Source organism: Pleurodeles waltl, chromosome 4_1 (assembly GCF_031143425.1).
Source record: "Pleurodeles waltl isolate 20211129_DDA chromosome 4_1, aPleWal1.hap1.20221129, whole genome shotgun sequence".
Lineage (NCBI taxonomy): Eukaryota > Metazoa > Chordata > Amphibia > Caudata > Salamandridae > Pleurodeles > Pleurodeles waltl.
In genome coordinates this window covers 589,418,140-589,678,725 of record NC_090442.1, presented here as the reverse complement: position 1 = coordinate 589,678,725, position 260,586 = coordinate 589,418,140, and the positions used below count along the sequence as shown (strand labels likewise).

General features: G+C 45.0%; 1 protein-coding gene across 3 annotated transcripts; it reads left to right on the top strand.

Moving 5' to 3' along the window:
• The first annotated feature begins 28,918 nt into the window (after positions 1-28,918).
• On the top strand, positions 28,919-146,979 carry WASHC3 (WASH complex subunit 3). Of its 3 annotated transcripts, none has more exons than XM_069228976.1 (7): positions 28,928-29,074; positions 30,968-31,066; positions 58,026-58,091; positions 86,145-86,273; positions 104,349-104,447; positions 109,344-109,408; positions 146,793-146,979. In XM_069228976.1, the coding sequence occupies exons 1-7, from the start codon at positions 29,024-29,026 to the stop codon at positions 146,875-146,877; spliced, it is 594 nt and encodes a 197-aa protein (XP_069085077.1). In that variant the 5' UTR covers positions 28,928-29,023; the 3' UTR covers positions 146,878-146,979. The 3 variants fall into 3 exon arrangements, with proteins under 3 accessions (XP_069085078.1, XP_069085077.1, XP_069085076.1); XM_069228975.1 differs by having other exon boundaries at positions 28,934-29,074; positions 104,346-104,447; XM_069228977.1 differs by lacking the exon at positions 58,026-58,091 and having other exon boundaries at positions 28,919-29,074; positions 104,346-104,447.
• Positions 146,980-260,586: the final 113,607 nt, after the last annotated feature.

Sequence of the window (260,586 nt, the reverse complement as noted above, 5' to 3'; positions counted from 1 at the left end):
TAAAGTTGCTGCGATCTGCTCAAACAGGCTTTTATACAAATCTGCTAGAAGGCTGTCTTTGCCGGTTGCTTTGCCATTTAGAGAGCTCCTAATGGCTTCTACTACCTTCTGCTTAGTGAATGGCTGCAGTAGTACAGATTGGAGTTCATAGTCAAGAAACTGATGCAAGATATTTGTTGATAAGCTTGTGACATGTGGCTGACTCGGGTATAAATATTTGTATGGCGTGTTAGAAATACCTTCTCTATCTCTGTGGTCTGGTCCACCCACCATGCGCCCCTGTAACTTGTCAAATATGGTTTTGATTAAAGAGGCATTCTGCCGTTTTTTTATATATTGTGCCAAAAATCTACCTACATGTTCGCTCTCTTCGTAATGTTGCTGAAAACATGTTTTATGGTTAAAGATCTCCTAATCTAAAAACAAATTCTTCAGTTGAGTTTTGGCATTCTGAGACAAGTCCATGAATTAGGATCACTATGTACCTGATGTGCATGCGTTGCAAGATTAAGTTCCTGCTGAAGGCTGTTAGCTTTTTCCTTCTTTATCTTTCTAAGAGAGGCATTAAAGGCTATAGCTTCCCCTCTAACATGTGCTTTACATGATTCCCAGATGGCAAAAATAGAAGCAGTTGCTTTGTTTCTAGCTAAAAACTTGGTAACTGATGTTTTAAGAGAAGAAACCCAGCCTTTGTTGGTAAGTAAGGATTTATCTAATGACCATCTAGGTCTTTCTCGATGCTGATAAGCGGAAGATAGTTGAAGTAATAGAACAGAATGATCCGAGAAAGGCTTGGATATTATGTCGGAGCCAATTCAATCCCTAGCATGGTATACTAAGATAAAGTCAATCCTTGATGCTGAATTAGAAAAACAAGTATAATATTGATCTTGTGGATGATCCAGCTGCCAAGGATCCTGCGGGCGCAGATCACGCATACATTTTGACAAGAAACAATAAGCTTGTGGCTTGTTTTGTCAATGGTTTCTACGGGAGGCATCAAGGTTCATGTCTTGGATTATATTGAAATCGCCACCAACTACCAAAAGACCAGGAAGTGTACATAAAAGATTGTATAGACTTTGCAGAGAAATTATTCAATCTTCTATGGGGCCATAAAAGCTTGTGACGTGCATTAATTGCCTTCCCACCTTGACACTTACTACAACCCATCTTGCTAAAAGATCACAATGGACCTTCAGAACTTCTCTTTGGAAGTCGCAAGTGAGCAGAACTGTGACCCCACGGACAGCCGCATTGGCCGATGCGAAAAAAGAATCAGAAATGAATTTCGGAATACGTGGACACTTTGCCTGTTGTTTAAAATGAGTTTCCTGCAATAAAATCACCTGGGCCTCAGAGGATCTTAATCAATGAAGTATTGCTCGGAATTTATGTGGATTATTTAGCCCATTTGCATTGCATGAAAAAAATGTAAGGCCCCAGAAGAGTACGTGCCAGTTGGACCATCACTCATTTGATAAGAAACAACAAAAAAAACAAAGCTCTTACCTACCTGCTAACCCTGGACCTGATCATACAGCTTAGCAGTGGGGAAACATGACTTACTTTTAATGATTTTAACCTCAAAATAAAAATTTTTACCACACCATTTTTTTCTCAGAACCATCCTCCTGGAACCTATGTTGCTATTTTCTTGTGTTTGTGACCTGCTCTTTTCGCACCCCCCCCTGTGCAGGAACCCCCACGCTAAGTGCATCCACCCCCCACCCACAACTCCTATGCCCACCCTGCAAGGCCTCATCCTCCCAGTGCCCCCTACACCTTCCAAAACTGACCCGCCCATCCCCCAAGTGAGAGTGCGCTGGTGTGGCACTCATAGTCTGTGTCAGGGAAAAGTAACAGGTGTGGATGGCGTAATCATGTATGATTTTTTCAAAAGAGGAAAAGACGTACGTATAACATCATATATCATCAAATGTTATTTCAGAAATGTGTAGGAGATGAAATCTTCCCCCCTCCCCCTCATCCCTCTGTTCATAACATACATGCCAGGCATTCAGCCTGCGTCTAATTCATGAGTCACCCCTTTAGAATGGCAAGGAAGTCTTTGGCCTGTTGAACACTTTGGAAGATATGGACCTGCCCTTTATGGAAGACCCTTAATTTAGCCAGTTGTACTATGCCTGTAGGGGGGCCCTAGTCTTTCGAAATCATCCATCAGGTTGTCAAACATGCGACGTCGACGTGCAGTAGTTATGGATATATCGGGAAAATAAATAAAAGAAAAGTCACTTTCTTGTTTTGATGGCTTGAGAGAGAATCTGTTCTTTTATCCTAAAATCAGCAAAATTGACCAGGATAGTACTTGGATATTTGGAGTTCAGTGGTCGCACTGCTGAAACCCTATGGGCTTGCATAATGGTCAGATCTGAAAAAGGCAATGTTTTGTCAAGGACAATATGGTAAATAATCAGGTCTGTTACTACTTTGGTAACTGAAGAAACCGTTTCTGTATCCTCTGGAATCCTCACGAACCTCAAATTAGAGCACCTTGATCTATTCTCAAAGTCATCCAACTTAAATTGAAGCGCTTCCAGCTCAGCATGGGTCTGGTTCACCACAGTTGTAGATCTATGGTGGGCATCGTCAATGTCTGAGATTCTCTGTTCCACTTGAGAGATACGTGACATCAACTGCGATACATTGGAATTGAGCTGGGCTAATTGGTCATTAGTTTTTTTTATGAGCCTGATCATGTGTAAGTTTTAAGTTGTGTAGTTCCCTTAAAATAAGGTTAAACATTGTCTCGACTGGAGGGCTGGGCAAGGTAGTTGTTATTGGTTGGTGAATAGACCCAGAGTGAGGTGGCAAAGAAAGAGGATTAATAGTGCTTGGAACTACTGCAGGAGCCTCCAAACATTGCTGATCCTCAGATACATTCATGCATGTATTCTAGCTCAGATGTAGGCTCTTCTCTCTCTCTCTCTCTCGGCCCCTTTGCAATTGAGTCTGGAGAATAAGAGATAAGAAGGTTTTCTTACAGACTGCATCTCGATATGTGTAGAAACTGGAGGCAGAGCAACGTCTATATTTACTGCATTGGATTTTGACCTGCAAGATAGGCTCCTCCCCTATTGGTCTATGGTTGGTGTTAGTGATGGCGATAGTGAGCCCAAGCTTGATGAAGATCCAATCCTCCCTGCCTCTTGAGAGCTAGTACGGGGGTAGAACAAGAAGCCGCTGCTGTAGAGAGTAGCTGGGGTGACGAAGGTATCACAGCAGGATTTAACCCCCCCTGAAGATCTCCTGCACAGTCATCTTGATCTTTTTTAACCCCCAGTTTGTGTTTGCCTGAGGAAAACAGGGTCAAGACTTTAAGTTTGCTTGCTTTCAAGGATCTACCTGCAACACAGGTCTTTGAAGAAGCATCACAAGTAATACGTTTCATACTTTGTAGAAAATGTAATAGAGGGGGGACAAAGAAAAGCCGAGATACAACAGGCCGCAACTGCACCACGCAGACTGCTTTTATATTTGAAAAGCAGGACAAGACAACTCAGCTAACGTCAAGAGATATGCTGAAACAACATAATGTCTCGTACCATATGATCCTTGAACTTTAGTATTCTCCTAACATTGACCTTGACATTGGTTATTAATATTATGCTGTTGCCCTTGTGCCTCTTGATACTTATTTTCCTCTTTCCTCCCTCCTCTCTTCTCTATTTAAGTCTGCAGTCTTTTACACATAGCAGGCAGTGCTGCCCGCAGTTATGCCTGCCACCCTGGTACTTAACGGACCGCTAGTGAAGCAGAAGTATAGGAATAGAAATAGGAGTGGGAAGTAGGGAATAATAGAAGCAGAAACAGGACACTGTCTCTCTGAGTACTTCCTTTTCCTGCTTAGTATGGAGTTGGTATGTAGTTGTAACACCTTCTGCAAACCTTCTTGGTTTTGTTACTTTTTTCTTTAAGAGTTTTTTTTCTTTTAACCCAAAGTGTCTCAAGCAGTGTTTTGGACAATAATTAATAATTAATTTGCCCTCTGTCTCTCTGCTCCTTTAATCATTACCTGTAGTTTGTAGTGGTTGTTGCCATTATACCATTATGCTGCCGTACTTGAGATAACACGCTGCAGGGGAAGAGAAGAGGCCACACGAGCAAGAAAGTTTTTTTAACATGCATTAAACACCTTAGGTTTGCCTCCAGGCTGCTGGCTGGATGCTGAAAGAGGTGCACCGCACTCTCCTTGCTCTTATGGTGTTGCTGTGGCCGCGCATTGCTGTACGGGTGGTTCACTCTCCGCTTCTCCTCCCGAAGAGCCTGGGCGCTGCCCCTTGTACTGTCATGCTCGGTCGTGTGCAGTGAGCCGCAGCGAGCCGCGTGTTCCGAGCTGCACACACCTCCCCAAGTCAGTCACTGTTCACCTCCCTCACCGACACGTTATTTGCTGCAAGCTGGTCTCCCGGGGATCCATTCCCCATTCACAGTGTCTCTGGTCCACTGAGCTCCGCTTGACACCCCAGGATGGTCGCCTCATTACATAGGAACTTTCCCCTCGTATTGCATGCCTTCGTTCCTCTTGCTAATTTGCCACGGTTCCACCACCCTACTGACCCGGACACACACTGGTCACAGAGCATGACATGAGCTCCATGTGACATCCTCTCTATTAAGAATTCCATATACTCTGTGACCCGGCCACACATGAGGCAGGTCAGTCCAGTGGCTTAACGAAAATCATGGGGCTACCCGGCAGAATCTGAGCCATCCACAGATATTCATAGGCCTTGGGTTGAATGGGGGCCTACAGAAATGGTGCCACGTCCCATACCACAAGGCCTACAGGGGCCTGTGTTACGACCTTGGGCCAGATGACTGGTGGCTAACTGTTCAGTGATCTATTTGTCAAAGAAACAAGGTTACTGGACCTTATACCAACAAAGAAATGTCTTCCCGCACCCGCCCCCCCCCCCCCAGAAATGCTAGAGGCCTGGGGTATTGTGATTTTTCATGCAGAGGGCCCTCCAACTCCTTTGTAGGAATAGGGAGGAAGAAATTGATCGTCCTGTGAGACTTGGGCTCAAATTACACAGAATGCGTGCGTGCTCCAGCAAGGGAGTGGCTTCCATGTTGACTTTTACAATACTCTTCATCAAACATTTCCCCCTGACACCAATACAATTCTCAATAGAGAAACAAACGTTTCAAAATAAATTAACATTATTTTTCTTCCCCCCGTCCTGGAGGTTTTATTAACAACGTTTTCATTGTGAACAAGAAAGTGGGATGTAAATGGTCGGTCATCAACCAACACTTGGATTCTCTACAGGTATTTCAAAATGGAGGCCATTCACCTCAGAGATCTTGTGAAAAAATTGGGATTTCATGGTGTAACTGGTCTTACTGGACACATATTTTTCAGTCCCAAGGTTTCCTCCCCATTTCCACTTCCTCCAATTTTGCTGAAAAGCATCAATCTAGGTAATCTGAGTACATGTATTTGGGTTGTCATCCGCCCCTTGGTGTTTTACCAAGCTACTGACTCTAGCGGTTAAATTTCTGAGGCAGTGAGGAATTTGTGGGATAATATACCTTGATAATGACTCAACTTGTCTCTCTTAGACCAACATCTACAATTGACAAGCTCTTGTCAACAATTGAGTTTTGTGATAAACCAGAAAAAATCTAATTTTAACCCAGTTACTCAGACAGAATATTAAAGATTTGCATTAAATTTGTTGACAGCGACTTTGTTACTTCTCGTACAGACGATCAAAGCTATAAAAAAAAAGAGACTCACGGAGTTCCAGTGAGAGACAAGGTTATCTTATGTTGCGATATTTATTAGGGATTGTCCCTCAGTCTCACTCTGTTTAGCATACATATATCGCACCTCTGGCTGCTTTGATTAGATTGTATGGATTCAGTAATATGTCATATGCTGACGATTAACAGATTATCGTCGTTTCTGACAACAGTGGGGAAATAAAGAGCCACTTAGCTGACTGTGTGATGGCTGTACTAGAGTGGACAAATTGTAATTTTGTTAAACTCTGACAAGAAAACGATTTTGCTTTTTGGATCAAAATGTCCAAGTTAGTATTCCAATTGGTGGCCAAGTGATTTGGGACCTGATCCCACTCCTACTGCTTGTACAAGGCACCTGGTTGTGTTATTTCACTCCACAAATTTTAACTGTGGCTTCTAAATGTTTTGGTTTACTAGTCTACTAGTAAGGTTCTTCACTACCTTTCTACATCTGTACGGAAAACAGCTGTCCATGTTTTATTCACCTTCCACTTGGACTAAGTGAACTATTTATATAAGTTGTTCAGAACGCTGCTGCTTAAGTGATTTGTTAATCTTTCACAGAGGATGCTGGCCAGGCATCTCCTTCCAGCCTTACATGGGCTTCTGATCCTACAAAAATATACCTTTAGCACCTTAGGGCCATACATTTGGTTTATAGACCCAGTAAGAGTGAAGGCTGCATTTATATAAAAAGGAAGGAGTGTCTGTACAAGTCTGTTTGGGCCTTACACACTTCTTACACACTTCTTACACTAAACTCCTGCAACTCCCAGGGTCCAGAAAAGCCATATTGGTGGATGATGCTTTTCTTATATTAGTGCAAAGAGGTGGAACCTACTCACTTTGAGCCTGATTCAGAAGTCGGCAGAGGGGAATACTCTGTCACAAACTTGACGGATATCCTGTTTCCTGTATTACGATACCATTCTATCCTATGGGGATCGTAATATGGTGGATGGAATATCCGTCACGTTTATGATGGAGTATTTCCTCCACCGACTGCTAAATCAGACCCTTTGTCATTTAGGCTTGTGCTTACTTATCTGACATTATGGAAAATGTGAAAACCTGGCTATGTAAACATATCTAATTTCTGCATGCTGTTTTTCTTTAGCACCAGGGTGCCCCATGTTGGGGTAGCAGTGTGAGCTTTTTAAATAAAACATTGCCTGGTTGGTGGGCCTACTATTGGCCTCCTGCCAAGCATTTTTTCATTGCACTACAGAGATATGCAAAAGCTAAAAATAAAAATAAATCATCAATACACAAGAACCTATACTACTTTTAGTCAGTTCCACTGTCTCATGAAATGAAAAAACAGCTTCAGTTGTGGTTACCTCACATGGAAGCTAGGAACAGGCAAGCCATTTTCATGCCGGCTCTGACATTGTGATCGAATTGGACACAAGTTGCCTTGGCCTGGGAGCAGGATTTGGAGAAGTCTTCATGGAGGCAGATAGTTCCAAAAGGAACCCTTCTACACATCAGCTGTCGCAAACTTATGGCAGGGTCCTTAGCAATCTGATCTTTGACTCCGAAGAAATCTCATAGTTCCAAAAGGAACTACTTCTATATATCAGCTGTCCCGAACTTCTGTTAGGGTCCTTAGCAATCTGATCTTTGACTCTAAAGAATTCTCATTGTTGCAATCTGAATTGGGCAATCTGATCTGGATGGACAATGTGTCGGCAGTCCAGTACATAAATCACCAATGGGGCGAGAGGGACAACGAGATGTCACAATCTAGCAGACACTGCAAAGGAATTTTGGCAGTTCTGCCTCAACAACAACATTTCTGTACTAGCAGTTCACCTCCCCAGCAGGTACAATCAAGTAGCAGACTGGAATTTCCAGTGTCTCCACGATTCCTTCTAATGTAAACTACATCTCACACAGTTTATGAAAACTGATGGTGTAAAGGGGACCAGGCACTATGAGACTGACTTCTAAGTGACCATTATTTTGCAGCTGGAGAACAGATCTGTTCGCACTTGTGACAGCTATCTTGCTCCAGGAATGGAAGAGAAAGAATTATGTATTTCCTCCATTTCAATGATTCCCAGGGCCACATTCCAGATTGAGAGACAAGCAGCAAAGGTCATCCTCAGAACTCCACTATTGAGGACTCAACCATGGTTCTAAATTCTATTGGAGTTATCCTGCAAATCTCTTCTATTTCATTCCTGTTCTGCTGGATCCGTCAGATCGGCCAAATTCCCTGGTCCTTTGGAACTAAATCCAGATTGTAGCATGGAATCTTTCAGGACTTGCCTGTAAGTGCCAGAAGTTTTGAGCCAAGCTGTTTTCATTGCTAAAGCAAACCCAACTCTACTCACAGAAATGATCAATTAGCACACTGGTGCATGAAACGGGATCAGGATACTGTGCCAATAGATGTGACTTTTTTGGTCAACTTCGCTGCCATCCGGACGCTAATGGCCTTTCTTACCGAAAGGTTAAAGAATATGTACTTGTGTTAGAAATGGGGTCTCTAGTTGGCAGTCGGTTTGCCCCTGTCCAAGTAGGGACCCTTATTCTAGTCAGGATAAGGGAGATATCCACTCAGATAAACCCTGCTCACCCCCTTTGTAGCTTGGCACAGGCAGTCAGGCTTATCTCAGAAGCAATATGTAAAGCACTTGCAGATGCCACAAAGTAATACAGTGTCTATAAAACACTACAAAATGACACAACACCAGTTTTAGAAAAATAGTTTAACAAGACCAAAACAATAAACATCCAACATACAGTGCTAAAGATATGAATTTTGTAAGATTTATCTTAAAAATCCAGTTCCTTGAAGTTGACAGCTCCACCCGGGGCTATCACGGCGTCATGATTAACACAACCAACAGTGCAGGCTGGCCGCAGCGTCGTGGGCCAGCTATGGTGTCAGGAAGACCCACAAATAGTACCTTGGATTTGCAGGGCGTCTTGATCCTCGCGAGGAGCTCCGGAGAGCAGCGTCGCGATGTCGGTGCCGGAGTCGGTGGGCCCTTGAGGTCACACACACGTTGCGGATCAAGCTCCGGGCTGATGGAGTCAGAAGCGCTGGCATGGATGGGGTCGAAGCTGCGTGCGAAGCGGGATGATGCCACGTGCAGTGCCCACAAGTCACGGTGCAGGCAGCGGCTCGGTGACGGCGTCCAGGAGACCAGGGCTGTGGTGTGAAGCGAGACGGTGTGCCATACGGTGTCCAGAGGTCACGGTGCAGGCAGCGGCGTCATTGTTGCTGAAGCGCTGTTGTCGGTAGGCCCAAGCCAGCAGTGCGGGACGGGATGGTGCTTCGTGACCCTCACGAGTGGTGTGCATAGGCCACGGTGCAGGCAGGGATACCAGGTGATGACACTAGAGTCGATGGTGCTGGCATCGTGGACGGGGGCTGCGGTGTGGGACGGGATGGTGCTTTGTGCTCCTCATGAGCTCCACGGTGGAGGCAGCGGCGCTGGTGTCAGCAGGAGCGGTGGCGTCAGGGAGGCCCAGGCTAGGGTGTCAGCAGGCGATGCTGGAGAGCGGGGCCCACAGGTCGCAGTGCGAGCAGCGGCTCAGTGAAGTCGTCCGATGGTGGCGTCGGTGAGACCAGTGTTGCGCTGCGAAGCGGGACAATGCCGCTTCGTGCAGCTCAGTGCGGTGGCGGCAGGTCACGGTGTAGGCCAGTGGCTTCGTTGGCGGCGTGGCAGTTGTTTATCCTCTTAAACAGCACAAAACACACAGTTCCCAGTGCTGTAGGTCGAGGAAACCGAAGTCTTTGGTGTCCCTGAGAATTCCAACAGGAGGCAAGCTCTACTCCAAGCCCTTGGAGAACTTTCTCAAGCAGGACACACAGCAAAGTTCACCCTTTGCACTCTTTTCAGGCAGAAGCAGCAACTGCAGGCCAGTCCAGCAAAGCAGCACAGCAAAGGGACAGTACTCCTCCTCCAGCTCTTCTCCTGGGCAGAGGTTCCTCTTCATTCCAGAAAGATTCTAAATATCTGGAGTTTTGGGTCTTCTTCCTATATCCTGTTCTGCCTTTGAAGCTGGCAAACTTCAAAGCAAAGTCTCAAGTGTTTGCAAGATCCTTCCTTGTCCAGTCCAAGCTAGGCCCCAGACGCACACCAGGGGGTTGGCGACTGCATTGTGTGAGGGCAGGCACAGTCCTTTCAGGTATAAGTGACCACTCCTCCCTCCACTCTAGCTCAGATGGCTTATCAGGATATGCTGGCTACACCCCAGCTCCCTTTGTGTCACTGTCTAGAGGAGAGGTGTGATCAGCCACAAACTGACCCAGACGCGGAATCCACAAACAGGCAGAGTCACAGAATGGTTTAAGCAAGAAAATGCCTACTTTCTAAAAATGGCATTTCAAAATTCACAATCTAAAAACCAACTTCAGTAAAAGATGTATTTTTAAACTGAGAGTTCAGAGACCCCTAACTACATATTTCTATCTACCCTCAAGGGGAATCTGCACTTTAAAGTGATTAAAAGGCAGCCCCCAGGTTCACTTATGAAGGAGATAGGCCTTGCAACAGTGAAACCCGTATTATGCAGTATTTCATTGTTAGGACATTGTACAGGCTGGGGAATAGCGTTACTGAAGGGGAGATGGGAATAACTCTGTCGGAACCACAATACTTTTTTGTAGTAACGTTCTTTTATTAGTATGTCGGATTATTCTACTATCTTAAGTGTCCTTAACAGTCTTTGTCCTCTTCCCTTTTTGTTCTCTTCCTTAGGTCTCTCTGTTCCTTCTCTTCTTTCTTATTTAGTCCTTCCGTATCTTATTCCTTCCTTTTAGGAGATTTTCTTCTTCGGTGGACGCCTCGTTGACGTCAGGAGGGATCAGCGAGGACCCGTCATTCGGAGGAAAAATAAAGGTGAAAAAAGGTAAGTGGTTTGTTTTGACTGTTGCTTGTAAAGGTTAGGAGGGAAGGTGCGGAGTGGTGGGTGATGGCCAGGAAAAGAAAATAATTGGTGCTCAGATTCTCACCGCTGTGTTGGGGTGCTCATTGTGAGCCTTAGAGCTCTTTCTGGTGTGTTTTATATTCGAGCCTGTTATTATCACAGTGCCCGCTTAGTGACGGTTAGTAAAAACGGGGAAAAAGAGGGAGAAAAAAATGAATAAAGAAAGAGGAAAGAACTAATAGTTTTACTATTTGCTTAGATCTGAGTATAATTGGGCAAAGGAAGAGAAGGTAATAGGTTTTACTACGCAGGGTTTATTTTCCTGTTCCCTCCCAGCGTTTGTCCCAAACCACCCGCCTTCCCCTCCCACTCAAAAATATTTTATTGGTCTCACTAAGCAGGCACGTACCTGCGATAGCCACGTCCCTCCAGGGACGTGGCAGGAATTTGCATCCAAAATCCGAGCACTCGCTGGTGTAACCGGCTCTCCGGTTTCTGGGGTTTTCTCTTCGCTTTTCGGTTCCAGTTGCTCCTTCTGACGTCCTTCTCCGCGTTCGACTTCCGTGTCTTCTCTCTCGAACGAACGCGCCAGCAGTCCTTTTTCTATTTCCGCATTCACCCAGATATCCAGGTTTGCCGAGGTCCTTTCTGTTTCTTGGATCCCGCTGGTGCCCCCAAGATATCGGTTGGCCGGTCCAGGGTCGACGTCTGGAAACAGGGTCCCTGCGACCCTGTTACAGACATATAAAATACACCAGTACATGGCCTACCTTTTAAATGCACTGCACCCTGCCCATGTGGCTACCTAGGACCTACTTTAGGGATGCCTCACATACAATAAAAGGGAAGGCTTAGGCCTGGCAAGTGGGTACACTTGCTATGTGGAATTGGCAGTTTAAAACTGCACACACAGGCACTGCAGTGGCAGGTCTGAGTTATGTTTACAGGGCTACTAATGTGGGTGGCACAACCAGTGCTGCAGGCCCACTATTAGGATTTGATTTACAGGCCCTTGGTACCTCTAGTACACTTCACTAGGGACTTATTAGTAAAACAAATATGCCAATCATGGATAAACCAATCCACAGTACAATTTATATGGCGAGCACTTGCACTTTACCACTGATTATTACTGGTAAAGTACACAGAGACAATAAACCAGCAAAAACAGAGTCCAGTACACCATAAAACCAGGAGGTCAGAAGGCAAAAAGGCAGGGGAGACACTCAAAAAAAGCTACCAGGTCTAAGAGATTGTAACTGATAAACAGCCATACTTCAGCAGGGGTGTGGAATTTATTAAAATATCTACTTGTCCATAGGGCAGGTTACTTCTTAAATCTACTTCTCTTGTAAGAAAATCTACCTGTCCCTTTGGTGCCATGTAGTGCGGCAACAAATTATGGCAGCAATCTTATTATGTAAGAGCTCTGATAATAGCCTGATTATGTCAGGGCTACTACTATAGTAGGGCTTGAATACTTGCAATTTCAATCCCTACTATATCAATTTCCTTATTTTGCCACCTTCCTGCAGAGCTACATACTGGGGCTGGAGGAAGCAGTAAGCAATAGTTCCAGGGCTGCAATGCCTCTGAGTCTGCAAACCTACTAACTTGCATGTTTAAGGATTTTCACCAGCTCTTCTCTAATCTTCCCATAATGAGAAAGGTTGGAAATTTACTCCTGACAAGGGCAGAAGTAGAAGTTCTTCCAGGTTTGGAGGGGAAAAAAAGAGATTGGAGGGAAAGTGAACTTGTAAACGCTCAATAGATTTTCACATGAAAAAATCAACACATGCATATTTGCTCATGCTAAAATACAAGTCACAAATATTTTCTAGGAGTGTGATTTCCTGGTCTACTTCTGTAAGTTCTTGTGAATTCATGAAAGCTATTAATTCAAAGACATAGAGTAGACCACAGGTGTACTTTAGTGACATTCTTTAAGAATTGGGTCCCTATTTAGGTCTGGAGTTAACAAAGACATTTTGTCCCAGATTCAAGAAAAGTGGTGCTTCACACCGTAAAGCTCCACTTTTCTTGCGCCCCACCTAACGCTACTATTTAGGATACGGCGCACCATGATGGAATTAGGTACAATAGTGTCAAACGTTTTATGTTATTGTGGCGCTTTGCTCCACTAGCGTCAAAACTTCTGATGCTAGTGGAGCAAATTGAAAGGAGGCCTATTGATTCCAAAGGGTGTGTCCTTTTAACTCCTGAAATGACACCAAAAATGGCACAATTAAATCTTGTAGACTTCATTGCGCCATTTTTGCGGGCCTCCTTGTGCCAGAACACCCCTTTGCATACATTATGCATAGTGCATGCATAATGTGGCACAAATGGTCACTAAGTGGCGATGTGCATGCATTGTGCCACTTTGTAGATATGTTGCAGCGTTTTTGGCAAACTAAAGCCACAATAACATCAGAAAAATAATGCTAATGTGGCGTTAGATGGCGCAAGGACATCCTTAAATTTGGGCCTTTGTTTTTAATAAACATCTATTACTCTATCTGTTGGCTGACTTTACTGTGAGTGATTGCATTCTGCTCTTCCACAAGGAGCATACTGGCACACAAAGTAGTTTTGTGTAGTGCCAGAAACCACCGTGGCAATCAGTGTCTTAATGAAACTGGAGGGGGGCCCCCCCTTCAAAGAATATGGAGGGCCCCTCCTTCTAGACTAACTCAGGGCAGGTGCTGTGCTGAGGGGGCCCCCCCGAAAGGGGGCTGTGGGGCCTTTGTTACACCACTAGTGCCAATCTGTACTTTTTGAGACGAAAACCTTTTTTTTTTCTTTTTGCCAGTGTCTGTTACAATTGTATGGGCCTGGCAGCTACCATAACAATAAAGTGTTACAAAAGCCTTGCAAAAAAATGTCAGATCGGTTGGCTTTGCCAGTGCTTGTTTATTTTTATGCTTCTTATAATCTTGTTGAAAATGGTTACACTGACTTTTCATTAGGAATATTTTTTGTAAATACTAGCATGCATCAACATATTTTACTACATGACGCTTCAAAGAAATAGCATCTTTCATAGAAGCAAAATGTTTTCTTCCTACTTGCATATTTTTCAGAGCATTGAATTTGGAAAGCAAAAAATCACTCTTGCTTACAAAGCTTCTGCAAACATTTGCATCTAATCAGACAGCATTCTAGGAGCATTATACTTAGTCTCATACTGTTAAACTTTTCAAACAAGTGTGCACTTTTTTTTTTTTTACTGTAGCCACTGCCGGTAGTGCAGTGTGACCTTAAAACATTTATTTACAGCGCTCACCCTAATAATGAAGAGTTTTAATTAATGAACCATAAATACAAGTTCAAACAGCATTAACCTTTGGACACACATATTACGTCAACTGCAGGCAATTCTCTTCTCTGTAAACTGGCAGCCAAAGGGTTTGTGCTACAGGGGGTTGGGCCTACTTGTCCCAAGGACAAAATAAACATGAAAACTTGTTGCCCTAGACCCCAAACAACATGTTCCGGGCGTTGGCCGATAGGAATTCCACATCCCTGCTTCAGTGAAGTTGTACCTTTTTTTTCCTCAAAGACTCATGATATTGCAGATCTTTGTTAAAACGCTTTGGTTTATTACTGTCTTAATGTGGCTGTTACGTTTATTAAAGCAAGAAAAAAAATCATAATCTTCACCTCAATGTCCTTAATCCGATTGAGAATACTTCTTCACAAATGCTAGAAATGTTTGTTTACTTACTATATTTATTTTTTCTTCTGCAGTTTAGAAAATTTGCTTTTCAACACAAAGAATGAATCATATTTTTTCTGTATGCACTTGTATTTCCTAATGTTAATGCCAACTTTATTAGTCTCTAAGAACATTCTTTATATTCTCATGAATAAAACCTTTTTCTCCTTCTATCCTTCTCAGGCTGTGGCACAAGCTAACAGTACTCCCTACCACCCATCTTAAGAACAACCCCCTGCACAAAACGTTCAAGATAGAACTAAAAACCTAATTTTCCACTCCAGTCTCAGGCAGAATGATCGACATCCACAAATTAACATTTCGTCTAGCAACATGTGTTTTAACCAAGGCAAGAAAGGTGCAATCTGTCATTTACTTGCAAAGATGCTATCTAATGTATACATGTCCCTGCCTTCTGCAACCTCCCCACGCATTATGTGGGACCGAAATGTCCCTTGCATGGACTGACGGACCCAGCTGTAATGATGTCTGGATCCCTATTGCTGCAATTTGTTGTCATGGCGAACTCAGATCATAGGCCTGTCTCACAGATTGTAGTCTCTTTGGACTGGGCGAGCGGCGCCCAAAGCACTACCCTCATAATGGTGAAAGCCTACTGCTTACGTAATATAATGTATACAACATAATGCCCACTGCTTCTACAGTTTCTCCATTTTACTTGACAAGGCAGTCCCACACCAAATGAAAAAGAAACAATCAACACCTTGGAAAAACCTTGGGAACAAACTCCTCCTACCACTATTCTGGCATGCCTCCGCAATGCAAGATCACTTTGCCAAAGGCCCATATTTTGTGAAAAATAAAAGCAAATCAGATCCCTTCTTGACTCAGCCAAGAATCTACCAAAACAACTCTTTGATTTGCTCAAAACAGCCACCAGCCCCCCTTGCCTACTTCCATAAAACTTGAGAAAGCAGAAGAGATTGTCCAGTTTTTTGGTTCCAAAGTGAAATGTCAAGAGAAGCATCCTACAGCACCACATTTTGCAGAGCCAAGAACACCTGGCAAACCTTTGAAATTATTGGGGAGAGCATCTTACTTAAAAACATCCTGAAAATCAAATCCTCAAATCACTGTGTGGACCCTATTCCGAGTAACATTTCTAAAGATCGTAACACCAGTGTTTTTCAAACTTTTTAATGCTGAATCCCACCAGTAGGGAAAAAATAATCAGCTCCCCTGAGAATTTTTCACAATTATTCTAGGAAGTTGGCAATGTTTAAGTATGTCTAGACTTGTTTAAACATTGCAGTTAAGTGTGGTTACCTTTTTAAAAATTTAATTAAAGTTTTTCTGCTTAAAACAAAGCACTGTTATCTGCATATTGCTTCTTTTGGCCAGAACCTGGTGACTTCCCTGGGATCACTTGAGGCCCCCCAGCTCGGGTCCTCCCTTCAGTTTGAAGACCCCTGCTTCACACACACATATGCTCCCTTACTGGAAAAAACTATTAAATCTCTCTCTCAGTGAAGGGTAATTTCCTGATTCCCTCAAAACTGGTCAAGTCACCCCACTTCTCAAAAAGCTCTCAGCAGCTGTGAATGACCTCAATAACTTTCGCCTGAACACACACCTACCTTTTCTTGCAAAAATCATTAAGACGTGTAGCAGAACAACTCACTCAGCACATCAAAAGACAATAACCTTCTGGACCAATGGTTCCCAACCTTTTGACTTCTGTGGACCCCCACATTATCATTACTAGTACTCGGGGACACCCACTAAATCATAATTCGAATCCAGAGACCCCCCCACTGACTCATTACTGAAAGCTGAGACCTAATCTGTTAATATTATTTAATTTTCTAAGAAGACACGGACCCCCAGGGGTCCCTGGACCACAAGTTGGGAACCACTGTTCTGGGTGATTTCCAATCCGGCTTAAATCAAGGATGTAGTACTGAAACAGCACCTCTTCAGGTTGTAGGCAATGCTCTTCGAGTCCTAGACTCGGGCAGCTCCTGCCTCCCTATTCTTCTCGACCTCTCGGAAGCTTTTGATTCAGTAAATCACCACAGGCTTCTAGACACACTAAAAAAAGTTGGATAGGCATTGATGGCGCAGTCCTAAAATGGTTTGAATCATTCCTTATGGGCAGGTCATAGAGGATCAAAATTGACGACTGTCGCTCTTTACCAAAGGCTGCAGATCAAGGAGTGCCACCAGGTTCTATCCTTGCTCCTACCCTGTTCAGCCTCTGGCAGTCCTATTAAGAAAGGCTAGGATGCTCTACCATCAGTATGCAAATGACACCCAGCTATACTTAAAGGTCTCATCTTGCCAACACCTTAAACTCTATTCAGGACTAGATAACTTCCCATGGCCTAAAACAGGACACTTCCAAAACTGACTTCCTCCTCATTTTCTCTTCAAATTCACCACTGCCTGTACAATCAGGGATGGATTCAGCCAACATTCTCACAGCAAACCCATCATCGTTGACAGTGTCAAATCTGTGGGAGTCACTCTGGGTAAAAGGCTCAACCTTCAAACCTAAATCAGCACCATGGCCAGGAATGTGCAATATTAACTACATCTTCTTTGGGAAATACGGTGCTACATTCTTGACAAAAATCTGAAATCTCTTGCTCAATCACTAGCTCGCTCCAGGATTGACTATTGTAGCTCTCTTATGACAAGTCTCCCCAAGACCCACCTCACCCCTCTGAAATCAGTTTTATATTCAGCAGCACGCTTCGCCTATGGAGTGAAATGAACAACCATATCTCACCAATGCTTTTCACTCTCATAGAAGCCAGGACAATTTATAAGACTGCCTGTGTCACTGTTTCGCTTTACTAATGACCGAGCTGAAACACTCATGCACTGACAAAAATCTCTGGAATGTGCTTCTTAGTCCAAAGAAGACATTTATTATTTCACTACTCAAGGTTCCTAAAAGGAGATTAGCATGCTGAAAGCACACGTTTAAAAATTGTCACAGCAATGAAATGAAAGAATGTACATATGATTCTCCACTGCAATATACACAGCAAATATATGTATCTATATTATAATGCAAAGTAAACAATGAATTTAAAAATATGCATCACCGTGAGGAAAGGGCAAAACTGCTTCATCTCCCTCCTATTCAGCATCAGATCGCCAGATCCCAGAATCGATCAAGGAGAGAGAGATCAATTATCCTCATGAGAAGGATGACACACTCCAGCGTCCTGGATATGCCTGAAATCTGCAAACACTCTCTGTCCCCAGTCCATCTGGTCTCGGCCTCTTATATTTTGAACAAACAAGAGAGGAAAATTTTAGAACCTCCCTCTCCCTACAGAAGTTTATTTATTCGAGAAATTCTGATTGCTTTAGGCCAGCTCTGAATATAACACGTCGGGACTTGGCCACAATCCCAAAGTGCCAATTCAAAACAATACCATCCCTGACGTCTGAGTACATTCTTAGCAGCCTAAGCCCTTGATGGGAAAGAACACAAAAATTAAAAACATGTGCGCATTGTACAATGTGGAAAACTATTTGCAGCTTTTAACGTGGCAGTGGCTAATGCTAAAATAAAGTCAATAGGCAAAATGAAGTTAATGGTCACTAATGTGACGGTGTACTGCTAGGCTAAGTGTAACGTGGAGTCAGTGGTCAAAACTCACATATGATTACAGTCACCCACAAGATTTTGCATACATCCACTCTTTGCTACCTAGGAAACAAACTGAAGTTTTCAGGATCCTTCAGACAATTGCAAAATGCTGAAGCTATGTTGTTAAAGCGTCTGACCTTTACAAAGGAACAACTTATCTACAAGACTAACTGTACTACTCCTATCTTACCTGACCTAACTGCTATTACCTACACCACCTACCTCCTGTATTATCTGTATTTCGGTGTCTTTGTAATTATCCTTAAGTTGTGACCCGCCACTTTGTGCCTCTTGTAATGATCATAACCAGTAACTGTTTTTACATCCAACATATACGCCAACCCTCCCGATTCAGGTGAGTGACTACTGATTTCAAGGCTAGTCTCCTGCATGCAAAAACAAAATTCAGAGGTTTGTAAAAGTGCCAAAAGTAAAATGTTGATGTCTGTCACAAATGCTCCAATCTCCCCCTCCAAGAATTACCTATGAAATCAAAGGTTAACAATTTGGCTTTAATTCTTGGATTGGGGAGATTAGAAAACGTGACAGACCTTGACATTTTATTTTTGGCAATTTTACATAGCGCAAAAAAAAGAGTTTAAAACTCTGTTTTTGTTTGTGATATTTTATTAAAGTGCCAAAAATGAAATGCAGATTGTCTATCACCATACATACCAACAGAGATTGTTTCTGCTTCAATAAAAATCTGTGGGGAAAATACATCAGGCAGGAAGGTGCAACTAACCAGACCATATTTCAGAACAGAAAACGTATTCTTTTCAAACATTCATCAGAAAAACCCCAGCCTCAATAATACAAACAAAATTCCTAACTCCCCCCACCCTTAAGTTGGTTCCCTGCCAATAAACAGTCCCCCATCCATCATCCATTCTTCCTCATCCCCTTCCTTCCTTTGATGTCCTTTGACTCCACCCAACCATGTCCCCCCTGCACTTACTCTGCCATGCCTACCCTGTAAGGCCCCTCAACCCTCCCGGCCTGTGTTAAGCTCCTTCCCCCCCATCTGCAACCTGTCCTAAGCAGGTTGCAACTTACTAAAGTCTGTCTAACTTACCCCAGCAAAGCAATCCCAACCTATTTTACTTAAATCCTAGGGAGGGAGGGTGGGAACAAAGACTGATCGTAGCCTACGTCCATGCCCACATGCACTGGAAAGGGGCCATCCCAAGGGACAGTGACAGAAAACTGTCACCCTGACCCCACCCCAAGTCCAGGACGACCAATGCTATCCTGAGATGACCTGGATACAACACTCGCCCGAAGAACCCTGGGGGTGGACATCCTTCAGATGCCAACACCAGGACCCCCATTGTTCGGGAAACAGTGACTAACCAGTCTATCTTTGAGAGTGAAAGGCTGCTTTATTAGAACAGGTATGAAGATTCAAAACATATTTCTTTACAAACATTAGTCAGAAAACCCCCAGCCTCAGTAATACAAACAAAATTTCAAACCCCCACACTTAAGCCTGCCCCCCAATAAATAGTCCCCCGTCCATCATCCACACATTCATTCTTCCTCATCTCCCTCCTTCCTTCGCTGTCCTTTGATTCCACCCAACCATTTCTCCCCTGCGTTGCCTCTGCCATGCCTACCCTGCAAGGTCTGCAACCTTTCCAGCCTGTGTTGAGCTACCCCCTTTGAGCCACCAGGAAAAACCCTATCAAGGCGGCTTTACTGCCTCCACCCCCTCCCAGGTCTTTACCATTTGAGACTAGAGACTAAGAGACTGGGCAGACCAGTCCTGTGAAGCAGCCACACCAGCCAACCAACCCCAGAACAGGTCCCAGATCCAGCTAAACTTGTTCCTCCATGAATCATTCTCAATTAGTACCATCTCCAACCTACTTATATTTAGACATTCCCGCCATGAGATCCATAGATCCGGAAGGGTCGCTGGATAGCCAAAATTGTGTAAGAATAAGACGTGTGCTAAGGTAATAGAAAAAAGGTTTAAGGTGGAAAGACAAAGAGGAATGATGGGTCAATGACCGAACAGGATAATCTTGGGATCCGGTGAAACCACCAAATTTGAGATCCCACACAGCTTACCAAATACGAATTCCTAGTAAAGGTACAAGGCAGGGCATGATGCAAAAATTTTAACCACATTAGCTCCGGCAAGTCCACAACGAAAGCAGCAATCTGTTGGCCATAGATTCATAGAAAAAAGGCAAGGCGAGGTGTAACACCAATCGTTAATGCACTTAAGGTGATGTACCTTAATGCGGGACACATTCAGAGCTAAGTGGAACACCACATTACTCCACCAGAGGTCAGCAACCGTTACATCCAAATTAAGCAAAGTGCTCCACTAGTAGTCCTCAGCAGGAATAGATCCTCGCCCTGTTTATGAGAAGACGTGTAGATTAACTTAAAGACCAGTCCTATGTTTCTCTTTAGTGGGGCCTCCTTAATGAGATACAGACAAAGGTTATGAGACCAACTCGAATCATCTTCCTTAAGGCTAAAAATGAAGTGCCACACCTGCAAATACTGAAAAAAGCAGTATGATGAAGAGGCACCTGTTTCTGTAGGTTATCAAACGAAGAAGGAACATCCCCATCAAAAAATTGGCCAAGGGTCAGAAGATTAACACTTCCTCAAATCTTCCTGAAACCTTCAGGAATACTATAAGGGAGACTGTGGTTGTAACCCAAATACGTGAGCAGATTGAACGGAATAATGCCAGGAAAAACTGTCTTAATAGAGTCCAAAATGCAATGGAAACCTTTAAGTGTCTTAAAGTGGGTTTGCTTAAAGTACATTGTGTCAACAATACCCACTCCGAGAATTATCATTCGCCCAACAACTCTGTAAACATACGACCCTGGGGCCACCCCTCATACCCCAACACCATCCGGAGACAGAAGACAAAAGATGACAGATAATAAAAACTAAGTATTGGGAGTGAGACCCTGCTATCTTCCTTGGGCTGTGGCAAGAATTGGATCTTGCTCCAAGGTTTCTGGTATCTCCAGATAAACGTTTGCAACAATGCCGGTTAAAAAAAGCCACAGGGAGAAATAGTGGGATGCAATGAAAAAAATAAAGATACTGTGGAAGAATGATCATCTTAATCAGATTACAGTGGGCAATAAGGCCCAGATTAAAATGATTCCATTGGAGAAAGACATCCGCTGAGTGTTGGTACAGCTTCTCGAATGATTCTCGGAGCTATTAATAGATAAGGTGACCCCGAGATACACCAGGGACTGTACCCACCAATCATGCTGATAGGGTGGTGTCAAATTGGATAAGATCTGAGTCTTATCTGAATTTAACTTGTACCTGGCCACTGCACCAAATGACTGTGCAGCAGGGACCACAGCCAGAAGACCACCAATCAGGGAAGGGGTCAAAACGGTGATATCATCAGCATACGTAATGATGCAGTCTCAAAAGTTCAATATCTTCCCCCTTCTTTAGCGACTGAATAAATGGATCAATGTATAATGCAAATAGCTGAGTGGAGATAGGGCACCCCTGCCGGGTGCTGTGGAGAATAGGAATAGGATCCGATATGACACCAAAGAATCCTCACCTTAAAGTCTAAATATAGCCTCCTCACTCTAGAGACAAAGAGAGGGCCCAAGCCAGCAGACTCCATGACCCTCCAAATGAAGGGCCATGAGACCCAAAGGCCTTCTCGGCATCCAAATGGATCATGACGATTGGACTCCCATCAACCGAAGCAATCTCCAGGGCCTTAAGAGGTGTATTAACATGCAATGTTGTGTTCCTGCCCAGGATGAAACCATGCTGGTTTGGGTCAACCAGCTCCGAGATGATATTGCCCAGTCAACTGGTGAGGACCTGTGTATAGGTCTTAGAATCTACATTGATTATTGAAATTGGACAGTAAGAACTGCACAGCGTGGGATCCTTCCCTCTTTTGGAAAGATGACAATATTTGTCTCCCTCCAAGACTCCGGTTCCCTGTCAAACAAATCAAAGGAATTAAACAGGTCCATTAGAATTGGTGCCAGAATCTGAGGAAAAAAAATAAAACTCTAATAGTATCTGGTCAGGGCCCGTAGCCTTCCACTAGCCAGGGATCCAATGCATCTTTTACTTCAGTAAGAGAAATAGGTGCCTCCAGCTTAGACCACTGAAAAGGAGTCACTTGATGATCAAAGTGTTGCTGAATAAATCTGGAGATTTCCTCTGTGAGAGGAAAAGAATCATCCCTGCAAAGATCATGATATATCCTACAGAAGACCTCACAGATTGCAGCTGGATCAGAGATAAGAGCACCATTTTCATCCCTGATTTGCTTGATGATGTTAGAACTAGATCTATCCTTTATCTTGAATGATAGGATTGGCCCTATTTCCTCGCTGTTTTCAAAAGAGGACATAAGTCAGTCCCTTCCTTTTTTAACTTCTATGTCCAAGATTTGTATTTTGAGAGATGCTCGGAGGACAGTAGACTGCTCCATCAACTGGTTGGCCTGATGCCCATCCTTTACCATAAAGCTATATCCCAATACCGATTCCAGAGAACAAAGAATCCGTCAAGTCAAGATTTCCTCCTCCGTTATCATTCGCTGTTGGTGGTAGGCGAATGAAAGAGTCTGTCCACGACATGATACTTTAAGGGAATCCCAAACCACTGACAGTGGTGCTGATCCAATATTAAATTCAAGAAACTCTCTCAAATGGGAATTCATAGAGCTGATATCACTGTCTTTTAGTACAAGACTGCATTTGAAAGTCCAATTCTGAGTGCCGTTGCCTGGGTGGGCCCCCCAAGTTGAATAAACAATGACAGAGAATTTTGATCCGCAGAACTCTCAGACTTAGTACAATCCCCAAGGAGGGAACCAGCGTATTACTAACCAAAAACATACCTAACCTTGACAGGAGTGTGATGCTATGCGTATTTAACTGCCGACTCCATATTGACATTGACTCTATTTTCTGCACTGCTTTAGATGATGCCACGTCAGCGCAGGGTTTTTCCACACAGCTTGTTTTCCACATGGACGTGTTTTTGCTTTTCTCAACAGAACAGGGTCACACTGTGTTGGCATATATTATGGGGGATGCAGACAAGATAAAAGGACATCAGGCTGGGAATGTTTTCATCGGAGAAAGGCACAGCTCTGTCTCTGTAAAGCGCATTTGGGCCTAGCCAGTTCTTTTGTGTGTTTTTGACACAGACCAAGAACAGCCTGCATTTGATTTCGTAACAGAAGGGAGGGTGTTCTAGAATGCTCTCCTAGCTTAAGGTGTAAAAGACAGGGGAACCTGGAGCTAAGACGGGAACTCACATGTGGAGTGGACGGACTGCTCGGGAGAATTTTGAACCCATGAGTGGTCTCCTGACTTGGCCGTCAGAGGGTTACCCGGCCGTGGCGCTGGTTAGGATGACAGATTTACCCCTCATGGTGATGCATTTTAACTTTTGTTTATTTAGTGTGTATATATATATATATATATATATATATATATATATATATATACACACACACACTGTTGATGCATTGCACATCTATGTCTGCGATTGTTTAACTGCTTTGATTCTCCTTATGTATACTTCACTTGAGTAAAATGCTTATTTTCATTTATTCGTGTGCTTTTTTATATCTGGGAAGTGCTTTAATAAATTAATTACTCAGACTAAGAGTGCTGCATTCTTTGGCATTGTTTCCTCTTAGTTTAAGCAAGAACAACACAGTGATGAGCAGATCTTTTTTCACAAGACCCACCACCTTCTGTCCCATGCCAAAAGTACAATCCCCCTCTGTGCAGAAGTAAAACAGGAGAGGGATAGGGCCTGATACCCAAGATCCTTTAACAACGTACCCTCACTCTGAAAAAGGTACATCTCCTGGAGGCAGAGAATCTGTGGCCAAAGCATATGTAATTCTTCCCATACGAGTTTGCGCTTTTGTGGTGATTTAACCCCGCTGATATTAAAAGAAAAAATATGCTACTGCTGCGATTGCTCGTAATTACCATTACACCACCATCCACACGTGCTTCTCCACCACCTAACAGGCTGAAATACATAAGTTCCCTGAAAATGATCCCGATCAAGGATGTACACACTAACTTTATCACAATGAGCCATATGTGAGCTCACAATCGCAACAAAGCTACCCCAGGTGCCCTGCAAAAAAAAAAAAAGAAAAGGAAAAAAAAAAAATACAGTGAACCCAATCTAACCCCCCAAGAGCCCCAACCCCACCCCCGGCACCGATCCGGGCGAACCAAACCCACCCCTCCACTCAATGCCCTAACAGGACAAGGGCAAGTACACCTACAACTGGGGAACTATTTGACATAAAGGCTCGCTGCCAAATCCACGTGCAGCCCGACTCCCCCCCCCCCCCCCCACCTACCGAGACAAAAAAGCCCAAGCGGGTCATCATCCACACAACCATTTTTCCTCATCATCTTCCTTCGCTGTGCTTCGACCATCTCTCCTCTGCATTCCCTGTGCCATGCCTTTCCTGCCAGGTCCCCAACCCTTACGGCCTGTGTTGAACTCCCTCCCCCCCCCCCCTCTGCTGGGGGAAAATAACTCTTTCAAGGTGTTTTTCCTGCTCCCTAAACCCCCCCCAGGTCTTTACCATTTGAAAAATATAGACTGTCACAAAACAGTTGCTAAGGAAAGGCTTGGTTGACAAAATAGATGAGCATGAAGGCTGTCACTGAAAGTTCTGTTAATACCATCCTGTCCTTGCCAGGGCCCTGGCTAAATTCTCTTTAATCTCAAGAAAATATAAGTAATTCCCTATGAATGATAAATAAATCCCATCCTGCCTGAAACACTCAACATCATCTCTTTTAATATCTGTGTGTTCTAATCACCCGTTCCCCCCTCACCTTGCAAAATTGGTGCATGTCCTTGTTCACCTTCCTCCAGGCCAATACTGCTGAATACTTAAGGGCACTCCTAGGGACAAATGCTGCCCAAAATATGTGTGTACCCGACCGGAATACCCCTATAATTTCAGGTTCTTTTTCATCTCCTTCTTCACCCCAAACCTGATTCTTTTACTAGATAATTTTCCCTCAAATGAATAATCAAACAATAAAGACACATTTGATTATCAATTAGATTAGATAGACAAGGCAAAAGCTGACTTCACCTCATGCCCCCCAACCCCACCATTCCAGAGCACATCATCAAAATGGGAACCCAGATTTTTCTCCCATGGTCTTTCCTCTGCATGCTTTGCCGCCACCTGAAGAAAGAATGCCCCATATTACAAATGGAAATTGCCACCAAACCCGGTATTGCCACACAACCTAGGAGCAGAAGAGAGTATTAGCCCAAAAAATCATAAACCTTCCAAATCCTTAATGTAGCTAAAACAAAGGCTGGATGACCACCTGCCCATCATCCTGATTTCCCACATAGAAAACCCCAGCCTGGCAGCCTCAGAGGTTGCACCAAAGCAAAACGAGTGTATTATCCCCTGTCCCAACTACACCCCCTCCCTGGAGCTAGGCTTTCCCTTAAAGGGTTGATAAGGAATTGCTAGACCACTTGCTGTAAGCATGGTAGGTGGAGGCCTCTGGGGGTACATTCATTGCACACACAGTTCATGTCCACTTCCCCACTCAAGGCTTGTCCGTCTTCAAGACTATTTGTACCCTAAACTCCTCACCATATTGCAGCTATGTATAGCCGCCAAACTCCATATGGGCTTTCCTATTGTATCCATGTATTTGAAGATGGACACAGACCTTTCAGGATTTTTTTGACAGTAGACACTTGCATAAATGAAAAAAATCAAGTCCACATATCTATTGTGTGGTACCCTAGGGAGTCTAGCAAATTCCCAAGTATCTTTTCTCAAACCCTCCTTTGATTGTAATTATCTGTGTAACAGCCTATAAACATCTATATCCTTACCCAAATCTTTTCTTTGATTGCCTTGGATAAACAAGACCCCAAGGGCCTGGAGACCCCTGTATGTGGTAACCTTTTAAACCATTCCCCAGCACTTTTACCCCTTTTGTCCCTCTCCAGTTTACCAACATTTGATTTATCCTTTTCTTTTTGGTCATCTTATCCCTGATACCACCTTGTTGCTCTTATTGGTGTAATCCTTCTTTACCTCAGTAATAACCTCTTTTTCATTGGCTGATGCACTTACCACCACTTCAACAGCTTCCGTGCCAACCCCTTTATCCTCCGTGGAAATTCCATACCAATATCCACTAAATGTGTCTGGGTCTTTTTCCCCAAATCCCAGCTCCTCCACCACTGTATCTCTCCTGACTAAAGACTGTGCCCTCTTGTACCGATCTGTGCTTGCCTCCTCATCTTGCTTGAAAACCTGTTCTGAGCCTCAGTTCTGCTGATGCCACCCCTTCCTCCAAAACAACACTTGGACGAGATGCATTAGTTGCAACCCTCCCCCCTTGTGTACTTCTTGTCCCTCCTGTCTCCTTCCAATGAGGAATTTGCCCTCTTCCCATTCTTGTTGGTAATCCAGCTCACACACCATCTCCTGCTCCCTTTCACAGCCCCTCACACCCAGTTTCTCACCATCCCCAACACCCCTATCAAAACATATCCAATCAATGGGTGTGACTCCAGTCTGCATTGATGAGTATCCTCCATCCCGCAATGTCAGGAAGGTCGCTGGAAAACTCCCCCTCAGTTCAGATCAGGTATCTGAGGTCGCTCGCACCCTTGCCGGTACACTGTCGTCACAGCTTGGATGTTCTGTGGCATCATCCCATTGATGCCCTGCAGGTTACCCCAACTTGTGGGCAGTGTGGTTCTGGTCCCTACCTCCTCCTTATTACTTTCCACCTTTGAAGAGCAATTATGCTGTTCCACCTATACTCACTTGCCAGGCCTCTTACCCTCTGCACCTTCTGGTCCGTATTGGTCCTGCTCCTGCCACAGCTCTTCTGCTGCCACCCTTGAGCTCCTCTACCATTCTTGCTGGGCGCAGACATCAACAGGTTGTCATCATCTTAAGTACCTAACTACTGCTTAATAACCTTCTGCCAACTGTGCACTGCATTCGTATTAATAGCAGAGTCCTACTACTTTCCCAGAGAATGCCTAGTATTGTCTCCTCGTTCTTTGATAATTGTTGCCACCAGTGGCCCCGCAAAGTCCTCCGACTGTGGGAGTCCATTGTCAGTTTTCATGACCACAGCATAATGTGTGTTAGCGCTTCGTGACACACGCAAGCCCACAGCTGCCCCCTTCAGTGCTGACCCAGCTTCTGCACTCTGCGAAGGAGGCGCTGAGGCCACATGTGCCAGCCCACCTACATGGCCTGTGCTGGCTGAAAGCTTATTCACACTAGTGGACTTCTAGCCTGTTTGAGAGCTATAACTGGCCCTGTTCCACCACATTTTGAGACCTGCCTCTTCTTGACAAGTAAGTGCACTTGCATGGGCCCCTACTTAGGTCTGACATTATTCAAGACCTTTTATTTTTTTATTAAAATTGTGAGGGCCACGGCAGTTCCCACAACAATAAAGTTTTACAAAAGACGTGTCAAAACAAGGCATTCATTGGAAAAAGACAAACCATTTTCGGATCGGCTAGCTTTACCAATGCTTGTTTATTTTCATGTTTCACATAATGTGGTTGAAACTGGTTACACTGATTTTCCATTATAAATAGTTTTTGGAACTACAAGCATGTATCAACACATTTTACTTAATGTTGCTCTAAAGAAATGGTGTCTAAAATTTCACAGTACATTAGTAAAATGTTTTTCCTAGTTCCATTTGTTTTCTGAACATTTTATTTTTAAAGCAAATAATCATCAGTCCTGCTTACAAGCTTCTGAAAACATTTGCATCTACTCAGAGGGCATTCTGGGAGCATTATACATAGCATCATATTGTTAAACTTTTCAAACGTACATACACACTTTTTTACTGGAACCACTGTCAGTGGTGCAATCAGACCTTACAACTTTTAATTTAGAGCGCTCACCCTAATAAAAGCTTTGCGTTAATGAACCATAATTACAAGTTTGTACAGTGACCACATACAGACAAATATTACCTCAACTGCAGACAGTTCCTTTCCCTGTAAACTGGCAACCAAAGAGTTAGTGCTGCAGGTGCTTGTGCCTACCTGTCCCAATGACACAATAAACATGAAGACTTGTTGTCTTGTCCTGGGCACCACCCAAACCTGGGACAGGACCCCAGGCTGCAGCAGGTTATCCATGCTTGTCTCAAATATCACTTTAGCTGCCTCTCTAACAACTTGCGCTAGACTAACCTTGCAAAAAGACCCCCAACTAGGCCGCAAAAGACCAAAGGTGATCGTAACCTACCCCCAGGCCCATACACTCGAAAGGGGTCAAACCGAAGGAAAAGCGACACAAAGCGGTCACCCTGACCGTGGTCCCCGAGTCCACAACGATCAATGGCATTCTGAGATCGGCTTGGTCTCACCACCCACCCGAAGAATCCCGTGGGAGGCCAGCCTCCGGATGGCACCACCGGGCCCCATTTACCCCTCTTTTTTGGGGGGTTTTAAATATCCCACCTGCCTGCTCTAAAATGTTGGTATGTATGATCCCTTCACCCACGTCCTCTCTTTAGGTTATTTATGTAACTCCACCTAGGCTGCGACGTTTTCTGAATGTTTAATGGTCAACAGCTCCTAACTGGTGTGTCCGTTATAGGTCAGCTCACCGCCGTCCGCTCGAGTCTCCCCTCCTGCCCCCGCCCCCATCACATTTTCCAGCGACCTATACAATAAATACAACAAAAGTCACTCTAAAGCTGGCGAGCATACACCACATCTCCCGCGTGACTCTGGGAACCTCTCTTTTTACGATGCATGTCGGATCCTGGGATGCAAGCGAAGAACCCCTCGCAGTTTCAATTTTCGTTCCAACAAGTACGCTCAGCTTCCAGTGCACAGCCAACCGTAGGCGTCTCAATTTGTTTCTTCCGGACTCCCGGGCCGCCCGGGCATGCGCACTGGGTGAGCAGCGCTTTCACGTGATCTGCGGCAGCTTCTGCGTATGCAAAGCTGCGCCCATGGACGAAGACGGGCTGCCGCTAGTGGGGTCCGGAATAGACCTAACAAAGGTGAGGGTGCAGGAGGTAAAAAGGGGCGATCGGAGGGGGTAAGGAGAGCGGGTCCTCACCAGACCAATTCTTGTGCGCGTGGTGGAAAATGCAACAAAGACTTGTACGCTCTATGCCTGTTTATGATACGTGCATTCGTGATGGGTATGTAGTGCTTGCTTCTCATGTCATGCTAGTGTGATGCATCTATTACGTGATGGCGGCGTGTATTATTTGGCATCCCTCTAACATGCGAGTTTCCTCGAAGATTATTGTTTTTTTTGTTTAGGAAAAACGGTCCAGAACCACCTGCCTAGTTAGCAACCCACCGAGGAAATTCAGAAGTTATCAATTGGCCAGTTCTGCCTATGTGATGCCTGTTTCTACCCATGTGTTGCCCGTTTCTGTCTGTGTGATGCCTGTTTCTGCCTGTGTGATGCATGGCAATTGAAATGGGGGGAAAAGACGTGTCACTCAGTCACGTCGAAATGTATCACTCGCACAGAGCTCTACATTTGAGTATTTTAGTTTAACTATTACAGAGTGTTCTGGGCGTATTCAAGCAAAACGTTGCTCATGTGATGGATTCCAGTGAACGTAAAACTCTTCTCAGCTGCTGCTTTTGTTTATTACAGGTTAGCCTGGAAGCTATTTTAACTAAATCAAAAACTGTAGTACTTTCCCCGGTACAAAATATTATTGTCATTTCCTGGATTAGCAGGGACTCGCATATCCTAATCCGTTTACTTTAATGGTTGCTAACTGTTTGCCACTTGTTCATTAAGGATGGCTGGGCTGCAACCCACTGTTGAGACCCATATTTAATACAGTTCATTCAGCGTATGCTGTGTTGGCCACTAAAGTGATGTATGCTTGTTCAGTGAAACTGCTTTGAAGCCTGTACATACCCACCCCCTGTCCAGTCAGAAGCTGGTTCAGGACTGGAGACAGGGCCATGGATTGTCCTTCCAGCAGTGTCCTGGCTTCTGAACCTTACTCCTCAGGAGAGGCTCTGCAACTATGTGTGAATGAACAGAGATCTCGTTCGCCTGCTCTGTTAACAGAAGTGCTGCTGGTGCTGTTGTTAAGGAGATAAGCAGTATTTGTCTGGTGTGGTGCCGTGGAGGTTTACGTTGCTTGGGGTTGCTTGGGTTAAATTAACTCGATTCTTTGTGAGCAGCACTGGACACTCATCAGGTATTCCACAGTTGTGCTCACAGTAAGTAATTGTGTGCGTAGCAATCCCTGTCACGATGCGATTGACTACCATGATGGTACCAATTTTGGACATTTATAGCATCTTGTGGGTATCTCTTGCAGTGACGGGCATCTCGGTCTGTGATGACCGCTCATCGCACATGGTTGACACCCCTTGGCCTACAATCGGACTTATGTTTTCCAGTTCGGTTGTCAAGTTATTATAGATAACCTAATATTTAATTTACTTGTTTTATAAGAGCTCCAAATATTTAACAGAGGGTACAGTTGAGGGACAGATATATCAGTTTGTTTGCACATCTCTGCAAAATGTGGTTAGCTGAGGAAGCCAGAATTATATAGCAATTATACATTGGCTTTTACGGTTGCATGTTGCAGTACAAAGCAATTACTTGCCATGTGAAGGTGCAGTGATTCTAAAGTCTTAATAAGAAGTTCAAGGTGGTAATTGGGTACTGAAATTAATGTATTTACTAAAAATTAAAAGTTGATATGGTCTAGTCTGAAACCTTTTTAAAAAAGTCATAATGTAATGTAAACAATTAAAGAAATGTTAAATATATACATAGACAGTGTTTGTGCCATAAGTGAAGTTACTTTACTGTAAGCATATTTAAATCAATCCACTCGGAACATTAACTAAAATTGACCACTTTTGTTGCAATATGACATTTCTTTCTTGCTTCACCATCGTAGGTTCCAGCCATTCAACAGAAGAGAACAGTGGCATTTTTAAACCAGTTTGTGGTTCATACAGTCCAGTTCCTTAACCGTTTTTCTGCGGTTTGTGAAGAGGTATGTAGGAGATTTTGAAACTGTTAAAATTTAAAAGCTATGGTGAAAATATAAAATCTGCTTGCTAATTTAATTAAACTGTTGTCTCAGTATAGGTTAATGGGAATAATTCTCATGTAAGGAATATTTATTTAATTAATAGGCCAGAGGGGCAGAATGGGTTACTGTCCATGCTATTCGCACATATTATGCTTTAACTTAGCCCAAGCTGCACTTAGTAGGAGAAGGCGTATGAGGAAGAAGAGGAGCAGTGATGGAACATGCATAGGAATGGAGTTGTAGCTACAAGAAATCCACCCCATGCCAATCCACCCCACTCTAGCCCTGTTCAATCCACCCCACCCAACCTTCCCCAAGAGTTGTTGAGATAGCGCCTTTAAGAAATAGGTTTTGGCCAAGTTGAGGAATTACACATTTAGAAGGGGGAATAAGTGGGGTGGACTTTAAAAGTAGGTAGAAGCTACCTGCCTTGAAAACATGTTTTGCTATGGAATATCTCCTGGATGCATTTTTGGATATTAGGATGGCTATATCTTTCTGTTTGGTGGGGATGCAGAGGTAATTAGTGAGCGACCAGCTAGACCTTGGTCTCGAGGAGTCTAGCTGGGTGAGAAGAATCTACCGGAGGTGACACACATTTGCCTCTGTCTCCCTAAGCAGGAGGATTTTTGCCTATCGATTTGATTGGGGCGTTCAAATTAGAAGCATTGAAATTAACTATTTTCATGGGGTGGATAGCGATTTGTGTCTAAACATGTGTGGATGTTGTGATACCCTGTTCTGTTGTTCTTGACGTGTAGGTTGGGGGCCACTGGGGGTCAGCATAGCATACTCAGGGGGTCCGTGACTACTTAGAAAATAAAATAATATTAACATATATCATGTAAAGTGCATATAAATGATCAAGCAAAATTTAAAGTTGAGCATTTTAAAATGTACTGTAAATATGAAGGAATTTGAAATTGGAGGTTAAAAATTAAGTTAATATCCTCAGATGGATTTGTGAAAACAGTAAGAGTGCATCAAACAGAAAATAGAATGGACAATGAGAGGTCTAAACTGAATTTAGAAACACTCCAACCTTCCCATTAAAATACTAATTCTGTTTTTTTTAGATATTTATTTGACAATTAAATAAAATATTTCATCTTCTATATGCTATTGAATGCTTCTTTCTGTATTTTTTGTGTAAGGTTTTGTGTTTTAATTCATTGAAAATGTACATGCCGGGGTCCCCAGCTTACTCTAATGACTCAGTGGGGGTTGTTTAATTCCAATAATTACTCATTGGTGTCCCCAGTTTTCAGTAATGATTACATTGGGGTCCACAGAAGTCAAAGGTTTAAGAACCACTGCTTTAGTTCATCCAGCTAACATATGACTGACATTCCTCTCGTCTGAACTTGAAGCGTGAGCCTCATAAGCACAGGAAACAACCCTTGTTAATCTTATGTCCCAAGTAACAAATTGGTAAACTTGTTTAACCAGCTCAATCACTACAACAGACGTTTCTGGAGTGATATTTGGCCTGTCTTCTATTCCTTTCCAATTCTTGTTTCATTTATGCACCCCATCTTCCTTGCCTCGCCTGCCACAAACTTACTCATTTGCAGCAGGCGGGCTAGAGTGCAGTCAGTTGCTCTTAAAGAGGCCCACAAGAAGGCTCAAGGACATCTGAGCCTGGGGGGTCTCTTCAATGTCAGCATTTTTGAGCTTCTGGGCTTAGTAGTGAGATCCTTTCTTTCGGAAAATGACCTTCTGGGGAGGTGTGAGCCCATCTTCTTTTCTTTTTGACTGTTCTTTATCAATCATTTTGTTGTCTTGGAGAGAACTCATTTGTGTTCCCATTTCCAGTGCTTGGTATGGTACCCTCTTGTTTAGTATTTAGGAGCTTTTGAGCTTCTGAAAGCGAGGGCTCTTACTTTGACTTCCCAGGCCATTAAAAATCCTTCTGAAGGGGTACTCCTTACGGCAAGCAATATTTTTTTTTCTCAGAAAGACTATGATGTTCATAGCTTCTGAACAGTAACTGATTGTAGGTCTTGAAAGATTTGGATTTTAATTCCATCATGGCATACACTGCCTGATTCTTTCGGCATCTTCATTGTATTATCTTTCATTTGGTCTCACTGAACTCTTGAGATTATATTTGGCACTCACTTGAGACGGTTTGATGGAGCTGCCTTGTGGTGTGTTCTGTCTAGTTCAGTGGGGTCATATTTGTATGGCTAAAGATAGTTCGGAAGGTCTTTTGGATGTACTCTCTATGCTGTTTCCCTTTGTGCACCTCATTATTCCCCAATGTATATATTCTTCCGCTGTTAGCGGTTTTCCAAGTCTTCCAGTTTGCTTTGGACTACTAAATTTCGGTCTTGCAGTGTGATAAGTTCTTGCTTTGTAGATTTATATCTGTGATTTATTTTTTCTGGTCCTCTCTCAATCTAGCCACGTCTTCTGATTCCAGTAAAGATAGGTTCTAGTTATTGGTGTGTGACAGGTTCTTCTAGCTCGGCTGGCTTTGGCAAAGATTTGGGTTCTCTCCAGAGTTTCTTTGTTTTATTTTTCTTCTGAGAGTTTTTCTCAGATTTGCTGGGCTTAACATTTAAGCCTTAATTTTGTGATCCCTATTCTCTATCCCCTTAGCGGAGGCCATTTTGTTTTTGACTGTCAACAGGGGTCTTAAGGTGACGGCCGATCCCAAAATGTGCAAAGGTGCAATGATCTGTGAGGTAGCAATGCATTCCAGGGCTGACCAGACTATGGTCTATAGATCTTGCTTCAATATAATTGCCTTATCCAGAAGCCCTTTAATCTGTTTTGCACCAGAGTTGTTAGGACCAGAGACGAAAAGATTAGGGCCAGTGGTCCACAGTTATATTGCTGCAAGCCAATGAGTTAGAGTCAACTGCCTCGGCAGTAGAAGCGAGTGCCTATTGGGCATGTAATGGATGCAGGTAGTATGCTGACAGGAGATTCAACTGCACTGTACAAAATCCCACCACTGCGGCACACAGAGGTGGTTAGCACCAAGAGCTTATTTTGGTTCTTCTCTGTGGTCCCCCTCATTTGTCTCACCTTAGCTCTGGCTATGTAGGAGAAGTAGAGATTGCGCAGCACCGGTAGGTATTGCCACCTATGGTTGGAGCACTAAGGCCCTCATTCTGACTTTGGCGGGCGGCGGAGGCCGCCCGCCAAAGTCCCGCCGTCAGAATACCGCTGCGCGGTCAAAAGACCGCCGCGGTTATTCTGAGTTTCCCGCTGGGCTGGCGGGCGACCGCCAGAAGGCCGCCCGCCAGCCCAGCGGGAAACCCCCTTCCATGAGGATGCCGGCTCCGAATGGAGCCGGCGGAGTGGAAGGGGTGCGACGGGTGCAGTTGCACCCGTTGCGATTTTCAGTGTCTGCTTGGCAGACACTGAAAATCATAGTGGGGCCCTGTTAGGGGGCCCCTGCAGTGCCCATGCCATTGGCATGGGCACTGCAGGGGCCCCCAGGGGCCCCACGACACCCGTTACCGCCATCCGGTTCCTGGCGGCGAACACCGCCAGGAACAGGATGGCGGTAAGGGGGTCGGAATCCCCATGGCGGCGCTGCTAGCAGCGCCGCCGTGGAGGATTCCCCAGGGCAGCAGGAAACCGGCGGGACACCGCCAGTTTCCCGTTTCTGACCGCGGCTGTACCGCCGCGGTCAGAATGCCACGGAAGCACCGCCAGCCTGTTGGCGGTGCTTCCTCTGCCCTCTGCCCTGGCGGTGAGACACCGCCAGGGTCAGAATGAGGGCCTAAGTGTTCACACCCTTCCCACTAGGCACTACGGGGATTAGGGTGGTTAATCCCCCCACCCCCTTAGAGTGAAAGCCAGTCCGCATCCCACCACTGAATATGTGTGCTCCTTCGGTAGGGTCCGCTCTTGCTGATGGGTTAAGGGTGGTGACCAACACCCTCATGCTTCTCCTCCCTGTCTTCTCTCCTTGACACTTGTGGCTTCTACAGTAAGTGTTGTTGCTGTGGTCAGGCCGTTGCTCATCAATCCAAACCTTTAACACAGAGCTTTATCCCCGCTACTTTGCCTAAGTCACAGGGACCAGCCCTACAACGTTGTCAAGGGCTTACCTTGGTATTCAAGGTAGGGGAGGTCTTTATCACTGCACCACAATGCCGAGCCACAGTCATGGATAGTGCCTTCCCCCCTCACTCTCGCCCCCCCCCCCTTGGCTTCAGGGGGAAGGAGGCAGGAGAGTATTGTAAAGCACGTTCCAAAAATACTTACAAATGCATTTACAAAGGAGTTTAGATACAGAGAGTCAGAGTGAAAAATCAATGACCACAGATTATTTATATTGCTGCAGCAAAGAGGACAGATTTATAACTGGCATCCCCAGCCCGAAGTCAAGTGCTAACATGGTGTGTTCAACAGTGATATTTATACTCCTACGTCAAAGGATACATAAAGTAAGTAAATAATGATAAACGTCATACAGGAATTTTAAGGAGGGAATTGGTTTCCACACACCGGTTCCCGTCCCTGCTTTGTCCTCGACTCCCTTCTGCTGCTGTCTGACTTCTCACATTCTGAGAACCCTTCAAAGGATTTTGTGGTTCAAAGATATAGATATCAACCTTTCCCTCCCCAAAATACAACAGCCGATGTCGGTTAGTTATTTTTACCACATGATTATAATGAGTAACGTGCCCCAACTAGGGAAAGAAACCAGCTGTGAGTCCGTGGTGGAACCAGGCTTTTTTTTACTAAACAGATATATAAGATAGCATATGCAATAGGTAGTGCGTTCAGAGAGGGAACTCAAACTAAAGGTCTTTAAGGAAAAGGAGCAATACAAAATGGATTCTTACAATCGGCCCTTTTTGAGTTTTCTCTCAAACATAACCAACGTTTTCAAAAGGAGTTCTAAATCTCCTCATATATGTTGAATTTCACTCCTACGTCCTTGGAATTGACATTCATGGGGACATAAACAACCGATGGGCATGAGCAACCAGTATCTTTAGTGAGAATAGTGGGATCAATAGCCATTAGGGAATTGATCTCTTCTCTCTGCATCATAGTTCGATTTGTTTCTTGTATTTTAACTGGAGGGGGTTTACACATTTTTAAACACAAACATAAAGCAGGTAAGCAATTACTAACAGACAGCTTAATATTTATAATAGCTATTATCATAATAAAAAGTATGTCTTTAAACAACCAGCCCCACCCGCTGAGCCAAGACCATAGCCATGATAAGCTCATATTGGCCCCCTTTTTCAAATACCTGCACTGCATCTTTTATTTTCCCAATATCCAATTCTGTCTCTGATGATTTGTTAACAAAGTAGCAGCATTTTTACTGATACTGATGTTGGATTAAAACACATACTCCTCCTTGTTGTACCGTAATTAAATCTAGAGCAAGACGATTTTGTATAGCCAATTGGGCTGCAGAATTTATTTCTAGCTGTACACTTCCTATGGCCTCCCTAGTGGCGTTAAATGCAATGGCTAATTCAGCAGAGATGTTCATCATTGCCAGCTGTAAGTCGAAAATTCCAAATCCCGGAATAAGAACATGTAGTACTTGAAATACCTAGTTCTTTCGTTCCTCCAATATGGGTGTCCCTCGTTTGTACCTCTGAGCAAAACTCCCCATGTTAGGGGGCTGGGAAGATGATATATTTGATATCACAGTAATGTTGGGTGCTAAGTATGCCAGCGAGCAGATCCCTTCCCAGTTTAGAGGGAGTACTTTATACACAGTTCTTCCACATACAAAATACATGCCTCCCTGGATTTGTGAGTTTATAATGCTGTATTTTACTCGGGGCAAACCCACACCCTCAGGTGTGTCATGCTCAGAACTATTACAATACTTGTAATCCGTCCAAATTTCATTTAGCAATGATACATTTGCCTAGGGTGCAACATAGGAACATCTAGCCGTCCAGAGGGGGCCAAGGAAAACCCGTGACAATATTAAAGGTATTAAAGGTGAATTCTTCCCATTTCTATTTTGTTCCCTTGAGGGATCATATAACAGTCCTTCTGGATCTACCAGAACCTCCTCTCCTCCCACCGTCAGGTTCCAGTAATTTACAGTGTAATTGTGCTGAGTCCCATTAATTAATGAGGTCCAATTTCTGTCTAGTCTCTCCTCTCCTTCAAGATCCCAGTTCCCTGCGTAATTATCAAATTACAGAGTGTAAACACATTGTTCAGGTGGGACCTTCTCCATGTATTTTGCCTCTGGGTTTTGCCCGTAAGAATGAGTACCAAAACATATGGGAAACATTTTAAGTGTGACATTCTCTCCAGGAATTGGGGAAAGTTTATATTCTGCCTGGGTATTAGGGAGCAAAGCACACCTAGGGTACCACTGATATTCTCGTTGGTCACATCTCCAAGTGGTATTGGGTACAAGACACACTTCCCCTCTTTCATATTCGCCTGGTGATACTGGTACTTCATAAAGGCCTGTAGGGTCCTCGGGGTGTCTAGACAAGTGCCGGCAAATCCAGCAGTCATTGAGACTCAATGTTTCAGCCAACTTTCCATGAATCTTTATCAATGGATGTAAGGTGGGATTTTGCAACAATGATGCAACACCGCTGGACATTATACATATTAACATGAGGGTCACTAGGTACTTCATTATTGTTTTGTAGAAATAGTTATAAGACCACTCTTCTTTATTCTCTCGAGGGATATTTGTCCTGCCAAACGGATATATTTTCATAATTTTATTCTACTCTCCTCCTTGTTCCTACTACCTTTCTATGGTGCCGCTTTACTCGTCTCCACCACCTATGTGTGTTCAAGAATATACCCACCCAATTACCAAATATCCAAATGCCAAATATTGAGACCACTATACTAATAATCATATATATATTCACACACACAAATAGATGAGTTTCCTTCAATGTTCACAACCCACTAGAGTTCAGGAGCGCCGTGCTTCCCACTCTAATAGTTTTGCTGCACTAATTGGTCCATAAACGATTTCTTCAAACACTGGGCAATAGGTGTTGGCTTGATCCTGGGTCCCTTGATCACTTCTCGTCGGGTTTTACTCCTGATGGGAGCTCAACTCCTAGTGAGTAGGTCGCGATACTTCAAAGCTCTTCTCCAGTATAGTTCGTCAGTTTGTTCAATATTTCAGCAAAAAGAGGGCAGAGGCCAGCAATTGAAATCAGGTCGGCGGTGTGCTGGGTACTTAACAGAAGAGGCACCTTTCCCGCTGGGACTACAAGCTGCACCAACCCTAATGACTGGCCACTTCTGTAGAACTGGGATTAGTTTCTCTCATTACACTGTGGATAGCCACAGAACTGTTAACCCCACTTACACACTTTCTTCTAGCAGATAATATCGTTGCACAAGCTGCATCCCACTATGCTTGTGTTCTCGTTGAGACAGTGTTTATACTGACCAATGTTCTGGTATCGTTGCACAGGCTAGTCACCCGTGTTCATGTTCATGCTGAGGTTTTAATCATCACAATCATTTACAACCTCATCGCCCAAGGTGTGCGTGACAACAGTGAGGATAGCTCGTTTTAATGCTGGTACATCAGGAGCATCGGAAATACCTGTGGCGTTGAAGGTGGGGAACTGTATTTCATGAAGGCAAGCGTGCTGTATGCTGCTGAGCAAAGAATTCCTTGGCCATTCAGAGGAGACCTCCGTTTGTAGTTCCAAGCTGGGAGCTATCAGGGTGATGTAAATGTAGTTTTTCGTGGGGGGTCACCACTTTACGCACCTTCAGAATTCTGTTCATTTGGGTTGGCGAGGATGCAGGTTGTATCAATGAGTTTGTTGATCTTCAAATAGCAAACCTTCGTCACTGGGCTGCTGTGTCACCTCAGGAGCAGAAATGGTAGTACTTGAATCATGTGGAGATGTCTCCTATCTCCCTGCTTCCCTGTAGTCAGGGGACAAAGTAATCCTGCTGCTGGAGTAGATTGTAGTGGAATCGGTGCACGCTTACAATGGCTAGCATGTATCCAGTTTTTCCTTCCTTCCACTTTCACTGCCGTCTGTGTTGCAAGCAGTACCTGGGCTGGAGACTGTTGGTTCTTTTAAAGTTCTTTGTCATAAGCCAATCCCCCGGTTTGAAATGATGACCGGTAGGCTGGCCATGACCTGTTGGTGGATCAAACGTAAATCTTTAGTCAATTGTTTACAATAGTCTACAAACAAAGGATACTGTTCTTCAGAAAGCTTCTTTGGCCGTGGTACCCCAGAGATATTGGCTGGCCTTCCCATGACTATTTCATAGGGGGATAATCGGGACTTGCTACTGGCAGTTGTCCTAATGGACAGCAACGCTAGGGGCAAAGCATCTGGCCATTTTAAATTGGTCTAAGTACAAATCTTGGCTGTTTTTCTCTTCAAGGTGTAATTATACCTTTCTACGAGGCCCGCTGATTGTGGGTGATTTGCAGCATGAAATCGCTGTTTGATGTTAAGGGCAGTACAAACTTTTCCCATCACCTCATTAGCGAAATGAGAGCCATTTGCACTCCAGACTAATCTAGGTAATCCGTATCTAGGAAAGTACTCTTTGAGTAGTATCTTGGCGGTAGAGAGGGCACCATTTTCTTTTAGTGGGTAGGCCTCTGTCCATTTTGAAAACATACATACTACCACTAACACATATTTCAGTTTGTTACATGGTTCCATGTGGATAAAATCCATCTGTATAGCTTCAAAGTGGAGATCAGGAGGGGCAAAGTGACCAGGGGGCGTAGGGGTCCCTTTTCCTGCATTGTGCACTGCACACACCATAAAACTCTTGACCAGGTTATTAGCAGCTTTGGATATCATAGGATTACTCCAAACATGGTCCAAAGTTGTCTTGATGCCTTGGGCACTGATGTGTGCAGGACTGTGGGACATAGTGACCATAGCGTGTACATAACAATTGGGTAACATCCATCTTCTTCTATCTGTGTCATCTGTGTAACAACCCCCACTGTCCAGTCTACAGTTCCTCTCCCACTGTTTCCTTTACTCTGCTGTTGCTTCTGCTTGAATGTCTCTCACACACTGCAAGGTATTTTCTAGTACTTCGTTCTTGGGCTCCCCTCTGGTACTACTCTCAACGTATGCATTGTCAAATGGTGCTTGTGCTGTAGCTTTCGCAGTAGAATCTGCAAAAGTATTTCCTCTTCCTATGTCATCATTAATTTTCTTGTGGGCACTACACTTGATGATTGCGACCTGACGGGGCAAGCCAAGAGCATTCAGAAGTGCCACAATGTGTGCCATTATGAATGGTATTGCCATGTGACATGATAAAGCCTCTATTCGCCCAGAGTCGCCCAAAATTATGAGCTACTCCAAACGCATACTGGCTATCAGTGTAGATATTAACATTAAGATGTTCACTTATTTCACAAGCTCTGGTGAGGGCAATTAATTCTGCAGCCTGTGCCGAATTTTGCGTGATTCTATGAGATTCAACCACTGTTTTTAATGTGGTGACGGCATAGGCTGCAGTGGTTGTACCGTCTGGTAACTTGAAGCAAGACCCATCTACAAACAGCTCCCCCTGTGGGTCGGATAGGGGAGTGTCTGTTAAGTCTACCCGTCCCTTGGTTTCTTCCTCAATGGCAAAAATGCATTTATGATCAAATTCCACATTGTCCTGAGGGAGGGGTAGTAACGTAGCTGGGTTCAAGACATTGCACCGCTTCAAAGTGATATTTGGACTGAACAATGTTAATTCATAACCCGTTAGACAAGCACTGGTGAGGTGCTGCGTCTGTGTCTTGTTTAACAAAATATCAACTGCATAAGGAACCATCACAGTGAGCGGATTGCCACGAACAAACCCTTCACTTTGTTTCACCGCAGCAGCTGCAGAAGCCACTCCTCTAAGACAACTAGGCAAAGCTTGCGCCACAGTGTCCAAGGTGGAAGAGAAGTATGCTCAAGGACGTTGTCTCCCACCTTGATCCTGTGTCAAAACAGACAATGTACAGCCATGGTTTTCATGCACAGATAAAACAAATGGTTTGCTGTAATCCGGATTACCCAATGCAGGAGCAGAGCACAACGCCTTTTTTAGTTCTTGAAAAGCCTCCTCACATTCATCAGTCCAAGGTACAGGAGAGGGCACACCTGAAAGTGTCAGGGCAGTCAATGGTTTCGCTATAAGTGAAAAATTTGGAATCCACTGTCTGCAAAAGGATGTAAATCCCCAAAATGCTCGGACTTCAGTGGGGGTATGTGGTTCAGTCATTGTATGAAACAGTTTTATTCTGTCTGGATATAATCTCCTTCCCTCCTTAGAGAGGAGGTGTCCTAGATAGGTGACCACCTCTTTACAATACTGCAATTTTGGGAGGGACACCTTATGACCCAGGGATGCTAAATGATGTAATAATGCAACAGTATCAGTCTTACATTGTGCCATAGAATCGGAGGCAATTAAAATATTGTCAATGTACTGCAACAGTACAGAGCCTGAAGGTGGATTGAATTGGTCTAATTGACGTTTAAGACCTTGACTATATATGCTCGGACTCTCGACAAACCCTTGAAGAGCTCTTGTCAGGGAGAATGGTCAACCAAATATCGAAAAACTGAACAAATATTGGCTTGCTGAGGCGATCGGAATACTGAAGAAAGCATTCTTCAAATCGATGACTGAGAAATAACATGCAATGGGTGGTATCATGGTGTAAAGACTATTCATGTCTGGGACCACAGGAAACTGGGGAATGACTATTTTATTGATTTCTCGGAGATCAATAACTAGTCTATATACCGTGTTATCAGTAACTGATTACTCAACATCTGATTTATTAGTATCACTTTGTTTCTTGACAACAGGGAGAATCGGGCTGTTACAGGGGCTGCCCACTATTTCCTTTATTACACCTGCATGCACGAGGTCAGAAATGACTGTCTTGAGCCCTTTTTCACTTGCTTTAGATAATTTGTATTGAGGAATATGAGGTAGTCTGGCACCTGGTTTGATTTTTATTACAATAGGGTTGATATCCATAATGCCTACATCATTTTTGCCTTTGGCCCATAAGCGAGGGTCTACCTCCGCTCGCTCTGGGGGTAAGTCGCATTCATGCGAAAACATGCACCAGGTAGGGGCAATGCTATCCATAGTTACATAGACACCATCCATTGAACAGTGAATAACTGCATTTAATTTCTTTAACATATCTAATGCAAACAAGTTTTCATTGCAACCTGAGGTTAAGGAGAGTGCCGTGTCTACTGTAAATGGTCCTACAGTTACTCTCATAGGTGCTGAGATGGGGCTCACCACGGGGATCCCAGAAATCCCAATTGACGTGGTATGAAGCCCAGACAGGGGAGCCCCGGGGACTGCAGCATGTGCAATAGAGGTTCTGGTGGCGCCAGTATCTAGAAGAAACTTATGGCCCTCCCCTTCGATATTTACGTCGATATAGGGACCACTCTGATCTACAGGAATACTGACTCGCCCCTGGCCCTGTCTGTGGCTGGCCTAGTAATCGTATACGGTAATTAAAAAAAAGAATCATCAGCATAATATTGTCGTTCAAATGCATTGTCAAAAATATTAGTGTTATGCGGGACCTGGTTTACATTCTGCAAATTCTGACCATTTCTGCCTCTTCCTCACCCTCGTGTGTTACCCGAGGCATTCCCTCTATCAAGTGACATGTTCGGTCTCCCTTCCAGCAATGGGCAAGTATCACGCCAATGGCCATCCTCTTTACAGTAGGTGCATTGGTTGATATTCAATCGGCGGTCTTGGGGTGGTGCAGATACACCTCACCCTCGGCCCCTTCCCCTTGGTGGGCCACCCCTCAGCTGAGGGAATGTACCCCGCTGGGGATATGCCTGCTGTAATAGTACCTTTTTCTTCAAATCTTTTACTGACTTCTCCTTCTTTTCTAACTCTTCCTTATACCTATTCTCATAATATTGTGCCATCTGTAAAATGTCTGCCTGCCCCTTTGTCATCCACAAACTCTCTATTGCTTTTAATTTTTGTGATATTTCAGGTAGAAGGCCATTGACAAAGCGTTCCACACATAACATGACACCAGTTACGGTGGCGAGGTCTTGACCGCTAAAGTCTATGAACGCTTGTTCAATTCTAGTAAAATAATCTGGGACATCTTCATCTGTTTTCTGTTTATAGGTGGCAAGTTTCCCCAGTCCACAGTTTGAAGGGGAATAACAGTTTCTAATTTAGTCAATATTCGGTTAGGTACATTTAAAATATCCTGATGAGGCAGGGCTCCTGGTGCCCTGTCTGCTTCATGTGTTTCTAAAACCCCCCCATGTAGCTCCCAAGTTAGGCGCATCATCTACTTTTTGAATTTCATGCCAGACTTCAGGGCCCAATAAAACGCCAACAAAATAATCAGTATCTTTGAGGGTCATGGTGGTGGTGGAAATTGCAATTCTAAGGTCACGATAGAAGCCAGCTGGATTCTTTCGAGGATCTGGCAAGTCCTTTTTTATAGCCATCACCTCCTCTCTTTTCCATGGAATATGGACAAACTGAGCCACAGGTACAGGACGTGCTAGGTGGGCGGCCTCTGCAGCTGCAATTGCAGCAGCAGTGGGAAGATCAGGATATACTTCTTTCATTTGGTATTCCTTTTCATATAATTTGAGAACCTCTTCTCTGGCTAAAACACAAATGCGTACTCCCTCCGCTATGTCCTTATTAACAAGTTTACAGGCCATGCTGTCACGCCAAAGTTGGTTTATTTCCTGTTTATAAGGGAGAGGGGCAGAATCGCTAGTACCACAATTCCAATCCTCCTCCAATTTTTCGGTCATATACTGAATTGTTAATTGTTGTTCAAAATGTGGCATTTGTTTTACAGTTTGCATAATATTGGTGTAAGTGTAACTAGGATATCCAGGCCTCTGACTGTTTTTTTAATAACCTGTTTTACATCTTCCCCAATAGTGGAGCGTGTATTAGGGGGCGAATTCACCTTCATAGGTGTACACCACGTGGGCGCCAGTGTGACTGTACATTGACGATTTGGGTTATTAGGGGTAGAAGGCATTATTTGCAAAGTTGCATTGTTGGAGGGCAGTGGCGGAGCAGGGGGCGCAGAAACTTGGATTTGGGCTGGGGTCTGTGGTTGTTGTGGCACATGCTGATGTGGTGGTACAGCTGGATTTCCCAAATTATGCCCTTGCCCTTGCTGCTGCTGCTGCTGCTGTTGCTGTGCCCCCATGATAGGTTGGACTACTGCAGAGGGGGTGTAAGGTGGAGGTGCAGTGGGGTTATTATCTAACATCTGTAGCAAAACCTCGTCTTCTTCTAATGCATGTTTGGATTCTGTCTGTTTTGACACAACTTCCCTCCACCTGGGCTCTATGGACTCTTTCTTCAGACTCAATTCTCTTCTGGGTTTGGGAGTGGTGGTATTGCCCCGCTTTTTGCATTATTGTTTTTCGTTTTTCTTTCTCTACCAATTTGTCCGCCTTAATTTTCCTTTTGGTAGCCTCAGTCTCCCATTTTGTGTGTACCTCAAACATGTGCTGTCTAGCCTTCTTATGAAACAAACATTCCTGCAGGTAGGTTATTTTCTTTAAATCAAAAGATCCATCCTCCGGCCACTGAAGGTCAGGGCAATGTCTAGTATATCTGCGCCATATACTGTTATACACATTATTTTCTAAACCATAATCCTTTAACATGTCCCACCCTGGTGTTCCCTCTTTTGGGATCGGTTGTCTTTTGTCCAAACGTGGAACATGATTTCGGCGAAAACAACAACATCACCCTTGCCAGCATTTTTTATTTCCCATGTCTAACTTTTTAAATTTCAAAATGTAACATGCAACAAGGTAACTTTCTCAAACCCCCTTTATCAAATGCTTACCAACCTACAAATTGGTCCAGGCCTGGACAAAATATTCAAAGTTAACAAAAACACGTGCAATACAAATTGTCAAACTGTACCTTTTACAAATGCAAATTTACCAAAAACTAGTTATTTCCAAATTGATAAAAGTTATCTAAAACAGTTATTCTCTCAAATGCAAGTTAAAACAGACAACCGGTCACCTTGGAACAGTCTCACCTGATCATCTGTTTTTCCCAGATCTCTCTCCGGCCGCCTGTGTCAGACTAATCAGTCAAGTTCAAAGCCGATGCTCAGGATCTTCGCTGGGATGTCGTGAAAAACGAGGAGAGGCCTGCGCGGTGGATAAGATGCAGCTGCTTTGAAACTATGTCTTTGTGCAGGGGCCCCTGGAATCTACACCTCCGGAATGGCGTCCCCCCACTGGCAGCACTACTGGAGACATCCACTGGAAGATCCTGGACGGGCCCCCATTTGTAAAGCACGTTCCAAAAATACATACAAACGCATTTACAAAGGAGTTTAGACACGGAGAGTCGGAGTGAAAAATCAATGACCAAGGTCTGTTTATTTTGCTGCAGCAAAGAGGACAGATTTACAACTGGCATCCCCAGCCCGAAGTAAAGTGTGCTAACATGGTGCATTCAACAGTGAAATTTATACTCATACATCAAAGGATTCATAAAGTAAGTAAATACTGATATACGTCATACAGGAATTTTAAGGCGGGAATCAGTTTCCACACACCGGTTCCCGTCCCTGCTTTGTCCTCGACTCCCTTCTGCAGCTGTCTGACTTCTCACATTCTGAGAACCCTTCAAAGGATTTCGTGGTTCAAAGATAGATATCAACCTTTCCCTCCCCAAAATACAACAGCCGAGGTTGGTTAGTTATGTTTACCACATGATTATAATGAGTAACGTGCCCCAGCTAGGGAAAGAAACCAGCTGTGAGCCCGTGGTGGAACCAGGCTTTTTTTTTACTAAACGAATATATAAGATAACATATGTAATAGGTAGTGCGTTCAGAGAGGGAACTCGGACTAAATGTTTTTTAGGAAAAGGAGCAATACAAAATGGATTCTTAAAGTATGCCCGCCTCCCATGGACTACTAGTCCACTGCCTGTACTTGTTGCGCTGGCGGTGTCCGACCTCACACCAGTCAACACCCACTGATCCAGGCTGCAACCAAAAGGCACCACACAGTCAAGGATGCTGTACCTTGAGGTTCCTCCACTTCCGTGCTGCAGCACCCTGTTCCGTAGAGAACAGGACAACCACAATCACTGCTTAGTGGAAGACTGCCTCGTCTGGCTCGATGGATTTCAACGACTTCAGGTCTCACTCCACCACAACAGGCTTGCTCACTTTCCTTTATACTCCACCTTAGGACAGAGGTATTTTGAATGCCTTCACATAAACCTGCATACCATCCACTGTTACAAAGGCCTTTGGGTGGATCTGCATACTATCTAAGGCTCGAAGCCATCATGCACCCTTCTGTCTTGGTCCAGACAACAGGCTCAATTGTTCTTTCAGGCCCCTTGTTCAAAGGCCCCAGTCAAACATAAATGGTGCTTGGGAGCTGGCAGGGTGGAGAATCAGGAAAGCACAACAGATTTTATCCTGGGGGAGTATCGGAACATCTAAATGTAGTGTGCTGGTTGGTTGTCTTAAATTTCAGCATGTTTTCCACATAAATATGAAAAGGGCGTATATCTAACGGTACAGTGCAACGCCTAAAGATTTATGATAAAGATAAATTTGCAGGACAATCCTCTTAAGCCTTTCTTCAGAAATATATTTTTCCTAGATTCGTGGCTTCTGCAGGTCACGTTTACAATTTTATTTATTTTTCATTTCAAAAAGGTGAAATTGAAATGTCTGCTGTTCTGATCTTCTTCACTCTAGTGATCTTTATTACCCACTTTACCAGGAGGAGTATGGAAACCCTATAGTTTACGTTTTGCTATCTGTAGTAGAATTCAACATGTTTTTATGTGTAAATATTAATTAAAAAATGCATACTAATGCAGTGTGCTGGTCATTCTATAGGATTATGGGTAATGCAAATTTGTGGCAGTAAACCTGGTGACACTACTTTGGAGGAAATGTAATTGGCAAAGGTGGCAGTGAGCTCCGTTTCCTTTTGAACTGAAGTTGGCAGCTGTGGTGCAGCTTAATGTGTCTCTTGTGCATTCTTCCCAGTGGTTTACCTTCAGCTGCCATCATGCCTGTTATTTACAGAAGCACTACTAGCTTGGCCTTTGCCTGAACTTTGGCCCTATCTGATCTGTCACAGAACTGGAGCTTGTTCCCTACTTGTTTACAATGCAGCAGGGAACCTAGTGAGTTTAGTGTTCTGGATGTTGGCATATTTTGGTGCATGCAGCAGACAGCTTGCCAAGGGCCTGGTACTTGCTACATTCTTCATACTGTTGGTACAGAAGCACACAAGTCCTACCTATTGTTTGAAGGAGGAAGCTATGGGTGAAGCATTTAGAGAGACCAGAGCATCAGGATTTCCACCCTTCAAACCATCATACCCAAAACAAAAAGCAAAAACCAGATTAAAGACCACAATGCCCTAAAGGGAATTGCCGAGGTAGGAGTACAATATACCTGTCCTGTGTATGTTCAATGCAGAGGGCCATATTATAGCAAGCATTGGCAAAGCCAATAGGGATCGCCTATGCAGGGAGCTATTGGCTTTGCCAATATGTTTTAGCTAAGTTGTACACCAGCGTGGCTGCTGTTCAGCATGGCTAAAAGCTAGAGGTGTAAAAGAGAGAGGCATGTAGTAAAGTGGAGTGTTGTGGGGTGGCATAGAGTGGTGTAGAGTTGAGTGACGTGGAGTGGTGTGGAGTGTTGTGGAGTCAGGCGAGTGTCAGAGCGTGGAAGGGCATACAGTGGCTTAGAGTGGAGTGGCATTGAATGTTGTGGAGTGGTGTAGAGCAGAGTGGTGTGGCGTAGGGGATGTTGCATAGAGTGGAGTTGGATGTTATGGAGTGGTGAGCAGCGTAGATTGTCATAGAGTGGAGTGACGTAGTGTGAAGTAGTGTAGGAGAGTGGAATGGCCTGGAGTAAAGTAGAGTGTTGTGGCATTGAGAGGAGTGAAGCGGCATAGAATGGCATATTGTGTCGTAGAATAGATTGGAGTAAAGTGGCATTGAGTGGCAGAAGGAGTTGTTTAAAACGTTGTAGAGTGTTGTAGAGTGTATTGCCATGGAGTAGAGTGGCATAAAGTGCACTGGTGCAGAATAGATCGGCGTAAGGTGCAGTGCCATAGAGTTCATTGGTTTTGAGTAAAGTGTTGTAGAGTGGCCTAGAGTGCAGTGGCATCAAGGAGAATGGTGCAGCGTGGAGTGAGGTGACGTAGAGTAGGTTGCTGCAGAGTAGAGTGAAGGGGTGTAGAGTGGAGTGGTTCAGGGTAGAGTGAAATGGTGCAGGGCAGAGTGGTATATAGTGCAGTGGCATAGAGTAGAGTGGTGGAAAGTCCAGTGACATGGAGTGCAGTGGTGCAGAATAGATTAGTGTGGAGTGATGCAGAGAGTAGTGGTATACAGTGCAGCAGTGTAGAGAGAAGTGCTGTAGAGTACAGTGATGCAGAGTAGAAAAGAGTGGCATAGTGTGCAGTAGTGCAGCGTGGTGAGTTCAGTGGCAGAGAGTACAGTCTGGCAGAGTAGAGTATTGTAGAGTGGAGTGGCGAAGAGTAGAGTGGTACAGAGAGCACTGACGTAGAGTACAGTTGTGTAGAGTACTATAGAATGGCATAGAGTGCAGTGAGAGAGCAGTGGTGTAGAATGCAGTGGTGCAGAGTAGAGTGGTGTTGAGTTATATGGCAGAGAGTGCAGTCTTGCTGAGGAGACTGTCGTAGAGTGCAGTGGCACAGAGTATAGTGGCGCAGAGAGCAGTGGTAAAGAGTAGAATAGAGTTGATTAGTGTGCAGTGCCGTAGACTGTTGCAGGGTAGATTATAGTGCCATAGAATACAATCGAACAGAGTGCAGTGGCATCGAGTACATTGGTTTTCCGTAAAGTGGTGTTTAGTGGATTGGCCTAGAGTGCACTGTTTTAGAGTGGCTTAGAGGGCAGTGGAATATAGTAGAGTGGGGCAGAGTAGATTGTAGTGACAGAGAATACAGTGTTGCAGAGTAGACTGTTGAAGAGTGCAGTTGTGTATAGTAAAGTGGTCTAGAGTACATGAGTGTGAAGTGCAGTGGAGTAGTCCGGTGCAGAGAAGAGTGACATAGCAAGCAGTAGAGTACAGTGGTGCAGAGTAGAATAAAGTGGTGTAGATTGCAATGATGTAGAGTGCAGTGTGTTGCAAAGTAGAGCATAGTGGCATACAGTGCAGTTGTGCAGAGTAGATTGGCATAGAATGCAGTGGCGTAGAGTGCTTTGGTTTTGAGCAAAGTGGTGTAGAGCGCATTGGCATAGAGTGCAGTGATGAGTAGAGTGGTGGGGCATAGAGTGGATTGCAATGGCGCAGAGTGCATTGGTGTAGATAGCAGTGGCATAGAGTGCACTTTTGCAGATTAGAGTGGCCCAGAGTGGAGTAATGTAGAGTGCAGTGGTGCATTGTAGAGTAGTGTGAGGTAGAGTGCATTTGCATAAAGCAGAGTGGTGTAAAGAGGCGTAGAGTGAAGTGGCGTAGAGAAGTGTGTTGCAAAGTAGAGTGGAGTGGCATGAAGTGAAATATGCATGGTGTGGTAGCACACTGTAATTACAGACAACACATCTTGAATTGAAATAACCATTACACTTTCACAGATGTACTGTTTCACTGGTAAAAGTATACAGCACACAAACGATAATGTGTGGAAATGTCATCACCTAGTATATAGATTGGTTTTTATCGTTTTAAAATATTTGTTTCCACCACACTTCAAAGTTACCAAAAATGTGCTTCATTTCTGCTTTTCTTATTCTGATATATTGTGGAATATCTCCACAGTTCATTTACAGACATTTACATTTTGTTGTGTGCCAGAAAAGAATAGCATTGTATAGGCTTTCAGGCAGTCCCCCTGTAGCCAACATGATTTTCACTTTGAAGTCAGAGAAAGAAAAGTAAACACCGAGATCCCTGGAAGACAGAGCCTGACATTTGACCCCTGTATTTGAATGCACAGCAAATGTGACAAGATAAGAGTATGAATTAAAGGCCTGTTTACAGAAATTCATTACTGGTGGAAGAATACAGTAAATAAGGTCTGGGCAAGGAAAGGGGCAAAATAAAGCCAGACAGCCTAAAACAAATAGAGCTGGCAAATAGAAAGCAAGCAAATGTCAGTTACAAACAAGAAAGCCATTGGTAAGCCGTGGGTGGAATGCATTCCCAGGAAAGCTTTCCATATGTCCCCTAGATGACATTAGCAGACCACACAGCTGTGCTGTCTGGTAAGCTTTGACCTAAAATGTCAGGTAAGCTCATCATCCTTTATCCTCTGGCTTCCTCATGATTATACAGGTGAATGGGCTTCCAGTATGGTGGGAAGCAATTCAGATGTCTTATTGGTAGAAATGGAATCCTGAAAGTGTGAGTAAAAATCTCCAGGGTGTCTTAAGAACGCCTTTATTTATGGAGTACTGAGGAGATGATTACAATACAAATTGAAGGATACCTGAGAGAATAATTATACCTACATTATAGTGGTCCACATGTTTCTGCCTGATGGTCCTAAGCAGGTTCTTGGCATTCATCAGGACCTGGATTCCTAGTCAAGTACAGGCTATGCCTATACTTGCATTCAGCTCACTCAAAAACGATGATGGCCATTATGACAATGGCGGTGACTGTTAAAGTGGTGGTAACACCGCCAACAGACTGACGGTAATTACTGCCAGATTATGACCATGGCGGTGATAACTCCCATAGACTGCCAATGTCCCACACCAACCGCGAGGGTGTAATCAACACTGAGCACGGCGGTAGCCATCAACAGCCAACCGTAAGACAAGGTCTTCCCGATGCTCATCTACTCCAAGTTCCACCTGGAACACCAACGGCGACTAAGACAACGACTGTGAGAACAGCCGCCCAGCACACTAGGGAAGGAAGAAAAGGAGAGTGACACACACGCCCAACACACACCATACACACACACATCATAAACACAACCAGCTGCAGTGGAAAACCAGTCTCACAGGACACACGTCCTAATAATGCAAGGGCAGCATTTAGCCAGAACTGATAGTGTAATTTGATGCCAACAGCCACCATATTGTCCATGTGACAAGAAATACATGAGTCACTGTTCAGAAAGGGCCAGTGGCCAGTCCAAAGTACAAAAGGCCCACATGGCCACAGGGCACAGTCCAAGGCCCAACTTGTTCCCTGATGAAATCTGCACTACACTGTGCAGGGGCATCATGTTGGGAATGGCCAGGCGCCTCAGGGGGAATAGGGCTTGGGGGCTCCTCAGCTGAAGTGGGGAACGTGCCCACTGGATCTTTAGGGGGCTCCATGCCCATTTTACTGTGCTGGGGAGTGCAAGGTCACAGTCTCTGAGGTGGGGAACTTGCCCACTGGTTCTGGAGGGGGCTCCGTGCCCATTTCTCTTTGCTGGAGAGTGCAAGGTCACAGTCTCTTAGGTGGGGAGCTTGCCCACTGGTTCTGGAGGGGGCTCCATGCCCATTTCTCTGTGCTGTGGAGTGCAAAGTCACAGTCTCTGAGGTGGGGAGCTTGCCCACTGGCAGCAGTGGACCCTGAGGACAGTGAGGATGAGGCTGTGGACAACAGAACATCAGTTATACGTCAATACTTCCAATGACACACAGGTGAGACAGTAGAACTGACCATTCCTCTTATTATTGATGTTTTCTGTGTGGCTGTCGCAGGATAAGATTCATTTCCTTTTCATCTGTACTTAGTGTCACCTATGGCTTCTCATTTTGCAGATGTTGGTGATATAACAGCTGTGTACTGATGTGATGACAACAGAGAGCTACAGGTCATTAAATGTATGCTATCATAGTGTTCAGATAATTTGCACAAGATGTGACTGTTTACATAAATGAACATTTTCATCATATAAAATACTTTCACTCAAGTTGAATTCAAGGGTGTTTATTGTGGTGCAAATCATTGACGGAAAAGTACAATGGAATGGGGTGAGGGTTGAGAAAAGTCCAGGGTATTGTTCCAGTCTGTTTGTAGTACAGGTCCAGAGTCCAAGGGGCCATAGGAAGGGGAGCAAAGGCAGTCCCAGGTGACAGGGTGGGACACAAGGGGGACATTCAGGAGGGTCTCATTTCCTGGCGGTGGTCTTGGTCTTGGCAAGTGTCTCTGGCTTCTGTCTGGGTCGCAGGAAATGTTTGTGGGTGGTTCACCTTTAGCAGGGGGAGGGTTTCTGGGGCCTGTGGGTCCTGTGGCGGGGCCTCCTGCCCATTAGCTGCAGCGGAAGTGGTGGGCTGGTCAATAGACTGGCTAATGGTAAGGGCCCGCTGGTGTGCTGTCCATTCCCTCATGATGTTGGCCATATCTGCCAGCATCCCTGCTATGGAGACCATGGTGGTGTTGAGGGCCTGCAAATCCTCCCTGATCTCCTGATGCTGTTTGTCCTGCAGCCGCTTGTTCTCCTGCATGTTGGTAAGAATCTGGCCCATCTTGTCCTTGGATTGTTGGTAAGCCCCCAGGACATTAGTGAGTGCCTCCTGGAGAGTCAGTTCCCTGGGCCTGTCCTCCCCCTGGTGCACAGTGGTCCTCCCAGTGTCCCTAATTCCCTGTGCCTGTGTCCACTGAATGGTGTGCCCACTGCCACTGATCCCAGGTCCCTGATTGTCTTGGGGGTGAGGTGTGGACTGGGGTCCCTGTAAAGGTGGGCTGATTGACATGTCCTGGGGACAGAGATGTGGGGACGTTGGGTGGGTGCTGTGGTGTTGGATACTGATGGGGGAGGCTCTGTGGTGGAATGTGAGTGAGCTGGGGTGGCCGACTGACCAGTGGTCCCTGATGGGCCAGGTAGTTCATCCAGATCCTGAAGTCCAGTGTTACTGTCATCACTGGGGGCATCTTCTGTTGGGGGACGGGATAGTCGTGGCTGAGATTGGCTGGGGCACCTTTGCGGATGTAAGTGCTGTATTATGCTTCATGTCTGTGGTACATCCCTAGCTTCCCCTCTATTGTTGCTGTTGCCCTACCACCTTTGTTTGTTGTATGGTGATGTATTGTGGGATTGTTAGTTCTCCATCTTGTGCATGCTTTGGTGATGGGTGCACTTGCAGGGCTGGGAGGGCTGTCCATGCATTGGTATAGCATGCAGAGTTTGGCATTGGGGTTAGTCAGATGTGTAGGTGCAATGTGTGGGATGTAGTGGAGTGAGGGGGTGTGATGGCATGCAGGCGTATGGGGGTGATGAGTAGTAAATATTGACTCACCAGTGTCCAGTCCTCCGGCTACTCCAGTGAGTCCCTCAGGATGCAGTATTGCCAAGACTTGCTCCTCCCATGCTGTGTTAGCCGTGGGGGAGGAAGTGGGGTCCACTGCCAGCCTCTGGATAGTGAGCTGGTGCCTTGCTGCCATGGAACGCACCTTTCCCTGTAGGTCGTTCCACCTCTTCCTGATGTCGTCCCTTGTTCTTGGATGCTGTCCCACGGTGTTAACCCTGTCCACGATTCTCCGCCATAGCTCCATCTTCCTGGCAATTGATATTTGCTGTACCTGTGCTCCAAACAGCTGTGGCTTTACCCTGACTATTTCCTTCTCCATGACCCGCAACTGCTTATCAGTGAAACGGGGGTGCCTTAGTGTGGACATCGGTGGTGTGTGTTGTGCAGAGGGCGTTGAGTGATGTGGTGGGGTGTGGTATGCGGTGTGCGTGACGGATGGATGGGTGTTTGTGGTGTGTGTGTAGTTGTCTCAGTGGTCTTTGTGTTAGTCTTGTGGCGATTATTGGTGTTCGTAAAGGGTTGTGTGTAACGTGGGTGTGTGTTTTATAGTGCTGTGAGTGGGTGTGTGTGGTGTGTGTATCAGTGTCTGGTGTGTGATTTTCAGTTAGGCCAATGTTGTGTTGTTTTGTATTCGGGTGGCCATTCCGAGCGCGCCGATGGGTAATGCCAATGGATAACCGCCATTGAATGTCCGCCATGGTGATTCGTGGGTCATAATGTGGTGGGCGTGATTTTGTTGGGGTAACGGTAGGGATGTTCGTACCGACACTTTACCACTGACCTTTGGACTGGCGGATTTGTGTATGTGGCAGTATTCTGTCGGTTGTGTGTGTCATAATATTGCGAACGGATATTCGCCACTGCTTCGCTATGTTGGCCGTCACCACGGCCTTAAGCATCATTTACCGCCAATGTCAAAATGAGGGCCTATATGTGCTAAAATGGTATTTACATACGCTTTTTGCATTTGAAATGGCAGGCACAAGGATGAAATTAAAAAGAACATAAATGATGGAAAGATTGTAGCATTGTATATTTTCACAGCTGCAAGCTTTGTATGAAGATGGCACTTCAACTACACATGTAAACAAACCAAAGCACTTACAGTGTAATGTAATGCTTATCACGCACTCATAGTTGGCTTACAGTAGCTCAGGGGCTATATTACCCCATGGAGGTAGCATTGGAGATCCCCTCGAAGTCCCCTTGTAGTGCCAAAGTTCAATGTTCATGTGTGTAGTTGCACATTTTAAGTGCTTGAACTCATCCTCACAGAGAAAGATCAAGTTGGGGCCATCTCTCAAAGTCTGCTTGTGTATTGGTTAGTAAAGGGAGAATATTATCTCTACCATGCCCTCTTAGCCTCTATTCAGCAGTATTCCTAGACAGCGCAAGACTTTGTACCCACATTTTATTGGTAAGTCTGCTATATGCACCTGTTCTCTGCATTAGACATTCCCCGGAGCTGCCTCCCTCAGGAGCCCTGCTTGTGGAAATTATGACCAAACCAATTCTTCAGTCATTACACTGTCTACTCAAGACTTATCTCTTTCGACATTCCCCGGAGCTGCCTCTTTCAGGAGCTTTACTTGTGGAAATTATGAGCAAACCAATTCTTCAATCATTACACTGTCTACTCAAGACTTATCTCTTTAGAGTATATCTTACACATTGAACCCAGATACACATGTTTTTAACCCCCTAAGTCTTTCACCCTTAAACTGATTACTTGACTACATTTGTTCTTTCTCCTCCTTCCACCAAACTACTTTTCCCCTACCCCAATCACTCTTCTGCTTCTCTTTCAAATTATTTTCTTTACCCTCCCCAACCATCTCACTCCACCTTTCACTTGTCTCTTACCCTCCACCCCTTTTCCACAAGGAGGTGCTGTCTTTGGTCTTATCCCTACAGCACAACCGTAGTGTAGTCAAAGATGGTCTACTTGCCCACCTCGTGTGCCCAATCAGAGCACTAATACACTGTTGTCTGAATTAGCAGACACCAGAAAGTGCCAGCATATAACCCCAGTTCTCAGAAAGTTTCCAAATTCCCCCATGAAACCTGAATAAGATTGAAACTAATTTATATAATGTTTCAAACATTACATCTCAAAAAAACAAGTTATCTAAGCCACCCTAAAAGGTTCAGGTATCAAACGGCACCTACAGAATCTTAGAATCAAAACAGCTGAAGATCAACCACACAGTTCTTTTCAGGAGCTGCCACATCAAGTTGTAACCCACTGCTGCTGAAATTTCAACAGTCTGAATCTCTGTTCAATTTTCATAAAAGACTAAAAACTTCCCCCATTTGAAAGTCATCCAAATAGATGATCCCTGTGTGTGAAAACATGACAAAGCATACACTGACTGTCTTCCCTCTGAGTCTCGCTCTTGTTTTCATTGTCTTTGTTTTTCCCTTACCTATTATAACATTGATTCACCTGCTTCTTTACCATAAATCATACTTTATCCTGACCTCTACAAACCATCCTTACCGTTTTTGGTCTGTATTTCAAATCTGATATGTGTCCGGTTTTCTGTCCTCCCCTCGTCCATCTGCAAACCTGACCATATATCAGCTTCTTGCATCATCGCCTCATTCTCGAACCAACTAACTGAACTTTACCTTTTGCACTCAATGAATTGTTGCCCTTCCTCCAGTTCGATGTAAGTTGGAGGAGGTATTCTCTTATTCCGTCTATAATTCTTTGATAGCTCATAATTGAGTGTACTGTAAAAAAACATGTAAATAAATATTAGAAATAAAAAAAGAATATAAAACTACAACTCATATAATCTTGTCAGTAAAACATTTGGCCAGTCACTGAAATTATCATAAAGAATATTCTATCAGAGATTATTATCCTTGTTAAGCAATTGAAATTGAAGCAAACAATAATGCTGGGTACCAAATTTAATACTGTTTGTGGGCTGGTTTGATGTGCAGCAGTAATCACAAATCAAAGGTGTTTTGCTGTGTCAGTTATAACAGCTTTTCTACACTCAATGTAGTAAGAGTCTGGCACATGTTACTTTATTACCTGTAAATATTTAAGGCATTACGAGATAGGTTAACATTCCAGGACACATGAGGGGGTTGCGTGTGTTACAAATCTTAAAATAGATTTTAAAAAAAACTGTTCAAAGTCAGAATTCTTAGGTCACTTTATGAAGCATTTTCCAAAGCAGGAGAGCTTATGTATGTTATAGTAAAATCCAAGGGTTAAAAAAATGAAATTAAAAATTGTGCTTTGTCCATACAAATGTGAATTACTGTATTGCTGATAGTCAAAAGTATAGCTAGAGAATAGAAGGAAAGAGGCCACTGTTATGGGTGATGGAATAAGATGCTGTTTTCACCCCCTTGCCTCCAGCGCCCAGGTTGTGGTGAAAAAAATTGCCAAATAGGCGCAGAACGCAGAGTGACGCTTTCTCTTGACGATTAGCGTACTGCTTCTCCTGCTTTCTATGTAACAGACATACTTAGCTCACACACCAAGAGGCATTTGCTTTGTACATACTACTGGTATACTACACACATTGTTGCATAGATGTCATCACATGGTAAAATTGTCCATAATGGAAAGTCTTGGTGTGACTGCAAAGGCTCTTGAAAAATGAAAGAGATGTAGAAATATTGTTCTGTCTTTGAGGAGGTGTGTCATTGTCATGAATTGGGTAAGTCTGTTAGGACAGAAGTGTGAAGATTACTTAAACCATAAAGCTGACAAGGCACAGGGCCTCTGTTTCATTGTCACTACTTGACACTGTGGAAATACGGGTTCCTGCCAGAGTGGTTGTGAAGCAGGAGGAGGACTGCAGGGTTGTATGAAGACTCCAGGGCTCTTCTGTTAACAGTCATCTCAAGGTGGATCAGAATGGATAATATCTGCTATGTCTCAGACATGTCCCACATCAGAATTCAGTGGAAATAGCAGTTCGGAAGAGAATTCAGGGAGTGTGTCCTTTGTATCTTCATGCATCAGAGACAAGAGGAAGTATTGAATAGTGATTATACTGTGCTTTCCTGATGATTTCTAAATTCCATCACACCGATAATTCTTCAGAGCATGCTTTGTACTAGACTACAGACCGTCTGCTTAACTGCAATTAGAATATTGATGTGTTGTTTACAGAAATTGAGGAAAAAGTGTCTTTGGCAATTATCCCTGGGACAACATTGTCCTGCCAAAGCAAGCTCTGGCTCTGATATCTAGACTTCTGATAGCACCAGCGACTGATCATCTGATCATTTTGATTGTTTTTTTTCCCTGTGGGTTTCCCCACATGAAAGAGGAGAAACAAGGACCTTTAAAAAGTTGCATCAAAATATTTCTCAGTGCATTCAAAACCACAGGTTTACCATATCGAAACCTTAACCACACACTATATACATTTGTTTTATTTGGCAACGTTGTGTGAGGCTGGCATGAACGACGTTGTCTGGAAGACTGATCGACATATTATGGGCACACAAGTGAATATGGTAGCAGTTAGCATTGTTGGGGGGGTAAGAGAGTAAGAACAGCTTATTTTGTTCGTTTTCTTGCCTAGTTTGCAAGAAATTCCACAATTATTCTTGGCTGCTGCTTTTAGAGTAATAGAGGTTTTGAGAATAAGGAGCATTTGATGTTGCATTAAAATACAGTAGACTCCATTTGTGGTAACATTTTAATGATGTTCTCTTACTGACATTTCAAATCCTGGTTCTCTTCTAGAAACTGGCTACACTTTCACTCCGTATTCAACAGATTGAAACAACGCTAAACATTCTGGATGCTAAGGTTTGAGCAATTTTATTTTCCCTTTAAACTCTTTCTAGGCCATATGTTACTTGTTATTTCAGACTGAAAACAAGGCTTATCTTTCCTCCGTACATTAAAACATTTTATCAAGTTAATTGTTCAACAGTCTAGAACATGAATACATTTTCAGCAGAAACGAGAATGCTCAAGCGCCGTGGGCCATTGTGGATGACTATAGAATAACTTTTGGATCTCCAAATTATATTGTGATGTGCTGAATTTCAAACATAGTAGCAAGGGAGGGCCTGGGATTTTCTCTAATGCTCGATATGGTTTCTAAGGATGCCTCAGAACTCAAGATGGGGGGCATGGAGAGTTAAATAGAATCTTTACAGACTGAACGGAACTTCAGAGACTGTCGGTATTCTCTTATATAGCCACATGGATGACAATAATCTATGGGTTGCCAGCCTAACCTTTTTAAGAGTCTTTTTCACAGATCATGGAAAGACCTTTGTACCCACTTAGGTTTATGAATTGTTGCTCTTCTATCTGGGCTTTCAGATGTTCACTCTAATAGGATTTAGATGTCTGTATGTCCCTGTTTGAGGGGTCATGCGCCCCATTTTTCTTCCATATGAATTATTTGTATTAATTATTAGTCTCCAAGTTAAAATCACCACTGAAACCACAGAGACGTTTTGTATGTTCGCAAATGTATGTGACCATATTTCTAGAGCACAGGCCTAGCTAGGGATCATTGAAATGCTAAACCTATTGCGGGAACTGACAATTCTAGATCTGGTCATGGTTTGGGAATGATTAAGAAGTGTATATAGGGAGGGTAATGCAGTTGACTGCAGGATTGAATTGTCCATCTTGGTAAAGGAGGGGGGCATTGTTTCAGATCCTTGCTACATAAAATAAACATGCGAGGACTTGTATCTTGTTTTTTTTCTGTCTTATAGTTTTTAGTCTCAAATCTGACATGTCCCACAGGTGTTTTGCTTTTTGACACGGATTGCAAATGTTTCTGCAGCTAAAGCCTTGAAGGTGATGCCAGCACAGTTTCATCAGGGTAGGAATAATGTGTTTGTAATCAACAAGCCCTTTGAGTTGGCTGATAGGGCCTGCCCCATATAGGTCTCTGTGGACTCATGAATGTCAGTTGTTCCACCATACATGTCAGAGAGGACAAGGTATTTGATTATGCCTCTGAAGTCTAATTCTGGGGGTTGGGTTGAGTGTTGATGTGTAGGGCGTGAGTGGAGTTGATGTGCTTGGAAGGAATAGTGGAGACCTGTATAGTGGCAGCATTCCATGCCTTGGTTTTTTCTGTTGGAAGAGTCAAATGTTAATTAACTGGAGTACAGGACCTACCTGCCTTTTGAGAGTGTTCACCAGGAGCTTTGTAATATGTACATGGTTTAACATAGGACTATTTTACTTTGAGTGACGGGACATCAACGTCTGTGCTTGGGTATTGTTCTTTGTAAGAGTGAGAGCATTTGCTGTAATATTTGCGTTTTTTGGTATTGTGTTGTTATGGTTAATTCCTAAATGTAAAAAAGCTAGTCTTACTAAACTTCGTGTTCATTGGCATGTGTGGCTGTAGATACACATTCTTTGCATTATCCTGCCATCTAGTGTTGAGTCTGGAGTGTTACAAGTTATTTTTCTTTAAAGAAGATGTTTTTGGAGTCACAGGATCGAGTGACTCATCCCGCTTGGTGATTCTGCGCATGGGCATTGAGTCCTTTGTTAGATTGTTTTCTATCCGTGGTTGGGTTCGGACGTGTAATTCTTTGCTCCGTCTTCAACTCTCTCTGGTCCGAGACTTTCCCTCCATCTTTTTACTCAACAGTATTGTACATTTGATCAGGTTTTTCTGACTCTCATATCGACCGTTTCTCACTTGTTGGTTCCAGTTTTTTCAACTATATGCCCCTCGGGACGGATGCCGGTTGGGCCGTTAGGCCTTGATATCTTTGGCCCCAGGGAGAATGTAAGCCCGATGGAACGGACACCATTTTGGTTCTGCCTTCTGTGCTATTCTAATTATCCCTACACTGATCATCATTGGGTGTGTAACATATGCCTCTTGCCAGACCATCAAGAGGCTACCTCTGAGGTGTGTTGGTCGTTCCGGTCCCAGAACACGCTCCGAAACCGATGGACTCACAGGCTACAGATGGTGCACAGATCTCCAGATGGCACTCCGAATATTTTCAGAGAAGAACATATGCAGGAGGAGCCCCACCAGGAAGCCTTCTCCATCCAAGATTCGGATTGAGACGCACAATTCGATATCAAGAGCCAAGAACTGACTTTGGCACCAACCGTGAGTACAGTGGCCCCACCTCTTACCACAAAAACTCTGAAACGCCTCCGTACCGAGTCATCGGACCACCACTGCATTCAAGCCACGGTCGGTCTCGAAAAGACTATTCACATACCCCGCCCATCACCTCGGCACCAAAAACTGCGGCTGCATCTTCAGTTCCAACCTCTTCAACTTCGTTCTGAGAATCCACCAGCAAGCACTCTGCAACAATCGCATCGGTTAAAAATCCGACAGTCTTTGAATCCAAGTTTGGCACCAAAAAGTTTGGTGCAAAAAAACAAAGGAACATATTCATTAAGAGCATTTGACACAAGCCACTCCTCTACCACAACTTCGCCTATTCAGCCCAAATTAGAGACTATAGATGCTAGACAGTGCAAAATATATATTCAAGACAGCACAGGACGAATTGTAGCTTCCCCTACAGTTTCTTTTAAAAGGAATCTAACCTTTCAGGAGGCACTGGACACATCACCACTTAAAAAAACTCCCTAAGAAAAAGACTGTTTCCACAGAGGCTCTTGTTCATCATCATCATCCTCCTCCTCCTCCTACACCTGCTCCCTTGCCTCCACCTACTTCTCCTCCCCCTCATTCTCCCACTTTTCCTACTGAGGTAGACCACACTTCACAAGGTTCTCCATTATTTGAGGAACACTGTTTAGAGGAAATACCACCAGATCAGGATCCCTGGGATTCTTATGTTCCAGACCCAGTTATTAATACTGATCCAGACTTGTATCATGCAAGACCTTCCCCTCCAGAGGATACTTCCAGCTACCAACAAGTCAATGGTAGGGCAGCTGCGTAACATAATGTACCTTTACATAATGAAAAAAGAACAGATGATGGACGGAATTCATAGCAAATCAAACATTCACCCCCAGTCACAAAGATCTGGCTTTAATCCATCGTTTTTTGCCCACCACTCCACCCCCGGTTGGACCCAAGCCATATGCAAATCAGTCTTGACCCTTTCCTCATGGGAACAGTCCAGCCCGAACTGCCAAGCCAGGTCCTCCCTGGACCGGAAACAAGCATCCTAGGACCGGTTTCAAAGTATCACCCTTTTCATCCCCCACTCTATAGAGTGTGTTGCAGATCAACTACTTGATCAGAGCCTTCCACGTTTCAAAACAAACAGGCCTCCTATACCAGAGGCTCTTTCAGAGGAGCATTCAGAGGTCATAATATCAGAGGCAGGGGCAAGAACAACAACTCTCGGGGCTCAGGTTCTACAACAAAACACTGACTACCTCAACATACCCGAGCCCCATATAACACCACCTGGGGGACATCTTCAGGACTTCTATACTCTATGGGCACAAATAACATCAGACCAATTGGTCCTCTCTATTATCCAACATGGTTATTGCATGGAGCTCACAACCACACGTCCCAATACCCCTCTTCGCACACACAGTTTAGCTCAAGAACACCTCACTCTCCTCAAAGAAGAGGTACAAGCTCTCCTTTCAAAAGGGGCTATCAAAGTAGTTCCACACAAATATCAACGAACAGGAGTATATTTGCTATATTTCCTCATTCCAGAAAAAGGATGGGTCACTCAGACCCATCTTGGATCTCAGGCCCCTAAATCAGTACGTTCTTTCAGAACATTTTCACATGGTCACTCTTCAGGACGTCATTTGTCTCCTTCAACAGGGAGATTTTATGCCAGCTCTAGACATCAAAGATGCATACTTCCACATTCACATCCATCCGGTACACTGCAAATATTTAACAATTGTGGTTGCCGCAAACATTATCAGTTCAAAGTCCTACCTTTTGGGGGTCACAACTGCTCCCAAGATGGTTGCAGTACATCTCAGACGACAAAAGATTCATGTTTTCCCATACCTGGACAACTGGCTTATCAAAGCCAGCACATTGCAACAGTGTCAGTCCCACACTCAAATTAAAGTGAATCTTCTTCACAAGTTAAGGTTCACAATCAACTTTGTAAAATCTCATCAACAACCTCCAATTTCAGCCATATCTAGAGGTCATTCTCAACACTCAACTAGGATTAGCATACCTCAGTGCAGCTCAGATACAAAACGTCCAGAATCTGCTTCCTCATTTTCAACAGAATCACACTCCCACAATCAAAACTGTCATGCGGCTCTTAGGGATGATGGTATCTTGCATTGCCATCGTACCCCATGCCAGACTCCACATGCGCCAGCTACAGCAATGTCGGTCTCATCAGTGGTCTCGTTCACAGGGTCATCTTCAGGATCTAGTGTTGATAGACCACCAAGCTTACCACTCTCTGCAACTGTGGTACACCACCAACCTCTTTAAAGGGCGGCCTTTTTGATACCCTGTGCCTCAACTCATTCTGATCACAGATACATCCTTGACAGGTTGGAGAGCACATCTTCAAAACTTCACATTTCATGGTCTTTTGGATTACACACATTGTTCCATGCACAACAGCTGTCTGGAGCTTTAAGCAGTATTTCTAGCCCTCAAAGCTTTCATGCCTCACCTCACACACAAAGTTGTCTTTGTCTGGACAGACAATATGACAGTGATGTATTATCTACAAAAAGGGGGTGGGGCACGATCGTTCCAGGTATCACAGCTGGCTCATCACCACCACATTCACTTACTGCAGAGTATCTACCGGGGACGGAAAACGACTTTGCAGACCTGCTCAGCAGGATGCATCAACAAGTCCATGAATGGGAACTCCACCAACAGGGCTATAAAATCTACTCGACCACTCGCTATGGCGAGTTTTAGTTTATGAGGTCGAGCTATTTTTAGATTCCACTCAATGCTTCTGGCGAGTGGACAAAGAACAGGTGTTCTGTTAGGATGCCTTTAAATTTTATTCTTGTCACATTTGCTCTGTGTTCACAGACCGAGGGCAAAAGACAGTTTGTCTTCTTGCAATGCAAATACGTTTCCTTGTGACTGCAGAGTTCCAGGATTTTGTAAGGTGAACTGTCTCAAATGAAAGGCTCTTGTTATCAGGTTTTTCCTAACACACAACATTTATAACTAAGTCAACTTTACAAGCATTTCAAAATATATTTCAGTAGCTGTGAAGGAATTTTTTTTTCAACTTCTGTGTGATGGAAAAAATATTTTAACAGAATGAAAAAAAAGTCAGAACACTTGACTTGGTGATGTGTAATGATAAATGTTTTCTCAAACCGAATTTTCACAGATTGTCAATACATTATATAGTTTTATCAATAAAGCTAGTGGGAAGGTTTTTGGACATTTCTTGGAAATTTACTGTCTGTAAATGACAGTGCTCTACCACATCATCCTTTAGTGATATATTTATTAAAAGTGAGTGTTTAAACGTAAATGAGAAACACTCCTGCTCCGATGGCAAAGCTATTAGTAAACTAAGAGGCAAGTCATGAATGGATCATGTGTACCCTATATGTGAGCTAGATCTATTACACATGGAGCAAACGTTTAGTGTATTTAATCAAACAAAATAGGATTTTTTTTTTTTACAGCAGAAATGCTGAACTCACATATTTGAAGGTGCACTCGCTCATATGCAAGAACGAAGAAAAAGGCGTCTGTAAAATACAGTATTTGCTTAGGATCACAAAATTTGAGATCCGTTTCCGGGTCAAGTACATAACAGTTGGGTCGAGTAGATTAATCAGGTTACTCGACCAGCGGGTCTAGTAACATTTTTATGATTTTTCGAGACCTGACCCACAAGTCCTTCAAAAATTCTTCCAAAGGTGGGAAATCCTCAACTAGAATTTTTCACCACGGAAGAAAATGCAAAACGCCCAAATTCGTGTACAGGTACTCTCACCCTATCTCCAAGGGCAGTGCTCTATGGATGAACTGGTTGGGGATATTTGCTTAGGCTTTTCCACCTCTCCGCATTCAATTTCTGGTTCGCAAGCTCAAACGGACATCACTATGATACTGGTGGCACCCACATGGGCATGTCAGCATTGATTCACAACGCTTCTGGACCACTTTCAAGTTCCTCACGAGAAGATCCTCAACAGGACGGATCTTCTCACACAGGACCACAGATAGATCAAGTATCCGGACCCCAAATCACTCAAACTAGCGATATGGCTCCTGAATTCATAGAATTTGGTTATTTTAATATAACTCCTGAATGTATGGAAATCTTGAAGGAGGCATGCAGACCGACAACTAGAGCATGCTATTCAGCAAAATGGAAGCATTTTGTTTGCTACTGCCAGTCCCAACACATTGATCCAATTACGGCATCTGTCCAAGAAAATATTTGCTACTTGCTTCATTTGCAGCAAGATAACTTGGCTTATACTTCAAAAAGATTACATTTTGCAGCTATAGCTGCATATTTACAAAATAGAGAACATATTTCGTTGTGCAGAATCCCTGTTATTAAAACTTTCATGAAAGGACTTAAAAGGGTAAGTCCGCCTAGACTTCCACCTGTTCCATCATGGAATCTATTGTACTCACGAGGCTCATGGGCCTTCAATTTGAGCCATTTCACTCATGTCCTATTCAGTTCCTTTCATGGAAGGTAGCCTTTCTGGTTGCAGTCACATCACTTGGACGTGTCAGTGAGCTACAGGTGTTAAATAGATAAACCTATCTTTTAAATTCATAAGGATAAGGTTTTCCTCTGCACAAATCCAAGATTCCTACCAAAAGTGGTGTCTGAATTTCATATCAATCAGACCATTGATATGCCACTTTATTTCCCACAACCTGATTTAGCAGCAGGCAGGGCATTCCACATTTTAGACGTAAAGAGGACACTCATGTACTATATTGTCAGAACAAAAGAGTTTAGGAAAACAAAACAGCTTTTAGTGGCTTTTGCTTTACCATGCAAGGGCAATCCAATTTAAAAAAATGGCATAGCAAGATGGATTGTTAAATGTATACAAACATGTTACGCTAAGGCAAAAAAAGACAGTTGCCACAAACTTCTAGGTCACACTCCACTAGGTAAAAAGGTGCTACCATGGCATCTTTTGGGAAATATTCCTTTAGCTGACATATGCAGAGCAGCTACTTGGTCTACACCAAACACATTCACAAAGCATTATTGTGTGGATGTACAAGTACAACAGCAGACAAATGTAGGACAAGCTTTCCTAAGAACACTTTTCCAAGCAGCTGCAACTCCCACAGGCTAGCCACTGCTTTTTGGAGGAACTGCTTTCCATTCTATGCAAAACATGTGTATCTACAGCCACACATGTCTTTGAACGCAAAATGTTACTTACCCAGTAGACATCTGTTTTTGGCATGTAGTGCTGTCGATTGACATGCCCCCGCCCTCCTCCATGGATGCCTATGGCTGTTGCAGTTAGCCTATATTTGTACATGGGTAGATACACTTGCATGGACATCTCTTTCTCTATGCTTCCTTTCTTCTTTTTCCTCTTTATCACCCACCTGCAGGAAAACAGTCTGACAAAGGACTACAAGCGCAGTATCACCGAGAGGAAGGAGTCATTCGATCTTGTCACTTGCAAAACATCTTCTTCAAAGAAAAACAACTTGTAACACTCTGGACCCAACACTAGATGGCAGGCTAATTAAATCATGTGAATCTACAGTACTACATGCTACAAACAGATGTCTACAGGGTAAGTAACATTTTCCTTTGGAGAAATGTCATATTGATAAAATACCTATTCCACGAAAATAGAATGTGTAAAAGATATACCAGGTTAAAGGAAAATATTTTTTTTACAATTCGTAGTGCAAAATGAACTGTACGAATAAATGGTTATTAAAAAAAGAAAAAAGTTATAGTGTTCTTTCTTTTATGTCTGGTGCAATCCGGTACTGCAAGAGTAAAGGAGTTGATGTAGAAATAGAGGAAGAAAAGGTGGTTGGAAAATGAGAATGGGGGCTGGGTTACATGGGTTGGGGTTGTTGGTGGAGTGGCATAGCCGAAAAATAACACCACCTCAAAGAGGGAGTTGGTGGGGTGCGGGGGGTGTTGACAGAGAAAAATTGGAGGTGCACAAGAGGGTTTAAAGGTGGGGCGGTCAGGGATTGGAGAGTTAAGGGGGGAACCTTCCCCGTAAAAGAGAATGTACAAAGAGGAAGACAGGCAGGGAGGGTTCAATAGTTTAAGGGAGGAACCCCCCCCTTAGAAACGGGGCAGGAAAACCAACCTGAAGAAAATAAGATTTTTCGCCAATCAAGCTTGATTTCGGCAATCTGGAGAAAGCGATTCTGGATAAAAATTGTCACAAATAGTTGGATGAAAATGACTTATCAGGATTAGTTTCTTCAGTAGAATTTTTGTGACATTCAAATATAAACAGAATTCTTTGTGATGCTGTTTTGGAGGCTAGATTGCTATTACTGATGAAGCTAAGTGACATAGCTTTCATGGAGTTGAAGGATGAGTTCATCCCATCTTTGTCAGAGAACCATTCCTGGATCTAAGCTTGTTTAATTTTGGTGATGTAAATATTGATGAAACTCACCTCTGGAGACCTGCAGTCACAATTCTCACTGCCAAAGCTTTGGGAAAGCTCAGAAATATTAATACCTTTAATGCAAATCAGCAAGGGCAAGTAGTACAGAAGTTGCCTCTGTATCTGAAATATACATGTCTCATAAGTGACAATTGGAGGTTTCCACAAAAAGTAAATTGGGCTACAAAACTGGGATTAATGAATCCACCACAAATTAACAATATTTGTAATAGCTAGGACAGATCTGTTAGATGAGTGTGAATATGCAAAATATGTACACACAAATGAAGATGCTTCTCTGGATGTGCTGGTTCCCATTGAAAATAAACAAACTAAGGGCCAGATTTACATGTCCCTTGCGCCACACTAGGGTAATTTTTTTTTACACTGTCATTTTTTACACCAATGTGGCGTTCGGGAGGCCATTTCCCCCACACCATATTTACAAAGTGGCACACCCCTTGCATCGCTTTATGCCTGCGCCAGGCATAATGTATGCAAGGGGGATGGGCGTCCCATGCAGGGAGGCCGCAAAGAATGGCACAGTGAAATCTACAATCCATCATTTTATTACACCTGCTCGGGGAAGGCGTTAAAGTGATGGGTCCATAGTAATCTATGGGCTTCCCAAGTGCTTTGCTGCACTAGCACTATAATATATGGCCCTAATCCAGCAAAGCACCACAATAGCATCATGGATTATTATGCTATTGTGGAAACACAGCGCAGCCATGGTATCGTTAGGTGGGGCTGGGGCGATGCAAGAAAAGTGGCGCGTGGGGACCGATGCACCACTTTCTTGTAAATCTGGCCCCAAATCTAAAAGTGGGTAGAGATTGATTGTGATGCCCAGCACCGCTAGCCAAAGAGCAACAGAGTATCATACTTGTTTGTGAGGCTTGACATACATTGGGGATCATTTATGGTGAAAGCATTTGTAGATGACGGTTCCTATAATTTGAAGGTGTCTCGAGAGGATAGTCTAAATGTTCTTTTGGAACTGCAGTAGGGTGGCAGCAGTTTTGTGGTTGCCATGGCAATGAAGACCCATTTGAAAATAATGATGGTTAAGGCTTTGAAAGACAGTTTTTATGCAGTGTTGTATTGCCCATGGTGATTAAGCGGTGTGTGACTGGGGAGAACGACATGGCAAAATGGCCTTAAAGCTGAAAGTAAAATCCAATATTCTTGCTACATGATCTCAAAACTTATCACTTGAATCATTTTATTTGAAAACATACAGATATGTCTGTGTCACCCGTACACAATTTGTTTATTATCGGGACAGTCGAAAAAGTCAATATATCTTTTTTTTTTTTACTACAACTCATGCATGTTGTACTCTTCCACTAACGCAGTTGAACAAATTTACTTCACATAATATCTGTAGTTGCCCACTGATATCCTTGTGTTCTTCGTTGCAAGTCTCATTATGTTCTTGGTAATCTTTTGAATTGATCCTTATAAATATTTTGTATGGCTAGGTTTGTTCATGTGGCTTGTTTAACTTTATCGAAGTTGATAAACAGAGCCTGTTATATTTGTTGTGATTTGTTTTCAGGCACTATCCACAGTGGATGAATGTTCAATTTACTGATGTGTATGTGAAGTGTATTGTTTTCTTTCAGGGCACCCAATTCTGTGTCAGAAATATAGGCCCTCATTACAACCCTGGTGGTCTGTGATAAAGCGGCGGTAATACCGCAAACAAGCCGGCGGTAAAAAAAATTGAACTATGCCCAAGGCGGAAACCGCCCACACAGACAGCCACTTTAACACACCGACCGCCATGGCGGTAGCAACAAGTACTGCAGCGGTAAGAGCCAACAGCCAGGTGGAAGACAATGTACCGCCCACTGTATTGCAAGAGGCCTATCCACCACCTTTTCCGGGGTGGTAGCAACGACATCCAAAGCACGGCGGAAACAGATCTCAGAAGTCAAAGGACTCACCTCTGGAGACTCAGGGAAGAACTAAGTTGCCATGGAGCCCGAACTGCAGGTATTCCCCATGCTGGTCTACCTCCTCCTACACCAGGAATACCAACGCCGGCGACGACGACCACAGTGAGTACTGCCGCCTAGCACACAGGAGAGGTGGGAAGGAAAAAGAGAGTGACACACACACACACACACACGCGCAACACCCCCAACAGCATACACATAAATAGATGCAACAACATTACACATCCACCCCGTACCCCTCAGGAATAATGCAACGACAAAAGGAAGTGATTGAAGTGAGTGTAATAAGATAAAATACTAGAAATACATCCTCAAAAATCAAATCAGTTTTTACATATATACAAATGGAGGGACACTGCCCAGTATATAATGCCTGGGCCACATGGCCACATCACATAGGCCAAGGCCCCACCTTACTCCTGCATCAACACAGAGAGAACACCTCTGGGGCATCAGGTTGAAAATACACAGGCACCTCAGGGGGACGGGGAATGGGGGGGCACCTCAGCCGGAAGATGGTAAAACACCACTTGTCCTGGAGGGGGCAAAATGCCCTGTGCTCGGTCCTGGGGAGTGCAAAGCCACAGTCTCTCAAGTGGGTGGTTTGCCCACTGCTTGGTCCTGAGGAGTGCAAAGCCACAGTCTCTCTAGTGGGTGGTTTGCCCACTGCTTGGTCCTGGGGAGTGCAGAGCCACAATGTCTCTAGTGGGTAGTTTGCCCACTGCTTGGTCCTGGAGAGTGCAAAGCCACAGTCTCTCTAGTGGGTGGTTTGCCCACTGCTTGGTCCTGGTGAGTGCAAAGCCACAGTCTATCTAGTGGGTGGCTTCCCACTGCTTGGTCCTGGAGAGTGTAAAGCCACAGTCTCTCAAGTGGATGGTTTGCCCACTGGTTCTGCAGGGGGCTTTGTGCCCAGTGTGCTTCATCCTGGCAGGGAGGGGGTGAGTGGATGCCTTCTTCCACTGGTTCTGGAGGGGGCTTTGTGCCCAGTGTGCTTCATCCTGGCAAGGAGGGGTGAGTGGATGCCTTCCTCCACTGGTTCTGGAGGGGGCTTTGTGTCCAGTGTGCTTCATCCTGGCAAGGAGGGAGTGAGTGGATGCCTTCCTCCACTGGCTCTGGAGGGGGCTTTGTGGCCAGTATGCTTCATCCTGGCAAGGAGGGGGTGAGTGGATGGCTTCTTCCATTGGTTCTGGAGGCCTTCCTCCACTGGTTCTGGAGGGGGCTTTGTGGCCAGTGTGCTTCATCCTGTCAAGGAGGGGGCGAGTGGATGGCTTCTTCCACTGGTTCTGGAGGGGGCTTTGTGCCCAGTGTGATTCATCCTGGCAAGGAGGGGGTGAGTGGATGGCTTCTTCGACTGGTTTTGGAGGGGGCTTTGTGTCCAGTGTGCTTCATCATGGCAAGGAGAGGGTGAGTGGATGGCTTCTTCCACTGGTTCTGGAGGTGGCTTTGTGCCCAGTGTGCTTCGTCCTGCCAAGGAGGTGGTGAGTGGATGCCTTCTTCCACTGGTTCTGGAGGGGGCTTTGTGCCCTGTGATGCAGCCCTTGGGGAGTGCAAGGTAAAGTCACTCACCTGGGTGTCAGACCCACACAATTTGCAGTGGTCAGGATGCATTACAGTCCATGGAGGGAGGACTACACACTGCCTGCCGGCGGCGACGGCTGCTCAGTGGTGGCAGTGCCAGTGCTGGTGGCAATGCTGCCAGTGGTGGGGGGAGGCTCCAGCCCTTCCCCTGCAGCCTCGGACGGCTGCCCCCTGGGGCTTCTGCTGCTGGCAGTGGTGCTGGCAGTGGTGCAGATGGCGGTGCCAGCTGGTAGTGCCTCCTTGCCCTTGGCAGCTGGTGGTGCCTCCTTGCCCTTGGCAGCTGGTGGTTCCTCCTTGCCAACTGGTGGTTCCACCTTGCCCTTGGCCCTGGTCAATGGCGGAGAGGAAAAGCTTCTTAGGGACACTGGGGCGGGAAAAGGTTGAAGGTTTGGGAGTTGTTGTTGGAGGTGTCTGCTGTGTTTGGATGTAGGAGCATGGGCTGGATGCTGTTGTGAGGTGGATGGCTGTTGGGTGTCTGAGTGCTTTCGTTTGTGTACTTTGGGAGGAGGGGGCACAGACCCAGTGGGAGAGGACACGGGACGTGTGCATAGATGTGGGGGTGGTGACTGCAAGTGAGGGGCGTGTAGTGATAGGCGTGATGGTGATGGAGGCAGTGGGTGTGGATGTAGTGCATGCAGGTGTGAGTGGAGACGTGACTGGGAGGGAGGTGGAGGACGAGGAGGAGGGGGACACAGTGGAGGCAGTGGATGTTTGTGTGTCTGCATCTGGATGGTGTTTGTGTGAGTGCCTCTGGGATGATGCGTGGTGCTTGTGTTTGCCTGAGCCACTCCTGTTTGTTGTCTTGGGTGCATGCTGGTCTGAATTTGTGCTTGGGATAGGTTGGGGTTCAGGGGAATGGGACTGGGCAGAGGAAGTTGGAGGGGGGAGGCTAGAGACAGGAACAATGGCTGCCATGAGGGAGGAGGCCAGAGCCTGGAATGATCTCTGTTGGGCCGCCATGCCAGTACAGTGTGACTGCTGGTTGATTAATAGAGATCATTTGCCACATCTCCTTCCACCTCAGGAGCTGGGAGAAGTACTGCTTATTGCTTTTTTTGTGTGGGGGTGGCCTAGGTTTCTGCTGCTGGAGAAAATAAAATTAACTGGGCACAGCAGGGTGACAACTGGCCTGGGCTCTGATCCTAAGCTGTGCCAGGGAAACATGGAAACTCTGGATGACCTATAAGATGTACAGTTATCATGTTGGAAGTTAGGTATTTGGGTTTCTTGCACAGGTTACACTCCAATTCAGGACCCCAATGATCTCTGTAGGCCAAGGGGAAGTGTAACTGCACACTTAGGCAGTACTCTTCCTATGTGTATATGGACTGCCACTATAGATAAAACAGTAAAGCACAATTACTTTCCTTATGTGTGTACACTACCCTTTTAAAGCCTATCCTGGGTGAATACCTAATCCTGCAGAGTCCCCATTGTTCCAGGCTACCTGTGTGCTGTTACCAGGCTGTGCACAACAGTAGTTTCCCACGCACAGCCCACGTGTGCACACGCGTTCTTGTGTAACCAGCCAAGTGCTCCTTACACTTGCTGAATAGCAGTGGCCTATCTTAAAACGTGGACACTGGCTGTAAAAACGCACAGTCCATTGCCGGGTGAGGCACTGGTAATGAAACTCACCCACAGTGAAAAGTTAAAAGGGTGATCAGAAAAGCAAACAAATTAGGCGCACTGCGAGAGCAGAACCAAGTTCAACAACATTGTATAGAATTTCCTTTCACACACTCATGTTGAAAAAAGTAAGTAACAATATGTCAGAAGATATAGCCTGACATTTGAACTTTGTTGTTAAAATAGCAAATGTGACAAGATAAGTACAGAATTTAAATGCATTTTCATTTATTGCTTGGACTTTCACGACCCAGCAACACTCGTCTGGCAGCCCACAGTTTAGGAAACAATATGAGTACTTGTTCATTTGTACTTCTGTTTTTTTGTGTTAAATGTCTGATAGAAATATATTAAAAGTTAGATGTTATATGTGCATAACTCCTGTGTGTCTCAAAGCACTTTCGATTATCGAGCACCTCGTTTTCTTTGCTCGTGATTTTAAACACATGGGATAATTTGTCTTCAAGTAGATAGGTTCATAGCATATTTTTGTAGTGAATCCTAGTTCGTTTTAATGGGATAACAGGAGTTAGCTTAGCCTCTGGCATGCAGACACGTGCCCCCGTCACCTAGTGACTTTTAACCTACTTCGCCTGCTCTGTCTTAGCCCATTTAATTATTTAATTCTTCTAAGATGGCTGCCCTGTTTATAGTTAGGCCACTTGTTATGCTTTGTATTATCAGTGCCACCGTGCTAAGGCGTCAAGATCAAGCAACAAAGACAAACAAACAGGTGTTCACACTTGGGATTTCCCCTCTCTATACTTTCCAGGGATTGTTTATATTAATTGCCATCCCAAGCAAGTCTGTTATCTATTGTTTGGGAACACACCTACGTCAGGGGTCTTGGTAGATCAGACCCGACTGTGAACAACGCCCTCTTCTGACTCTTTTTTTAAATTTTTTGTTTTTATTAGAAGGGACACTTGTGGGTGGAGAGGTTGGGGAGGGAGTTGAGACAGCGTTTGCACTTTTCATATTGGACTTTTCATTGGACTTTTTGGGGATGGATCTATTTGTTTGAGGAGAGGGATGGGCCTCTTGTGGGTGCAAAGAGTGGGTTTTTGCATTTTTTTTTTAAATAAAGGGGATTATTTATTTTACTTCATTTATGTCTCAAATGTTTATGTTGGTGTTTTAGTTTGCACTGCTGTCTTTTAGTGTAGCCAGTTTTTTTTATTGTTTTTTTTAAATCTGCTTAAAAAAAAGAGTATGCCATTTACTTGTACCCGTGCTCTGTTGCCCTCTGCAACTATATTGACCACTAGTGGATGATTGCTATTGCCTATTTTGCCTACAAAAACCTAGATACACATGGACAAGTAAGAAAACATCTTCTTTAGTAGGAGTTAATTACTAACTGAACAAGTTAACTTCAATCCATAGTTCTTCTCTTACCTGAATAGATGAAGAGAGGGAGTCTTCTCACTGCAGGGTTTTTCCAAAGACGGCATCCTAAGGGGGTGGTAGGTAGTAGTAGTAATAGTAGCAGGCTAGCACGCTAACAAGAAAGACAGAACTTAACAAAAGGCACCACTCCCACGTATGCGAACTAAAGCTACATTTTTAATCACAGGGTTATCTATCATTGTCAACTGGATTGAAAGAAAACAGAGTGTTAATGGGTCATCATTATCATAACGTTAGGAATGCTGATACCAGACTACCACAGTGACAGTATTTGACATACAGCAAAGAAGACCTGATATGATAATACAGTCTAGCTATATCAATTTCTTCTAATCAATGGTGGGGAGCTATTAAACATAACTTATGAAATTAAATCATGGCATCGAGAAGTGGACTCAGACTCAAGTGGTTAAGCATTCACGGAACATACACCCAAGGCATGAATGATGATGTTGATGGGGCCAGTGTGGAATATTGCTCAGGTACTAAAAGGTCATGAAGTGAGTTGGTGTCGCCTTCACCACATCTGCCCCAGCCAGTGTGTGATTCATTTATGGTGTACAATTAGGTCACACTTCAATAAACCACGCAGCCCGGGGGAACAGCGTTAAGTGGGTTGATGAATGGATGGGTAAGGGGATTTGGCGAAAGATGTGACAAAGGCAAACACTACACATTAGAAACCACTGCAATATTCATTGGGGAGCTGAGCAGCACACCATCATCAATCTGTTGTGGAAGGAAACAAAGGGATAATTATGATACAGTTCTGTTAAATGCATTGCTAACAGTCTTTGTGCCCCAGAGAGACCCCAGATAGTATATCCTATGTGTTATGTCTTCTTGTTTTGAAATAAGAAAATTGTGGAAGACTGAATTTAATCCATCTAGTTCTTAAAATTATGATTGTTAAAAGGAAAATGATACTGTATTGCCAAATTGGGCGATGCATTTCCATTCTTCTTGGAATGTCCATCACTCTTGGGTGCCTTTCTGAACCTGTCCGGTAGGTAATCTGGAGTTTTGAGCTTTCCCCAAGTGTTTTTCGTGCAGGAGAAGACTAGGAGAAGGCCTGCGTAGTTAAAAAAACGAAAAACAGTAGCTATGTTAAAGATTAAAGGAGAAGGACACAGGGAAGCAAGGTAGAATTCTTGAGGAATCAGGATCGTCCAAAAAAGATCCAGAAGTAGAGTAAGAACATAAGAGGGGTTTCACGTTTGAGCCAGCAATGCAGCAAACACATACTCAGCAGCATTTCCAAATCAACACACTTCTCTCCAGTTTACAGAGCTTAGTGAGTACTAGGCCTCAAATTCTTCGCAATCATCATGATTTCTCTTTGAAGTTGACAACTTTCTCCTTCTAGATGTTGAGGTAGTCCCACCCGGAGTCCTTCCATCCTCCTCCTTCAGATTCTGAGTAACTCCATCCCAGTCCCAAACCGAGCAAGTAGACCTTTTAAGTGCACTGCTGTTGATGAACAAGTAGAGAGAGAGAATTGGAGTATTTTGTGTAGATTTGTGTTTGGTAACTAAAGTGGCTGATCTGTTCTGAGGAACCAGAAAAAAGGAGTGGACCCTTAAGGTAAATTTCACTTAGGTTGAAAGACCAATCACTTTCAGGAAACAAAATGATCACCCATCTGCCCCCAAACATTACAAATCATTGGAATCAAGTTTACTAATTTATTGAACTCCCTCCCTCACTGTGAGCCACCACATACATCAGTCATCACTCACAAATTCACAATCACTCAATATATCACAGTTCATTGGTGCATTGGTTAGTTAATAGTTACCTCTTCCAAGCACGGTGGTTGAACAAAATATCTCCTCTTTGATAATATTAACACATTGGAATTTGGCCTTGGCACTAGCAGTCTTTTAATCAGTGATCTTCTAGGGCAGCCCTTTTAGGTGATGTAAAATATAAGACAGGCTATGGCATGTGAGGGAGGCAGGCATCGTCTCCAGTGTCCTGAAGTGTATGTGGGGAGCTTCTTCACTGCACTCAGGTCTAACTCTAATCCGGGCTTATTTGTGACTATAAAATGGGTGGGGGCAGCATAAATCTGACACAAACATAATGTTGCACCAGCATTGTTTTTTTTTGTTGTTTTTTTTTGCAAAAGAAATTTTTTAAAAAAGAAGTTCTGTGAGAAATAATTAAGAAATTCTATAGTGGCACTGGCATACTTAGTCCAGGAAGTAGAGCTTATCCTCAAACTCTGGTGGTTCACCCAGAAGTTGGTCAGCTAACACACTTGATTCTGACCAATCATCCTCTTCCTGTGGTGTTTCGGTAACGGTGTAATCAGGTGGTATAAAATGCTGGCTTATTTTGATCATGGTTAATTTGAGGCAAAAAAATGGTCCTTCTCACTGTAATAACTGCACCAGCTGCACTGTAGCCAGTAGACACGCTGGCTACAGAACAAGGCAGAAACTTTATTGGGAGGCTGCAGAGCTCTTGCTATTGGCACATCTTCCCACACCAATACACCAGTAGGTTTTGATCCATATACACCTCTTTCAGGTCATCCAGATACTCCTGGAACAGCCTCTGAATGGTCATTGGTGCTGCCACTTGCTCAACCATTTTTGCCTTCGCCTCTGCCTTGGACTTAAGATCTGCCACTTGAAACCAAGCCAATGCAGAGGTTCAGTCTGATTCTTCTGTTGCTGGTTTTCTTGTTGGTCGGGTTGGCGGATGTGAGACAAGACTTCCCTGTCTGGAAGGCACCCCAGAACTGCGGAGTGGGACTCTAAGTTCCAGCCATTCTTCTTCCAGTTGTCCTGCTTGCTCAACAATCCACCTCTTGTATTGTGAAACATTCCTTTCTGAAAAAGGAATGAAAGTGGAAAGAATGTTTTTGTAGCGTGGATCAAGTAGGGTGGCACAGTTGTACTCTTTGGAGGAGATAATGTCATTTTGCAGCCTTGCAGACTTTTGGCGGCATTTCAAGCAACCCCACAGACTTTGGCTGCTCTCTGCTGATGACGGGCTAAACCTAGAAACACCTAGAAACACGTGTCCAGAGATACACAGCACTTGCTGCACCTACTTAGGTGAAAGACTTTTGATTACTTTTTCAACACAAAACAAAGTGACTGCATTTACCATGATGCATTGGGGCTAACTTTTTGCTGGAGTGTGAGGCAGTGTGCTCCCTTTTTTCTTTTTGTCCAATGACTGCTCCCTTGAGCTAACGAGCTGACGAGCTCTGGTGAGGCACCTGTGCGCCAGTGAGTGGTACATAAACCTGAGAAGACTTTTGGCGGCATTTCAAGCAACCCCACAGACTTTGGCTGCTCTCTGCTGATGACGGGCTAAACCTAGAAACACGTGTCCAGAGATACACAGCACTTGCTGCACCTACTTAGGTGAAAGACTTTTGATTACTTTTTCAACACAAAACAAAGTGACTGCATTTACCATGATGCATTGGGGCTAACTTTTTGCTGGAGTGTGAGGCAGTGTGCTCCCTTTTTTCTTTTTGTCCAATGACTGCTCCCTTGAGCTAACGAGCTGACGAGCTCTGGTGAGGCACCTGTGCGCCAGTGAGTGGTACATAAACCTGAGAAGACTTTTGGCGGCATTTCAAGCAACCCCACAGACTTTGGCTGCTCTCTGCTGATGACGGGCTAAACCTAGAAACACGTGTCCAGAGATACACAGCACTTGCTGCACCTACTTAGGTGAAAGACTTTTGATTACTTTTTCAACACAAAACAAAGTGACTGCATTTACCATGATGCATTGGGGCTAACTTTTTGCTTGAGTGTGAGGCAGTGTGCTCCCTTTTTTCTTTTTGTCCAATGACTGCTCCCTTGAGCTAACGAGCTGACGAGCTGTGGTGAGGCACCTGTGCGCCAGTGAGTGGTACATAAACCTGAGAAGACTTTTGGCGGCATTTCAAGCAACCCCACAGACTTTGGCTGCTCTCTGCTGATGACGGGCTAAACCTAGAAACACCTAGAAACACGTGTCCAGAGATACACAGCACTTGCTGCACCTACTTAGGTGAAAGACTTTTGATTACTTTTTCAACACAAAACAAAGTGACTGCATTTACCATGATGCATTGGGGCTAACGTTTTGCTGGAGTGTGAGGCAGTGTGCTCCCTTTTTTCTTTTTGTCCAATGACTGCTCCCTTGAGCTGACGAGCTCTGGTGAGGCACCTGTACGCCAGTGAGTGGTACATAAACCTGAGAAGACTTTTGGCGGCATTTCAAGCAACCCCACAGACTTTGGCTGCTCTCTGCTGATGACGGGCTAAACCTAGAAACACGTGTCCAGAGATACACAGCACTTGCTGCACCTACTTAGGTGAAAGACTTTTGATTACTTTTTCAACACAAAACAAAGTGACTGCATTTACCATGATGCATTGGGGCTAACTTTTTGCTGGAGTGTGAGGCAGTGTGCTCCCTTTTTTCTTTTTGTCCAATGACTGCTCCCTTGAGCTAACGAGCTGACGAGCTCTGGTGAGGCACCTGTGCGCCAGTGAGTGGTACATAAACCTGAGAAGCCTTTTGGCGGCATTTCAAGCAACCCCACAGACTTTGGCTGCTCTCTGCTGATGACGGGCTAAACCTAGAAACATGTGTCCAGAGATACACAGCACTTGCTGCACCTACTTAGGTGAAAGACTTTTGATTACTTTTTCAACACAAAACAAAGTGACTGCATTTACCATGATGCATTGGGGCTAACTTTTTGCTGGAGTGTGAGGCAGTGTGCTCCCTTTTTTCTTTTTGTCCAATGACTGCTCCCTTGAGCTAACGAGCTGACGAGCTCTGGTGAGGCACCTGTGCACCAGTGAGTGGTACATAAACCTGAGAAGACTTTTGGCGGCATTTCAAGCAACCCCACAGACTTTGGCTGCTCTCTGCTGATGACGGGCTAAACCGAGAAACACGTGTCCAGAGATACACAGCACTTGCTGCACCTACTTAGGTGAAAGACTTTTGATTACTTTTTCAACACAAAACAAAGTGACTGCATTTACCATGATGCATTGGGGCTAACTTTTTGCTGGAGTGTGAGGCAGTGTGCTCCCTTTTTTCTTTTTGTCCAATGACTGCTCCCTTGAGCTAACGAGCTGACGAGCTCTGGTGAGGCACCTGTGAGCCAGTGAGTGGTACAAAAACCTGAGAAGACTTTTGGCGGCATTTCAAGCAACCCCACAGACTTTGGCTGCTCTCTGCTGATGACGGGCTAAACCTAGAAACACGTGTCCAGAGATACACAGCACTTGCTGCACCTACTTAGGTGAAAGACTTTTGATTACTTTTTCAACACAAAACAAAGTGACTGCATTTACCATGATGCATTGGGGCTAACGTTTTGCTGGAGTGTGAGGCAGTGTGCTCCCTTTTTTCTTTTTGTCCAAAGCCTTGCATTATAAGTCTAGCAATAGCTTAGGCTCTCAACCAAGGCATGCAATTCTGAGTTTTCGTTCACACTCCCAAATGCAAACCTTTGAGACACCTTCTTTGCCTTCTCCTGTAGCAGATGCAATAACGGGATAGCTTAATCCATTATAATGTCCTCCTTGCTAACCTCCCGTGTGAAAACCTCAAAAGGGAACAGCATCTGTGTGAGGTATTTGACTAGGCCCCATTTGTCCGCATCCATGGTCATTGCTTTTCCAATTGCATCCCCTCCTCTTTGAACAACATAGTTATTGAGCTGTTTGTACTGCTCTAACAGACGTTGCAACATATAATAGGTTGAGTTCCAACGTTTTGGCACCTTCTGTATCAGGGCTTAAACTGGTACTGTTATGCTGAATAATCTGCAGCTGTTCCGGGCTTTAAAAGATTGGCTGAAATGAGTGCAGATGCGTCTGCAGGTGGTTAGTATGTTCCTGTGTCTTCTTTTTTAGGAAAGTCTTGCGCAAGCAGGTTGATGCAGTGCACCAAACACAGGACTCTGAAATAGCATGGCTACTGTGCATGCCGCCGAATGCTCTTAAAACTTTCTTCAGGGCCAAGGCCTATAAATAGCTTTTGTTTTACCCCCACAAAAGAGATCCCATGTGCAGTGATGCACATGTAATCAGTTGCCAGAAAAATGGTCCACATGTCTGTCATCAGGTGGATAGTGTGGACAACCAACTACAGCACATCATGATGCAGCACTGGAACAGCAACTCTGGCAAAATAGGTTTGACTTGGAACCTTCCATTTCGGGCAGATGACTGCCACAAACTCTAAGAATCCCACTACTTCCACAAAAGAAAAAGTGAGGAGGTCCAACGCTAAGATTTTTGCCAGCTTCCCATTGTACAAACGTGCCATTGGGTGGTTGTGGTCTTGGGCTCCTCTTCCCTAAACATGCTCATAATAGTAGCCTGGATTTTCTTCTTTTCTGGGGCCACTGACACAGGCGACTTTCGAGAAGTAGCAGGTGGTGGTAGACTAAATGTGTGTTGTGGGGCAGTTATAGCTCGTAGTTTCTCATTCTCCATCTGACTCTTTTTGTGCCATTGTGAGGTCGCTGAGCGGAGTGATTCTGGTGCACTGCTGGGGACTGGGCTGCTTTGCGTGAGTATGATGTCACTTTCTTCTTCATCACTGTGATTAGACCAGTTGTTGCGGATGTTTCCCGGCTCTCCTCACCTTCACCACTGTGACCACGTTCAGCCATTTTTTAAGGTGCTCCTCCCACTGGATTACGTGATGTTTTTTCTTATGTGTCACCTGGCCTCCAGTACCGTAATGTGAACCAGGCTTACCTCAACGAACACTCGTGTGGCAAATGGAGCATATTGCAATGTTCTCCTTTTGGCTAATCGTAAAAAAGTCCCAAACTGGGGAGGACTCATTTCTTATTGGGCCACTTCCAATGCCTGAAGAAGAACTGGAGGTAGGTGGGTGTGCCGTTGCTTTTCTGCAATACATACCTCTTCTGAGGTACAGGTTGGTGCAGGTCTCTGTTGGGGCCTTACAAATATGGGAACTGGCGGTGCTGCGTGTGCCACATCCCTTGGAGCAGGTTGGATAATATTGCCAGCTTCCACAATGACTGGCTCTTTGTCATCATCATCATCCCTTCCATGATTCTAAGGCTTTTTGGAACTTTTCTTTTCCCTTGACTCTCTTGGCGTCTCCCAGACTCTGCCGGGGTCCACTCCATGTCCCTATTATCGTCATCAGAAGTGGAGCTTGGAGAAGATGGTGGCGTAGTACCCTTCCTTTTTCTTGCTGGAGATCTTGGAGCCATTGATTCTAAAAGAGGGTCTTGCTTTACAAAATGCCCGACCTCCTATTATGCTCCAACTTTTGCAAGATCTGCTATTCCTGGCTGCAGCTGCGGTCCACTTTGCTCTGTGGCCTGAAACGATTGGGTACTACTTTGCGAAAGGAACAAATCCCATTTAATATCACTGATCGTCGGCGTCACCATGATTTCAGTGGCTGCCTTATTGATAGACATGGTCTTGGGCTTCGGTTGGGGTGGTGCTTTTGAGGAAGTGCTGCTCCCAGCTTCTTCCCCAGAGGCAGGTGTGGCATGCACACGTCTCGCGAAAAAGGTTGCGGTTGGCACGCCACTGGCAGATGGCTCCTTGTTATTCTCACTGGCTCCTTTCTTGGGAGCAACTTTCTTTGGGGACATCTTCAGCTCTAGGTTGGCAGTGGCACTAAGGAGCAAAAAGCAAAAGAGTTTGGAGTACCGAAGTAACTGTAAGGCCTTCTCTTTGGCGGTACTGCTGTGATGTGGGGTCTCTCTCTTCTCTTGTGCACCTAAAAACAACCAAGCAAGAAAAACATGTAGTCGGTGAAATGTGGCATTGTTGCAGGTTGAAATAGTACAGGCAAATGCAATTTTAGTGCGGTTGGTTACTTATGTAATAAATACCAATTTAATCAAACATTGTAAAGGCAAACCACATCACCACACCATAAAAAAGTTACATTTCAAATCAGACGGCACAACAGGCAGATCTAGCTCTTTTCTTTATGTCTATCTGTCTTTAAGGAGGCCCCTGAGGTAGTAAGAGAGAAATGCATGTGTAAATGGAATAATCCTTTAACTAACCTATGACGGCAAGGTGGAATAATCATTAACAAAATGGATTATGCTGTTGATTTGTTCGCCGTCATCCGCAGCCAGGGTGTTCTGAAGAAAATTGAATTACATCTAAAGAAACCTAATGCTGTAGTGCAGCTGTGCGTCTTTGGTGAATGGATCAAGGCTACATGCAGAATTAAATAACATTTAAAATAAAAATAAATTATAAAACCTTTAAAAAAACTAAAATTACAAATTAAAAAAATAAATAAATAAGAAAGTTACAAAAATAAAAAAATATCTGAAATAAAAAACTAAAATATAAACATTAAAATAAAAAATGAAAAATAGAAAAATATAAAAAAAAATAATAGAAACTTACAAAAAAAAGTCTCAATAATTAACAATATTGTTGTGTAAGCCTATGTCCAACAACAACAAGGAGCAAGGTGGCATGGTAAACAAAGAACACATGCACGCCTGTGGCAAAGGCACACTGGTTGCATGCACAAAATGGCCGCCAGCCAGCCACATGGCCAAACAACAAGGAGCAAGGAGGCATGGCAAACAAAGGACACATGCAAGCCTATGGCAAAGGAACTCTGGTTGGATGGACAAAATGACTGCCAGCCAGCCACATGGTCAAGGAGCAAGGAGGCATGGCAAACAAAGGACACACGCAAGCCTATGGCAAAGACACACTGGTTACATGCACAAAATGGCCGCCAGAGACATGGTCAAACAACAAGGAGCAAGGCAGCATGGCAAACAAGGGACACATGCAAGCCTATATCAAAGGGACACTAGATGGATAGACAAAATTGGCCGCCAGCCACATGGTCAACAACTGTGAACAAGGAGGCATGGGGAACAAAGAACACATGCAAGTCTATGGCAAAAGGACAGTGGCTGCTTGCACAAAATGGCTGCCAGCCAGCCATATGGTCACACAACAAGGAGCAAGGAGGCATGGCAAACAAAGGACACATGCAAGCCTATGGCAAAGGGACACTAACTGGATTGACAGACTGGCTGCCAGCCAGCCACATGGTCAAACAGCAAGGAGGCATGGCAAACAAAGGATATAAGCAAGCCTACAGCAAAGACACAATGGCTGCATGCACAAAATGGCTGCCAGCCAGCCACATGGTCAAACAACAAGGAGCAAGGCGGCATGGCAAACAAAGGACACATGCAAGCCTATGGCAAAGGGACACTGGTTGGATAGACAAAATGGCCACCAGCCACATGGTCAAACAACAACTGCAACAAGGAGGCATGGAGAACGAAGAATGCCTGCAAGCCTGTTGTCAGAAAATGACCCCTGGGCTGGCCACACTGCATGGACAACAAAGAGAAATGGCGGATGATGACACACACACATACACTCACACACACACACACACACACTGGCCATAAGGAGGCATGGTGGTGGTGGTAACACTGAAGAAAAGTGACCATCAAAAATTACCCCAGAACATATATACACGTTGTACCAAAAAATGCAAATAGCCAAACCAAGGTTTCAACGCAAATACCACTGAAATATTTATTTCATGCACTGATGGCTGGGCCTACTGGCTAGATGTCCCTTTGGAAGTCTAGGCCACATAGTAAAATAATATTGCAAGCGTTACAAACATGTATCAGAGGACGGGTACTGCTGAGCTGTGCAACAGTTTTCCTTTACAAAATGTGAAAAATCAAGAAATGCAAAATAAAAGCTAGGCTCATACTTAAACACCAGGCTACCCACCCCTCTAAATGTTTTAAATCAAATTAAACTGCAAAGAAATATTGGTGCAGGCCCAAGCAAACATACAACACCCTTATTCTTTAGTTTTGGTACTTACCTATGTGATTTCACAAAAGCAAAGTCCTTATCCAGGAGACAGAGAGTGATCCTTCCTCCTCAAATCCAAGTGAATAGTGACCAGGAGATGGAGAAAGCACTGGGAAGAGCCACTTCCTTCCTGTTTAAAAAAAAAAAAAAAGGCTTCTCAATCTGAAAAACAAATTGCAAGGTCCATTGGAGAAGAAAATCTAGTCAAAACTCTCTTTTTGACTAGATTTATAGTCAAAACTCCCTTTTTGACTAGATTTAGGTGTATCTGGAGTAGAGATCTACTTAGAGAAATGAGTTTGCCCTTGTGAACGGCACTGTTTTGGCCATTGGCATGGCTGGAAGCAGTGTGAGCGAACGCGGAGTCTTGTGCACGCTATCTAACGGCCTGGGGGTATTGTGGCGCTCACGAGAGACCACCAAAACCAGTCTTGCGACCGAGAACGAACTCCGCTACATGCCAGAGTGCGGAAATCGGGAACTCCGTGCTACTCCCCTTAGCACGAAGTGCCCGAATTCTGCAAAGTCCACCGGCAGAGCGGAGGTCTATGCCCAGACCTAATTGTGAGGCATTTGAGATTGATATTTGACATGGAGGCTAACCTATTCTTCAACATTTAGAAACATAAGAGTGTTTTGGGTCAGTTACCAGACACCCTTAATTGTTGAGAAACAAATTGACCAGGGTTGGGGCGGATGATTTTGTGGGAAAGTCTCCTTGTCCCTCAGAGTTTCTCCCTCTTTCACAAAAGCTGTTTTTCCTTCTAACAAGTCCTAAAAGAGAATTGTGTTTTTCACAGATCCTGCTGATGTGGTTAATACTGTCTCCAGGGAGAATGATGCTTTGACCCTTACCCCAATGGCAACAAGCTCTCCTCAGAAGGTGTATCTAAGCAACATCCTAAGTCTTTATCAGGGTCTTAGTCACACTTTGGATTTAGGAGTCAAGCCTTGGCAGGAAGATGTGAAATCGCTTGGTCAGTGTTGTTATGGGTCCAGAGACATGTCACCTTCAATGTGTTCTTGTACGAGATGAATAGGAGTCTGAAAATGGCTTTTGTTGTAGGGGTCATGATATGGTCATATCATCAGCCAGTCTCCCAGTCCTAACAGACAAAGATAGCTTAGTTTTACAAGTTAACAACATTTCTTATCTCTTGCTTTTCCAGAGTCAGTTCGTTCTTGGATCTCTATTAACTGTTTTGTAGGTTTTCATGAGTTGTCAAATAGAGTAGTGGAGAAATTCAGCTTAAGGACTTCCTTTCCTAAAGTAGGATTGTCAATCACCTTTGAGAAAATCGAGACAAACCCTCAATCTCACTTTATTGTGCCTTTGGGTCCCAGTTTCCTTCAGCATTGGAGGGATCATTTAGAAATTTATTTTTGTGTGTGGGCTGTTAAACAGCATCTGGAATAGAAATTTTGATGAGATTCAAGTTCACAAGGGCAATGGTTTTCCAGATTCTTTGGTTGTGGCTGCACCAAAGAAAAGATGTAATGCAGTTGGCTCAACTTCCTCAGATCTGACAGCGAAAGAAAGTAGATGATGCTATACAGCAGTAACCTTTTATTCCACTTTCTTTTGTACTGCCAAGATCTTTGATTTCTTTGATAGATAGATCCTAGTATTACAAATTGCAATCTGTTAAAATATTTAGTCTTACTTTGCTTGGCCCGCTTCTCTCCTATCAGCATTAACAGTGCCTTTGTGGCATTAAAACATTTTTTATCCATTCTTCGATGGACTTAAGTGCAAATTAAGTTTACCTCTGTTCTGATTATCCTGGAGGCTGGAAAAAATGTTAGATATTGTCAACACGTTAATGAAACCTCATACTAAATAACCAGCAGGACATGCAGGTAGCCATCAGTAGCCCAGAGCCATATGTAATCTGTGCATATTTTTAGAGTATAGCATTACCATAGAGGTGGTTGTGCACTGCCCAGATAACCTCAGCTGATTACGTGAAATAGAAGCAATCCAAATAAGTAATGCCAAACATGTAGCAAGCAGAATCAGGGAGGCGTGTAAGTGGATATTGGGCGCTGAAAATGTAATATGAACACATAGTGCTTTCTGATATTTCGAATTAAAAGAATAGTTGCCTCAGCCCTGTTTACTGGTTATCAAACATGCCCTCCTCCACTGCCCTGCTTGCTTGTTTCAGTCCGAGTAGTTTACCACAGCTTTTCTTGAAGATTATGGACTGAAACCTCACTGTTTCACAATATCTCAATAATACATAATTGTTAACCATTAGGATATTACAGTTCTGCAATGTTAACCAATAAACACTGTTTTTCTGAAGCATTCTGAAAGAATTAAAAATGGTTTGCTTTGTAGACTGTTAAATTGTATACCAAATGATCTGTTGGATTCTCAGCTGTACCCCAGGTAGCAAATCTAGCAGATTTTAATCTTTAATGTAAGCATTTCCTGTTTCTGGGTGCCTTTTGAATAATTTAAGTAGAATGCCAGTAAGCTTACTTCAGTTATAACACATAGGAGAGCTATAGAGAAGAGAAGTAAACTGTGTAGTTCTTTGCTTTGAAATGTATGATCAAAAGGTTCTGTAGCAAACATCTTGGAATACAACTATTCAATGAGATGCTGCTTGTAAAGTCCAATGTTAATTCTTAGAACTTTGGCAACAACTAATAAATCCTGCTGTATAAAAATGTAATTCACCCTTCCTTTCATACTAACAGTGAATAAATCCCATAAGTTTCTCTCTTTTTTTTATTGACTGAACTTTGTGATATGCCTCTTTGCACTCTGGCAGCAGTTCCAGTCCCTGCTCCTGTGAATTTCGGGTCACCATGTCACCCTTATTTTGATTTTCAACTTCTATTTCTGATTTCAGCTGTCTTCCATTCCTGGTCTTGAAAGTGTGAAACTTGAAGTACATAATGCAAATCATATAACCAATGGCTTTGTGCCAGCACCACCCGGTGATTCACTGCAGCCTTCACCGGTCACTCCTCAGTCTGAGGTAAGTAGCCATGACTTGATACCAATTTTAAATTTGTTTGTTTTTTGGACACTGACCTGAAAAGAGAAAAGAGATGTAAAGGGCAGGTACCAAATTTGTTTTGGAACATGGTATTACTTATAATGTTGGGCAACTAATTCTTGAGGTGACTATGTCACAGAAATAATCGTATGGTTACTTAAGGTACAAAGAAATATAAGAATTGCTTGAAATGGCATATTTCTTCTGATAGAGGTTTGTAACCGTCAATTTCTCCTGGTTCCATACTGGATCCAGAGAATTTCCATGGCAGTTCCCTCATGTGTCGGTAGGTGGTGTTGTGCGATTCTGCATCTGGCCCTTCCTGCCCCGCATCTGATGTTGTGGCCACTATAACTGCAACATCTCTGTATGCTGAAGTCAGTTCCTTTCTATCCACACCTTCCAACTTGCATTTGATGCTCCATCGTATCCTGGCAGCTTGAAAGAATTCCTATTCCCTCATTTTTTTGAGTGTCCTAGGGAAATCTCCCCTCTGAAAATCACAGGATTTAAATTCTGCAGGGACTGTAACCGTTGGATGTAGGTGACAGACACCTACAAAGTCTGCCTCTAGCATCTTGGCTTCAAGGACAACTCAGCATTTTGTGACTACTGCACAAAGATGAAATGAAAGGCCATCCGCAACTGCGAAGCGAAACTTGCCACTGTGGAACTCAAAAGAAAGTCAAAGAAAGCCTCATATTGGTTGAGGGCACGGGCATGCTCTTAAGGCAGATCTTGCAATTGATCATTGTCAAAGTCACGAAGCATAAGTCATTTGCCAGGTCAGTGAACTGCTCTGCATCCCGTAGCTCCACCTGTAAGTAGACCCCTCGTTCCCCTGAACTCCTGACCTCAGTCAGGAGTTCGAGGCCCTCCTCCACCTGCAGGCTTCTGCCTGCGCTTCATCCCTGGTGTCTAGTGGGGAGCTCTGCTTTACTACTAGGCTGCCCTCTCCTCCTTTTTCTTGCTTTGCTCTCTGTGTGTTTTCTCTTCCATGTCTGTCCCTTTGTGCCCCTTTTGCCTTTCACAGTGCTCCTTTTGCCTTTTCGCCTCGCTTCTGCGTTACTCTCTTTTCTTGTATTTCTCTCCCCTCACTCCACTCTCTCCCCTGCCGCTGCTACCCGTGCAGCCCCGCCCCCTCCTCTCTCACGCTGCATTCCCGCTGCTGCCCCCCCTTGGCCGCCCCCTTTTTTTGTACCGTTTTTCACCCCCGCTCCTACCTCCCAGCTGTCCTCTCCTCCCCCCTTCCTACTTAATGGCTCCCGCTGCGCGGTTGGACGAGCAATACCACTGACCTGGTCAGTGAACTGCTCTGCCTCTCATAGCTCCACCTGTAAGTAGAGCCCTCGTTCCTCTGAACTCCTGACCTCTGTAAGAAGTTCGAGGCCCACCTCCACACACAGGCTTCTGCCTGCACCTCATCCCTACTGTCTAGTGGGGCGCTCTGCTTTCCTACTAGGCTGCCCTCTGCCTCTCTCCTCCTTTTTCCTGCTTCGCTCTCTGTGTGTTTCTCTCCTGTGTCTGTCCCTTTTGTGCCCCTTTTGCCTTCTTCCTTCCACAGTGCTCCTTTTGCCTTTTTGCCTCACTTCTGTGTTACACTCATTTCTCGTATTTCTCTCCCCTCACTCCACTCTCTCTCTCGCGCTGCATTCCCGTTGCTGCTGCCACCACGGTCCGCCCCCTTTTTTTGTGCCGTTTTCCGCCCCGCCTCCCAGTGTTCTCTCCTCCCCCTTCCCTACTTAAATGCAAGCCCGTCTGTGCCTGTCCGTGCCTGGACTGCGCCAAGGGCCGGCACCCCTGCTTCCCCCCACCGCCGCAACACTCGTCTTCGCTACGACGCCTCCACGCGCTCAACGCTGGCCGCTCATCCACCTGCTAACAAACCTCCCCCGCAGCTCAACCATGGACCCTTCTGCTGCCAGAACTGCACCTTCACCAGCCTCCACGCCAACGACCCACCCGCCAAGACAGGACGCAACCACCTCAGATGCATCCTACTCAACACCCGCTCCGTCCACAAACACGCCGTCGAACTCTGGAACCTACTTGGCTCAGCCTCCCCAGACGTCGCCTTCCTGACCGAGACCTGGATGAACCCCTCCTCAGCACCCGACATTGCCATAGCCATCCCAGACGGCTACAAGATCACACGCAGGGACCGCACCAACAGACCAGGAGGAGTCATTGCCATCGTCAACAGGAATACTCTCAGGATCACGACCAGCACCGAAGACACCCTCAGCACCGCCGAACATCTGCACTTTGAGATCCACACGGATCCAAACACTACCCTCAGAGGGACCCTCGTTTACAGAATCCCCCCCCCAACCCCAACAGCAGTTCAGCGACTCCATCTCCGATGTCATCAGCACGCACGCCCTTGCATCCACAGACTACATACCCCTCGGGGACCTGAACTTCCACCTTGAGAAAACCAGCGACAACAACTCCACCACCCTGCTCGACAACCTCGGCCTCAAGCAGCTCATCACAACACCTACCCACTCCGCAGGCCACACGCCTGACCCCATTTTCTCCGCCAGCAAACATGTCTCCTTCAGCCACACCACCGAACTCCATTGGACCGACCACTGCTGCATCCACTTCTCCTCCGAGAAACCCACAACACACCATCACCCGCAATGGATTCCCCACCGCAGATAGAACAAGGTCACCAAAGATCAGCTGATCACCACTCTCTCCCGGAACCCACCTATCGACACCGCCATCTACACAGCAGCCCGCAATCTCAGGCGATGGATCGACAACTGTGCCAACACTCTCACCCCGATCAAGAAACCCTCTAACAGACGCACCGACAGAAAGGCCTTCTGGTTCACCGCCGACCTCCAAGAATCCAAGCAAACATGCAGAAGCCTTGAGAAAAAGTGGCGCCGAGAACAGACACTGGACAACCACACAGCCTTCAAAAATGCTATCTGCTGACACTACCAACTCATCCGAACCGCCAAAAGAACTGCCTTCAAAGAACTCATCAACAACAACGCACACAGCTAGAAAGAGCTCTTCAACATCGTGAAGGAAGTCTCCATCCCCGGCTCCAACATCGACATCCCGCCATCACAAGACCTCCCTAGGCACCTTCTTCTACCACAAGATCGCAGACATCCATGACAGCTTCAATACCCAGGCCTCCCCGTCAACCATGGACTCACAGTTCACCAGCCTCCTGCTCTCCTGGACCCACGTCAATGACAACAACACCATCAAAACTATGAACACCATTCACTCCAGCTCACCATCTGACTGCTGCCCTCACCACATCTTCAACAAAGCGAGCTCCGTCATCGCACCCCAACTCCGGAAGATCATCAACAGTTCCTTCGAGACCACCACCTTCCCGGAGAGCTGGAAACACGCCGAGAACAACGCCCTCCTCAAGAAACCCAAGGCGGACCCAGAGGACCTCAAGAACATCTGGCCCATCTCCCATATCCCCTTCCCGGCAAAAGTAATTGAGAAAATTGTCAACAAACAACTGACCCATTTCCTTGAGAACAACACTCTGGACCTGTCCCAATTCAGATTCCGCAGCAACCACAGCACCACAACCGCCCTCATCGCTGCCACCAACAGTATCAGGATCATACTTGACAACGGCGAAACCATGGCCCTCATCCTCCTGGACCTCTCGGCCAGGGTGTCGACACAGCCTCTCCCCACACCCTACACACACGCCTCAATGACCCAGGCATCCGCAACAGACCCATGGACTGGATCACCTCCTTCCTCACCGGCAGAACTCAGAGAGTCCACCTCCCTCCATTTCAATCTGAAGCCACCAAAATCATCTGCGGTGTACCCCAGGGATCGTCCCTCAGCCCGACCCTCTTTAACGTCTACATGGCGCCGCTCTCAAACATCGCCAATCTCACAACCTCAACATCGTCTCATACGCCGATGACACCCACCTGATCCTCTCCCTCACCAAGGACCCCGCCACTGCAAAAAACAACCTCCACAAAGGAATGAAGGCCATCGCCGAATAGAAGAAGAACAACTGCCTGAAACTGAATTCTGACAAAACGGAGGTCCCCCTATCAGCGCCACACCCTCCGCATGGGATGACTCCTGGTGGCCTGCCACACTGGGACCTGCACCAACACCCACTGATCATGCACACAACTTGGGATTCATCCTGGACTCATCGCTATCAATGACCCAACAAGTCCACGCCGTCTCTTCCTCCTGCTTCAACACCCTCTTCATGCTTCGGAAGATCAACAAATGGATCCTCACTGAAACCAGCAGGACGGTCACCCAGGCTCTTGTAAGCAGCAAATTGGACTACAGCAACGCCCTCTACGCAGGAACCAGGGCCAAGCTCCAGAAAAGACTGCAACGCATACAGAAGGCCTCTGCACGCCGCATCCTGGACGTCCACAGCCACATCACAGCCCACCTGAGACCTGCACTGGCTCCCCGTCAACAAGAGAATCACGTTCAAACTCCTCACCCAGGCTCACAAGGCACTACACAACACACAGTCGGCTCTCCTTCTACACCCCGACCTGACAGCTTTGCTCCACGGACCTTGCCCTCGCTACCGCCCCACGCATCCACAGAACGACCACCGGTAGCAGATCGTTCTCCCATCTCGCCGCCAAGATGTGGAACACTCTTCCCACCCACCTACGACAGACACAGGACCTTCTTATCTTCAGGAGACACCTCAAGACCTGACTGTTCGATCAGTAGCAACCCTCCCGCCCCCCACCCAATCAGTGCCTTCAGACCCTCACGTGTGAGTAGTGCGCTTTACAAATGCTTTGATTAATTGATTGATTGATTTTGAAAAAGTCTAAAGAAATAAGTCCAAACATTGTTTTCCTTCATCCTGCCACCTCCACCATTCAGAGATGCCTGATGCTTACAAGTACCTTTAGGCCATGGAGTTTTTTTTCCCACCTATCCCCCCGCCCTTTTGGAACAGATTCCTATGCCGCTCCAGATGCACCCTGACTTGCCTGGGCCATCGGCGTTGCCACAATAGGTTTGTGAGCTCAAAACATCCCTAGATAGAATCTTTGGTAGACCGTCGGACCCTCTGGAGTACCTTTGGGCCTTACAGTTGCGAGGTGGCCCTGAGTATGGTCACCTCTGGTGGGCTCGTTCCCGGCTGTGCCGCTCGACCTCAACCCGTGGCCAGTCCTGTGGCCGACAGTTTTATCAGATTCAGAAGCCCTACTGTAACTCCCCCTTTTCCCTCATTCCTAAGGGCACAAACAACCCACTATTAAACCCATTCAAATCCTGAACAGGTTTATGATGATGACAATGGTGAAAGTTAGAGCCCTTATGATAATGAAAACTTATTCTTGGATTGGCAGACTACCAGTGGTCTGGACATGTCAGCAGACATTGGTCTTTCTTCCCCTAATCCTGACACAGCTACAGCGTAATCTGCCTTCTTTGCTACTGTAATTCCGAGGGCATAGGACATACTGCTGGGTACCTAGTCAGAGCCAGGATCTCTCCCTCCAGTTAATAAACACATTGCAAGGCTTGAGAGACTTACACCTGGGAATTCCCCACAGAACACCCCACCATGGAAAACCTGGTGGTGCAGCAGTTTTCAAGTATACTCAAGCCCAGCTTGTTTCCCGCTACCCCTTAGACAGGGAGTTTAAACATCTAGAGACATTTGACAACTGTAGCATGTCATCTGCCGGCCTTACGATCAGTCAACACAAACTGCTGCCTGGTGAAGTACTTGCATGCATTGTGGAGCAACATAGTGGACATCTTTCTAGCTGTCCCTGATGTCATTCGTCTCACCCTGCAACGCCTTATTCAAGAGGGCCAGGACGCAGCAAATACTCCATACGTTTGGGTCTGGGCACTACCGACTGTCTCAGTAGGGCTTTCGGGACACGTGTGGTGCTTCTGGGTTAGACCAGGATTCGCTCCACTTGCTTGTCTAACAGCATCCAACAGTATTTTTTGGGGATGCCATTTGATGGTTCTTGGCTTTTTGGATCACAGGTGATTCGGCATTGGTAAGAGAGCAAGGTCATGGTATCCTCTCTTGGCCTAGCTCTGCCTGCTCAGCAGTTCTCCCACCAATCACACTCGGGTAGATGCTTTGGTAGAGGATACCAGCAGAGGCAACACCAGAGTGCACCTCAACAACAGTATGCTTCTCAGTCCTTTTAGGGTAGAGACAGGGGATCAGGCAGACAGCATCCAGGACCCCAGGCCCCACACGCTTCCCAGACCCCAAGCTCCCCTACTTAGTTGCCTCAAAAGTGTTTTAAATCACCCTCAGTGTCTCAAGATCATCCGGTGGGATGACATCACTGTCTACCTTAATGGGTAGAGGAGCATCACATCCAAATGGGTGCTGTAGTTTGTGGAAGGTGGTTACTGTCTACCCTAGCTGTCACATCCCCTGGATATGCCTCCCATAGCACAGTCCCTTCCAGAAGGCTACTTGTCCAAACTCAGAGTGGAAGTTCAAGGGAGTCATAAAGAGGGTGATGGCATGAGAGATCGGACTGGCTGTTACTCCGATTATTCCCTGGTGCTGAAGAAGGGCGGAGACCTTTGTCCCATTCTCGATCTTTACCCTCTGAAATTTCAAAGTTCAAAATCATTACACTGGCCCAAGTTCTGTCTGCCCTGGATCCAGGAGACTGAATGGTTTCGTTGCAGGCCTCGAAAAATCATAAAAAAGTTACTAGACCTGTGGGTCGAGTAACTTGAATAATCTACTCCACTGAACTGTAATGTTACATGACCTGTAAACTCTCAGATGGTGGGATCCTAATCAAATATTTTAGTTTACAGATTCATTCTTACACATGAGTGCACCTTCTGCTGTACAAAAACCTCTTTTGTTTGATTAAATAGAATAAACGTTTGCTCCATGCGTATATAATAAGAATCTAGCCCACATATAATGGTACACATGATCCATGACTTGCCTCTTCAAGCTTCACTTATAGAATTGCCACCAGGGCAGGAGGGTTTCTCAGTTTATGATGAATAAATATATCACTAAAGCATGATGTAGTAGCGCACTGCCATTTACAGACAAAATTCCAAAAATTCCAAGAAATGTCCCAAAACCTTGCAGCTTTACTGATACAACTAAATGGTGTATTAACAAACAGATCTTCGCCAAACCCCACCCACCCCCTCGCCCATTTAACCAATTCATCTCCTAAGAAAACCTTTGGATGGCCTTCATCCCCTTACTACGACAAAACAACTTCACGGCTGCGTTGGATCTGAAAGATTTCTACTTTCACATCCCCTTACTTCAGCACACAATTGGCACCTTCTCTTCATGGTAAGTGGAAAACATTGCTGATTCAAAGTTCTACCTTACTTTCAGCTGCAATGGTATTTATCAAGTGCCCTGTACCCATAGCAGCCCATCTGCGCAGACATGTCATTCATGTGTTTACATACCTCAGCGAGTAGCTGATAAAGAGTAGCTGTAAAGTGCAGTGTCTAGCATGCACCCAAACGGCTACAGCAGTGTCTCTGCTTCACAAACTAAGCTTCACTATCAGCACAAAAAGTCACATCTCTAATCGCCAGCAAATTCAACCCTTCCTAGGATAAGTCCTGAAGCCAGAGGGAGGCAAGTCATACCCAAACCCACAGAGGGCGTTGACATTCCAGCAGCTGCTGCCTCTTTTTCAGGTACACTGTCCCATCACTGTATGAACTATGATAACACTATTGGGCATAATGGCTTCTTGCAGAGCAATTGTCCTTAACGGATTTCACATGCAACCTCTACAAGAGTGTCTATTGTGGCAATTGACACAAGCAGAAGGGCATTGGGAGGATTTAGTGTTGGTAATGACAAGGGCACAGCATTCTCTGCTGGTGGAGTACAACAGTCTGTTGATCAGCAGTCCCTTTCTAGACCCCATTCCGCAAGTGATCATTACCACAGATGCCTTTCATGGAGTGGGGTGCCCACCTTCACCACATGACAATCCAAGGTACCTAGTATCCTCGGCACAAAGGTCGCCACATCAGCTACTTGGAACCGCTAGCCATTAGACTAGCCCTCAAAACATTTCTTCCAATTCTCTAAGGTAAAACTACGCTCCTAAAGATAGACAGCCATATTCTACACCCAGAAGCAAGGTGAAACCCGCTAGGAGAAACCAGTTGCTCAAGGGACCCACATCTTTCACAGTTAGCACAGAAGATTAGGCATGGGACAGCCTGCTACAACATTCACCTCTTTGCAGAGCATCTTCTGGGAGTGGACTAAAAACGTGCAATCCTGCTCAGTAGGATGCACCAACAGGTACGAGTGGGATCCACCAGATACCCACTTCCCCAATCCAAAGGGCAATGTGCTTTCGATCAGTTGGTCAGGGATATCTGCTTACGCCTTTTTGCCTCTTCCCCTCATCCCATATGTTGTGGGGAAGATGCAACTGGTATCCATGATTCTAATCTTATCTACACCAACAAGGGATTGACTGCCATGGTTCTCAGTGCTTCTAGAGAAGGCAGTCACCCCTCACAAGAAGCTTCTAGCATGGCCTGACCTTCTCCCTCAGCATCATGGTCATCTCCGACATTCTGATCCCGAACAACTTAATCTAGCACTTTGGCACCTGAGGACTCGGAGTTTGGGTACTACAAGAATGCATGGTAATTTTGCAAGATGTTAGGAAACATACTTCTTGTACTTGCTACACAACGAAATAGGAGAGATTTATGCACTATTTGTTCTTTACAAACAGATCGACCCTTTAACAGTTTGCTACAAGATATTATTTGCTAGCTTCTACACCTTTACAACACAGGGTTAACATATTCCTCCATAAGACTACACTTTACTGCAGTTGCAGCATACCTTCAGAACAGACAACTTGTTTCAATCGATAGGGCAGCTGTTATTAAAGCATTCATGGAAGTGCTAAAAAGGGTTATCCCACTAAAACCACCTCCTGCGCCTGGATGGAACTTAAATAATGTACCCAGCATGACTTAGTGAACTTCCTTGTGAGTCTCTCCATTCGTATGCATTACAATATCTTTCTTGGAAGTTGGCTTTCCTCTTAGTAATCACTTCAGTTAGACGTGTTAGTGAGGTGGAAGCATTTACAATAAAGGAAACATACATTCAAGTTCACAGAGATAGGTCAGTTCTTTGCACTAACCTGAATTTTTTAACTAAGTTTGTCTCATCTTTCTACATCAACCTAACCTGTCTTTTACCCAGCCTGTTAAAAGAGCGCATGCTTATTTTATTAACAGAAATAAGCCTTTCAGAAAGTTCAATCAACTTCTTATAGAGTTTGCCAAACCCTGTAAGCTGTCTGCTATTTCCAAAGCTGGTATTGCCTGATGGACAGCTAAGATAGAGTTCTGCAATTCTACAGCAGGCTTTGATTGACCAAGCCATTTTAAGGAATCTTTTTGAAACATCTGTGCCATTTGCAAGCTAGTCACTGCTTTCTGGAGGAGCTGCTTTAAAATCTATGCAGAGCATGTGTATCTATAGCCCCACAGGCACATGCTCATGCCATATGCTCACTACTGTGTTTCAGTGTGTGGGGAGGGGGAACTAAAAGGAAGGGAAAAACTTGCCTATCCCACCACATTGTATAGATCGGTTAGCGCCCTAGCCTCCTGCCAGTATTTTTCCCAGAACTCGGCCTGCCTGTTTAATGACAGCCGTGGCGCTGATGCGCCTAAGGCAAACCCATCCGTGCCCGAAAGGGCCCAGGGGCCAGGGACGCTGTACCTTTTACATCAGGTATTCTTACTTACTTGTCCTCTTCCTTGCTCGAGCTACGTCCTCATGTACAAAAAGAGTGTAGGCACTCACTAAATGTTCAGGGTGGGGAGAGGGAATGTGGTCATTATACATTTCATTTTATTTCTATAGAGTTGCCTCTCCCTACTCCAGCTAGGGCAATTGGGGGTTCAAGTGGGAAATCCACAAGCATTTTTTCTGGGGAAGGGAGTTCTTTGGAAGGAACTCCAGGAAGAGCCTATAAGATTTTTAGTGTAAACTGTCGTCCCTGGTAAAACATCCACAAAACTTATTTGATTATTTTAATAGATCTTAACCCTGATGCTAGGTTCATTACAGAGACTTGGCTAAATGAAGCCTCTGGTCCGGATATTATAGCAGCAGTACCGCCTGGCTATGGTATTTCGCATCTTGACCGGAAGGTCAAAAAAGGGGATGGGATTGCGATCGTAACGAGGGACAAGTTCCCTTGCGAAATAGAGAAGCTTGAGATCTTGGACTGCGACCTCTGCGATTCTACATATCGTTGGCTAAGAAGTTCACCAGGTCAGGTGCTTTAAGTTATCGTCCCCCAAGTGCAGTTAGTAACTGGGTTTCCAAGTTAATAGAGGAACTGCCCTCTACTATTTTTTTTAAAGGTGCCAGTTTTACAGTGCTGGGAGAACTAAACCTCCATTTTGAGGATAAAACAGATAAGATTGGTCTGTCCCTAATTGGGGAATTTTTAGCTTTAGAGCTAAATTAGATTGACCACCTCCCAACTCATATAGCTGGGCATTTCTCTAATTTAGATACCATTTAATCAGATAGGCCTCTACCTCTGAAATGGTCTGATTGTTATGCTATTCCCTACTCATTCCTAATTGACTCCCAACCTCTCAATAAGGTCAAACGGTCCATGCCTCATGGGAGATGTTGGGTTAAGCTGGATGTTCAGAAATGGAATGCGCGGCTAGAGGAGTCGTTGCCTGTCTTAGATAATTCAGTAGAAGGCTCTGCGCAAAAAATAGATAGTTGGCTTAGAGCCCCTGCAGATATGCTAACGCCCTTAAACCGTAAGCACAATCATAGATCCTTACCCCCGGCACCATGGTTTACTGACCACTTATATAAGGAAAATAAAGTTTGTAAACAGTTATAGAGAATCTGGCATAAATCGTATCTTCAAGGTGACAAGCATACTAGAAAAATTGTAGACAAGCTAAGGCCTCTCACTTTATAGAGAAAATTACAGAAACCAAAAATTGTCCTAAGACACACTATAAGTTGGTGAAGTCACTTGCAGATTCGTCCAAACTAACCCCTAACATCTCCCTTTCTCAACTACAATGTGATGAGATTTCTGACATTTTTGTCAATAAAGTTGAGGCTATTGGAAACACCTTTTTATCCACAGGTAAGGCACATGAACCTACTGATACCCCTAGTGCCAGGACTTCAGTAACATATTTTGAGTCTACAGATTTATCTTGTGTACGGCTTGCCTTATCTACCTTGAAATCTGGCTCCCCTTTAGATCCGTGCCCCCCAGACTTCTTAGGCAAGCTCTCTCAACAAAATCTAGAGCTAATTGTCCATCTATTAAATCAGTCTCTACTTAATGGGGAAGGTCCTAGTCGCTGGAAAACAGCTTTAAGTTACCCCTCTGCTGAAAAAGCCTAAAGCTGATTAACGGATATGGTCCAGCTATAGGCCCATATCCCTTTTACCTATATTTTCAAAACTGTTAAAAAAACATGTAAATCTGCAGTTAGCATGACTCATTGAACAGAATGATCTGCTCCACCCCTATCAGTCGGGCGTTTGTGCAGGTCACAGCACTGAATCTACATTGCTTGGGGTCACTGAATTCCTGAGACATAAACTGGGTGGCGGAGGGGCATCTGCACCCCTGCTTTTAGACTTGAGTGCGGCCTTCAACACTGTCAACCAAGATATATTACTCAGGAGACTCAATGGCTTGGGTATACGAGGTAAGGCGCTCGCCTGGACAGCATCCTTTTTGGAGGACCGTTTCTTTCAGGTCCGCTCGAATCAATAGAGATCTAGGCCACATGCTCTCACGTCAGGAGTGCCTCAAGGCTCCATTTTGAGCCCTTTACTTTTTAATCTTTATGTGAAGCCATTGGCTAACATCTTCCAGGGTTTTGGCCTCACTCTCTTTTCCTACGCAGATGATACCTAAATTGTGGTTTCTCTGTCGTCAAAGGACCAGTCAACTGTGGCTGCACTTCCTCTCTGTCTTCAGCAAGTGGCATATTGGATGTCTGCAAATTTCTTAAAGTTGAATACTGATAAGACTGAGGTACCATTGGTCGGTAAATCCTCTATACCATGGGGCCCACACCTTTGGCCGGCATCCTTGGGCGCTAGTCCACTCCCTGTCTCGTTGGTAAAAAGCCTGGGATTGTGGTAAGATCAGGAGCTGTCAATGAGGCAACAGATAATTAAGGTGGCTGCCACCTGCTTTGGCATCTTGAAATGGATGAAAATATTTCTTTACTGTATTCCATTTACAGCCCAGCATACCATAATCCAAGCATTAGTTATGTCAAGGCTGGATTACAGAAATGAAGTAACAAAAACCTTATTAAAACTTCTTCAGATAGTACAGAATACTGCGTTGCGTCTTTTGCTTCGCCCAGAAGTTTAGTAGCTCTGCCATCTTACTAAAATCTCTCCATTGGTTGTCTGTGGACAAGCGGGTGCATTTTAAAGCACTCTGCTTTATGTATAAATGACTCCGCAACCCTACTTGCTTGAGCTCTGAAGTTACCTAAGATGTGCCTAGGCATACTATCAGAATTTAGCTGTTGTCCCTAGAGCTCGGAGGGTTCGATAACGTGGGTGTTCCTTCTGTGTTCTAGGACCTATACTCTGGAACGACTTCCTGTTACTTTTGAGAAACTGTAACCCTTTTGGAATTCCGCAAACTGCTGAAAACCTGGCTGTTTGAGCATTTGTGTATATAGCTCTTGGAGGACTGGTTGTCGATTTCCTGTAACCTTAGCTAGGGCTGGAAAACCTGATTGGTAGCCATGCACATTATAAAGTGCGTAATCAATCAATCAACATGCTACGAACTGAAAGTTTTATTTAAGCTGTAACCATCTGTTCGTAGAGAATAGTGCTGTACATTCACATGCTCCCTCACTCCTCCCTGGAAGGAGGTGATTATGACATATATTTAGCATAATTTACACATTTTACTCCGATCATATCAGCACTCTCCCGCTGAGTAAACACCTTACACTTAAACTACTCAGTCTTCAGCGGGGAAAACAATCTGAGGTGGAGCCATTGTGTTGATGCGCTCTGGGATAAGGAAGGAGTCACAACAGTCTTATGACTGCCTTCTTTCAAGAAAAACAAGTTGCAAACATTCAGCCCCAACACTAGATGGCAGAAGAATGAAGAGCATGTGAATCAGCAGCGCTACAGGCTACGAACAGATGGTGACAAGGTAAATAACATTTTGTATATATTTAAATAATATGTGTTAGAAATGGCGTTTCTGGTAGGCAGAGGTATAGATCCTGTCCAAGCAGGAACCACAATTCTAGTGAGGATAAGTCACTAGCACGCCTTAAATTAACCTGTGCTTCACCCCCTAGTAGATTGGCTCAGAGCAGTCAGGCTTAACTTAAGAAGCAATGTGTTAAGTATTTGTGCAAAACTTTAAAATACTACACCTGGTTAGAAAAATAGATCTTAATTTAATGAACACCACAAAGCCAAAATGACAAAAATCCAATAAGTAAAATCGGAGGTATGAATTTTTAAAGACGAAAGTGAAATGTAGTGCTTAAAAGCATAAAGCACTAACTAGGGTTATCTGTTCACACTAGACCAGTTCAAATCTGAAATTCCAGGTCAACTGAAATGGAGCATATGTCAAATACAGGGACAAGGCTTGGCCTGCCACAAAAGTACTTTATTTGCATCCACGTCGATGGAGGTACACCTGTTCTGAGCGGCGCAACGGCATACCCACTTCCAAGGGCCCAGGCCTGGGTTGGCATCCTTTGACAGGGCAACACTCACAGATGGCAGAGTCCAGATGGCGTGGCAGGAAAGTTGGATGTCTTTTGTGTCCCTGAGACTTCAGAAAACAAGAGACCAGTCAGCTGGCCCTTGGAGTCACTCTGGTTGTTAGGTTCAAGTGATGTGGGCCCAGTCCTTCTGACCCAAGCAAGGAGGGCAGCAGGCAGCAGTCCAGCACAGCAAAAAAGCAGTTCTTCCAAAGCAGCATTCTAGCAGAGTGACAGTCCCTGGAGCAACACAGCAGTCCTTCCTGACAGAGTATCCACAGGTCCAGAAGTGTATTGAGGGTCAGAAGTCCAATTCTTATACCGAGTGGTACCTTTGAAGTGGGTGAGACTTCAAAGAAAGCAGTTGAAGTGCACAGAGGTCCTCCCTTTCTGTCCTGGCTCCAGAGACATTACATGGGGTTAAACAGTCCTTTGTGTGGGGACAGTACACAGCCTATTCAGGTGTAAGTGTGAGGCTATGTCCATCTGCTCCCTCCCATCCGTCCCAGAATGGCCCATCAGTCACACCTAAGCTCATTTTGTGTGGCTGTCTACAGAGAGTGCACAAAACCCAGCTGTTACCCACCCCAGTTGTGTATTGGAGATGGCTTCAGACACACAGGGCTAACAGCAGGAAAATTCCAACTTTCTAAAGCTGGCATTTTCAAACTGTAATCATAAATCCGACTTCACCATTAAATAGAATTTATCATTACAATTCCATAGGTACTAAACATGAGGTTGTATGTCAGAACCACACATTCTGTTGCAACGCACGTTGTTACCACTCATACATTACAACGAGAATACCATTACTATACATGTTGTAAAAGCATGTGTTTTAACGGCATATGCGTGGGAAAGGTCCTAGCGCGACTCAACCCCTCCCTAGTCATTCTAAAAAATATCTCTCCCTCACCCTGAATCCTAAATTTGTCCAACCCTTTCCGCGCCCTGAGCCATAAAATTGTCTTCCCTTCCTAATCCCGAAAACCGCCACCCCAGTCTAAAACCTAACCCCCTCCCTAAAACAGTGCCCCCCCATGCCCAGGCCCAATCCCCACCCTAAACCTGAAAACCATCTCCCCACCCTAAATCCTAACCTCCTGCCCCCTCCCTAAAACAATACCCCTCCCAGGCCCAAGACCCCCATCCCGAAAACCATCATAGCTTTAAAACCTAACCCCCACCTCCGTGCTCTCTAAAACAATACCCCCCCCATCCCAATCCCTCCCCGGCCCTAAGCCCGAAAACCATCTCCCCTGCTCTAAAACCTAACCCCCCCCTCCCCTACCCAATCCCTAAAACAGTACTCTCCGCACTCCCAGGCCCAGTCCCCCTGCATTTAACCTTAAAACTGTCCCACCCCATCCCCTCCTTAAAACAGTACCCCACCACCCCAGGCCCAATCCCCCTTACTTCAATCCCAAGGCTCGTTGTAGCTTGTTCTGAGGAAAAGGAATAATCTTTCTGTTTCCTCTAATGACGCCGATAGCCTTCACCATCATTACCACGCATAGCCCTTACCATGCATACCATTACAATCATTGTAATGGTATGCGTGGTAAAGGCTGTTCGTGGTAATGGTGCATGCGTTGTAACGCATGCGTGGTAAAAGCTAGTGGGGGAAACAGCCGTGTTGTAATGGCTGTTTCCCCTGAACTTGACAGATCTACCTCCTTCTCAATCAGGACTTAAGCTTATTAAATGTAATAAGGAATTCCCAGTGTTATCCTATAAGAGGGATAGGCCTCACAGTAGTGAAAAACAAATGTGGGAGTTTTTCAATACCAGGACATGTGAAATTTAAACGTACATGTCCTTCCCTTTAAATATTCAGCCCCCTGCCCTGTGGGCTACCTAGGGCCTACCTTAGGGGTGACTTATATGTAAAAAAGGAGGTATTTAAGGCTTGGCAAGGTGTTTTAAATGCCACGTCGACATGGCAGTATAACACTGCATTTAGACTGCAATGGCAGGCCTGGGACATGTTTGAAAGTGCTACTTAAGTGGGTGGCACAAGCAGTGCTGCAGGCCCAATAGTAGCATTTACTGTACAGACCCTGGACTCATGTAGTGCACTTGACTAGGGACGTACAAGCAAATTAAATAATTAAATATGCTGGTTGGGTTTAGACCAATCAAACCATGCTTTAGGGAAAAAGCGCTTTAGCACTGGTTAGCAGTGGTAAAGTGCAAAGAGTCCTAAGACTATCAAAAACTAATTTAGCAGAATTGGAGGCAAGCAGGAAAAAGATTTCAGGAAAGACCACCCTAAGGCTGACAGGTCTAACAATATTTATGGCAGCTGCCACTATGTGGTTATGGTCAGGACAGAGATGACATAGAAAATGCATTTTGGGTTTCTCTAATAACTTTGGCGCCCCTTGACGAATCTGCACGAAACTTCCCAACAAAAAAGTGTGTCCACTTTAACTCTTTCCTGGAAAGTTTCACAGTGATCCATCCAGTGAGGGCTTAGAAAAAGGGGAGGGGGCAAAAGTGTGAATTCCCATTTTAATTCCCATAGGAATATTTGCTGCCTGATACATAAAAATAGCGTAATATAATTAAACTAAATTTAGTTATAACCTATCTGAGAAATTGATCTTTTTGTGTTTTTCTATAAACCCATTTAGCCATTTTCAAGAAATTAGTGTTTAAAAAGGTGCTTGGGTTGACATAAAGGGGTTAACAATGGTAAACATTTAGAGCTATTTAACCCAATGGTGTCCACATATGCTCTGGTAGGCCCATTGAAAGTGTATGGGCAGATCCAGATTGGCAGGTGTCAGCCATTAAAGGCCTTGGGGACTCTGTCCCTGAGTACTGAAAAAATTCCAGTGACCACATAAGGGGGCAGACTAGGCACACCGTGACCCCCTCTTCTTGCCATGTCAAAATGTTAAAAACAGATATATATTTTGGGTGGCAAGTACCACAGTACCAGCCCCTGATATCATAGTACTCAGCTCAACACTCCCAATGGTACTGCGGTAATGCTGTACTGCTGTAATGTGGTACCTCTAATACATTAAAAACTATTAGTAGGGTCTGGTGATACCACCTCTGTATAGGCAGTGAGGAGGCCTGTCCCTACGGCCAGCCTCTGAACCACAGTACCACCAACCTGTAGCATAGTACCCTAGAGGCCCCACGAGAGTTGCTGCAGTACTGGTGCTGTGGTACTGGAAAACCATTTAAGAAAATGAGAAGGGTCTCAGGCCTCATCCCAATCCATCATTTTTGTCCACCATGCTAACTCAGTTTGGACCCAGCCATAAGCAAATCAGTCTAGACCCTGCTCCTCATGGAAACATTCCAGCCCGAACTGCCAGGCCATGTGCTCCCTGAACCCAAACACAAGCAATCTCAGACTGGTTTCTTCCCATTTATGGCTGCTCAGCCAGGTATATTTTGGTTCTAGTGGCACAGTGAGCCCGGGGCCCAGGTCTGGGCATGCCCGGCACACTTGGAGCAGCAAATGCAAAAACAACAAGGTGATGAATGGAATGCTTGAATCAATCGCAGCCACTAGCGATCGCTTGAGGTAGCATCCCAATCCAACGTTTTTTTGCCCATCATGCCACCTCGATTTGTACCCAGCCATATGTAAACCAGTTTTGACCCTGCTCCTCCAGCCCCAAGTGCCAGGCTGGGTCCTTTCTGAACCAGAACACCTGCAGCGTAGGACCGGTTTTGCCCTAGTTAGGGCTCTCCAGCAAGGTATAGCTTGCTTCCAGTGGCGCAGTGAGCCCTGGCCCCACATTTGGGCACACCCGGCACACTTAGGGTGGCCTTTGATAAGCTGAATCGCAGAGACCATACTACACTAGCAAGCAAGCTCTCCACTGAATGTTGTTGGCTCAGCATTTTGTATTTAAAATCCTTTTAGGTTCACCAGTAACTGCATGTATGCTGAAATATTATCTCCTGTAAACCTATGTGGATACTTGACATAATCTGAGGTTATCTCATAATTTTCACATGCAGGAAGGACTATTTGGAATGTAGACCTTTCTCTGCATAGATGAAACAAATATGGATCTTGTTCCCATTCCAGTTGAGAAATATTAAAAATAGCTTATATTTCTGTATACAGTGTTAATCCTTTCCCAAACAGGTCTGTCTCCCCCACCATCCCTGTGTAACCAGGCTCAAACGTTTCTGTGTACCCTGGTAAGCAAGTGCTTCTTAGGAAAGATTAACGATCTAGCATTAAATGATGAAACCTTTTAACATTTTTTTTCATTTTAGCAGGACATACTAAATGATACTAAAACAGAAACCCAGTATGAAAATGTGACTACTGTTGCAAAGGATCCTAGGTATGCCAGATATCTCAAGATGGTCCAAGTGGTAAGTTACTTTTTTTATTGTACCATTTTATCTGAAACAAAATGTTGAGTGCAAGGCTTCTTTCTTATGTGGGTCCTGGGACAGCTAGTGGTTATTGGGCTCTCTACTCTATATGTTGTAGTAGGAACTACTGCTGTCTCACCACTACCTATGGTATTGCGCTCCGGTTAGACAAAGAATACATTGTTTTTAGGTACTGCACTCTCCTGAGGTAGTGAAGTCGAACATTCATGGCTTACACTAGCAGATGTTAAGGGTTAGAAAGACTCCATAAATGCAAGCGCAAGCCAGATCTATATTTTCAGCATAGAAATTTCATTTAACATGGGCTCTGTGGCCACTGTTGTCCGACGTTGCTTATTTAGGCTGACATGTAACTTCAGGACCTGTTGGTCTTTCATTATGTTGTTTGCACAGAGCTCTTTTTGATGCTCTAATTAACAAGACAAAGGTATCAGTCAGACATAACACCCTATAGCTACTCTTTGATATGTCTGACTCTGTATCAGTGGCTCAGCCTCTGGATGCAACACTGGACAGGTGAGTGGACTTCGCCATCAGTTGCTGAGTTTCCGCTTACAAAATTAATGGGTCCATGAACCCAGAAATTCCCCACCCAGACAACTATTGTCCCATCCGGTCTAGACAGTGGTTGAGAGCAGATTTCCTTTAGAGTCACTGTGTCCAAATTAACAGTGTCTGGTAGTACGTTTACTCGGTGAACTCTCTTTACTATGACTCTGCAACATTCATAGTCACTACTTAGCAGGCACAACATCGGAAATCCCTATTTCACAGGTAATCTTTCACTACAGTTACATCAAGGTCTTACATTGAGCTAAAATGACATTGCATGCGGGTAGAAGTATAAATGTTAAATAATATATGCTCTTAGCATTATCCATATATTGTAAAGTTACCCCTTTTGTGGTTGGTCGCCTCCAAGTTTCATTGTTTTGGGACTCCCCTGCTGTCAGTTTTGAACTCTTAACATTGGGAGGGAGCTATTCAATGTCCAGTGTGCATGCTGTGAGTTGAAATTGGCTTAAAGCCTCATTTGGCTTATTTAATTTTACTATAAGACCATTTAATATGGTGTACAAACTATACCTAAGGTATGTAAAATTAGTGTCATATGTGGAATGAAGCACCCTATAGTGTCATCTGCTTAGTGACCCTGAAGATATGAAACTGGCCTCTACTAAGGCCTGGTCTCCCGCTCCCTTAAAACTCTCCTGGTTGCAGGCAGGCCTGTAAAAAATATTTTGCAGGCTTCAAAACCCACTTCTAAGTGATAAATATGTCACCCCTATAATGATCTTATTACTTGCTGCAAGGGAGGGTGGTTAGTGCTAGAAGTGGTGTATGCCTAAATTAATATTAATGTATACCTACAGTGAATACATCACTGAAATCTATTTTGTGTATTGGGTTTAGCTGTTCCCATAGGAAATAGTGAAAAACAGGTTATACCACTAGTTCTTTAGTATCCAGTAGGAAACAGCCACAGAAAAAATTACAAGAACCTTTTGTAACTGTTTCCAAAAATCCAGTTTATTGGTAAGGTCAGATTTTTGTCTAGTTGGGAAATATAACTTTCAAAAAAGTCCTCTTGGCTGAGCCACTATTGGCTAATTAGCCGCAGCGAGCAGCTGCTGCCCTGCCTGTAATGCAGTGTGCAATTCCCCTCAGTGTCTGCAAAATAGACCACTGTGATTGACGATTTGACCTGAATGGGTAGGTATAGTTCCTTTGATCTCCTGTTGACACAGCAGTGGCAAATTCCACGTGATAGGCTTGTCAGAGGCACATGTAAAACATTTGCACCCAGGCTCAGTTCATAGTTCTTTTGTATTCTCTGGCTGGCTACTGCTGAAGGGCCCTGCTTTATCTTATTATTGTTCTCTCTCAATTTAAGCTGTGGATGGGTGTGGGAGAGTGTGTGTGTGTGTGTGTTTGTATGTGTATGCGTGTGCATGAGGATGAGGATGTGTACACATATGTTTGTGTGTGTATACATATTATATATTCATTGACAAAAACAAAGCTTAAAGGGAAGTTATAGTTAAGTGAAAATGCTAGTTAAAACATACCATTATAAATGTACAAAACCACTAAAATTCACTATCTATAGATATCTTGAGTAACTATAACTTGTGCCATAAAGTACCTAAAACGTGTGCCCTTGCCATACACGGTGTTGTCATTAGTTATGTAATTTCAGAAGTTGCAGTCATGATATTAAAGATGTTATAGAACATTGTCATGAGTGATGTCATATGAGGGGTAATTAGCAATACGTGGCAAGGGAATTACACCAAGCTTGGCATGACAGTACAACTTTACTGAGAAAGTGTGTTTTGTTGGTTCAGTGTAAATCCATTTAGTAGTTCTTCAGTAATTACTGTTTAAAATGTTGCTATGAAGGTTTTAAAAGGTTAACCTTTGTATATCGCTGCAGCTTTATCTCGTGACTTGTGATTTCTGTCCATCACATTGAATTTTTTGACAAAGGTGATTGGCTGGAGAACAATGCTGAAAAGTTGTTTTCACTTTCCTGAAACTCTTGAGCCAGCAGTAAATAGAAAGTTTTGCTTAGTGGAAACATATTTCACACAGCCCACGAGAGGTATATTGGGGGTGGGGGGGTTCAGTTGTTACTGACCCCAGAAGAGTGGTAAGGGGTACCCAGAAGCATGGGAAACCCTTGTCCTATTACCAGGAAAAAAACACCAAAACCCTGTTCCAAGATGCACTTTTGTAGACCAAGTAGAGTTAACATGCTCTTATCCCTTATCAATTCAAATAACTAATGCAAAAATGTTAAGGATACCAATAATCCACCAAAATATCTATAGACACATTAACACATTCAATACCAACATTTTTCATTACATTCAGTGCTCCAAATTGTAGTGTTATATAATTTTAAACCTCCATTTGTCATAGTCCTGATATATTCTTTGACTCATTCCTTATAGAGTCTAATTGCGCCCGGATTTATGTGGAGAGTATAATCACTTTCCAAAATGTCAATTTGGAAATTATCTTAATCTGAACATTTCAAAGACCACTGTCTTATTAAAATTGGCACATGACTCTCGGGTCACAAAACGTTTGACAGCCACGCAGTGATATTAGTTGCCGCATTGACGTTCATTTTGTGATTGACTCTCGTATCACTTCCTACTTGGGAGTTGCAGGCTGATAAAAAAAACAAAGGCAAACACCTTAATACCTGCAGCATACAGCCAGTTGTCCTGTTTCAAACCCCCGGTGTGCAAGGCTAAAAGCTTTGAGCAGCGGGGATTTGCTGACAGCAGAGGATTAGAAGGATGGTCTCGCTGCAAGCCAGGCCCTCCACCCAACCAATGTGCACAATGGTCTTTTGCCGCAGGGGTAGGCTGACAGCAGTGAGTAGTAGCAATGTCTTGCTGCAAATAAGGCCTAACCTTGTCCCTTGCTGTGAGCTTTAACTGATGGTTGGAGGTAGGGCATAGGGCCTAGCTACAGGCCAGGCCCTGTGCCAAACCCCCACTCACTAAGCCCTTGTGCTCAACCCCTTCTGCGCACACCCACAGGCTACGCACTGTTCAGATAGACTGCAGTCAGAAGGGAGGTGCAACACCATGCATCCAACCCTGCACTGGTTACTGGAGGGTATGGTGGGTCTTTAACACTGTCTGAGTTTGATTGCTTAGGAGAGTGCCACGGTCTGATCGATGTAGTACCTTCTTCCCTAAGGTGGTCAGTTAGGTGGGCCAGGATCCATTGACTACCTACCTCAATTCACAGCTCTGCGCTGGCTGCCGCTTCTTGGATGGTGTCGCTACTTCATGCTCTTCTTCCAGTGAGGGCAGAGTAGGGAGCCTGACCTAAGAGAACAATGGCGAGTTTATGTGAGTCCATGGATTATGCTGGGCTTTGCCTCTGGAGGTGACTGTCTTGAACCTGGCAAGGAAAAGATGTCGTACACGAAAGAATGAAATCTAACTCGCTGAGCTGTTGCTGGACCATTTAATGGTCATTTTGAACGAGGGCCATGGTATACTGGCAGGATATAATGCTGAAATGTTATGCTTGGTTTATATTATCTGTTTTTACCCTAATGCTCTGCTGTTTCATGAAACCGTTTAATGTCTGTTTGAAATTATTGGTATGTTGGTATGTTCTTGAAACTCCTTTTATATTTCAATAGAATGCAGTGGATCATTTTGAAAAGCTCTCAGATACTTATTAGGTCTTATTTGCACTGTATGAAACTGCAAAAAAAGAACTACAACTGTCAGAGAAGATGCTAGTTATTGACACAGTTCCTTGTGAATCGTCAAAAAGGGGGAACACTTAAGTGTCGCTCCTTTTCCTCGTGATGTGCATGGAAGGGCAATGTTGACATTGTGAATTGCAAAAACATCAAACCTCGCAGTGTCATTTAAAAAAAATTATAGTTTAGATATTCTCCCTTGAAAAGTCTGTCATTGTGCAGAGGAGGCTTTGTGAGAGTGAAAAAACATTTAATAATTGCGTCCTTCATCAGTCTGTTGCATTTAAATACATATGAAAGCCTGTAGTCGAGCCGATCCGTTCAATTACTTCAAAACAGGGAGGAGACTAGGGTGCAATTCTAACTGAAGTGCGTTTCTGGAAAAACAAAAAAAAAAAAAAAAAAAAAACACCTTAAGTCAGTAGTAGAATATTCTTTTGATGCAGGCTTAAGTTGCGGAAATTCCACCATTAGGACACTAAATTATATCTTTCAAGCATTTCTTTTTCTTTGGATGTTTAATGCTGCTTTTAAACAGATGCTGTCATATCCATTAATCTTCACACTTTGGCTGTAGCCTGTAGCCCATGTTTATAGTGCATTTCTAAAATGTTTTTTATCTTTGTGTAAAGGGTGTTCCTGTAATGGCAATCAAAAACAAAATGATCGCCGAAGGCCTTGATCCAAATCTACTAGAGTAAGTAAAGCTTTTGATTTCCTGAACTCATGAATCCTGAACAGCTATATATATATTTTCTATTATTCTACAGTACGTGGTTGCATGTTTAAAAATAGACATCTCCAATAATAATTGACATTTATTTGCTAATTTGTTTTAATAAAATGTTTATTTTCTTCTTTGAGCAGAACCTAAACTTTCCACCTTACAGGTTGATTGATGCATATGTTTTTTTTTTTTTTTTAAACGACCATCCGATTTCTGTCATGGAACAGAACTACCAGAGCACAAAATAATTTTATTAAGATACGGTTAGTTTTCTGCTACTGTTTACGCTACAAAGTGCAGTTATCATGAATTAACTATCGTTTATTTAATGGTCTATACGTGTGGAGCATTGCATGTAAAGCAAATGTTGATATTGAATATGTGACTAAAGATAGTTTTGGAGTTTATTTTTATCCTTAACATTTGTGTATTAGTCATTTGAATTGATGAGTGGTAAGAGCACATTGATTTTACTTGGTATAGGAAAGTGCATCTTTGAACAACAACTCTCGCCTCCTTCCTCCCCCTGCCCTTTTGGCAGGATTGGGTGACAATAGGCTAAACACCTTCCCATGTATGCACTGTGACCCTACACATTACAGATAATTCAAAAAGCTGAATTGGCTTAGGCATCTTTTAGCTAAGTCCATAAACAAAATGTGTTGAAACAACCCTAGTAATATAAAAGGCAGATGTTGCATGTGGGCTGCAGTGTGTTTTTGCACCACTCACACTAGATATCTTAAAACATAGCTTTAGATGTGTCAGAAAAAACATCAGAAAAAACCCTTCTAAAAGGTGTGAAAGTCTACTTCTAACACTAGTTGACATAATGTAACATTACAGCAAGGATGCACATTCACAATCCATGAGGTCTCTTGGTGCTGTTTCAGATAATGGATGTCTATTGTTACTTAACCAAGAATGTAACTTTACCTGAAATGTTGCTTAATAGGAAGAAAGAAACTCCCCATAATTTTTAGGTCGAGCGCACAAGTGCTTTGACCTGTTTGTCATCTATCTGTGGGCTTTTAACCACCCCCACCGCACGCCCATCACCATCACTCGTTCATGGGCTTGACTTCAAAGTAATCCTTTGTTATCAATGGTAAATGCTTTACATTTGTCCCTCCTTGGGGCAGTTTTGTTACCGCTTTGGACACCGACCCTTTTACATGGATAATTGCATGTTTGCCGATACGTTTGACTGCAAGCAAACATCTTTTTCCTTTTGTGTCTCTCCTTCGTGCTCATGGCGGCTGTGGCGCTTTGAATTGGCTTGCTTAGTTGAACTATTTTACTTTTCATTTTCCATTCATGTGGTAATAACAGTCCAGTTAGGAATTTACAACACTTATAGGTCTAACTCGAGCAAACGCGAGACCCATTGCATTGCAAATGCTTGTTTATTTGTTCTTTTTCAGAAGTGATTTGATGGCATTGTCTAGCATCTTCTGGTAAATTTAGCAGTGTAGAGGAAAATTTACCAGGGATTCTATTTGTTCACATAAGCAAAGAGGTCTTTGCACTATCTTTAGTTTGTTTAGTAGATCCTTTAAGGAGAAGCACCCCACTTCTAGCTTGGGTAAAAACTTCCACTCTATCTCTAGAATCTCAGGAATTGGTTAACTTAACTGTGCAGGATTCTTCATGTTTAGAGTATTGAAAAAACCCAGCATGACCCGAGGGGCAGAAGGATTCAAGCGTTTTGATCTTTTTTTGTTTGTTTAGGATTTCCAAGTTCATGGCCTTTTTCTTTATCTTTTCAGAGGAGTGTCCCTCAATCTAAAATGAATCGCGTTTAGGTTTAGCCCAACATGGTCTGCTTCCCAGAAGATTGTGAAGTTCGAATTGGGTCTTTGATTTAAGCGTTCTTTCGAGGCTTAGTTAACCAAGTTGGAGTCTGCAGACCGGAATCCATTCAAGCCTTATTTTCTTTGGCTCCTGTGCACTATTGGGGAGCAGCCAATATTTAGTTCCAGGGCAATGCAGGGGAAACATATATCTAGCATAAGTAGAGTGCTTCAGAATTTCCTTTCATGGCAGCTTATTTTGTTTACCTTTTTATCCAGTCCCCAAAGCTTTGCCTATACATGATTTGGCAACCTACCTTGTCCTGAACCACTTAATTGATGTGTGGAGAAAACTGGTTTCCATAATTATGGACCAATCTATGAATGGCATTCAGAGAGATTCTGACTTATGTAAAAATTTGTTGTTATTGGCTTTCCATTTTAATTTATTTGTAATGGTCAATCCAGGGGATGTGGATGAGTTTACTTGTTCTAGTTTTGTATCACCACTCAGTAACAGTTTCTTTACAAGGTTTCTCAGTTACCATGGTTTTATTTTTATTGTATTTATCATCAAGTTGTTTTCTTTACAGTATTTGTCTATGGCAATTGGTTGGGCTTGTAAGCCCTTTGAAGTGTGTACAATCAAGATGTAATCATCAACGTGTAGTAATGCGAGAACATGAAAACCATCTACAGTGGTACATATTGTGGGGCTTTTAGAATCTTAGCATAAAGTTAGTTGGTGTACAGTGAAAACAGAAGGGGGGCAATTAGACAGTCTTGTTTTACACCCTTGGTGATAGCAAAATGTCTGCTGAAGAGGCCCTTATTTAGCATGACTTGAGTGAGAAGTTGCATCAGAGTACATCAGATGTATTGGCAACAAAAGTACAGGATTTAGACCAACATCGTGCAGTTTCTTCATAACCTGTTTTTGGCACCAAGTTAAAAGCAGATGTGAATTCCAGAAAAGCTAATTAAAGTGGCATCTTCTTTTAGGTAGTATATTTGTGTTATGTGAAGAAAGACAGAAATGTGAACAGTGACGGATACGCCTTCCCTGATGCCACCTTTTAGGGTTAAAGTGTTTACATTTGATGTGCAACACCATAAGTACCACCTTTGAGAAGAGCTTACAGTTGATAAGTCTACAAGATCTTTTTTAGGCCCTTTTTTGTACAAGAGTACAATGCTGCTTTGCCATGAAGGAGAGTTTGTGTTTAATACAGCTATCTCAAAGAATAAAGTTTTTTGCCACCTCCTCGATGATGTTTGAAAACCTCTGAGAGTATCATATTTGGACCCAGAGCTTTTTTCCTTGCCTTGGCCCTTTATGGCGATCTTTAGGTTTTATTAATTGAATATAATTTCCCAGAGATTTCTTTTGTTTTCTGAAGTTGGGTCATTTGATGATATTTCCAATGTGATCATAACTAGTTGTAGATGGATGCAACATTTGTTGAACCAGAGACTTCGTCTGAATGTTTTATAAGGCATCTTCTCAGATGTTCCACTCCAGGACGTTTCATTGAGCACCTAAAAATTCTCTGACTTTCCACCACAACTTTCGAAGTTCCTTTTCCAACGCGCCGCTTTCCAGGACAGGCCATTGGTTCTGAGTGATTTGCCATCTTTTTTTTTACTAGTAATTTATAGGTGCTTCATACTTTTCTGATGTCCTCCGGGGTTGCTCAAATTGTATGTAGGTCCTTTCAGGAACCTACATTCTTCATCAAACCAACCTATCTCGGTTGATTTCTATGTACTTTGTTTCTTTTTGCTTTTGTTAAAGTTGTTTGCAACTAAGGGTCTCAGTGCACTAATCCGATTTTGGTGACCTGTCTACCAATTTCCTCTATGCTCAATTTCATGTGTAAGGTTTGCAACTTAATCTATGGGGTCTTTCTTTTTTGCCATTTTTGTTTTTTTGCTCTGCTATCTGGCTCCATCTTATCCTTCTCTTCCCTTCAGTTGTGTGCTAATTTCTTTAACTTCTCTGGGTTCATTACTGATATTTTCTGTAAACTCCAGGGAAAGAGCATTGTGATCGCATTTCAATTTCCAAAAGTCCTTAAGATTTCCATATCTGCCCAAGCCTTTTACACTCAGGTTTAAGCCACATGGGCATTGTATGTTGAAATCAAATAATCTTCATTTTCATACAAAGGTGCTGGTAGCAATTAAACCTTTACCAGTGCAAATTGTTACTTGTTGCAAAACTTTTGGATTTTGCATTTATTTATGGGAATTGATGTTTGACTGAGGGAATACCATGGTCAGACTTCTTCCTGGTGGTGTCATCTGAACTATTGCCCTAGTTTCCATTTTGCAGTTGAAAGCCCCTCATATTGGAGTATAGGATTTTGTTTCAGCTGATGTAGCTATTGCTTTGCTGATTGTGTTGAGCAGTTTGAGGAAATCCTATACTCTATTTTGCTAAGTGTAAATGTTGATTTTTCTCTGTGTGGAATTATATAATAGAGTGATGTCACACATTGACTATTTCATGTATTAGTACCAGAATTTAGTTTTTGAAAAAAACGCTCAGTTCTTCAGGCTATCTGTAGTAGCCCAATGTTTCTTGAGCCTGCCTGTTGTGTGACACATCTAGTGGGTTTACATACCCAGATAGCTCCTGGGATGTAGCAAGCCAGGCTCCTTACTCATTTAGAATGTTTATTATATCAAAGTCAGTTAGTTTGTTTGGAATACCAGTCACATTCCTTGAGAGTAATGTTGTTTTCTCACCACAGTAGATTTTGATGTTCCTTTGAATTTGTATAGCACACTGCTAGTCAGTCTTGATTTACCCAGGTAGTTCACATTTACAGTGTGTTGCATTTGACGAGCAACTTGACTTGTAGGTTTAATATATAATGTATGCCTTGACTGACAGGGCTCTTGCGCTTCCTTATTTATTGTAATGGGTCATTTGTTGAAACTCCATAATGTGTGTAGAAGCTAATGTTCCTTCGGTTGATCTTCCCTTTCCTTTGTCACCGTATGGTCCATCTGATTTTCAGTTGTGTTAGTGTTAGGGGTACTTTAGTGATCCACCATGTTTGTACTACTATTTGCTCCCCGATTTTGTAAGAGTTTAGTATTTCTCAGAAACAGGTTTGGAGAGTGGATTACATTCCTGCTGATTGGGCTTCCCTGCCCCTACCAGAATGTAGGAATTTCTCACCTCACTGTCTTTTCTTGCTGTGTCCCTTCCCTTCTTGTAGATAATTCATTTAAATTGTGCCATCCTCTAGTTTATCTGTGAGCTTTATATAAACTTTGTTTTTCAGTGAGACTGTCCCCTCTGTTGGGAAGGTTTTAGGTATGATACATATTGCAAAGTTTCTTCAATCACTCAAACAATAATTTTTTTGTTTGGTCCTTGCGTATATCCCTTGGCTTGATTATCAGATTCAAATCTCAGAGGGCCTAATTCACAAAGGTAAACTTACACTTTTGTGTAGTTTTACATTTGTTTTGGTATTCACAAACACAGAGTTAGTAGTAAGTTTCCGATTGCGGAGACTCCTCATCCGGGGTAGGAAATGCTGCACATAAAAAGATAGGCATACTTCCATGACTGTGGAGACTCTACAGTCGTAAACTTACTATAGACTCTATATTTGTGAATACCGAAACAAACATAAACTTATACAAAGTTGTAAGCTTACTTTTGTGAATTAGGCCCTGAATGTTTTGGGCTTCCAGCTATTGGGTATCAAAAGAGTCACTTAAATAGCAATCTAATTGCAGAACTTTCTTAGTTTGTGCTTTCAATGTCTCCATAGTTTTATGTTGCTGAGTAGTTTGTGTATTAATATCGAAGTGGAAAACTAGATTTTGAGAGAATGATCGTTTTTGCAGTGTCTCTGTTGTAAAGTGGTACAGAAAAGACGTTAGTGTTAGTTTCTTGATCACATTCTGCATCTGTCAATGCTGCATTAGTGTTGTTTGTTTTAATCATGGCTCCCATATTGTTTGAGATCAACATTTTTGGGGCCACCACGTTAGTTAATAGAGATGTGGCTCGGTTGTTGAGGTTTGGAATTGGGCTGTATGTGGTAACCAGTTCTTATCATTGAGTATTGATTTCAGAGTCTAAGTCGGGTACCTCCTGATTTAATTTGTTAAAAGTGAGGCAAATGCGGTGCAATTTCATGTTATTTCATTACCTTGTCGGATTGTTTGTATCAGGTTAGTGATATACTCCCATCATTTGGAGGTACTATTTTTAGCACTGGTATTTGTGTTGGCTCTTTTTTAGATTGTGATGTCGGTTGTAAGGCATATTGTGACATACCATGAACTTCGAGGGCTTGAATACCACACATTGCTCAACAGTGGTTGGCATTCTTTGTCATTCTAATTTGCCTGGTTCTTATTCATGTTACAGCTTGTCAATCTTGTGTTTGTCCCTCCAATGGAGCATTGCCTCTTTACCATGTGTGTTTACCTGGTGTCTGTGCTCGATGTAAGGGAACACATTTTGTAAGGACACACAGAGCGCATATATTGTTGACTTTTCTCCCGGATGTGCCTCTTTCCCCACTCACACTGCTGCATATCCCGGTGTTCTTCTCCCCACACATTAGACCTGACAGCCTTAGGATGGTCTTCCCTCAATGTGTTGCCTGCCTCCCTCCATTTTTCTGATCTTATTTTGGCTGGTTTTAGGACTGCACACTTAACCACTGCTGACCAGTGCTAAAGTGCTTGTGTTCCCTCTCCTAACATAATAAAAGTGTCTCATATTCAATTGCCATTTTTAATTCACCTATAAGTCCCTAAAAAAGTGCACTAGATGTGCCCAGGGCCTGTAAATTATATGCAACTAGTGGGCCTGCAGCACTGATTGTGCCACCCTCATAAGTACCCCCTTAACCATGACTTGGCATTTAGAACTACTTGCCAAGCCTTAAATTCTCCTTTTCTTACATATGTCACCCCTAAGGTAGACCCTAGGTAACCCATAGGGCAGGGTGCTATGTGCGTAAAAGGCAGGACATGCACGTATACGTTTTACATGTCCTGGTAGTGAAAAACTCCCAAAGTTGTTTTTCACTACTGTGAAGCCTGTTCCTCTTATAGGCCAGCATTCCACGCTTGGTCTGTGCTGGTTGACAGCTACCCTTGTGCATTCCACCCAGACAGCCATAAACACAGGACACTCAGCTGCATCTGCATTCATCTGCATACTGATGGGTCTTCCTGGGCAGGAAGGGTGGAGGGGCTCTCACTTACACTTTAAAGGCCAGTGACCTGCCCTCACACAAAGGATTGATAATCCCCACATGGCTCCCGGCAAACAACGCTGGGCTGAAAGAGGAACCTGTGCATTTCAAAACCACTCTATGAAGTGTCCCCCACTTCAAAGGCACTTTTGGGTATATATACTGGGTCTGACACCCCACCAAATCAGGCACTTCTTGACCTATAACTGGACTCTGTCAGAGGGACTCACCTTGACTGCTTCTCTGGAAGGACTGCTGTCGTGCTTGTTGCCTGCTGGCCCCTGACTCTTTTGGAAGGACTCTGCCTTCCCCCACAAGTGCTCTCCCTGGGCTTGCCTTCTGTTCTGAAGTCTCAGGGCCATCAAATACTTCACTAAAGAGAAGAAAATCCAGTGCATTGGAAAATCGATGCAACACCTGTTAAATCTGAGGCAACGCCTGTCAGATCGACGCAGCGCCTGTCTCGCAGCTTAAGAATCTGCGTATCACCTGCCTGATCAATGCAGGGCTTGTTGCATCTTCACAACACATTCTAGATTTTCCACACAATATCCCTGGGCTTCAAGATATCCCTCCATAGCAGTTAGGAACAGAGGCTGCACGCCTGGAAATGCATCACCTCACCACGTGGAGAAACAAAAATGACGTATCGCTTTCTCCACACTGGAAAAACGGACGCATCACTCTACTTTCCGACATATCCCCTCCTCTGTGGCCTTCTGCGTCAATATTTTTGATTCATCCTAGGTACTATACATTAAAAGGACACAACCACCAATTCTTAAGGATTGAGACTCATCTAAACCTTTAAAAAGTGATATCTTGACTTGTGCATATTGGATTTTTGTAGTTTGGGGGTTATTTTATTCAGATAAATATTATCTATTTTCCTAAACAAGTGTCCAGCTACATAATGGTAACTCCGAACCTGGGCATGTTTGGTATCAAACATGTCGGAATCATACCCCAATATTAATGCCAGTATTGGTTGTATGATTCCATGCACTCTGGGGTCTCCTTAGAGTACCCCCAAGTATTGCTCCTACCAGTCTTCTAGGGTTTTCCAGGCAGCCCACGTTGCTGCCACCCCTGAGAGGGGGTTCTGCCCTCCTGCTGCTTTTCCAGCTCAAGCAGGGGAAGGCAGAACAAAGGATTTCCTGTGGGAGAGGGAGGCAACATCCTCTCCCTTTGAAATAGGTGTTGCAAGGCTCTGGAGGGGTTGCCTCCCCAAGCCACTGGTATGCTTTGAAGGGCACATTTGGTGCCCTCCTTGCATAAACCTGTTTGCACCAGTCGAGGGACCCCCGTGAAACTGGACAAAGGAAAGGGGAGTGACCACTCCCCTGTCCATCACCACCCCAGGGATGGTGCCCAGAGTTCCAACAGGTGGCCACTCGATCCTGCCATCTTGAAACCAAGATGTGCAGAGGCCCAGGGAGCATCTGAGTGGCCAGGTAAGGGCTATTTAGGGACTCCTTTGCGAGTGAGTCCCCAGATTCGACATACAAGACTCCAATAGGGCTCCTCTGCATTGCTTACTTCTGCTCCTGGCCACTGGAACCTCAACTGGACTCTTCAGGAACCGATAAGACTGTAACTTCAGAGGCAACCTCTTTTTGCGACATTGTTTCTCCGGCTTCTTCTAGCAACTGCAACATTTCCCACTGTTCCTCCATGTTGCTTTTGTGTCTCCCGCTCTTCCTTTGTTGCATTTGTGTCCTCCCACCTTCCCTCATTTCGCTTTGCCCCATTGTTTCCAGTCCCCCTTCCGCTTTAAACAAGCAAAAATTAAAAAACACTTTTGCACGTTTCGTTTTTAGTTCTAATCAGTAGCTTAAAGAAAAAAATGTCTGCGTCATGTTGTAGGCACACACATGCGTGGTGAGCACTCCAAAAAACAATGTGGTCGGCAGCATTAAAAGTTTTTTTTTTGGTTTGTTTTACTTTAGCCATGTGTCCGGGATACTGTGCAGCATGGATAAAAACCATTGACAAAGATAGTAGGTCACAAAACTGAGACTTATTGACTTTGCTAATGCTTAATATTTTCTGTAAATGATACTCCTTCTCTGTAGATCACCCACTCTTTAGGTCCCCCAACTTTATTTCTTGTGTACTGTTTGTTTTTTGCAGTTTTACTTCGTTGAGTGTGTAAATTGGTCCTTCGAATTGGAGTTTTATATTTTTTCTTGTTAAAAAAAATTAAAGTGGCTTTTTCTCCTTTGTTCTTTTGCATAGTTCTTTCGTAATTTTTGATTGGATAAAGGAAAACCAGTATTTCTAGTAGTTTCTTATCTTGGTTTGTCACATGCCACTTTGAGTCATTACATGCTTTGACATGTTTTAATGTAAGCCTCTCCTTTCTCCCCAAATTCGCAGCCATAATTCTTTCCATTGTAGAGTTTTGCATCTTAATTTCTGTATTCAAATCTTTACAAGCTGGATGAGGTTCCGTCGTTATTTTCCCAAAATATGTGCAGCATTGTTGGTCTTTTGGAAATGCCATTGCTTTTCTGTTGATAAACATGTGAAGTTGTAGAGGTATTGATTTTGTACTAGGACCTGGTCTGTTTATCAGCTGCTGACATGTTGTTACAAAATGAAGAGCTGTTATCAACATTAGAATCCTGGTTCTTGGCAGTATCAGGTCTCTCTATTTAGAAGATCCAGCATTTCCATTGACGGCTTGTCCTTCGGGGTCTCACTCAAGGAGGTCAGTAGATGACAAGATGTTTTGGGCATTGTGTAAATATTGTCTGATTTCAAAGAAGGAGATTTGTCTTTTAAGTTAAAGTCATGAATGACAAATGTACTAACCAAGTCTGGGACAAGAGGATCTATTTGCTTTGGTGTTGCATGGACCTTTGGCTTCACTAAGATGTGTTGTGGTTTTTGCTCCGATGGTATATAAGGCTGCTTTATTGAAGTTATGTCAGCTGTTTCAATGTTTATTGAATTTGGACAAGGGGCAAGAGAGAAATCTTTTTTTGGGCAGGTTTTCTCCTCAGATGTTCTCTTCTCATTGCTCATCATTTCGGTAATTTCTTTCATTCTAAAAGGCTTTGTCTATGTCTGTTGCTGATTTCCATCTAGCTCCGTTTTATTTGGACTTCAGACTCCTCTTTAGTAAATGGACATCTTGAGGCGTGGCATCAATAGTTTGATGCATTGTTCTGGAGTATCTGTTGACATATAGTGTGCCCCGTAGATTTCAACATTTCCTGCACTATTGTTGATCTGTATTGGACACTTAGCACTTCCACCTTCCACTTCCCAACTTCCACCTGTGGTTAACTGTGACCTTTTGTCAGTTTAAGAAAAAAAAAACACCTGGGCTTCATGTTTTTCACAGTCCTAATTCATGTGTATCATTATTTATCTTGAAGGCTAAGTGGCAATCAAAGGAAACCCCTCATTGAGTTTTGAGTATGAGCATACCTCGGAAGTAAGAACCAACAGGTCTAGAGGAACTCAATCAATCAGGAATTTGTAAAGCGCACTACTCACCTATGAGGGTCTCAAGGTGCTGAGAAGGGGGTAGAAAAGTGGGGAGAAGGGTGCGGAGGGGGAGGTGCTGCTACTGCTCGAACAGCCAGGTCTTGAGAAGTTTCCTGAAGGTAAGGAGGTCTTTGGTCTGGCGCAGGTAGGTGGGAAGAGTGTTCCACGTTTTGGCGGCGAGGTGCGAGAATGATCTACTGCTGGTTGTAGTTCTGCGGACGCGTGGGACAGTTGTGAGGGCGAGGTCGTGGAGCGGAGATGCCGGGTCGGGGTGTAGAAGGTAAGCCGTCTTTTGAGGTATTCTAGTCCGGTGTTGTGCAGTGCCTTGTGAGCATGGGTGAGGAGTTTGAAGGTGATTCTATTGTTGACTGGGAGCCAGTGCAGGTTTCTCAGGTGGTCTGTGATGTGGCAGTGGCGGGGGATGTCCAGGATGAGGCGTGCAGAGGTATTCTGGATGCGTTGCAGCCTCTTCTGGAGTTTGGCCGTGGTTCCGGCGTAGAGGGCATTGCCGTAGTCCAGTTTGCTGCTTACGAGGGCTTGGGTGACTGTTCTTCTGGTTTCGGTGGGCATCCATTTGAAGATCTTTCGGAGCATGCGGAGGGTGTTGAAGCAGTAGGAGGAGGAGATGGCGTTGACTTGCTGGGTCATGGATAATGAGGAGTCCAAGATGAATCCTAGGTTGCGTGCGTGGTCGGTGGGAGTCGGAGCGGCTCCGATAGTGGCAGGCCACCAGGAGTCATCCCATGCAGAGGGGTTGGAGCCGAAGATGAGGACTTCCATCTTGTCGGAATTGAGTTTGAGGCAGCTGCTCTTCATCCCTTTAGCGATGGCCTTCTTTCCTCCATGGAGGTTGGTCTTGGCGGAGTCCTTGGTGAGGGAGAGGATCAGCTGGGTGTCGTCGGTGTATGAGATGATGTTGAGGTTGTGGGATCGGGCGATGTTAGCGAGCGGGCCATGTAGACATTGAAGAGGGTCGGGCTGAAGGACGAACCCTGGGGTACGCCGCAGATGATTTCGGTGGCCTCCGAGCGGAATGGGGGGAGGCGGACTCTCTGGGTTCTGCCGGTGAGAAAGGAGGTGACCCAGTCCAGTGCTCTGTTGCGGATTCCTGCATTGCTGAGGCGTTTGCGAGGGTGTTGTTGCCCACAGTGTCGAACACGGCCGAGAAGTCCAGGAGGATGAGGGCCGCAGTTTCACCATTGTCCAGTGTGGTTCTGATATCATCGGCAGCGAAGAGGGCGGTTTCGGTACTGTAGTTGCTGCGGAATCCGGATTGGGAAGGGTCCACGGTGCAGTTCTTCTTGAGGAAGCAGGTTAGTTTTCTGTTGACAGCCTTCTCGATGACTTTTGCTGGGAAATGGGAGTAGGGATATAGGCCGGAAGTTCTAGAGGTCCTTTGGGTCCTCCTTGGGTTTTTTGAGGAGGGCGTTGATCTCGGTGTGTTTTCAGCTCTCTGGGAAGGTGGCGGACTCGAAGGAGCTGTTGATGATCTTCCGTAGTTGGGGTGCGATGACGGAGCTTGCTTTGTTGAGGATGTGGTGAGGGCAGGGGTCAGATGGAGAGCCATAGTGGATGGTGTTCATGATTTTGATGGTGGTGTTGTCGTTGATGGGGGTCCAGGAGAGCAGGAGGTTGGTCGGAGGTGAATGTGAGGTGTTGGTGGTTGCCGGGGGGGGTCTGGGTGCTGAAGCTGTCGTGGATGTCTGCAATCTTGCGGTTGAAGTAGGAGGCTAGGGAATCGCAGATATCTTGGAATGGCGGGATGTCGTTGGCATTGGAGCTCGGGTTGGAGAGTTCCTTCACGACGTTAAAGAGCTCCTTGTGGCTGTGAGCGTTGCTGCTGATTCGGTCTTTGAAGGCGGTTCTCTTGACAGCTCGGATGAGTTGGTGGTGTCTGCGGATGGGGTTTTTGAAGGCTGTGTGCTTGTCCAGAGTCTGATCTTGGCTCCACTTTCTTTCGAGTCTTTGGCAGGTTTGCTTAGATTCGTGGAGGTCGGCAGTAAACCAGAAGGCCTTTCTGTCGGTGTATCAGTTGGAGGGATTCTTGATTGGGGTGAGAGTATTGGCAGAGATGTCGACCCATTGCCTGAAGTTGCGGGCAGCTGCATCAGTGTCGATGGGTGGGTTCCAGGAGAGGGTTGCAATAAGTTGGTCTTCGGTAACCTTGTTCCAACTGCGGTGGGGAATCCGTTGTGGGTGGTGGTGTGTTGTGGGTTTCTTGAAGGAGAAGTGGATACCGCAGTGGTCTGTCCAGTTGAGTTAGGTGGCGTGGCTGAAGGAGACGTGATTGCTGGCCGAGGAAATAGGGTAGAGTGTGTGTCCTGCGGAGTGGGTCGGTGTTGTGATGAGCTGTTTGAGGCCGAGGTTGGAAAGATTGTCGAGCAGGGTGGCGGTGTTGTTGTTGTTGGTGTTCTCGAGGTGGAAGTTTAAGTCCCCGAGGAGTATGTAGTCAGTGGATGCAAGAGCGTGCATGCTGATGATGTCGGTGATGGAGTCGCTGAACTGCTGTCAGGGGCTGGGGGGGCCTGTAGACGAGGGTCCTTAAGAGGGTGGTGTTTGGGTCAGTGTGGATCTGGAAGTGCAGGTGTTCGGCGGTGCTTAGGGTGTGTTTGGTGCTGGTCGTGAGCCTGAGGATGTTCTTGTGGATGATGGTGATGCCTCCTCCTGGTTTGTTGGATCGGTCCCTGCGGGTGATCTTGTAGCCGTCTGGGATGGCTACGGCGATGCTAGGTGCTGAAGAGGGGTTCTTCCAGGTCTCAGTCAGGAAGGCGATGTCTGGGGAGGCTGAGTCGAGTAGATTCTATAGCTCAACTGCGTGCTTGTGGACGGAGCAGGTGTTGAGGAGGATACATCTGAGATGGTTGCGTCCTGCCTTGGTGGGTGGGTCGTTGGCGTGGAGGCTGGTGAAGGTGCAGTTCCGCCAGGAGAAGGGTCCGCGGGTGGTCTGCGGGGAGGCTTGAAGGCAGGTGGGAGAGCGGCCAGTGTTGAGGGCGCGGAGGGTGCCGGCTTTGTAGTGAAGGCGTGCGTGGCAGTGGTGGGGCGGACAAGAGCCAGGGGTTCTGGCGCGGGGCACGGTCCAGGTGCAGACGGGCGCCGTTAAGTAGGGATGTGGGGAGGGAGGGAGAGGACAGCTGGGAGGTGTGAGCCGAGCGAAAAACGGCGTGAACAAAGGGGGCGAGCTGCAAAAAAGGGGCAGGCCAGGGGGGCCGCAGCGGCAGGAGAGAGAGAGGAGGGGGAGGAGAAAATGAGAGAGAGAGAGAGCGGAGTGAGAGAGAAACAAGGAAGAGTGTAGCGCGAAGCAAAAGGAGCACAAAGGTACTAAAGTGAAACAGAACAGAAGGTAAAGCAGAGAAAAGGAGGAGGGAGGCAGAAGGTAGCCTAGTAGGAAAGCAGAGATCTCCCACTAGACACCAGGGGTGAGGCTCAGGCAGAAACCTGCAGGTAGAGGAGGGCCTCAAACTCCCAACAGGGGTCAGGAGTTCAGAGGAGCCAGGGAAAGGGATTGTAAGGAAATGGCTCCCTGTTGCAGTTACCCCCCACTTTTTGCCTGATACTGATGCTGACTTGACTGAGAAGTGTGCTGGGACCCTGCTAACCAGGCCCCAGCACCAGTGTTCTTTCACCTAAAATGTACCATTGTTTCCATATTTGGCACACCCCTGGCACACAGATAAGTCCCTTGTAAAATGTACCAGTGGTACCAAGGGCCCTGTGACCAGGGAAGGTCCCTAAGGGCTGCAGCATATGTTGTGCCACCCTAAGGGACCCCTCACCTAACACATTCACACTGCCATTGCAGATTGGGTGTGTTGGTGGGGAGAAAAAGGCAAAGTCGACTTTGCATCCCCCTCAGGATGCCATGCACACAAAATACTGCCTCTGGCATAGGTAAGTCACCCCTCTAGCAGGCCTTACAGCCCTAAGGCAGGGTGCACTATACCACAGGTGAGGGCATAGCTGCATGAGCAATATGCCCCTACAGTGTCTAAGTCTATTCTTAGACATTGTAAGTACATTGGCCATTGGCTACTGCCCTCCCAGACCTAAACACACACCTAAATTCAGTATTTAAGGGCTCCCCAGAACATAGGAAACTAGATTCCTGCCACCTAAAGAAGAAAAAGGACTGCTGACCTGAAGCCCTGCAGTGAAGACGGAGACGACAACTGATTTAGCCCCAGCCCCAACGGCCTGTCTCCCTAATTCGACGAAAACTGCAACAGCGACGCATCCAACAGGGACCAGAGACCTCTGAAGCCTCAAAGGACTGCCCTGCATCTAAAGGACCAAGAAGCTCCCAAGAACAGCGGCCCTGTTCAACAAACCGCAACTTTCTGCAACAAAGAAGCAACTGTTAAAGACCCCACGTTTCCCGCCGGAAGCGTGAGACTTTCCACTCTGCACCCGACGCCCCCGGCTCGACCTGCAGAAAACAAACACCTCAGGGAGGACTCCCCGGCGACTACGAGCCCGTGAGTAGCCAGAGTTGACCCCCCTGATCCCCCACAGCGACGCCTGCAGAGGAAATCCAGAGGCTCCCCCTGACCGCGGCTGCCTGTAACAAGGAACCTGACGCCTGGAACCAACACTGCAACCGCAGCCCCCAGGACCTGAAGGAACCGAACTCCAGTGCAGGAGCGACCCCTAGGTGACCCTCTGCCTAGCCCAGGTGGTGGCTACCCCGAGGAGCCCCCCCCCCCCCCTGTGCCTGCCTGCATCGTTGACCCTAGGTCTCCCCATTGCTTTCTACACAAAACCCGACATCTGTTTACACTCTGCACCCGGCCGCCGCTGTGCTGCTGAGGGTGTACTTTCTGTGCCTGCTTGTGTCCCCCCCGGTGCCCTACAAAACCCCCTGGTCTGCCCTCCGAGGACGTGGGTACTTACCTGCTGGCAGACAGGAACCGGGGCACCCCTGTTACTGCAAGTAGGCCCCAGAAGAAAAAGAAAAGAAAACAGAGTAGGAAGGGTGGACAACCCTTAGCCAAGGTTCCAGCAAGCCAAGGAGATTCTGCTCCAGTAGGGCAGAGCTCCAAAAGTGGCACTGGTAAGGTCCAACCTGACCCACAAGAAGTCCTTGCTAGTCAGGCAACTGTTAAACCTGAGTGGGTGGCTCCTCAGTTAACAGAAGAAGGAGTGGAAGAAGGGTGTTTACTACAAGATGTAGTAAGCCCCCACTCTTACACAGCAGACAGGCACCCTGAACCCAAAGAAGCCTGTAACTTAGCTCCTTCCCTTGTAGGTGAAGAGCTAAAGGTATGGTTCTGGGCACTGACAGCTGTCAGTGGCCTCTGCTGGGTGTTAGCCTTTATGGCTGCACTAACCTTGGCATGGTGGTCTGACCCCATGCCAAATAGCAAGTTAGGCCCCCTGACCCTGTTGGTCATAGTGGGGTTATTCCAGCTCTGGGCCAGGTCAGTGATATTGCTCGATCTACCACGCAGCGGCTGGCATTAAGTAGGGAGGTGGCGGGGAGGAGAGGACAGCTGGGAGGCGGGGGCGAAAAATGGTGCGAAAGGGGCGCAAAGAAGGGGGCGGGCCGCAGGAGTGCAGCGAGCGAGAGAGGATGGGGGCGGGGCCGCTGGGGCAGGGGCAGCAGGAGAGAGAGAGAGAGGGCGAGAGAAAAAGTGAGAGAGAGAGAGCGGAGTGAGAGAGAAATGGGGAAGAGTGTAGCACGAAGCAAAAGGAGCACAAAGGGACAGAAGCAAAGCATAACAGTGAGCAAAGCAGAGAAAAGGAGGAGAGAGGCAGAAGGTAGCCTAGTAGGAAAGCAGAGCTCACCCACTAGACACCAAGGATGAGGCTCAGGCAGAAGCCTGCAGGTGGAGGAGGGCCTCGAACTCCTGACAGCGGTCAGGAGTTCAGAGGAGCCAGGGAAAGGGCTCTACTTACAAGGTGGAGCCACGAGAGACAGAACACTGCCTTTGAATCTGGCCCTAAAACGAATGGGTATAGGTGTTGGTCTTCCCCTGGGATCCATGGCTAGTTCAAGCCCGAAGAACTCAAGTAATTATGGAAGCTACGGGTGAATCCAGGAAGAACATGTGAAACTGTTGACAAACTATGATATAGAATGTTTTTCAAACTCCTGGAGACCGGAATTGGGTGCCAATGCAACTTGACGAAGGAGTGAGCTATGTGAGCATGACTATAGTTTGTTCTACGCATACCTTTTTGCATTGAGGAGCCCCGCTTGACCACATCTTCTAGCCTTGCCACCTGGACAATTTCTAGCTACTAAAATGTGATTACTTTTGAACATAGTACACACAAGGGTGAAAAGATGACCCACAGCGATGAGAGGACTTCAGTGGCTACAATTTTAATGTGGTGCCAGCGTACAAAGCTTGAAAACCACATATCCAGCCTTGCTGAGTCCTCTTCAGTTGCTATGTCCTTCCTCATGCCACTGGAGTAGTTTGTCTCCTAAAAGGTGACTGATGGAGAATGTAAGACCTATCAGAGGAAAAGGTAGCCATCGAGGAGTGACACAACCTCTGTCTCTACAGATTTCAAGATGGTCCCACCCTGAACTTTTTCTTGTCAAAACCAAAGGTTTCAGCAGAACACGGAATTTAATACATACTGTTTGGAGGGACATGGCCACAGCACACAGCATCCTACCTTTCCCCATTTTAGAAATATTACTTCTGTAGGAAAGTACCTCTTTTTTATGATCACTCCCCCGGCCCAAGGTTTTTGGACTGATGCTGTTGGTTTTTCAACTCTGTAATGCACAGGGCTGTGCTAACCAGACCTAAGTACATGTGCTCTGTCTCCTATGTGTACAATTGTCTAATACCTGATGGGCTGACTTAACATACTTGTAAGTCCCTAGTGGATGGTACCAGAGGTGCCCAGGGCTAGTAAGTTAAATGTCACCAACGTACTGCAGCACTTGACTGTGCGACCACTGCTGGACCAAACAGAAAACGTCACTCTAGGCCTGCCACTGCAGCTTGGTTGGGCAGCATTACACTTGCATGGTAAAATGAACTGTTTTGCCAGGAGAAAACCTTGCTTTTTCATGTTAGTAAGCTATGCATAGGGAAGGCCTTGGTAGTCGATCAGGCAAGATAGTTAATATTAAAAATAGGTTGTGCAGCTTTTATATTTAATTTGCTCAGACAGTAAAAACTCGAAATTACTGTTTTCACTTTAGCAAGCTGGTGGTCCCATTCACTAAAATGGAGTTCAGTAGAACCAGAACTGGGAGCTAACTTCCATTTAGGACCACCAAATATATTACTTGAAGGGATCAAAATAATTATTACATTAAACCAGAGTGACAGCTGATATCGGATTTAAAGTAATGTTTTATAGAAAGGTGACTTTAGAAAGTCACCACTTTGTTGCCCAAACCTTTGGTAGCCTTTCCTGACTATCTGCAGACGTTTTCACCCGAGACAACATGCTGCCATCCTTCTAGGAAGTGTGAAGCGCTCCCAGGAACAAGGAACAAAGAGAATTGCTAAATGGAGGAGATTTGACCTCCTTCAGCAGAATGACTACCAGACAGTGGCCACAGATGGCCCAGGTTCAAGGAGGTTACTGCCTCAGTAAAGCAAATAGCAATCACAATTTTGCCTGCCACTCCTGTGTGTAGGCAAACAGGCTTGTATCTCCTCCAGAGGGAGGGAAGTAGTTGCAAAACCCATTTCCCAGCAGAATTGGCTCATTCTGCTGGGTACACCCCTGGGGTGTGCAAAGGGCCCCTCACAGGGGAAGAAAGCTTGTGACACCTTGCATTCAGGGAATCCTGGGATTATTTGTTGGTCAAATGCCAAGGAATTCATTTAAAATGGGAAGGGTAGCATTGTGGGAACTATTGCCAAATTGGCTAGTGAGTCCCCCTCTCCTACAAACAGGAAGATGGCATAAAGGTGGCACTGCAGACTCACAGGCCTCAGATCACTACTGGACTGGACGAAAACAGAGGAAGGACTGCACTGCTGCTGTTACCTTGACATAGCAAAGAGAGGCTGCACCAAGACTGGACTGCATCTGCTGGACCCAAGGTACCCTCAAAGAGGACTGTGTCTGCTCTGGCTACTACTGAAAAAGAGCACCACTTGTGCCAGGATGGAGGAAGTGACCCCAAAGGCTAGGTGGCTAGCCTCTTGTTATTCTTCAGGCCCACCAAAAACTAAAGAGACATGCATCCTTTGAAAACCCAGCTGCTGGGAACACCTGCCCACTGCTTGACTTCAGAGTGCCTGTTGGGTGGTAGAGTCTGGATCTTCCCTAGGTGTCCCTGGGTCAGTGGAACACAAAGTTGAAATGGACACTGGACCCCCCAAAGAAAGAACCGCTCAACCTGCTGTAAGTGGGAAACCAGTTGACCAGTGGTAACTGGATATGCAGTGGATTCCGCTGCTGCTTTGTGGAAATCGAGTCTTGAGGCTGGTAGAGGCCCCTAAAGTTCACAGACTTTAGGCTGCCCACAGGTAATCTCACAACATCTATTCAGCATCCTCTGCATTCTTCATCCCCAGCATCAGGACCACTTCTTGGATGGCCCGCGTTAAGGGGGAAAAGTACATTGATGACCCTAAGACTGCAGACTACAACAGGTTAACTGTACCCCTTGACACGAGTGGTGCCTGTGACTGGCCCCAACCGTTGTGGCTAGTCTAACATGATTCAAACAGGTGTTGGCTACAAATGGCTTGCAACGATTTATTGCATCTGAAAGATTACATTTTAAATATTTAACTTACCTTTGAAAAATCATATCTCCATTTCCCCTTGATGGATTTTTGTTGATTTGGTGTCTAATTTAAGATAAAAATACAACTCTATTTGTATAAATTGTTTTTGGATTTTTGTTGTGTTGTGTCTCTTACTTAACTGTTTTGTTATTTCTAAATGCTTTACACTTAATCTTTTCACTAACCCAGACCAGACTGCTCTGTGCCACAGCTACCCAGGGGAGACCTAAGGGTTTGTTATAGAACCTAACTGGATCTGATAGAGATTGTGACATTACATGGTGAGGTCTCACAACTGCACCACATAATAATCCTCTTTCTTACAACTTCCATTTGAGAGATGTAAGTTCAAATGTAAAACTTCTGACTGGAATGAACCTTTAGGCTGTACCTGAACCATGCGCCATCACAGTGGCCTTGAAATGGCACCTAAAACCTGGTCATCTGAACCCCATACTATAACAGCTTTTTTGGGCTTCTCCTTTGATTCCAAATTCATGATTCCAGATTTCCTTTACAAAGTTTTGTTGCTTTGGTCTCATTTTAAACATTACATTTGCATTATCTTTACTGAGGTATTTTGGGAACCTTACCATTTATGTTCATGACTGTACTTTTCTTTTGGGTTGGTGCTGCTGGGTTGGTGCTGCTAAACTACTTTCCATGCATTTTCTCTAAGGCTAGTATGTTGGTCTCGTCCACACCTACAAAAGGTAAGCCCAGGGTTCCTAATTGAAGTCTGTGTTTTAGGATTTGGGTTACTTAAATTTGTGGCAACCCATACCTAGGCAATAATGCAGATTTGTATACCTCATCCCAGCTCATATATAGTTAATAATCCATAGTCTCCTATTGTTTTAATTTTTTCTCATTTTAAATGAGGCGTTTGTGTTAATATTATTTGTGCATAATGACTTTCTTATTCTTTGTCCTGAGGAAATTAGTTGTGGAAGTTTACAATAAAGTGATTATTTAAATATTTGCAACATCAGCATTCTTTGAGGCCGTTGCCATAATACTCTGTTTTTTTTTTTTCCATTCCAGAGTTCATTTTACATATAGTGATTATACCACAGACATTTCCCCGAGAAATTTGTTAATTTTCTTTGTGCAACGGACTGAGTGCGGACTTACGTATCTTATTGCATGTAGCAGTTCAGTGTGACTTTTGTTCAGTTTAGTTTCTGAGCCTAGGGAATCTAGTAAGACTTTTTGCATTTACATCCCTAAAACAATAAGTGCCATAGTGAATTGTGTAGAAACAAATGTTTTCAATACGTCTGTGCCCGAAAATCAACAGAAAACATACAGAACCCAATTGAGAATCACAGATGTCATATATCCTACTTTCAATTTCTCCCCCATGCCACAGTAGTGCCCAACATGTGCAGATTGAGATAGGTCTTGAGGCATGAAGGTGCTACAATATCAGACAATTTCAACTATGAATTTAGCACATGAATGTACTGACATTCAAGACAAACTTGCTCCCATGATTGACAGCCACAACATTTTTAAATTTGAGAAAAGTAAACTTTTTTACCCAAAGGTCAGGTGTCATGCTGCAAAATCATTGTAACAGGTAAGTATATGTTTGATGGCATGTGTAGCTGTAAATACACATGCTTTGCATAAGTCCACCACCTAGTGTTGGGCTCGGAGTGTTCCAAGTTGTTTTTCTTTGAAGACGTTTTTCGAGTCATGAGATCGAGTGATTCCTCCTCTCGGTGATACTGCGCATGGGCATCGAGTCCTTTGTTAGATTGTTTTCTTTCTGCTGTCGGGTTTGGGCGTGTTTCCTCTCACTCCGGTGACTCTCGGTTCGGTACTTTTGAACTTATTCTATCTTTCTCTAATTGTGTTGGTATAGTTTCAATCATGTTTCCCATCTATAGTCGATCCGATTTAGACGGTCGGGGTGGATTTTTCACCCTTAAGATGGGCCTCGTCCTTTTAGGGCCTACTTCAATGTCGAGCTGATGGAAAGAACTCAGCTTCGATTCTTTCCTCAGTGTCACGCTAAATTCCCATACACTCACCAGCATTTGCTGTGAAATATCTGTTTATCTCCCGATCATTGAGAAGAGACTTGCGACGCCTAAAGATTGTTTCGATCTTAGAAGACTCTCTGGGACCGAAGAGCTCGTCGCCTGTAAATGACGTCCAAGTCCACAGGAGACACAACTGATTTTTTAGGTGAGGAACACACACAAGAGGAAGTAGGACAGAGTACGGTATTTTCCATCAGAGACTCAGACCCCGAACAAGACTCCGATGCTGACAGCCACTCCCTACCGGCGCAGTACGCGAGTACACCTGCCCCGTCACACCAGCCAAAGACATTAAAAAAGGCTTCAGCACTGGTCATCGGTCCTCCACTGTCTTCAGGCCATGGTTGGATCCAAAAAACAAGCCCGGATGACCAACCTTCTGGTTCGCACCGAGAACAATGACCAAAGTGCACTCAGCATCAACAAAACAGCCTGCTGCAGCTGTCGTGGTACCAAGCCGAAAAACTGATTCATTATTTTCAGAGCCGAAAAAAATTGTTACCAATTTTGGAGCAGACATTTTTGGTTTGACCTAAACACTGTGTCTACACCTTTCGGTTCCGAAAGCCATAAGTAGTAAACCTGCTACTTCTACACAAGAATCATTGAATATACAACCCATTTTGAGAAATTATGGATGCTAAACAGTGAAAATTGCATATTCAAAAAGACACAGGAAGGTAAATTGCTTCTCCTCCAGTGACTATTAAGAAGAAATTAACTTTTCAGGAGACCTTAGATGCTGAATCTCCACCAAAGAAGGTCTCAGAAGACAAAGAGAGGGAAAGGCTAGACAACAAACCAGCCTTCACCACCACATTCTCCTGTTCTTCCTTCCACACCACCATCACCCACATATGAGGCGCAGTTTTCACCACAGACATCCTCAGCATCACCACACAGAGATGATCTTGGTGACGTTCAGAAGGATACGGATCCATGGGATCTATATGATCCTGATCCCATTCTTTCAAATGATCCAGACTTGTATCCTGTTAGAACTTCTCCACCAGAAGACACTACTGCATATAACCAGGTCATAGCCAGAGCAGCTCCTTACCATAAGGTGCAGATGGCTGCAGAACATGTACAGGGTTTTTTCCTTTTAAACACATTAACGTCTACACACAAGGAATAACAGTGTCTCCCAATGCTCCCAGGAGTGCTCAGACATTCATCAGACATTTTCAAAGAAGCAGTGAAGACCAGAATTATCACTCCTAAAGTGGATAAAAAATTTAAACCGGCACCCTTAGACCCAGTTTTTATCAGGACTCAGTTACCACCTGATTCAATAGTGGTTAGTGCAGCAAGGAAAAGGGCCAACAGTCAGTCAACAGGAGTCGCTTCTCCTCCAGATAAGGAGAGCAAAAGGCTAGATGTAGCAGGTATGAGGGTAGCCTCACAAGCTGCAAATCACTGGAGGAAAGCCAACTCACAAGGTCTCTTAGCTAGATATGATAGGGCCCACTGGGACGAGATGGAAGAACTGTTGCAGGATCTTCCATCAGAGCATCAGAAACAGGGACAACAAGTAGTCACAGAAGAGCAAGCAATATCTAATAATGCTATTAGATGTGCTACAGATTAGGCTAATACCACAGCCAGAGGAGTCAACACCAGTGTAGTCATTAGAAGACATGCTTGGTTAAGCTGTTCAGGGTTCAAACCTGAGATACCGCAAGCTGTCTTAAATATGCTCTTTTACTAGGAACATCTATTCGGCCTAAAAGTTGACACAACTATAGAGAAGCATAAGAAAGATTCTGAGACAGCTAAGGCAATGGGTGCATTATACACCACACCCTCTGCGCACACATCTGTGGGAGGAAGACTGGTTAATTTCTATCCACAGTGGCATAACATCACTACAGACCAGTGGATTCTGTCCATTATCCAACATGTTTATTGTCTGGAACTCATTTCCACTCCACCAAACTTTTCCCCCTTGTTCACACAGACTCTCTGGGGACCATCTCACTCTACTAAAAGAGGAGGTACAATCACTACTACCCAAAGGAGGTATAGAGATAGTACCTACATCTCAACAGGGATCAGGAGTATATTCACTATACCTTCTGGTACCAAATAAAGACAGCACATTAAGACCAATTCTAGATCTCAGGCCTTTCAATCTATACATCCTTTCAGAATGGTTTCATGTGGTCACTCTACAAGATGTAATTCCCTTACTACAAAAAGGGGATTACATGACAGCATTAGACCTCAGGGATGCCTATTTTCGCATTCCCATTCATCCAGCACATTGCAAATACCTAAAGTTTGTAATTGCAGGAAAGCACTACCAATTCAAAGAACTACCATTTGGAGTAACAACAGCACCAAGGGTGTTCACCAAATGTTTAGCTGTAGTTGCAGCATTCCTGAGAAGACAACACATACATGTCTTCCCATATCTAGACGACTGGCTCATAAAAGCCAGTACAATACAAGTTTGTCAACAACACACTTAGGATACCATAGATCTCCTACACAGTTTGGAATTCACAATCAATTACCTCAAATCCCACCTGTAACCATCACAAATACAGCCGTATCAGGGAGCACTTCTGAACACTCAGTTAGGGTTAGCATATCCAAACCCAGTAAGGATTCAAGCATTTCACAATTTAATATCTCAACTACAAAACAACCACACTTCTACAGTAAAGTCCTGACTTGGGGTGTCCCTGGGGGCCCCTGCACTGCCCATGCACTTGGCATGGGCAGTGCAGCGGCCCCCAGGCATAGCCCCATCTCGCATTTCACTGCCCGAATTTCAGGCAGTGAAATGTGCGACAGGTGCTACTGCACCCGCTGCACATCAGCACTGCCGCTGGCTCTGTTACGAGCCGGCAGCAATGTTGATATGACTTTTCCGCTGGGCCAGCGGACGGTAACACTGTTAACGTCCCCTGGCCCAGCGGAAAAGTCCAAATAGGGAGGCAGAAATACCACCAGCACTGGTGGTATACTGGCGCCCTCAGCTTCCCGAAGTTGTAATGAGGTCCATTGTCTGCTATTTGTTACACTTACAAAAAGCAAATTGGCATACTCATCTATTAGGCTTCATTTAGCAGCTATATCTGATTACCTCCAAAATAGACAGCATATTTCCATATTTAGAATTCCTGTTAGAAAAGCTTTTATGGAGGGCCTTAAAAAAGTCATTCCAACTAGAGTTCCTCCAGCTCCTGCATGGAATCTTAACATTGTACACACAAGACTTATGGGTCCTTTATTTGAACCCATGCATTCTCGTGCTCTACAGTTTCTCTCTATGCAAGGTTGCTTTCTTTTTAGCAATAACTTCTTTAAGAAGAGTTGGTGAGATTCAAGCATTCACTTTAGAAGAACCTTTCTTTCAAGTCCATTAAGACAAAATAGTTCTTAGAACAAATCCAAAATTCCTAATGAAGGTAGTTTCACCTTTTCATATCAGTCAGTGGAATTGCCAGTCTTCTCTCCACAGCCAGATTCAGTTACTGAAAGAGCTCTACACATCCTTGATGTTGGAAGAGCTCTGATGTACTACATAGACAGAACAAAAGATTTTTAAAAATCCAAACAACTCTTTGTAGCATTTTCAGAACCTTACAAAGGTAATCCTATTTCAAAAAATGAATTGTTCAGATGGATAGTGACGTGTATTCAAACTTGCTAACTTAAGGGTAACTACCAGTAGCTCCGAAAGCACATTCCACTAGGAAAAAAAGAGCTTCAATGGCATTCTTAGGGAACATACCAATAGCAGATATATGCAAAGCTGCTACATGGTCTACACCACACACAATTACTAAACACTGTTGTACAGATGTGTTACCTCGCCAACAAGCAAATGTTTGACAGGCAGTGCTTAGGACATTATTTCAAGCTACTCCAACTCCTAGAGGCTGACCACCGCTTACTTTGCAGGGGACTGCTTTACAGTCTACGCAAAGCATGTGTATCTACAGCTACAGATGCCATTGAACGGAAAATGTTACTTACCCAGTAGACATCTGTTAATGACATGTAGTGCTGTAGATTCACATGCGCCCTCTCTCCTCCCCGATAGCCTGTAGCCATTGCAGTACAATATATTGTAAATATGTATATATTGCATGGACATCTCATTTCTTTACTATCTATCTATATATACATGTACACACTCTTTACTTCACCCGCCTGTAAGAAAACAATCTAACAAAGTGTTGCGTGGGCTCTCATTATTCTAAATGAGACTGCTGGATTTCTAGGCAGCAGGATCTATAACGGTGTAGGGGACTGAGTCGGACCCACGTGTAAGGAACTCTGTCACCCTAAATCCGGTTTTTGCTCCGGCTAACTAGCAGTGCCTCATTTCTCCCATGTGGAAGGAATGATTTGGCAGCCGAGCGCATGACATCTCTGGAACTTCTCAGGGAAGTCGTGGTTACTCAGATCCAAACCAACTCTCTTATTTCCAATATGATCTCATATACAAATGACAAAGACAGTATAAGTTTTATATAATGTTTTAATAAAACGACTGTATTTTAGATATTAAGGCATGAGCCGCAATAACCAGAACCATACAACACAGTAGGATTGAAATAGTCACCAGGAGAGTAAAACATAAGAACAAAGCTATCATATTGTCTAACAGTTTCTACTCTCCCTCTGCTTGTTCTATTTAGAGCACAGCATGTTAAGCGTCTAGCTTGCCTATTAGAATCACTGTGGAGACATCAGCCCTCATACCTGAGCAAAGACCTGTGATCTTGGTTCAGCATCTGCAACGAGGCAGTCAGCGTCTAGTTGTGGTTCTCTGGTCGGAATCTCCCTCTTGCGTGTATTGGGACAAGGAAGTGATTTTATAACTAACATGTCATTGTGATCACAAAATGTCCCTACGCAGGAATGCCAAGTCTAAACTCCTACCACGTCTATCGGCAATGTACCAGACTGTATCCTTGACTGAAGCACAGAGTAAATATGTTATGGAGAACTCCAGTGCTGAAGTAGGCAAAACAGTGTGATATGAATAAAAAACACCACCATAGAACTGGCTATTTGAAAAATAACAGTACGAAGCCTAATAAAAAGCATGTAGAGCAAAGTGCACAGAGGCTCTAAGCTGTCAGCAAATGAATAAAATATATTCAGGGCAAAGTGCACAAAGGCCTAAAGCCTGAAGCTAAAGCGCAATGAATACGTAAAACTAACCACACTACACCCTCCCCTTGTCGGTAGCAAGTGGTTCCAATAATATAAAAGGATGCCCCAAATATAAACAATATCTAAAACAATCATTTCGACAAGGTGAGAAGACAACAAAGTCATAAATTTAGGTAACATGTGACCATAAAGCCAAATTCAATATAGTGTCAATTTCGTAAAAATCCAATCGTCCGACAGAAGCAATAGAACGCAGGAGTTCCTCCACTTCGATATATGTCAATATCGGAAGATCCACGTCACAAAGAACCATGGAGCAGGTGTGATCCAAAGCCCCAAAACCATTCAGGGCGGCACCCCGTGCAGGGCCTATGAAAGAGACAATACCATCTTCCTCCAGGAAGGGAATCTCATAAACCGCCTCACGAAGCAAGTGCATCCGTAGTGCACAAGTCTGGGAATGAGCCCTAATCGGGAACATCAACAGATCAGTATCGACCATTGGAGGGCGCTGCAGTGAGAGACAGAGAGCCAGTGCATGTTCAAACGAGCACCAAAGGCATCGAAACACGGGTTGCACACAATCCAAAACCGGTCTGAATGATAGAGACCAGTCACACTCCAAATGTCCCAGGAGTGTTGCTCCAAAATGCTGCATCATGCGTTCACGACACAGCTGCGCTGACGGGATCAGAAATACAGGATCTCGTCGTGACGGGACAGCCATTGCGAAAAAATAGCAACAACAGCAAGACTCCAGCCAATAAAGCCAAAGTAATCGGGAAACCCCCAAAAATGCTTCCGAAAATAGAATGTATAGCCGAAGGTATCAAACCGAATATGGAAGAGAAGGTATGAGCAAAACCAACACCAACGACTTTGAAAAAATGTGCAATACCAGCAGTGCTGGATGCATTAAATATACGTCCCACAAGTTCACCGAAGTGATTTGGAAAGTTAGTATTCAAAAGGGACTGTATCTCCGCTGATGACCTTGCCACCTGAAGTGCGTAGGTCTCGCTAGCAGATGTAAGGGCCACATGCTTTTGAAACAATAAAGCTTTTAGCCGACTCAACTTGTCGAAATCAACCTTGGAAGTAGCAATATGAGGCCAGATGTCCGCTACCTCCCTAAATTGAGTGGGGGGAAACAACACATTCCCGCAGCACGTAACGGCCTTGTTGACAACGACGATGTAAACTATTCCGGCACGCATGCCACAGCAGCGTTCGCTGTTAAGAACAATGTAACTGCCTTTAGAAAGCACCTGGAAAGTGTTTTTAATAACCGGGACTGGAACTCCCTTCAGATAACAAGCTAAGTTAGCAATCGAAGCGTTACACGCCCCGTGCAAGGACAGCTGTTTACAAACCATTGAATGGCTGACAGAAGCTTTGCATTCGCTGCCGCTAAGAAAAACCTCCTTCAAACCATTAACACATCTGTACTGAAAGGGAAGCTCCCACACCTCGTGTATGTAACTGTCTCCCAATAGTTCATATCTACCCACCGGAATGTGCTTCAAACAAGAAGTAAATTGCAAAGTGGAGATAGGCAAATTAATAACCCCATGAATCAACCACTCAGCTGACGGAATCTCAGCCACCGTGAAAGGCAGTTTCTCTAATTTCTCAATATTTAACATAACATATGTTGCTTCCTTTTTTGCCATCGGTTGTTGTTGACGAGTCAAATTAAAAGAGATGAAGATCTCTCTGGCACGAACGTGCTGCCATGGAACGCGACCCGCCTTCAAGGTCTGAAGAGTCCAACCCAGCTGCATGATGGACCGCGTCTGACTCTGCCCATGATATAAAGAAGACATGTCCGATTTAATAATGTCAATGACAGAGGAAACAATGCTGTCAATCGTGTAAACACGATCAGAAAGGGTATGCATGCCATTATCAACAACAGACAAAGTCTGCATCAGATTTTCCTGATCAATCTGCCTCAACCGGGCTGCAGCCTCTCGTTGTGAAAGCTTCCAAATCTCATTATAAACCTCATGTAAGAACCTTTTCTTCCGTGGTACTTTGGGACCCGACAAAAAATCTTGTAAATTAGTATCATTAGACAGTAACTTGAGATGTGACTTAACTGCATCCAGCGTGGATGACTTCAACCATTGCTGACAAAGCTTCCCCACACTGTATGTAGTTATAATATCAGCATGTTCTGGTGATACGTAACGAGGGTCTGCCCTACTAGTCCTGAACCCCCCTGAAGAGGTGACAAAACGTTGATGACACACATTAGTGTCTACAGGCCATAATAACCACCCGCCTGGATGTAACGATGAAGTGTTAAGCGTACCATTCTGGACCCAATGTGTAAAGTCACTAAAAGTAGCATTCACATAGTGCTGCCAATTTTTTAATTTAGAAGGGACAGGTATACTAGGCAAAGTCAACTCCCTAATTGTCGCTAAGCCCAAACAGCTAGTCTGTTGTACTGTGTCATTGAGGAAAATCATCTGCACAGGGATAATACATGCTCTAAATAACGTGTCCCTGCCTTGCATTTGCCAATTTTTCGAACCCCAAACACTTTTTAAGTCAACAGTTCTAAACCAGTATTCATACCCCTGGACCGAAGGTTTAGATACAAACAAATTTGAATACAGTAATTTAGTATCGGTCAATAACATTTGCTTATTAGAATACGGTGCAACTTTAAAATAATAGGACTTAGCATTTCGTTGATCATGCCCAGAAAAATATGCAAATTTATCATAATACGTTTTCGAACTCCCTTGTGGAGGAGTCGAGCAATGTTCCCATTGCACATAATCAAACATGGACTTAGGGCTACTAGCTTTATGAATAAAGTGGTGTCCATAATAGTTGTAACAAAACATGTCACCATGATTATCTCTAAACTGGTAAGCATCTTCATCGTCATAGACCGTATAATATTGCAAATCCGTTAGCATAGAATCTACTGTCTTCACATCCCAATCATCAGAAACAATGCCAGGTATAACAATATCATTCATTGATAACTTGAGGACAGACGGTATTTGAATCAATTCAGTGGGACCATATATATCAAACATTACTTTATCCCACACAATCCCATCCGGAATTGGTATTGCAGGAATGTTTACAGTGGACAAGTCTCTTCGAACCATATGAGACGAAAAATGCGGTTTTAACACAGTCTCCACGTGCTCAATGTCAGATCGATCAGGAAGAAAATTACCATGTATTATCAGAAAAAAAGTAACCACAAATCCCAACCATAAAAAAATAGTCATCACGGCCAAAAACAGCCAAAAATAGTTCCAAGGAAAAACAAAATATGTGCGTTTAAGCCAACCCAGAAGCCGTCGTGGACCGTGGACAGAAGACATCGAGGACGAGGAGCCGGACACATCATTATCAGCGTCGTTGAAGCAGCCAGAAGCAGTTCTAGCAAAAGGTGCAACTGTGAACAAAGAAGCAGATGGAGGCTCTCGCCGTGGTACGCTATAAACCACATGTTCAGAAACATCAGTAGAACGTACAGCAATTTGATCAAAAGATTCCATATTAATCGCCGTCAGTGGAACAATCACAAGATCATCATCCACCCTCCCCAAGCTCGGAGAGGAAACAGTGTCGGTGAAAATCACCTGCAGCAGGACTTCTTCCCCAGTAGTGAGAGGGATTCCGGAACTGCTGGGTGTCCCTCTTGGTCTGCTGTGCAGAATCGGCCACATGTTGTAACTTGACATTATCAATGGAAACAAAGCGATTTCCTTTGGCCCCTCGCAGCGGCGGTAAAATCACAGTTCTCGTGCCGCTCACCCCCAACACAGGGACAGGTTCTCGATAAGAAGGACCAAATTCTTTTTTAACTGCGACCTTTTCACGCACTAGATCCCCAATCCTGGGTATCCAACCAGTAGGTGTTACTGGCTCATCCTTAATTCCTGAGGAGGCAGCACTGGCAGAAGAGTTATCTTCACAGAATTGTTGTAAATCCTGCAAAACAGTGACACGATCATTTATGTCAAAGGGTGTGTCTGCCGACTCCACACCAGGACCATCTAGATCAGGAACATACATTTGTGTTCCAAACAGGCACTCATATGAAGTACGACCCCCCAGTGACCTTCTAGGCAAGTTATTAAGTGCTCTCTGTACTCCATATAGGTGGGCTAGCGAACCACGACCCGTACCTATAACTCTGGCCGTTAAGGACTGCTTTAAATTACGATTTAAACGCTCCACGACAGAATTTCCCTCGGGATGAAATGGAGACGAGAATTGGAGTTGGACCCCCAACGAAGCCATGGTGTCCCTGAATGCCTTAGAGGCAAAAGCAGGGCCCTGGTCCGAATGAAAAGCCACAACTGCAAATATATCGACAAAGATGCGCAAATCTTTAATAACAGTTTGAGCGTCAGCCGAGCGTTGTGGCCATACCCACACAAATCTGGAGCACGAATCTACAGCAACCAATATATATTTGTATTCACAATCTGGTGTCAGGGGACCACAATGATCCAAGTACACACACACTGTAATGGTCTATTTGAAATCAGAAGGGGCGTCTGCTGCGGGCGTCTAGCCGACGATGCTTTAATCTGTTGACAAACGTCACAACAAAGGACATATTGCTTCGTCTCTTTATAGAGACCAGGCCACCAGTAACGAGCCTGTAAAAGTGAAATCGTGGCAGCCACACCAGCATGTGCAGAAGCCACCCCCTCATGTGCTGCAGAAATTAATCGAGGTCTCTCAATTTTATTGGGAATTTCACGTACACCAATGCCTGGAATCGTAACAGTAGCATTCAGCGCACCATTCAAGCAGTAACTATATTTTGAAGGAAATCCTTTAGGAAAGGGCATGCCATCAACCGTAGCCTTTATGGCAGCTGAAATTTCTGTGTCTGGTTTGGAACTCGAATGAGTCACTGCGGCCACAGTGGCGACAGCCACTGCTGATTTCGCGGCTTCATCAGCCAAAGTATTCCCAGCAACGTGTATTCCAACGGGCTGGTGTCCAAGTGTATGCACAACATGGACGTTAGGAAGCGTTTCCTTCAGATCCGCAACCTTACCCCACAACATTTTATGTTTAATGGTGTTGCCTTTAGAATCTCTGAACCCATTCATCTTCCAATAGTGTAGATATTCATTGAAAGACTGAACACAGTAGTAGGAGTCACAGACCAGCAAGGTTAAAGTCGCCGGATCCGTGTGCTCCAATGCTAACAGTAGAGCTTTGAGCTCAGCCAGCTGTGCCGTGCAATCTCCCAAGGTTTTAGTATAAGTATGTCGGGGGCAGAACACTTCCCCCTCCATAGTGCCGCTCACCACCGCACATGCAGCAGAATACTGTTGTTTAGTCCCAACTGCTGGTTGCGCAGAGCCATCGGTATACATGACCACTTGATATTGGTCAATAGGCAACGTACCAGCAGGAACAGGGTATTCCATCTCATATTGAAGAAATTCTTGAGTCTGCAGTTTAGGGTCAAATACGTAATCTACATCAGTGGCTGTCAAAGACGTAGCCCATTGTATCCATCGTGGGTGCAAAGCTTTCGAATTTGGAACACTCGCTTTTGTAACTGCCTCTAAGGCCGGAATTGGGGAAACGACAATAATGCGTTGGCCCTGGGCTAGCGGTCTTTCTTTAATAACAGCCATCTGTACTGCAGTGAGAATTTTCTCAGTCTGTGCAAATCGTTGTTCTACAGCAGAATACAAATGAGATTTGTATGCAATCGGGACTGTCTCCCCCTCATTAAAGGTGACATAAGTAAACCCAACAGCCCCAGGTATCACCCTGATGACTAAATGTGTCTTATTGTCCCGTGTGTTTAAGTGTTTAACTGCTAAGAGATCACTCTTTAACTCTCGTAGTATGTGTGTATGTTCAATCGTCCAAAATCTACTAGAAACATTCGGGCGAATCAACTCGTATAAGGGTTTTATACGCGTCGCATAATCAGGAATGTAAGTTCTGCCGTGGAGCTTCCGAACCGTATTAGGAGGCTGCAATAAAGCACATTTCTCCAAAAAATGTGGCGCTAAGCTCTTGCCCTCACTCGACAACTCATATCCCAGGAAAATGACGCTGAGGAAGGCAATCTTTGATTTCTTAAAATTAAACTTATAGCCAATGTCAGCAAACCCCACAACAATGCGCGATACACGCCTTAGATGTTGCAGAATCTCATCATCTGTCAGATATATGTCATCAACATATGACAACGCTTCAGGGTCGAACTCATGCAGCATTTCAGTGACACAAGCCGAAAACAGTCCTGGGCTATTCTTCTACCCCTGAGGCAAACGACAAAACATTTTCTGAGAGCCAAACGCACTGAAACAGGTATAGTCCCGACTCTCGGGCGCTATATTCTGGCAGAAAAATCCATTCGAGATATCTAATGTTGTCTTGTACTTCTTAGGTACGATATTATTCATAAGCGCTGCGCTATGTGAATTCTGTATTGCATATGTGCGTGTATGACTATTCAAATGTCGGTAATCCACCACTATCCTATATGAATGGTCCGGTTTAGCAACCAGAAACAAGGGATTATTCATCGGCGAGACACAGGGCTCAATTACACCCTGATACTCCAATTGTGTAAGAATTTTCCTAACCGATGCCCTTGTTTCAAATTTGATAGGATACTGCGGCTGTGGCTGAGGTTCGCCCTTTATCGGAATTACATGATAAGGTGATTGTCTATCCCACCCCACGTTATTTCTATACAGGGCGGGAGCCTGTGCTAGAGCCCATGATTTACTATAGGACTCCGCTAGTTCTCTCGGAACAAGTGGTGAGAAGGAAGGTGTAATAACCTCCTCCCCAACCGGACAGTCGCGAACAAAGTCAGGTGGCCAATCCTGTTCGGCCAGCAGAACATCATATGATTTTACCACATGGTCCCAAAAAATGGCGTTTATAATACGGTCAATGTCCCCTTCTAATTGTAGAGTCACTTCATATACTCTATCAGGATCAGAGACTCGCATGTGCGCATTCTCGACTTGTATGAAGTCATCAGTTGCTTTCACCTCCAGATGCTCTAGAAGACTCCGGCGAACTATTGTGACCTCTGCCGCGCTGTCTAACAGTGCTAACGCCCACGTCTTGTTCGTCAAGAGAACTCTCTTCTTGAGCGGCTTGTCTAACTGAGACTGCTGCCACTTTCTTCTTTTTAAATTGCTGTTTTTGTTGCAGCGGTTTCTCTTCTTGTTTAATAGAAACCTCCGCTGAGCGTTGTGAATCCTGTCTCGGTTTCACGTATTCCGTCCTCCGCTCTGACCGCCCAACTCTCTCACTTCTCTTTTCCGAGGAGTCCTGAAAGGAATGAGATTGGCGTGTATCAGTATATTGATATCTATCAGGCGTCTTCAAAGTATCCCTATTCCTGAGATTATACTTATTCTGAGGGGTCTCCGGTTGCAGAGACTGCCCACCATCTTTCTTAGGTGTTTGCTGTTTCTTTTCCCAGCGCTTTTTCGAACCCTCAGGTTGTTGCTGTTTAGGATTATCTTTATTATTTTTACCCTGTAACTGGGGTTTTTGTGGTCTAGCCCCTAGGCTATCACGACCAATACTAGAATATGTTTCCGCTATTATTCTCGGAAGCTCCCGCTCCTGATTAAGCAGCGGAACATCCCGAAGACGCATACGCACTGCTAGTGCTACTGCCTCTCCTTTGAGATTACTCAAAATATTAGAAGAAACTGTGGCAAAATTGCCCAGCAACTGCATGCCCAAATCTAAGGCAGGTCCTAGTCCCTGCCTGCATGAGATCTAAATGCCAGCACTTTCCAGCTCTGAATTATTACAGGGAACTTGGACGACGGGTAGGTCAGACTGACCAAGGCACTCTTCAGTTAATAAATCGATTCAAGGCACACGGATTGGATTTCAAACAGCAACCGATTCTGCTGATCTAAAGGCAGCGGACGTGATGAGATGCACCATGTCCCTTCTATAATGAAGAACTATGATTGCCCTTCTTCAGTCCTGATGAGGCCATAAATGAGCTGGCCGAAACGCGTTGACCTTTATGTACTGCAAGCGGATTGGGCTTGTTAATTTTTGGACTATATCATTAAAAAATATTTTTTTGAGATGCACACTATCACGCTTGTGTGAAAGAAATACACTAGGCTTAGATAGTTTAGTGCATGTAAAGCCCATTGTCTTAGCAAGTAAAAGTGGATCACATTAGGAGTAACATAATAGTGACCACATCCTTAATATGTAGGGCATTACCTCAAGTTGTTTTCGTTTTTTCTTTATTGTTAAACATTTTATATGTAAATTATTGTAGATGTATTGTGAATAATTTATTTTGCTTTGTACACGTATTGATGTAATATGTTTTCAGTTGTGTATGATATCTCCTTAGATCCTTTTTGCTATATATAAAAAAAATATTCTCTTGGAAATAAACATGAAAAAGCAATAAATTCAGGAGTAACAGAATTAAGGACTGTTCTTACAAATTAGTATTAAATTTATCCCTACCTGCCATTTTTCTTTTTCACGTCAAATCTAAGGCAGGGGCAGCCCCATATTCATCTTGAATCTGTTTAAGCACGTCCGGTAAATTAGCTAATGTCGGTGTACCGTGTGCCGTAGTGTAGAGCGCGGCAAACACCGTGCCCCAGGTATTACAAAGGTCCACCGGAGGAACCATCCCATACGGCAAACACATCGTCAAAATTCTATGTTTATCCTGAGGTCCCGTATGGGGAAATACTGCTTCCAGCGTGTTAATTTTTTGCGCCAGCCAAAATGGAGTCTCCTCTCGTTTAGCCGGTACTTTACCCATAACTGAGTGCACAGTGGCCGGATTAATACCCGGAACCACAGTCTGTGGGTGCGCTGGAGCAGCACGCGCTGCATTCGTATTTAGTGTCTGCATGACAAACTGAACTAATCGTCTATATGTAGCCGTTAAGTCTGTATATAAACGACAAACTTCAACCACTGCCAATTGAGCAACCGCAGGATGAGGTGTATATGTAGCCAATAAAGGCCAGGTAGGACCATCATTACTCAGCGGACCTAACCTAACTTGTGCTATTGTGTGTGGGAGGGCGCCATCAAGCCAATTATGGTGTTCTTGATAAGATAGAGGTATTTCTAAATAAGCGTAAGCCCTGTATTGTCCAGGGACATTCGCAACAGTGTATTCGTGAAAAGTATTTGTTCCCCCATCCACTGCTGGAAATCCGACCCAAGAATAAAAAAGTTCCGTTCTAGAAGCTGCATGGGCGTCCACCACAAAAGTGACTGGACCCCCCTGGACTGTCAGTCCATGTGTCAACAGATGTCCTGTGAGCGGGTGACGCATATTAATTGCTATATTCACTACATTAGGATTCGCCATTTATAAAAAAAAGCTCCAGGTCAGAGAAGGCACACCAATATCTGGGTTTTCCTTTCAAAGTTCAAGCTTGAAGAACCAACCACTAAGCAATAGGAAGCTCCTATGCCGTGGCGGCGGAAACCCTCTGCACCACGGACGTCTCCGTATACGGAACCGAGGAGTCAAACTATATATGAGACCAAGAGTGTCAGTCGGACCTAATCATTAGAGCCAGACCAAACGTTGGCGGCACCATGTCGCGTGGGCTCTCATTATTCTAAATGAGACTACTGGATTTCTAGGCAGCAGGATCTATAACGGTGTGGGGGACTGAGTCTGACCCACGTGTAAAGAACTCTGTCACCCTAAATCCGGTTTTTGCTCCGGCTAACTAGCAGTGCCTCATTTCTCCCATGTGGAAGGAATGATTTGGCAGCCGAGCGCATGACATCTCTGGAACTTCTCAGGGAAGTCGTGGTTACTCAGATCCAAACCAACTCTCTTATTTCCAATATGATCTCATATACAAATGACAAAGACAGTATAAGTTTTATATAATGTTTTAATAAAACGACTGTATTTTAGATATTAAGGCGTGAGCCGCAATAACCAGAACCATACAACACAGTAGGATTGAAATAGTCACCAGGAGAGTAAAACATAAGAACAAAGCTATCATATTGTCTATCAGTTTCTACTCTCCCTCTGCTTGTTCTATTTAGAGCACAGCATGTTAAGCGTCTAGCTTGCCTATTAGAATCACTGTGGAGACATCAGCCCTCATACCTGAGCAAAGACCTGTGATCTTGGTTCAGCATCTGCAACGAGGCAGTCAGCGTCTAGTTGTGGTTCTCTGGTCGGAATCTCCCTCTTGCGTGTATTGGGACAAGGAAGTGATTTTATAACTAACATGTCATCGTGATCACAAAATGTCCCTATGCAGGAATGCCAAGTCTAAACTCCTACCACGTCTATCGGCAATGTACCAGACTGTATCCTTGACTGAAGCACAGAGTAAATATGTTATGGAGAACTCCAGTGCTGAAGAAGGCAAAACAGTGTGATATGAATAAAAAACAACACCGTAGAACTGGCTATTTGAAAAATAACAGTACGAAGCCTAATAAAAAGCATGTAGAGCAAAGTGCACAGAGGCTCTAAGCTGTCAGCAAATGAATAAAATATATTCAGGGCAAAGTGCACAAAGGCCTAAAGCCTGAAGCTAAAGCGCAATGAATACGTAAAACTAACCACACTACAAAAGGACTTGATGCCTATGCGCAGGACCACCGAGAGAAGGAGGCACTACGTGCCACAAACCGATGTCTAGTGGGTGAGGAACATTTTCCTTTTTCTTAAACAAGCGTTGTTCACTTTCTCCTTAATTTGTTCTGCTGAATTTTGGGCATACTTGCTTAAAATCTCTCTGAAATGTTGTAGGAATATTTAAAGTGTTAATGTCCAGCAGTGAATCAGAAGAGGCCACACATTTGAATATAGGCCATTGTGAGTTATCATTGTTAAGTAATACTTTTGAATGTTGTTTTTAATTGGTTTGTATTTTTCTCTTTTCTCCTTTAAGAACTCCTAATGCTCCAGTGCCTGAGGAAGAAGTTAATACTAACGCAGCGGAAAGCTCAGACAGTGAATCTTCGTTTAGTGATTAATACAAGTTAATTCAGCCCGTAATGCTTTCTGAGAACTGTGTAAAATAACAGCTGTACATTTTGCTACAACATGTATATAATAAAAAAAATTGCTAATCATTATCTCCACATCCAGTCACTTCCATAGAAATCTGACAAGTGAAGTATCTCTTTACTGCACAAAGTGTATATATCTCATTAAGTTACATTTTCATTTCCTATCAATAATGTAAATAAGGTGCCTTAAACAAGACTTTGTGATAGTAGGTCCCTTTATCTCAACCCCATAATTACAAATATTTGTAAATACACCACTCTTACCATTTCTTAGCAGCTGTTGTGTTCTCGCCAGTATCATTGCGGTCATAGCCGGTAGAGCTCCAAAATGGGTGTACCCTTTTAAGAGAAAAGTGGAACTGGCAGGCGTCTCTTACTTCCTCCCCTTCGAGGTTGACTCTGTTGGAGGGGGAGTGTTAAGAGACAGCCCTCTCAGAGGAACTCTTATCTGCAAGTCCTCATGTCTCACAGTGCACCAGCTCCAGATCAGTGGCCCGTAGGACTCTAGTTCGAGCACCATTGATGAGATTTTCTCGAGGAAACTCTGGTCGTATTTATTTGGGTTTTCTTGTAAAGTGCATTCTCACTCCAAATGGAGTCTCTTGGCGCTGTGAGAAGCTGAAGTCCTAAGGTGAAAATAAGAGTTATAGTATTGATAATATCTGTTGGTGAAGGGTATATGAAGAAAGCACCCTTCCAGTTATGTACTAAATGAACTTTCAACTTTCTCTGGTCTTCCCCTCTTCGGGTCTGCAACCTCTGCTTGTCTTCGGAGCACAAGAAGTCTACCTGCTCGGTGTGCAAGGTACTCAAATGCAAGAACACCTTCTGCCAGGGATGCGAATGCCACTGGGCACACCACAAGATGCAGCATCAAGACTTGCCTGTGACTCTGGGCCTGCTCTAGCTGAGGACATCTTTGGTGGTGAAGGATAAGATCCTGGTCCTTCAGGTATCCAGCTTGCTCCGGGAGAACAAAGCCTAAAGTATAGGAAAAGTAACTCCCATTAACCAAGAACGACCACTAACCCTAGACCCTCCATTCCACCAGACTCAGGGGGTCATTCTGACCTGGCGGTCGGTGACCGCCAGGGTCACCGACCACGGGAGCACCGCCAACAGGCTGGCGGTGCTCCGTCGAGCATTCTGACCGCGGCGGTTCAGCCGCGGTCAGAAACGGAAAGTCGGCGGTCTCCCGCCGACTTTCCGCTGCTCGGGAGAATCCTCCATGGCGGCGGAGAGCGCTCCGCCGCCATGGGGATTCTGACACCCCCTACCGCCTTCCTGTTCCTGGCGGGTCTCCCGCCAGGAACAGGATGGCGGTAGGGGGTGCCACGGGGCCCCTGGGGGCCCCTGCAGTGCCCATGCCAGTGGCATGGGCACTGCAGGGGCCCCCGTAAGAGGGCCCCACTGTGTATTTCAGTGTCTGCAATGCAGACACTGAAATACGCGACGGGTGCAAACTGCACCCGTCGCACATACCCACTCCGCCGGCTCCATTCGGAGCCGGCTTCCTCGTGGGGAGGGGTTTCCCGCTGGGCTGGCGGGCGGCCTCCTGGCGGTCGCCCGCCAGCCCAGCGGGAAAGCCTGAATGGCCTCCGCGGGCGGCGACCGCTGCCCGCCGGCCTCGGAATCAGGCCCTCAGTCTTCAAAAGTGCCCTCCCATCTAGTTCTTGTATCGATTCACTCCCACAGGTGAGCCTCAAGGGGCTCCGGTCCAGTGGTGCTGGAACAGTTTTATGAATGAAGGTTCTGTGCAGGAGCATTGGTTCGCTAAAATTATAGAGTTATTTAAAAAAAACAGCTCTCACTGCACAAGTGTGCTTAGCAAATGGGCAGAAAACTTAGATTGGGAGGATGTGCTTTGGGAGGGGAGGAGATGTATAAGTTGGTAGTCCGAGACATTTTTGCAAAAGTGTGGTTCAGTGGTGCTTTAAGATACAATATTCTTAGATATATGAATACATGTTTTACTCACAATGGAGATACTTACAAGAAACCATTAATAAAAGAGTGGTTTTACTTTCCCCAACTGTAAAATAAATGTGTTTTGTTTTGTTTCATCACCGTGCTTCAAAACTTGCCAGCCACCATATTTCATGGTTGAGAGGCCCACATTAAAATATGCCTTATTTTTTTTAAATAATATTTATTTATTTTAAAACAAGCTATTTTTTACGTCTGTGTTTTTCATGTGCCTCATTCTTTCATTCTCCAATGGACCCGATCACAATTGTGATAAACGTTTTAAGCAAAGGTCATCTCTTTGAAGGCACATAATGTAAACTTGAATATATATGACAAGCACATGTTCAATGAATTGTTAAGTTGTTTTCTGTGCTCTCCTTAACCACCATTAAAATTTCACTGCGCTGGAACAAACAAATAATGCTGCATAAACTGAAAATTGATTGGAAGGCCGCCTTGTTCTCTACTGTATTTCCGACCAGTAATGGTGTGGGTTGCTGAAGCACCCTTACTTTCAATGCCCTATAATGACCTTCACATCTGGCTCCTAAGCCGATCCACCATATTTGTTAGACTGCCAAGGCTCCAAGAAAGCCTCTGGCAAAGGACATTGAGCTTCATCATCCATCCTTGCTTGCTCAACCCTGCATCTCTGTAAACGATCACCTGAGCCGCAATCGGGCAGCAAAATCTTAGTTCAGCTACCCCTTCCGGACTAACCCTACACGGCTCACATTCCCAAGAAGAGGGGGCTTAACTTTGAAGAAGAAATATTGGAGGATCTACAGTGTTTTCCAGTTCCTAAAAGGATTAGGGGCAAGACCACCAGTCCACCTCCGAAACCCTCTACCACTAGGCCTCACAAACAACCAGCACCTACTGGGCCTTGCCCATCCCACTCTGTTACCACAGTTCTTTCCTAACTCTGACCATACAGGTGCAGATCAAGGGAGCCCTTATGATCCTCTCAACCTGTTACACCCAAGGAATGGGAATGATCCTTGAGAGGATTACCATGTTGATTCTAACCCAAACCCATATCGTCAAGAGCCCCACTCCACACGCCCACAAACATGACACCACTTCAAATCATGCAGTTACACTGAAGGTGACACAGCCCCTCAAGGTTTAGGTGGACAATCATTTTTTGTTTGAAATCCTCCCTAAAACTGAGAGGTCTGTCCAGTACCTGCTCATGCTAAAAAGCATGGTGAAATGTAAGATCGACAATTTCAGGGACTCAGTCAAGGTTAGAGTAGTCATGCTGCAGCTACTCTGGATAAGTAGAGCAAGAAAATCTCCTATCCACCCTGCAGGATACCATTCCAATGCCCTGCCAGGGGATCACATTTTGGCCCTAGGTCTCAAGGATGCCAACTTCCTCATACGTCAGTCACACCACCATTTCCTGTGCTTTGTGGTAAGTGTCCAGCTCTACATATTTAATTTCTACCCTTGGGATCACAACGGGCCTTAGCAAATTTACTAAATGTCTAGTGATTACAGCTGTGCACCTGCACAAAAGCACCATCACTGCCTTCCTTCTCTAGTTAATTAGCTGATAAAGAGCAGCAGATGAAAGCAACATGTACCACACACTCCGTCAGCAGTGTTGATGTTATACATTGTAGATATTACTGTCAGCACCAAAAGTTGCATCTTGAACCCCAGCAGAGCCAGCCCTTTGTAGATTATATGATAAATGTTGCTGGGAAAGTCTACGTGAATCAAGAGAGGGTAGTGGCATTCTAAAGGCTGCTGCTTCTGTTTCAGACTCTACATCCTCTCACTGTAAGGATTGGAATAAAACTGTTGAGGATGATGGTTTCACACAGTGGAATAGTGCTGCACGCAAAGCTACATATGCATTCACTACAAGAATACCTAGGGAGACTGTTAAACCTGTCAGCCTTAGAATGGTCTTCCCACCAAACGTTTTGCCTACTTGCCTCCTGTTTTTGCTGCATCTTTCAGTTGGCTTTAGGACTCTGAGCACTTAACCACTGCTGACCAGTGCTAAAGTGTATGTGTTTCACGCCTAAACATGGTGACGCTGGAGTAAACACAATTTGCATATTTGATATACTTGTTAGTCCCTTGTAAAGTGGAATGCCATGTACCCAGGGCCTGTAAATACAATGCTACTAGTGGGCCTGCAGCTCTGATTGTGCCACCCACTTAAGTAGCCCTTTAAACCTATCTCAGGCCTGCTAGTGCTACTGCAAAGCCTGTGTGTGAAGTTTTACTGCCACTTCCACTTGGCACTTAAAACCCCTTGCCATGCCTTAAACTCCCCTTTGTCGTAGTTTGACTCTTGCTCTAGACAAGACTGCTGGTTTAAGGATGACAGTACTTATGTTTGTAGGCGACTATGCCAGTCCTACAATAAATCGCAACTGTCGTCCCAACCCTCCCGGCTCACAACGGCACCTCACCAAAAACCCAAACAGTAACATGTGATTTGTGGCAGCCTTTACGCATGGACTCAAAAGTGTGACATCTCATGGAGTGTCGTGGTTAAACGGAGATTACCCCTTTCTCACATAAATACGACGTCTCAATCAAACACAGGCAATGAAGAAGATGCAGTAAAGTTTCAATAGGTTTTATTTAGCAAAACTGCAATCTGCGATAAATTGCATGGGCTGCAATGATTAGGATAATGAACAGTGCAAGAAACAGAATGGCAAAGACAAGAGTCATTAATACAAAGACCCCCACCATCTTGCAATATCATGAAATGACATGAGATGTGAAATATGTCCTAATACCCTAATGTCATGTACCTAATCTCTAAACTAAAAGAGAGCGAGGTGGGATAAACCTAATCTGCCAATGCAATTTCCATGAGAAGAGCCCCCCAACCCTCGTTACCTTTGAATGAGGTCTAGCTCAGACTCCGTAGGGACACGAAGACTGGGTCAGCGTCAAGACGATGTGCAGCACCAATAGCAGCGATGGCATTTGGTCGGAATCCTTCTGACTATCTGTTTAAGTGAGGAGTATTTATACATATCTTCTTTGACCCCTGTTGTAGATCTGTTCCCAAACAATAGATAACAAGGCATGCTTGGGACAGTAATTGATATAAACAATTCCTTTGAAAGCGTGAAGAGGGAAAGTACCTAATGTTAACACATACTGTTGGTTTATCTTTGTCGCTTGACCTTGATGCCTTAGCACTGTGGTACTGATAAAACAAAACTAAAACATGGGCCTAACTAAAAACAAGTCAGCCATCTTAAAAGATTTAATTAACTAAATGCGCTAAAACAGAGCAAGCTAAGTAGGGTAAAAGTCACTAGCTGACGGGGGCACGAGTCTGCAAGCCAAAGGCTAAGCTAACTCCTGTATTCCATTAAAACAAACTAGGATTCACTACACCCTCCCCATTGCCGTAACAAGTATGACGCCATAACTTGATGCCATTGAAGGTGAATGAACCCAAATGCTAAAAAGCGCTCTGGACTAAAAGCTAAAAGTATAAAACAAGATAAAAATCATATTTAAAAACATGTGAATAGCTAAAAAACATATGAAGAGACATTGGCCCTCATTACGACCCTGGCGGTTGGCGGAGAAGTGGCGGTCTTACCGCCAACAGGCTGGCGGTAATTTTTTTTTAATTATGGCCATGGCGGTTACCGCCATGGTCATCCGCCACTTCTCTGTTCTGACTGTTGGGCTGGAGACTTGGGTCTCCAGCCCGGCGGCCGTCACAAGACCACCGGCGGTATCGCGACCCGGCTGACCACCATGGATTCCATGGGGTTGGAAACTGCCATGAAATCCATGGCAGTAAGCACTATCAGTGCCAGGGAATTCCTTCCCTGGCACTGATAGGGGTCTCCCCCACTCCTGAGTCCTTTCTAACAATAGTCATGATCTTGAAGAGCATCTTCGAAGCCATCGAATGGAAAGGACCTAAGAAAAGAGACCACATCGCCAGATGTCAGATCGATCACAGGATAGGCAGACTGATCGATGGAGAAGTAGTGCGTAGTAGTCTCTTGTGCAAGTTCACCGCAGGAGTGGCAGTCTCCACAGTGCCAAAAACCTTAGTCTCAAGGGGCACACCGGTGAACGAACCCTGATCGGGGACATCAGCAGTGCTTAGTCCACAGGAGGCACTGGCGTAACAGCAAGACACACTGTAGGCAAGTGTTCGAAGAGGCACTATACGCAGCGAAAGACTGGTTGCACGCACCATAGGAGTGGTCAGAATGACAATGACCAATCAGGCTCCAATTCCTCCAGCAACGAAGCATTAAAGACCTGAACCATGCGTACATGACAAAGTTGAGCTGGTGGCAGAGGCTCCATTGCTTTGCGTAGCTGGAAAGACACAACCACTGCAAATCAGAAGAAATAGCAGCAGTATTCTGCCAATCAATGGCAAACTTATAGGAAAGCCGCCAAACACGCTGGAAAAGAGTGAATGGATGGCTGATGGAATGACTCCGAAGACAGTCTGGAAGATGGACACAAATCCAGACCCAACAGCCTTAAAGAAGTGGACAAACCCAGTAGTGCTCAAGGCATTAAAAATCCTGGATACCAGCTCTCCAAAGTGCTTAGGGAAGTTGGTATTTAGTAGGGATTGTATCTCAGCTGATCATGTCACAATTTGGAGAGCATACGTCTCTCAAGCTGACGTCAACGTGACTTGTTTTTGGAACAGTTGTACTTTTAATCTGCTCAGCTTGTCATAATTTACACTAACAGTATCAATGTGAGGCCACATTTCTGATAGTTTTATCTCTTGTGTGGGGGGTAATAAAACGTGTCCACAACACGTAACAACTTCAGAGATTGAAATTGCGTAGGCAATGCCCGGTGGCATACCGCAACAGCTTTGGTCGCTCAGCACCACATAACTTCCATTCGAAAGTACATGAAATGATGGTCGAAACAAAGGGATGGGAGTACCCTTCAGAAAACAGGCCAAGTTCACGACCCCCCGCATAGCAAAGGCCATGAAGGGACACCTACTTGCAGATCATTGAATGACTAACAGTAGTCTTGCATTCGCTTCCGCTGAGAAAGACCTCTATTTTGCTGTTCAGACATTTGTGTTCAAAGGGCAACTCCCACTCTTTAATATATCTAACATCTAGTCGCTCGTACCTGCCCAAGGCAAGATGTTTCAGGCATTTCGAAAAGTGGAAATGGCCAGATTCATGATGCCATGTAGGAGCCATAATGTTTAAGGACTTTCTGCAGCTGTGAAAGGCAACTTTTCTAATGTCTGTTTGTGAAGAATGCTGAATTGCGCTTCCCTTTTAGCCATTATTTGTTGTTCCCTGGATAAATTAAAGGTGGTGAACAATTCACTACCGTTAACGTACTTCCTTTTCAAAGTCTGTAACGTCCAACCTAACTGCATGATAAAACGCAGCAGATTTTGTCCATGATATTAAAGGGACATATCTGTCTGTATGATAACAATCGTGGACAACACTATGGGGCTCATTATGAAGATGGCGGGAAACACCGCCATGTTCATGCTGGCGGACTTTTCATAGACCGCCAGCCCCCTTGAGACCCCGCCGGCTAAATAAACATTCTTCTGGGCTGGGACATTGCCGACGGCTCCACATGGAGCCGTCGTCAATGCCTCAGTGGGGCGGGTGCAGCAGCACCCGTCGCGCAGATCACTGCCCGTAAATCAGGCAGTGACCTTCGCGACAGGGCACTGCACGGGGGCCCCTGCACTGCATGGGGGCCCCAGAGCACTCCTTCCGCCAGCCTTTCAAAGGCTGGAGGAAAAAGGGTTCATTATCCAGAGGGCGGATAATGACGTCCGCCATTGTCAGGCTGCCTGTCGGCGGTAGCCTGGCGGTGGCGGAGGGTATTTTCCGCCGGCATGGCGGTCTCAACCGCCGTGTTCATAATGAGGGCCTATGTTTGTTAGAGAGTAAATCCTGTTGGACAGTGATTATGCCATTATCAACAACAGCTAAAGCCTTTTCTAATTTTTCCTTATCTATTTGCCTGAAACGCGCAGCAGCTTCTACCTGAAAAAGCTTCCAGATCACATTATACATAGCATAGATTAATCTTTTAGAGCGTGGCTTTCTAGGGCTTAGCAAAGTTCTGCAAGTCTCTATCTTCAGAAAGAGTGTTAAGATGTTCCTTAACTGCAGCTAACGTGTACCCATTGTTGGCACAGTTTACCCATGCTGTATGTTTTAACTATACCCGTGTGTTGACCCGAGATGAAGCAAGGGTCTGGCTGTCTATTCCTGAAACCCCCTGAGGAATTGATTAGTGTCTATTGGCCAAATTAACCACCCACCGGGACTAGAAAGTGAAGAGTTATAGTTACCATCCTGAACCTTTACATCTAGCTCTTCCTTGGTGACATTTAGGAAGAATTGCCAATCATTAAACTTTGCGAGTGCAGTGATACTGGACGTGTTAATTTCCTTAATTCTTGCTAACCCCAGACAGGATGTCCGTTGAATGGTGTCATTTAAAAAGATCATTTGCACAGGAATAAGGCATGCTCTAAATAAAGCTTCCCTACCCTGTATTTGCCAATCTTCTGTTCCCCAAACACTTTTTAAGCCAACAGTGTGCCTCCAGTATTCATAACCTTCGACTGCAAGACGGGAAACAAAGGAATCTGAATAAATCAGTTAGCAAGGAGGTAATTTGAAATAATATGATTCTGTATTTTTTGTGTAATGCCAGAAAAATGAGTAAATTTATCTGTATAACTTTTTGGGCTCCCCACAGGTGGTGTTGAGCAGTGTTCCCACTGTGTGTGTAGTTAAATATTGCTAGTGGCACGGTGCAGGTAGCAATGTCCTTCCCAGTTATTGTAACAGAACATTCCCCCATAATTCATTGTATGTCTATATACATCATCACTTTCAAATACTGAATAGTCCTTTATTTCAGTTAACATAGAATCAACTGGCTGGACATCACAATCATCAGATACAACACCAGGTGTAATTACATCAGTCATAGAAATTTGAAGACATATGTCATTTGAATGACCTCAGTAGGCCCGTATATATCAAATGGAACGTTGGCCTACACAATCCCATCAGGAATTGGTACAGCCGAAATGTTCACAAGGGACAAGTCTCTGCGGACCTTATGTGAGGAACGATATGGAGTTAAGACTTCATCCACAAGCTCAACTGAGGAGCGTTCAGGAAGGTAATGACCATTTATAAGTAAAAAGAAAACCGTCACGAAACCGATCCATAGAAACAATGCAAAAAATGTCAAGCAGAACCATAAATAGTTTCAAGGGTGTATTACATAGTTATTTTTAAGCCAAAGGTACAGCTTACGTGTTTTTGAAACATTTTCAATTACTGGAGTGGATGAGTCTGAAGAAAAGTCATCAGTGTCGAAGAAGTAACCCGAAGCAGTCTCTGCAAACGCGGGAGCAGGTGCATTACCGGTAGCTGGATCCACTTCATGGAGGCTCATAGTAGACTGTGTATTGTTGGTGTAGAAAGCAGCCAAATCTTGCACAGGTGCTGTTGTTGAAGTGGTAACTGGATTCCGCAAGAGCTCATTTTCCACCCTCCTCACGATCGAGGAGGTATTTGAAGCATCATTGGACATGCTTGTGTAGTCAGAAGTAGAGTTGTTATTTCTGCTTTGAAGAGGTATATCCTGTTTGGTAGTAAGAGGGGACCGGGAGCTACCCAAGGGACCTCTGGATCTGTTGTGCAGGATCGGCTACATGGTGAACTTTGACATCATCAATGAACCAGGCAGTGGTGGTAAGATGACAGTTCTGGTACCTTGTACTCCCAGGACTGGGACTGGTGCTCTGTAGGATGCACCTTATTCTTTCTTCACAGCGATCTTCTCACAAACCAGATCCCTGACTTTAAAAATCCAGCCAGTGAAAGTTGTTGGTAAATCCCTTATTCCTAAGGTAGCAACTCTGGCAGATGATTTATCATCACAAGATTGCTGAAGCTCCTGTAAAACAGTGAGACATTCATTTATGTCAAAAGGTGTGTCTGCTGCCACCAAACCAGAGCCATCAAGATCTGGGACATACATAGGTATCCCAAAGAGAACCTCATAGGGAGTGCATCCCTCCAAGGACCATCTGAGCAGATTATTCAGTGCTCTCTGGACCCTGTGTAGCTGATGGAGCCAATTACGGTCAGAACCTCATACTCTAGCTGTTAAGGACTGCTTTAGATCACGGTTCCGTCTCTCCACGACCAAATTTCCCTCGGTATGGTATGGTGAGGAGTAATGGAGTTCAACACCCATCGTCCCCATGGTGTCCCTGAATTCCTTAAAGGCAAATGCAGGGCCCTGGTCCGAATGAAATGCTGCAACTGCATTTGTACTGATAAAGATCAGCAAGTCTTTTTGTAACAGTTCAAGCGTCAGTTAACGGCTGGGTCCATACCCACAAGAATCTAGAACAAGAATCTATAGCGACTAAGATGTATTTGTATGCACCATCGGGTTGGAGTGGACCGCAATCGTCCAGGTACACACATTGTAGTGGCCTGCTGGACACTAAGAGGGATGTCTGCGGTGGGCATTTAATGTTGGAGCCCTTGATTTGCTGGCAAATGTCACAACACAGGATGTATTGTTATGTCTGTTTGTATGGACCTCACCATCAGAAGCGTTTCTGTAAGAGTGTTACTGTGACCGAAATACCAGCATGAGCAGAAGCGACACCCGCATGTGCTGCTTTTATTAGATCTAATCTCTGGTCTTGGTTGGGGATTGCTCGATTTCCAACCTCTGGAATTGTTGCATAGGCAACATTTTGTGCACTGATGTGGTAAGAGTATTTTGTAGGGTATGCTTTTGGAAGGGACTTGCCTTCAGCCGAAGCTTTCACGGCAGTCAGAATTTAATTATCCAATCTCGTCTGAGAACGAGTCACTGCAGCCACAGAAGCTGTGGCTACTGCAGAGTTGGTGGCCCAATGTATGTAATACTTGGACACAAGGCAGCTTATCCCTAACATCAACCACCCTCCCCCACAGAGTTCTTTTTTATGGTGTTCCCTTTGGAGTCTCTAATCCCGTTCAATCGCTAATGATTAAGATAATCATTGTAAGACTGCACGTAGTAGTATGAGTCACAGACAATTAAAGCCAGCAATCCTGGCTCAGTGTGTTCAAGTGCTAAAATAAGGGCTTTGAGTTCAGCCAGCTGAGCTGTGCAGTCCCTAGGGTCTGCGTGTACGTATTGTGAGGGTGAAAAACTCCATCCTTCATCACTCCACTCACGGCTGCGCAAGCGGCTGAATGTTGATGTTTCTTACCTAAATCTAGTTGTGCTGAATCATCAGTGCAAATGACAGTATGGTATCTGTCAAGTGGCAAAATATCTGGAGGAGTGGGGTACTCCTGTTCGTACTGGAGAAATTCTTGTGTCTGACTTTTTCGATCAAAGATGTAGTCAACATCAGTGGCAGTCAGCGAGGTGGCCCACTGAAGCCAGCATGGATGTAATGCTTTAGTGTTAGGAACGTTTGCTTTGGTGACAGCCTCTAAGGCTGGCACCTGGGTAATGACGATGCGTCTCCCTTGGGCAAGTGGCCTCTCCTTAATCACAGCCATCTGAACTGCAGTTAGAATTTGTTCTGTGGGTTCAAAACGTTGTTCTGCATTAGAATATAAATTATATTTGTATGCTATGGGCACTGTGTCGCCCTCGTTAAAGGTGGCATAAGTAAACCCAATTGCACCAGCAATTATTCTGATGACCAAGTTAGTTCGTTTGTCACGTGTGTGCAAGTGTTTTGCTTCTAGCATGTCCTGTTGCAAATCCCTAAGGATGCGCGTATGTTCAACTGTCCAGTGTCTGCTAGAAAAATCAAGGCATATTAAGTCAAAAATTGGTGTGATATGTTGTGTATAGTCTGGAATGTAAATTCTGCCAAAATTAAAGAAACCAAGTAAGGACTGTAATTTTCTTTAGAGTGTTAGGTGGGTGGAGTTGTGCACATTACTCTAGAAAGTGCGGGGACAGGCTTTTCCCCTCGTTTGAAAGTTCGTATCCCAGCAACAATACGCTGAGAAAGGCTATTTTAGTTTTCCTAAAATTATATTTGTAGTCCAGGGCTGTGAATCCTAAAATGATACGATCGACCCTGGCAAGATGAGTGTTGAGGTCATCATTTGTGAGATAAATATCATCCACATAAGACAGCGCCTCAGGATCAATATCATGCAATATTGATGTTACAAGGGCTGAGAACAGCACTGGGTTGTTCTTGTCACCTTGGGGCAAACGGCAGAAGCGTTCTGTAAGCCAAATGAGAATGCACTCAGGTCCCGACTATCATGTGCTAAGATCTGGCAGAAAAAAACGTTGGAGATATCCAATATTTTTTTTTTGCAGAATATATTATTAGTGCTGTGGTATGTGAATTTTGTATAGCGTATGTGTGTGTATGACTGTTTAAGTGTCTGTAATCTAAGACCATTCTCTAAGAATGGTTGGGTTTTGCAACTGGGAATAACTGGTTATTCATTGCAGAGACACTGGGCTCAATTACTCCCTGGTACTCGAGCTGAGTGAGGATCTCCCTCACTGGAGCTTTTGCTTCGTGTTTAACAGGATATTGTGGCTGAGGTTGGGGTGTAGACCTGATAGGTACTACATGGTAAGGAGAATCCTTGCCCCAACCTACATGATTGTGGTACTACGAAGGTGCCTGCCCCGAAACTCAATTGACAGCGTAGGCTTGTTTTACTACCTCCGGAACAAGATCAGAGAAAAGAAGGCAAAATGACATCTTCCCCGTATGGGAGCCTACGGACGTGCTCAGGTGGGCTGTCCCTTTCGGTCAGCAGGATGTCACAACTAAGTTTATCCCAAAATATCACACCAGTGGTGCGCGCTACGTCTTCCTTGGATATTTAAATCGTAAACCCTGTTGGGTGGGAGTACGCAGCCATCCGCAGTCTCAACTGCAATGAAATCGCTAGTTGCCGTCATGTCCAGAAGATCTTTCAGACTATGGCGACATATCATGATCTCTGCTGCGCTGTCTAAAAGTGTTACTGCTCACGTCTTGTTCTTCAACAATGTTCTCAAGTGTACTGGCATTTTTAATTGACAGTGCTGCCACTTTTTTCTTTGTAAACTGTGGCTTTTGTTGTGGCGACTTAGCTTCTTTTTTTCTGAAGACTGTGGTGAGTCTTTCTTCTGTTTCACGTATTCAGGACGTCGATCAGGACAGCCCCCTCTCTCGCCACGTCTATCCGGTGCGTCCTGAAAGGAACGAGAGGGACGTCAATCAGTATATCTTTCAGGAGCTTTTATATTTTCTCTATTTCTGATAGTGTATCTCCTATCAGAGTTCTCCAGATGTGGAGAATCTGCTCTCTGATTCCTGTCTATCTTTAAATTGTTTTTGTTTATCCCACCGCTTCTTTAAACCCTCCTGTGCATGTTTAGTACCTTCCTTAGGGGTGGTACTCTGTAATTCAAGCTTCTTCGGCTTGGCCCCCAAACCATCCCGTCCTATACTGGTATAGGTATCTGAAATAATTTTCGGTACCTCTTTCTCCCGATCCAAATGTGGAATCTCTCGGAGACGCTGGCATATAGCCAGTGCTACTGCTTCCCCTTTAATGTTACTGAGTATGATTGGGGAGACTGTGTCGAAGTTACGCATTCATTTCATCCCCAAATCTAGGGCTGGAGCAGCCCCGTGCTCATTTAGAATTTGTTTTAACACTTCTGGTAAATTGGCCAGTGTCTGGGTACCATGTGTGGTAGTAAAAATTGCAGCGAAGACTGTACCCCATGTGGCACAGTCATCCACCAAGGGAACCATCCCAAAGGGCAAGCACACTGTGAGAATTCTATGTTTTTCCTTTGGTCCCATACGCGGGAACACAGCTTCCAGCTGATTTGTTTTCTTGGCTATCCAGAACGGGATTTTCTCTTGTTCTGCGGGTACCTTACCTATGATAGTATACATTGTTTGTGGATTAATCCCAGTAGCTAGTTGGTATCGAGCAGGTGCTGGTGGTGCTAGACGCGCTGGTGTAGTGTTCAAAGTTCACATTACGAACTGAACAAGCCGTCTGTACAGTGTTACTAGCTCAATGGATACGTTTCGCAGGACTACTTCCTGCATATTTTGTATACCTTGGTGAGGTGTGTATGTGGCAAACAAAGGCCACGTTGGTCCGTCATTACCTAAGGGACCTAATCTCATGGGTTGTATTACATGTGGTAGGGTGCCATTAAACCAGTTCTGATGTTTTTGATAAGTAATCAGAATCTCAAGATAATGGTATGCTTGGTACCGTTGAGGTACTTTTGCAATTTTGTATGTGTGGAATGTAAGTGATCTTTGGTCTTCCTCAGGAAAGGTGACCCATAGAATGTTTGTTTCGTAGGCTTCACTAGCTTCCACTATGAATGTGACATCCATGCCCTTATTTGTTAAGCCATGCACTACTAGGTGTAGAGTTAGTGCTTATCTAGCATTCTCAGGACTGTCTATGGCATTAGCCATGTTATGAAATGGGTAAAGAGATGGAACACCAAACGGGAAATAAATTCCTTTTTATGAGTTCGAGCTTGAACAACCTAAAGCCTAATTAGGTAGTCCCTATTCAGCTGAGGAGGATCTTCTCCAAGACCATGGACATCTCCGTATAATGGTACTTAGGGTACCTGAAGTATGTGAGACAGTGATAGTCAGGATATCCATAAATTAGTGCCTAAAGACCACCGTTGGTGGTGCCATGTTGTAGTTTGACTCTTGCTCTAGGCAAGACTGCTGGTTTAAGGATGACATTGCTTATGTTTGTAGGCGACTATGCCAGTCCTACAACAAGTCGCAACTGTCGTTCCAACCCTCCCCGCTCAAAAGCATCACCTCACCAAAAACCCAAACAGTAAAAGGTAATTTGTGGCAGACTTTACGCATGGACTCAAAAGTGTGACATCTCAGGGAGTGTTGTGGTTAAATGGAGATTACCCGTTTGTCTCAGTCAAACACAGGCAAAGAAGAAGATGCAGTAAAGTTTCAATAGGTGTTATTTAGCAAAACTGCAATCTGCAATAAGTTGCATGGGCTGCAATGATTAGGATAATGAACAGTGCAAGAAACAGAACGGTAAAGACAAGAGTTAATAATACAAAGACCCCCACCATCTTGCAATATCATGAAATTACATGAGATGTGAAATATGTCCTAATACCCAAATGTCATGTACCTAATCTCTAACCTAAAAGCGAGTGAGGTGTGATAAACCTAATCTGCCAATGCCATGTCCATGAGAAGAGCCCCCCCAACCCTCGTTAACTTGGAATGAGGTCTCTAGCTCAGACTCCGTAGGGACACGAAGACTGGGTCAGCATCAAGAGGACGTGCAGCATCGACCGCATCAATGGCATCTGGTCAGAATCCCTCTGACTGTTTGTTCAAGTGAGGAGTATTTATACAGATCTGTCTGGACCCCTGACATAGGTCTGTTCCCCAACAAGACATGCTTGGGACGGTAATTTATATAAACAATTCCTTTGAAAGTGTGAAGAGGGAAAGTACCTAATGTGAACACCTACAGTTTGTTTATCTTTGTCACTTTATATTGACGCCTTATCACGGTGACACTGATAACACAAAACTAAAACATAGGCCTAACTAAATACAAGGCAGCCTTCTTAAAAGATTTAATTAAATAAATGGGCTAAAACGGAGCAAGCTAAGTAGGGTAAAAGTCACCAGGTGATGGGAGCACGAGTCTGCTATCCAAAGGCTAAGCTAACTCCTGTATCCCATTAAAACAAACTAGGATTCACTACTCCTTTTATTACATATGTCACCCCTAAGGTAGGCTGTAGGTAGCCCATGGGGCAGGGTGCTATGTAAGTAAAAGGTAGGACATGTGATTTTAGGTTTTACATGTCCTGGTAGTGACAAACAGCCAAATGTGTTGTTCAATGCTGTGAGGCATACTCCTCTCATAGGCTAGCATTGGGAATTCCTTAAACACTTTTAAGCTGTATTTTTAAACTGTAATTCCTGATTAGAAAGGAGTAGCTGCATCATGTTTCATGTCTTTGGAATGGTAATGATAATCCCTCCTTAATGGTAAAGTTGGATTTATTCCATACTGTTTTAGAAATGCCACTTTTAGAAAGTGGTGTTTCTCTATTCTCACTGCTCGGTTTCCCTTGCAGCCTGTCTCCAATACACATTGGGTGGGTGACATCTGCACTTTGTGCATTCCCGCTAGACAGCCTCAAACACAAGAAGGGTGGGTGTGACAGGGAACTTATCTGCATTCTGATAACTTTGCCTGAGCAGAAAGAGGGAGCTGACACACCTGTCCCCACACAAATGGCTGATTATGCATACTGGAAAAAGGGCTGGAAAGAAAGACCTCTGTGCACTTTAGAGACCCTTCTTTGAAACAAACCTTCTTCAAAGGCACAACTGGGTAAGTACTGGGCCTCTGACCCTGCCTAATCAGTACACTACTTGAATTGTGAAGAGTTCTAGGAGTAAGGACTGCTGTGCTACACGGATGGCCACCCTACTGGACTGCTGCCCTGGAAATACTGCTTTCTACTTTGTTGAGCTGCCCTGCTGCCTGCTGATCTCTGCCCTGCTGAGGGCAAGGACTGGAACCTCTTACAGCCAAGACCTCATTAAAACAGACATGACTGCAAGAAGCAGAAGAAGGATGGGACTCGCTCATCCCGGCTGTCAGATGTAACCTAAAAGATTTGGCATAGGATTGTTAAGAACCCTATTAAAGTCCTTGTTGTGCATCTGTTGGTGAATAACATTGCGGACCAACCTGTTCAGGACACATTAACAAGTCTGTGAATAAAAGATACTTTCATCACTCCCATATTTCATCTGTTTGCTACTGTGCAAAATATCGAAACTTTGCCTCCAGGTACCCACAGCACAGGGACAATACACTATCGACGAACTGGTCAGAGATATCTATCTATCTATGCTTTTCCTCCAGAGTCTCTAAGCCTATATGTTGTAAGAAAAATTAGACAAGTATCCATGACCCTCATTGTTGGACCACACAGCCCTGGTATTAGATGCTGCTGAAAATGTTAGTACATCTTCATAAAACGACAGCATCAGGGTCACCTCAGGCAGCTGAATCTCAGAATCTGGCTCGTGAGGTCTTAGAGTTTGGTTTTCTCAAACCTTTAGAGGAGCGCTTGCAAATCCTACGTTAGGCATATTAAACTACTTCTTATGCTTATGCTGCTGCAAAATTTAAAATATTTATTCACTACGGTTTGTGTAAGCTAGTAGAACACATTAAGGTATCTGAGCCGAATACTAGGTAGCAGAAGTATGCAGAATGTGTGAATCTACAGTTCTACAAACGGTAACGGTAACATATTCCATACTTTTATTGCTAATTATGTTGTATGGAGCGAGAAGGGAAGACCATGTCTTTAGGAGTGTAGCAATTAGAGGTGCAGCCAGTGCAGTGGCACCGGGCACAGGCGGCAAGGGGGCAGCTTGCCGTGCACCAGCTGCAATTTATTTAGCAGGATGCTTGCTCAGAATTTATTTTGCGAGTGTCTTCCAGGGGTCTAGCTTGTGTTTACTCTTCATTGGGGTAGAGAGTTGGGGAAGAGTCACTCTCGTGGACAGTAAGACGGGCTCCAGACTGGCATTGTTACAAGCAGAATTGCCTGAGGCTGCATCGTAACGGCAGCCAAGCATTTCAGAGGCTTTATACATAGGTCTCGTGTTGAACTGAATGTATTAGTAATTGATGACAGCAGCTGTTCAGGTTAGCGCCACAATGCTAGCCTGTGCTATGCGGGTAATTTCTGGCGCGTTGCTGGAAGCTAGATGGAAAGGGGGGGATAAGAAATAGGGAGGGAAGGATAAGGGCGAAATGAGAGAAATGGCTAAAGAAAAGGAGAGAGGAAAAGAAGGCAAGTAGGAAAAAGAAAATGAGAGAAATGGCTAAAGAAAAGGAGAGAGGAAAAGAAGGTAAGTAGAAAAAAGAACTTGTCAGAATAAGGATGCCTGGGTGAACCGTGGAAGGAGATGAAAGAAGAAAGACAATATATAGATGTGCAAGTAAAATGAGAGAAGGACATAGAGCGAACAGTGGATTAAAGGGAGGTTTGGGTATAGAGAAGGGAAGGACTTAATTCGAAGAGAGGATGATGATTAAGTGGTGAAGAGAGGGAAAGGGGAAGAAGAGAAGGCAAAGGGAAGAAGGGGGAAGAAAACGGTAAAAAAAGAGAATGTTCAAAGTTGCGAGGGGCAAAAACAAAAGTAGGAGAGGGAAGTAAGAGGAGAGTTTAACGGAGGAAAAGGAGACGGGAAGGCGGGGAAAGAGAGGGGATAAGAAAGAGAGGGGAATGGCAAACGGAATGAGGAAATAAGAAACCTGTAAGTGGGAGTATACCTGTGTTTTGTGCTGCACGTCCAGTGGCACAGCTTGCATCCTATTTATGTCTGTCTTAATACCAGTGCTGGAGAACAAGGCTATTGGAGGATGGGAGGGTTGCAGGGTTCGTACTTGTATTAGGGACATAACCAACCTTGCTATGTCACTGCCTGTCTCGTACTGGCGTGTTGCATGTGGTAAAGCAAGCAGTTAGCTTTAATCGGTCTTTTGCTGTTTTACCAGGGTATTATACTTGCACTAACTGCTTATATTTCAAAGAGGTCTAAAGCAAGAATGGTTGGAAAATTACCACGTAAGTGGTAACAATTTCTGGAGCTAGATTACCCCTGGAGATATCTGGCAGTGGAGGAAATGAAAGTTGATAGTTTGCAAAGCTTCTACACCATTAGAGTTGATGTGATAGTTGTGAACTAAGCACTGAGGTACTATATCATGTCGGTTAAGGAGAACTATCTCCAAGATTATGTGATAACATTTTGTGGTTATGATTACACTCAACATAACTGGTTAAGAATTATAATGTGGAAAGCGTAAATTAATCTCATATAGTGTGCCTGAACAGGCAACAAACCTGCTCATTTAAAGCAATAACTTAATACCATACGTGTTCTAATTAGGTTATAAAGTCTATGTAAGATGAGGTTCCTATAATGACCCTTGTAGACAGATTGCAAGTACAGTACGGTTGATGGGTGCCCAAGCAAGTACAAAAGGGACCACAGTCTTTAATACAGCAGTCCTGAAATAATGTTCAAGTGCTAAGTCTATTTCCCTTTACAGAAGTGCCAGGTCAGAATAATTTTCTGTCTCCAGTTATATCTTTCATCAACTTAAAGAACAACAATTTGTGAGGATTCCCTACTGCTAAACTAGGAGTGACAACTGCAGCAGCTATATATCATGATTGCCTGGCAAGAATGCTATGGACTACTTGAAACTTAAATGTTAAGCATTCAAGGTGGTCCGTCCCAGTTTTCAATTCTGTTGAGTGTCTGGCCGGCTCCATGGGAGCTTCTTGTCTTCACTCAGGTGTTTAACGTAGCATGTCTGTCCGAGACGCAAAGTCTTTCATGCCGCACACTTTCGCTGTGCACTCCACCATCCTCTTCTGTTGTGGAAGATGTGTATATTCAGGACATTTGTAGTAGTGCGTGTGTAGCTGCAGATACACATGCTGTGCATGGCAGCAGCTCTAGCATGGTCCTGCTAGAGCTGCTGCCATGGCTCTCACAAGTGAGGTTTCAGTAGCTAGCATCTGCTGAGTGGCCTCAAAATCATCTTAGCATACTTTTGATAAATATTACTCCCTCTCAGTCAAATCATACAGTGACTTGTGTAGGGCAGAGGTCGGAGTGGGCAAGATCATAGGGTCACAACATGCCAATATGTTTTTGATTTATGTAAAACCGTCCCCCCTACTTTTTGTAAAAAGACAACTGTCCTGGGCAGTTACTTCTGATAATTTAAATGCTTTCGCTGAAATGTCATTCAGTGAGTCTCCTGTGCTGTGAAACCGAAGCCGGGCAGACATTTAAACAAGCCTTTTTGTCGGGGTGCCTTCTTACCTGAAAGAAATGCAACTGTGCACAACGAGTTAATGTGAGAATATAAATGGTAATCTGCAAATTTAAAGAATGCTTGGAAGCCGGTACTGACTTTAATTGATCGAATCACTCGAAGCACTGTGATCACAAAATGTATTCAATTTGAGTGGTACTGCAAAGTGTTAACAACTGAGCTGTGAAGTGCATGCTTTTAATTGTAATGGTATTTCTATAGCGCTAACTACCCCTGTCGAGGTGCTGACGGGACAGTAATGTAAAAAATTGCAGTACATACAGTCTGGGTATTACTAAAATCTATATTTTGGGAACGCCATTTTATCTTAAACCTTTTTATGCATCTTATAGCAGTCTATCATATACTGTGTATAATGCAAGTTTAAAATAATGACTTAGGGTGCGTGTCCAAAATGGCGCCTTGAGCAGACGGAGAGTTGCAGAGCTCTGCCGCCGCGATCACCAAAGAGGCAATTCCAGAGCCCGCAGCACCCCCCACCGACAAAGCATAGGCCACACAGTGCAGAAGAAGGGCCGGTTGGGGAGAAAAGCTGCAACGGCCCCCTCCTGACACACACGAAGGCTGCTGAGATGGTGAACACTGAGGGAGTAATGGTGGCCACAGTTGGCCTCGGAGAGCAGAGGGCGTGCTGTGGACCCCTGTGACCCTGAGTGGCCACCGTGAACGCAGGAGAGATGGTCCTGGGCTGGAGCACGCGGTGGTGAGACAAGGTGGCCGCGGGTGGCCCCTGAGCAGGTGGGAGCTGGACAGGAGACATACAAAGGAGCGCCGGTGCAGAAGAGCAGACCGCCGGTGAACACTGGTGCACACGAGGCACCATAGGCGTGGAGAGGCCTGACAGTAGATGAGGCCCAGCTGAAGAGAACGTGGTTGGTGGCAGATAAGGGGCTGGGCACTCATGCAGTAGTGGGGGCCTGGCTGAGACTGGTGACAGGCCGGAGGGCGCTCCCTGCTCCCTTGTGATGGGGGTTTGAAAGAGGGCTGGACTAGTAGCCGTGGGCGGCGCTCAGCCGGATGGCAGCCCTGCTGCGGCCTACACCGAGTCTGTGAATCGGGGCAACGTGGTGATAGTTAGGTGAGGCAGAGAGGCAGCTAGCCCCTGAGGAGAATAGAGGCTCGACGGGGGACTGCCGGAGTGGAGGTCCGGAGCGCTGGAGAGCCCTGCAAAGCCCACTGCAGTTGAGGGGGCTCCCGGAGAACCAGGGGGCCGTGGAGCCACCAGGTGACAGTGGGGAAGGCTCAACAGAGGTTGGGGCTGAGTGGATTGACAGGCGAGGTGGCTTTGCCCCAGAGGCGCGCGCTGGCCAGAGGTGTCTCCCCAAGTGATGGAGGCTGGAGAGGGGGAGGAGATGGTGGAGGCAGCGGCTCCCTGACGAGCAATGGCCAAACCGTGGCCTAAGTAGAACCGGTGGAGAAGGAGAAAGACTTGTGCTACAGGCACGTTTGGCACAGAACTGGTTGGGAGTCAAACCGTTAGGCAGTGGATAGTGGAGGTGGCAGACCTTCAGGGCAACTGGGTTGTTCAAGATAACCATATAGCACAAACGTTTGAATACTTCTACACCACACTGTATGCAGCCGAACAACTAGATTCCAGCCAAGCAGAATCATATCTGGACAAACTGCCACTGAACTGCCTCTCAACTCCAGAGTCCACAGTTCTAGAGAAAGACATTGAAGTCGAGGAGGTTCTGCGGGCCATACAAAAACTTACCCCAGATAAAATGCCAGGCCCAGATGGCTATACAGCAGCCTTTTATAAGACCCTTGACCCAGCCCCTGTACTAGCTAGACTCTACAACTCATTTAGCATGACCAGCACCCTAACAGAATCTATGCTCCAAGCTACTATTATAGTCATTCCTAAACTAGGCAAGGACCCGGCCCTCTGCTCATCCTATTGGCCCATCTTGGTATTAAATTTAGACACAAGATATATACGGGAATCCTGGCGGCCCGGCTGGGACCCCACATGCAACACCTAGTTGATCCAGATCAAGCGGAATTGATTCCAGAATGCAATTGCAGTGATAACGCTAGGCGCCTGTGTCACTTAGTCGACAAGGCTCATCGCTCCAATAACCCCATGGCACTTCTCTCAGTTGACATTGAGAAAGCGTTTGATAGAGTGCATTGGCCTTATCTACAGCTGGTTCTCACCAAAATGGGTCTGGGATCGAGATTTAGCCGATGGGTGTGGGCCAGTTACAAATCCCCAAGAGCAGCAGTGAAGCTGAAAGCATAGTAGCTCCCTCCTTTTCTATTAATAGGGGAACTCAGCTGGGTTGTCCGCTGTTGCAGCCGCTGTTTGCTCTTTACATGGAGCCTTTTGCAGCCAGGATACAACTCAACGGGGACATTAACAGCCAGAGAATGGGCAGCAGAGAGCACAAGCTGGTGCTCTATGCTGATGATGTGATGATCGTACTGACGGATCCCAAGGCCTCACTTCCCCCACTGATGGGGGAATTGGAGAGACTCAAGAGGACTGCGGAATTCAAAATTAACTATACAAAATCTAGCATCGTTAATATCATGCTGCCCAAAGTCGAACAGACCTACCTGGAACAACACTTCCCATTCACTTGGGTGCCTCAGGGAGTCACTTACTTAGGTCTCCAGATACTGCCACCGATGGGACGCTGATACATAGCAATTACACAAGGCTCTTGCAAGGGGCCAGGGCAGATTTAATAGCCTGGAAGAAACATCTGTTATTGTGGCTGGGTACATTAGTGACAGTTAAGATGTCATTGCTTCCAAAGATGTTGTATGTCATGCAAATCCTGCTTCCCTCCTCTGTCCGATGGCAATTCCTGGCCTTCCTGGCCCTGAGGCATTTGCTACTACAACCAAACATCTGCCTTCATGCGAGCTGCCCACTGACCAGCTTCGAAAAGTGGCTGATTACTCGCTCAGAGGACAAGCGCATACTCTCAGATATCTATAAATTCCTCAACACTCCCATAGAACCCATCAAGTCACTGGTGCAGAAATGCTGGTAACGGGAATGCAAGCCCGTTGTAACTGACAGGGAATGGAGGGACTTCTGGCGCAGAGCACACAAATTAGCAACTGAAGAGTGTGATGGGTAAGGAGACATTGCTTAAAACAACCAACTGCTGGTATCACACACCGGCTATGGTGGTTAATTGGCAGAAGAATACGTACGGGCTATGCTGGAGGCACTGCGGACAGCCTGGCACTCTGGTGCACATGCTGTGGCACTGGCCCCAAATTCAGACTTATTGGGACGAAGTGTTGGCTGAGATTAACAAAATGTGGAACACAGATCTGCTGAGATTCCCTAGCTATATCCTTTTGGGATTACCGAACGCACTCACATACCCCCTCCGCTCGCCAAAGGGACGAAGATAACACTGGCACTGGGTGCGGCTAAACAAGTATACTAACAGGCTGGGGTACAGATCGAATACCAACACACTTGTAATGGCTCCACAAAATATAGGATCTACTGGGTATGGAACAGTTAACAGCAAGTATAACTCACACATTGCTGCAGTTTTTGCGTGCGCTTTCTATCTGACTAATTTAGAAAACTCACATGCCCTACATACTTATGGATATTGGGTCTCACATGTTCCCTACACACCATCTCCTGAGCTGGGGGTGACCCTTCCCTGCTGTTTTCTTTTATACTTCAGGCGCCAAGTTAAAGGCTATGCTTTATGAGGTTGTTTAATGTTCTCCCCCTGTTCCTCTCCACTTGTTTTACCCACCAGCCGTTAGATGTAGGTGGACATATGTTGTATTACTTGCTATACGAATAAACAGATCTAAACCATAAAATAATGACTTACATATTCATGGTGCTTTCCGTCACAGGCTGTGACCTCGTAGCACTAAAATACATATCACTTTTCTCCACTGCACTAACCAAGATTTAATTCTGTGGCTGTCTGGTTACACACGGACCTTTGCAGTGCATTATAGTGCAGTTCCCAGTGAAAAACATTTTTTTAAATTTATTTTTCATTTAAGTTGCACGTTATTTAAATGGAGCTACCTGATAGTGAAAGACCAAAAAACTTACAGAATATTTTGTTTTTTTGGCCACACCTTTGATCCCGCCCCCATGCTCACTGCCCCTAAAGCATGCAGCATCACAGTTCCCGTACTTTTTCAATTACACTCCGACTGCTCTGTAAGGGATGCTTCCCTTGGATACACGTATTCAGGCCCACCTCATAGATAGTACGACCGTCAGACTCATTCGTAAGTTGAGGAATTTGCAGGAAAAAACGTTTCTTACCTTTAGTAACAATATTTTGCTAGATATTATATCTACCGCCAGTCTGTCTTCTCCATGTGCAATAGAATTGCGTTTAACAAGACCCTACCATATGCAATGCTTTATCTTTGCTAATGTTTCTGCACTCTGCTCCTCTCTGCTTCCCTTGATGGGGCATGGAACACGTACCAGGAACTGACGCCTGTGCACCGGTTTACAAGTTTTATACTCTGATGTTGCCACCTTTGGGGCAGGTGGAGTTGCACTGTATGACCCTACCTGTCACTTCTGAAGAGCTGTTGCTGGGGGATCAAGTTTCGGTATCCAGTCTACCATCTGAAGGTTAGTCATAAGGTGAGGAATCTGCACAAAAGTTTAGTAACAACCAGAAATATTGTTACTGAAGGTAAGTAACTATACTCTGCTTCTGACACTACTAAATGTTAACTTACAGAGAAGTTAAATAGCTCTCCTTGAATGCCACTGACTGCTGGCTGGTTGAAAACTCTAACACAATATGGCTTCCACTTTGGACAGCCTGGCCTCTCTCATTATGAAATCAAAGTCATCCAGTAAATCCTGCAATTGGGACAGTGGGGAGCTGGAAAAGTTGAGACAGACCATTTGTAACTTTTAGAACTGTTGGTGCCACATACTGACTGAAGAGGATGACCAAGGAAAGCCTACCACAATGCCTTTACAGCTAAATTCTCATGGCGTTCTACTGGTTAATAATGCACTCCACTAAACGTAAATGCTCGGAAATACATGTGATCCACTCTGTCCCAGTGCAGTCGATAACCAGCGGTACAGTTCAGTTGTCGTGGCACGGAATCTTATGGACGTCAGCTTTCTCCTGGTTACTTTTACAAATCTACAAATGGTCAGGGCCACTGGGATAATGCAGCAGGGGAGCACTATACTTTGCGGTAGTGTTGACTTAATTATGCGGCAAGAAAAGGCAAATGTTTTGATAGTATTAATTCATTTTTTAATCATGTTTACACAAAGATTTTGCAACGATTTTTATCTCATTAGCACCAGTTTGGAACAGTACTAACAGTACCATTAGTATCATTTTAACAACCAAATACAGAAATAAGCAACTGAAAGTTGACCAGTTAACTTTTTTCGAAGTATCTCTCACTGTGGACGAACAAGTCACCATGTTTTTAATAACGTTTGACCCATTTGAGTTAGAAGCAAAATGACTTGTTATCTTGCTTCCCCCATCCTGCCATATCACTGCTTGACAGAAAGAATTCGCGCGGCTTGAAGCAAACTCTCAAAAATATTTGCATATTTTAAACTGTTGCTTAGCTAGGGCTCTGTCTACTTTGCTAAACCAATCTGTATCGAGAATCTGACTCTTAGATTAGCGTGTGCTATGATGTCCTTCCCGGCATCAGGCCTCTTGCTATGAGACTCAATTCTTGGAGCAGGAAATAACTAGGAAAACTTTTGGGCATCTTTATTAGTCTCACCCTGATATGCCCAATGTCTCTGCATGGTTGTCCTGCTATCAGCCGTTCACCCTTCATACATAGTTTTCCTCAAGTACAGCCTCTGCCTCTCCCTTATCTGATACTTTATTATTTATGTCACTGGTCTGAGCTAACTTCTTAGACTATTAGAGAAAGATACATGTTCTTCTGTCTTTCGAAAACGGGCTGTAGGCTGTGGTTCTGTCGTTCTGTTTGCATCGTAATTTCATGTGTTATGCATGCTGCGCATGCGCTTGAAATGAGTCTTATTTCCCCTCGGGACCTACGACACCTATGTGAGGTGGCAGTAACCAGTCCCTCGGCTTCCTTCGTACAGTAATAGCCGAGGTCCATTGGCGGGCATTGCTTTTCAGTTTCCAGAGTTTATATTCTAACTCTGTGGACCCAAGAAGGCTCATCCTTCCATTTCTTCATGCATAGTTCCCCTAAAAACACACCCTTCGAGTATTCTTCGGTATTCTTTCGTTATCAAACAGCATCACAGTTAATGGATGTCGAACAAATCTTCCGCCGCAATGAACAGTGGAAGAAAAGCATTGTCAGTAGTTGCCGCTCCACTGCTGTGTTTGATGCAGAACATATCCACATCATGTAACTGTCATATTTTATGAGTTTTGGAGGTTAGGCAATAGCGCATTCCAAACAGTTTAAATATTGTGATGCAGTTCGAATCCTCGTCTGCACACATACTCAAAGCAATTCAGCACAAAGAATCAGTCTTCAAAAATAACTTCATCATGTGCACAAGCAGACCATGAGGTTACATATGCGTGCAATATGTGTATGAGACTCACAGTACCCATGCATATACTTGTATGCACACACCGTAACCCCATTTTATGTAAAATATAAAATAATTGTGAGTTATTCGTTATAGTAAAGTCCCACCTAAATGAATATACAGTGACATGTCTTAGATACAAATGCCATTATTAACAGGTGTATCTACAGTTTCCTGGGAAGAACGTGGACTAACAAATCTAAACACAGCCTAGAGTTGCAAGAACTCTTATGAAGTAGCTCACGGATCTACCTTGGAGAGGAGGCATAAGGTAACAACTCTGAACAGTGACAGATATTGCCTTAATGTCACCACATCAAACCATTAACTTTGTGGGATGCAGTGATACAAGGAGCCCTGCAACTTTTGGAAGGACCTAGTGTAGTTAGTCCTGACCCAGTGAATCTTAAGTTAACCTCTCTGATGTCCAGTGTTCTGAGCATAATTTTCCAGTTAATATTTAATGTTAAGGAAAGGTCTGGAATTGCATGCATGTGTGTATGGTTTGCATACACTATAGCCCTAACACTGGATTCTGAACACTTGGTAGGGTAACTGCTACTAACATACATGGGGGAATAAAGGGGTTTTACTTTTTGCCTGGAAACAAAGAAGTCATCAGTCTTTTGTATTGCAGGGGTAGTTGCTCCTTCTTTGAATTTGAAAGTGTCTTTTTGAGTTGGACTGAACATAATCTTCTCTATGATTAATGTACATATATAATTGAAGGAAAGGACTCTCACTTGTGATTTGCCTGGTGTATGATCCAAAGTGATTTAAAATGTGTCAGTTCTTGGATGTGCAATCAATGAAGGGATTTCATTTCTGAAGACACATGGTTCTCACTCTATAAGCATAGAAACATATAGACTCCTGGCATCCATTAAATGTGCAGGCAATAAATGGTGTACTGAAGTCCTGTTGAAGGTCACTCAGTGTGCAAATTAAACCTTCAAAGGTCACTTAATTATGTATAATCGTTATGTCACACCCCTTTCTCTATTGTTTTCCATAGTTCTATGCTAAACAATAAAAAATAAAATACTGCATGTGATCTTTGACAGAATAGCATGTCCCGCAATCTATCCCTATTATGATATTCTAAATAAATCTAAGTAAAATAATTTAGTCCATGAATAGCAAAAAAGAGATTTTAACACCAGCCTAGTCTGTGAGAACTATCAGTATTCATAAAGAATACTGTAACAGACTTCTAAACAGGAAATAGTCTAGACAGACAACTATCAGTCTGTGTCAAGAGCTCTGAGAGATAGAGAGTCTGGGTCTGAGAATAAATCTACAGCTGCTGTCTCTCATGCTGTTCTATCGCGCTGTCTCTCCCTCATCCAAAAGCCTTCCCACACTTTCCCTGGTAACACATTTTATGCACATAATATGAAGAATACATTTTAGCAAAGTTGTTTCATCCAATATTTTAGACATCCAATTGGGAACCTGGGTTTTCATGTAAATGGAACACTTTCTGTTGATGTGACCATCTGAATGAACAAAGAGCAGTCTAAACATGTAACATAAATTGTTTCACAAAAAATTAATCTGGATACATAGGCATTATTTCTCATATGCTTTACACTCTGAAAAACAAGACACTTGAATAAGTTTAAAGTTTATTTGCACTTCGTCATTTCATTCTCGCACATTTCCACACAACAAGACTATTCATAAAGAATATTGCTTTCTTTGTTAAAAGGAGGAAGTTTGTCTCTTGCATAGGCCATGTGAAGGTTACGATGGAAACATTTCTGTTGCATTTATGCTAAAATCAGCTTAATTGAATTTGTCAACGCCAGCACATCAAGCAAGTGAAGCAAACATGGGTCATGCAAAGTTTAGAAAGGAAACTGCATGTTTAAATTCGTCCGGTTAGGCCCAGTTTAGCTGTCAACACTCCTGTTTACACAAATCCATTTGTCCCACTTCAACTGTCACCTCCGTTGCTCCACTTATCACATCAAGATGCAACGTGTACAAATCTTGAGCTTTTTCCATTGTCTCTGAACTCCTACAATGACCATTTCACTAACCTGGACTGTTGCATCTACCCTAATTCAACCTTGAAAAATGAACTTTACACCGAAAGGTGCTAAAACCTGTTGTATCATTTGTTATCATCATGTATGTTCATAACATCTGTCTCAGTTCTTCCTTTAAACCTTTATGGCCTTTTACCACTAATCGGTTAGTTCCTTTACTAGCACAGTTTAACCTTTCCACTATTTGTTTACCACTAGGAAGATGTAAAGAATGACTCTGTGCTCAGTACCCATACCAAGTAGATAAAGTCTCATTTCATCAGGCATACATTTTACTCCAGAGTCACTACTGAGCATAGTAGGAAACCCCTTGCGAAGGAATATGCTTTTGATGACCTCCAAAAACAAGAAAGTATTTTCAGTGTTACCAATTCCCAACTATGCCCTCTTCAAAACTAAATTTTTAAACTGAAAGCATACTTAAAATACGGTTTCTGACTTTAATTGATCCTGCTGTGTTCATCCCAGCCTTCTCCCAAGGCATCCCAGCACATAAAATAGGACATAACGGTGGGTAAATGTCCTATGTCATGCATCCGCACACAAGACTTCTCACCTATCTCATTACTTTGATATCCACAAATGGCCACTAGATTATATCTCTAACCACTTTTTAGTGCAACAAATACTCAGCTGTCCCTTCTCAATTAGATGCACTCTCTTCTGCCTTTGAGATGGAATATTGCTATACATTAGTATTAGAAATGGGGTTTCTGGTTGGCTAGGGTATGCACCTCAGCCAGGCAGAACTTACCCACTCTAGTCAGGGCAAGGGAGTTACAAGTCCAAGATAACCCCTGCTCACCCCCTTGGTAGTTTGGCACGAGCAGTCAGGCTTAACCCAGAGGCAATGTGTAAAGCGTTTGCACAACACACACATGTGATGCAATATCCCCACCACAAAGGAAACACAACACCAGATTATATGAAAATATACTGTATTGTACACAACGCAATTATCAGACCAAACATCACATAACAGTACTGTCCTGCTACCTTAGCAGTTGTCAGAACGTTACACATTAGTTACTCTGCAAACTAGCAGTAGTCACATATAACACACAGGTTACTCAGTATTCTGCAACATAAGCAGTAGTCAGGAAACACGTTTTCACATTAGAACACTTGTCATAAGAATATCATAAAACACGCATAGTAGGAACATTAGAAAACATATGGCAAGTTTAGGAAAACATATTAGCAAGTCATGCCCACAAAAGGAACATTTGCACATATATGTAAAAGCATCATAGAACAGGTAGGCAATATACCAATCAGCCAAAGTCTGTAGGAAGAACTTCGATTATAATTATATTGGTCCTTTTTAAAAGTACCTGTCTTGATGAAGGCACCTCCAGTGCCTTTTGAACGAAAAGAAATGGGGCCCCCGGCGCTCCTCTGCGCAAAACGGGGGCCTCCTGGCAATTCTGGGTGAGAGGGGGGTGGCACACACCCCCACTGTACTCCTAACGGGCCCCTCCTGGGGCCTGCGATCACTGGGGGCCCCCCTGGACCTCCACTGGCCCTCACGAGGGGGGCCAAGGTCTCCCAATACTTTTAGGAAGGAGGGGGGTGCCACGCACCCCCTCCGATTCGAGTGCGGGCCCCTCCTGGGACCCGCAAACTTTGTAGGGCCCCCCCTGGGCCTTGACTGGCTCTCCTCGATAGGGGGGAGCCCAAAGAAATTAGTACTGGCCCACACAAGGGCCAAGCCAGGGACCGGCGGTGCAGGGCGAGCCTCCGGTGAGGCCTCGGCCCGCCCGCGATCCCACAGAGAGCCCCTCTGGGCTCAGCAGGGCAGGGAGAGGCTTCCTCCTCTCGCGCCCGTCTCCGGCTTCACTCCGGCCCAAGGCAGGGCCTTCCAGTGCCCCGGGGGGACTCCAACGAGCGGTCCTTGCCCCGGGGGTACCAACAGGAGCACACTTGCTCCTCAGAATGGAAAGGAGGTTTCCTACGTGCCCTGGGGGCACCGTGCTGAGCTCGAACCTCGCGCTTGGGAATATTTCCAAAGCCCGACCGCCGCGGTGAACATTTCCGCAGGGGAGCGCTCCAGGAAGCGAGAGGGCTTGTTTTTCAGCCCGGGTTGCGGCGGTGAATTGAGCAGGAATAAGCGCTTTTCCCAAAGCGCTCAGGCAAATCTGCAGCCCGGGCTGCGGTGGTGATCTCTTGCAGCACTTTTTAGAAAGAGTGCTTTTTCCAAGCACTGCAGGCAAGTTGTAGAGATCGTGGCAGGGGTCAGGGCCCACAGCATCCTGCCCCTGGGAACAACAAAACAAGAAGAAGCACAGGGCTGGTGGGCCCAGGTACAGGCCAGCACAAGGGGTGCAGATGGTGGCAGTTCCTCCTAGTGACCAGACAGGTCAGCACAGCAGCAGCAGTCCATGGTGGTTTCCTGGTGAGTCCATTCATCAGAATTCTGTGTCCAGTTTCAGTTCCAAGAATGTTCAAAGAGTCTCCAAATTGTGGGGAAAATTCCCCTGTACTTATAGTCAGTTCTTACAGGGTTTTACAATGGTAGGGAGAGGAGGTTCCAGCCAGTTACAACTGGTTCTGGGAGTGCCCCCTCTCTCCTTTCAGCACAGGCTCCAAACATCAGTGGGGGGTTAACGACCCTATTGTGTGAGGCCAGGGCACAGCCTTTACAAATGTAGGTGTGCCCCGCCTCTCCCTTCTCTCAGCCCAGGAATACTATTCAGTATGCAGATGCACCTCTGTGACACCTCCACCCTCCCTGTGTACAGGCTGTTTGAAAAGTATGCACAAAGCCCCAACTGTCACTCTGCCCAGACGTGGATTGGAGTCAAGCAGCAAAACACCAGAGTCATGAGCACAGATAAATGCACACTTTCTAGAAGTGGCATTTCTGTGATAGTAATAAAAAATACACCCACACCAGTAAGCAGTATTTATTATCACCATCACAACCATACCAAACACGCCTACGCTACCCCTCATAAATCAGACAATACCCTTTACACATAAGGCAGGGCATTTCTAATGCAATCCTATGAGAAGGCAGCACTCACAGCAGTGAGACACCAAGTTAGGCTGTTTGTCACTACCAGGACAGGCCATGCAATATGGCACATGTCCTGTCTTTCTACATACATGGCCCATAGGGCTAGCTAGGGCGTACCTTAGGGGTGACTTACATGTAGTAAAAGGGGAGTTCTGGGCCTGGCAAGTAAGTTTACATGCCAGGTCCCTGTGGCAGAAAACTGCGCACACAGGCCCTGCGCTAGCAGGCCTGAGACAGGTTTGAAAGTCTACTTCAGTGGGTGGCGCAAGCACCGCTGCAGGCCCACTAGTAGTATTTAATTTACAGGCCCTGGGTATAGAGATACCACTGTACAAGGGACTTATAGGTAAATTAAATATGCCAATTAGGTATAAGCCAATCATACCAACTTTAGATGGGAGAGCACCTGCACTTTAGCACTGGTCAGCAGTGATAAAGTGATCAGAGTCGTAGAGCCAACAGCGAAAGGTCAGAAAAACCAGGAGGAAGGAGGCAAAAAGACTGGGGATGCCCCCTACCAGCCAAAAGCCAGGGGAGAACAATCAATACCTTGATGTACTTCCCTGATTGGGGCGATAGAACAAGGACCCAGGCCCACAACAGCAGAGGCATGTTCCAGTTCTACGCCTTCCTGACTCCACTTGGATCTCTCTGTCAATGCTTCCCAGGCAGCCTAGACCAACCCACGGGGGTTCTCTAGCTGCCAATGGCCAGAACCAGGCCCCAGGCCATCTAGGAGCCTCTGGTCTCTGAAACCATAAGGAGTGGGGGGCGGTAGCCCCAGGTGCAAAGCAACCTGTCTCCACTCCATTTCCAATCAGTTCAGGGGCTCTACCCTTCCACTGATCCACCAACCTAGGGTCCGCACCCATAGGTTCTACAGGGACTAGAGGCAAGGCTCTCCTCCCTCAACCCCTCCATCCAGGATCCCGCCCTCCTCTCCTAGGAGGGGTATCACCAGAATCCACACTTGCCAGGGTGCTGGGTACATGCAGGCCTGCACAACTCTCTCACCAGCCCAGGATCACTACCTGGCGACTGACCACCCAACCTAGGGACGACACCCTTGGGTTGCACCGGGGTCCGGGGCGGGCTTCCCCCTCCCTGAACCCCACTTCCAGAGTCCTGCATCTCCCCACCTCAAGAGAAGCCACCAGAAGTTTCACATGGGGGTGAGCACACTAACTGCCCCCCGCCCCCCCCCAACCTGGTCAGAGTTTACCCCCTGAACCTGTCTATCTAGTCCAGGGACGACACCCTTAGACTGGACCATTGCCAGGCAAACCAGGACTTCCTTGGGAGCACACCTACCCCCTACCAGATCAGAGTTTACCCCCTGAACCTGATCATTCAACCCAGAGTCACCACCCTGCGGTTGAATCGTTGCCTGGCGCACCAGGACTTCCTGGGGGGCACACCTTCCCCCCACCAGGGAAACACCTCCCCCAAGGGCCACACAAGAGTCTGGCTGGCGCAGGTCTCCTGACCTCTGCCCATCTGACAGAGTCTGGATCCCCCCCAGCCCAGAAATGGTCTCACCAAGGTCATTCCTGGGGGGCTCTGCTCTCAGAGCTGACCCCTGACCCTCCAGGTTCTCCACTGGGGCCCGCAGCCCCCTCTCAACCCTATGCCTGGATTTCCACCTCCTCCGCTGTAGAGTGAGACTACCAGACATCAGGACCGGCGGAACGCTATCACCAGCCACCCGCCCAAGTCCTAATGACAAAATGGGATCCTTCTGAACAGCTGGCCCTACGGCACAGGCTAGGCTCACCTCCTGGCGTTCACTCATGGAACCCTCCAGGACCTGGGACTGGAGCTCGGGTACCCTGGGCCTCAGCCCAACCCCATTCCCTCTCCTCTGAGACTGGACATGGGGTGCCTTACCCGCCCCAATACACTGGGACCTACCTGGCACACAAGCCTTTCCCACCACACCTGGTTGGGAAACACCTAGACCACTCTCATTAGGAACACCCCCTAATGCCACACCAGACTCTCTGGTACGCAACCAGAAGTCTGCCTCCTTTGCAAGCTCCCTGGGGTCAGAGAGCTCACACACTGACAAGTGTTGCCGTAACTCTGAAAAACAACAACGAAGCAGGTGCTCTCTGACAATCAGATTAAACAGCCCTTCATAATTGTTTACTGTGCTACCCTTCACCCATCCATCTAGTGCAATGCAGCAATCCTCCACAAACTCCTCCCAAGACTGGTGGAACAGTTTCTTACCACCCCTAAACCTTTTTCTGTATTCCTCAGGGGAAAAACCATACTTCACAATCAGTGCATTCTTTACAGCGGAGTACCCCTCCCTGTCACTCTCTTCTAGAGTCAGTAGGGCATCCCTCCCCTCCTCAGGAATAAAGCTCCCTAGGCCAGTTCCCCAATCCTTCTCAGGGATCCTGTGCTCTACCAGAGCTCTCTCATATTCCTTTAACCACTGACATATGTCACCCCCCTCTTGGAACCTAGGTACCAGATCTATGGGTATGTGAGGAACATCTTTGCTACAGCACTCTACATTGCTGCCACCACTGGACTCCACCTGCAGCGCTGGTGAGTCCAGAACCTTCAGACTGTGCTCTAGAGCGAGTCTTTCTCTGGCAAAGGCCCTCTCTGCCTCTGCCATCCTCTCCTGTACCAAGGCCTTCTCTACCTCAGCCCTTCTCTCCTCAACAGCTAGGCGCGCTAACTGCAACTTCAGGTCCCTCTCTACCCGCCTATCTCTTAGCTCACAAGGCGTCAAGGAATGAGAGGTAGCCCTGCTTCTTACACTGGACCCAGCAAGGGACTCCCTATCACTGGGGCCTTCCCCGTCACCTGGCGTCCCCAACCAGTCATTCTCACCCTCCTGATCAGTCTCTCTACCACTCTCCAGGGATGAGGTCTGGGAGCCCTCCCATTGGGAACCCTCGTTACACTCAGGATCCTCTGGGTAACCCCTAAGCACACTCCCTCCCTGGGTATATGTCACAAACCTTTCAAAGAAATTCAGAGATCTCCTGAGGTCCCCTTCTACAGGCAGCCCTCTCTCTCTACAGAACCCCTCTAATTCCTCCTGCGTGTAAAACGGCAAGTCCTCTAAATCAAAGATAAGCCCCATCTTGAAAAGGTACAAATAACTCAAATGTGACAACCACAATACCCAAGCGTGAGAACTGAAAACAGGAAAAATGACCAAAGAGAGAAAGTTAAGAGAAGCCAAACATGTGATGGTCTAAACGCAATCTTTGTAGTGAAATAATGAGTCACAATGGTATTGTGCAAGCGCAAGTCCTATCCTCACCGCTGACAACCAATGTTAGAAATGGGGTTTCTGGTTGGCTAGGGTATGCACCTCAGCCAGGCAGAACTTACTCACTCTAGTCAGGGCAAGGGAGTTACACGTCCAAGATAACCTCTGCTCACCCCCTTGGTAGCTTGGCACGAGCAGTCAGGCTTAACCCGGAGGCAATGTGTAAAGCGTTTGCACAAAACACACACATGTGACGCAATATCCCCACCACAAAGGAAACACAACACCAGATTATATGAAAATATACTGTATTGTACACAACGCAATTATCAGACCAAATATCACATAACAGTACTATCCTGCTACTTTAGCAGTTGTCAGAACGTTACACATTAGTTACTCTGCAAACTAGCAGTAGTCACATATAACACACAGGTTACTCAGTATTCTGCAACATAAGCAGTAGTCATGACACACGTTATCACATTAGAATACTTGTCATAAGAATATCATAAAACGCCCATAGTAGGAACATTAGAAAACATATGGCAAGTTTAGGGAAACATATTAGCAAGTCATGCCCATAAAAGGAACATTTGCATATATATGTAAAAGCATCATAGAACAGGTAGGCAATATATCAATCAGCCAAAGTCTGTAGGAAGAACTTCGATTATAATTATATTGGTCCATTTAAAAGTACCTGTCTTGATGAAGGCACCTCCAGTGCCTTTTGAACTAAAAGAAATGGGGCCCCAAGCGCTCCTCTGTGCAAAACGGGGGCCTCCTGGCAATTCTGGGTGAGAGGGGGGTGGCACACACCCCCTCTGTGCTCCTAACGGGCCTCTCCTGTGGCCTGCGATCACTGGGGGCCCCCCTGGACCTCCACCGGCCCTCACGAGGGGGCACAAGGTCGCCCAATACTTTTAGGAAGGAGGGGGGCGCCACGCACACCCCCTCCGATTCGAGTGCGGGCCCCTCCTGGGACCCGCAAACTTTGTAGGGCCCCCCCGGGCCTTGACTGGCTCTCCACGATAGGGGGGAGCCCAAAGAAATTAGTACTGTCCCACACAAGGGCCAAGCCAGGGATCGGCGGTGCGGGGTGAGCCTCCGGCGAGGCCTCGGCCCGCCCGCAATCCCACAGAGAGCCCCTCTGGGCTCAGCAGGGCAGGGAGAGGCTTCCTCCTCTCCCGCCCATCTCCGGCTTCACTCCGGCCAAGGCAGGGCCTTCCAGTTCCCCGGGAGGACTCCAACGAGCGGTCCTCGCCCCGGGGGCACCAACAGGAGCACGCTTGCTCCTCAGAATGGAAAGGAGGTTTCCTACGTGCCCTGGGGGCACCGTGCTGGGCGCGAACCTTGCGCTCAGGAATATTTCCAAAGCCCGGCCGCGGCGGTGAACATTTCAGCAGGGGAGCGCTCCAGGAAGCGCGAGGGCTTGTTTTTCATCCCGGGTTGCGGCGGTGATTTGGGCAGGAATAAGCGTTTTTCCCAAAGCGCTCAGTCAAATCTGCAGCCCGAGCTGCGGTGGTGATCTCTTGCAGCACTTTTTAGAAAGAGTGCTTTTTCCAAGCACTGCAAGCAAGTTGTAGAGATCGTGGCAGGGGTCATGGGCCACAGCACCCTGCTCCTGGGAACAACAAAACAAGAAGAAGCACAGGGCTGGTGGGCCCAGGTACAGGCCAGCACAAGGGGTGCAGATGGTGGCAGTTCCTCCTAGTGACCAGGCAGGTCACAGGTCAGCACAGCAGCAGCAGTCCATGGTGGTTTCCTGGTGAGTCCATTCGTCAGCATTCTGTGTCCAGTTTCAAGTTCCAAGAATGTTCAAAGAGTCTCCAAATTGTGGGGAAAATTCCCCTGTACTTATAGTCAGTTCTTACAGTGTTTTACAATGGTAGGGAGAGGAGGTTCCAGCCAGTTACAACTGGTTCTGGGAGTGCCCCCGCTCTCCTTTCAGCACAGGCTCCAAACATCAGTGGGGGGTTCACAACCCTATTGTGTGAGGCCAGGGCACAGCCTTTACAAATGTAGTTGTGCCCCGCCTCTCCCTTCTCTCAGCCCAGGAAGACTATTCAGTATGCAGATGCACCTCTGTGACACCTCCACCCTCCCTGTGTACAGGCTGTCTGAAAAGTATGCACAAAGCCCCAACTGTCACTCTGCCCAGACGTGGATTGGAGTCAAGCTGCAAAACACCAGAGTCATAAGCACAGATAAATGCGCACTTTCTAGAAGTGGCATTTCTGTGATAGTAATAAAAAATACACCCACACCAGTAAGCAGTATTTATTATCACCATCACAACCATACCAAACACGCCTACGCTACCCCTCGTAAATCAGACAATACCCTTTACACATAAGGCAGGGCATTTCTAATGCAATCCCATGAGAAGGCAGCACTCACAGCAGTGAGACACCAAGTTACGCTGTTTGTCACTACCAGGACAGGCCATGCAATATGGCACATGTCCTGCCTTTCTACATACATGGCACCCTGCCCATAGGGCTAGCTAGGGCGTACCTTAGGGGTGACTTACATGTAGTAAAAGGGGAGTTCTGGGCCTGGCAAGTAAGTTTAGATGCCAGGTCCCTGTGGCAGAAAACTGCGCACACAGGCCCTGGGCTAGCAGGCCTGAGACAGGTTTGAAAGCCTACTTCAGTGGGTGGCGCAAGCACCACTGCAGGCCCACTAGTAGTATTTAATTTACAGGCCCTGGGTATAGAGATACCACTGTACAAGGGACTTATAGGTAAATTAAATATGCCAATTAGGTATAAGCCAATCATACCAACTTTAGATGGGAGAGCACCTGCACTTTAGCACTGGTCAGCAGTGATAAAGTGCTCAGAGTCCTAGAGCCAACAGCGAGAGGTCAGAAAAAACAGGAGGAAGGAGGCACAAATACTGGGGATGACCCTGCGTAAGGCAAAAAGTCCAACATCAATTAGATTCACTCTCTTCTGCCTTTGAGATGGAATATTGCTATTCATTAGCACAACAAACAACTTGCTAACACATTTCTAAGCTCCCAAAGTGATTTCTCTTCTACCACTAATCACATTTTCCTTTGCTAGCCATCCATCCTGAACATACTCCCTTTTTTTCTTCAAGAACGCATAGTTTCCATGAACCTTTAACCCACTTCTATTTTAAAGTTGATTTATCTATGCAACATGTCAAAGATGCACTCACCACAAATATCCTCCTTATTTTCTATGAGTGCCGATGTTCTTGTCAACAAAATCTGCAACTACGTTTTTCATGCCAGGATCATACCACCTTGAATGGAAAACCTGCAGGTGCATAGATAATCTCACACTCTTACTGAAGTCTTATGCATATCCCCTGAAGTAAGCAATGTTGTCAGTTGTTTATAATCACATGGTAAATTCACCAACGCCTTATAGACAATATGAATGGTTGCTAAAGAAAAACTGGCTTTTTGCAGGTTTCCCCCCACATTTTGCCCCCATTAGACTATTGGCTGTTTTATTTGTACTCTAAAAGTGCACTGGTGCCTGCTAACCAGGTGCCAGTGCTATCTCCCTAAATCTGATATGTGTAAATGTGTATCCCAAGTTGGCAAGGACTTTAACATCCTTCTAATTCCCTTGTACTGGTACCAGTGCCAGCCTGGGTGACCCAAGCAAACAGATGTCAGCAGGCCTGTAAATGCAGACTGCAGGAAGAGTGTAAACTGCTCAAACTCGACTTTGCCCTCACCATGTGCGGCAGGGCCAACACACTGCTTTTAATATATTCCTGTCACCCCTAAGGTAGGCCTCCGGAGCCCAGGAGGCAGGGGCATTACATAAAAAGTATAGACATATAAAGGCAGGCAAATATGTACCTATTGTAGCCTCTTCAATTAAAGACTATTATAAGAGGGCGATGGACAATGGGATAACACCGACTGGCACCCGGGCACCCCTGAGAGTGCCAACTCCATTATGGTCCCATTATAATATATCATGTTTGGTATCAAACAACTTGCCTCATTAAACTGACTTGAATCCGAAGTCAGATTTAATGTGACAGACACCCAGGTGGCTACCTTAGAGGTTGCCCATGTGGTTGCCCAATCATTTCTTGTGCCGGGCTGACAGACTGCAGCTGCTGCTGCTAAGGCAGGATTCTGACCCTCTGCCAGGAGATGTGAACACTCTTAGGAGTCAGAAACAATTGCCTGCCTGGGCGGGAGCTGTCAGCTCCCTTCCTGGCAGGAAGGCTAGTGAAGTGGCACATCAAGGCAGTGAGATTTAAATGGCACACTGCCTCTGATATGCAAGTAGACTGCCCCCGGAGAAGGACAAAGCCATCCCCTACCCCTAGGCACATTTACACCCAGGAAGGTGGGAAAATTCGAGAGGAGACATCCACCCTGAAGGCTACCTGGTCTGTACAGCCAAGTCTGGGTTTTGCCATCTTGAAAAGTGGCCAAATAGAGGGGTTCTGGGTAGGAATGGTGATATACGCCCCCGGAAGTGGTCACCTTAGGGGCAGATTAGCCACAGGGACTAGTAGCCCTTTGGCCACTTGTCCCCACACCCCGAACAACCCTACACCTATGATTTAAGGGGTACACCTGACACCAGAACCTAAGATCTGCTCTGAACTATGAGCCATGACAAAGAAGAGACCCATGTCTGTGATGCTGGACTGCACAAAGAAAAGGATGCAAAACTCTGCACCTGTGGCAGCCACCCTGCAAGACCACGACTTGTGCAGGACCAGAGACCGGCTCCAAAACAAAGGACAACTGAAAGGCATTACCAAAACTCCCTTGGTCTAGAGGTACGAGTTGCCTACAGGTACAAAATTGCACTTCTGGAGCCTGGGCTGGAACTCTGCCCCACCGAGGGATCGCCCAAAAGTAGATGGTCTAGTGGCTTCTGGGAAATGTAGTCATTATCTTCAGCAAGTTTTGGTCGACTAGTGCTTTCTCCCGGACTCCCAGACATCAAAGTATCCAAGCAATGTGTTTGTCACTGCCGAGGTTTGATAGAGGCCAGTCCAGCTATTGACCCTTTTGTTTGATGCTGCACCACTAGCAAACACCACTGCAACCTTAACCATCCACTTCAGTGATTCCATTGTTGAGCCTTTGCATAAGTTTCCTCACCAGCACCATCTCAGTGCTAAAACCAGCACCAGCAGCTCGATTTCAGCACCACTTATAGCCAAACACACCTCTGCACCCGAGATGCCAAGCTAGGTGAAGTTGTTCTGCCTGGTGAATCCTGGTCCAGGGGTCCACACTAGCTTAACACCCATGGGCTACCCCAAACTCGACCTACAAATGACCGAGTGTCACTAGTGTGATCGTTCAGCACTAAAGTCAGCCAGGGTTCCTCTGCACCCAGGTCCCACGAGCCGGACTAAATTGGTCTGACAGACAAAGCTTCATCCTGTGTCCTGCACCACTTTAACTTTCAGTGGATTCCCCTGACATCATTCTACGAGTAATCGATCGTCACTAGTGTTTTTCCCCATTGACCTGCAATGGTAAAGTTTCACACCTTATAAAGTACTGATTTATTTTTCACTCTAAAATTCATTACTCTGGTTATATGTATCTGATTGAGTTAATTTTAGTTTCTAAATTAATATAGAAATCTGTTCCATTTCTTTAAATTCGTGTTGTGTACTTATCGTCCATGTTGGTACTCTGAAATGCTTAACACATGTTCTTCTAGTAAAGCTTGACTGTTTGCCACACTACCAGGACTGAGCTAGGGATTTATTAGTGTGAATTCAAAGGACCAAGTTTGGGTTATTGTGAGAGTATTGCATAGTGAGACTTATCCACTTTTCTACAGTTGCATTCACCACAAATACTCCTTTGTCTTAGCTCTATAACAGAGTATCTCTCTTCTGCTTTTGTCAATATTTTGAATGTACCTACAATTATATTCATCCCTTTCTTTCCTTTTTATCCTAAAAATCGCTTAATTCCTTCTGCCTGGCAACCTTGATAACAATGTTTTCAGATTTGGGCACAAACATTGCATTATATTATTTGTATGTGCAAATGTTTTCTGGCACACATCAGACCACACGGACGTTACATTGTTATACATATATCCTTGACTGGATGTGTTTTCTGCAAAATTAAGCAGTACTCAGACTACAATTCTGCAAAGCCTGGAAATCATTTCATTTTATCACTATACTGTGATGAATGTTTCTCTCTGTTTTCTACTCTATCTGCCTTTTGGCCTTACTTCTTACTCCTTGCCTAATATAATTTATGCTGTTCATTTTGAATGCCCCGCAGTAAGAGTTTTCTTGTTCAACTTCCTTATACCTGTGCCAGCCTACATTTCTATTCTTCCTTTGTTTTCCCCATTACCAATATATCATTGTAGAAATAAAGTATCCATTTTATGCATTGCATTAACCTCTGAAATACTACTCCAGCAGACACCAAACCAGATTACATCCTCTTGCATTGTAAGCACCCAATAGGTGTATTAGCTGAGTTAAAGGCGTACTGTTGGAATGTTGAGTTACTTGGTGATATGCAGAAGGCAATTTTAGGGAACAGAACTAAGTGGCATCATTATCGATGCTAGTACTTCTCCTATGTTTGAAAGAGGACATCTGTCAACTAATATACTGATGGTAAGATCTCTGAAGTCAGCAAATAATCTAACCTTACCCTGATGTGCTACAAGCACTGGTGCCAAACGTAAAGATTGCTCTATGCTCGATAATCCCAGAAGATAACAGTTTTTCAAGATCAGCACATGCTTCATCCCGAACTGCAATTAGTACACTAATGACTCAACATACTTTTGCTACAACGTCCTCTTTTATGTGATATTCAAAATATTTCAAACGAGAACATCTCAGGAGTTTCTACATCTCTTTGCACTTCACTGTCACCAATTATCAACATCTTCTCTCTACTGTTAAAATGCAAAATATGTCATTTTCTCAGATCTGTACATCTCAATATTGATGTTCACCGTTTTGCCACACAGAACCTACTTAAAACCTCTCTATTGTAAATCTTCTTGCCAAGGACCAATGCCTTAAAAATCTGTACCTTCTATCTCTTCAACACATTTTCCTTTCCAAACACCATTCGGTTTGTGCTTTAAGATGAGCGCAATTAATTACTCAATGGAGACTGGCTCAAAGCAGGTCTGATCTTATATTAGTACCAACGCCTATGCCATAACCTATGAGCCTAATTCACTAAAGTATTTCTTGCGGTAAACATATATTTACAAAAGAAAAGACTGTCAGGAAATCACTAAAGGATTCCTAGTAGGAGTAAATGGTTTCACTACTGTTGATTTCTCCCTGAGTGGAAAGAAATATGGAGTGATATGTCCCTGGCAAGGCATCCAAACTCCTACAGGCTACATTTGTAGCATTTAAAAAGACAAGTCTGACCCTTTCCCACAGTAAAAGTGGTGGCTGATTAACTCGAGCTAAGGGCTGCAATAACTCCCCCTTCTATGAAAGAAATGGGCTGACCACCCCTCTATCCACCAACACACAAACACATATTTGTTGCGGTTCAAATTGAAGGCGTTTTTCACAGAGACAAAATAGTTCTCTGTGGGGAGGAAAGACAAAAATGTTTTTGCACCTTCAGCTGGCCTTGCACCTAAAGAAAAAGTCACATGACAAGTTCAGTAGTACGCCTGGTATAGCTTGGCGGAAGTCTTACATCTGTTTTGTGATCTGTCAAAAAACTGCAAAAGTATAGGTTCGCAGAACTCAATCTCTACTTTTACACTTATCCTTGCAAATCAGGCTCATTGTTGTTTTCTCTTCAAGCAGCAATAATGACCATTATTGCATTGCAGATGATAACACATGTAATATAATTATGGAGACATAGGGACAGATTTCGTTTTGAGTTAGTGCAGTCAGGTAAATTAACCATCACACTTATTTTTGGGGCTAGAGAAATTGAAGGATAGTTGTTTTTTCTGTGATGCGAGTTTTTTGTTCGCAAACATGTCTTAAAAGCAATAACTAATTTACACGTAGGAAGTGTGGCAATCTATTGCCACATTCACAAATCATTTATTTTTTTATTATTAGAACCTAGGTGCATACTCTTCAAACCCCAGATGCAAGAGGTTTAACTACTTTCAGTTATCAACAATAACAAATGGTAGAAAACCCAAAGACATAATATAGATGTTTGTACTCTACTGCTGACATAAATGCCCTAAGGTGCGACTTCTCCAACTTTATTTTAAGTAGGTCCTGTCACTATCTCAAGTAGGCTCTGTCGCTATTTTAGACCATGGAGGTCACCATTTTTCACAATTGAGGAGGCCATTTTAGACAATGGAGGTCGCCATCTTTACATAGTGGAGAGCGCTATCTTTCTTAATATGTGCAGAATCATTGTCATATCTGCCATTTGAAGCTGATGTTGAGTGCCTAATCTTTCTAAAAATTGTGAACGTGTCAGATCATTCAGCTATTGAGACGGATACAACACCTGATGCAACACCAGTCTGGGACAGTTATCTATTTGTTAGTGTAATGGGTTCTTTGCCTTTAGGGGAGGGATATTGGAATAATACTATAGGCCCCGGCTTTAGTGAATAATTGCTTTATTGATATGTATTTCAAGTTTTCCTCTTTTGATTTTAGGTTTCTGGACGGCTTGCGATTGTGTTCATCCGGGTTCTTTCTCTTTCTTTTAGGTGTTCGGGTAGTGGTTCCAAGCCAGCCCGTCTCCTGGCGGAATGAGGTCACCGTATTCTCTCAGGTGGCAACAGACCGGTTTCCCCAAAACAAAAAGAAGAACGGGACATCAGGTAAGTGTAGAGGTAAGGGTATGGGGTTTAATAGGGTTATAGGGCTGGTGGGAGGATGGGGTTGTGCAGGGTTGTGTTTGGCTACTTTCACTCTCTAGTGCATTTCACCTTCCCGTGAACCTTTTCACTTTCTCCCTTCTTTAGTATCTTCCTTTAACGAGGAGAGGGTATTCCTCACAGTGGGATTAGTTATTTGGGCTTAACAATTGTCCCCTTCTCTGCAGCACCTTTCCCCACTCCTCCCCGTATTTCCCTCACTCTTACTCCCACCCTGTAACCAAGCCGGCAAAATAGAAAAGCTTAGGTACGATCGTACCTGTGAATGCCACGCCCCTCCTGGGACGTGGCTGGCCCCTTCGTGGTGTACTGGGTTCTCTTCGGCGCTTTTGTGAGGCGATAAGAGCTCTTCCCCTTCCTCCGTCTCCTTATGGCTCAATCCGCGGGTTTCCTGGGATCCTTCGTCCACCGGCGTCTCCTTCCACTCGGTCCGTGATGGCAGGGTTCCTTCCTGCTTCTCTGACGGCGCTTTCGGATGTCCGTCTTCTATTTCAGGGCTGATTTTGACGCCTTCCGCGTCTGACGTCAGCCGTTCGAGGCTCTTAGGAGTGCCCCGGGTGTAAGGTGTTGCGGTTCCCGGCTGGCAGAGAGTAACCGAGGCGATAGACGCCCGGTTACAGTTAGCCTTTCTGGGTTTATGCAGGGTCATCCCCATTCTTTTTGCCTCCTGCCTCCTATTTTTCCTGACCTGTTGCTGTTGGCTTTTGAACTCTGAGCACTTTACCACTGCTAACCAGTGCTAAAAGTGCATATGCTCTCTGTGTAAATTGTATGGAATTGGTTTATCCGTGATTGGCATATTTGATTTACTAGTAAGTCCCTAATAAAGTGCACTATAGGTGCCAGGGCCTGTAAATCAAATGCTACTATTGGGCCCGCAGCACTGGTTGTGCTACCCACATAAGTAGCTCTGTAATCATGTCTCAGACCTGCTACTCCAGTGTCTGTGCAGGCAGTTTTTAACTGTAAAATCCACTTTCCAGGCCTAAACCTTCCCTTTTCTTAAATGTAAGCACCCCTAAGGTAGGCTCTAGGCAGCCCCAAGGGCAGGGTGCAGTGTATGGTTAAGGTAGGACATATAGTAGTGTGTTTTATATGTCCTGACAGTGAAATATTTCTAAATTTGTTTTTCACTGTTGCAAGGCCTGTCCCTTTCATAGGTTAACATGGGGGCTACCTTTAAATCTGATCAAAGTGTAGATTCCATTTGGGAGCGGATGGACATATGGAGTTTGGGGTCTCTGAGCTCACAATTTAAAAATACATCTTTTAGTAAAGTTGATTTTAAGATTGTGTGTATGAAAATGCCACTTTTAGAGAGTGGGCATTTTCTTACTTATACCATTTCTGTGACTCTGCCTGTTTGTGGATTCCCTGTCTGGGTCAGTTTGACAGTTGGGCTGGTTGCACCTCACACTAGACAGTGACACAAAGGGAGCTGGGGTGTAGCCTGCATATCCTGATGAGCCATCTGTGCTAGGAGGGAGGGTAGGAGAGGTCACTCACACCTGGAAGGGATGTGCCTGCCCTCACACAATGCAGTCTCCAACCCCCTGGTGATTGTGTGGGGCCTGGCCTGGCAAGGCAAGATTTCACATTCAAAAGAGACTTTACTTAGAAGTAGGCCTACTTCAAAGGAGAAATTGGGTATAAGAAGGGCACCCAAAACCACAGACTTTAGAACACTTCTAGAAACCAAGAGGAATCTCTGCCTGGAGAAGAGCTGAAGATCTGAGGAAGAAAAGCTGCCCTGTCTGTGACTGTGCTTTGTTGAGCTATCCTGCAGTTGCTGCTTCTGCCAGAGTAAGAGGGCAAAGACTAGACTTTGTGTGCCTTCCATCTTGAGAAGAAATCTCCAAGGGCTTGATTTAGAGTTTGACTCCTGTTGTGTGAAGTCTCAGGGACAGCAAAGACTTCTCTCTGCCAGCACCGGGAGTCTCTGGAGATACTCCTACTCTGCCCTGTGGTGCTTATCCAGTTCCTGGGACCCTGAAAGGAGAAGCTGGCAGCCCAAGAGTGAGAAATCCACGCACAGAGCATGTGGGGAAAAGATCAACACGACTCCGATCTGCGGCTGAAGAAACGATGCGCCGCCGGCTATGCGGCTGAAAAACTACGCTCGCCGGAAACGTGACCGAAGAATCGACGCACGGAGCTGGAGAAACGACGCGCAGCATCGCTGATGGAGACTCGGAGATCGAAACCCATACTGCGTGGTTTTTGAATCATCGTGTGGCTGGATTTCCCATGCAAGTACAGCTGGGCGTGTAAAAACAACGCAAGGCCTGCCCAGACCTGAGAGTGCTGACCCAATCGACGCATCGCATTCCTGCGGAAAGAAGAAACGACACGCCCAACACAATGAAAGGAGAAACAACGCATGGTCCCGCTCGTGAGTGGAATCGATGCATCCATGCTCTTTTTGAAGCACACTCGCCCGCGCAGGGTTATTTTTGACGCACCCAAGGTACATTTTCACGCTAACAGTGTTAGTGTGTGTTTTAAACTAAGCAAGGATAGAACACCGCACACAAACAAATGTTAGTATACCACAAGTCTACTGTAGTTACAACATGTAATGTCTAATTTTCATTTGATATATGAAACAAACAATACATCGATGTCCACATCAAAGTTCTTGACAGATGATGTCTTTATTGTCAGAAGCGTTGTGTTAAGGTAAACAAAGTACTTCACTGCAGGCACTGACACTTGATTTTGCCCATGGGTGGTAGGGCATTAAGTTCACCAGCACCACTTCTGATTGGACTATATACTTGACCAATTGTGTTTACCTTCCTATGAGTGCGGCCATTTTCACCCTTACTACCCTTATTGTGTTTTAAACTACATAAAGACAGACTCTTTTTGCTTTTTAATTGATGACTTGTGTATTGTGGATTTTTGTCGTTTTGGTCTTGTTTTGTTTAGATAAATATTTCCTATTTTTCTAAACTGTGTTGTGTCATTTTGTAGCGCTTTCATTAAGTTACTGTGTGTGTTGGTACAAATACTTTACACCTAGCACTCTGAAGTTAAGCCTACTGCTCTACCAAGCTACCAAGGGGGTAAGCAGGGGTTAGCTGAGGGTGATTCTCTTTTACCTTGACTAGAGTGAGGGTCCTTGCTTGAACAGGGGTTAACCTGACTGGAGAGTGCTATCTTTCTTAATATGTGTGGAATCATTGTCATATCTGCCATTTGAAGCAGATCTGAAGTGCCTTATCTTTCTAAGAACTGTGAACGTGTCAGATCATTCAGCTATTGAGACAGATACAACACCTGATGCAACACCAGTCTGGGACAGGTAGCTATTTATAACCATATTGAGGTCAAATAAGAAAAATGACAGACATACAACCAAAATAGTATAATCTGAATTGACATTCTGTCACCTTATATGTTAATGAGGAAACATCTGGGACACACACCTTGATGCACATAATCTTTGTCAGACATTCCTAAATTTATGTCAGAAATTCTAATCTCTGATAAGATTCAGTATATAAAGACTGACATTTGACCACTTATCAGGAGAGGTCCTTTGCCCAGATTATCACACGAAATAATGCCAAAAGACGGTCTCACCTACTGCCAGCGCACTTTGAAGATGCTACATCTCGCCCAGTGCTGATGAAGCTGAGTCCTGGAGGAAGCCCGCTACCACAGAGCGTGTTTGCCCTTCACAGGGAACACTGCCTTCATGCCTTCACTGATGAGGACGCCTCTTGCTGTCAACAAGGTATGCCATGATTCGCTTCTCCCTGAGAAACTCTAGACTGCAAGTTGCTCTGCTTTCCATGCTCTGTTAGTGTAGTGCATAGAAGTACGTTTTAGGGTGTTATATTTTATTTTAACCATGTTAGAACTGTTCATTTTATTCTCATTGCTCAAAACGTGCCTTCATGCTGTCTTTATGATATCCTGTGTAGTTGTTTTAGATGTACTGAGTAACAGGTTATTCCTGTCATAATAAATGCTTTTACTTAAAAGTTGTCTATTCTTCTTAGTGCAGTGTGTGTGTCTGTGATATATAACAAAATAGTTTTTTTCTGTTTACACTGTGCCCCTTATCGCTTTGTAGGGATAGTTAGTAACCCAAAAGCTAGAACTCTTCTTCAACAATGTATTGGGTAGGGTTCTGCAGGGCATCAATAACCTGCCTTTCACATTCTGTGTTGGTGCATTGAACCAAGTTCACTTGTGTCATCCGTGGGTTGGAACGCAAACCTTGTAGAACTACGCCAAAGTCATAGTTTAGGCAACACTACATGAATTGTACATAATATAGAGACAGTAACAAACTACATTAATCCACCATATCTACACAAAATAATGTAAAAATAAATACACTTTAATTGGTTTCCATTCCAAATTACGATGAAGAAATAGCCAAAATTCTGCAAGTCAGCACTTTTTGTTCCATCTACTTGGAACTTCTTTGGGGTTGTAATATTAAATATCCATTTAAGTTTCCAAAATGGATACCGCTAATAATGCCTAACTTCATTTTATTGCTAAAACTAATACAATTCATGTCACACGGTTTGTTTAAAATTTGAAAAATTACCTCCCACGAAAATCATATAAATTCCAAACTCTTAATCACAACCATAACCATAAAGACTACAGGCAAAGACACTACAAATATACTTTATTGTACTGAATTTGTTTATGAAACATTGGTTTGTGTTGATCACTGAGTTAAAAAAACTGAGTTGAAAAAGGGGGCAAAAAGTGTTCGTTTTCTAGTAACATGGGCACGGTGTCACAGCACAAAATTTGGCAGAAGCTTGAAATATTTGTTTTTTGATTTGTATGTCAAGTATATGTTAGTCCATCTAGGAAGGGTGGGGGAACAATATTTGTTTCAGTTACTTATAACTTTAGCACTATTTGATGAAATGGAATCAACTGTGACAGGCACTTAGCAAGTTCCACCCAGTGTAGGTATATCAGATTTTGTGCAAATCCGATGTGGGATGAGAGGTTAAAGAGGGAATCAAAACATATTTCATTCATGAATAACTTTGGCACAGTTTGAAGGATCTGCATGAAATTTGTTATTGATGTAGGATGTTCAGCCTACTCTTGGGTTTTGCAGTTTCATGCACGCATATCAAGGGGAGGGTGGCTTTCAAGGGGAATGTGAAAAAAAAATGTAGTCTGTTAATAAATTGGCACTGTTTGATGTCAAACGTTTAGGGAGTTTAGATTACTGCTACATTAAGTTTTGAGCAGATCTGTGAGGGGAGCAAAGATAAATGGTTGGGAGACTAGAGTTTTGCTCACTAATAACTATAGCTCTGTTCAATTAATCTGAACGGAATTTAGCAGTTAGCAGATTAAGGCCACACAACCCATACATCCAACATGTGCCGAAAACATGCTATGTGGTTGAGCACAAGGCTTAACACATGGGAGCCGTTCTTCATTGGCAGTTGGGCAGCTACACCGGGTTTGGCACAGAGCCTACACCTGCTGCCAACTCCCACCATGCACAGCCAAAGCATGAGTTGGGTGGCCACACTGGATTGGGCACAGGGTATGGCCACAGGCCCCCTCGAAGCACGAGTAAAGGCCATGCACAACTGGGGTTGAATATTAAATAAATTATAATATCACAATGACCTCCACTGATAAAGCAGTCAAAAACTGAGCTGCGTTTGCAGCTCATATAGCGATTTTGACGACAGGGATGTAACACAAGAACAACTGATTTGTTCCGCTAGCAGATTTTTCATTATATTTGTTTTAACCTTCTATGAGACAGATATGAAGTGACTAAACACAGGTAATGTAGTATTTGATAGCCCCTACAGGCTGCGAAGGCACAGGAACATGACCACTGTTGGTGAGATCTCACTAAGGCTTTGCTGCCAATATGAAGAGGAGGCACAGAAAGTTAAAAAGAGGGTCTTTGGTAACAGTTAAGTACAGTTTATATTGGGTATGCAAATATAACTGAAGAGAACAAGAACAGCTCATTCCCTGTGCGCGAGCCTCCGCTACACATTTTAACTGTCTCCACAGTGCTCTATAGTCATCAAACCTGTAGGGTTTTCAGCATGCTAGTCATCCTACAGAGGCCATAAATCATTGTCAAAAGATTCTTGCCACCGTGAAATCAATGATCACAACAAGCTTTTCTTGGCTCTGGGAACACAAGCAGTCATGTCTTTTAAGAGGACTAACTATTGGACTCTTAGTTTGTCAGAGTAATTGTAATGGAGATATAAAAAAATACCACAGACAACTAGAACCGAAAATAAGTGGTTTATCATAATAACGAAAGATATCGCTAAGTGGTATGGTACCAGAATGGCATGGGCTAAATATCATGTAACAAAAATGACGTGTCCTAAAAATCATTTACACAACTATCGCTCCAATTAACTTATCATCCAACTTAGTGATATTTTTTGAAACAATATGTAGGCAATGATTTTTTATGCAAGATGATATTTTTGTTATTGATATTGTGTCGCACAGCCTTGACAAGGATTCGAAGTTCTTTAAGAAATATACTATCACTCCCTTTTTTTGAAACTCAAAAATGTCACAAGTCATTACATGCCATTAAACACCACTATTACTTGAACAGATGCTTAGGCATGGTTATTTGTGTGTATCTATATCGCAGTTCTGCACCAAACAATTTTCTTATACTGCTGTCAATCTGTTTGAAATAAATCCTCTGTGCACTGATTGTACTAAGATCTCTGGAATTAAGCCCACACCTTCACACAGCTAAGAATAAAAGAACACATTCTAAGCAGATTAAAATGCAGCACTAGGCCTGTCCTCTCGTCTTGTTCTTGCTGCAGTTCCTGGCCTCAAGCCTGAGGCGGATGCCGAAGCTGTTGAGATGCTCAGAGGTGACCAGCGGTCGCGAGCCCGCTGACCAGGTATAACTGAGTTGACTGTCTTGTTGATGGCTTTGAAGGGGGGCCACGGACCTTGTTGTACGTCATAGATTTTTAATCAGAGGGGCCAGAGCACGGAGGATGCTCTTCAAGAGGATTAGATGTGCTCCGTGCATCGAGATTGGCAGAACTAATGTGTGTACACTAGTCCGGAAATGCACTTAACCCCGCAAAAAGGAGTGGGTTGTATCATTCATAGATATGGTCTTTGCTCTTGTGCATGGTGTCAGCCCAGTTCGTTCTTTTGGCATCCACTATACCATGTATTTCAAATAGTAGCCGATAGGTCAGTTTGTTCCGATGATTCATGTTTTCTATATTTAGTTTCAACTCTAGTTTTTTTTGCTTCATGTTTTTTAGGGTCAGGACTGAACCAGTGGCCAGTGTTTAAATTAACTCTCAGTTTTCTAAAAGGACCTTCCCTGCTTAATGTCTTTTATAGAGTTAGCAAAAACTGTGACTCCTTCGTGTACATAAAGTTCATTTATTTTATGTGGTCAGTAAATTAAAAAATAGACTAGACAGCTGAAACCCTCTAACAGCTAGAAACATTTTTGAATGACTTTTGTGTTTGGATGATGTCAATAAGGAAACAGCTCAAGAAAATTAACGAAAGTCATTAGACTACGTACAAAAACACATTTGTTCAGTGAAATATCAGGTTTTACTGGAAATACTATTCAGCTTCTGCTTTTTAGAAGTGTTGGTGTAAGTGTTTACGATCTAATACTTCCCCCAGTCACACATAAGCCTAAAGGTTCCCATGGGTGTATGAAATAATTTTTTAAGTACCCTAGAAATGTGGGGTAAGAAGCAATGACTCTCAATGTGACCAGCAAATCCGTAAAATAAATGTCCGAACTTCTGATTGATGCCAGATCCCCCAGTGTCTGTGTGATCGATCAGAAGCTTGATCACACAGAGCTAACGAGCTGGCTCATACCAGGTTCACATGAACATATCCTACCGAAAAGATATAAAATACAAAGTTTAATTAAAATAGTGGAAAACAACTTCAAGTTTCAAGTTCAAGTTTAATTTTAGTGATACGGTTAATTAAAACCATCGCAATTCCAAAATGCATAATAATATAAATACTTTGCCTACTCATTATGTTAATAAAGACCCATAATAAAATCATAAAAGCTTATTTGAAACTAAAACATATCTTGGTAAAGAGTTGTGCATAGCTAAAAGTTTCTCCACTAATTCCAACCTTGGTCTTGGACTTAGCTTTAGGACTTTCTTGCTCCCTTACGAACACTGAGGCCCATATTTATACTTTTTAACGCAAAACTGCGCTAACGCAGTTTTGCGTCAAAAAAATTAGCGCTGGCTAACGCCATTCTGAAGCACCATGCGGGCGCCGTATTTATTGAATGACGTTAGCCGGCGTTAGCCGCCGGCGCCGTCTGGTGTGCGTTAAAAAAAACGACGTACACCAGGCAGCGCCGGCGTAGGGGAAAATGGAGCTTGGGCGTCAAGAAATGGGGCAAGTCAGGTTGAGGCAATTTTTTCGCCTCAACCCGATTTGCGCCATTTTTTTTCACTCCCAACCCCCATTGAAATGACTCCTGTCTTAGCAAAGACAGGAGTCATGCCCCCTTGCCCAATGGCCATGCCCAGGGGACTTCTGTCCCCTGGGCATGGTCATTGGGCATAGTGGCATGTAGGGGGGCACAAATCAGGCCCCCCTATGCCACACAAAAAAAAAAAAAACACTTACCTGAACTTACCTTAATGTCCCTGGGATGGGTCCCTCCAGCCTTGGGTGTCCTCCTGGGGTGGGCAAGGGTGACAGGGGGTGTCCCTGGGGGCATGGGAGGGCACCTCTGGGCTCCTTCAGAGCCCACAGGTCCCTTAACGCCTGCCTTTTGCAGGCGCTAAAAAACGGCGCAAAAACGGCCGTACGTCATTTTTTGGACCCGCCCACTCCCGGGTGTGAATTTTGCCCGGGAGTATAAATCCGACGCACATGCCTCGCAGTCGATTTTTTAGACGTGAACGCCTACCTTGCATCTCATTAACGCAAAGTAGGTGTCCACGCAAAAAAATGACGCAAACTCCATGGACTTTGGCGCTAGACGCGTCTAACGCCAAAGTATAAATATGGAGTTAGTTTTGCGTCGAAATTGCGTCAAAAAAAATGACGCAATTCCGGCTCAAACGGAGTATAAATATGCCCCTGAGTGAGAATCCTAAGTAGTACCTAGGGCTGTTTCCTGGCTGGAATGAAACTTTAAGAGCTTTACAAATCATAAAATGATGGCCCTTGCACACTCGGCTTCAACTTTATTGACTAATTCTTTCTGAGCCTGTACCATGAATTTAGTCCCTCTACAAGAAAACAGGATTGAAAGTCCGCTAAGCCAACTTATAATGGCCGGTCTGCATGAGCGTATGTTCAGTGTCTTAAAAATGTTTTTCAAATATAATGTCCTGAGGCCTAGCAAAGCCGGGCACACACAAAAAATGTGTTCTAATGACTCTTGTCTGTACCCACACAGTCAACAGAAATGTGTCAGATCCTGCTGTCTCCATGAAGGGACCATATCCTTCGTTTCCATCAACCCAAAGCGGAAAAGCATAAACCGATGTTTGAGCGACTAGTTGAAGTTTGCTGCTAGGTATTCCTGTGCCCGTAAAGTTTTGTATGATGTTATTGTAGTCCAGGCGTGCTGTCTGCTTGCCAGTTTTTGTTTATCAGAATTTAAAGATTTCTTCTTAGTGACAGCGTTTGCTTTCCGAAAAAACTCCTTTTTGTCCGGGTTCTGGTCCCAGGCTTCTAGCAAACCTAGTGCTTTAATGCAGTTATTTAAGTGATGACCCCAGGTGCTTTTATCATTGTGTCGCTGTTGCTCCTCAATTTCCATCCAACATAGGTTGTTTAGAGTACCAGTCTCAGCTGCACGCATCCTCCAGCATAGTTTAATGAAGGCACATCTACTCTGAAATTCATAGTTTTTCAGACCCATTTCTAAACGAAACTGAGCTGGAGATGCTGGTCGTAGTATCCGAAAAACTGTTTTGTAGGCCTTCATCTGGACTTGATTGAAAGAAACTGCCTCCTTCCCCAGCATAATTTCGGTGCCATAAGTGATGGTGGGCATTAGCCGCGCTTCCATGACAGAAAGCAGGTGAGTGTATGAAGGGCAGCTCAGTTTTTGTTTTAGAACTTTAAAGCCATAGGTCAGTGAGAGGGCTTTTGCTTGAGCGACAGCAAGCTGCGGCTTGAAAGTCAGGCGGTCCATAGTGAATCCCAAGTACTTATGTGTGGGTGCAACCTCCACCCGGGATCCGTTTATGAACCATGAAGCAGATTTAAACTTCCTCGACTAGGCGGACAACCTTAGTATTACTAAAATTCAATTCTAGGCCTTACATTGTTATGTATGTATAAAATGCATCGATGCTATGCTGTAGCCCAACAGGTGTTTGGCTGAGTAGAACTATGTCGTCTGCGTACTGTAGCCATGCAATTAATTTCTTGGCCAATACTGGCGGATGGCTATTGGAAAACAACTTCAAAAAGAGCCATCTATGATGTTGGCCGTAAAGTAGCTTCTAAAACATTAACAAAGCCTATTATAACTCAGTAACATCATAAACAATACATCGGTTTACACCTTGCTTGCATCATGGATACCCTTTAGTAAAGCTTCAGCTTCAGAAATCCCATTGAAGCAATAGCCACAATTCAGTCACTAGCATGTATTTTTCTCACAGACTTGGAAAATGCATCCCCATTTTATTGTCCAAACTTTCATGTTGCTAATAATCGTTAAATTCCTTTCATTCTTAAAACATCGAATACAATACATATCATACATTTAATTAAAAATTATAAATATTCCCATCCATAAAAGGCAAATATCAAGTTGTTCATCGTAGTCTAAAGGCAGAGTTGCCATACATGTACACCATTCACTGAAACATATTCACAGTTAAAATTAAGTTATGTAAAGGTAATACTTTTAATTGGAGAGTGCCGGCAATTCTCAGAAACAATGGGTACTCTGATACAAGGTACCTGCACTTCTATTTTTCCATTTTAAGCACTGTGCTTAAGAACGTACAGAACACAACATATCTCGTGGGCAAAAGCCAAAAACAAAAGACCTAACTTGGAAACAATCTGGCAGATGACTGTAAGTCATGTCATGTGTTCTGTGCATTTCTAAACATAATTGGCAAATTTCAGTAGTCAGATTTGATAATTTCCATTTGAAATTCATCAAGCAGTCTGGGCTGGCTTTAGCGCAGATGGCGTCCGTCCGGTGAAACAATCTTTTTTGGTAAGCAACCCCCTTCTCAGATTTCCTCTCTACCACGCAGCAAAAGTTCTCCTCAGCTCTCCATAGCCCCTCCCTCACAAACATTTCGTTTTAAATCGTTAGTAATGATTGGCTTTACTAATCGACTCAGCTATCCACATAAAATACAGACCTGTTCTTTGCAGCAGACATATTACCCCTCTGCGCTACTTTATGGCGAGTCACAACTGCCAAAGACAAAACTCCAATCTCTCTCTCTTTCTAGCAGGAACATTAATCACAAGAACATTTCTTCAAATTTTTATTGCTGCATGAAAGCTTGACGCACAAGGAGCAGTTCCTTCTAAATTGAAAGTTATTGCTCAACACAGCACTCCCGTCTGAGGTCAGTGCCCCCCTCACTCCCCTCCCCAGGTCAGTGTCAAGAACAGCCGTGCCAGTCACACAGCCTAAAGTCGGCCCTGCAAGCAGTGCCTACTTTCTGGTGCCAGATACTGAGAATATTGACTTCAAATAATAGTGAAGTTCATTTATAATGGAAGTCATTTTGAATAACCACCAAAATTCCAAGTGCCAAGGGGTAAATCCTGAATTGACCAATGGAGTAATTACAAGCTAAACACTGTGACTGAAGTATAATAAAACCGTCAGCGCGGCAGTACAAGTGCATTAAAAAAGTATGTAAACTGTGATCCTGTGTGAAATGGGGTGGGTCAGTGAGTGTGGGGTGGGGGCGGGTGGATTGATGGAACAAAAAGTGCTGGCTTGCTGAGTTTTGGCTTTCTTCAACCTAATTTGTAATGGAAACCAATTAAAGTGTATTTATGATACAAGTAATCAGTGATCTCTACATTATTTTGTGTAGCTACCGTGGATTAATGTAGTTTGTTAATGTCTCTGTATTATGTACAATTCATATAGTGTTGCAAAAACTATGACTTTGGCGTAGTTTTACAAGGTTTATGTTCCCACCCACGGATGGGACATGTGAACTTATTTCAGTGCACTAGTGCTGAATGTGAAAGACAGGTTATAGCAGCCCTGCAGAACCCTACCCAATACATTGTTGAAGAAGAGTTGTTGCTTTTGGGTTATGAACCATACCTATAAAGGGATCAGAGGCACAGTGTTAACAGAAAACAAATATTTTGTTAGTCGCAATATTACACACACACAGTGCACAACTGCACTAAGAAGAATAGATAACCTTTAAGTAAAAGCATTTATTATGACAGGAATAACCTGTTTCTCAGTACATCTAAAACAACTACACAGGATATCATAAAGGCAACTTGAAGGCACATTGTGAGCAATGAGAATACAATTAACAGCTCCAACATGGTTTAAATGCCATCTAGAACCTAACACACTAAACCTACTTCTATGCGCTATACTGACAAGGCGTGGAAAACAGAGCAACTTGCACTCTTGAGCTTCTCAGGGAGAAGCGATGCATGGAATACCTTATTGACAGCAAGAGGCGTCATCCTCAGTGGAGGCATAAAGGCAGTTTTCTCTGCGAATGGCAAACGCGCTCCGTGGTAGTGGCCTTCCTCCGGGACTCAGCATTATCAGCACTGGCCATGATGTAGCGTCTTTGAAGTGCACTGGCAGTAGGTGAGACCGTCTTTAGACAGAATCTCGTGTGATATTCTGGGTGAAGGACCTCCCTTGGCAACTGGTCAAATGGCAGTGCTTATATACTGAATCTTATCAGAGATTACAGTTTCTGACATAAGTTTAGGAATGTCTGACATAGATTAGGGGCATCAAGGTGTGCACCCCAGATGTTTCCTTGTGAACATATAAGGTGAGAGAACGTCAATTCGGAATACATTAATTTAGTTTTATGTCTGTACTTTTTCTTATTTGATCTTGACATGGTTATAAATAGATACCTGGTGCAGACTGGTGTTGTATCAGGTGTTGTATCTGTGTCATTAGCTGAATGACTTGACACATTCACAGTTCTAAGAAAGATAAGGCAGACAACATCTGCTCAAATGCCAGATATGACATTGATTCTGCATATATTGAGAAAGATGGCGAACTCCACTGTCTAAAATGGAGACCTCAATTGTCCAAAATAGTGACCCCCACCATTTAAAATAGCAACCTCCATTGTCTAAAGATGGTGACAGGGACTACTTAAAATGGAGTCGGAGGAGTCACACCTTAGGGCCTTTATGTCACTAGTAGAGTACAACCATGTTTATTATCTCCCTGAGGTTTCTACCATTTGTCATAATTGATCATTGAAATTAGTTAAACCGCTTGTATCTGGGGTCTGAAGAGAGAGTATGCACCTAGGTCCTAATAATACAAAAGGAAATGATTTGTGAGTGCAGTGATAGATTGCCACAGTTGCCAATTGTAAATTAGTTACAGCTTTTGAGACATATTTGCTACCAAAAAACTCTGATCACAGAAAAAAACAACTATCCTTCAGTTTCTCTATCCCCAACAGTAAGTGTGGTGACTTATTTACCTGACTGCACTAACTCCAAACTAAATCTGTCACTATGTCTCTATAATCATATTACATGTGTTATCATCTACAATACAATAATGGTCATTATTGATGATTGGAGAGAAAACAACATTGGGCCCGATTCACAAAGATAAGTGTAAAAGTAGAGATTGAGTTCTGCAGACCCATACTTTTGCACTTTTTGCCAGATCACAAAACAGATGCAATAGTCTTCTTCCAAGCTATGCCAGGCACGGGGATTCAGGCGTACTACTGAACTTGTCATGTGACTTTTTCTTTAGGTGCAAGGCCAGCTGAAGGTGCAAAAGTACTTTTCCCTTTTATTTCCCACAAAAAACTATTTTGTCTCTGTGAAAAACATCTTTGTCTTACGCCGCACCAAATGTGGGGGGATCACCCCTGTTTCTTTCATGGAAGGGGAGTTACTGCAGCCCTTAGCTCGAGTTAATCAGCCACCACTTTTACGGTGGAAAAGGGTCAGAATGTGCAAGTCATTATTTTAAACTTTCATCACACACACTATGGGGGTCATTCCAACCCTGGCGGTCGGTGTTAAAGCGGCGGCCAAACCGCAAACAGGCTGGCGGGAAAAAAAATGGAATTCCGACCCTGGTGGAAACCGCCAACAGCGACCGCCACATCAACACACCGCCCGCCACGGCGGTACAAACAAACAGCGCAGCGGTCACCGCCAACAGACAGGCGGGAGATAATGTACCGCCCACTGTATCACAACCTACCAATCCGCCACCTTTTCCGGGGCGGTAGCCCGGCCGATAAAAACACGGCGGAAACAGCCATTTCGAAGGGAAAACGCTCACCTCCATACAGCCCACGAGGAATCAGGACAGCATGGAACCCGAACTCCACATACTCCCAGCGATAGTGTTCCTGCTCCTCTACCAGGAGCACGAACGCCGGCGCAGAAGACAACGGTGAGTACTGCACCTACGACACAGGGTAGGGGGGAGGGGAAATTATTACGGGTACACACATACGCGACACACCCACCCTCACCCTCACCCACTACAACACACGCATCAATGCATAGCAACACATCAAAGTGACACCCCTCAAACCCCCCAGAAGAATGCAAATACAAAAGGAAATGATTCTAAACACTGGAATATATTGTATTACTGCCCAAAAAATATATATATACACATCAAAAACTCTTATATACATAAATGTACAAGTCCGAGCATTGTAGCAGGCATTGTTCGTGGACCACTGGGCCCAAATCACATGGGCAAAGTCCACACAGGATACCTGACTCCAACGGAGAGAACACTGCAGGGGCATCAGATAGCAAAACTACAGGCACCTCAGGGGGAAGGGAAGGGGGGGCACCTCAGCCAGATGAGTGCACGACGCCAGATCCACGCGGGGACTCCATGGCCACTGTTCAATCCTGGGGAGTGCAAAGCCACAGTCTCACAAGTCCAGACAGTGGGTGGGCTGCCCACTGTTCAATCCTGGGGAGTGCAAAGCCACAGTCTCACAAGTCCAGACAGTTGGTGGGCTGCCCACTGTTCAATCCTGGGGAGTGCAAAGCCACAGTCTCACAAGTCCAGACAGTGGGTGGGCTGCCCACTGTTACATCCTGGGGAGTGCAAAGCCACAGTCTCACAAGTGGAGAACAGTCTCCACTGGTTCTGGAGGGGGCCTGGTGCCCAGAGTGCTTCATGCAGCCCTGCCCGACACAGATGCGGGCCAGCCCCTGCCGTTCATGGGCCAGCGGTACTTGAGATGAAGGACCCAGTGCAGCGGTACTTGAGATGAAGGGCCCAGTGCAGCGGTGCTTGAGACGGCGGTGCCCAGTGCAGCGGTGCTTGAGATGAAGGGCCCAGTGCAGCGGTGCTTGAGACGGCGGTGCCCAGTGCACCGGTACTTGAGATGAAGGGCCCAGTGCAGCGGTGCTTGAAACAGCGGTGCCCAGTGCAGCGGTACTTGAGATGAAGGGCCCAGTGCAGCGGTGCTTGAGATGAAGGGCCCAGTTCAGCGGATCCGGCCATGGCGGGGAGGTCATTTACCACCTGTCCTGTGGCTGGCGGGGCCCTCCTGCCATCTGTCCTGTGGCTGGCGGGGCCCTCCTGGGCAGCTGTGCCGGGCCTGTTGGTGGCCTCCTGCCCACCTGGGATGGGGCTGGCGGGGCCCTCCTGGCCAGCTGGGCTGATGGCGGTGTTGTCGGGCGTGCTGCCCTTTCCAGCCTTCCCTGATCGCCTGTGGCCCTTCCCCACCTTGGGCGGTGTGCCAGCTGTCTCCACACTTCCTGCCGGAGCCATGGTAGGGGTTTTAGTCCCTGGAGTTTTCCCCCTCTTGCGCCGGCCACTGCCTATCTTGGGATGTTTCTCCGGGGGTGGGCTGCCCGTGCCTTGGCTTCGTACCGAACTGGCTGCCCTGGAGGGTGGGGCACTCCACAGTCCATGGCAGACTGTGATGACAGGGCCCGGTTTTGTCGTGGCTGAGGTGCTGACTGTAGTCCTATGACATGGACGGGGTGGGGGAGTTGGTGGAAAGAGGTTGAGTTTGGACAGGAAAAGCTTTTTAGGAGCAGCGGGACGGGTAGGTGTAGTGGGTATGGGAGTGGAGGAAGAGGTTGTGGTTGTAGGAGTTGTAAGTTTGGTGTCTTTGGGTGCTGGTGCTTGGGCTGGAGGCTGTCGTGAGGTGGATGGCTGTTGGGTGGGTGGCTGCCTGCGTTTGTGTATCTTGGAAGAGGGGGTCACAGACACACTGGGAGAGGACACAGGGGACGTGTAAATGGCAGTGGGGGTGGTGACTGCACGTGTGCGGGGGGTTCTGGTGTGTGTGCTGCTGAGGGACGTAGTGGTTGAAGATGTTGTGCATGCAGGTGTGAGTGGAGACGTGACAGGGAGGGAGGAGGGAGACAATGAGGAGGGGGACACAGTGGAGGCAGTGGGTGTTGGTATGTCTGTATGTGGATGTTGCTTGTATGAATGCCTGTGTGATGTGTGGTGCTTATGTCTGGCTGAGCTTCCCTTGGGTGTTGAGGTGTGTGCAGGCTGGTCTGATGGTGTGTCTGGGATAGGCAGAGGTACAGATGATAGGGTATGGGTGGAGGAAGTTGGAGGGGGGAGGCTAGAGACAGGGACAATGGCTGCCATCAGTGCTGAGGCCAGAGTCTGGAACGATCGCTGAAGGGCAGCCTGACCAGAATGAATGCCCTCCAGGTATGCATTACTGTGGTGCACCTCCCTTTCTACACCCTGGATGGCATTCAAAATGGTAGACTGCCCAACAGTGAGCGTCCTCAGGAGGTCAATGACCTCCTCACTGAGGGCAGCAGGGGTGACTGGGGCAGGGCCTGAGGTGCCTGGGGTGAAGGAGATGCCCACCTTCCTGGGTGAGCGGGCACGGGGCAAACGCTGAGGGGCTGCTGGGAGGGCGGTGCTGGTGCGGTGGGTGGCGGCTGTACCTGTTGTTGCGGGGGGCACAGATGTTGCCGCCACACAAGGGAGCTCCCTTCAGAGGATGAGTCGGTGTCACTGATGTCTGCCCGAGTCCCCGCTGTGGAGCTCCCCTCACCCTCTGTCCCACTGGTGAATTCGGAGTCCGTTGCATGGCCCTCCATGGCCATGTGAGATGCAGCTCCCTTGTGCTCCGATGCCACTTCTCCTCCGCCTGATGATGCTAATGCACACATGAACAGGAAGACCACAAAAAAGGGGGGGGGGGAGAAAATAAAGACATGTTGAGTGCATGCATTGGCGACACCGTTGGCGGACAGGACAGACACAGAAGCCCCCTGCACTACGCCGCGCACTTGGGGTCGACTACTCAATCCGTGGGACATGGCCTACAAGCCTATGGACGACATCTGCACACATAGATGACACAGGGCCATGAATAGCTGTACTAGGCACCCTACAGAGGTGGGGGGGCGGGGGCATGGGGCCATGCCTTACGGAGGGGCCTTGCCTACAGAAATCGCCCTGGCCTAGGGATACCCACAGCCCTCCTCCCCCACCCAGACACCTCCACTCCGCGCAAAGTCAGCAGAATGAGAGTGTACTCACCCCCTTGTGTGTGCTGTGATGTCCTCACGCGCCCATCCAAATCGGGGTAGGCCACCGCCAGGATCCGGGACATCAGGGGGGTCAAAGTTCGACTGGCACCCCTCCCACGTTGGGAGGCCATCCCCAGCTGAGCCTCCGCCATCTTCCTGCTCCAGCGGCGGATGTCCTCCCATCTCTTCCGGCAGTGGGTGCCCCGTCTGTGGTGGACCCCCAGGGTCCGGACGTCCTTGGCGATGGCACGCCAAATATCGATCTTCTGGTGGGCGCTGACCTATGTGAAATGTACAGGGGGAGAAAAATAGTCATCACCTTCTGCATATTCAATGTGAGTGGCCTCCCATCCATACCCTTGCCATGTGGCACATGCTCTCACCGTCGTTTGATGCATGCCTCAATCGCTCCCCTCCCCACCATCTTTCATCCACCCCACTCAACACAGGCATTGCCCATAAAGCATGCTCCCAGTGTACTTACCAGTTGGTCTGGAGGACCGTAGAGTAGCGTGTACTGGGGGAGGACCCCATCCACAAGTTTCTCCAACTCCTGAGCTGTGAAGGCAGGGCCCTTTCCCCAGTTGCATGAGCCATTGTCTCTTCCAGACCGAGGTCACAGCAGCACTTGCAGTGTAGGTCCTCTCCTGTCGAAGATCAGGTATTGAGTGATTAAGCAGATAGAAAATGGCGGTCACGCCCGCGGCGGTGCGTACCGCGACCGCCGGCGCACATCGTCATTGGCTCATGAGACCCATAGGGTTCAATGTTAACCAATGCTGCTTTGCACCGCGGTCTTCGACCGCCTACCGCCACGGTGTGCCACGCCAGCGCATTTACCTCACATCGCATTGTCACACTTCACAGGTCAGGCAGCCGCCATTTCAGGGGCCCACATGGCTTACTTTTTACTGCGTCACACATACCTAGGCCTTGCATCAACACTCATACAAACCATTCAATGGAGTGTGAATCGTGTTATGTGCAAGCTGTGGTTATGTACCTGTGGGTTGATTGACTCTGTGCTCGCTGTTGTCCTTCATAGGCACCGTCCGCTGGGACATGCGAGGAGATGGCGGAATCTTCCGGTGTACAGACCGCTGGTGGACCTGTCGACAATGGAGGAAAGACATGTCATACTGACATACAGGCTTGACCGAGCCACTATTCATGAACTGTGTGCCCAGCTGGAGCCAGATCTGATGTCACCAATCCGCCAACCCACAGGGATCCCCCCTCTAGTGCAGGTGCTGTCAGTGCTCCATTTCCTTGCAAGTGGGTCATTTCAAACAACAGTGGCCATATCATCAGGGATGTCCCAGCCTATGTTTTCCAAGGTGTTGTCCAGAGTGTTGTCTGCCCTGCTGAAACACATGCGCAGCTACATCGTTTTCCCTGAGGTCGGGGATTTGCCTACAGTGAAGGGTGATTTCTATGCCCTTGGACATATCCCCAACATCATAGGTGCCATTGATGGGACCCATGTGGCTTTGGTTCCCCCACAGAGGAGTGAACAGGTGTACAGAAACAGGAAGAGTTATCATTCGATGAATGTACAGATGGTGTGTTTGGCAGACCAGTACATCTCCCATGTTAATGCCAAGTTCCCTGGCTCAGTGCATGACGCGTACATCATGCGGAATAGCAGCATCCTTTACGTGATGGGTCAACTCCAGAGGCAACGTGTGTGGCTAATTGGTGACTCTGGTTACCCCAACCTGTCATGGCTACTGACCCCAGTGAGGAATCCCAGGACAAGGGCAGAGGAACGCTACAATGAGGCCCATGGGAGAACTAGGAGGGTGATCGAGCGGACCTTCGGCCTCCTGAAGGCCAGGTTCCACTGCCTCCATATGACAGGTGGATCCCTATTCTACTCACCAAAGAAGGTGTGCCAGATCATCGTGTCCTGCTGTATGCTTCACAACCTGGCTTTGCGACGACAGGTGCCTTTTCTGCAGGAGGATGGTCCAGATGGTGGTGTTGTAGCAGCTGTGGAGCCTGTGGAGAGTGAAGACGAGGAAGCCGAAGAAGACGACATAGACAACAGGAACACAGTAATACAGCAGTATTTCCAATGACACACAGGTAAGAATACACACCGGCATATTACATATACTTAAACACTACTACCTCTCTACTGTCTGTCCTTTTCCCCCAGTGTATGGTAACTGAGTTGTGACTTTCCCTTCCGATTTCAGAGATGTGGACCCCACTGCGTGACATCTGTTTTGTTTCCCCATGGACTACACCTGTGTGACATTGATATGTTGGCATCACAATGTAAATAAGCATTTTGGCACGGTAATGTCTAATACATTTGTTTAAAATCACAGCCAGACTCATGATTGTTTTGTGCAATAACTGTGCTTATTACAGTGCTCTATATTGGTGGGTGGTTGCAAATCGGTGAGGGGTGATGGTGGAGGATTGTCCATGGCAGAGTCCAGACTATTTGTATCACAGGTGCATTGTCCAAATGCCTGTGGAAAGTGGAGCAGGGGCAGTTTAAGGATGGACAGGGTGACAATGTGGGACAGTGGGATGACAATCAGGGAGGTATCCTTCCCTGGCGGGGGTCTTGGCATCTTACTCTGTCTTCTTCCTGGATCTCAGGGCCCGCTTGCGGGTGGTTCTCCTTCTGCAGGGGGTGGGGTGCTGGTGGCCTGTTGGTCCTGTGGCGGGGCCTTCTGTCCACTAGCGCCGGCAGAGGTGGTAGGCAGTTCTTGGTCCATGCTAGTGTCAGGGGCCCTTTGTGGTGCCACAGTGTCCCGCAATGTGGTGACTACCAGATTCAGAGCCCCTACAATGGTGCCCAGGGCGGAACTGATGGTTCGTAGTTCCTCCCTGAACCCCAAATACTGTTCCTCCTGCAGGAGCTGGATCTCCTGAATCCTGGCCAGTACCGTCGCCATCGTCTCCTGGGAATGATGGTAGGCTCCCATGATGGAGGAGAGGGCCTCGTGGAGAGTGGGTTCCCTGGGCCTGTCCCCCCCTGTCGCACAGCAGCCCTCCCAGTTCCCCTGTTTCCCTGGGCCTCTGTCCCCTGGACCGTGTGCCCACTACCACTGCCCCCAGGTCCCTGTTGTTCTTGAGGTGGTGGGTTAACCTGGGTGCCCTGTAGTGGTGGACACACCGCTGATTGACGTGTCCTGGGGACAGAGGTATGGGCCCGCTGGGTGGGTGCTGTGCTGGTGTTCCCAGAGGGGGGAAGGTCTGCTGTGGCCTGTGGCTGTCTGAGGGGAACCGACTGTCCCGAGGTCCCCGATGGGCCGGGCTGTCATCTAGATCCAGGTCGACAGAGGTGCTGTCATCACTGTGGGACTCTTCTGGGGGTGGAGTGGACATTTGTGGACCCTCCTGCGCGGTGATGTGGCGTTCGGGTCCTGCAGGGGTATAAAGGGATGGTTATTGCATCTGTGTGTGCCATAGCGTGCAATGGGTGGGTGCGCCTTGTACCACAGTGCTTGCATTCCTGTGTGGGGGCTTTTGTGACAGTGGTTTGGTGGGGGGGGTATGGGGATGTGCAGTGGGCATGCTTTGGTGATGGGTGTCCATGCTTTGTGGTCGCATGTAGGGCTTGGGGTTGGGATGGGTGGGTTGTGATGGTGAGACATTTGCAAGGAGTAGGTGTGATGGGGTGAGGGTGTGGGTGGGGGTATGAGTTGGCATGCTGGTGGGGTGGGGGGGATGAAGTAGTGAAGATGAGACTTACCAGAGTCCATTCCTCCAGATACTCCTGCGAGGCCCTCAGGATGCAGGATCGCCAAGACCTGCTCCTCCCATGTTGTAAATTCTGGGGGAGGAGGTGGTGGACCGCCGCCAGTCCGCTGAACCGCGATGTTGTGCCTGGATACCATTGAACACACCTTCCCCCGTAGGTCGTTCCACCGCTTCCTGATGTCGTCCCTATTTCTTGGGTGCTGTCCCACAGCGTTGACCCTGTCGACTATTCTGCTCCATAGCTCCATCTTCCTGGCAATGGAGGTGTGCTGCACCTGTGTTCCGAAGAGCTGTGGCTCTACCCGTACGATTTCCTCCACCATGACCCTGAGTTCATCCTCAGAAAACCTGGGGTGTCTTTGCGGTGCCATGGGGTGGTGTGGGTGATTTGTGGGGTGGATTGTGTGGTGTTAAGTGTGGTGATGTGTATTGGTGTGTTGTGTGAAGTGCGTGGTAATATTGCTGGGTAAATGTAATATGCGCGTCTGGGTGCTCGGATATCTATTTCTCTGTGCGTGGTACCGATTCTCTAGGGGTGGAGGTTTGTGGATGATGTGGGTGTGTGTTTTATATTTAATTGGGTGTGTGGGAGTGGTGTGTGTATGTGTATCAGGTGTGTGTATTTTGAATTGTCCAATGTGGCTTTGTTTTGTAAGAGTGTGTGTATTTTGAGCGCGGCGGTGTGTACCGCCAATGGAATACCGCGGTTGAAAGACCGCCGCGTGGATTCGTGTGTTGTGATAGTGTGGGTGTATTTCTGTTGGCGTGACGGTGGAGGTTTGGTCATCGCCAGTTTCTCGCTGGCCTTTGGTGTGGCGGACTTTTGTAGATGTCTGTATTTTGGCGGTTTGCCTGTTGTGGATCAGAATGACCGTTCTTGTTTACCGCGGCCGCGGCGGGATGTTGGCGGTCTTCTGACAGCGGTAAGCGGCTTTTACCGCCAAGGTTGGAATGACCACCTATGTGTTGGCAACAGAGTTGTAAAGCAGTGTATCATAAGAAAACATCATTTTGTAGTGTGGGAGATGGGAAATGCATATTATGCATGGCTAACACTAGGCAGGCATTTCTCCGTCCAAAATGGTCTCAGTAAACATAGGCCAAAATCCCTTACTCAAGATGGCCAGCTCATTCTGCAGGTTTGAGACAATGCGCGATCAATGAGTTCTGCCAAATTATTTCAACTCTACACATGAGGTGAGCTGAGGACACAACTCGTGAAGAGACGTGAAAACCCAACTTTCATAGGTCCCAGCGATGATGGTAAATCAAGATGCACTACATCATGTGATCATACTGCTATGTGGGACCGGGTGATTCACATTTAGGCAGTCCTATATGTGGGATTGCATAGCGTTGACAACAGCTGATCTAGTAGAGCCAGCCTGCACTGTGTGCAAATGATCTTGAGAGATTCAAAATCAGCCTTGCTCCAAGATCAACAGGAGAGTGGTACATCTTGGAGACTAATTCACATTTAGTAGTAAAAGCACATTTAGGTACAGCATCAACTTTACATGCAAAATACCATTGGTGCAGCAATAAAGCAAGTGTGAGAAAACGTTTGAGTGCAAATTTGCTTCCATTAAAGTGCATGGAACAGTCACTTGACTTTCCATGCACTGCAGTCAAAGGCATTGTTTATGTGGGTGGATTAACATACCTAGTAGTGAATAGATAAAAGCGAGACTGAAATGTGATGCATTGGCACAATTGGCAGCAACTTTAGCTGCCTCTATAAGCCCCTAGTAAATGGTACTTAGGTAGCAAGGGTATGCGGTACTAAGGGTAGGCCCCTGAGGGCAGGAGCACCAATTGTGCTACCTCAGTGACTGCAACTGAGTCGAGGGGACACTGTTCCTTGACGGTGCCTCAGGACCTGTAGTGTGTAACCCCGGGTGCACCGCCGACTGCAAAAACCTGGAAGTTCCCCCCTTCAACCCGGACGTCCGGGTTTGGGCAGACAGAAAGGATGGACTACGGAGAGGAGCAGGGTACACAGAGGAAAGCATGGAGGAGGAACCAAAGGACGAACCGAAGACTGAACAGCTGAACTGAAAGACCGGGACGACCACCGGGAAAGAAGAGGAACCAGAGACGCCTCGGCGGGAGCACACCCAACCGGCAGAGAGGATTTCACACCACAACTCCAGCCGTGTCCCCAGAGGGATGTGGCTTTCGCAGGTACGTGCCTGCCTCCTTAAAGCTGGGCTATTGCTAAGTGGGAGAGGGGAACGCCGGCAGTGCGGGGTGCTTCAGGAGAGATCGGATAGATAGACAATCCGGCTTTCCATGTTCTTATATGTTATTTTTGTTTGTTTGCTTTTTTTTTTTCTTTTTTTTTTAACTCACACTATATTTTCACTTTAGAATCCTGTGCAGGAAAAGAAACCCCTTCTTTTAGTTGAATATGGCGAGCACAACACCACCGGGATTTTAGACCTGGGAGCACTCGCCGATTGTTGTTTGCATGTTGCACGCCGCACCTGCACATTCTAAACCTAAAATAAGCAAAGTAAGATAGGAACCGATATACTTACCGTTTCCTTTTTGGTTCCTTCCTTTTGTCTGGTCACCGCGCTCAGGACATTAGAGGAACGATCCTAGGAGAGAGACAAAGAGAAGTGTTAAGATGAGAAAAGAAAGAAGAGAAGAAAAGACCAGAGGAGGAGAAACGAGAAAGGAAGACATAGAGAAGAAGAGACACTGAGAGAAATAGGAGTGACGAAACTCCAGTAGGAATCGACAAGATCCGTTGTGAACTATATAATTGGAAATAACTCTGAGTAATAATAAAAAGACACCAGTCCTGAAATACATAGTGACTCCAGTCCGATTATTAACATCTCCAAACCGGTGGGGTATCCTACAACCTCTCTACAGTGACAATGCATCCAACTGTACCCACCAAGTGAACCCATGCATTCAAGTGCCATTGCAGGCTGAGTGTAATCCCAAAATGCAAAACTGACATGGCACACAGCCTGTGTGCCCTGTCAACTATACACTGCATGCAGTTTGGGTAAGCCACACCTCTGGCAAGCCTTTCAACCATAGGCAGGGTGCACTATAATGCATGTGTGGGCATGGATGCATGAACAATATACCCCTACTGTGTCCTTGCCAAATCTGAGAAAGAGTAAGTGAACAGAGCAACCATTTTAAATGCATGTGCTGGACACTGGACAGTATGAGTTTCACAGCTACATGATGGTCACTTCGTACCCTGGGTTGTTTGGTATCAAACAACTCAGAACAATACATCGAGACTGGTACCAGTATTGGATTTATTGTAAAATGTACTCAGGGGCCACCTTAGAGGTGACCCCTGCAAAGCTAGCTAACCCTGGCATGGTTACTGGCCGGACACAACCAGATTGCCACCACTAGACAAGATTCTGGAACCCTGGGGTAAGAGCCCTTGCTCTCTGGGTTCAGAAAAGAAAGCCCTTCCTGGGCAGAGGTGTTAGACCTCCTCCCCCAGGAATGTGCACTGCCCTGCCAGTGAGCTTCAAAGGGCTTTCCGCATTTGAAACTCAACCCCAAGGCCTGCTGCTAGCAGCAGATGGCTGTCCCCATTGCAAACCCCCACTTTTGGAGGGAGCAACAGCGGGAAAATGCACAAAGGACAGGAGAAGTGGCCACCCCCACCCTGCACCACCCATAAGGTTTTGGATGTGAGGTGACCTCTATATTTCATTTTCCTCTATCTTGCATGGTAGGAAAATAGCCAATCAGGGATGGGGAAGTGACTTCTGCCCACAGGAAGTGGTCACATAGTGGGTGTAGCCCCCCTACGGTAGATGATCCGTTGGTCACTACTACGGACTCCCATAAACACACACTAAATGCAGTGTTTAGTGGGCACACCTAGACCTGTCGATCAGATTCCAAGGACACAAGAAAGCCTGCAACAAAGAAGACCCAAGGCTCGAGAACTGCATTCCTGCTGCACAAAGAAAAGGTGCCAAACCGTGCCTGCTGCACCCAGGACTCAACAATTGTCACTGAGGGGTTACATGGACATTTGACGGACTCTACAGAACCCCAGTGGACCTCCAATGTGGGGGGAATCACCCCTGTTTCTTTCATGGAAGGGGAGTTACTGCAGCCCTTAGCTCGAGTTAATCAGCCACCACTTTTACGGTGGAAAAGGGTCAGAATGTGCAAGTCATTATTTTAAACTTTCATCACACACACTATGGGGGTCATTCCAACCCTGGCGGTCAGTGTTAAAGCGGCGGCCAAACCGCAAACAGTCTGGCGGGAAAAAAAATGGAATTCCGACCCTGGTGGAAACCGCCAACAGCGACCGCCACATCAACACACCGCCCGCCACAGCGGTACAAACAAACAGCGCAGCGGTCACCGCCAACAGACAGGCGGGAGATAATGTACCGCCCACTGTATCACAACCTACCAATCCGCCACCTTTTCCGGGGCGGTAGCCCGGCGATAAAAACACGGCGGAAACAGCCATTTCGAAGGGAAAACGCTCACCTCCATACAGCCCACGAGGAATCAGGACAGCATGGAACCCGAACTCCACATACTCCCAGCGATAGTGTTCCTGCTCCTCTACCAGGAGCACGAACGCCGGCGCAGAAGACAACGGTGAGTACTGCACCTACGACACAGGGTAGGGGGGAGGGGAAATTATTACGGGTACACACATACGCGACACACCCACCCTCACCCTCACCCACTACAACACACGCATCAATGCATAGCAACACATCAGAGTGACACCCCTCAAACCCCCCAGAAGAATGCAAATACAAAAGGAAATGATTCTAAACACTGGAATATATTGTATTACTGCCAAAAAAATATATATACACATCAAAAACTCTTATATACATAAATGTACAAGTCCGAGCATTGTAGCAGGCATTGTTCGTGGACCACTGGGCCCAAATCACATGGGCAAAGCCCACACAGGATACCTGACTCCAACGGAGAGAACACTGCAGGGGCATCAGATAGCAAAACTACAGGCACCTCAGGGGGAAGGGAAGGGGGGGCACCTCAGCCAGATGAGTGCACAACGCCAGATCCACGCGGGGACTCCATGGCCACTGTTCAATCCTGGGGAGTGCAAAGCCACAGTCTCACAAGTCCAGACAGTGGGTGGGCTGCCCACTGTTCAATCCTGGGGAGTGCAAAGCCACAGTCTCACAAGTCCAGACAGTGGGTGGGCTGCCCACTGTTCAATCCTGGGGAGTGCAAAGCCACAGTCTCACAAGTCCAGACAGTGGGTGGGCTGCCCACTGTTACATCCTGGGGAGTGCAAAGCCACAGTCTCACAAGTGGAGAACAGTCTCCACTGGTTCTGGAGGGGGCCTGGTGCCCAGAGTGTTTCGTGCAGCCCTGCCCGACACAGATGCGGGCCAGGCCCTGCCGCTCATGGGCCAGCGGTACTTGAGATGAAGGACCCAGTGCAGCGGTACTTGAGATGAAGGGCCCAGTGCAGCGGTGCTTGAGACGGCGGTGCCCAGAGCAGCGGTGCTTGAGATGAAGGGCCCAGTGCAGCGGTGCTTGAGACGGCGGTGCCCAGTGCAGCGGTACTTGAGATGAAGGGAGCAGTGCAGCGGTGCTTGAAACGGCGGTGCCCAGTGCAGCGGTACTTGAGATGAAGGGCCCAGTGCAGCGGTGCTTGAGATGAAGGGCCCAGTTCAGCGGATCCGGCCATGGCGGGGAGGTCATTTACCACCTGTCCTGTGGCTGGCGGGGCCCTCCTGCCCATCTGTCCTGTGGCTGGCGGGGCCCTCCTGGGCAGCTGTGCCGGGCCTGTTGGTGGCCTCCTGCCCACCTGGGATGGGGCTGGCGGGGCCCTCCTGGCCAGCTGGGCTGATGGCGGTGTTGTCGGGCGTGCTGCCCTTCCCAGCCTTCCCTGATCGCCTGTGGCCCTTCCCCACCTTGGGCGGTGTGCCAGCTGTCTCCACACTTCCTGCCGGAGCCATGGTAGGGGTTTTAGTCCCTGGTGTTTTCCCCCTCTTGCGCCGGCCACTGCCTATCTTGGGATGTTTCTCCGGGGGTGGGCTGCCCGTGCCTTGGCTTCGTACCGAACTGGCTGCCCTGGAGGGTGGGGCACTCCACAGTCCATGGCAGACTGTGATGACAGGGGCCGGTTTTGTCGTGGCTGAGGTGCTGACTGTAGTCCTATGACATGGACGGGGTGGGGGAGTTGGTGGAAAGAGGTTGAGTTTGGACAGGAAAAGCTTTTTAGGAGCAGCGGGACGGGTAGGTGTAGTGGGTATGGGAGTGGAGGAAGAGGTTGTGGTTGTAGGAGTTGTAAGTTTGGTGTCTTTGGGTGCTGGTGCTTGGGCTGGAGGCTGTCGTGAGGTGGATGGCTGTTGGGTGGGTGGCTGCCTGCGTTTGTGTATCTTGGAAGAGGGGGTCACAGACACACTGGGAGAGGACACAGGGGACGTGTAAATGGCAGTGGGGGTGGTGACTGCACGTGTGCGGGGGGTTCTGGTGTGTGTGCTGCTGAGGGACGTAGTGGTTGAAGATGTTGTGAATGCAGGTGTGAGTGGAGACGTGACAGGGAGGGAGGAGGGAGACGAGGAGGAGGGGGACACAGTGGAGGCAGTGGGTGTTGGTATGTCTGTATGTGGATGTTGCTTGTGTGAATGCCTGTGTGATGTGTGGTGCTTATGTCTGGCTGAGCTTCCCTTGGGTGTTGAGGTGTGTGCAGGCTGGTCTGATGGTGTGTCTGGGATAGGCAGAGGTACAGATGATAGGGTATGGGTAGAGGAAGTTGGAGGGGGGAGGCTAGAGACAGGGACAATGGCTGCCATCAGTGCTGAGGCCAGAGTCTGGAATGATCGCTGAAGGGCAGCCTGACCAGAATGAATGCCCTCCAGGTATGCATTACTCTGGTGCACCTCCCTTTCTACACCCTGGATGGCATTCAAAATGGTAGACTGCCCAACAGTGAGCGTCCTCAGGAGGTCAATGACCTCCTCACTGAGGGCAGCAGGGGTGACTGGGGCAGGGCCTGAGGTGCCTGGGGTGAAGGAGATGCCCACCTTCCTGGGTGAGCGGGCACGGGGCAAACGCTGAGGGGCTGCTGGGAGGGCGGTGCTGGTGCGGTGGGTGGCGGCTGTACCTGTTGTTGCGGGGGGCACAGATGTTGCCGCCACACAAGGGAGCTCCCTTCAGAGGACGAGTCGGTGTCACTGATGTCTGCCCGAGTCCCCGCTGTGGAGCTCCCCTCGCCCTCTGTCCCACTGGTGAATTCGGAGTCCGTTGCATGGCCCTCCATGGCCATGTGAGATGCAGCTCCCTTGTGCTCCGATGCCACTTCTCCTCCGCCTGATGATGCTAATGCACACATGAACAGGAAGACCACAAAAAAGGGGGGGGGGAGAAAATAAAGACATGTTGAGTGCATGCATTGGCAACACCGTTGGCGGAGAGGACAGACACAGAAGCCCCCTGCACTACGCTGCGCACTTGGGGTCGACTACTCAATCCGTGGGACATGGCCTACAAGCCTATGGACGACATCTGCACACATAGATGACACAGGGCCATGAATAGCTGTACTAGGCACCCTACAGAGGTGGGGGGGCGGGGGCATGGGGCCATGCCTTACGGAGGGGCGTTGCCTACAGAAATCGCCCTGGCCTAGGGATACCCACAGCCCTCCTCCCCCACCCAGACACCTCCACTGCGCGCAAAGTCAGCAGAATGAGAGTGTACTCACCCCCTTGTGTCTGCTGTGATGTCCTCACTCGCCCATCCAAATCGGGGTAGGCCACCGCCAGGATCCGGGACATCAGGGGGGTCAAAGTCCGTCTGGCACCCCTCCCACGTTGGGAGGCCATCCCCAGCTGAGCCTCCGCCATCTTCCTGCTCCTGCGGCGGATGTCCTCCCATCTCTTCCGGCAGTGGGTGCCCCGTCTGTGGTGGACCCCCAGGGTCCGGACGTCCTTGGCGATGGCACGCCAAATATCGATCTTCTGGTGGGCGCTGACCTATGTGAAATGTACAGGGGGAGAAAAATAGTCATCACCTTCTGCATATTCAATGTGAGTGGCCTCCCATCCATACCCTTGCCATGTGGCACATGCTCTCACCGTCGTTTGATGCATGCCTCAATCGCTCCCCTCCCCACCATCTTTCATCCACCCCACTCAACACAGGCATTGCCCATAAAGCATGCTCCCAGTGTACTTACCTGTTGGTCTGGAGGACCGTAGAGTAGCGCGTACTGGGGGAGGACCCCATCCACAAGTTTCTCCAACTCCTGAGCTGTGAAGGCAGGGCCCTTTCCCCAGTTGCATGAGCCATTGTGTCTTCCAGACCGAGGTCACAGCAGCACTTGCAGTGTAGGTCCTCTCCTGTCGAAGATCAGGTATTGAGTGATTAAGCAGATAGAAAATGGCGGTCACGCCCGCGGCGGTGCGTACCGCGACCGCCGGCGCACATCGTCATTGGCTCATGAGACCCATAGGGTTCAATGTTAACCAATGCTGCTTCGCACCGCGGTCTTCGACCGCCTACCGCCACGGTGTGCCACGCCAACGCATTTATCTCACATCCCATTGTCACACTTCACAGGTCAGGCAGCCGCCATTTCAGGGGCCCACATGGCTTACTTTTTACTGCGTCACACATACCTAGGCCTTGCATCAACACTCATACAAACCATTCAATGGAGTGTGAATCGTGTTATGTGCAAGCTGTGGTTATGTACCTGTGGGTTGATTGACTCTGTGCTCGCTGTTGTCCTTCATAGGCACCGTCCACTGGGACATGCGAGGAGATGGCGGAATCTTCCGGTGTACAGACCGCTGGTGGACCTGTCGACAATGGAGGAAAGACATGTCATACTGACATACAGGCTTGACCGAGCCACTATTCATGAACTGTGTGCCCAGCTGGAGCCAGATCTGATGTCACCAATCCGCCAACCCACAGGGATCCCCCCTCTAGTACACGTGCTGTCAGTGCTCCATTTCCTTGCAAGTGGGTCATTTCAAACAACAGTGGCCATATCATCAGGGATGTCCCAGCCTATGTTTTCCAAGCTGTTGTCCAGAGTGTTGTCTGCCCTGCTGAAACACATGCGCAGCTACATAGTTTTCCCTGAGGTCGGTGATTTGCCTACAGTGAAGGGTGATTTCTATGCCCTTGGACATATCCCCAACATCATAGGTGCCATTGATGGGACCCATGTGGCTTTGGTTCCCCCACAGAGGAGTGAACAGGTGTACAGAAACAGGAAGAGTTATCATTCGATGAATGTACAGATGGTGTGTTTGGCAGACCAGTACATCTCCCATGTTAATGCCAAGTTCCCTGGCTCAGTGCATGACGCGTACATCATGCGGAATAGCAGCATCCTTTACGTGATGGGTCAACTCCAGAGGCAACGTGTGTGGCTAATTGGTGACTCTGGTTACCCCAACCTGTCATGGCTACTGACCCCAGTGAGGAATCCCAGGACAAGGGCAGAGGAACGCTACAATGAGGCCCATGGGAGAACTAGGAGGGTGATCGAGCGGACCTTCGGCCTCCTGAAGGCCAGGTTCCGCTGCCTCCATATGACAGGTGGATCCCTATTCTACTCACCAAAGAAGGTGTGCCAGATCATCGTGTCCTGCTGTATGCTTCACAACCTGGCTTTGCGACGACAGGTGCCTTTTCTGCAGGAGGATGGTCCAGATGGTGGTGTTGTAGCAGCTGTGGAGCCTGTGGAGAGTGAAGACGAGGAAGCCGAAGAAGACGACATAGACAACAGGAACACAGTAATACAGCAGTATTTCCAATGACACACAGGTAAGAATACACACCGGCATATTACATATACTTAAACACTACTACCTCTCTACTGTCTGTCCTTTTCCCCCAGTGTATGGTAACTGAGTTGTGACTTTCCCTTCCGATTTCAGAGATGTGGACCCCACTGCGTGACATCTGTTTTGTTTCCCCATGGACTACACCTGTGTGACATTGGTATGTTGGCATCACAATGTAAATAAGCATTTTGGCACGGTAATGTCTAATACATTTGTTTAAAATCACAGCCAGACTCGTGATTGTTTTGTGCAATAACTGTGCTTATTACAGTGCTCTATATTGGTGGGTGGTTGCAAATCGGTGAGGGGTGATGGTGGAGGATTGTCCATGGCAGAGTCCAGACTATTTGTATCACAGGTGCATTGTCCAAATGCCTGTGGAAAGTGGAGCAGGGGCAGTTTAAGGATGGACAGGGTGACAATGTGGGACAGTGGGATGACAATCAGGGAGGTATCCTTTCCTGGCGGGGGTCTTGGCATCTTACTCTGTCTTCTTCCTGGATATCAGGGCCCGCTTGCGGGGTGGTTCTCCTTCTGCAGGGGGTGGGGTGCTGGTGGCCTGTTGGTCCTGTGGCGGGGCCTTCTGTCCACTAGCGCCGGCAGAGGTGGTAGGCAGTTCTTGGTCCATGCTAGTGTCAGGGGCCCTTTGTGGTGCCACAGTGTCCCGCAATGTGGTGACTACCAGATTCAGAGCCCCTACAATGGTGCCCAGGGCGGAACTGATGGTTCGTAGTTCCTCCCTGAACCCCAAATACTGTTCCTCCTGCAGGAGCTGGATCTCCTGAAACCTGGCCAGTACCGTCGCCATCGTCTCCTGGGAATGATGGTAGGCTCCCATGATGGAGGAGAGGGCCTCGTGGAGAGTGGGTTCCCTGGGCCTGTCCCCCCCTGTCGCACAGCAGCCCTCACAGTTCCCCTGTTTCCCTGGGCCTCTGTCCCCTGGACCGTGTGCCCACTACCACTGCCCCCAGGTCCCTGTTGTTCTTGAGGTGGTGGGTTAACCTGGGTGCCCTGTAGTGGTGGACACACCGCTGATTGACGTGTCCTGGGGACAGAGGTATGGGCCCGCTGGGTGGGTGCTGTGCTGGTGTTCCCAGAGGGGGGAAGGTCTGCTGTGGCCTGTGGCTGTCTGAGGGGAACCGACTGTCCCGAGGTCCCCGATGGGCCGGGCTGTCATCTAGATCCAGGTCGACAGAGGTGCTGTCATCACTGTGGGACTCTTCTGGGGGTGGAGTGGACATTTGTGGACCCTCCTGCGCGGTGATGTGGCGTTCGGGTCCTGCAGGGGTATAAAGGGATGGTTATTGCATCTGTGTGTGCCATAGCGTGCAATGGGTGGGTGCCCGTGTACCCCAGTGCTTGCATTCCTGTGTGGGGGCTTTTGTGACAGTGGTTTGGGGGGGGGATGGGGATGTGCAGTGGGCATGCTTTGGTGATGGGTGTCCATGCTTTGTGGTCGCATGTAGGGCTTGGGGTTGGGATGGGTGGGTTGTGATGGTGAGACATTTGCAAGGAGTAGGTGTGATGGGGTGAGGGTGTGGGTGGGGGTATGAGGTGGCATGCTGGTGGGGTGGGGGGGATGAAGTAGTGAAGATGAGACTTACCAGAGTCCATTCCTCCAGATACTCCTGCGAGGCCCTCAGGATGCAGGATCGCCAAGACCTGCTCCTCCCATGTTGTAAATTCTGGGGGAGGAGGTGGTGGACCGCCGCCAGTCCGCTGAACCGCGATGTTGTGCCTGGATACCATTGAACACACCTTCCCCCGTAGGTCGTTCCACCGCTTCCTGATGTTGTCCCTATTTCTTGGGTGCTGTCCCACAGCGTTGACCCTGTCGACTATTCTGCTCCACAGCTCCATCTTCCTGGCAATGGAGGTGTGCTGCACCTGTGTTCCGAAGAGCTGTGGCTCTACCCGTACGATTTCCTCCACCATGACCCTGAGTTCATCCTGAGAAAACCTGGGGTGTCTTTGCGGTGCCATGGGGTGGTGTGGGTGATTTGTGGGGTGGATTGTGTGGTGTTAAGTGTGGTGATGTGTAATGGTGTGTTGTGTGAAGTGCGTGGTAATATTGCTGGGTGAATGTAATATGCGCGTCTGGGTGCTCGGATATCTATTTCTCTGTGCGTGGTACCGATTCTCTAGGAGTGGAGGTTTGTGGATGATGTGGGTGTGTGTTTTATATTTAATTGGGTGTGTGGGAGTGGTGTGTGTATGTGTATCAGGTGTGTGTATTTTGAATTGTCCAATGTGGCTGTATTTTGTAAGAGTGTGTGGATTCGTGTGTTGTGATAGTGTGGGTGTATTTCTGTTGGCGTGACGGTGGAGGTTTGGTCATCGCCAGTTTCTCGCTGGCCTTTGGTGTGGCGGACTTTTGTAGATGTCTGTATTTTGGCGGTTTGCCTGTTGTGGGTCAGAATGACCGTTCTTGTTTACCGCGGCCGCGGCGGGATGTTGGCGGTCTTCTGACAGCGGTAAGCGGCTTTTACCGCCAAGGTTGGAATGACCACCTATGTGTTGGCAACAGAGTTGTAAAGCAGTGTATCATAAGAAAACATCATTTTGTAGTGTGGGAGATGGGAAATGCATATTATGCATGGCTAACACTAGGCAGGCATTTCTCCATCCAAAATGGTCTCAGTAAACATAGGCCAAAATCCCTTACTCAAGATGGCCAGCTCATTCTGCAGGTTTGAGACAATGCGCGATCAATGAGTTCTGCCAAATTATTTCAACTCTACACATGAGGTGAGCTGAGGACACAACTCGTGAAGAGACGTGAAAACCCAACTTTCATAAGTCCCAGCGATGATGGTAAATCAAGATGCACTACGTCATGTGATCATACTTCTATGTGGGACCGGGTGATTCACATTTAGGCAGTCCTATATGTGGGATTGCATAGCGTTGACAACAGCTGATCTAGTAGAGCCAGCCTGCACTGTGTGCAAATGATCTTGAGAGATTCAAAATCAGCCTTGCTCCAAGATCAACAGGAGAGTGGTACATCTTGGAGACTAATTCACATTTAGCAGTAAAAGCACATTTAGGTACAGCATCAACTTTACATGCAGAATACCATTGGTGCAGCAATAAAGCAAGTGTGAGAAAACGTTTGAGTGCAAATTTGCTTCCATTAAAGTGCATGGAACAGTCACTTGACTTTCCATGCACTGCAGTCGAAGGCATTGTTTATGTGGGTGGATTAACATACCTAGTAGTGAATAGATAAAAGCGAGACTGAAATGTGATGCATTGGCACAATTGGCAGCAACTTTAGCTGCCTCTATAAGCCCCTAGTAAATGGTACTTAGGTAGCAAGGGTATGCGGTACTAAGGGTAGGCCCCTGAGGGCAGGAGCACCAATTGTGCTACCTCAGTGACTGCAACTGAGTCGAGGGGACACTGTTCCTTGACGGTGCCTCAATACCTGTAGTGTGTAACCCCGGGTGCACCGCCGACTGCAAAAACCTGGAAGTTCCCCCCTTCAACCCAGACGTCCGGGTTTGGGCAGACAGAAAGGATGGACTACGGAGAGGAGCAGGGTACACAGAGGAAAGCATGGAGGAGGAACCAAAGGACGAACCGAAGACTGAACAGCTGAACTGAAAGACCGGGACGACCACCCGGAAAGAAGAGGAACCAGAGACGCCTCGGCGGGAGCATACCCAACCGGCAGAGAGGATTTCACACCACAACTCCAGCCGTGTCCCCAGAGGGATGTGGCTTTCGCAGGTACGTGCCTGCCTCCTTAAAGCTGGGCTATTGCTAAGTGGGAGAGGGGAACGCCGGCAGTGCGGGGTGCTTCAGGAGAGATCGGATAGATAGACAATCCGGCTTTCCATGTTCTTATATGTTATTTTTGTTTGTTTGCTTTTTTTTTTTCTTTTTTTTTTAACTCACACTATATTTTCACTTTAGAATCCTGTGCAGGAAAAGAAACCCCTTCTTTTAGTTGAATATGGCGAGCACAACACCACTGGGATTTTAGACCTGGGAGCACTCGCCGATTGTTGTTTGCATGTTGCACGCCGCACCTGCACATTCTAAACCTAAAATAAGCAAAGTAAGATAGGAACCAATATACTTACCGTTTCCTTTTTGGTTCCTCCTTTTTGTCTGGTCACCGCGCTCCCGCTTCCATCCTGACACCATAACATCAGGACATTAGAGGAACGATCCTAGGAGAGAGACAAAGAGAAGTGTTAAGATGAGAAAAGAAAGAAGAGAAGAAAAGACCAGAGGAGGAGAAACGAGAAAGGAAGACATAGAGAAGAAGAGACACTGAGAGAAATAGGAGTGACGAAACTCCAGTAGGAATCGACAAGATCCGTTGTGAACTATATAATTGGAAATAACTCTGAGTAATAATAAAAAGACACCAGTCCTGAAATACATAGTGACTCCAGTCCGATTATTAACATCTCCAAACCGGTGGGGTATCCTACAACCTCTCTACAGTGACAATGCATCCAACTGTACCCACCAAGTGAACCCATGCATTCAAGTGCCATTGCAGGCTGAGTGTAATCCCAAAATGCAAAACTGACATGGCACACAGCCTGTGTGCCCTGTCAACTATACACTGCATGCAGTTTGGGTAAGCCACACCTCTGGCAAGCCTTGTAACCATAGGCAGGGTGCACTATAATGCATGTGTGGGCATGGATGCATGAACAATATACCCCTACTGTGTCCTTGCCAAATCTGAGAAAGAGTAAGTGAACAGAGCAACCATTTTAAATGCATGTGCTGGACACTGGACAGTATGAGTTTCACAGCTACATGATGGTCACTTCGTACCCTGGGTTGTTTGGTATCAAACAACTCAGAACAATACATCGAGACTGGTACCAGTATTGGATTTATTGTAAAATGTACTCAGGGGCCACCTTAGAGGTGACCCCTGCAAAGCTAGCTAACCCTGGCATGGTTGCTGGCCGGACACAACCAGATTGCCACCACTAGACAAGATTCTGGAACCCTGGGGTAAGAGCCCTTGCTCTCTGGGTTCAGAAAAGAAAGCCCTTCCTGGGCAGAGGTGTTAGACCTCCTCCCCCAGGAATGTGCACTGCCCTGCCAGTGAGCTTCAAAGGGCTTTCCGCATTTGAAACTCAACCCCAAGGCCTGCTGCTAGCAGCAGATGGCTGTCCCCATTGCAAACCCCCACTTTTGGAGGGAGCAACAGCGGGAAAATGCACAAAGGACAGGAGAAGTGGCCACCCCCACCCTGCACCACCCATAAGGTTTTGGATGTGAGGTGACCTCTATATTTCATTTTCCTCTATCTTGCATGGTAGGAAAATAGCCAATCAGGGATGGGGAAGTGACTTCTGCCCACAGGAAGTGGTCACATAGTGGGTGTAGCCCCCCTACGGTAGATGATCCGTTGGTCACTACTACGGACTCCCATAAACACACACTAAATGCAGTGTTTAGTGGGCACACCTAGACCTGTCGATCAGATTCCAAGGACACAAGAAAGCCTGCAACAAAGAAGACCCAAGGCTCGAGAACTGCATTCCTGCTGCACAAAGAAAAGGTGCCAAACCGTGCCTGCTGCACCCAGGACTCAAAAATTGTCACTGAGGGGTTACATGGACATTGGACGGACTCTACAGAACCCCAGTGGACCTCCACCGTTCTGAATTACCAAAGATCCCCCTCCAGAGTGAAGGCATCACTCCCTGCAACAAAGAAGCAAAAGACCAGTGAAATCCAGTTTACTGACAGGCCGCTGACCAAGGAGCCAGACATAGCAGCCAGTCCAAATTCCACCCAATGGATTTGGAGGACAAACCCTGTAAGATTGCCACGTTTGGTGACACTGTGACCGCCAGTAACTGAACTGTGCAATAGCTTGGGTACTGGACCCCCAACGTCAGACACACAGAAGAAAAGTTCACTCTGGACTCCCAAAGGAGCAAGCCCCAGTTGAGGGACTTCAGGACACATAAGAACCAACCCCCAGAGTGGCCCTACTGACCTGCAATCTACCCTCAAATTGACCTGCCTCCTGCTTCCAAGGGCAACTTTGGGCACAGCTCTTGGCTCCTCCATCTGCTCTGCACCCAGCCTCCCTGGGCCCTGCACTATTCTTTTGAGTGTGTGTGTCCACATTTATTGATACTGTGAGTACAACAAATGCTTAGCACTTCTCCAAGATTTACCTAACTGCTCGAAGAAGCTACCATAACAATTAGAGCATTAGGTAGTGTAGTTTTTACCTCTGTAAACCAAGGGGGGTTGCTTGGACTCTCTGCACAATGTACATCATTTTTGTACACTACGTAGAGAGACAGCCTCCTACACTATACATCATTAAGAAAATTGTTTATCTTACACTTTTTAAAACAGGCTAATTTTAGAAAATACAGGGTTGCTGCATAATTTCTACAGTCACAAACAATGGTGAGGATATGTTACTCTAATGCAATGTTTGTTCAATGTGCTATATTATTAATATCTGCAATTCTCTTATAAATCATCACTGTATCTATGCCTGTTTTACAGGTTGTGGTTTTTTGTAATATTATGTATGTTTGTTTTATGATATGTGCATTTTATGAAATTTTTATATATTGTACAGCGTCTCATGCATTATTTTACCTTGTCTCTTGCCTGATCACTATATAACCGAATAAAGAGTATTTCAGTATATAGTATTTTTAATTGAAACTATTTTTTTTTCAAAAATCAGCAACAACAAGGTAATATTTGTTTGTTATTTATTGTTTTTGAACACAAACAAATAGATCTCAAAAATCTTGCTCATTATTCAATTCAACCATTGTAAATCACTGAAATGATAAATTATTCCAAATTAAACATTTTAATTTGTTCAGTAATTAACAACAATGTTTTTAAAAAATAAATATCAAAGTCATGTAACAACAGAAAAATAACATGAAGATTAAAAAATAGAAATAAAAAAAAAAAAACACAATCCTAAAAACATTCAAAAAGTATATAATTTGATTTGGGGTTACATACCATTCTAACTCCAAATAAACAAAAGGTGAGAAACAATTATATTTTGTGGCTTCACATTTACTACTCTGACTCCAGTCCCACCAACAGTGTAGAAAACGCAAATATTTGTTAATGTCCGATCTCTTATTCTACTTCCAGTCCACAAATGTCAGGGAAAGAGCCTATATTTAGGTTGTATTTACTATTCTAACTCCAGTCTCTCAGACATTGAGGAAAGTGTGCATATTTTGTGGGTCAGATTACTATTCTAACTTCAATCCCATAAATATTAGGGAGAGTACATATAAATGAGGGAGGTGGGGTGAAAGATCCAGTCCCCAAAACACTGTGAAAAATGCATGTATGGAGTGAGAGGGGGGTGGAGGCCTATTTACTATTCTACCTCCAATCCAAAAATCATTGTGTAAAGTGCATATTTTGTGGGGTGAGAGTAGATTAACAGTTTGCCTCCAATCCAACAAACATTCAGGAAGTACATATACTTGGGAGTTGGGTGATATTTACAATTTTAACTATAGCTCCACAGATTATGGTGAAATTGTATATTTCTTTTGTAGGGGTGGGTCTTAGTTGTTCATCCAAATTATGTTGTACAAATATCAGTAAAAGTGCATATATTTGGGAAGGGTAGATCCATTTCCACATACAACAGGGAAAGTTAATTTGTTTGGGTTGGAGGCTAGAATTCTAACTCTAGCCCTACATATAAATGGTAAAGTGCATATACTTGTGGCTGTAGGGTTGAGGTTCAGATTACATTTTCTATCTCTACTCCAACAAACATGAGGGAAAATGGATATATGTGAGGTGGTCATATTTACTATTTTGTTTACAATCTCAGACACACTAGGGAAGTGCATCCATTTGGAGGGTCAGAATAAATATTGTTACCTTATTCACACAAATACTAAATTGGATATATTTTTGGTGCAGAGTCACATTTATTATTTTGATGTATTCACATCAATACCTAAAAAAAACTAAAAACAAGTTTAATAAATCACTGTAGTTTCCCAATACTTTTGCAAATGAATACTCTTATTTACAAGGACATAGCCAGCCCATTTTCAAAATTCTCACAAAGAATACATTGTAAATTAAGAAACCTCGAAATATAAACATTTTTGTTTTATTTTTTGCTGAATGAATTAATCATTTGATAACAATTTAAAGAATAAGATATATTTATATATCATTATTTAATATTAATTAGAAAACCTTTTATATAATACATTGCCCACTTAAACTTCAAATAATCCCCACAACTGGAAGGCAATAGTATGTGTATAACACAATTAAAATATACTTAAACATGTACAAAAATAATAACATACGTAAAAAACATATTAATGATAATACTTTTTAAATAAAACACTGCTAATTCAATGCCCCCAATAAAACTCATAGCCCAAACAGAAATAGTCAAAGAAAGTTAGTTAGTAATTGAAAAATGTGTTATACAAGTTTTAAGTAATACTCTACCTAGCCACTACCCCAATAAACCCTAGAACTTGAAAATATAGCTCATGTAAAGAGGTTTAATAATATAAAACAGTAATTTTATGTATTTTTACAACATAAAGGTATAAATCAAATATAAACAAAATACAATGCCTTAACACAATATTAATAGTATGTTATTCAAGGAAGCAATACTTAAAGCATCGACATTGTTGTTAGGAAATATAAATGATATACTTAGTCTCAAAAATTTCACCTTTGATAATTTTGTAGCTACAATAGTTAGACCACTATATTTTGGTTGTATGATATTTTGAAGTCGGTATTCAGGTGCCGCACTTACCAAGGAACCACCACTAGGAAGGCTGCCATTTCTCCCTGGAACTTTAGCCAGTCTTGGCTTCAATTTGATTTGTTGGGAAATAAACATCTGTCCCATGTCTCTGTGAAAGACTTTCTTAATAAACTGAAGATGTTAAGTGTGGGAAAATACAACTTATTCCAAATGATGGTAAACCTATGGCACTAGATCAACTGCCAAATCTTCTTTATGTATGCAAATATGTGGTATTTCTATAGCCCAAACCTAGCAGAAAGATAGCAGAACACTATACAAGGTCAAAGACAAGCATAACCTCAACAAGTAATAGGACAGGAGCTGGGTTGTGGAAGGTCGATGCATGTTGCTGTAGTGTTCTTTAGAGAGGTGAGTCATCAACACTCAGTTTGAGCAACATTTGTGGGCGGCGGGGTGACCTGGTGGATATTAGGGTGTTGTTTCAGATCCTGGGTGCATAGATGGATAATGCCTGCTGTCTTATTTATTTCTATTTTTTCATTTGTTCATCTGCACTCTAGTGGTGTCCTGCTGTGGGTGTTCCCAGAATACCCATAATGCCCATAATATGCCTGTTGTGTTGTGGTGGCTTTGTAAATTATGCAGCACGTCTTGAAGATAGGGCCAACAACAGAAGCAAATGGAGCTCCATCATGATAGGGCTGATGTGATCATATTTTCCCAGGCCCTGGATAAAATGTGCTGCAGCATGTAAGGTGCCCTTTAGGGGTATGCGTCTAGAGTGTGGAGGACCATGGAGTAGGGCTTTATCACCCTCCAGATGCAAGATTATAAGGGCTTGAAATCTTTGCACCCCCTTGGATACCACCTTTGTCTCTCTTGAAAAAAGAAGAGGACTACATTAGCTTGTTATCTAAGTATGTAAAACCTTGAGGGGCTTTAGAATGTAGGATACCCACCAAAGGAGCCAAACTTTTGTGAAACTCCTTGGAGCAGATGCCAGTCTGAAATGTAAATCTTGAAAATAATAGTGGTGGCCTAGAATGCAGAAATGCAGGAATCTTTGTGAGTCTGGATCCATTGAAATAAGCAAGGGAGCACCGTTGACCATCTAAAGAGGATAGAAAATCCCCTGGGCATTGGGGCTTTGCCATCTTGAAAGAAACATGGAGTATGAAGGCATTCTTTCCCTTTAAGTCCAGAACTGGTGGGAACTCTCATTACTGGTTTTGAACTATATACAGAATAAATTAGAATCCATGATTTGTTTCCTGCTTGGGCACAGCAGTGATTGCAACTTCTCTGGGAGAGATTAGTGCCACAGAGGATATCAAGAACATGACAAGTTAAGAAACAATTTTGTGGGAGGTTCTCTGAACTAAATTTGTAGCTGTTCTAGTTTGGCCAAAGAACCCAAACGTCTGTCACTGAGGAAGTATGTTAATATAAAGTATGAAGATGACCTCCCATATCTTCTACCAGAAGATGTGGAGGCTAATCAAGCTTTTGAGCAAGGATGAGATGGATTGGAGGAGGACTGAAACTGGGACTTGTAAAAATAGGCACTCCAGATGAAACACCTTTCTCAAATACCTAGGTAGGGCTCCTAGTCATATTAGAAGGCCCAAAAGCTTTTCTGGGTCCTATCCCACAGGTTTTACCTACAGGATGCAAAGTAGTCATCATTCACTGCTTTTCTGTAGATCTTTTTATCATCTCTTACAATTGAGTGCCAAACTGTTTCAATCCTGTGAATTAAAAATATTTTTTCTGAGTTAGTTGCTTTCCATTAGCTGACCCAAAGGTGGTGGCATTCTGCAACAGAAGAACTGGATGTTGATGCTGCAGACAGGCTATCTAAAGAAATATCTAATAATAATCTCACCTGCTGTTGTGTGATTGATAGAATATCAGCGCAATCATTGCCCTGCTGTATCCCTTTGACCAAAGACTGAAAGTCTCTAAGAGCCTGAACGACAAAGTGGCATACATATTGCCATGTATCTATGTATGGTGAGATTAGAGGCCGCATAGGATCTCTTTATTGCTACTAGCTGCTCTTTTTTATCAGCCATGTCAGCAGGAAATGCATACTCTGAAATAATCCAACTACTGGAGGAAGGATCAGACATAAGGCAGTCAACTTTCACAGCAAATTAAAATTCCTTGCAGATTCTGTCTCTGGAAAGTAGGGCCCTACACCTCCTTCCATTTCCTTCATACTATTTTGTGGACAACATGGTTTGTGGAAAAATCTCAACCTCCTTCCCCTTTATTTTGGACTGGACCAGGGAAGGCTAAATTATGCCTGATGTCCTGCACTACTTTACCCAGTTCAGTTCCTTGAACATAGCACTCTCTGATGTCCCATTCCTCCTTAGGCTCAATGCCATAAAAATCAGGCTGATCCTCCCATCTAGATTATTTTGCAAAGGGAGGGCTCTCCCTGCCCGAAAAGCAGCAGCAAAGGGATTATCCATAATGCGAAGGACGCAAATCCAGAAGAAGCAGACAATACTTCATCTCCCATATCAGGAGGCAGGAGAAATATACTTGTCCACTTCTAAATATATTTTATTTTGCTTCACTGTGTGCTTTCTTGACTCTGTGTTTTTAGTTAGGGTATCTGTTATACTAGCTACCAGAAAACTACAATTGCCTCACGTTGTTAAGTACTGGTTGCTGAGAAGGTCTTGTAGATTATCCTTTGAAATTGCTGGACGAAAGGGCAACTCCTCCTGTAACCACAGTGTTGCTCTTCACAGAATAATACATGTTAAAGGTGTTAAATACCTCCTTTGCAGGATCACAGATAGGAGGAAAAACCTAAGAGAACAATCTCCTTTGGCAGCCTTGTAGTGCTCGATTGGAGATATATATGTTGTGCTGGAAAAAAAGCATGGCACCAAACTTCTCCTGACATCAGGAAGGAGAAAAGAGGTGGGATGCACCAAAAGAAGATTTCACAAGAGCAATGATCCAACCTGTTTGAGGCGAAAAAAGTAACAACTATTTGCATTGCAGTAGGTCTTGCATTTTCTTGAATTATAGCTATTGGCACTGTAAATTCATAACTGGACCTTTCATGCCACATAAATTGGTCAATCTTGCCTCAGAATTTTGTCCTTTTCTGCCATATAATTCCAGTGGCCCAGCATTTAACTAAAGCACTTCAATTTACCTTCTTCCTCTATCTCAAAACATATACAATTATCATATAAACCTTTATCAGAAGTAAACTTTTTGGCATTCAAGTGTAATGCAGAAAACACCATTACAAAAATATCATTTGGGGTGGATTGGGAAGCGAAAGGAAAGAGGGAGTCAGGAGTAAAGATGGAGAGAGCAAGTGGCATAGTAACGGTGTCATGGGCCCTAGAGTAAGAAAGATAAATGGTTGACTGCAATTTTGGTAGGAAAATACAGCAGTAATTAGAGTTGAGTGAGGTCTTTGGGCCCTGGTGCCACTACACCTGCTACTGCATTGATTACTAGGCCTCAGGAAAGAAAGCAGATGGAGCAGAAAAAGATAAGGAAAAGGAATCCAACAGACAAAAGGAAGAAAGAGAAGGGGTCGCAAAGAAATAAAAAAAGGAAAGGAAAGAAAAAATGAGAAAATGAAAACATAACTAAGAGAAGAAATAGAGCAAATGGAAAGGAAGCTAGCGCACAAAAGATAAAGAGAAAAAAATAATGAAAGAAGTGTGAAAAGAAAGTGAAAAATGACCATTAGAAAAAAAGAGAGATGGTGAGAGAAACAAGCAGCGAAAGAACCAGGGCATGTATGTACGAATACATTACAGACAAGTACAGATGGTAAAAAGAGATATTTATAGTAAAACGTGAATTGACAGATAAAGATAAGAAAAAACACCAGAGAAAGGAAGGAGGAAAGATCTGAAAAAAAATGAAAGAACGCATACCGAGTCAAAGGGAAGAGCAACTGAAAAAAGTCAAAGAAAGAATGACGGGAAGAGGAAAAAATAGTGAAAGAATGGATGCCTGATGAAGACAAAAAAAAAGAAACAAGGAAAGAAATACCAATGTTTTGGAAAGTTTGAAAGAGGACGTAGCAAGAGGAAGAGGGAAATAAATAAAGGTAGGGGAGTAGGAATAAACAGTTGAAAGAAAGAGCAAAACTGTTAACATGTGGATTATAAGAGCTGGAAAGAGAAAAATGGGAGAGAAAGAAAACATTGAGAGTAAACAGAGTAAAGGGAAGAACGGAGAGAGATAGGTGAAATAGGCCTTCCCAAATAAAGATGGCAGCTAAGAATAGATTTAATTGGCTCCCCTGCGTCCTCAACAGAAGTCAGAGTGTGGAACAGCAGGGGGCACTGCAGAACAGCAGGAGGTGCATTAGTAGAGTTGTATGTGAACCCTAATAGAGCAATATTTGGGCACTTCAGATCAGGATTCGAGGTATATACAGAGCTGTGTCCCAGCCCCGTGCTTGAATAACAGAAAGGCAGCAGGTGAGGAATGAGAAAGGGAATGCTGTGGATTTCCTGGTATTGGAATAATGGGGAGCTGCAGGATAGGGTTGAGGTACACTGACAGAGTTGTGTGTGGGCGCAATACTGAAAAAGTAACGGGCACACAAGGTCAGAAGTGAGGTATGTTAATGGAGCTATGTGTAGACCCTATTATTGGTGTGCCAATGTTGCCGAGTGTTAGCCTAGAGGTGCCCTTGTGAAGCTGCGAGTGGGGTCCAGTATGGGAGTGGCATTGACTCAGAAGGAAGGAGTCCTGAAGGGTGTGTGTGTGAGAATTAATATTGAGGAGAAATGTGCACTGAATGTTAGAATTGATGGATTCTTGCAGAGCTGTGGTGGTTCCCATCAACAGTGACGTTGGATGTTAGACTTGAGGTGCACTGGCTGATCTATGTTTTGTTCTTTTGGGTCCAGTATTGGCTTGGCAGTGGGACTGAATATGAGAATTGAGCTGCTGTAATTGAACTGTGTGTGAGCGGGGTCCAAGTATAGGAAAGGAAATGACCTTGCTGAGGTACAACTTAAGTGCACTGATGGTGCTGTGCCAGAGGTCCTAGTACTGGAACAGCAGAGTGTACTGACTGTAAAAACCGAGGTCCTCTGCCAGACAGCATGTGTGGGGTTCTGACATGGGCACGGCTGAGGGCTTGTAGTTTGTGAACAGAGGTGCACTGATGGAGCTGCACCCTAGGTCTCTGTACTGGAACAGCACAGTGTACTGACTGTAAGATCCGAGGTGGTCTGGCAGACATCGAGTATGGAGTTCCTGGCACAGGCGTGGCTGAGGGCTTGGAGTGTGTGAGCTGAGGTGCACTGATGGAGCTGCCTCTGAGGTCCCATTACTGAAGCAGCAAAGTGTAGTGACTGCAAGAACTGAAGTGCTCTGGCAGACAGTGTGTGTGGGGTTCCTGGCACTGTCACGGCTGAGGGCTTGGAGTATGTGAACTGCCGTGCACTGATGGAGCTGCACGCGAGGTCCCAGTTCTAGAGCAGCAAAGTGTACTGACTGCAAGAACTGAGGTGCTCTGGCAGACAGTGTGTGTGGGGTTCCTGGCACTGGCGCAGCTGAGGGCCTGGACTGTGTGAACTTTTGTGCACTGATGGAGCTACGCCTGAGGTCCCAGGACTGGAGCAGCAGAGTGTACTGACTGCAGGGACTGAGGTGCTCTGGCAGACAGCGTGTGTGTGGTTCCTGGCACTAGCACGGCTGACGGCTTGGAGTGTGTGAACTGAGGTGCACTGATGGAGCTGCGAATGGGATCCCAGTATGGAACAGAAGTGGGCACTGTCTCTAAGGATTGTGGACTAGGGATTTAAATGACACTGAAACTAACAAATGAAATATCTGGAAGCCCACAGAAAAAGTATACTTAAAAGTATACAAGAGGTCGTCCACTCACGTTCGACCTAAAAATCAGGGACAAAAATAGGAGCAAGGTGTGAAGATAACAACAAAAGATCGGGAAACAAAGGGGCACCACCTTAGCACTGAAATAGTGTCATTTTTTTGCGCTAAGGGAGCACTAAGGTGGCTTTGCTGCCATGCCATATTCACAAAGCAGCGCAATGCTTGCATTACTCCACTTTGCAACCCCTTGCGCCACATTATGCCTCACTTTGGCAACTCATGTATCCTTGGTTAAAGGAAAACAGGTCTTTCACCCATTCTGGCTTACTCTGAGTGAGTATTTATGAACAAAGACATGCTGTCCATGAGGCTGTCCATGAAGGAGAACAGTTCTGATTTGTCTCAATTTGTTTGCTGACTAGCAACAAATTGTTAGGACTTTTTAAGTAAAAGGGACTACTTTAGTCTCTGGGCTTTAGACGTATAACACTATAAAATTATTGTAAAGGGATATCAAAAGGGATCCACCCCTAATTTAGAGACCCCATGGAAACAAAAGTCTTGGCGTGAACAAGCCAAAGGCTGAATGGACAAAGCAAAAATTAGGGGGAGGGCAAGCATACTTGTTGGGTGCCCCAATTTATATATACTACCTCCAAAATCAGTTATGACTCTTACACAAGCCAAGGCCCTTTTTATGAGAGATTTGTCAAGCTTGACAAGTATTTCCCCAAGTTCATGCAGCCGAGAACTTCCAGAATGAATTGCCACTACAGTGCATTAAATGCATTTTCTGCAATGAGCAAGACAGCTGCTTGCTGTTGGCAAGCACTGGTCTACTGGATTTATGATGGCCATTAAAGTGTGCAGATTGAAGGCAGTTGATCGCTGATCTATAAACCGGAACTTCTCCGGTAGATCAGTTGCATCAGGGGTTGCAGCCACTGAGCCAAGATTTTTATGAAGGTCTTACTTGAAAGGATCTCGCCCTGGCTTTGAAAGTACTGTAATTATGGCCTGAGCACTGATGCTGGATTTCGAACCTTAATATGGGCTGAATTGTGCACTTCTAGCATTCTGGAGGGTAGAATATTAGAGTGTTCCTTATTAAACTCCATTGGGAGGCCATCGTCCCCTTGGGCTTGTCACGTAGGCTCTTATTATTCTAATGAGACTACTGGATTTCGAGCAGCAAGATCGTCCGCAGTGTGGGAGACTAAGGGGGTCATTCTGACTTTGGCGGGCGGCGGATGCCGCCCGCCAAAGTAACCCCGTCGAAAGACCGCTCCGCGGTCAAAAGACCACGGGGGTCATTTCAACTTTCCCGCTGGGCCGGCGGGCGACCGCCAAAAGTGCGCCCGCCGGCCCAGCGGGACAGACCCTGCAACAATGAAGCCGGCTCCGAATAGAGCCGGCGGAGTTGCAGGGGTGCGACGGGTGCAGTTGCACCCATCGCGATTTTCACTGTCTGCAAAGCAGACAGTGAAAATCATTATGGGGCCCTGTTAGGGGGCCCCTGCACTGCCCATGCCAGTGGCACGGGCAGTGCAGGGGCCCCCAGGGGCCCCACGACACCCGTTCCCGCCATCCTGTTTCTGGCGGTGAAAACCGCGAGAAACAGGCTGGCGGGAAGGGGGTCGGAATCCCCATGGCGGATTCTCCGGGCAAGGGGAAATCCGGCGGGAAACCGCCGGATCCCCTTTTCTGACTGCGGCGGTACAGAATGGCCCTGGAAGCACCGCCAGCCTGTTGGCGGTGCTTCCTTGTCCCTCCACCCTGGCGGTCCGTGACCGCCAGGGTTGGAATGAGGGCCTAAGTCTGTCCCACGGTGGATGACACTTGTCGCTCCAAATCCGGGCTTTGCTCCGGCTAACTAGCAGTGCCTCATCCTTCCTGAAAGGTAGAGACGATTGGGCACCCGAGCGCATGACATATTGGTACTTCTCAGGGAAGTCGTGGTCACTCAGGTCCCAACCGGTTCTCTCATACACAGTACATTCTCATATAAAAATGACAATAAAAGCAGTATACGTTTTAAAGATTGGTTTAATAAAATGACTGCATTTTGGATAGCAAAGCGTGAGCTGCAATAACCAGAACTATACAACACAACAATGTTAAAATAGTGACAATGAGAGTGAAGCATAAGAAAAATGCTATCATAGTGCTACTAGGATCGATGGACTATTCGCTATCTAAATCATATTTCGAGCACAGCATGTTAAGCTCTAATCCTGCCTTTCAGGTTCCCCGATAGGACATCAACCCTCATAGATGAGCAAAGGCCTGTAATCTGCGTCAGCATCTGCAACGGAGCATTCAGCATACAGTTGTGGTTCCCTGGCTGGAATCTCCCTCTTGACGTGTAATGGGACTAGAAAGTATTTTTATAATTAACACAGCAAATGTTCTAAGAAAATGTCCCTACGTAAGGATGTGTATTTTCTACGAATGTTTGAGACTAAACTTCTACCACGTTTACCGGCAATGTACCAGACAATAGCCTTGACTGAAGCAAAGGGTGATCAAGAATGTGTTGTTTGAGAACACAGTGCTGAACTAAGCAAAACAGTTTAATAGAAGAAACTAAAACAAGACCGTAACACTGGTTATTGTAAAAATCACAATGTGAAGCCGAATAAAATATATCTAGGTCAAGGTGCATAGAGGCCTAGTGTATTAAACTAACGTGCATGGAGCTATACTTAAAATGGCTACACAACAGGCTTTACCACTGTTGATGGTAGCAACTTTAACATCCTCAAGTGTGATGGAGAAGAGAAGTTAAGTATCTAACACATCCCTCTTTTGACCCAAGCTAGTGTAGTGTCATTTAAATATCCAGGTATGTTACCCAGCGAGTGGCACAACTAAGATGCATTTAGACTCTCGTAATACTGCCTAGAGGTATGCAAAATATCAAATGACACTGTTGTAATCGACTCAGCAGGCACTAAAATACCCCTTATGTGTGTACTACTGGGCTCATCTTCAAGATCAACCAATATTTTGGTCAATAACCCTCATCAAAGGTTCTGGCTCAAGCACGTTTGCCAAAGTATAATACCTCAAGGTCTGCCACCTCTGTGAACTCCGCAATTAGGGCAAAACAATGTTGTCGCTGTTCTGACATATCCATTTTCATAACACTTAAGCTCGTTTTCTAATCAATCTAACCTTGTACGTAATGATTTTTAAATACCCACCCCTTTAGATCTACACATGCCCTGCTATATACTTTGAATGCTTCCCAGAGTGTCTCCACCGCAGTCACAGAGCCTTTGTTGACTTATAATATTCTAAAATACTGGCGCTCATCTCAGAACAAAACTCCAAATCCTGAAATCAGCCCCTTTCAAACTCTAGTACCTAAACCTCTTCAGAGAGTAAGGCACTTCCAAAGTGAGAACCACCAGGGAATGGTCTGGGAAAGTTTCTGACTGAATATTACTTGACAGGCTCTTTCCATGTAAGACAGTGGAACGCGCCACAGATCTATGTGGGTGCCTGTATCATGAACTGCTGAGTAGAATGTGAATTCAGATACTGAGGGTTTCAGTGTTCTCCATGCATCAACAAGGTTGTATTGTTGCTTTGGAAGCAATATGCCTCTATCCCTGAACCTATCTAGTGAATGAGCAAGGATTAGTTTAAAATTGTTGGCTACCAGCGAACCAATGAGAATGACATCATCAAAGAATTCTGGGGTGTTGATATTGGGATTATGCACCTTTAAGCATAGAAGCAGCTGTGAGTTGAACTGTCTGCCTACACGCCCGTGTGTTAGTGAACCATTCCTGCAAGCTAAAATTCACCGATTTTAACATAGGTCTCACTACAATGGAATATATTTAACTATGAGGAGAAATACTTTTAGACACCCCAGAATAGCGCAAAAGCAGGCTGTGACACGGGCGAGACGTGCATCTTCCAGAGTAAACCATGCCTATTTATTGGCAATCTAAATATGTAGGTTGACTGGCTTTATGAGGATTATTCACCCCCCCTATATTCTACCTAAACGGCTTCAGCTTAGTACCAGTAATAAAATGTGTTTCATTTTCTCATGTAAATGCCAGTATACAAATGTTCTACCTAACTGAATGTTCTCAGGTAAGCTGAAATAGCGAGCCATGGGAACCATCAGTCCCAGACACGCCTACCTGATGGCTGCCATAGGCCCTTGATAGTCCGTGTGTTTTTCTAGGAGCCACCATGCCAGCCCCCCACTCATTGCTCTGCACGATATCTGCTGCTGTATTCGAAGAGAGTACACCCACCGGGGCTAAAGGCATGCACCACTACAGAGCCACCAGGACACCACCAGTCCACATTTACACTGGGGCCCAGGGCTGAGCTCTCAGTAAATCCCCTCAGCTCTGGCATTAAATATCACCAACCCAATAGCGGCGTTTAAGTCAGACAGGCCTTTCTCATCAGGCACAAACCTAACTCATGAGAGATCGAGCACCATGCCTGGCTTCACAGGATGCCTTCTCATAGGCATTTTGTGTTTGAAGCCTACTGGGAAGCGGATCAACAGGGAAATGGCACCTCAACATTCCTCTGGGACCCCGTTAATCCAGATCAGGAGGCGATTGTCACTAAGAGGCAGGCACAGGGTCTTAAAACAGTATGTTTACTTTGGGCAGGTGTAGCGCTCTGCTGAAGCGGCCATCTTGCTGCACGGCTATCTGGTGATCCTGTCATGAGGTCTACAGTTGTAGACTTAGCAATGCTTCTTAATGACAGCATGGTGCTCCTAACAATCTAGAATCAGCAGTGGCAGGGAGATAACAGTCTTTCATGCTGCACTCATGTTTCTAGCACTATTTGGAGCACTAATGAGTATCTGTTGTCCACAATGGATTACATCCTCTCTGCATTTGGTCGTGGATAAGGGTATGGTGAGGTGGTACTAAGAAAAGTTCAGACTCTTATAAATCTTGCAGAGTGTGGAGAATCTTTGGGCTGTGGCATTTATTGTCAAGCGAGATAGGATAGCTCCGTAGACCTTCAAGTTTAACTGGACCCATGTGTTCTTACTGGAGCTTGTGGGCTATTGTCCTAAAATTGCACAGGAATGCGGTTGGTTACTGGCACTTGAGTGAAGTGTGTCATTGTAATCTACTGTCCCTAGAAGGTTTGAGGTACACACACTTGACCTGCTGCTAGATCTAAATCACTTTTCATGCAGCCCTAAATGAACACCAGGTAGTGCAAAAGTCAATCGCAAATGTATTTGCATAGATCTCATTTTGCTTGTGCGAGCCTTGAGCTTGTAAGTAGCCTAAATCTGTTTTCACTTAGACCTTTAGTGCATGTGCCAGGACTTATGGCCAGATGTATCAAGAATGCCTTTTGCGAATCGGATATAGCGATTTTTAAGAAATCGCTATTTCTGATTCGCAAAATGCAATGTATCACATTTGCGATTCGGTAATAGCGATTTCTTAAAAATCGCAAATGCTATTACCGAATCACAAATTGCGATACCGGCCCCCATTCACATCTATGTGCCTGTCGGCCCATATTTGCGAATGTTTTGCATGTCCCAAATTGCGAATTCCTAACTAGAATTAGCAGTTTTTGGAAATGCAAAGTCCAGGGTGCTGGGGGCCCTAGGCCCACTCTGCTGCACCCCAAAACATTTTTTTACTACAAAAGGGCATGTGTGCTTTACATGTAAATTACAAAAATGCATTTAAATGCATTTTTAAGATTTGCACATGGTAACCACCAAGTTCAACTTGGTGGTAAATAGCGACTCCTTAATGCCCAATTCGCGTTAAGGAATTGCTTCTTAAATGTGCTTTAGAAATCGCAAATAAGGAATCCTTATTTGCGATTTCTTATTTAGAGAGTCGCAATTTTAAGGAATCGCTATTTTAGCGATTCCTTAAAATTGCTTTCAGAATGCCTTTGATACATTCTGAAATGGCTTTTTACATTCGCACCGTTTGCGAATGCAGAAAGCTTTGATACATCTGGCCCTTAGTCCGAAGATACTTTGTGAACTAGAGGTCCTCCCGAAATTACATCTACATGATGCAAAGGCATGGTTTTAGCTGCAACATCGCCATTAAAGTCTGACAAACCTGTTCACGTTCAACCAACTCCAGACGGTACAAAACTGGAAAAGGCAAGTAGGAGAAAGAGAAGATGACTACTGTGAAAAAAGCAGAAAGAGCCATAAATACATCAAGTTCTTTCGCTGTAGAAAAAAAAGATGTGTTAATAAGACAGGAGGGTGAGTAGTGGCACTTGGATGTGAAACTGGAAATAAGAGAATCTTCGCTTTTGATGGATTAAGGTGTAATGCATGGGAAGGCATCCAGGCATTACTAGTGGTGAGTAACTGTGAAGCAATATCAAGAAGGAGGGAAGGAGGAAAAGAAAGAAATATTTGAGTTGATGCCTTTGAAGTAGCTCGACAAGTGACGATGGAGAAATGTGACCGGAGAAGAATACCGGGCACTGGATTCCACCTGTAGAGAAAATAATAGATTAAACTAGGTACTTTGGCCCAGATTTACAAAAACTTCGTAACAGGTTTGTTTTTTAAATGCAGACCCGTAGCAAAGTCTATTGTATTTTAGGGACGAGGTGGGGGGTTGGGGTAATTTTAGGGGCAAGGGTGGGGGGTTAGCGTGGGTTTAGGGGAGGGGGTAGGGGGGGTCGCGGTAATTTTTAGGGGTGGGGGTGGGGGGCCAGGGGGGACGCATGCTGGAACCATGCATGCCTATCACTAATGCCTTCACCAGGAATGTCTTTACAGCGAAAAATCATTGTTAAGGCATTCGTGGTAAAGGCATTAGTGGCAACAACACGGTTGTTGTTCTGACCTCGTTGTTCAGGCATGTGTTGTTCCAGCATGCGTTGTTCCGACATACATTCAAAAACCCCAGGTAGGCTATTCTCAATACATGACTACAGTGTTTATTATTTTACAAGCTCTTGGTGCCGGTCAAGCACCATTAGTTGAGTACAGAACATATGTGAACTGCAGTTTTGGTAGTCATATTAATAATGCCAATAATGGTAAGCATCTGTATGAAAAATGATATTTTTAGTGCATATTATCGTGTGGGTTTTTTGTATTTGTTTAGATGTATTGTACTGTACATAGTATGATTATAGTATATCATTAGTAAAAGCTATCCATAGTGGTTTATGTTCACTGTAGTAGGATTCTAATGTTCCAAAGTATTGTAAGGCCTCACTCTTATAAAAGTGATCAAATATTGATTTGTAATTTATTGTATAGTTATTAAATTGTGAGCATTGAAATCTATGTTACAGAAACACTGGTAATGTCACTGCATGGATATATTGTTTTGTGACATCAATATTAAGGTCTTCAAGAATGATATATGTATAATTTGGTTAGAAGTCAATATTTCTTAGTAACTGTAAAGGTGGTTGTATTGGTATTTGTGTTGGTATGAATAATGCAATTGATATATAATGTTTATGAAATATAAAATGTCAATTCCAGCCTGATGTTCATATTTTGGAAGTATACATATATGTTTTTGTGGTATATGTTGATCATGATATTTGTCATACATTAAGGGCCAGATGTAGAAAGCATTTTGCATGGTGCAAACTGCGAAAATCGCAGTTTGCGCCATGCAAAATGCCTTTTGCGATGCACATTCACAGTTTGCGAGTCGGTACCGACTCGCAAATTGTGAATGCGACTAGAAAATAGGAAGGGGTGTTCCTATTTGCGACTCGCATCGCTATGCTAAATTGCTTTGTGACCGTGAATGCGGTCGCAAAGCAATTCGCAGTTCCCACCAGTGTCACACCCATGGGACCCATGGGACCCCTTCCCCTTTGTGAATGTTGCCAAAAAGGGCTTTTCAGAGCAGGCAGTGGTCCAATGGACCACTGCCTACTCTGAAAAACCGAAACCAAATGGTTTCGTTATTTTTTTTATTTTGCAACTCGTTTTCCTTTAAGGAAAACGGGCTGCAAAATAAAAAATAAAAAACTGCTTTATTTAAAAAGCGATCACAGACATGGAGGTCTGCTGACCTCAGCAGGCCACCATCCCTGTGAGTGCAGGGGCTCACTATAGTGTGGCAAAATGCGACCCACCTCATTAATATTAATGAGGTGGGTCTTTGCGGCCCCATAGCGACTCGCAGTTGGTGTCTGTGACACCGTACTGCATCTGATTTTGCGAATCGGAAATTGCGAGTCGCACCGACTCGCAATTTCCGATTCGCAAAATCGGACTTTGCTACATCTGGCCTTAAGTTGTTATAAACTGCAATTGAAAAAGCATTGTTAGATGATTGTCTTGCAGTGTTTATTTCTGCTAGGCAAATAATGTGTGTAGTCATGAGATTAGTATCAGATGTCATGGATATAAAATTGGTTTTAATGGATCTTATGTTGTGGAATACACATTTGATATGTCTGTTGTATTTGTTTAATTGTGAAACTGCCAATGGTGATAGCATGTTCTTAATCATATCATTTTCTTCCACTTTAGGATGAATTATGTTTTTTCTTCATTATAAAAGTGTATATTTTTATTTTATTTGGCAAAAGGCAACATTGCGTAAATTATGTATTTTGTTATTGTTAAAGTGCATGTAAATTGTTTCTGTTGTATCACCTTATTTTCTATGTATAGTTCTGGCTGATACTTGGTGTAAAGAAAATTGTTTTTATATTACGGTAATTAATTGTTCTGTGTAGTAGAATTGTTTGGAAACAGCTTGTACCCGTGTCCAATCTTTAGAAATAGATGACTGGTTTAAATGTTGGTTGTGTGGACTTGTTATTTTCCCTCTTTTTAGACTAATATTGAATCCAAAATATAGTGGGTCTGCTGTTAATTGTATAACATATTTTACTATGCCTGATGCTCACTTTGCTAATCCATCATTTACAGCTACAATGCAAGTAAAATCATACCATATTTTAATAGTGTCAAGACCATGTCCACTCACCTGAATTCCAGGTTCTGCAGGAGTGAAGAGAATAAAACCCTAACCCCTAAACACTATTCTTTCGTATCTGCAATGAACAGGGAACGTGCGAAAAGACTCCTGGGGAACGGGATAGGGAACAGGGATTTGGGAAGGGAAGAGAAAAAAAACACTTGTTCACGAAAGAGCATCACTGTTGTTCTAAGAAAGTTGCCTCAGGGCTTGGTGCAGGAATTCTAAGACCAAAAATAAATCAAAAACAAAAGAACTACAAATATCATAGAGTCCTTCAGCAAAATAATAATTATTATCATTCGATTGGGCAATCACCGAGTCTTTCAGCATAGTCACAATAATTATTAGCGCTCGATTGCTCAACTATTAAGTACGCTTTTGTAACTCACAAAAAAATCGTTATAAAATCAAACTTATGAATTTGTCTTTTGTTATTCATTTTCACACAATAGACTCACTCCAAAACAATCAGAATAAACATTTAAGTTTGCATAGATATTGAGTGATGTTTCAGGAGTTCACAACACTTAACTTCAATGCTGCATTTAAAAATACTTCTCAAGCTGTCTTTGGAAAATAGTCTTGTATCACGGGTTTCTCAGCATCGACGAATGTCTTTCATAATGCACCAAAAGGTCACTAACCTCAAGAAGGCTGAAATCAGTGAGACAAGAGGGGAATTACTCACAAACTGACTTCTCCTGGAATGTTTTGATTATTTGAGGAAGATGGAATACTGCTCATAAATTCTCCAGCCACTGTGAAAGTAATCAGCTCCAGAGAGGGAAGCTCAGATGAAGCCTTGCACTGAAAAGATGACTCCTGAAAGCATCACAGAACTCCAGCTGAACCTGCAACACCCGCGAGTGAAGAAAGACTCGAAGCCAAGCACAGGAAACACCTTGGCAGTTCTATTTATAGACTGGTGTGCTGGTGGTGGGTCATCAGACACATGCTGGTGGTGAGTCATCAATCATGAGGGGTGTAGATGCTGTGCTGGTGATGAGTCATCAGACACATGCTGGTGATCAGTCATCAAACACTTCTGATGATTCATATGAAGGAATTCGATGTCTCCTTAAACCGCTTGACACACAGTTCACAAATGGGACAACACTTCCTTTTATCAATATAAACAAACATGCAATGTAATATTTGGTCTTCAGATGGAAGATCATTTTCCTCACAAGTTACAGGGAAGTGCTGTGCTGTAAACACATTCATGACATGTTTCATCTGTTTTCATACATGCTGATTTATTTTGTGAGGGAGCAGCAAGAAGGGTGCATTTGTGAGTCCTAAAAAATAGCAATATGAAGTGTGTGGTAGAGCCCCATTGTCTTACTTGGATCTTTTAGTAATGTTTGTATTATGTTTTGTTTGACTTCTTCTGTGTAATCTGAAATGAGAGTTGTCATGTGCTTTTGTTGTAAACAATGGATATGTTTTGACATCAATGTTTGTTGACATAGTGTATGGGATAGCTTTGATAATTTTTTTCATTTGGTTTTCTGTTTAGAAATATCTGTTTGTAAATGTTTACCTTTTCCAAATCTGTATAGCAACTCTGCAAAACTAATGGCTTTTAGTTCTTGCATAATTTTTTAAGTGCATATATTTGAAAGATTGTTGCCCATATATTGTTAGTGAATGGTCAATATAAATACTTTAAATTCTCAAAGATATGCAAATCAAAAGCAGGTTTTAAATAGTTAAAATTGCCTTTGGCTAAATGGAAATGCTGCCAAAAGGTTAATTTGAAGATTCTATTTACTGCAATCTTTTATGTATTAAATTGAACATATTTACACCAACCATATAGATGTAATTAATTATTACTACTTTTAGATGCATTACTTGATTTTGAAGAACAGGTCGTTGTTCATGGTACAGAGGTTTGTAGTTAAAACTCTGTGAGGTTGGTATTTTGTGCTGTAGAATGGTTTCCCATTAATACTGTGTGCTGCTTGACCTGTTGCAGCTGTAAGTAATATATAAATATTACCTGGATTTTCTCCAACTTGATTATTGAATTATCATAATAGTGTCTGTTATACAGCAGTACTTGGAAAGCTTTTTACAATTCATGCACCACTAGTACAGAATGTACAGCATGGTGCATCTTTGGTTTTGAACTAACGTAAATGAGAGTAGAGAAAGCTTAGTTTTTCTGTAAGTGAATTATACATTATATTATAGTATTGTTCATTGGGTAGGATACAGTTTGTATAGTTTTCTTCAACAGTTGTGCTTTTAATTCCTAAATCTAAAGCTAAATCATAATAATCTTGTTTTAGTTGTTTCAGTCGTATGTGTTATTTGGATGGAGGCTGACGGTACTTGTGTATTAATAGTTGTTGGACAAAGTAGTTATTGGAGAGCGAGGGGGTGTTAATTTAAGTTGATTATGTATGTTTTCTTCCAAATGACTATTGATTTTGTTATTGCGATTATATTTGTTATGGCTGTGATCAACAATACTTTTATGTGAAGGTCTTTTGCATAATGTATGTTTGAATTTCCAGTTATTTTATGTTTTTCTCTTCATGGGAAGAAAAGCATTAACATTTCTCTGCATTTTTTTACTGTCTTGCTTGCAATTTATGTGTTGCTAGTTTTTGCTTATTATGTTCATTTTCGGCTATTTTAATTTTTTATTCTAAATCTTCCTCATCTGAACTGTAAAACATAGTTTCAGGAAGTAAAAGTTAATTGTCATTTGAAATATTTGCAGCTTTAGTTTTTTTGGTATATGGTTATAAACAGATGCATAGTATGGTAATGTAAATTGCTCTGATGCTTTTGGGTGTAATGTATTTTTGTATGATATTATCACATTTTATATTAGTTGATGAGTCTGGTAATGAAAGAATAATCGCTAAATCTCTCATTAGATGTGTCCATTCATCTAGTGGATTAGAATAAATAGATATAAATGAACCAGAACATTTTCATAAGCATATTTGCAGCATAGGATAACTGTTTTTTTTGTACGGATGTCCATACTGCTTAGAGATGGGTGTCTAATGTCCTTTAGTTGTTCTTTCATATTTGGACAGTAGTGTACTTCATTTGCAGTTTCAGGTAATAACTTATCAATGCCTGTTTGTGATTTACTGATGTAAGATATAATATGTCCTGTACAAGCATAGTCATCTGAATTGTATGTCAATGTCTGCTTTCCAAGCTTGTAAGAGGATATAATTATAATTGTTATTAGAACATTCAGTTGTCTGATCTTTTTAGAAATATTATAGGAGACACATAATATAGTTTTCCTCATTTAATTCTGTTGTTAATAAGACTTGGTCAAAGCTTAAATTGTTAGGTTCTGGCTTAAGAATTGCTTCTTCACTTGTTTTAACATGGTTTTGCAAATTATCGTGTGTTATTTCAACAGGCAGTGGTTCAAGTATTATGGTATGTGGCATTGGGAATGTAGGATATTTATATTTTCAAGTGATTTTGGTGACAGTTCTTTGTGTGTCCACATGTTTGTAAAGTATTACATTTTTTAAGTTTGGATCAATAGACTTGTGATATATTTATCTGTAAACGTGATGGTTTCATTAAGGTTTGTTTTTCCATATTGGAGTGCATTTTCAATCTGCAATAAAGCAAGTATGTTTGGTGATTCTTTCCAGAGGGATTACCTTCATGTAGTAAAATGAAATGTAAACCATTGTAGGACTTGAAAATCAAAGAGCCTAGCACATGTAACAGGATCGTGTAAATTTGTTTGCATTTTGATTCCCTTGTAACATCTTGTAATTATTGAGGTGGGTACTCTTGTAGTTGGTGAATTCTTATTAGTATACCTAATAAATGGTGCCATTTGGTTTTTGCAGTGTTCTCAACATGATGGTGTATGGAAATTGTTTTAAGTATTTTATACCCTTCAGTGAAATTTATAATATTTTTCAAAATGCATTGAATATCTTTGGCAGTTATTATTTACCCACTGTTAAAATGTTTAACACAAATTTTCCCTTATGCTTGCTTAATATGTCACTTTTTTTGTATAAGGAAAATGTTAGTAATTAATTTTGAAACCCTTTATCACGGCTTCTTAGCTCCCATTCATACACTGTACCGTAATGGACAGATGTATGCATTTGTGAATTATAAGTTCTATGTTGTCAACAGAATATTGTTGGGAATGCTAAAAAGTCTGTGTCTTTGGGCCTGATTTAGAGTTTGGCAGAGGGGTTACTTTGTCACAAAGGTCTGCCAAAATATAAAACCCAATGAATATAATGGGATTTATTTTCAGCAGACAGGATATCCATCACCATTGTGACGGAGTAACCCCTCCGCCAAACTCTATATCAGGCCCTCTGTCTTCATATAAACCCTCTTGATGTATTATATTCTGCATGTACTAAGTATATATATCAGTAGAAATTGTTTAATTTGTTGACAATGCATCTAAATTTCCTTCTGGTATATTGTCAGAAGTGTCTGAACTATCAGGCATTTCTGATATTTGTGTATTGTCTTGTAATTTCTGTGGTATATATGTCCAGTTTGGATCAACTGCTACTCCACATTCTAGTTTGAGTGTAAAGCTAACCATTGTGCGGCACATTTACTTTCTTATGTCTAATATTTTGGAAGTATTTATTATGCCAACTTCCTTTTTATTTTAGTTTGAATGTTCATTTCATCATTTATTTGTCTCTGTAACATTAAAGCAGTTGCCACATTGACCACTGCCCCTGTTAGTGAGAATTGAGATCCTCATGGCAAATGTTGTCTTTGTTTAAATTGTATTTTTGGGAAAAAGTAATATCTTGTTTAAATCTTGTAAGAGTAATTCTAAGGGAATTAGTTGAAATTTTATTTTACTTACAAAAAAGACATGCATGTTTTTCTAAAAATGTTTAAAATAACATGCATATATGTGTGGTTATATTTGGTGTAACCTTACATTTTATGAACTTGGGATGTGGTTGAATTGGGGCAATACTTCTCACTGTTTGTTTATACTACAAATCTGCTCTGGCCCATGTAATATTTGTTGTAATGTGTAATGCTGTCAACTTTTTATGGTTGTTATTTGTTGTGATTGTAGCAGTATTACTTTAATTGGTAATATTAAAATTGGTAGTATTCCCCTTGGTATGTTTGGTAACTGGTCTTGTTAATGTTGTATCAGCTTTTCTTTTTAGTTTCTTATTTATTGAAGTTGATTGACAATGTCTGTTGTTTGAACATATTGGACTTGTTATGTTGGTAGTAACTCTTGGTTGTGATGAATTTTCAATGTTTTGTTTGTGTGGTATAGTAGTTGTATTTTCAGTCATTCTATATAATGTTGATGTTGCATTAGTGTGCTGGTGACAATAATTTGATATTTGTTTTGAATGGGTTTGCAATGGTATAATTGTAGCTGACTGTACTAATTCAGTTAGTATCGGAATGTAGCAGCTCATATTTTCCTTGTAGTAGGCATTTCATGTAGAAAGAAATGTGTTTTTCTATTAGTAGTTGCCTGTTTTTTGTATTTTAGCGTAGCAGCTTGCAAGATTTTTTGCATTTGTAATTGTGTTGATTCATAAGCAACAAAATCTTCATTTGGAGCCTCCCTACCAAAGGCTAGTTTTTTAAATACAGTCACTTAGGGCCTGATTATGGGTATGATGGTCCATTCCTGGTGATCCAACTGCCAGATTACGATTACGTGGTCAGCCACGGTAGTGCCAAGTTCGGCACCGCTGTGCTGATCACAGCTTTCCTTTCCGACAGCCTTTCCATGGCATGGTCCCCGCCAGGGAAGGCAGAGTTGGGGCCACAGGAGGTCCCTGCACTGCTCACAACCATGTTGTAGGCAGTTCAGGGTCCCTCCTATCAGCACTCTTGGAATGCGCACTGTCTGCTATGGCAGACAGCACATATTCCGAGGGTGCATGGGCACTGTCTGTGCGATGGCATTGGCCTCAGCTACTTGAGAGAGTTGAGGCTAATGTTGTTGCACTGTTTCCACCGGTCATCCCGGCGGAAACATTGTAATACGACAGTGGTGAAGCCGCCGGCTTGATGGCTGCCTCCCTAACGCTGTATTGGAGTTCGGGCGGTCCAACCGCCAAACTCATAATTAGGTCTCTAAGAGCCTGATTACGAATACAATGGCCCATAGGACTGCTGCACCCGATGTGGCGCTGCCAGCACTCTCGGAATGCGCACTATCTGCTATGGTAGAAAGTCCGCATTTCAAGAGTGCTTTGGCCACTGTTGGTGCGACGGCATTGGCCTTGGCTCCCCGCTGCACTGTTTTCGCAGGTCAGTCCAGCAGAAACATTGTAATATGACAGTGGTGAGGGCGCCAGCTTGACAGTTGCCTCCCCACCGATATATTGGAGTTCGGGCTGTCCAACCTCCAAACTCATAATTAGGTCCATAGTCTTCAGAATAAATTGATTGTAATATAGGATACTTTGTAATGAGGCATTCCTTGGGGATCTCATCTATGTGAATCAAAAATATTGTAATTTGGTTATTAGAAAATATAGAATTTTTTAATGTATTTGTAAATAGTAGTATCCCTGTAATCAAGTCTATTGTTATTTTTAAGGCATTTTGATGCCTGAGTACAAAGGATCAAGTGATTTTCAGACATTATCATAGTGTCGGAACATGGAGTATTACACAGTGATGCTGATTAGGCCTCACTATGTAATACTCTGGCAGTACCCCAAACATGGCCCCTCAAATTCACAATAATAATTCCTTAGCTCAGTCCTGGTAGTGTGGCAAAGAGCAGTCAGGCTTTACTAGAGAAACATGTTAAGCATTTCAGAGTACCAACATGAACAATAAGTAATTGACACGACTCAAAAGAAATCCAACACCAATTTATTAAAATAGAGCACATTTTTATATAATCTTAGGTACCAAAACAAAGCAAATCAGTTATGTATAACCAAAGTTATGGATTTTACAGCAGAAATAAAATCAGTGCATTTACAAGCTTTCAAATCTCACCATTGCGGTCAATGGGAAAAGTCACTAGTGACACTCGGTCACTTGCAGGGTGAGCTCAGAGGAACCCACTCATGGTTAAAGTTGTGTGGCTCCCAAGACCAAGCTATGAAAGTAAGACCCACTTTACCTGGCTCACGGGGCCCGGGTGCAGAGGTGTCCTGGCTATCCTTGGTGCTGAACCCCGGAGTTGCAGGTGCTGAAGAATGATACTTGTGACACTCCGTCACTTGCAGTTCGAGTTTGTGGGAGCCCACTGGAGGTTAAGCTTTTGTGGGCTCTAGGACCAGGATTCACCAGGCAGAACATCTCCACCTAGTCTCGGTATCTTGGGTGTACAGGTGTACTTGGCTATCCTTGGTGCTGAACCGGAGCAGCAGTTGCTGGTTTCACCATTGAGATGGCGTGGGTGAGGAAACAGATGCAAAAACTCGACCACGGAGCCACAGGTGATGCCGGTTGAAGATATTGCAGTGTGCCCTCGAGTTGAAGCGTAGAGTAAAGGTGGTGATGACTGGACTGGCCACCAACAAGCCTTGGCAGTGATAAGGTGGAGGAGAAGCTATCTCCCCTTCTGGAGGTGCAATGGCAAATAGTAGCTGGCTGTAACTTGGCAGGGAGCTGGACTACACTTCCCACAATGCACAGTACCACCTGTCTTCGGGAAATCCCTCAGAGTGCCCAATGGCCAGTGCTTCCTCGGCTCTGGTGAGTGCTTGTTACCTGCAGTGTGCAGGGGACTAGTGCCACTAGTCCAAGAGAGTATGTCCTTACCTTTGGCTCACAAAGGGTTCCTTCTTGCTGGGGGAAGCAGTCTTTAGTCCAGGACGAGCCGTATTCAAGCACTTACAGGGGGTTGCCACAGGTTCCAGGTATCAGGAATTTTGTTAGTGCAGGTCCCTGTTGTCGTCGATGTGGATCTTCTTTTGTCCTCTTGTCACAAGTTGTTGCACATCTAAAGTTCTGGTGCCAGGAGAGCCCCTTATATCCTAGGTTTAGGGGTGTTAGGGATGTTGGTGCAAGTAGCCAATGGGCTACTAGCCCATGTGGCTAATATGCCCCTGATTTGATGACATTCTGGTGGGTTGTGACACCTTTTCTACCCAAAACCCCCTATTGTGCCTTTCCAAGATGGCAGAGGTTTTCCTCAGCTGTACAGACCAGGCTACTCACCCTAGAGTTGTGGCTAGCCTTCTGGAGGCTACATCTCCTGACTAACTTTCCCACCAGCCCAGGTGCAAATGTGCCTGGGGCAGGGGGACGGCATTGTCCTCCACTGGGGGACAGCCTGTTTGCATATCAGAGGCGGTGTGCCCGTTCAAATTTACCGCCTTGATGTGCCATTTCACCAACCTTCCTGAGAAGGAGGTGGAACTCCTTCCCATCCAGGCCACTGTCCTGACTCCAGAGAGTGTTCACACCGCTGCCCAGGGGTCAGAATCCTGTTGTGGTGGCAGCATCTGCGAGATGGCAGCCAGAGCACTCGAAAACAGGGATAACTCTGTGGGCAATCTCTAAGGTGGCTTTCTGGGTCCATGCCACATCACCCTTGACATGAGATTCATGTCAGGGGTGAGAAAGCATGTTGTTTCATGTCAAACATGACCCATTTCGGCAGTACCATGATGAAGCTAGCAACCTCAGGTTTGCCCAGGTGCCAACCCATGTTATCCTATGCCCGTCAGTCACTTATCGTAGTCTTTAATGGGAAAGGCCACTATGCGGGCATATCAGCTTGCACTGATATGTCCACACCCTTAATATAATGCACCCTGTCTGCTGGGTTCTGGAGGCCTACCTTAGGGGTGGCATACATGTATTAATGCAAAAAGAACAAGTGATGGACGGAGTGCTGAACAATGTCAAACATTCACTCCCCCTACAGAGATCTGGGCCTAAATCAATCTTTTTGTTTTGCTACCCATGCCATTTTAGTTCGGAGCCAGCCATATGCAATCAGTCTTGACCCTGCTCCCCATGGGAACAAACCTGGACCGGAAACAAGCATCCTGGGACTGGTTTCAGTGTATCATCCCTCATCAGCCAGGCTAGCTTGACTCCAGTGATATGGGCAGCACTGGACCCATGTCTGGGCCTACCCGTCCCACTTAGGAAGACAAATACAAAAAGAACAAGTGATGGACAAAATTCTGAACAATGCAAACATTTACCTCATCACAGATCTGGGTTTAATCAATTATTTCTTTGCTCCCCACGCCACCACAGTTTGGACCCAGCCATATGCAAATCAGTCTTGACCCTGCTCCCTCCAGGAACAGTTCAGCCCGAACTTTCAGGCCAGGTCCTTCCTGAGATCGAAACAAGCATCCTAGACCGGTTTCAGGGAATTACCCCTCATCAACCAAGCTAGCTTGAGACCCACATCTGGGCATTACCGTCCCACTTAGGGTGACAAATGCAAAAAGTACGAGTGATGGACGGAATGCTGAACAATGTCAAACCTTCATCCCAGTACAGAGATCTGGCCCTAAATCCAAATGATGGATTAAACCCAGATCCGTTCTTTGTGCTTTCATACATATATGAATGCCAGTGCTGGGACTATGCCACACATGATGTGGGCACAGTTGAGTTCACGCATTTTGCACGGCTCTTGCAGTCTGCAATGGCTGGCCTTCCGTTAGTAGTTTGCTTGGGTCACAGAGGGTGGCACAATTAGGGTTTCAGGCCTTGGTGACCCCTTTAGTACCCATGCCCTGGGTACCAATGGTGCCATATACTAGAGACTTATAAGGGGGTATAAAGCACTTGCCAATTTACAGTTACCAATTTAGGGAGAGAGCACCAGCACTGGGACCTGTTTAGCAGCCTCCAAGGCAATGCCAGGATCATAACCGACACCTTCTAAAGCAAACCAGGGGGGTTGGCCACCCGAAAAAGGCACATTCCTACACGTAGTAAGATTTGCCTAATATTAAAGAATGTATTGTTGTGTATAGCAAGGTTAATCCTATAGATGCATGTAGATTTAATTATTTAGAGAATGTATTAGTTTATGTAAGTGATCTCCAATCTCCATAATGTAGTGTAAATCATCATTAACCCCTTCACTGCCAGGCCTTTTCCCCCTCCTGTGCCAGGCCTTTTTTTGGCTATTTGGGGCAGTTCGCGCTTAGGCCCTCATAACTTTTTGTCCACATAAGCTAGCCAAGCCAAATTTGCGACCTTTTTTTCCAACATCCTAGGGATTCTAGCGGTACCCAGACTTTGTGGGTTCCCCTGAAGGGGGCCAAGAAATTATCCAAAATACAGTGAAAAGTTCGTTTTTTTCAATAAAATGGGAAAAAGTGGCTGCAGAAGAAGGCTTGTGGTTTTTTCCCTGAAAACGGCATCAACAAACGGTTTGCGGTGCTAAAATCACCAGCTTCCCAGCTTTCAGGAACAGGCAGACTTGAATCAGAAAACCCAATTTTACAACACAAATTTGGCATTTTACTGGGACATACCCCATTTTAACAATTTTTTGTGCTTTCAGCCTCCTTCCAGTCAGTGACAGAAATGGGCATGAAACCAATGCTGGATCCCAGAAACCTAAACATTTCTGAAAGGTAGACAAAATTCTGAATTTAGCAAGGGGTCATTTGTGTAGATCCTACAAGGGTTTCCTACAGAAAATAACAACTGAAAAAGAAAAATATTGAAATTGAGGTGAAAAAAACAGCAATTTTTCTCTACGTTTTACTCTGTAACTTTTTCCTGCAATGTCAGATTTTCGAAAGCAATATACCGTTACGTCTGCTGGACTCCTCTGGTTGCGGGGATATATAGGGCTTGTAGGTTCATCAAGAACCCTAGGTACCCAGAGCCAATAAATGAGCTGCACCCTGCAGTGCGTTTTCATTCTATACCGGGTATACAGCAATTAATTTGCTGAAATATAAAGAGTGAAAAATAGCTATCAAGAAAACCTTTGTATTTCCAAAATGGGCACAAGATAAGGTGTTGAGGAACAGTGGTTATTTGCACATCTCTGAATTCCGGGGTGACCATACTAGCATGTGAATTACAGGGCATTTCTCAAATAGACGTCTTTTTTACACACTCTCTTATATTTGAAAGGAAAAAATGTAGCGAAAGACAAGGGGCAATAACACTTGTTTTGCTATTCTATGTTCCCCCAAGTCCCCCGATAAAAATGATACCTCACTTGTGTGGGTAGGCCTAGCGCCCGCGACAGGAAATGCCCCAAAACACAACGTGGACACATCCCATTTTTTTGACAGAAAACAGAGCTGTTTTTTGCAAAGTGCCTAGCTGTGGATTTTGGCCTCTAGCTCAGCCGGCACCTAAGGACACCTACCAACCCTATGCATTTTTGAAAACTAGAGACCTAGGGGAATCCAAGATGGGGTGACTTGTGGGGCTCTCTGACCAGGTTCTGTTACCCAGAATCCTTTGCAAACCTCAAAATGTGGCTAAAAAAACACGTTTTCCTCTCATTTCGGTGACAGAAAGTTCTGGAATCTGAGAGGAGCCACAAATTTCCTTCCACCCAGCGTTCCCCCAAGTCTCCCGATAAAAATGATACCTCACTTCTGTGGGTAGGCCTAGCGCCCGCAACAGGAAATGCCCCAAAACACAACGTGAACACATCACGTTTTTTGAAAGAAAACAGAGGTGTTTTTTGCAAAGTGCCTACCTGTAGCTTTGGCCTCTAGCTCAGCCGGCACCTAGTGAAACCTATCAAACCTGTGCATTTTTGAAAACTAGAGACCTAGGGGAATCCAAGATGGGGTGACTTGGGGGGCTCTGACCAGATTCTGTTACCCAGAATCCTTTGCAAACCTCAAAATTTGGCTAAAAAACACATTTTCCTCACATTTCGGTGACAGAAAGTTCTGGAATCTGAGATGAGCCACAAATTTCCTTCCACCCAGCATTCCCACAAGTCTCCCGATAAAAATGATACCTCACTTGTGTGGGTAGGCCTAGCGCCCGCAACAGGAAATGCCCCTAAACACAACGTGGACACATCACAATTTTTGACAGAAAACAGAGGTGTCTTTTGCAAAGTGCCTACCTGTAGATTTTGGCCTCTAGCTCAGCCGTCACCTAGGGAAACCTACCAAACCTGTGCATTTTTGAAAACTAGAGACCTAGGGGAATCCAAGATGGGGTGACTTGTGGGACTCTGACCAGGTTATGTTACCCAGAATCCTTTGCAAACCTCAAATTTTGGCTAAAAAAACACATTTTCCTCACATTTCGGTGACAGAAAGTTCTGGAATCTGAGAGGAGCCACAAATTTCCTTCCACCCAGCGTTCCCCCAAGTCTCCCGATAAAAATGATACCTCACTTGTGTGGGTAGCCCTAGCGCCCGCGACAGGAAATGCCCTAAAACACAACGTGGACACATCACAATTTTTGACAGAAAACAGGTGTTTTTTGCAAAGTGCCTACCTGTAGATTTTGGCCTCTAGCTCAGCCGTCACCTAGGGAAACCTACCAAACCTGTGCATTCTTTAAAACTAGAGACCTAGGGGAATCCAAGATGGGGTGACTTGTGGGGCTCTGACCAGATTCTGTTACCCAGAATCCTTTGCAATACAAGTTACTGTTTTAAGATGCAGACCTATTATTTTGGTAGCTAAGTTAATAAAAATGTATAGCAATTGAGCCTACTATGCATGTAACATTTACGATTGAATTAAGTTTATGTCAAGAAGTACATGTATTACTAAATAATGAAAGATTTTAAAGTATCCTTTGGTTGATGATGGGAGAGATAAACATGAATGTAGGGTCAATGAGGAAAAATGTAAGCCAATTTTGGAACACAACTAAAGGAATGGACAATAGCAAATGTGTATACAGGTATGAGCTAACCATTGTCTGACCAAGGCTAATTAGAGCACCTGAATAGGTATTTTTTTCTTAGATAGTTTTAAAGACATTTGAACATTGTGTGTGTTGACAGGGCATTATGTTATGTCACTTGTAATTATGGCACTGTTTAAAGAATATAGCTGAGATGTAGGAGATACTTAGGCCCTTATTACAACCCTGGCGTACGGTGGTAAAGCAGCGGTAATACCGCCAACAGGCTGGCGGAAAAAAAATGGAATCACGACCATGACAGAAATTGCCAACATAGACAGCCACTTTAACACTCCGACTGCCACGGCAGTAGAAACAAACACCGCGGTGGTAACCGCCAACAGACAGGCGGAGGATAAAGTACCGCCGACCGTATGACAACAGGCCTATCCGCCACCTTTTCTGGGGCGGAATTAACGCTATCAAAAGCACGGCGGAAACAGTACACAGAAGGGAAACCACTCACCTCTCGACACCCAACGAGGAACCAGGACGCCATGGAGCCCGAACTACACGTCTTGCCCATGCTGGTCTTCCTCCTGCTCAGGAGCAGGACAGACTCCGTTGACGACCACGGTGAGCACTGCACCTACAACACATGGGAGGGGGAGAGGGAAAAGAGACTGACACACACACGCAATACCCCCACCCCCACCCTCACCCACAACACCATACACACAAATACATGCAGCAACATTACATATACATCCCCCCACCCCCTGGAAGAACGCAAGGACACAATTAAATGATTGTAATGATTGTAATCATGAAAAATCTGATTGTGAAAGTTTAAAATTCAGTATATACAAATATGTACACCAACTACACAAGTCTGGATAGTGTACCAATCATTGTCCGTGGACCAGTGGTCCCCAAATGCATGGGCGAATCCCACACAAGATACCTGACTCGAAATGGAGAGAACACTGCAGGGGCATCAGATCGAAAATAAACAGGCACCTCAGGGGGAAGGGGGGGGCACCTCAGCTGGATGAACACACAACGCCACTGCTGCACGAGGGGGCTCCATGCCCATTGCTGTATCCTGGGGAGTGCAAAGCCACAGTCTCTCAAGTCTTTCCAGTGGGTGGTTTGCCCACTGCTTTATCCTGGAGAGTGCAAAGCCACAGTCTCAAGTCTTTCCAGTGGGTGGTTTGCCCACTGCTGTATCCTGGGGAATGCAAATCCACAGTCTCTCAAGTGGATAACAGTCTCCACTGGTTCTGGAGGGGGCCTTGTGACCAGAGTGCTTCATCCTGCCAAGGACTGAGGTAGTGGATGTCTTTCTCCACTGGATCTGGAGGGGGCCTTGTGCCCAGAGTGCTTCATCCTGCCAAGGACTGAGGTAGTGGATGTGATTCTCCACTGGTTCTGGAGGGGGCCTTGTGCCCAGAGTGTTTCAGGTATTGGATGCCTTTCTCCACTCGTTCTGGAGGGGGCCTTGTGCCCAGAGTGCTTCATCCTGCCAAGGGCTGAGGTAGTGGATATGATTCTCCACTGGTTCTGGAGGGGGCCTTGTGCCCAGAGTGCTTCATCCTGCCACGGACTGAGGTAGTGGATGTCTTTCTCCACAGGTTCTGGAGGGGGCCTTGTGCCCAGAGTGCTCCACATGCAGTGTGGCCGGTCCCATTCCGTCACATGGGGGTGTGTGCCACGAGATTGCCTAGGAACAGGTAGCATGATACGCCATGGAGGCAGGGACATATCCCACCCTGCTCCGGACTTGTGTGGGTGTCTGTATTGTGGCAGATTTTTAGATGTGGGTCATTATACCTGTAGCGGATTTCCGCCGCGGCCACGGTATGTTGGCGGCCGTCTGCACGGCAGTCAGCGGCCTTTAACACCAGGGTTGTAATGAGGGCCTAAGTGTTACTACAATATTTGGTACCTCTTTTTGCACTTTGATTCGCCTCATTACAGAGATATTTTGATTTTATATTCACTGTTTTTCTGTTCACAGGTTCTCGCCTATTTAGGTCTAGAGCTGTGTAGCTTTTTTCGATGTAAGTCACTTTTTTCCTTGTAATATTTAGGTTAGGACTTGCTATAAAAAAGTTTAGGAGGTATGTGTTTTGATCCTGATGAAGCGCCATGTGATTCGTTTGGACCCTTTAGGCACGAAACATGTTGATCCTATATTGTAGCTAGAAGGGAAGTATCCCTACAAGCCCTTCCTTTTGGACGAGTAGAGTGGTGGAGCATTATTCCTTACCCACTCTTATGTGGTTTTTTAATCTTGACCAAGATCCTCATAACCTAAATTAAATAATTTTTGTTGAGATCCTTGAGACAATTTTAAGTCTTTTTTTCTCTTTCCCCTGCTTTTTCTGAAACAGTGTGTTTACCTTACTCCTTCTGTATCTGTCACAGCTCACACTTTTTTTCAAGATCTCCGGC

Bases quoted from the DNA above. Each gene is read 5' to 3' on its own strand.
- WASHC3 (XM_069228975.1), top strand. From the start codon at position 29,024: ATGGACGAAGACGGGCTGCCGCTAGTGGGGTCCGGAATAGACCTAACA. The intron at 29,075-30,967 runs GTGAGGGTGCAG...TCACCATCGTAG, and splicing joins CCGGAATAGACCTAACAAAG to GTTCCAGCCATTCAACAGAA. The intron at 86,274-104,345 runs GTAAGTAGCCAT...TTTTCATTTTAG, and splicing joins CGGTCACTCCTCAGTCTGAG to CAGGACATACTAAATGATAC.